Consider the following 288,358-nt stretch of genomic DNA (forward strand, 5'->3'; position numbering starts at 1 on the left):
CATAAGCTGTGAGGGCAATTCATTCTTTAATATCCTTTTGTCAGGCCTTCACATGTCAGCACCTCGCGGTCTCTGCCCAGCTAAAAAGATTCACCTGTCACTCATTCCAGACTCATCACCTGCAGCCTATTTAACCTCAGGCTTTGTTCATTCATTGAACCAGCTGGCCTCAACCAGTTGCTCCTCAGCTTCAGATACCTTGTTGCTGGTTATGTTTAGTATCTGTTCCCTCTTGTTTTGTGCCCCCTCATGGCTTGTTATTTTGCTGTCAATTAGTAAAGTCATCCCTAACCACTAAATCATCTCCTCTGCTCTGCTTTTGGGTCAAGTCTCCTCTGTATTTCCCAGCTGGATGAGTGATTACCGGATTCATTGTGAAATTAACTGTTCTAGAAACCATAGAAACTACAGCACAGAAACAGGCCTTTTGGCCCTTCTTGGCTGTGCCGAACCATTTTCTGCCTAGTCCCACTGACCTACACACGGACCATATCCCTCCATACACCTCCCATCCATGTATCTGTCCAATTTATTCTTAAATGTTAAAAAAGAACCCACATTTACCACCTCGTCTGTCAGCTCATTCCATACTCCCACCACTCTCTGTGTGAAGAAGCTCCACCTAATGTTCCCTTTAAACTTTTCCCCCCTGACCCTTAACCCATGTCCTCTGGTTTTTTTTCTCCCCTTGCCTCAGTGGAAAAAGCCTGCTTGCATTCACTCTATCTATACCCATCATAATTTTATATACTTCTATCAAATCTCCCCTCATTCTCCTACGCTCCAGGGAATAAAGTCCTAACCTATTCAACCTTTCTCTGTAACTGAGTTTCTCAAGTCCCAGCAACATCCTTGTAAACCTTCTCTGCACTCTTTCAACCTTATTTATATCTGTTCTGTGTAATATCTTTTAGAAAATGAATTAAGGGGATGTGATTAAGAGCGTAGAACAGATTCATGAGAGACTGTGGGTCCTGGAGGACTTGAGTTACAAACAGACTCTGGAGAAACTGGCGCTGTTCTCGCTGGAGTGTAGGAGGCTGAGGGGTGAAGTAGTAAATTTGTTTACAATTGTCACATGTCCTGACCGAGGTACAGTGAAAAGCTTGTCTTTGTACGCTATCCATACAGATCATTTCATTACATCAGTCCATCAAAGTAAGACAGGAGAATATAGTGTAACAGGGAAAGTGCTGTGCAGGTACCAGAAAGTGCAAAGTCACAGCCAGGCAGGTTGTGAGGTCAAGAGTACATCTTATTATACAATAATCTTCCCTGATATGATAAAATGGACTCTGAACCTCACCACCTACCTCATTATGATCTTGCACTTTATCGGTTATCTAAATTGCACTTACACTTTCTTCTGCAAACTTACTATTTTACCTTGTACTGATCTGCATGAAAGACGAACTTTTCACTGTACATAAACACAAGAGATTCTGCAAATGCTGGAAATCCAGAGCAACACACACACAATGCTGGAGGAACTCGGCAGGTAAGACAACATCTATTGACAGGAGTAAACAGTAGATGTTTTGGGATGAAACTTGTTCTGATGAAGGATTTTGGCCTGAAATATTGACTGTTCATTTTCCTCCATTGATGCTGCCTGACCTGTTGAGTTCCTCAGCATTTTGTGTGTGTTCTTTTCACTGTACTTGTATATGTAACAATAATGAACCAATTTAAATTCTATTTCCTGATGAAGAGTCTTGGCCTGAATTGTTGACTGTTTACTCTTTTCCATAGATGCTGCCTGGCCTGCTGAGTTCGCTCGACATTTTGTGTGCGTTACTTCGATTTCCAGCTTCGCGGATTTTCTCCACCTTATTCCACACACTGTGCTCATTGAAACGTAACACCTTCAGTTCTGTATTCTTTTCAATTTTGTTCTCCTTTTACATTGCATCTTATCCTGTTGACTGAGAGCCTGCAGCACGACGAATTATCGGGTGAACAATGTAGTCTTTGGGGTAACTGTAAGTCTGTGTCTTTGCAAACGCTTTGCTCACGCTTGAGTGCTGGTAGCGGGTGTGCTTTATTTTTCCTGGTGGGGGGAGGGGGGATCGTTGCTCGCTGCCGCTTACACATGGGAGGAAGGGGAGCTGGTGGGGGGACTTTGGGGTTCTAACATTTAACTGTCATTCATTTTTTGGGGCACTCCTCTGTTTTTGTGGATGTTTGCGAAGAAAAGGCATTTCAGGATGCATATTGTATACATTTCTCTGACATTAAATGTACCTTTGAACCTTTTGAAATTTTACCCTATCAACAGCCTCTCCTGACTGCACATTGCCTCCTTTTGTAAACCAGCTACCTCAACTTCAGCACTATCACGCCACTTCTCAGACCCCCTGCCAAATTTTTTTTAAACCCTTCTGCACAACTCTAGCCAACCAGCTTGCATGGATATTGGACCCCCTCTGATTCAGGTGTAACCCATCCCTTTTGTACAGGTCATACCTTCCCCAGAAGAGAACCCAATGGTCCATAAATCTGAACCCCTTCCCCCAGCACCTGTTCCTCAGCCACACATTCCTGTGCCAAGTCATCCTCTCCATAGCCTCACTGGTACTTAGCACAGGCAACAATCCAGAGATTACATCCCTGGAGGGACTGTTTCTCAGCTTTCTACCTGGCTCCCAAAAATCTCTCTTCAGGACCTCCTCACCTGGTCTACCTATGTCATTGGTGCCAATATGCACCAAGACTTCTGACTGCTCACCTTCACTCTTGAAAATGCCATGGACACAATCTGAGACATCCCTGATCCTGGCACCAAGAAGGCAACGTATCAATTTGTGCGGTGCTCCAGATCCCAGCATCTGCTATCTCTTGTGTCTCCATCATCTAGGAGGTGCTGCCTTTGTCTTGGTAATCTGCTGTCTTGCGTTTTGGAGGTGTACACAGCACAGTCAAGGTGGTAGTCAGGGAGTGAAGGAGTCTGAAAGGCTTAGATTGTTTGTGGGTGGATCATTCTCTGTACAATGACTCAGTGACCACAGGGAACTTCAGTACCAAATGGCTCTACACCATAAGGGCATCCTTACACACGGGTAAATGTATATGGCAAATAAACTTGATCCTTGAAGAATGTAACTGACCCGGACAACAATAAAAAAGCTGGAGCTCTTTACACTAGACGAGGAAATCTGATAGCTGCTTCAAATTATTATTTTTCTGAGGTGGTAAAGTGAGAAAATAATTGGCACAGCTTTCTTCGAATTAGTAATTAGAGCAGATGTGAGGTCATAAAACATAGGATCAAATTTGGCCATTTGGCCCATCATGTCTGCTCCACCATTCCATCATGGAAGATTTATTATCCCTCTCAAACACATTCTCTTGGCTTCTCTCTGTAACCTTTGATGCCCTGACCAATCAAGAACCTATCAACCTTTGCTTAAAATATACTCAATGATTTGACCTCCACAGCTGTCTGTGGCAATGAATTCCACAGATTCACCAATTCTTTTCTGCTCTTCTCTGTTCTAAAATAATGTCCTTTTATTCTGAGGCTGTGCCCTTTGATTCTAGATTCCCCACAATAGGAAACATCATCACATCTACCCTGTCTAAGCTTTTCAATATTCAACAGGTTTTGATTGAATCCATTCGTGCTGCCTGAGACATCACCTTCCAAACCCACCACCTCTACCAACTGCAAAAACATGGGGAACACCACTCCTTGGAAGTTTTTAATATTTAAGAAAGGGGAGCTCATCAACAAAACTCACTCAGGTGTAATATATGAAGAGAAGATAAAACACTGGATCTTGTTTGCAAATGTTAAAGATACATACAGCTCCACGGCCTTCCCCCCACCCACCACTTGGAAGATCAGATCATAACCTGGTTTACCTCATGCCCTTGTATAAGCCAAAAGTACAACAACAGCTAGCTACCACCAAGATAGTAAAAAAATGGTTTCCAGAGCCCATCAAGGCCTTGAAGGTTGCTTTGAGTTACTGTCTGGCAGGTGCTTTGTGAACCACATGGGAAGGGCGTTAATGGACTTACTGATGGCATCACTGGCTACATCAACCTCTGTGTGGACACTGTAATACCACCAAGGACTGTTCACTGCTTCCCCAACAACAAACCATGGGTCACCAGTGTGACGAGAATACACATAAAAATTAAGATGTTTGCTGGCCTGGGCTAGCATCAGTGGCATCAGCAGTTGGTCTGCCACCTGCCCTCAGGGGAAGGAGAGATAAGGAACAATGAAGCAGCGTCTGGAGATGTGTAATGAAGGGACGTGGGAGAGAGAGCTGTCTGGAGCGGCTCCCCCCTTTGAACCTTGAACTGTTTGAAGTGATGGACAGGCGATACCCCAGCAGGGGGATAAAAAGGGACCAGTTCGCTAAGGCAGGACACGCCACCCGAGGTAACGAGACCCTGGAAGCGGTACGCCTCTCACGAGTTGGTGAGAAGTATCGGACAACGGCCAGGGTGGAAAGGTATGATCAGCGGGAGCCCGGTGTGTGTCCGCCCTTGCCTGGGTGCCGGGTTCACTGCAGAGGATCGACCGCATCTGGAGGAGGGGTCACAGTCGGTGACCTCAGGTGACATCACCAAGGACCCGCCCAAAAGTTGCTTGTGAGCCATATCGTTGGTCTGTGAGTGAAGCCGTGTCTGAATGATCAGTTGTTCCTGTTCCCTCTCTCTCTCCCCCCACGTTGTCCATCGCCATGGCACCGATTACTGCGAACTGAACTACTAACTGGACTGAACTTTGAGTCACTTTGAAATTTGGTCATTTACCCCTAGACAACGATAGAGCTTGATTGATGCTGTTATCTTAATCCTGTGCACATGTGTGTTTATCATCGCTGAACTGTTGCATTTATTATCCTTTCGATTACTGTGTTGCTTGTTTCTTTAATAAAACTTTCTTAGTTCTAGTACTCCAGACTCCAACTGAGTGATCCATTTCTGCTGGTTTGGCAACCCAGTTACGGGGTACGTAACACCAGTGACCTAAAGGCTCTTCTCAACCATAAAAAGAGAGCCTTTAGATCAGGAGACAGGGAGGAATTGAAACATGCACAGAGAGAGCTAAAGGAGAAGATCAAGGTGGCTAAAGAGGAATACAGGAGAGAGCTGGAGAACAAGCTTGGGCAGGGTAACACACGGGAGGTGTGGAGAGACATGAGGAACATCACTGGCTTCAATCAGCCTGGCTGTAGAGCCTCAGAGTGCAGCTGTGAATGGGCTAATGAGTTAAACCAATTCTTCAACAGCTTTGACAATTGTCCTCCTGTTCACATCCACTCAGCACACCAGCCCAGGTGCCGAGGCTCCTAATGGTCTCTCAGCACCAATGCCTCCACTCCTCCCTCCTCCCACCTGCTATTCAACACGTGGAGGAACAACACAGCCTACCACTGTCTACATCCCCTCCTTGGCCTGCACCTACCATCCACACATCCACATATCAACTGCTATCAAACTGATCTTCGCCTCCCACCTTCCACCAGCTCCTCATTGTGGACTCACCTTCTCTACTGAGCAGGTGAGACGGGCTCTGGGAAAACTCAGACACGGCAAAGCTTTGGGACCGGATGGTGTGAACCCCAAGGTGCTGAAGGAGTGTGCTGAGCAGCTGTGTGGGGTTCTCCAGTGCATTTTCAATCTGAGTTTCAGCCGGGAAATGGTCCCGACTATATGGAGAACATCATGTTTGGCTCCAGTACCCAAGAAAGGCCAACTGAAAGTCTTGAATGACTACCCTCCAGTGGCCCTGACCTCACACATCATGAAGACCCTCGAGAGGCTGATCCTGGCTCACCTCTGACCCCGGTCAGATTTGCCCTCGATCCCCTGCAGTTTGCCTACCAGGAGCACATTGGAGTCGACAAGGCTGTCAACTACCTGATGAATGGAGCCTTCACCTGGGTCAGCAGGGCAGCACTGTGAGGATCATGGTTTATGATTTCTCAAGTGCCTTCAATACCATACAGCCCTCATCGCTGGGGGAAAAGCAGGTTGGCACTTGCATTGCATCCTGGATAATGGACTACCTGACTGGCAGACCAGCTTGTGTGACTTCAGAGCTGTGTGCCATACATGGCTATAAGCAGCACTGAGGCCCCACAGGGGACTGTATTGGCTCCCTTCCTGTTTACCCTGTATACCTTGGACTTTAGATACAACACTGAGTCATATCATCTGCAGAAATTCCCTGATGACTCAGCAATAGTTGGGAGAATAAAGGGAGGTTGGGAGGATGAATACAGGGCCCTGGTGGAGGGCTTTGTCAAATGGTGCAAGCTGAATCGTCTGCATCTCAACATCAGTAAGACCAAGGAGATGGTGATGGACTTTAGGAAGGCTAAGCCTGCACTGTTCCCTGTTAGTATTGATGGTGAGGATGTGGATGTGGTAAGGACCTACAAGTAGCTGGGGTGCACCTGGATGACAGATTTGCGTGGAGCACCAACATAGAGGCTGTGGACAAATAGGACCAGATTTGTCAGGAGACTGAGGTCCTTTGGAGTATGCAGGCCTCTCCTTCACATGCACTCTCGCACATACACACACACCCACTGTTGCTCTACAGGTAGCTGGTGTGCGACCGTGGGGGACCACGTTCTTATGCAGCTCTCACCTTGAAGCGGGCGGGTAGAGATCGCAGCAGCTTGACTTTGATGGATAAGCCAATCAGTGTGGCCATACTGCAGTGAGGGATTGCAGGCGTGAAGGCGACTGATACACTGTTCTCTTGATCGACCACCTGGACAAGGACAGGCAAAGCAGGGTCAGTACAATATGCAGAAACTCCTTGTTAGACTGGCTCACAGGCAAACCTGCCTGAGGGGCAAAGCTGGAAGGTTCAGGTTCTAGGACCAAGGAAACCTGTGACACCAACAGCGTGAAAATTAGAATCAAAGTGTTCGCATGCACTGCTTTCTGAGTAGCCTCTGAACATGGAAGATTGAAAAATTTAGCAAGCCCCAACTGACACTCACCAATTTGTACATAAAAACACCCCATCTCAATGCATCATAGGCTAGGTATGGCAACTGCTCTGCCCAAAACACTCGGCATCTACTTTCTCAGAAGTTTGCAAAGATTTGGCATATCATCTAAAACTCTGACAAACTTCCATAGATGTGCAGTGGAGAGTATGTTGACTGGCTGCATCGTGGTCTGGTATAGAAACACCCATGCACTTGAATGGAAAAGCATACAAAAAATGAGGATATGTGACCCAGTCCATCATGGGTAAAGGCACTGAGCACATCTACATGGAGTGCTGCAAAAGGAAAGCAGCATCCATCATCAAAGACCTCCACCATCTCGGCCATGCTCTCTACTCACTGCTGCCATCACGAAGGTAGCACAGGAGCCTCAGAACCCATACCACCAGGTTCAGGAACAGTTAATTCCCCTCAATCATTAGGCTCTTGAACCAGAGGGAATCACTTTACTCAACCTCACTCACCTCAATACTGAACTGTCCCCACAACCTATGGACTCACTTTCAAGGACACTTCATTGCATGTTCTCAATGTTGATTGTGTTTTTTTGTTTCTCTGTATTCACTGTGAATGCCCACAAGAAGATGAACCTCAGGGTTGTATATGGTAAAAATATGTATTTTGATAATGAGTTGACTTTGATGTTGAAACTGCAGGGAGTTGTGGATACAGCCCAGTCCATGATGGAAACCAGCCTGCCCTCCATGGACTCCTCAGCAGAAAGTCACAGACCCCGGCACCTGGGACAGTCCATTCTCTTTTCTCCTCTTTCCCATCGGGCAAAAAATAGAAGAATCTGAAGACCTCTCCAGACTTCCAGTGCCAACATTGCATGTCCACAGTTTACTAATCCGAACCAGCATATCTTTGGAAAGGGGGGGGGGAAACTGGAGCCCCTGGAGAAAGCAAACCTGATCAGGGGAAGAACATACAAATTCCGCACCAACAGCAGCAGGAGGTGAACCCTAATTGCCGATAGATTCAGAGCTACAGAAACTCTTTTGAGGTTTTCAAGGAACCATGGGACGAGAAAGCAATTACTTCACTGCCAAGTCCTAGAAGTTCATCTCTGATCTGGGTCCTTTAATACCAGTGGTTCATAAAATACATTAAGTTCATACTTAAAATTCTGGCCACTTCTCACTTTTCTTCCAGTCATGATGAAGGGTCTTGGCCCAAAACATTGGCTGTATACTCCCCTCCATAGTTGCTACCCACTCACCTGAGCTCCTCCAGCATTTTGTGTGTGATGCTCTGGATTCCCAGCATCTGCAGAATCTCTTGTGCTGACATATGGCCTAATTCAGGATAGGTGGCAATTATTCATGCCTGCTCTAGGGTGGAACTAATCAATTGTACTCTCACTCCCGAGACCTAAGACACGAGGCATAGGAGTAGAATTAGATTATTCAGCTCATCCATGACTGATTTATCATCTCTCTCAATCTCATTCTTCTGCCTGCTCATTACTTTTGACACTAATCAAGAACTTATCAACCCCTGCTTGCAATATACCCAATGACTGATCCCCACAGCCTTCTGCGGCAATGAGCTCCACAGATTCACCACCCTCTGGGTAAAGAAAATCCCCCCTCACCTCTGTTCTAAATGGACATCCCTCGATTCTGAGGCTGTGCCCTCAGGTTCTACTATAGGAAGCATTCTCTCTAGCTCCACTCTATCTGGGCCCTTCAATGTGCAGTTTCATGAAAATACCCCTCATTCTCACAAGCTGCAGAGGAAGGAATTGTTCACATTAGGAACAAAGTCCTGCATTGGGGGAGTGGGAGGTGTTGTTCCTCTATTTTCTGTTTAACCTCAACATGATAGTGGCGGTGGTCAAAGGCAGGCAGGTTGGTGTGCAGATCTACAGTGGAGAGCATTCTGACTGCTTTCATCATCACCTGGTATTGCTATGTACCCCTAGGGGTCATATTTTTTATGGACTATACCTTTAAAAAGAGAGAGAGAGTTGTTCAACACAGACACCTTGTTAACAAGAGAGAGGAAAGAAGAGAGAGAGAGGTGAAGACTGCTCACGGTTTGTTTATACTTTCTGCAAGGACACTGGCAGCTTCCTAGTTCTTACAGAGAGAGAAGGGAGGAGCTGCTTGATGGACAGCTGGTGTTCAGCACGGTGAGATAAATAGAAGGTCAGCTGTTAGACCTACAGACACATGGTTTTGGACACTGAATGAGCTTTGTTGTGCCCACAGAAAAAGTGGGTTTTGGAGGATCGATCAGGAGAATCGATCAGTGGTTCTCGCAGTGTGAAAAGGATGTGACCGGTGGGGAGCTATTCGTGTGACCGACCCTCGCCTGGGTTGATAATTCCACCACAGAAGAACGGTCCCCTTTCTTGTGGTCACATTCGGTGACTTCTAAAGGATTTTGGATGACAATGGGAAGATTGATGGCTTCAGCTCACCTGAAGACTCAAATCTCTCCCTCTCCCCATCACTACTCAAGTCAATACCACGAACTGAACTGAACTTTACTCATCATCGTACCCCTAGATGTGAAGAAGCTTTGTTTTCATATATTTCCACACACACACACAAACACATATATATATATAAAATCATTGCTAACCTGTCTGATTTATCTGATTTTATATTACTATATTGCGTAGTTACTAGTAAATACCATTAGTTAATAGCAATACTGGACTCCAAAATGTTTTCCATTTCTGTTGATTCTTTAACCCATCACAGGGTACGTGACAGTATGAAGGCTCCGACGTACAGGATTGAAGGAATTTGTGGAGAGTTGTAGATTCAGCCAGCTGGACACAAACCGACAAGGACATGTTCAAAAGGCAAGGGCTCAGGAAGATGGCAGCCTTCACTGGAGGTCCTCACCATCTGGGACCTTTTGAGCGTTGAAATGCCTTAGCAAAGTGGATGTAGAGAGGATGTTTCCTATGGTGGGGAAAGTCCAGGACTAGAGCACTCAGCCTCAGAACAGAGGAGTCTCCTTTTAGAATGAAAATGAGGAGGAATTTCTTTAGCCAGAGAGGGGTGAGTCTGTGGAAGTCGTTGCCACAGGCAGCTGTGGAGGCCAAGTCACTGGGTATATTTACAGCAGAGATTGATAGAATCTTGATTATTCAGGGCAGGAAAGGATATGGGGAGAAGGTAGGAGATTGGGGCTGAGAGAAAAATTGGATCAGCCATGATGAAATAGCAGAGCAGACTCAATGGGCCAAATGGCCTAATTCTGCTCCTACATCTATGGTCTTATGCCCTTTTGTCATTGTTACCATTAGGGATGTGGTACAGGGGCTTGAAGACCATCTGAGAAACAGCTTCATCCCCTCCACTGTCAGATTACTCAACAGTCATGAATCCAACCTCATTTGATGGGTCGGATCTGTGTTCCTGGAATTTAGAAGAAGGAGGGGAAATCTCACTGAAACATACGGAATATTGAAAAGCTGAGTCGGAGCGGACGTGGAGGATGCTTCCGAAAGTGAGAAAGTCTAGGTCCAGAGGGCACAGCTTCACAATAGGAGGAGAACAGAGATGAGGAGGAATTTCTTCAATTTCTTCAGCCAGAGGGTGGTGAAACCGTGGAATTCATTGGCACAGATGGCTGTGGAGACCAAGCCATTGGGTGTATTTAGAGTGGAAGTTGATAGATTCTTGGTTAGTCAGGGTGTCAAAGGTGACAGGGAGAAGACAGGAGAATGAGGTTGAGAGGGATAATGAATCAGCCATGATGGAACGGTGGAGCAGATTCGATGGGCTGAATGGCCTAATTCTGCTTCTATAGCTTATGTCTTATTATTCCTTTTTGTGCACTATTTTGACATTTTATGTTGTAACAAGAATCATCCTTTGTAATAATGATTAGAGAGACCCAGAGAATCTGTATTTACCGACAAGTACCTTTATTGTCTCAATGGAAGAACACGTGAACTTACATAACCGATACCTGTGTGTACACCAACTACCAATTCATTTTTCCTGATTTTCCATGACCAGTCAAAGAACAGAAAATATAATACCAGTTAAATAGGAATTTCTGCTGCTGGCCACATATTCCTTGTAGTCCCATTTCGAATCTCCACATGTCTGTGGGATCCATCCCAGCCGGTATGGTTGTTCTCCCACAGAGTTACTGCCACCAGCACACTTGAAGCATCTGCCTTTATATTCATTTCTTACCAGATCAAATATTGCAGTCCAGTATCATTGGCTGTAGGTCATGTGTCTGACCTTTAACCCCTTTACATTGCAGACCAGCATCCATTTATTGCCCTCTTCCCGGCAAGTGACAATGGGTAATTTATGGTTCTTTGTTCTCAATCAGCTACCAGCTTGAAGCACGCGGACCAACGTTCACAATGTTATATCCATCTGAAGAATACCTCACAAATAACTTCTTATTTGGAAATGATCCTCAGTTCAGCAGATTACCTGAGGCATCATTGTGTCTCCTTTAAAACATTGATCAAGCCAAGAGACTGACTTTCAAAATGGAGAACTGAGTCTTCTTCGTAAAATAGCAGCCTCCATTTCCTCCCTCATGGCAAGAACAAATCAATTGGTCCGTCTGCTTCCACTGTCTTTGATTCATTCGAATTCACTGACTTGCAGACTGTAGTTCTTTCTGACCAACAATGTCATGTGCTGTATTGTGGCCACATAGCAACAAATCTCATGATTAGTCAGTGATAATAAAGCTTATTCTGATTAAATCTAACATCCAGAATGCCAGATTCCGTACCTTCTCTGGGATTTGTAACCCTTGCACCATGTAATGGAAGCTTCTCTTAACTTTAAAGGCAAGAGGAGAACAGGGATGTAGAAATGTGCCAGTTGGATGAGAAAGTTGTGACTGATGAAGTGGGGCAAAATCCTGGTTAGATCACAGATGGAATATTGTGTTCAGTTCTGGTCACCTCATTCGAGGAAGGATGTGGAGGCTTTAGAGAGGGTGCGGAGGGAATTTTCCAGGATACAGTGTGGTTTAGAGAGCATGTTTTATGAGTAAAGGCTGAGCGTGCTAGTGCTTTTCTCTTTGTAGCGAAGGAGGATGAGAAGTGATTGATAGAGGTGTTCAAGATACAAGGAATAGGTAGATTGGACAGCTAGGCCAAAATGCTAATATCAGGAAGCATAATTGTAAGATGATTGGATGAAAGCACAGGGGCGATAGTAGAGGTAGATTTTTTTTAAAACACAGAGTGGTGGGAGTGTGGAATGCACTGCCAGAGGTGGGGGTGGGGTTAGGGGAGGTGGTAGAGGTAGATACATTGGAGACATTTCAAAGACTCTTGCACAGGCAAGTGGATGATAGAGAAATGGAGAGCTATGTGGGAGGGAAGGGTTCGATTGATCTTAGAGTAAGTTTAAAGGTCAGTGTAAAATTGTGGGCCGAAGGGCCTGTACTGTACTGTAATGTTCTATATTCTATTTTTAAGCTGCAACTCCCCCAGAATATTCCTTCGATATGGTCCAAAAAGTCTATTTCAAATCAAATCAAAGTCAAGTTTAATTATCGATCAACCACACCCGAATACTACTGAACCTTCTCCGTGGATTGTCACCTTGTCGTGGTGGAGAAGCTTGTGTGGTCCTGAGATCCCGAGAGCAATGCCCTGGAGCTATGCTCCTGGTAGGGTCACCCATGGTGGTAAGGTTGAGGGTGAGGTCCCTGACAAAGAACAATCCAACCAAGACCTCAACGGTGGAACAGGCAGACGAGGCTACTTCGAACTCAAAGACTGTGAAGGCAGATGAAGGCTGCAACAAATCCATCAGCTCCAATCGTCGTGGTTTCCATGCCATTGGAATCAGTTGGCTGATTTGTGAAGTATCATGTGCTTCTTGGAGTGCAACATCAAGTACACGTTAAACAAATACACGCACAGGCGCTTTCGCTGTGTCGGCCACTTCTTCAAGTCTTTTGGCGATCGGGGGAGGGCGACGGGAACAGGCAATGTGATGGCTGGAGGTTCCTAGTCAAGAACTGGCACGAAAGCGGTGAATACTTGATTCAGTCGCTCAACTTTTGGACAGAAGCAGGAAAGTTGTTTGGTAGCAGTATTCACGTCTGAGCAGCCCTATTTAGGATCCACTCTGCTCACCCTGAACTGCAAAGGGGTTAGAAAAGGTGCCCTAAAAATAGTCTGCTTCACCCCATCCTGTCTGGAAAGCCGCGTCCAGAGGGATCACCATCATGCGGTCGAAAAACATCGAGAAGTGAAACTATGAAATTTGGAACCTGGAATATACGAACTCTGATGAATAACCCAAACTCAGACCGACCAGAGAGGAGAACTGCCTTTGTTGCCCGGGAACTCCAAAAATTCAACTTTGACATTGTTGCTCTGAGTGGGACCCGCAGAGCTGGAGAAGGGCAACTAAAGGAAGAGCAAGGAAAGGACTTGATCCTGAACAACTGAGGATCCATGGAGTAGGTTTTGCCATCCGAAACAGCCTACTTCAGAAGCTGACAGAGAAACCACTGGGAATCAACGAACGTCTTATGACTCTGCAAATCCAGCTCATCAAGAACCAATATGCCACCATCATCAGTGCCTATGCACCAACTTTGGACATTGAAGATGAAATAATAATGAACTTCTACGCCCAACTTGACAACGTCCTTTCCTCTGTTCCCAACAACGGCTAGATCATTCTCTTGGGAGACTTCAATGTCAGAGTCGGGAAAGATCATAGGCTCTGGACTGTAGCAAGCAAGGAAGGAGTTGGCAAGGTCAACGCCAATGGAAGACTCCTCCTCACCGAATGTGCTGAACACAACCTGGTGATTACAAACAGCCTATTTCGCCAGAAAAACAGGCACAAAGTCTCCTGGCAGCATCCACGCTCCAAACACTAGCACCTCATCGACTACATCATCGTACGATCTCGGGACCAACAAGATATACTGATAACAAGAGCTGTTACTGGTGCTGACGAGTGCTGGACAGACCACCGACTCATCTTGTCCACCATGACAATGAAGATTCGGCCCAAAAGGAAACACCAAAATCAGAGCACTATTAAGAAATTCAATGCCAACAACCTTCAAGACATCAATCATGTACAGAAGTTCCAACAAAATCTTCAAGAACAACTGCCTCAACAAATCCCACCATCCGTCGAAGAACACTGGAGTCAACTGAAGAACGCTATCATCACCTCCTGCAAAGAAACAATTGGGTTCAAGACAAACGACCATCAGGATTGGTTCGATGATAACGACAAAATACTCCAACAACTCATCGACGAAAAGAGAAAAGCTTTCATCACCTTACAAAATGACCAACAATCGGCTACCAAAAGGAAATGCTATCAGGAATGCAAGGCTGCTGTCCAGAAGAGCACCCGAAATCTGAAAAACCAATGGTGGAGGAAGAAAGCTCAGGAAATCCAACAACTAGCAGACGCCAACAACACTCCAGGCTTTTTCAACGCAACTAAAGCTATTTTTGGCCCATCCACTTACGGTCAAGCCCCCCTCAAAAGCAAAGATGGTTCAACCATCCTGAAGAGCAATGCTGACATGAATTCTAGATGGAGGGAGCACTTTGAAGATCTTCTAAATCAAACTGTCTCATTTGACAGGAATGTGATTAACAACATTTCAAAACAGCCCGTTGACAACTCCTTAAGCAAAATACCAACACTTGAAGAAGTCAAGGAAGCCATCAAAACCTTGAAAAACAACAAGGCCACTGGACTCGATGGAATACCAGCCGAGGTCTACAAAATTGGAGGAAACCCGCTTCATTATCAACTGCATCAACTTCTCATCAAGATCTGGATAAGTGAAGACATACCAGTAGACTTTAGAGACTCAGCAAGTGTTACCATCTACAAAAGGAAAGGCAATTGATCTAAATGTGGAAACTATCATGGAATTTCCCTGTTAGCAACAGCAGGAAAGATCCTCACCTGCATCATGAACAACCAGCTCAAGCCTTTATCTGAGTAGATCCTTCTGGAGACACAAGCCGGTTTTAGACCATCACGTGGAGCAATCGACATGACCTTCACAATGCAACAACTACAAGAAAAATGTCATGAACACCTTCAACCTTTGTACATGGCATTCATCGACCTCACCAAAGCCTTTGACTCGGTATCAAGGGAACTCTTACGGGATGTCCTATCCACCTATGGATGCCCTGAAAAGTACATTTGAATCCTGAGACCATGATTGTGGCATGCATACTTGCCACAGTCATGGTCAGCAACAGTAACTGTGAGACTTTTCAAGTTAGATCAGAAGTAAAACAGGGATGCCCCAACTTTGTTCACCATCTTCATTGCGACAATCATCCACATTATCAAGGATGACCTACCCCCAGGAATCGAAATTGTCTACAGAACAGATGGCAGACTTTTCAATCTTTCTCGTCTCAAGTCCAAAAATAAGACATCCACGAGTTCCCTCATCGAGTTCCAATGCACAAATGACAACAGTGTTGCAGCTCTCTCAGAAAACCACCTACAACAGATTCTGACTGCCTTCAACCGTGCATACACGAAACTTGGACTTACCGTCAATTCCAAGAAAACTCAGATCATGTATCAACTATCACCAACTGAGACAAATTGGATAGAACCATCAATTCAACTTGGTGAAACAACCCTGGAAAACGTGGACCACTTTCTGTATCTTGGAAGTCACCTCTCCTCCAATGTCGACCTTAATGATGAGATCCAACATCGTCTTAAATGCGCTAGAACAGCTTTTGGACGTCTCCGAACAAGAGTCATTCATGATCGTGACATCCAAACAGACACCAAAATGTTAATGTACAAAGCAATGGTAATCCCAACGCTCCTGTATGCATCAGAAACCTGGACAACATACCGACGACATCTGAAGGCACTTGAAAAGTTCCATCAACGCTGTCTTCGAAACATCTTAAGTATCAGCTGGGAAGATAGAAGAACCAACGTCAGCGTGCTAAATGAAGCAAAATCTAGAAGGATTCAAGCCTACGTCATCAAGAACCAACTAAAATGGAGCGGTCATGTTGTTCGGATGAAAGACGAATGTCTGCCGAAACAAATCTTCTACTCCCAGTTTAAAGAAGGCAAATGTACCCGTCCTGAATGCGAAAGAACTTTCAAAGCCAAGGTTGGCTCATAACCCACTTAAGAGCCCATAAATAGATCAACGGAACGAAGACCATCATCCTCGACCTCGCGGGATAGCCACAACGATGACTGCTGAATGAAACAGCGTTCCTCTGGGGCCAAGGTACAAAACATACATGGCACATTCAAACTGCAAGCAACTGAACATTTGACAGTGGTAGCACTGGAAGGGAGGTCTGTGAAAGAATTTGAACAAGATAGGAATGTGCCAGTACAGATCAGCAAACAGGGCCGATGGGTGAATGAACGGTGAGAGTTCAGGTTACTCAGTGATATCAAATCTCTTTGGTTGCAACTCCACGCCTCCCAAGATCAACCTTTGCACAGTTGTTATGTTCAAAGTGCACAGAAAAGAACTTGGTTTAAAATGTGCAACGTTACAGGTTTCACTTGTGTTTTTGTAGGATACTACAGCGCAGAAACAGGTCCTTCAGTCCATCTAGTCCATGCAGATCTGATCTTCTGCCCAGACCCATTGATGTGCACCTGGACCACAGCCCTCCAAACCTCATTTATCTATCTACCTACCCAATTTTCTCTTACAATATTACAAATGAACCTGCAACCACAACAGCCACTGGCAGCTCGTTCCACACTCACACCACTGGAAAATTGGAAATGTTACTCTGCTATTTAAGAAGGGTGGGAGGCAGCAGAGAGGAAACTATAGACCAGTTAGCCTGACATCAGTGGTTGGGAAGTTGTTGGAATCGATTGTTAGGGGTGAGATTACGGAGTACCTGGAGGCACATGACAAGATAGGCCAAAGTCAGCAGAGTTTCCTGAAAGGAAAATCCTGCCTGACAAACTTACAGCAATTCTTTGAGGAAATTACAAACAGGGTAGACAAAGAAGATGCAGTAGACGTGGTGTACTTGGATTTTCAGAAGGCCTTTGACAAGGTACTGCACATGAGGCTGCTTAGCAAGATAAGAGCCCATGGAGTTACAGGGAAGTTACTAGCGTGGGTGGAGCACTGGCTGGTTGGCAGAAAACAGAGAGTGGGAATAAAGGGATCCTATTCTGGCTGGCTGCCGGTTACCAGTGGAGTTCCACAAGGGTCGGTGTTGGGACCACTACTTTTTACGATGTATGTCAATAATTTGGACTATGAGATTAAAGGATTTGTGGCTAAATTTGCCGATGATACAAAGATAGGTGGAGGAGTGGGTAGTGTTAAGGAAACAGAGAGCCTGCAGAGAGACTTGGATAGCTTAGGGGAATGGGCAAAGAAGTGGCAAATGAAATACGATGTTGGAAAGTGTATGGTCATGCACTTTGGTGGAAGAAATAAATGGGCAGACTATTATTTAGATAGGGAGAGAATTCAAAATGCAGAGATGCAAAGGGACTTGACAGTCCTTGTGCAGGATACCCTGAAGGTTAACCTCCAGGTTGAGTCGGTTGTGAAGAAGGTGAATGCAATGTTACAATTCATTTTTAGAGGTATAGAATATAAGAGTAGGGATGTGATATTGAGGGATCTCATCGATAAAAGGCCTGAACAGATTAGATATGGCAAAGTTATTTCCCATGGTAGGGGATTCTAGGACGAGAGGGCATGACTTCAGGATTGAAGGACGTCATTTTAGAACTGAGATGCGGAGAACTTACTTTAGTCAGAGGGTGGTAAATCTGTGGAATTTCACTTGTGGAGGCTAAGTCATTGGGTGTATTTAAGGCAGAGATAGATAGGTTCTTGATTACCCAAGGCATCAAAGGGTATGGGGTGTAGGTGGGGAAGTGGGGATGACTGGAAGAATTGGATAAGCTCATGATTGAATGGCAGAGCAGACTCAAAGGGCCGAATGGCCTACTTCTGCTCCTGTATCTTATGGTCTTATGGACATCACGATCATTGGAACTGGGATTGGCGACATTTGTGACACCAGTCTGGAAGCACCCAGGGCTGTTGGATCCATGGATGAAGATGTGAGATCCGTGTTGTGGAGGCAGATGATCAAATTGAGGTCTGAGTGGAAGACGGCAGGGATAGTGGTCTGGAGGTGTCCAGAGCCATTGGAACCAGAATTAGAGTCAGCAGGATCTGTGGTCTGGGGAGGGGCATTCTTCCAATCCTTCCTGGACATGAGGAAGGTGAAGAATTGGTGGATGAAGGCACGGAACCGGCAGAGGATGAAATGGCAGCTTGATAATAGTCACAGAGCAATACAGCATGGATACAAGCCCTTTGGCCCAACTAGTCTGTGCCCACACAGTTCATCCCAATTTACCACGTTCAGCCCATATCCCTCTACACCTTGTCCCTTCATGTACCTGTCCAAGTGTTTCTTTAATGATACTCATCATCATCTGCTGTGTCATCCACCAGGGCCCTGTATTCATCCTCCTGTCCTCCCTCTATAAACTCTTTATAATATATTTTGCAAGTCTTCATTAGAGAAATTCAGAGATAGGGAGTGAGTGCAGCAAAAACAAGCTGTGCTCTTATTGATAGGCCAGCAGGATCGAGGAGACATTCCATCTCCCCCTTGAAAACTTTTGCCACACAAAAGTTTTCAAGGATAACTTTGAAGGAACAGAGGGGTCTCTGGAGACATGGAGGGACATTGGAGACGCTGAGGGATCTCTGGAGAAAAGGAAGGATCTTTGGGTCAAGTTGCTATGCACGTTGTTAGGGTAGTTAAGAAGGTGTCCAGAATGTTGGCCTTTATCAGTCGGGTGATTGAGATTGAGTTGAAGAGTTGTGAGGTAATGTTGCAGCTCGTTAAAACCCTAGTAGACCATACTTGGAATATTGTGTTCACTTCTGTTTGCCTCATTGGTGGAAAGATCTGGAAGATCTACAGAGGGTGCGGGGGACATTTACAAGGATGCTGCCTGGATTGGAAAGCATGTCTTATGAGGATAGGTTGTGAGAGTCAGGGCTTTCCTCAGGAGCAAAAGGGGATGAGAAGTGATTTGACAGAGATGTACAAGGTGATAAGAGGCATAGATTGAGTGGACAGCCAGAGACTTTTCGCCAGGGAGGAAATGGCTAATGCAAGGGGCAATATATTTAAGGTGAATGGAGGAAAGTTTATGGGAGGTGTTAGATGTATTTTTATTTTACACAGAGAGTGGTGTGTGTGTGGAACGCCCTACTGGGGTGGTGGTAGAGGCAAATACACTAGGGGCATTTAAATAACTCTTAGAAAGTCACATGGATGACAGGAAAATGGAGGGTTATGTGGGAGGGAGGGGTTAGATTCATCTTAGTGATGGTTAAAAGGTCTGAACAAGCTGGGCCGAAGGGCCTGTACTGTGCTGTAATCTTCTGTGTTCAAACAAGGATTATTCCTGGGCCGAGGGGCCTGTACTGTGCTGTAACGCTCGATGTTCTAACAAGGATTATTCCTGGGCTGAGGGGCCTGTACTGTGCTGTAACGCTCGATGTTCTAACAAGGATTATTCCTTGAAGCCAGAAAAAAATGCAGACAAGTTGAATGATACATCTTGTCATTTACTGTAGAGGATTAATGATACATTATTTTCCAATGTTAAGCTTGTAAAAAGAATCATGATGAAAGAAACAGCAATGGTGACGACAAATCCACAGGTCCAGATGGTTTCCAACGCCAGCTTTGAAAGCAAGTCGGCGACAACACTGTAGAAGACGTGAAGCGTAACCTTCTAAAGCTCGCTTGATCCAAAAGCCGTTCCTTCTATTTGGAAAATTGCACAACTTCACGCCGCTATTGAAGAAAATTGTTTGAGAGAGCAGACAACAGCAGACTGGTTAGCTTGGTATCTGTGGTCAGGAAATTGTCTACAAGACCTTCATGATGATTTTCAGTTGATCAGTGAGAGGCTGGGCCTACAGAGGTTGTTCAGCCTTGGTAAAGTTTTTGAAGAGGTAACCAGGCACAGTGGATATTTAACAGACCTCCACCGGCACTTGATAAAGTCCCCCTCAAAAAAGCTGTTACCGTGACTTGCAGCAAATGAAAATTAATGCAAATTATTTACTTGGCTGCTAAAATGGTGGAGTACCAGTTGTTTGTGGTGTTCTGCTGAACGTGGTGAGCATGCTGTGTTGTGACCGGAATTGTGGTGACACTTGCGGGCAGCCCCCAACACATTTATTTATTTATTTATTTATTGATTTATTGATTGATTTGACCCTTCAATCTGCACTGCCAGCAACCCACTGATTTATCCCCAGCCTAATCACAGGGTAATTTACGATGTCCAATTAATCTTCCAACTGGTCTGTCTTTGGACTGTGGGAGGAAACCGGAGCACCCGGAGGAAACCCACGCTATCTGCGTTGAGGATGTACAAACTCCTTACAGAGGATGCCAGAATTGAAATCCGAAATCCGCTGCCTGAGCTGCAATAGGGTCGCACTAACCACTACGCTACCATGGTGGCTCATCCTTAGATTGTGTTGGCTGTTAACCAACAAATGATGCATTTCCCTGTGTGCTTCCATGTTCATGTGATAACTAATCTGAATCTGAAATACGGATTGGGATTGGTGAACAGGTCAATGTTCAGGTTACAGTGACACTGAGGTGATCCAAATGAAAACCATGTTTCCACACCTGTTAATCACACACACACACACACACACACACACACACACACACACACACACACACACCACACTACCCATCCCACCCACAGACACCACCCATCCCACACACAGACACTACCCACCCATCCCACACACACACACACACACACACATACAGCAGGATGGAAGCATCAAATCATAAAGAAATGTTAAGCAAACAGAAAAAAAGGAAGGAGAAAGGCCACCAGGCAGGTGACGACAAGAGGAAAGCGGCCAGCGTAAGGGTTGAGGCAACCTAGACAGAATATGAGGTGTGCTCCTCCAACTGAGAACTGCCTCATTGTGGCAGAAGACGAGGCCATGGAGGAAGTCAGTGAGGCAGTGTCCCTGGAGAGAGAAACCGGAATGTTTCAGATCAGGCGATCCTTCCCCCGAACTGAGGGAGAAAGCATCAACACCAGAGATTCCACAGATTCTTTAGTATTCCGAGTCCTGATGAAAGATTTCAGCCCAAAACTTTGACTGTTCTATTCCCTCCATGGATGCTGCCTGCCCTGCTGAGTTCCTCCAGCACTTTGTGTGAGAGCGAGAGCAATCAGTGGCAGAGGAGGTGGGGGTGGGTCAGTGAGTGAGACAAGGGGAACGTCAGCCATAGGGCCATTGCAAGGACAGCAAGGTGCTTTTACCTGTTACTAATTTGTTAGTGTACCTCAGCAATAGATAGCCCCAAGCCCATCTGCAAAAGGAGGAAGGTTGTGCATGGGGCTAGCAACCCTTTTCCATAAAATCCCACTGCCAGAGAAGTGCCAATAGAATCTTCAAAGACCTCGTTCCTGGGAGAGGAAGGATCTTCGAAGATGGGCTACTTCTGGAGACAACTTGGAAGACTGGCTCAGGACAGATGACTCTGGCGAGCACTGTCGATTGCCCATGCCCCAGTAGGGGAGATGGGTTGAAGAGAATTTGTTAATGAATGAGTTGGGTTAGATCATCAGCTGAAAGGCTTCTTCACCCCTCTCCTGCCAGTCCTTATTTTGCCTGACAGGGTGGCACAACCATTCCAGTGGCATTGAGCTGGAAGCAGGCTCACAGAGTTAGTTCATTTAAGCAGATGGTTTAACGTGTGCTTGCTGGGGGCTACAGATCTACTCTCTGGCCTTTATCACCTGTCGAGCTTTGCTCGGTCTCTGCCCCAGCACGGCTCTCTGGGGTTGGTTTGATCGTGCCCCCAGCTTGGCGCTTCAGGACTTTGGTCAGGATCTTCATTCGATGTTCCTTCAGCTTCGTCCCAACCGTCGGCTTCAGGTTCAGCTGCAGGTAGCTCTCACTCTGATCATAGACTGGCCACTGTACCAGTCCCTTGACATTGGGGTTCCTGCAAGCAGTAACCTACACTTTAGGGATGTGGTTCACTCAAGATTCAACAGGTAGTCAGAACTTCCCAATGCATCACTGGCACCAGTCTAACCACCATCAAGGACACACAGTATGTAGAGAAAGGTGCTGGAAAAGGGCCAGTAACATCATGAAGGGTACCACCCACCCTGCTCATGGATGGTTTGTCTCACTCCCATCAGGGAGGAGGCTACGTAGCATCTACACCAGGACCACCAGACTCAAAAACAGTTACTTTCCCCAAGCAGTAAGGCTGATCAACACCTCCACTTACTAACCCACCCCTCCACGCCCCCAATCAACACCACTTTATCATTTCCTGTCAGTCACCTGATGTACAGACACTCCTGTGCCGAGCATCACTTTATAGCCATACAATTGATCAATGTATACAAGCTATCATATGTATTCATATTTATTGCATTTTTATTATTATTGAGTGATTTTCCTTATTGATTTTTTTTGTGCTGCATTGGATCTGGAATAACAATTATTTCATTCTCCTTTACACTTGTGTACTGGAAATGACATTGAACAATCTAAAATCATAAAGATGCAGCCCTTTTCTTCTTCCACCTATCACCTCCCAGCTTCTCATTTCACACCCAATCCCACCCAATCCCCTTCCCCTTCACCAGCTCTGACCTATCACGTCCCAGCTTCTCTTTCACACCCTCTCCCACCCAATCCCCTTCCCCTTCACCAGCTCTGACCTATCACGTCCCAGCTTCTCATTTCACACCCAATCCCACCCAATCCCCTTCCCCTTCACCAGCTCTGACTTATCACATCACAGCTTCTCATTTCACTCCCAATCCCACGCAGTCCCCTTCCCCTTCACCAGATCTGACCTATCACGTCCCAGCTTCTCTTTCACACCCTCTCCCACCCAATCCCCTTCCCCTTCACCAGCTCTGACCTATCACGTCCCAGCTTCTCTTTCACACCCTCTCCCACCCAATCCCCTTCCCCTTCACCAGCTCTGACCTATCACGTCCCAGCTTCTCATTTCACTCCCACTCCCACCCAGTCCCCTTCCCCTTCACCAGCTCTGACCTATCACGTCCCAGCTTCTCATTTCACACCCACTCCCACCCAGTCCCCTTCCCCTTCACCAGCTCCGACCTATCACGTCCCAGCTTCTTATTTCACTCCCACTCCCACCCAATCCCCTTCCCCTTCACCAGCTCTGACCTATCACGTCCCAGCTTCCCATTTCACACCCACTCCTCTTCACCACCTCTGACCTATCACGTCCCAGCTTCTCATTTCACACCCAATCCCACCCAGTCCCCTTCCCCTTCACCAGCTCTGACCTATCACGTCCCAGCTTCCCATTTCACACCCACTCCTCTTCACCAGCTCTGACCTATCACATCACAGCTTCTCATTTCACACCCACTCCTCTTCACCAGCTCTGACCTATCACATCACAGTTTCTCATTTCACACCCAATCCCCTTCCCCTTCACCAAGATGGCGCTGCGTATGCCAGCCGTGTTGCAAACTCCGTTCCAGCTTTATGGTAAACTGCTAATTTCTGCACTTTCTTTCGTATTTCTTGTTCAAGAAGCTGAAAGTCACATCAGATACAATAGACTGACTCTTCTGAACATCAGAAAGATGGCATTTACCCGCAATGCGCCCCCTTTTCTACACTGGGAACCCCAGCTTATGCGATCCATGGGATGCTCATTATTACACCACAGCTACCTCGGAAGTAGCGCTGGAGGCGAGGGAGAAGGGCTGGCACCTGGTGAGGTTGAGACCGCATGCAAATTGACCGCCTCTCCCTAGCATACTCCTGGCTAACGTTCATTCCCTGGACAACAAGCTGTGTAAACTGAGAACCAGAATCTCCTATCAAGGGAAACAAAGGAATGTGATGTTTTGTGCTTTGTGGAGTCCTGGCTGACGGAGGAGATGCCACATCATGCCTTTGAAGCCTCCAGATACCCCTGTTCCAGGTGGACAGGTCTATAAACCTCCCTGGGAAGAGTAAAGGATGAGGGGTGTGCTTCATTCTCAATAATGCTTGGTGCGACCCCCAGAATGTGCATGCTCTCAAATCCTTTCGTTTCCTGGAACTGGAGTACTTGGTGCTGCCGTGTAGACCTTTCTGGCTACCTAGGGACCTCATGGCTGTTATTATCACAACCGTGTACATTCCACTGCAGGCTGGTACTGACCTGGCTCTCAACGAACTGTACAAGACCATCAATATGCTGGAGACTGCACACCCAGAGGCTGCCTTCATCGTCGCCAAGACTTTAACAGAGTGTCACTGTCTAAAGTTTTTCCAAAGTTTTGTCAACACATTCAGGTGAGCACACGGGGAGATAGCATACTCGACCACTGCTACTCTCCCTTCCGCAACGCTTACAAAGCTCTCCTCCGTCCGCCATTTGGAAAATCCGATTACTCCTCTGTTTTAATTCTGCCCATGAACAGGAAGAAGCTGAAACAAGAGGCATCCATAGTTAAAACCGTCCACTGTTGATCCAATCGGTCTCCATGCTACAGGACTGCTTTGATGACGTCAACTGGAATGCCTTTCGTGATGAGGATGTCTCCGAGTTCAAGAAAGGGTCACCAGTTTCATCTGGAAGTGCATTGTGACTTTGTCCCCTAAAGATTGGTCAAGGTCTATCCAAACCAGAAATCCTAGATCAACAGTTCCATGCGAGCAGCACTTACCGCGTAAGACAGAGCTTTCGCTGCCGGTAACCACCAAGAAATCAAGAAATGCAGCTACGATCTGCACAAAGTCATCAAGGCAGCGAAACGACAATACAGGGACAAGATCCAGACACAGCTCTCCACCAACAATATACACAGCTTATGGCGAGGTCTGCACACCATTGCAGACATCAAAGCTAAACACAGTGGTCCTGCCAACCTCACAGCCTCTCTCCCAGATGAGCTGAATCTTTTTTACACTCAGTTTGATATCACCAACACTGAGCCCCTGAGGAGAGCTGCCGATGTGACCTGCACCTGGTCATCTCTGAGGCTGAGGGACACAGATGTTTCCAATGAGTGGGCAGTTGCAAGGCTGTGGGATCTGACAGCATCCAAGGGCGGGTACTTAGGATGTGCACGGCACAACTGGCAGGAGTGTTTACAGACATTTTTAATCTCTCTCTCTCTCTCAGCGTAGAGTTCCCTCCTGTTTCAAAATATCCACCATTTTTCTGATACCCAAAAAGACCAAGGTAACATGTCTGAACAACTGGCTTCCTGTCACACACCTCAATAATAAGTAAATGCTTTGAGAGGCTGGTCAAGGACCACATCTGCAGCTTGCTACCACCCACACTGGGACCCCCTACTATTTGCCTACTGACACAACCGATCCACAGATGACACAATAGCCACAGGTCTACACACCGTCCTTGCACATCTGGAGAAGAAGGATGTTTATGTGAGAATGCTGTCCTTGGACTACAGATCAGCATTCAACACCAAAATTCCCCCCAGGCTCGACAAGAACCTCAGAGACCTTGGCCTTCACCCTGCCTTGTGCAACTGGATCCAGGACTTCCTGTCAGATCGTTGGCAGGTGGTAAGAGTGGGCTCCCTCACCTCCACCCCTCTGACTCTCAACACAGGAGCCCCTCAGGGCTGTGTCCTAAGCCCCCGCCCTTACTCTCTGTCCACCCATGACTGTATCACCACCCAGAGCTAATCAAATTTGCTGGCGACACTACATTGATTGGCCTTATCTCAAATAATAATGAGAAGAAGTCACCACCCTGACACAGCGGTGTCAAGAAAACAACCCCTCCCTCAATGTCACAAAAACAAAGGAGCTGATTGTGGATTACAGGAGGAATGGAGATAGGCTAAGCCCTAATGGCATCAATGGATCTGGAGGTTGAGAGGGTGAACAGCTTTAAGTTCCTCGGCACATAGATCACTGAGGATCTCATGTGATCTGTACATACCGGCTGTGTGGTGATAAAGCACAACAGTGCCTCTTTCACCTCTGATGGTTGATGAAGTTTGACGTGAGTCCCCAGATCCTCAGGACTTTCTACAGGGGCACAATTGAGAGCATCCTGACTGGCTGCATCACTGCCTGGTATGGGAACTGTACTTCCCTCAGTCGCAGGACTCTGCAGAGAGTGGTGTGGACAGCCCAGCGCATCTGTATATGTGAACTTCCCACTATTCAGGACATTTACAGAGACAGGTGTGTAAAAAGGGCCCGAAGGATCACTGGGGATCTGCATCACCCCAACCATAAGCTGTTCCAGTTGTTACCATCCGGGAAACGGTGCCACAGCATAAAAGCCAGGACAACAGGCTCCGGGACAGCTTCTTCCACCAGGCTATCAGACTGATTAATTCACACTGATACAACTGTATTTCTATGCTATATTGACTGTCCTGTTGTACATACTATTTATTACAAATTACTATCAATTGCACATTGCACATTTAGACAGAGACATAACATAAAGAATTTTACTCCTCATGTATGTGAAGGATGTAAGAAATAAAATTAATTTAATTCAATTCACCAGGTCTCACCTATCACCCGGCAGCCTGGACTTCTCCCTTTACCCCCACCACCCTCCTGTCTAATTCTGGCTTCTTCCCCCTTCCTTTCTAGTCCTGATGAAGAGTCTTGGTCCAAACCTGTTTATTCCCTCCACAGAGGCTGCCTGACCTGTGGAGTTCCCCCAGATTTTTTTTTGTGTGATTAACTGTGATGCACTCAACCACGGCAAACAGCTCAGATTGGTCCACAGACGTTCCACCACACTGCACACCCACCACTGCCTACAAAGCGCACTGCAGTTTGCCACCCAGGGGACTCTGACAGTAGCCCCCAATGAGAGGGGACCTGAGAGCCCAGAGCACTGCAGTATAGAAAGAAACCCCAGGTTGTCCATCCCTCCAAGCCCTCGAGATACAAACATGTTGCTTACCCAGTCTTGGCAAAGGTGGCCCAGTATCTCATTATAGTTCTGCTCAATGCCATCTCCTCAGCAGTCACACTCCCTGGAAAAGTCACACCATCAATGAGACCTCTGAAGCAGAGCTTGACACTGAGAAACTGACAGCGATCGAGGTCAGTCACCTTTCAGCGTATCCTCAGGGGATAACATTACCACAACGTGGGGTGCCAGGTCCCACATGTGGAGTTAGGGTAAACAGAATTATGAGGGGTATAGATGGGGTCAATGCAAGCAGGCTCAGTTGGGTCTACTCTCATATCCAAGTCTCACACCACCCTGACTTGGAAATATATCACCGATGGTTCATCATCACTGGGTATAAATCCCAGAACTCCCTCAAAGTGAAAGTCATTGTCAAATGTACAAGAAAGTGTGTGCACAGATGCAATGGAAATGTTTTCTTGCAGCAGCATTGCGGGTCCATCACGGGTCAAGCCCTTCCCACCATTGATCACTTCTCGATGAAACGCTGTCACAGGAAAGCAGCATCCATCTTCAGGGGCCCCACCACCCAGATCATGCTCCATTCTCACTGCTGCCATCAAGAAAAAGGGACAGGAGCATCAAGACTCAACCACCAGGTTCAGGAACAGTTATTATCCTCTTGAAACAAAGGAGATAACTTCACTCAATTTCACCTGCCCCATCACTGGAAAGTTCCCACAACCAATGGACTCACTTTCAAGGATTCTTTGTCTCATGTTCTTGATATTTATTGTTTGTTTGTTTATTTATTTGTTTGTTATTTCTTTCTTTTTGCTTTTGCAGTTTGTTGTCTTTTTCACATTGACTGAACGCCCAGTTGGTGCATCTTCCATTGATTCAGCTATGGTTATTATTCTATGGATTTAATGAGTATACCCACAAGGCAATGAATATCCTATATGATGTATATGGTGACATACATGTACTTTGACAATAACTTGTCTTCAAACTTTGATCACAGGCACGTAGCTTCATGTAAGCAGCATTCAAAAGAAAAGAGAGAATTGGTTGAATTTGTTGCCACAGGTGACTGTGAAGGCCAAGTCACTGGGTATCTTTAAGGCAGAGGTTGGTAGATTCTCGTTTAGTCAGGGCACGAAGGGATACAGGGAGAAGGCAGGAGACTGGCGCTGAAAGGGAAAATGGATCAGCCATGATGAAATGCTGAAGCAGGCTCGATGGGCCAAATGGCCTATACTACCTTGAGATTTATTTTCTTGCAGGAATTGGCAAAAAATAAAGAATTTATCAAAAAGAACTATACATAACCAAAGCAGCACACTGGACTGAAGAAGGGTCTTGGCCCAAAACGTCGACTATCTATTCATTCACATAGATGCTGCCTGATCTCCTGCGTTCCACCAGCATTTTGTGTGTGTTGCTTTGGATTTCCAGCATCAGCAGACTTTGTCATGGTCAGTATATAAACAAAGACTGACAAACAACCAACGTGCAAAAGAAGGCAAAATGTGCAAATTTAAAGTGCTGATAACGAGTTGTAGAGTCCTTAAAAGTGAGTCTGTAGATTGTGGAATCAGTTCCGAGTTGTGCTGAGTGAAGTTATTGACGCTGGTTCAGGAGACTGATGGTTGTAGGGGAATAACTGTTCCTGAGCCTGGTAGTGTGGGACACAAGGCTCCTGTACCTCTTGCCTGATGGCAGCAATGAGAAGAGGGCACAGCTTGGATAGTGGCGTCCCTTGAAGATGGATGCTGCTTTCTTGTGGCAGCACTCCACGTAAATGTGCTCAGTGGTGGGAAGGGCTTTGCCTGTGATGGACCGGGCCTTATCCACCACTTTCTGCAGCCTTTTCCGTTCCTACTTCTGGGGTGCCACCGAGAAGGTGACTCGTGCCTGCAGCTACGTTGGACACCGTCAAATACTCCAGTTTCAGTCTGCTGCAGCTGAGAACCACAATTACATCTAAGATCTGTACAGTCAGTAATGTTGTTTTAATGTGACAAAGAAAACTATCACTACAGAAAATCAATGGAACCGGAATGGACTCTGGTCACTGCTGCGGACACATTTCCTCTTTAGGATGGCAGAAGAGAGGATGCCGAGCTGGACGAGATGTTCATTCAAGGAACTGTGGTTTTTGACTCCCAATGCCAACGATCTTGCTGGCAAATACAGTCCCTGGTGAATAAGATCTCAGAGCTAGGGTGTTGTACCAGGGGGACATTAGGACCATTTGCGTCTGTTGTTTCACAGAATCTTGGTTAAAACCTTCGTTCTAGACACAGCGATTCAGATTGATGGGTTCACAATACACCACCAGGATAAGACTTTCAAAGGCAGGGGAGGAGGAGAGTGCTTCATGATCAACTCTTGGTGTACAAATGTGGCAGTGGTGTCCCAGTCCTGTTCACCACACTCGGAGCACCGTGCGATCAAACATCGTCCATCCTACCCGCTCTGGGAGATGATAGATGTTGCCTTCTTGTAACAGCACCTCCTCTAGATGTTACCAATGGCTGGGAGGGATGTGCCGGTGATTTATTCGGCAAAGTTACATGTATAAGAGCCCCCCCTCCCCTCCTTCCATTCCCCATTCTGGTTTCCCTCTTACACCTCTTTTCCTTAACTGCCCATCTCCTCCCACTGATTCCCTTCCTCCTTCCTTTTGTCCAATGGTCCACTCTCCTCTCCAATCAGATTCCTTCTTCTTTAGATCTTTACATCTTCCATCTTTCCCCTCCCAGCTTCTTAATTCATCCCCCTCCCTTGCCCCCCACTTTTCCTCTCATCTGGTCTCACCTATCACCCGCCCCTGCCCTCAAATTCTTATTCTGGCTTCTGCCCCCTTCCTTTCCAGTCCTGCTGAAGGGTCTTGACCTGAAATGTCAGCTGTTTATTCTCTCCATAGATGCTGCCTGAACTGCTGAGTTCCTCCAGCATTTTGTGTGTGTTGCTCTGGATTTCCAGCATCTGCAGAATCTCTTGAGTTAATGTATATATTTTTTGTGTTGTCTACAGCTACGTCCCTCGACACTCCTGCAAGCAAGTTTTTCTCTGCACCTGGACCTCACCGTACCTGTGCATGACAATAAACTCGACCTCATCATCTATCTTTGAAATTATATATTTAAAAATCTGCAGGTACAAAACAGTCCGCAGATTTCAAACAGACCTCAGCTCCTCACCAAGTAATAGGGAAGTACACAGAACTGTTGGACCGAAGATGGAGGGTTGAGTAATTTAATTTTCTTTTCTTTAGAGAGCCAGCATGGTATCAAGCCCTTCCAGCCAAACGAGGCCTTACCACCCAATTCCACCATGAGTCCAATTAACCCACTAACCCGTAGGTCTTTGGAACGAGGCCTCACCACCCAATTCTATCGCGAGTCCAGTTAACCCACTAACCCGTAGGTCTTTGGACTGTGGGAGGAGACTGGAGCACCCGGAGGAAACCCATGCGGTCACGGGGAGAATGTACAAACTCCTTACAGTCAGCGGCGGGTATTGAACCAACGTCACTGGTGCTGTAAGGCAAACGCGCTAACCGCTACTCCACCGTGCCACCCATTAATTGTCACCAAACTCCCAGAAGGGGTTTCTCACCATTTACCAAAATATCTCCATTCCAGAAAGCACTACCAAAAACATAACCAATCTCGTCTCCGTGGTCAGCCTTCACAAAATCAGGACGGCTCTTGCTAAGGATACTGGTCTTGTGCTGGAACTCGTACAGATAGACAGGACACCCTGCATCTGAGGAGGGAAGACAGAGGAAAATTAGAGTATTATTACAATCGCTCATTTCTCTCTGATACAGCAATCATGCCCTCAGGTCCTCCATTTTATTCTCCCGCGACTGCACATTTGCTAACCAGATGCTGGGTAGAGGTTAGATTAGTGAAGGAGAGATTCCCTCTGCTGTCAGCACAGAGTTTGTTTGTTCTCCCCTTCCCGGCATGCATTGCCTCCGGTGCTCTGATTTCCACCCTCATTCCACAGATGTACGGGTTACAAGACGGGAGGAGGAGAAGATGGCGGTGCAACGCAGCACGCGCAGCCTCTCCGGTGATGAATATCTGCAATCTGTCAAGTAGGGTGCCGTGCACAATTCTGATTTGATGGAGGCAGACGTGACAGCACGGAGGAACATCTGGTGAAACTTCTGAAATGCCTGCTTCACTGCCACTGCTACTGTGTGATCCGAAATCTCCGGAGGGGAAGGCCCCGAATCCTCGGCTTTGCCTGTTGCTTGGCAGCTGGGGTCGAGGTTGAAGTGCTCGGTGTCGCAGGGCTGGTCGGAGGCTTGAAGTTTTCGGACGGACTCAGAGTCGGACTGTGGTTGGGCGCTTCCAGGATGCTGCATCGGCAAGTTTGCACAGGGAGAGTTTCTCCCTTCTACCATCTGCGTGAGATGTTATGGCAATCGGGACTTTGAGACTTTTTTTTACCGTGCCCATGGTCTGCTCTTATCAAATTACGGTATTGCTTTGCACTGTTGTAACTATATGTTATAATTAAGTGGTTTTTGTCAGTTTTAGTCTTGGTCTGTCTTGTGTTTCTGTGATATCATACTGGAGGAACATTGTATCATTTTTTAATGCATGCATTTCTAAATGACAATAAACGAGGACTGAGTGTCCTCATAATCTAATAATCTAATCTAATTAGTCATATGTGTGTACTTGGACGGAGTGGACTTGTGGGCCGGAGGGGCCTGTTACTGTGCTGCATCTCAAAATAAAATGAAAATTAACCGCTCCCCCCCCCAGGAAGGGCTGGGAATGGGGACACTGAAACATGGTAAATAGGTAAGGCATCAGCCCCTTGGAAGAGCAGTTAGTACCGAGGGGTGCAGATTTACACTTGGTGGCAGTTGTGAATATGGACAGTACTCAATGAGTAGTGAGGTCCTGGAACTTTCTGCCCGAATGGGTGATGAAGGCAGGTAGAAACACTCCCCAGTGAAGGATCACTTGGAAAGCACACTCCAAAGACCACTGATTGACACCCTGGAAGTGGGATTTACCCAGTCAAAGTTCAAAGTAAATTTATTATCAAAGTCTCCATACACTACCCCAACATTAATTTCCTTGTGGGAATTCACAGTAGATTCAAAGAAATACAATAGAATCAATGAAAAGAGTGGAGGATCGGAAAACCAGAAGGGATCGGAAGATGTGACACAGAATTAGAAGATGTTGAATCCTTGTGGGTTGAGTTAAGAAACTGCAAGGGTAAAAGGACCCCGATTGCAGTTATATACAGGCCTCCCAACAGTGGCTGGGAGGTGGACCACAGATCAAAATAGGAAATAGATAAGGCATGTCAAAAGGGCAATGTTATGATAATCATGGGAGATTTTAACATGCAGGTTGATTGGAAAATCAGGTTGGTGATGGATCTCAAGAGAGTGAGTTTGATGAATGCCTAACAGATAGTTTTTAGAGCAGTTTGTTGTTGAGCCTACTAGGGGATCAGCTATACTGGATTGCGTGTTATGTATGAACCCGAGGCGATTAGGGAGCTTAGTATAAAATAATTCTTAGGAATCAGCGATCACAATATGATTGTGTTCAACTTGAAATTTGATAGGAAGAAAGTAAAATCTGTGATGTAGCAGTATTTCAGTGGAGTAAAGGAAATTACAGTGGAATGAGAGAGGAGTTGGCCAAAGTAAATTGTCATAGTCATACTTTATTGATCCCGGGGGAAATTGGTTTTCGTTACAGTTGCACCATAAATAATTAAATAGCAATAAAACCATAAATAATTAAATAGTAATATGTAATTTATGCCAGGAAGTAAGTTCAGGACCAGCCTATTGGCTCAGGGTGTCTGACCCTCCAAGGGAGGAGTTGTAAAGTTTGATGGCCACAGGCAGGAATGACTTCCTATGACACTCTGTGATTCATCTCGGTGGAATGAGTATCTGGCTGAATATACTCCTGTGCCTAACCAGTATATTATGTATTGGATGGGAGACATTGACCAAGATGGCATGCAACTTGGACAGCATCCTCTTTTCAGACACCACCGTCAGAGAGTCCAGTTCCATCCCCACAACATCACTGTCCTTACGAATGAGTTTGTTGATTCTGTTGGTGTCTGCTACCCTCAGCCTGCTGCCCCAGCACACAACAGCAAACATGATCGCACTGGCCACCACAGACTCGTAGAACATCCTCAGCATCATCTGGCAGATGTTAAAGGACCTCAGTCTCCTCAGGAAATAGAGATGGCTCTGACCCTTCTTGTAGACAGCCTCAGTGTTCTTTGATCAGTCCAGTTTATTGTCAATTCGTATCCCCAGGTATTTGTAATCCTCCACCATGTCCACACTGACCCCCTGGATGGAAATAGGGGTCACCAGTACCTTAGCTCTCCTCAGGTGAAATTGGAAGGAGCTGCTGGCAAGGATGTCAGCAGAGCAGCAATGGTATGTGTTTCTGGGAAGAATGAGGAAGGTGCAGGACATGTGTATTCCAAAAACGAAGGAATACTCAGAGAAACAAAGAAAACCTACAGCACAATACAGGCCCTTCGGCCCACAAAGCTGTGCCGAAAATGTCCTTACCTTAGAACGACCTAGGCTTACCCATAGCCCTCTATTTTCTAAGCTCCATGTACCTATCCAGGAGTCTCTCAAAAGACCCTATTGTTTCTGCCTCCACCACCGCCTCCAGCCGCCCATTCCACGCACTCACTACTCTCCGCGTAAAAAACTTACCCCTGACATCTCCTCTGTACCTACGTCCAGGGACCTTCAAACTATGCCTTCTCGTGCTAGCCATTTCAGCCCTGGGAAAAAGCCTCTGACTATCCACACGATCAACGCCTCTCATTGTCTTGTATACCTCTATCAGGTCACTTCTCATCCTCCGTTGCTCCAAGGAGAAAAGGCCGAGTTCACTCAACCTATTCTCATGAGGCATGCTCCCCAATCCAAGCAACATCCTTGTAAATCTCCTCTGCACTCTTTCTATGGTTTCCACATCCTTCCTGTAGTGAGGCGACCAGAATTGAGAACAGTACTCCAAGTGGGGTGCAACATTATCTCTCGGTTCTTAAACTCAATCCCACAATTGATGAAGGCCAATGCACCGTAAGCCTTCTTCACCACAGAGTCAACCTGCGTAGCAGCTTTGAGAGTCCTATGGACTCGGACCCAAAGATCCCTCTGATCCTTCACACTCTCAATAGTCTTTCCATTAATGCTAAATTCTGCCATCATATTTGAGCTTCAAAAATGAACCACCTCACACTTATCTGGGTTGAACTCCATTTGCCACTTCTCAGCCCAGTTTTGCATCCTATCAATGTCCTACTGTAACCTCTGACAGCCCTCCACACTATCTACAACATCCCCAACCTTTGTGTCATCAGCAAAGTTACTAACCCATCCCTCTGTTTCCTCATCCAGGTCATTTATAAAAATCACAAAGTGAAGGGATCCCAGAACAGATCCCTGAGGCACACCACTGGTCACCGGCCTCCATGCAGAATATGACCCGTCTACAACCACTCTTTGCCTTCTGTGGGCAAGCCGGTTCTGGATCCACAAAGCAATATCCCCTTGGATCCCATGCCCCCTTACTTTCTCAATAAGCCTTGCATGGGATTCCTCATCATATGCCTTGCTGAAATCCATATACACTATATCTACGGCTCTACCTTCATCAATGTGTGCAGTCACATCTTCAAAAAATTCAATCAGGCTTGTAAGGCACATCCTGCCTTTGACGAAGCCATGCTGACTATTCCTAATCATATTATGCCTCTCTGAATGTTCATAAATCCTGCCCCTTTGGATCTTCTCCATCAACTTACCAACCACTGAAATAAGACTCATTGGCCGATAATTGCCTGGGCTAACCCTACTCACCTTGCTTGAATAAGGGAACAACATCCACAACCCTCCAATCCTCTGGAACCTCTCCTGTCCTCATTGATGATGCAAAGATCATCACCGGAGGCTCAGCAATCTCCTCCCTCACATCCCACAGTAGCCTGGAGTACATCCCGTCTGGTCCCGGTGACTTATCCAACTTGATGCTTTCCAAAAGCTCCAGCACATCCTCTTCCTTAATATCTACATGCTCAAGCTTTTCAGTCCACTGCAAGTCATCCCTGCAATTGCCAAGATCCTTTTCCATAGTGAATACTGAAGCAAAGTACTCATTAAGTATCTCTGCCATTTCCGCCGGTTCCATACACACTTTTCCACTGTCACACTTAATTGGTCCTATTCTCTCATGTCTTATCCTTTTGCTCTTCACATACAAAATAGTGACAAAATGACAAAAGACAAAATAGTACAACTGCGGCTGACAAGGGTAGTCAAAGCTAATGTAAAAACCAAAGATAGGGCATACAACAAAGCAAAAATTATTGGGAAGATAGAGGACTGAGTAGTTTTTAAGTACCTACAGAGAACAACTAAAAGAACCATTAGAAGGGAAACGATGAAATATGAAAGCAAGCCAGCAAATAACATCAAAATGGATAGTAAAAGACTTTTCAAATATGTAAAAAATAAAAGAGAGATGAGAGTGGTATACAGGACCACTAGAAAATAAGGCCGAAGAAATAATAATGGAGCCAAGGAGAAGGCAGACGAACTAAATAAGTATTTTGCATAGGTCTTCACTGTGGAAGACACTGGTAGTATGCCTGATGTTGTAGTGTGTGAAGGAAGAGAAGTGGGTGCAGTTACTATTACAAGGGAGAAGGTGCTCAAAAAGCTGAAAGACCTAAGGGTACATAAGTCATCTGGACCAGATAAACTGTACCCTAGGGTTCTGAAAGAGGTAGTATTAGAGATTGTGGAAGCATCGGAAAAGATCTTTCAAAAATGTTAGAGTCAATTATTAAGGATAAGGTGATAGAGTACTTGGTGACACAGGACAAGGTAGTACAAAGTCAGCATGGTTTCTTTCAGGGAAATTCCTGCCTGACGAACCTGTTGGAATTCTTTGAGAATAAACTAGGATAGATAAAGGGGATGCAGAGGATGTTGTATATTTGGACTTTTAGAAGGCCTTTGACAAAGTGCCACACATGAGGTTGCTTACCAAGTTAAGAGCCCATGGTATTACAGGAAAGTTACTGACATGGTTAGAGCATTGGCTGATTGGTAGGAGGCAGTGAGTGGGAATAAAAGGATCCTTTTCTGGTTGGCTGCCAGTGACTAGTGGTGTTCCGCAGGGGTCGGTGTTGGGATCACTTCTTTTTATGCTGTACATAAATAATTTAGATGATGAAATAGATGGCTTTGTCGCCAAGTTTGCAGATGATATGAAGATTGGAGGAGGGGCAGATAGTGTTGACGAAACAGGTAGAATGCAGAAGGACCTAGACAGATTAGGAGAATGGGCAAAAAAGTGGCAAATGAAATACAATGTTGGAAAAAGTATGGTCATGCGCTTTGGTAGCAGAAATAAATGTGAGAACTATTTTCTAAACGGGACAAAATCCAAAAATCTGAGATGCAAAGGGATTTGGGGGTCCTTGTGCAGAACACCCTAAAGGTTAACTTGCAGGCTGAGTCGGCAGTGAGGAAGGCTAATGCAATGTTAACATTCATTTCAAGAGGTCCGGAATACAAGAGCAAGAATGTGATGCTGAGGCGTTATGAGACACTGGTGAGGCCTCATCTTGAGTATTGTGAACAGTTTTGGGCTCGTCATCTTAGAAGAGATGTGCTGGCATTGGAGAGGGTCCAGAGGAGGTTCACAAGGATGATTTCAGGAATGGAAGGATTATCACATGAGGAATGTTTGATGGCTCTGGGTTTGTACTCACGGGGTTTAGAAGGATGAGGGGGGATCTCATTGAAACATTTCAAACGTTAAAAGGACTTGACAGAGTCGATGTGGAATGGATGTTTCCCGTGGTGGGAGAGTCCAGAACAAGAGGGCACAGCCTCAGGATAGAGGGGTGCCCTTTCAAAGTAGAGATGCAGAGAAATTTCTTTAGCTAAAGGGTGGTGAATTTGTGGAATTTTTTGCCACATGCAGCTGTGGAGGCCAGGTCATTGGGAGTATTTAAGGCAGAGATTGATAGGTTCTTGATTGGACATGGCATCAAAGGTTACGGGGAGAAGGCCGGGGAATGGGGTTGGGGAGGAGAAAATAAAAACAGATCAGCCATGATTGAATGGTGGAGCAGACTCGATGGGCCAAATGACCGAATTCTGCTCCTGTGTTTTATGGTCTTAAAAATTTCACACAAACAAAGATGGACAAACAACCAATGTGCAAAAGAAAATAAGTGTGCAAATACAAAAACACAATAAATAATAAATATGAACATAATTACATAATATTGAGAACACGAGTTGTAGAGTCCTTGAAAGCACGTCCATAGGTTGTGGAATCAGTTCAGTGCCAGGATGAGTGAAGTTATCCCCTCTGGTTCAGGAGCCTGATGGTCGATTGGTAATATCTGTTCCTGAACACAAGTCCGTGTAGAGCTAGCAGGTGTGGGCTGAATGGCCATAAATATCCAAAATTCTAAGCAGCAATTAGCCTCTTTACTATGGACAGGAAAATGTCATAGTCATGGAGTTATACAGCAGAGAAACAGGCCCTTCTGCCCAACTAATCTGTGCTGACCAAGATGTCTACCTTATCTGGTCTCATTTGCCCGCATTTGGTCCCTGTCCCGCCAGTCTTTCAGGTCCATGTTGGCCTGACGTTTCGCTCTCTCCAAGAACGGTCTGGAAGATGTGTGCTCACGGGGAATGGCCCTGTGGATGATCTGGTTCCTCGCCGATTTTGTCAACTGAAGCGTCATGGGAGACTGAAACATCGAAACAACAGCAGCCCGTGTGTTTGTGAATCGCTGGCTGCTGTCAGAAGAAAGTCCCTGTACTTGAGCAACCCCTCTTTTTCTCTCTCGAGCTAACCCCTCTCTGCCTCACTGGAGAGAGAGAGCCTGGCTGAGATACCAGAGTGCTCAGTTACGGACTGCAGTTTTGATGAACTCTGGATCAAGGTCCCTTTGGAGGCTTTGGCTGTTTGCATGTCGGGGAAGTGGGGACGACCTGCTGAAGGGATTTGGCCTGAAACGCTGACTGTACTTCTTTCCATTGATGCTGCCTGGCCTGCTGAGTTCCTCCAGCATTCTCTGGGAGGGAGGAGGAGTTGATGTTTTTGCTGGTGTGTAGGGAGGGGGAGGAGGAGTTGATGCTTTTTCTGGTGTGTAGGGAGGGGGAGGGAGGAGTTGATGCTTTTGCTGGTGTGTAGGGAGGGGGAGGGAGGAGTTGATGCTTTTGCTGGTGTGTAGGGAGGGGGAGGGAGGAGTTGGTGTTTTGCTGGAGTGTAGGGAGGGGGAGGGAGGAGTTGATGGTTTTGCTGGTGTGTAGGGACGGTGAGGGAGGAGTTGATGCTTTTGCTGGTGTGTAGGGAGGGGGAGGGAGGAGTTGATGTTTTTGCTGGTGTGTAGGGAGCGGGAGGGAGGAGTTGATGCTTTTGCTGGTGTGTAGGGAAGGGGGACGGAGGAGTTGATGCTTTTGCTGGTGTGCAGGGAGGGGGAGGGAGGAGTTGATGGTTTTGCTGGTTTGTAGGGAGGGGGAGGGAGGAGTTGATGCTTTTGCTGGTGTGTAGGGAAGGGGACGGAGGAGTTGATGCTTTTGCTGGTGTGTAGCGAGGGGGAGGGAGGAGTTGATGCTTTTGCTGGTGTGTAGGGAGGGGGAGGGAGGAGTTGATGCTTTTGCTGGTGTGTAGGGAGGGGGAGAGAGGAGTTGATGTTTTTGCTGGTGTGTAGGGAGGGGGAGGGAGGAGTTGATGCTTTTGCTGGTGTGTAGGGAGGGGGAGGAAGGAGTTGATGTTTTTGCTGGTGTGTAGGGAGGGGGAGAGAGGAGTTGATGTTTTTGCTGGTGTGTAGGGAGGGGGAGGGAGGAGTTGATGCTTTTGCTGGTGTGTAGGGAGGGGGAGGAAGGAGTTGATGTTTTTGCTGGTGTGTAGGGAGGGGGAGGGAGGAGTTGATGTATTTGTGGTTTGTAGGGAGGGGGAGGGAGGAGTTGATGCTTTTGCTGGTGTGTAGGGAGGGGGAGGGAGGAGTTGATGGTTTTGCTGGTGTGTAGGGAGGGGTAGGGAGGAGTTGATGCTTTTGCTGGTGTGTAGGGAGGGGAAGGGAGGAGTTCATGTTTTTGCTGGTGTGTAGGGAGGGGGAGGGAGGAGTTGATGCTTTTGCTGGTGTGTAGGGAAGGGGACGGAGGAGTTGATGCTTTTGCTGGTGTGTAGGGAGGGGGAGGGAGGAGTTGATGGTTTTGCTGGTGTGTAGGGAGGGGGAGGGAGGAGTTGATGCTTTTGCTGGTGTGTAGGGAGGGGGAGGGAGGAGTTGATGCTTTTGCTGGTGTGTTGGGAGGGGGAGGGAGGAGTTGATGCTTTTGCTGGTGTGTAGGGAGGGGGAGGGAGGAGTTGATGCTTTTGCTGGTGTGCAGGGAGGGGGAGGGAGGAGTTGATGCTTTTGCTGGTGTGTAGGGAGGGGGAGGGAGGAGTTGATGCTTTTGCTGGTGTGTAGGGAGGGGGAGGGAGGAGTTGATGTTTTTGCTGGTGTGTAGGGAGGGGGAAGGAGGAGTTGATGCTTTTGCTGGTGTGTAGGGAAGGGGACGGAGGAGTTGATGTTTTTGCTGGTGTGCAGGGAGGGGGAGGGAGGAGTTGATGGTTTTGCTGGTTTGTAGGGAGGGGGAGGGAGGAGTTGATGCTTTTGCTGGTGTGCAGGGAGGAGGAGGGAGGAGTTGATGGTTTTGCTGGTGTGTAGGGCGGGGGAGGGAGCAGTTCATGTTTTTGCTGGTGTGCAGGGAGGGGGAGGGAGGAGTTGATGCTTTTGCTGGTGTGTAGGGAGGGGGAGGGAGGAGTTGATGCTTTTGCTGGTGTGTAGGGAGGGGGAGGGAGGAGTTGATGTTTTTGCTGGTGTGTAGGGAGGGGGAGGGAGGAGTTGATGCTTTTGCTGGTGTGTGGGGGGGGGGAGGGAGGAGTTGATGTTTTTGCTGGTGTGCAGGGAGGGGGAGGGAGGAGTTGATGGTTTTGCTGGTTTGTAGGGAGGGGGAGGGAGGAGTTGATGCTTTTGCTGGTGTGTAGGGAGGGGGAGGGAGGAGTTGATGGTTTTGCTGGTGTGTAGGGAGGGGGAGGGAGGAGTTGATGCTTTTGCTGGTGTGTAGGGAGGGGGAGGGAGGAGGAGTTGATGATGCTTTTGCTGGTGTGTTTTGCTGGTGTGTAGGGAGGGGGAGGGAGGGGAGGAGTTGATGGTTTTGCTGGTGTGTAGGGAGGAGGGAGGTGATGTTTGCTGTGTGTAGGGGGAGGGAGCAGTTGATGGTTTTGCTGGTGTGTAGGGAGGGGGAGGGAGGAGTTGCTGGTGTGTAGGGAGGGAGGGAGGAGTTGATGCTTTTGCTGGTGTGTAGGGAGGGGGAGGGAGGAGTTGATGTTTTTGCTGGTGTGTAGGGAGGGGGAGGGAGGAGTTGATGCTTTTGCTGGTGTGTAGGGAAGGGGACGGAGGAGTTGATGTTTTTGCTGGTGTGCAGGGAGGGGGAGGGAGGAGTTGATGGTTTTGCTGGTGTGTAGGGAGGGGGAGGGAGGAGTTGATGCTTTTGCTGGTGTGTAGGGAGGGGGAGGGAGGAGTTGATGGTTTTGCTGGTGTGTAGGGAGGGGGAGGGAGCAGTTGATGTTTTTGCTGGTGTGCAGGGAGGGGGAGGGAGGAGTTGATGCTTTTGCTGGTGTGTAGGGAGGGGGAGGGAGGAGTTGATGTTTTTGCTGGTGTGTAGGGAGGGGGAGGGAGGAGTTGATGGTTTTGCTGGTGTGTAGGGAGGGGGAGGGAGGAGTTGATGCTTTTGCTGGTGTGTAGGGAGGGGGAGGGAGGAGTTGATGCTTTTGCTGGTGTGTAGGGAGGGGGAGGGAGGAGTTGATGGTTTTGCTGGTGTGTAGGGAGGGGGAGGGAGGAGTTGATGCTTTTGCTGGTGTGTAGGGAGGGGGAGGGAGGAGTTGATGGTTTTGCTGGTGTGTAGGGAGGGGGAGGGAGGAGTTGATGGTTTTGCTGGTGTGTAGGGACGGGGAGGGAGGAGTTGATGCTTTTGCTGGTGTGTAGGGAGGGGGAGGGAGGAGTTGATGCTTTTGCTGGTGTGTAGGGAAGGGGGACGGAGGAGTTGATGCTTTTGCTGGTGTGTAGGGAGGGGGAGGGAGGAGTTGATGCTTTTGCTGGTGTGTAGGGAGGGGGAGGGAGGAGTTGATGTTTTTGCTGGTGTGTAGGGAGGGGGAGGGAGGAGTTGATGCTTTTGCTGGTGTGTAGGGAGGGGGAGGGAGGAGTTGATGTTTTTGCTGGTGTGTAGGGAGGGGGAGGGAGGAGTTGATGCTTTTGCTGGTGTGTAGGGAAGGGGAGGGAGGAGTTGATGCTTTTGCTGGTGTGTAGGGAGGGGGAGGGAGGAGTTGATGGTTTTGCTGGTGTGTAGGGAGGGGGAGGGAGGAGTTGATGCTTTTGCTGGTGTGTAGGGAGGGGGAGGGAGGAGTTGATGGTTTTGCTGGTGTGTAGGGAGGGGGAAGGAGGAGTTGATGCTTTTGCTGGTGTGTAGGGAGGGGGAGGGAGGAGTTGATGTTTTTGCTGGTGTGTAGCGAGGGGGAGGGAGGAGTTGATGCTTTTGCTGGGGTGTAGGGAAGGGGATGGAGGAGTTGATGCTTTTACTGGTGTGTAGGGATGGGGAGGGAGGAGTTGATGCTTTTGCTGGTGTGTAGGGAGGGGGAGGGAGGAGTTGATGCTTTTGCTGGTGTGTAGGGAGGGGGAGGGAGGAGTTGATGTTTTAGCTGGTGTGTAGGGAGCGGGAGGGAGGAGTTGATGCTTTTGCTGGTGTGTAGGGAAGGGGGACGGAGGAGTTGATGCTTTTGCTGGTGTGTAGGGAGGGGGAGGGAGGAGTCGTTGCTTTTGCCGGTGTGTAGGGAGGGGGAGGGAGGATTTGATGTTTTTGCTGGTGTGTAGGGAGGGGGAGGGAGGAGTTGATGCTTTTGCTGGTGTGTAGGGAAGGGGACGGAGGAGTTGATGCTTTTGCTGGTGTGTAGGGAGGGGGACGGAGGAGTTGATGCTTTTGCTGGTGTGTAGGGAGGGGGAGGGAGGAGTTGATGTTTTTGCTGGTGTGTAGGGAGGGGGAGGGAGGAGTTGATGCTTTTGCTGGTGTGTAGGGACGGGGAGGGAGGAGTTGATGTTTTTGCTGGTGTGTAGGGAGGGGGAGGGACGAGTTGATGCTTTTGCTGGTGTGTAGGGAGGGGGAGGGAGGAGTTGATGTTTTTGCTGGTGTGTAGGGAGGGGGAGGGAGGAGTTGATGTTTTTGCTGGTGTGTAGGGAGGGGAGGGAGGAGTTGATGCTTTTGCTGGTGTGTTGGGAGGGGGAGGGAGGAGTTGTTTGTTTTGCTGTTGTGTAGGGAGGGGGAGGGAGGAGTTGATGTTTTTGCTGGGGTGTAGGGAGGGGGAGGGAGGAGTTGATGCTTTTGCTGGTGTGTAGGGAGGGGGAGGGAGGAGTTGATGCTTTTTCTGGTGTGTAGGGAGGGGGAGGGAGGAGTTGATGCTTTTTCTGGTGTGTAGTGAGGGGGAGGGAGGAGTTGATGCTTTTGCTGGTGTGTAGGGAGGGGGAGCGAGGAGTTGATGCTTTTGCTGGTGTGTAGGTAGGGGGAGGGAGGAATTGATGCTTTTGCTGGTGTGCAGGGAGGGGTAGGGAGGAGTTGATGATTTCTCTGGTGTGTAGGGGGGGAGGGAGGAGTTGATGCTTTTTCTGGTGTGTAGGGAGGGGGAGGAGGAGTTGATGGTTTTGCTGGTGTGTAGGGAGGGGGAGGGAGGAGTTGATGCTTTTGCTGGTGTGTAGGGAGGGGGAGGGAGGAGTTGGTGGTTTTGCTGGAGTGTAGGGAGGGGGAGGGAGGAGTTGATGGTTTTGCTGGTGTGTAGGGACGGTGAGGGAGGAGTTGATGCTTTTGCTGGTGTGTAGGGAGGGGGAGGGAGGAGTTGATGTTTTTGCTGGTGTGTAGGGAGCGGGAGGGAGGAGTTGATGCTTTTGCTGGTGTGTAGGGAAGGGGGACGGAGGAGTTGATGCTTTTGCTGGTGTGTAGGGAGGGGGAGGGAGGAGTTGATGCTTTTGCTGGTGTGCAGGGAGGGGGAGGGAGGAGTTGATGTTTTTGATGGTGTGTAGGGAGGGGGAGGGAGGAGTTGATGCTTTTGCTGGTGTGTAGGGAGGGGGAGGGAGCAGTTGATGTTTTTGCTGGTGTGCAGGGAGGGGGAGGGAGGAGTTGATGGTTTTGCTGGTTTGTAGGGAGGGGGAGGGAGGAGTTGATGCTTTTGCTGGTGTGTAGGGAGGGGGAGGGAGGAGTTGATGGTTTTGCTGGTGTGTAGGGAGGGGGAGGGAGGAGTTGATGCTTTTGCTGGTGTGTAGGGAGGGGGAGGGAGGAGTTGATGGTTTTGCTGGTGTGTAGGGAGGGGTAGGGAGGAGTAAAATGCTTTTCCTGGTGTGTAGGGAGGGGGAGGGAGGAGTTGATGGTTTTGCTGGTGTGTAGGGAAGGGTAGGGAGGAGTTGATGCTTTTGCTTGTGTGTAGGGAGGGGGAGGGAGGAGTTGATGTTTTTGCTGGTGTGTAGGGACGGGGAGGGAGGAGCTGATGCTTTTGCTGGTGTGCAGGGAAGGGGACGGAGGATTTGATGCTTTTGCTGGTGTGTAGGGAGGGGGAGGGAGGAGTTGATGGTTTTGCTTGTGTGTAGGGAGGGGGAGGGAGGAGTTGATGGTTTTGCTGGTGTGTAGGGAGGGGGAGGGAGGAGTTGATGCTTTTGCTGGTGTGTAGGGAGGGGGAGGGAGGAGTTGACGTTTTTGCTGGTGTATAGCGAGGGGGAGGGAGGAGTTGATGCTTTTGCTGGTGTGTAGGGAAGGGGATGGAGGAGTTGATGCTTTTGCTGGTGTGTAGGGAGGGGGAGGGAGGAGTTGATGCTTTTTCTGGTGTGTAGGGAGGGGGAGGGAGGAGTTGATGCTTTTTCTGGTGTGTAGGGATGGGGAGGAAGGAGTTGATGCTTTTGCTGGTGTGTAGGGAGGGGGAGGGAGGAGTTGATGCTTTTGCTGGTGTGTAGGGAGGGGGAGGGAGGAGTTGATGCTTTTGTTGGTGTGCAGGGAGGGGGAGGGAGGATTTGATGTTTTTGCTGGTGTGTAGGGAGGGGGAGGGAGGAGTTGATGCTTTTGCTGGTGTGTAGGGAAGGGGACGGAGGAGTTGATGCTTTTGCTGGTGTGTAGGGAGGGGGACGGATGAGTTGATGCATTTGCTGGTGTGTAGGGAGGGGGAGGGAGGAGTTGATGCTTTTGCTGGTGTGTAGGGAGGGGGAGGGAGGAGTTGTTTGTTTTGCTGTTGTGTAGGGAGGTGGAGGGAGGAGTTGATGTTGTTGCTGGTGTGTAGGGAGGGGGAGGGAGGAGTTGATGCTTTTGCTGGTGTGTAGGGAAGGGGAGGGAGGAGTTGATGTTTTTGCTGATGTGTAGGGAGGGGGAGGGAGGAGTTGATGTTTTTGCTGGTGTGTAGCGAGGGGGAGGGAGGAGTTGATGCTTTTGCTGGTGTGTAGGGAAGGGTTTGGAGGAGTTGATGCTTTTGCTGGTGTGTAGGGAGGGGGAGGGAGGAGTTGATGCTTTTTCTGGTGTATAGGGAGGGGGAGGGAGGAGTTGATGCTTTTTCTGGTGTGTAGGGAGGGGGAGGGAGGAGTTGATGTTTTTGCTGGTGTTTAGGGAGGGGGAGGGAGGAGTTGATGTTTTTGCTGGTGTGTAGGGAGGGGGAGTGAGGAGTTGATGCTTTTGCTGGTGTGTAGGAAGGGGGAGGGAGGAGTTGATGTTTTTGCTGGTGTGTAGGGAGGGGGAGGGAGGAGTTGATGCTTTTTCTGGTGTGTAGGGGGGGAGGGAGGAGTTGATGCTTTTTCTGGTGTGTAGGGAGGGGGAGGAGGAGTTGATGCTTTTGCTGGTGTGTAGGGAGGGGGAGGGAGGAGTTGATGCTTTTGCTGGTGTGTAGGGAGGGGGAGGGAGGAGTTGGTCGTTTTGCTGGAGTGTAGGGAGGGGGAGGGAGGAGTTGATGGTTTTGCTGGTGTGTAGGGACGGTGAGGGAGGAGTTGATGCTTTTGCTGGTGTGTAGGGAGGGGGAGGGAGGAGTTGATGTTTTTGCTGGTGTGTAGGGAGGGGGAGGGAGGAGTTGACGCTTTTGCTGGTGTGTAGGGAGGGGGAGGGAGCAGTTCATGCTTTTGCTGGTGTGCAGGGAGGGGGAGGGAGGAGTTGATGGTTTTGCTGGTTTGTAGGGAGGGGGAGGGAGGAGTTGATGCTTTTGCTGGTGTGTAGGGAGGGGGAGGGAGGAGTTGATGGTTTTGCTGGTGTGTAGCGAGGCGGAGGGAGGAGTTGATGCTTTTGCTGGTGTGTAGGGAGGGGGAGGGAGGAGTTGATGGTTTTGCTGCTGTGTAGGGAGGGGTAGGGAGGAGTTGATGCTTTTGCTGGTGTGTAGGGAGGGGGAGGGAGGAGTTGATGGTTTTGTTGGTGTGTAGGGAAGGGTAGGGAGGAGTTGATGCTTTTGCTGGTGTGTAGGGAGGTGGAGGGAGGAGTTGATGTTTTTGCTGGTGTGTATGGACGGGGAGGGAGGAGTTGATGCTTTTGCTGGTGTGTAGGGAAGGGGACGGAGGAGTTGATGCTTTTGCTGGTGTGCAGGGAGGGGGAGGGAGGAGTTGATGGTTTTGCTGGTGTGTGGGGAGGGAGGAGTTGATGGTTTTGCTGGTGTGTAGGGAGAGGGAGGGAGGAGTTGATGCTTTTGCTGGTGTGTAGGGAGGGGGAGGGAGGAGTTGATGTTTTTGCTGGTGTATAGCGAGGGGGAGGGAGGAGTTGATGCTTTTGCTGTTGTGTAGGGAAGGGGATGGAGGAGTTGATGCTTTTGCTGGTGTGTAGGGAGGGGGAGGGAGGAGTTGATGCTTTTTCTGGTGTGTAGGGAGGGGGAGGGAGGAGTTGATGCTTTTTCTGGTGTGTAGGGATGGGGAGGAAGGAGATGATGCTTTTGCTGGTGTGTAGGGAGGGGGAGGGAGGAGTTGATGCTTTTGCTGGTGTGTAGGGAGGGGGAGGGAGGAGTTGATGGTTTTGCTGGTGTGTAGGGAGGGGGAGGGAGCAGTTGATGGTTTTGCTGGTGTGTAGGGAGGGGGAGGGAGGAGTTGATGCTTTTGCTGGTGTGTAGGGAGGGGGAGGGAGGAGTTGATGTTTTTCCTGGTGTGTAGGGAGCGGGAGGGAGGAGTTGATGCTTTTGCTGGTGTGTAGGGAAGTGGGACGGAGGAGTTGATGCTTTTGCTGGTGTATAGGGAGGGGGAGGGAGGAGTTGATGCTTTTGCTGGTGTGTAGGGATGGGGAGGGAGGAGTTGATGCTTTTGCTGGGGTGTAGGGAGGGGGAGGGAGGAGTTGATGCTTTTGCTGGGGTGTAGGGAAGGGGATGGAGGAGTTGAAGCTTTTACTGGTGTGTAGGGAGGGGGAGGGAGGAGTTGATGCTTTTTCTGGTGTGTAGGGAGGGGGAGGGAGGAGTTGATGCTTTTGCCGGTGTGTAGGGAAGGGGACGGAGGAGTTGATGCTTTTGCCGGTGTGTAGGGAGGGGGACGGAGGAGTTGATGCTTTTGCTGGTGTGTAGGGAGGGGGAGGGAGGAGTTGATGTTTTTGCTGGTGTGTAGGGAGGGGGAGGGAGGAGTTGATGCTTTTGCTGGTGTGTAGGGAGGAGGAGGGAGGAGTTGATGCTTTTGCTGGTGTGTAGGGAGGGGGAGGGAGGAGTTGATGCTTTTTCTGGTGTGTAGGGAGGGGGAGGGAGGAGTTGATGCTTTTGCTGGTGTGTAGGGAGGGGGAGGGAGGAGTTGATGCTTTTGCTGGTGTGTAGGGAGGGGGAGGGAGGAGTTGATGTTTTTGCTGGTGTGTAGGGAGGGGGAGGGAGGAGTTGATGCTTTTGCTGGTGTGTAGGGAGGGGGAGGGAGGAGTTGATGTTTTTGCTGGTGTGTAGGGAGGGGGAGGGAGGAGTTGATGTTTTTGTTGGTGTGTAGCGAGGGGGAGGGAGGAATTGATGCCTTTGCTGGTGTGTAGGGAAGGGGATGGAGGAGTTGATGCTTTTGCTGGTGTGTAGGGAGGGGGAGGGAGGAGTTGATGCTTTTTCTCATGTGTAGGGAGGGGGAGGGAGGAGTTGATGGTTTTGCTTGTGTGTAGGGAGGGGGAGGGAGGAGTTGATGGTTTTGCTGGTGTGTAGGGAGGGGGAGGGAGGAGTTGATGCTTTTGCTGGTGTGTAGGGAGGGGGAGGGAGGAGTTGACGTTTTTGCTGGTGTATAGCGAGGGGGAGGGAGGAGTTGATGCTTTTGCTGGTGTGCAGGGAAGGGGAGGGAGGAGTTGTTTGTTTTGCTGTTGTGTAGGGAGGGGGAGGGAGGAGTTGATGTTTTTGCTGGGGTGTAGGGAGGGGGAGGGAGGAGTTGATGCTTTTGCTGGTGTGTCGGGAGGGGGAGGGAGGAGTTGATGCTTTTTCTGGTGTGTAGGGAGGGGGAGGGAGGAGTTGATGCTTTTTCTGGTGTGTAGTGAGGGGGAGGGAGGAGTTGATGCTTTTGCTGGTGTGTAGGGAGGGGGAGCGAGGAGTTGATGCTTTTGCTGGTGTGTAGGTAGGGGGAGGGAGGAATTGATGCTTTTGCTGGTGTGCAGGGAGGGGTAGGGAGGAGTTGATGATTTCTCTGGTGTGTAGGGGGGAGGGAGGAGTTGATGCTTTTTCTGGTGTGTAGCGAGGGGGAGGAGGAGTTGATGCTTTTGCTGGTGTGTAGGGAGGGGGAGGGAGGAGTTGATGCTTTTGCTGGTGTGTAGGGAGGGGGAGGGAGGAGTTGGTGTTTAGCTGGAGTGTAGGGAGGGGGCGGGAGGAGTTGATGGTTTTGCTGGTGTGTAGGGACGGTGAGGGAGGAGTTGATGCTTTTGCTGGTGTGTAGGGAGGGGGAGGGAGGAGTTGATGTTTTTGCTGGTGTGTAGGGAGCGGGAGGGAGGAGTTGATGCTTTTGCTGGTGTGTAGGGAAGGGGGACGGAGGAGTTGATGCTTTTGCTGGTGTGTAGGGAGGGGGAGGGAGGAGTTGATGCTTTTGCTGGTGTGCAGGGAGGGTGAGGGAGGAGTTGATGTTTTTGATGGTGTGTAGGGAGGGGGAGGGAGGAGTTGATGCTTTTGCTGGTGTGTAGGGAGGGGGAGGGAGCAGTTGATGTTTTTGCTGGTGTGCAGGGAGGGGGAGGGAGGAGTTGATGGTTTTGCTGGTTTGTAGGGAGGGGGAGGGAGGAGTTGATGCTTTTGCTGGTGTGTAGGGAGGGGGAGGGAGGAGTTGATGGTTTTGCTGGTGTGTAGGGAGGGGGAGGGAGGAGTTGATGCTTTTGCTGGTGTGTAGGGAGGGGGAGGGAGGAGTTGATGGTTTTGCTGGTGTGTAGGGAGGGGTAGGGAGGAGTAAAATGCTTTTCCTGGTGTGTAGGGAGGGGGAGGGAGGAGTTGATGGTTTTGCTGGTGTGTAGGGAAGGGTAGGGAGGAGTTGATGCTTTTGCTGGTGTGTAGGGAGGGGGAGGGAGGAGTTGATGTTTTTGCTGGTGTGTAGGGACGGGGAGGGAGGAGTTGATGCTTTTGCTGGTGTGCAGGGAAGGGGACGGAGGATTTGATGCTTTTGCTGGTGTGTAGGGAGGGGGAGGGAGGAGTTGATGGTTTTGCTTGTGTGTAGGGAGGGGGAGGGAGGAGTTGATGGTTTTGCTGGTGTGTAGGGAGGGGGAGGGAGGAGTTGATGCTTTTGCTGGTGTGTAGGGAGGGGGAGGGAGGAGTTGACGTTTTTGAGCGAGGGGGAGGGAGGAGTTGATGCTTTTGCTGGTGTGTAGGGAAGGGGATGGAGGAGTTGATGCTTTTGCTGGTGTGTAGGGAGGGGGAGGGAGGAGTTGATGCTTTTTCTGGTGTGTAGGGAGGGGGAGGGAGGAGTTGATGCTTTTTCTGGTGTGTAGGGATGGGGAGGAAGGAGTTGATGTTTTGCTGGTGTGTAGGGAGGGGGAGGGAGGAGTTGATGCTTTTGCTGGTGTGTAGGGAGGGGGAGGGAGGAGTTGATGGTTTTGCTGGTGTGTAGGGAAGGGTAGGGAGGAGTTGATGCTATTGCTGGTGTGTAGGGAGGTGGAGGGAGGAGTTGATGTTTTTGCTGGTGTGTAGGGACGGGGAGGGAGGAGTTGATGCTTTTGCTGGTGTGTAGGGAAGGGGACGGAGGAGTTGATGCTTTTGCTGGTGTGCAGGGAGGGGGAGGGAGGAGTTGATGGTTTTGCTGGTGTGTAGGGAGGGGGAGGGAGGAGTTGATGGTTTTGCTGGTGTGTAGGGAGGGGGAGGGAGGAGTTGATGCTTTTGATGTTGTGTAGGGAGGGGGAGGGAGGAGTTGATGTTTTTCCTGGTGTATAGCGAGGGGGAGGGAGGAGTTGTTGCTTTTGCTGTTGTGTAGGGAAGGGGATGGAGGAGTTGATGCTTTTGCTGGTGTGCAGGGAGGGGGAGGGAGGAGTTGATGCTTTTTCTGGTGTGTAGGGCGGGGGAGGGAGGAGTTGATGCTTTTTCTGGTGTGTAGGGATGGGGAGGAAGGAGTTGATGCTTTTGCTGGTGTGTAGGGAGGGGGAGGGAGGAGTTGATGCTTTTGCTGGTGTGTAGGGAGGGGGAGGGAGGAGTTGATGGTTTTGCTGGTGTGTAGGGAGGGGGAGGGAGGAGTTGATGGTTTTGCTGGTGTGTAGGGAGGGGGAGGGAGGAGTTGATGCTTTTGCTGGTGTGTAGGGAGGGGGAGGGAGGAGTTGATGTTTTTGCTGGTGTGTAGGGAGCGGGAGGGAGGAGTTGATGCTTTTGCTGGTGTGTAGGGAAGGGGGACGGAGGAGTTGATGCTTTTGCTGGTGTGTAGGGAGGGGGAGGGAGGAGTTGATGCTTTTGCTGGTGTGCAGGAATGGGGAGGGAGGAGTTGATGCTTTTGCTGGGTGTAGGGAGGGGGAGGGAGGAGTTGATGTGTGAGGGGGGGAGTTGAGTTTTCTGGTGTGTAGGGAGGGGAGGGAGGAGTTGATGTTTTCTGGTGTGAGGGAGGGGAGGGAGGAGTTGATGTTTTGCTGGTGTGTAGGGAGGGGGAGGGAGGAGTTGATGTTTTGCTGGTGTGTAGGGAGGGGAGGGAGGAGTTGATGTTTCTGGTTGTAGGGGGGGAGGGGAGTTGATGTTTCTGGTGTGTAGGGAGGGGAGGAGGAGTTGATGCTTTTGCTGGTGTGTAGGGAGGTGGAGGGAGGAGTTGATGCTTTTGCTGGTGTGTAGGGAGGGGGAGGGAGGAGTTGATGTTTTTGCTGGTGTGTAGGGAGCGGGAGGGAGGAGTTGATGCTTTTGCTGGTGTGTAGGGAAGGGGGACGGAGGAGTTGATGTTTTTGCTGGTGTGTAGGGAGGGGGAGGGAGGAGTTGATGCTTTTGCTGGTGTGTAGGGAAGGGGATGGAGGAGTTGATGCTTTTGCTGGTGTGTAGGGAGGGGGAGGGAGGAGTTGATGCTTTTTCTGGTGTGTAGGGAGGGGGACGGAGGAGTTGATGCTTTTGCTGGTGTGTAGGGAGGGGAGGGAGGAGTTGATGCTTTTGCTGGTGTGTAGGGAGGGGGAGGGAGGAGTTGATGCTTTTGCTGGTGTGTAGGGAGGGGGAGGGAGGAGTTGATGGTTTTGCTGGTGTGTAGGGAGGGGGAGGGAGGAGTTGATGCTTTTGCTGGTGTGTAGGGAGGGGGAGGGAGGAGTTGATGCTTTTGCTGGTGTGTAGGGAGGGGGAGGGAGGAGTTGATGCTTTTGCTGGTGTGTAGGGAGGGGGAGGGAGGAGTTGATGCTTTTGCTGGTGTGTAGGGAGGGGGAGGAGGAGTTGATGCTTTTGCTGGTGTGTAGGGAGGGGGAGGGAGGAGTTGATGCTTTTGCTGGTGTGTAGGGAGGGGAGGGAGGAGTTGATGCTTTTGCTGGGTGTAGGGAGGGGGAGGGAGGAGTTGATGCTTTTGCTGGGGTGCAGGGAAGGGGATGGAGGAGTTGAAGCTTTTACTGGTGTGTAGGGAGGGGGAGGGAGGAGTTGATCCTTTTCTGGTGTGCAGGGATGGGGAGGGAGGAGTTGATGCTTTTGCTGGTGTGTAGGGAGGGGGAGGGAGGAGTTGATGCTTTTGCTGGTGTGTAGGGAGGGGGAGGGAGGAGTTGATGCTTTTTCTGGTCTGTAGGGAGGGGGAGGGAGGAGTTGATCCTTTTCTGGTGTGCAGGGATGGGGAGGGAGGAGTTGATGCTTTTGCTGGTGTGTAGGGAGGGGGAGGGAGGAGTTGATGCTTTTGCTGGTGTGTAGGGAGGGGGAGGGAGGAGTTGATGTTTTTGCTGGTGTGTAGGGAGCGGGAGGGAGGAGTTGATGCTTTTTCTGGTGTGTAGGGAAGGGGGACGGAGGAGTTGATGCTTTTGCTGGTGTGTAGGGAGGGGGAGGGAGGAGTTGATGCTTTTGCTGGTGTGTAGGGAGGGGGAGGGAGGATTTGATATTTTTGCTGGTGTGTAGGGAGGGGGAGGGAGGAGTTGATGCTTTTGCTGGTGTGTAGGGAAGGGGACGGAGGAGTTGATGCTTTTGCTGGTGTGTAGGGAGGGGGACGGAGGAGTTGATGCTTTTGCTGGTGTGTAGGGAGGGGGAGGGAGGAGTTGATGTTTTTGCTGGTGTGTAGGGAGGGGGAGGGAGGAGTTGATGCTTTTGCTGGTGTGTAGGGAGGAGGAGGGAGGAGTTGATGCTTTTGCTGGTGTGTAGGGAGGGGGAGGGAGGAGTTGATGCTTTTGCTGGTGTGTAGGGAGGGGGAGAGAGGAGTTGATGCTTTTGCTGGTGTGTAGGGAGGGGGAGGGAGGAGTTGATGCTTTTGCTGTTGTGTAGGGAGGGGGAGGGAGGAGTTGATGTTTTTGCTGGTGTGTAGGGAGGGGGAGGGAGGAGTTGATGCTTTTGCTGGTGTGTAGGGAGGGGGAGGGAGGAGTTGATGTTTTTGCTGGTGGTAGGGAGGGGGAGGGAGGAGTTGATGTTTTTGGTGTGTAGGGAGCAGGAGGAAGGAGTTGATGCTTTTGCTGGTGCGTAGGGAAGGGGGACGGAGGAGTTGATGCTTTTGCTGGTGTGTAGGGAGGGGGAGGGAGGAGTTGATGCTTTTGCTGGTGTGTAGGGAGGGGGAGGGAGGAGTTGATGTTTTTGATGGTGTGTAGGGAGCGGGAGGGAGGAGTTGATGCTTTTGCTGGTGTGTAGGGAGGGGGAGGGGCAGTTCATGTTTTTGCTGGTGTGCAGGGAGGGGGAGGGAGGAGTTGATGGTTTTGCTGGCTTGTAGGGAGGGGGAGAGAGGAGTTGATGCTTTTGCTGGTGTGTAGGGAGGGGGAGGGAGGAGTTGATGGTTTTGCTGGTGTGTAGGGAGGGGGAGGGAGGAGTTGATGCTTTTGCTGGTGTGTAGGGAGGGGGAGGGAGGAGTTGATGTTTTTGCTGGTGTGTAGCGAGGGGGAGGGAGGAGTTGATGCTTTTGCTGGGGTGTAGGGAAGGGGATGGAGGAGTTGATGCTTTTGCTGGTGTGTAGGGAGGGGGAGGGAGGAGTTGATGCTTTTTCTGGTGTGTAGGGAGGGGGAGGGAGGAGTTGATCCTTTTCTGGTGTGTAGGGATGGGGAGGGAGGAGTTGATGCTTTTGCTGGTGTGTAGGGAAGGGGACGAAGGAGTTGATGCTTTTGCTGGTGTGTAGGGAGGGGGACGGAGGAGTTGATGCTTTTGCTGGTGTGTAGGGAGGGGGAGGGAGGAGTTGATGCTTTTGCTGGTGTGTAGGGAGGGGGAGGGAGGAGTTGATGTTTTTGCTGGTGTGTAGGGAGGGGGAGGGAGGAGTTGATGTTTTTGCTGGTGTGTAGGGAGGGGGAGGGAGGAGTTGATGCTTTTGCTGGTGTGTAGGGAGGGGGAGGGAGGAGTTGTTTGTTTTGCTGTTGTGTAGGGAGGGGGAGGGAGGAGTTGATGTTTTTGCTGGTGTGTAGGGAGGGGGAGGGAGGAGTTGATGCTTTTTCTGGTGTGTAGGGAGGGGGAGGGAGGAATTGATGCTTTTTCTGGTGTGTATGGAGGGGGAGGGAGGAGTTGATGTTTTTGCTGGTGTGTAGGGAGGGGGAGGGAGGAGTTGATGTTTTTGCTGGTGTGTAGGGAGGGGGAGGGAGGAGTTGATGCTTTTGCTGGTGTGTAGGGAGGGGGAGGGAGGAGTTGATGCTTTTGCTGGTGTTTAGGGAGGGGGTGGGAGGAGTTGATGCTTTTGCTGGTGTGTAGGGAGGGGGAGGGAGCAGTTGCTGTTTTTGCTGGTGTGCAGGGAGGGGGAGGGAGGAGTTGATGGTTTTGCTGGTTTGTAGGGAGGGGGAGGGAGGAGTTGATGCTTTTGCTGGTGTGTAGGGAGGGGGAGGGAGGAGTTGATGCTTTTGCTGGTGTGTAGGGAGGGAGGAGTTGATGGTTTTGCTGGTGTGTAGGGAGGGGGAGGGAGGAGTTGATGCTTTTGCTGGTGTGTAGGGAGGGGGAGGGAGCAGTTGATGTTTTTGCTGGTGTGCAGGGAGGGGGAGGGAGGAGTTGATGCTTTTGCTGGTGTGTAGGGAGGGGGAGGGAGGAGTTGATGTTTTTGCTGGTGTGTAGGGACGAGGAGGGAGGAGTTGATGCTTTTGCTGGTGTGTAGGGAAGGGGACGGAGGAGTTGATGCTTTTCCTGGTGTGTAGGGAGGGGGAGGGAGGAGTTGATGGTTTTGCTGGTGTGTAGGGAGGGGGAGGGAGGAGTTGATGGTTTTGCTGGTGTGTAGGGAGGGGGAGGGAGGAGTTGATGCTTTTGCTGGTGTGTAGGGAGGGGGAGGGAGGAGTTGATGATTTTGCTGGTGTATAGCGAGGGGGAGAGAGGAGTTGATGCTTTTGCTGGTGTGTAGGGAAGGGGATGGAGGAGTTGATGCTTTTGCTGGTGTGTAGGGAGGGGGAGGGAGGAGTTGATGCTTTTTCTGGTGTGTAGGGAGGGGGAGGGAGGAGTTGATGCTTTTTCTGGTGTGTAGGGATGGGGAGGAAGGAGTTGATGCTTTTGCTGGTGTGTAGGGAGGGGGAGGGAGGAGTTGATGTTTTTGCTGGTGTGTAGGGAGCGGGAGGGAGGAGTTGATGCTTTTGCTGGTGTGTAGGGAAGGGGGACGGAGGAGTTGATGCTTTTGCTGGTGTGTAGGGAGGGGGAGGGAGGAGTTGATGCTTTTGCTGGTGTGTAGGGAGGGGGAGGGAGGATTTGATATTTTTGCTGGTGTGTAGGGAGGGGGAGGGAGGAGTTGATGCTTTTGCTGGTGTGTAGGGAAGGGGACGGAGGAGTTGATGCTTTTTCTGGTGTGTAGGGAGTGGGAGGGAGGAGTTGATCCTTTTCTGGTGTGTAGGGATGGGGAGGGAGGAGTTGATGCTTTTGCTGGTGTGTAGGGAAGGGGACGAAGGAGTTGATGCTTTTGCTGGGGTGTAGGGAGGGGGACGGAGGAGTTGATGCTTTTGCTGGTGTGTAGGGAGGGGGAGGGAGGAGTTGATGTTTTTGCTGGTGTGTAGGGAGGGGGAGGGAGGAGTTGATGCTTTTGCTGGTGTGTAGGGACGGGGAGGGAGGAGTTGATGCTTTTTCTGGTGTGTAGGGAGGGGTAGGGAGGAGTTGATGTTTTTGCTGGTGTGTAGGGAGGGGGAGGGAGGAGTTGATGATTTTGCTGGTGTGTAGGGAGGGGGAGGGAGGAGTTGATGCTTTTGCTGGTGTGTAGGGAGGGGGAGGGAGGAGTTGATGCTTTTGCTGGTGTGTAGGGAGGGGGAGGGAGGAGTTGATGCTTTTGCTGGTGTGTAGGGAGGGTGGAGTTGATGGTTTTGCTGGTGTGTAGGGAGGGGGAGGGAGGAGTTGATGCTTTTGCTGGTGTGTAGGGAGGGGGAGGGAGGAGTTGATGTTTTTGCTGGTGTGCAGGGAGGGGGAGGGAGGAGTTGATGGTTTTGCTGGTGTGTAGGGAGGGGGAGGGAGGAGTTGATGCTTTTGCTGGTGTGTAGGGAGGGGGAGGGAGGAGTTGATGGTTTTGCTGGTGTGTAGGGAGGGGGAGGGAGGAGTTGATGCTTTTGCTGGTGTGTAGGGAGGGGGACGAAGGAGTTGATGCTTTTGCTGGGGTGTAGGGAGGGGGACGGAGGAGTTGATGCTTTTGCTGGTGTGTAGGGAGGGGGAGGGAGGAGTTGATGTTTTTGCTGGTGTGTAGGGAGGGGGAGGGAGGAGTTGATGCTTTTGCTGGTGTGTAGGGACGGGGAGGGAGGAGTTGATGCTTTTTCTGGTGTGTAGGGAGGGGGAGGGAGGAGTTGATGTTTTTGCTGGTGTGTAGGGAGGGGGAGGGAGGAGTTGATGCTTTTTCTGGTGTGTAGGGAGGGGGAGGGAGGAATTGATGCTGTTTCTGGTGTGTATGGAGGGGGAGGGAGGAGTTGATGTTTTTGCTGGTGTGTAGGGAGGGGGAGGGAGGAGTTGATGTTTTTGCTGGTGTGTTGGGTGGGGGTGGGAGGAGTTGATGCTTTTGCTGGTGTGTAGGGAGGGGGAGGGAGCAGTTGATGTTTTTGCTGGTGTGCAGGGAGGGGGAGGGAGGAGTTGATGGTTTTGCTGGTTTGTAGGGAGGGGGAGGGAGGAGTTGATGCTTTTGCTGGTGTGTAGGGAGGGGGAGGGAGGAGTTGATGCTTTTGCTGGTGTGTAGGGAGGGGGAGGGAGGAGTTGATGCTTTTGCTGGTGTGTAGGGAGGGAGGAGTTGATGGTTTTGCTGGTGTGTAGGGAGGGGGAGGGAGGAGTTGATGCTTTTGCTGGTGTGTAGGGAGGGGGAGGGAGCAGTTGATGGTTTTGCTGGTGTGCAGGGAGGGGGAGGGAGGAGTTGATGGTTTTGCTGGTTTGTAGGGAGGGGGAGGGAGGAGTTGATGCTTTTGCTGGTGTGTAGGGAGGGGGAGGGAGGAGTTGATGGTTTTGCTGGTGTGTAGGGAGGGGGAGGGAGGAGTTGATGCTTTTGCTGGTGTGTAGGGAGGGGGAGGGAGGAGTTGATGTTTTTGCTGGTGTGTAGGGAGGGGGAGGGAGGAGTTGATGCTTTTGCTGGTGTGTAGGGAAGGGGAGGGAGGAGTTGATGCTTTTGCTGGTGTGTAGGGAGGGGGAGGGAGGAGTTGATGCTTTTGCTGGTGTGTAGGGAGGGGAGGGAGGAGTTGATGGTTTTGCTGGTGTGTAGGGAGGGGGAGGGAGGAGTTGATGCTTTTGCTGGTGTGTAGGGAGGGGGAGGAGGAGTTGATGCTTTTGCTGGTGTGTAGGGAGGGGGAGGGAGGAGTTGATGTTTTGCTGGTGTGTAGGGAAGGGGAGGGAGGAGTTGATGTTTTGCTGGTGTGTAGGGAGGGGGAGGGAGGAGTTGATGCTTTTGCTGGTGTGTAGGGAGGGGGAGGGAGGAGTTGATGTTTTGCTGGTGTGTAGGGAGGGGGAGGGAGGAGTTGATGCTTTTGCTGGTGTGTAGGGAAGGGGAGGGAGGAGTTGATGCTTTTGCTGGTGTGTAGGGAGGGGGAGGGAGGAGTTGATGCTTTTGCTGGTGTGTAGGGAGGGGGAGGGAGGAGTTGATGCTTTTTCTGGTGTGTAGGGATGGGGAGGAGAGGAGTTGATGCTTTTGCTGGTGTGTAGGGAGGGGGAGGGAGGAGTTGATGTTTTTGCTGGTGTGTAGGGAGCGGGAGGGAGGAGTTGATGCTTTTGCTGGTGTGTAGGGAAGGGGGACGGAGGAGTTGATGCTTTTGCTGGTGTGTAGGGAGGGGGAGGGAGGAGTTGATGCTTTTGCTGGTGTGTAGGGAGGGGGAGGGAGGAGTTGATGTTTTTGCTGGTGTGTAGGGAGGGGGAGGGAGGAGTTGATGCTTTTGCTGGTGTGTAGGGAAGGGGACGGAGGAGTTGATGCTTTTGCTGGTGTGTAGGGAGGGGGACGGAGGAGTTGATGCTTTTGCTGGTGTGTAGGGAGGGGGAGGGAGGAGTTGATGTTTTTGCTGGTGTGTAGGGAGGGGTAGGGAGGAGTTGATGCTTTTGCTGGTGTGTAGGGAGGAGGAGGGAGGAGTTGATGCTTTAGCTGGTGTGTAGGGAGAGGGAGGGAGGAGTTGATGCTTTTGCTGGTGTGTAGGGAGGGGGAGGGAGGAGTTGATGCTTTTGCTGGTGTGTAGGGAGGGGGAGGGAGGAGTTGATGCTTTTGCTGGTGTGTAGGGAGGGGGAGGGAGGAGTTGATGTTTTTGCTGGTGTGTAGGGAGGGGGAGGGAGGAGTTGATGCTTTTGCTGGTGTGTAGGGAGGGGGAGGGAGGAGTTGATGTTTTTGCTGGTGTGTAGGGAGGGGGAGGGAGGAGTTGATGTTTTTGTTGGTGTGAAGCGAGGGGGAGGGAGGAGTTGATGCCTTTGCTGGTGTGTAGGGAAGGGGATGGAGGAGTTGATGCTTTTGCTGGTGTGTAGGGAGGGGGAGGGAGGAGTTGATGCTTTTTCTGGTGTGTAGGGAGGGGGAGGGAGGAGTTGATGCTTTTTCTGGTGTGTAGGGAGGGGGAGGGAGGAGTTGATGCTTTTGCTGGTGTGTAGGGAGGGGGAGGGAGGAGTTGATGCTTTTGCTGGTGTGTAGGGAGGGGGAGGGAGGAGTTGATGGTTTTGCTGGTGTGTAGGGAGGGGGAGGGAGGAGTTGATGGTTTTGCTGGTGTGTAGGGACGGGTAGGGAGGAGTTGATGCTTTTGCTGGTGTGTAGGGAGGGGGAGGGAGGAGTTGATGTTTTTGCTGGTGTGTAGGGAGCAGGAGGGAGGAGTTGATGCTTTTGCTGGTGTGTAGGGAAGGGGGACGGAGGAGTTGATGCTTTTGCTGGTGTGTAGGGAGGGGGAGGGAGGAGTTGATGCTTTTGCTGGTGTGTAGGGAGGGGGAGGGAGGAGTTGATGGTTTTGCTGGTGTGTAGGGAGGGGGAGGGAGGAGTTGATGCTTTTGCTGGTGTGTAGGGAGGGGGAGGGAGGAGTTGATGCTTTTGCTGGTGTGTAGGGAGGGGAGGAGGAGTTGATGCTTTTGCTGGTGTGTAGGGAGGGGGAGGGAGGAGTTGATGCTTTTGCTGGTGTGTAGGGAGGGGGAGGGAGGAGTTGATGCTTTTGCTGGTGTGTAGGGAGGGGGAGGGAGGAGTTGATGGTTTTGCTGGTGTGTAGGGAGGGGGAGGGAGGAGTTGATGGTTTTGCTGGTGTGTAGGGAGGGGGAGGGAGGAGTTGATGCTTTTGCTGGTGTGTAGGGAGGGGGAGGGAGGAGTTGATGTTTTTGCTGGTGTGTAGCGAGGGGGAGGGAGGAGTTGATGCTTTTGCTGGTGTGTAGGGAAGGGGATGGAGGAGTTGATGCTTTTGCTGGTGTGTAGGGAGGGGGAGGGAGGAGTTGATGCTTTTTCTGGTGTGTAGGGAGGGGGAGGGAGGAGTTGATGCTTTTTCTGGTGTGTAGGGATGGGGAGGAAGGAGTTGATGCTTTTGCTGGTGTGTAGGGAGGGGGAGGGAGGAGTTGATGCTTTTGCTGGTGTGTAGGGAGGGGGAGGGAGGAGTTGATGCTTTTGCTGGTGTGTAGGGAGGGGGAGGGAGGAGTTGATGGTTTTGCTGGTGTGTAGGGAGGGGGAGGGAGGAGTTGATGCTTTTGCTGGTGTGTAGGGAGGGGGAGGGAGGAGTTGATGCTTTTGCTGGTGTGTAGGGAGGGGGAGGGAGGAGTTGATGCTTTTGCTGGTGTGCAGGGAAGGGGGACGGAGGAGTTGATGCTTTTGCTGGTGTGTAGGGAGGGGGAGGGAGGAGTTGATGCTTTTGCTGGTGTGTAGGGAGGGGGAGGGAGGATTTGATGTTTTTGCTGGTGTGTAGGGAGGGGGAGGGAGGAGTTGATGCTTTTGCTGGTGTGTAGGGAAGCGGACGGAGGAGTTGATGCTTTTGCTGGTGTGTAGGGAGGGGGAGGGAGGAGTTGATGCTTTTGCTGGTGTGTAGGGAGGGGGAGGGAGGAGTTGATGCTTTTGCTGGTGTGTAGGGAGGGGGAGGGAGGAGTTGTTTCTTTTGCTGTTGTGTAGGGAGGGGGAGGGAGGAGTTGATGTTTTTGCTGGTGTGTAGGGAGGGGGAGGGAGGAGTTGATGCTTTTGCTGGTGTGTAGGGAGGGGGAGGGAGGAGTTGATGTTTTTGCTGGTGTGTAGGGAGGGGGAGGGAGGAGTTGATGTTTTTGCTGGTGTGTAGGGAGGGGGAGGGAGGAGTTGATGCTTTTGCTGGTGTGTAGGGAAGGGGAGGGAGGAGTTGATGCTTTTGCTGGTGTGTAGGGAGGGGGAGGGAGGAGTTGATGCTTTTCTGTGTGTAGGGAGGGGGAGGGAGGAGTTGATGCTTTTTGCTGGTGTGTAGGGAGGGGGAGGGAGGAGTTGATGCTTTTGCTGGTGTGTAGGGGAGGGGGAGGGAGGAGTTGATGCTTTTGCTGGTGTGTAGGGAGGGGGAGGGAGGAGTTGATGCTTTTGCTGGTGTGTAGGGAGGGGGAGGGAGGAGTTGTTGCTTTTGCTGTTGTGTAGGGAGGGAGGGAGGAGTTGATGTTTTTGCTGGTGTGTAGGGAGGGGGAGGGAGGAGTTGATGCTTTTGCTGGTGTGTAGGGAGGGGGAGGGAGGAGTTGATGTTTTTGCTGGTGTGTAGGGAGGGGGAGGGAGGAGTTGATGTTTTTGCTGGTGTGTAGGGAGGGGGAGGGAGGAGTTGATGCTTTTGCTGGTGTGTAGGGAAGGGGATGGAGGAGTTGATGCTTTTGCTGGTGTGTAGGGAGGGGGAGGGAGGAGTTGATGCTTTTGCTGGTGTGTAGGGAGGGGGAGGGAGGAGTTGATGCTTTTGCTGGTGTGTAGGGAGGGGGAGGGAGGAGTTGATGTTTTTGCTGGTGTGTAGGGAGGGGGAGGGAGGAGTTGATGTTTTGCTGGTGTGTAGGGAGGGGGAGGGAGGAGTTGATGCTTTTGCTGGTGTGTAGGGAAGGGGAGGGAGGGGTTGATGCTTTTGCTGGTGTGTAGGGAGGGGGAGGGAGGAGTTGATGCTTTTGCTGGTGTGTAGGGAGGGGGAGGGAGGAGTTGATGTTTTTGCTGGTGTGTAGGGAAGGGGACGGAGGAGTTGATGCTTTTGCTGGTGTGTAGGGAGGGGGACGGAGGAGTTGATGTTTTTGCTGGTGTGTAGGGAGGGGGAGGGAGGAGTTGATGCTTTTGCTGGTGTGTAGGGAGGGGGAGGGAGGAGTTGATGCTTTTGCTGGTGTGTAGGGAGGGGGAGGGAGGAGTTGATGCTTTTGCTGGTGTGTAGGGAGGGGGAGGGAGGAGTTGATGGTTTTGCTGGTGTGTAGGGAGGGGGAGGGAGGAGTTGATGCTTTTGCTGGTGTGTAGGGAGGGGGAGGGAGGAGTTGATGTTTTTGCTGGTGTGTAGGGAGGGGGAGGGAGGAGTTGATGGTTTTGCTGGTGTGTAGGGAGGGGGAGGGAGGAGTTGATGCTTTTGCTGGTGTGTCGGGAGGGGGAGGGAGGAGTTGATGCTTTTGCTGGTGTGTAGGGAGGGGGAGGGAGGAGTTGATGCTTTTGCTGGTGTGTAGGGAGGGGGAGGGAGGAGTTGATGTTTTTGCTGGTGTGTAGGGAGGGGGAGGGAGGAGTTGATGCTTTTGCTGGTGTGTAGGGAGAGGGGAGGGAGGAGTTGATGCTTTTGCTGGTGTGTAGGGAGGGGGAGGGAGGAGTTGATGTTTTGCTGGTGTGTAGGGAGGGGGAGGGAGGAGTTGATGGTTTTGCTGGTGTGTAGGGAGGGGGAGGGAGGAGTTGATGTTTTGCTGGTGTGTAGGGAGGGGGAGGGAGGAGTTGATGCTTTTGCTGGTGTGTAGGGAGGGGGAGGGAGGAGTTGATGCTTTTGCTGGTGTGTAGGGAGGGGGAGGGAGGAGTTGATGCTTTTGCTGGTGTGTAGGGAGGGGGAGGGAGGAGTTGTTTCTTTTGCTGTTGTGTAGGGAGGTGGAGGGAGGAGTTGATGTTTTTGCTGGTGTGTAGGGAGGGGGAGGGAGGAGTTGATGCTTTTGCTGGTGTGTAGGGAAGGGGACGGAGGAGTTGATGCTTTTGCTGGTGTGTAGGGAGGGGGACGGAGGAGTTGATGTTTTTGCTGGTGTGTAGCGAGGGGGAGGGAGGAGTTGATGCTTTTGCTGGTGTGTAGGGAAGGGGATGGAGGAGTTGATGCTTTTGCTGGTGTGTAGGGAGGGGGAGGGAGGAGTTGATGCTTTTTCTGGTGTGTAGGGAGGGGGAGGGAGGAGTTGATGTTTTTGCTGGTGTGTAGGGAGGGGGAGGGAGGAGTTGATGTTTTTGCTGGTGTGTAGGGAGGGGGAGGAAGGAGTTGATGCTTTTGCTGGTGTGTAGGAAGGGGGAAGGAGGAGTTGATGCTTTTGCTGGTGTGTAGGGAGGGGGAGGGAGGAGTTGATGCTTTTGCTGGTGTGTAGGGAGGGGGAGGGAGGAGTTGATGTTTTTGCTGGTGTGTAGGGAGGGGGAGGGAGGAGTTGATGGTTTTGCTGGTTTGTAGGGAGGGGGAGGGAGGAGTTGATGCTTTTGCTGGTGTGTAGGGAGGGGGAGGGAGGAGTTGATGGTTTTGCTGGTGTGTAGGGAGGGGGAGGGAGGAGTTGATGCTTTTGCTGGTGTGTAGGGAGGGGGAGGGAGGAGTTGATGGTTTTGCTGGTGTGTAGGGAGGGGGAGGGAGGAGTTGATGCTTTTGCTGGTGTGTAGGGAGGGGGAGGGAGGAGTTGATGGTTTTGCTGGTGTGTAGGGAAGGGGAGGGAGGAGTTGATGCTTTTGCTGGTGTGTAGGGAGGGGGAGGGAGGAGTTGATGCTTTTGCTGGTGTGTAGGGAGGGGGAGGGAGGAGTTGATGCTTTTGCTGGTGTGTAGGGAGGGGGAGGGAGGAGTTGATGCTTTTGCTGGTGTGTAGGGAGGGGGAGGGAGGAGTTGATGCTTTTGCTGGTGTGTAGGGAGGGGGAGGGAGGAGTTGATGCTTTTGCTGGTGTGTAGGGAAGGGGGACGGAGGAGTTGATGCTTTTGCTGGTGTGTAGGGAGGGGGAGGGAGGAGTTGATGCTTTTGCTGGTGTGTAGGGAGGGGGAGGGAGGAGTTGATGTTTTTGCTGGTGTGTAGGGAAGGGGAGGGAGGAGTTGATGCTTTTGCTGGTGTGTAGGGAGGGGGACGGAGGAGTTGATGTTTTTGCTGGTGTGTAGGGAGGGGGAGGGAGGAGTTGATGCTTTTGCTGGTGTGTAGGGAGGGGGAGGGAGGAGTTGATGCTTTTGCTGGTGTGTAGGGAGGGGGAGGGAGGAGTTGATGCTTTTGCTGGTGTGTAGGGAGGGGGAGGGAGGAGTTGATGGTTTTGCTGGTGTGTAGGGAGGGGGAGGGAGGAGTTGATGCTTTTGCTGGTGTGTAGGGAGGGGGAGGGAGCAGTTGATGTTTTTGCTGGTGTGCAGGGAGGGGGAGGGAGGAGTTGATGGTTTTGCTGGTTTGTAGGGAGGGGGAGGGAGGAGTTGATGCTTTTGCTGGTGTGTAGGGAGGGGGAGGGAGGAGTTGATGGTTTTGCTGGTGTGTAGGGAGGGGGAGGGAGGAGTTGATGCTTTTGCTGGTGTGTAGGGAGGGGGAGGGAGGAGTTGTGATGGTTTTGCTGGTGTGTAGGGAGGGGTAGGGAGGAGTTGATGCTTTTGCTGGTGTGTAGGGAGGGGGAGGGAGGAGTTGATGGTTTTGCTGGTGTGTAGGGAAGGGGTAGGGAGGAGTTGATGCTTTTGCTGGTGTGTAGGGAGGGGGAGGGAGGAGTTGATGTTTTTGCTGGTGTGTAGGGACGGGGAGGGAGGAGTTGATGCTTTTGCTGGTGTGTAGGGAAGGGGACGGAGGAGTTGATGCTTTTGCTGGTGTGTAGGGAGGGGGAGGGAGGAGTTGATGGTTTTGCTGGTGTGTAGGGAGGGGGAGGGAGGAGTTGATGGTTTTGCTGGTGTGTAGGGAGGGGGAGGGAGGAGTTGATGGTTTTGCTGGTGTGTAGGGAGGGGGAGGGAGGAGTTGATGCTTTTGCTGGTGTGTAGGGAGGGGGAGGGAGGAGTTGATGTTTTTGCTGGTGTGTAGGGAGGGGGAGGGAGGAGTTGATGCTTTTGCTGGTGTGTAGGGAGGGGGACGGAGGAGTTGATGCTTTTGCTGGTGTGTAGGGAGGGGGAGGGAGGAGTTGATGCTTTTTCTGGTGTGTAGGGAGGGGGAGGGAGGAGTTGATGTTTTTGCTGGTGTGTAGGGAGGGGGAGGGAGGAGTTGATGTTTTGCTGGTGTGTAGGGAGGGGGAGGGAGGAGTTGATGCTTTTGCTGGTGTGTAGGGAGGGGGAGGGAGGAGTTGATGCTTTTGCTGGTGTGTAGGGAGGGGGAGGGAGGAGTTGATGCTTTTGCTGGTGTGTAGGGAGGGGGAGGGAGGAGTTGATGCTTTTGCTGGTGTGTAGGGAGGGGGAGGGAGGAGTTGATGTTTTTGCTGGTGTGTAGGGAAGGGGAGGGAGGAGTTGATGCTTTTGCTGGTGTGTAGGGAGGGGGAGGGAGGAGTTGATGCTTTTGCTGGTGTGTAGGGAGGGGGAGGGAGCAGTTGATGTTTTTGCTGGTGTGCAGGGAGGGGGAGGGAGGAGTTGATGGTTTTGCTGGTTTGTAGGGAGGGGGAGGGAGGAGTTGATGCTTTTGCTGGTGTGTAGGGAGGGGGAGGGAGGAGTTGATGGTTTTGCTGGTGTGTAGCGAGGGGGAGGGAGGAGTTGATGCTTTTGCTGGTGTGTAGGGAAGGGGGCGGGAGGAGTTGATGGTTTTGCTGGTGTGTAGGGAGGGGTAGGGAGGAGTTGATGCTTTTGCTGGTGTGTAGGGAGGGGGAGGGAGGAGTTGATGGTTTTGCTGGTGTGTAGGGAAGGGTAGGGAGGAGTTGATGCTTTTGCTGGTGTGTAGGGAGGGGGAGGGAGGAGTTGATGTTTTTGCTGGTGTGTAGGGACGGGGAGGGAGGAGTTGATGCTTTTGCTGGTGTGTAGGGAAGGGGACGGAGGAGTTGATGCTTTTGCTGGTGTGTAGGGAGGGGGAGGGAGGAGTTGATGGTTTTGCTGGTGTGTAGGGAGGGGGAGGGAGGAGTTGATGGTTTTGCTGGTGTGTAGGGAGGGGGAGGGAGGAGTTGATGCTTTTGCTGGTGTGTAGGGAGGGGGAGGGAGGAGTTGATGTTTTTGCTGGTGTGTAGCGAGGGGGAGGGAGGAGTTGATGCTTTTGCTGGTGTGTAGGGAAGGGGATGGAGGAGTTGATGGTTTTGCTGGTGTGTAGGGAGGGGGAGGGAGGAGTTGATGCTTTTTCTGGTGTGTAGGGAGGGGGAGGGAGGAGTTGATGCTTTTTCTGGTGTGTAGGGATGCGGAGGAAGGAGTTGATGCTTTTGATGGTGTGTAGGGAGGGGGAGGGAGGAGTTGATGCTTTTGCTGGTGTGTAGGGAGGGGGCGGGCGGCGTTGAGGGTTTTGCAGGTGTGTAGGGAGGGGGAGGGAGCAGTTGATGGTTTTGCTGGTGTGTAGGGAGGGGGAGGGAGGAGTTGATGTTTTTGCTGGTGTGTAGGGAGCGGGAGGGAGGAGTTGATGCTTTTGCTGGTGTGTAGGGAAGGGGGAGGGAGGAGTTGATGGTTTTGCTGGTGTGTAGGGAGGGGGAGGGAGGAGTTGATGCTTTTGCTGGTGTGTAGGGAGGGGGAGGGAGGAGTTGATGTTTTTGCTGGTGTGTAGGGAGGGGGAGGGAGGAGTTGATGCTTTTGCTGGTGTGTAGGGAAGGGGACGGAGGAGTTGATGCTTTTGCTGGTGTGTAGGGAGGGGGACGGAGGAGTTGATGCTTTTGCTGGTGTGTAGGGAGGGGGAGGGAGGAGTTGATGCTTTTGCTGGTGTGTAGGGAGTGGGAGGGAGGAGTTGTTTCTTTTGCTGTTGTGTAGGGAGGTGGAGGGAGGAGTTGATGTTTTTGCTGGTGTTGTGGGAGGGGGAGGGAGGAGTTGATGCTTTTGCTGGTGTGTAGGGAGGGGGAGGGAGGAGTTGATGCTTTTGCTGGTGTGTAGGGAGGGGGAGGGAGGAGTTGATGTTTTTGCTGGTGTGTAGCGAGGGGGAGGGAGGAGTTGATGCTTTTGCTGGTGTGTAGGGAAGGGGATGGAGGAGTTGATGCTTTTGCTGGTGTGTAGGGAGGGGGAGGGAGGAGTTGATGCTTTTGCTGGTGTGTAGGGAGGGGGAGGGAGGAGTTGATGCTTTTGCTGGTGTGTAGGGAGGGGGAGGGAGGAGTTGATGCTTTTGCTGGTGTGTAGGGAGGGGGAGGGAGGAGTTGATGCTTTTGCTGGTGTGTAGGGAAGGGGACGGAGGAGTTGATGCTTTTGCTGGTGTGTAGGGAGGGGGAGGGAGGAGTTGATGCTTTTGCTGGTGTGTAGGGAGGGGGAGGGAGGAGTTGTTTCTTTTGCTGTTGTGTAGGGAGGTGGAGGGAGGAGTTGATGTTTTTGCTGGTGTGCAGGGAGGGGGAGGGAGGAGTTGATGCTTTTGCTGGTGTGTAGGGAGGGGGAGGGAGGAGTTGATGTTTTTGCTGGTGTGTAGGGAGGGGGAGGGAGGAGTTGATGTTTTTGCTGGTGTGTAGCGAGGGGGAGGGAGGAGTTGATGCTTTTGCTGGTGTGTAGGGAAGGGGATGGAGGAGTTGATGCTTTTGCTGGTGTGTAGGGAGGGGGAGGGAGGAGTTGATGCTTTTTCTGGTGTGTAGGGAGGGGGAGGGAGGAGTTGATGTTTTTGCTGGTGTGTAGGGAGGGGGAGGGAGGAGTTGATGTTTTTGCTGGTGTGTAGGGAGGGGGAGGGAGGAGTTGATGCTTTTGCTGGTGTGTAGGAAGGGGGAGGGAGGAGTTGATGCTTTTGCTGGTGTGTAGGGAGGGGGAGGGAGGAGTTGATGCTTTTGCTGGTGTGTAGGGAGGGGGAGGGAGGAGTTGATGTTTTTGCTGGTGTGTAGGGAGGGGGAGGGAGGAGTTGATGCTTTTGCTGGTGTGTAGGGAAGGGGACGGAGGAGTTGATGCTTTTGCTGGTGTGTAGGGAGGGGGAGGGAGGAGTTGATGCTTTTGCTGGTGTGTAGGGAGGGGGAGGGAGGAGTTGATGCTTTTGCTGGTGTGTAGGGAGGGGGAGGGAGGAGTTGATGCTTTTGCTGGTGTGTAGGGAGGTGGAGGGAGGAGTTGATGTTTTTGCTGGTGTTGTGGGAGGGGGAGGGAGGAGTTGATGCTTTTGCTGGTGTGTAGGGAAGGGGAGGGAGGAGTTGATGCTTTTGCTGGTGTGTAGGGAGGGGGAGGGAGGAGTTGATGTTTTTGCTGGTGTGTAGCGAGGGGGAGGGAGGAGTTGATGCTTTTGCTGGTGTGTAGGGAAGGGGATGGAGGAGTTGATGCTTTTGCTGGTGTGTAGGGAGGGGGAGGGAGGAGTTGATGCTTTTTCTGGTGTGTAGGGAGGGGGAAGGAAGAGTTGATGCTTTTTCTGGTGTGTATGGAGGGGGAGGGAGGAGTTGATGCTTTTTCTGGTGTGTCTGGAGGGGGAGGGAGGAGTTGATGCTTTTGCTGGTGTGTAGGGAAGGGGACGGAGGAGTTGATGCTTTTGCTGGTGTGTAGGGAGGGGGAGGGAGGAGTTGATGCTTTTGCTGGTGTGTAGGGAGGGGGAGGGAGGAGTTGTTTCTTTTGCTGTTGTGTAGGGAGGTGGAGGGAGGAGTTGATGTTTTTGCTGGTGTGCAGGGAGGGGGAGGGAGGAGTTGATGCTTTTGCTGGTGTGTAGGGAGGGGGAGGGAGGAGTTGATGTTTTTGCTGGTGTGTAGGGAGGGGGAGGGAGGAGTTGATGTTTTTGCTGGTGTGTAGCGAGGGGGAGGGAGGAGTTGATGCTTTTGCTGGTGTGTAGGGAAGGGGATGGAGGAGTTGATGCTTTTGCTGGTGTGTAGGGAGGGGGAGGGAGGAGTTGATGCTTTTTCTGCTGTGTAGGGAGGGGGAGGGAGGAGTTGATGCTTTTTCTGGTGTGTCGGGAGGGGGAGGGAGGAGTTGATGTTTTAGCTGGTGTGTAGGGAGGGGGAGGGAGGAGTTGATGTTTTAGCTGGTGTGTAGGTAGGGGGAGGGAGGAGTTGATGCTTTTGCTGGTGTGTAGGAAGGGGGAGGGAGGAGTTGATGCTTTTGCTGGTGTGTAGGGAGGGGGAGGGAGGAGTTGATGTTTTTGCTGGTGTGTAGGGAAGGGGACGGAGGAGTTGATGCTTTTGCTGGTGTGTAGGGAGGGGGACGGAGGAGTTGATGTTTTTGCTGGTGTGTAGCGAGGGGGAGGGAGGAGTTGATGCTTTTGCTGGTGTGTAGGGAGGGGGAGGGAGGAGTTGATGCTTTTGCTGGTGTGTCGGGAGGGGGAGGGAGGAGTTGATGCTTTTGCTGGTGTGTAGGGAGGGAGGAGTTGATGGTTTTGCTGGTGTGTAGGGAGGGGGAGGGAGGAGTTGATGCTTTTGCTGGTGTGTAGGGAGGGGGAGGGAGCAGTTGATGTTTTTGCTGGTGTGCAGGGAGGGGGAGGGAGGAGTTGATGGTTTTGCTGGTTTGTAGAGAGGGGGAGGGAGGAGTTGATGCTTTTGCTGGTGTGTAGGGAGGGGGAGGGAGGAGTTGATGCTTTTGCTGGTGTGTAGGGAGGGGGAGGGAGGAGTTGATGCTTTTGCTGGTGTGTAGGGAGGGGGAGGGAGGAGTTGATGTTTTTGCTGGTGTGTAGGGACGGGGAGGGAGGAGTTGATGCTTTTGCTGGTGTGTAGGGAAGGGGACGGAGGAGTTGGTGCTTTTGCTGGTGTGTAGGGAGGGGGAGGGAGGAGTTGATGGTTTTGCTGGTGTGTAGGGAGGGGGAGGGAGGAGTTGATGGTTTTGCTGGTGTGTAGGGAGGGGGAGGGAGGAGTTGATGGTTTTGCTGGTGTGTAGGGAGGGGGAGGGAGGAGTTGATGCTTTTGCTGGTGTGTAGGGAGGCGGACGGAGGAGTTGATGCTTTTGCTGGTGTGTAGGGAGGGGGAGGGAGGAGTTGATGCTTTTGCTGGTGTGTAGGGAGGGGGAGGGAGGAGTTGTTTCTTTTGCTGTTGTGTAGGGAGGTGGAGGGAGGAGTTGATGTTTTTGCTGGTGTGTAGGGAGGGGGAGGGAGGAGTTGATGCTTTTGCTGGTGTGTAGGGAAGGGGACGGAGGAGTTGATGCTTTTGCTGGTGTGTAGGGAGGGGGACGGAGGAGTTGATGTTTTTGCTGGTGTGTAGCGAGGGGGAGGGAGGAGTTGATGCTTTTGCTGGTGTGTAGGGAAGGGGATGGAGGAGTTGATGCTTTTGCTGGTGTGTAGGGAGGGGGAGGGAGGAGTTGATGCTTTTTCTGGTGTGTATGGAGGGGGAGGGAGGAGTTGATGTTTTTGCTGGTGTGTAGGGAGGGGGAGGGAGGAGTTGATGTTTTTGCTGGTGTGTAGGGAGGGGGAGGGAGGAGTTGATGCTTTTGCTGGTGTGTAGGAAGGGGGAAGGAGGAGTTGATGCTTTTGCTGGTGTTTAGGGAGGGGGTGGGAGGAGTTGATGCTTTTGCTGGTGTGTAGGGAGGGGGAGGGAGCAGTTGATGTTTTTGCTGGTGTGCAGGGAGGGGGAGGGAGGAGTTGATGGTTTTGCTGGTTTGTAGGGAGGGGGAGGGAGGAGTTGATGCTTTTGCTGGTGTGTAGGGAGGGGGAGGGAGGAGTTGATGGTTTTGCTGGTGTGTAGGGAGGGGGAGGGAGGAGTTGATGCTTTTGCTGGTGTGTAGGGAGGGAGGAGTTGATGGTTTTGCTGGTGTGTAGGGAGGGGTAGGGAGGAGTTGATGCTTTTGCTGGTGTGTAGGGAGGGGGAGGGAGGAGTTGATGGTTTTGCTGGTGTGTAGGGAGGGGGAGGGAGGAGTTGATGCTTTTTCTGGTGTGTAGGGATGGGGAGGAAGGAGTTGATGCTTTTGCTGGTGTGTAGGGAGGGGGAGGGAGGAGTTGATGCTTTTGCTGGTGTGTAGGGAGGGGGAGGGAGGAGTTGATGCTTTTGTTGGTGTGCAGGGAAGGGGGACGGAGGAGTTGATGCTTTTGCTGGTGTGGAGGGAGGGGGAGGGAGGAGTTGATGCTTTTGCTGGTGTGTAGGGAGGGGGAGGGAGGAGTTGATGTTTTTGCTGGTGTGTAGGGAAGGGGACGGAGGAGTTGATGCTTTTGCTGGTGTGTAGGGAGGGGGACGGAGGAGTTGATGTTTTTGCTGGTGTGTAGCGAGGGGGAGGGAGGAGTTGATGCTTTTGCTGGTGTGTAGGGAGGGGGAGGGAGGAGTTGATGCTTTTGCTGGTGTGTAGGGAGGGGGAGGGAGGAGTTGATGCTTTTGCTGGTGTGTAGGGAGGGAGGAGTTGATGGTTTTGCTGGTCTGTAGGGAGGGGGAGGGAGGAGTTGATGCTTTTGCTGGTGTGTAGGGAGGGGGAGGGAGCAGTTGATGTTTTTGCTGGTGTGCAGGGAGGGGGAGGGAGGAGTTGATGGTTTTGCTGGTTTGTAGGGAGGGGGAGGGAGGAGTTGATGCTTTTGCTGGTGTGTAGGGAGGGGGAGGGAGGAGTTGATGGTTTTGCTGGTGTGTAGGGAGGGGGAGGGAGGAGTTGATGCTTTTGCTGGTGTGTAGGGTGGGGGAGGGAGGAGTTGATGGTTTTGCTGGTGTGTAGGGAGGGGTAGGGAGGAGTTGATGCTTTTGCTGGTGTGTAGGGAGGGGGAGGGAGGAGTTGATGGTTTTGCTGGTGTGTAGGGAAGGGTAGGGAGGAGTTGATGCTTTTGCTGGTGTGTAGGGAGGGGGAGGGAGGAGTTGATGTTTTTGCTGGTGTGTAGGGACGGGGAGGGAGGAGTTGATGCTTTTGCTGGTGTGTAGGGAAGGGGACGGAGGAGTTGATGCTTTTGCTGGTGTGTAGGGAGGGGGAGGGAGGAGTTGATGGTTTTGCTGGTGTGTAGGGAGGGGGAGGGAGGAGTTGATGGTTTTGCTGGTGTGTAGGGAGGGGGAGGGAGGAGTTGATGGTTTTGCTGGTGTGTAGGGAGGGGGAGGGAGGAGTTGATGCTTTTGCTGGTGTGTAGGGAGGGGGAGGGAGGAGTTGATGTTTTTGCTGGTGTGTAGGGAGCGGGAGGGAGGAGTTGATGCTTTTGCTGGTGTGTAGGGAGGGGGAGGGAGGAGTTGATGCTTTTTCTGGTGTGTCGGGAGGGGGAGGGAGGAGTTGATGTTTTTGCTGGTGTGTAGGGAGGGGGAGGGAGGAGTTGATGTTTTAGGTGGTGTGTAGTTAGGGGGAGGGAGGAGTTGATGCTTTTGCTGGTGTGTAGGAAGGGGGAGGGAGGAGTTGATGCTTTTGCTGGTGTGTAGGGAGGGGGAGGGAGGAGTTGATGCTTTTGCTGGTGTGTAGGGAGGGGGAGGGAGGAGTTGATGCTTTTGCTGGTGTGTAGGGAGGGGGAGGGAGGAGTTGATGTTTTTGCTGGTGTGTAGGGAAGGGGACGGAGGAGTTGATGCTTTTGCTGGTGTGTAGGGAGGGGGACGGAGGAGTTGATGCTTTTGCTGGTGTGTAGGGAGGGGGAGGGAGCAGTTGATGTTTTTGCTGGTGTGCAGGGAGGGGGAGGGAGGAGTTGATGGTTTTGCTGGTTTGTAGGGAGGGGGAGGGAGGAGTTGATGCTTTTGCTGGTGTGTAGGGACGGGGAGGGAGGAGTTGATGGTTTTGCTGGTGTGTAGGGAGGGGGAGGGAGGAGTTGATGCTTTTGCTGGTGTGTAGGGAGGGGGAGGGAGGAGTTGATGGTTTTGCTGGTGTGTAGGGAGGGGTAGGGAGGAGTTGATGCTTTTGCTGGTGTGTAGGGAGGGGGAGGGAGGAGTTGATGGTTTTGCTGGTGTGTAGGGAAGGGTAGGGAGGAGTTGATGCTTTTGCTGGTGTGTAGGGAGGGGGAGGGAGGAGTTGATGTTTTTGCTGGTGTGTAGGGACGGGGAGGGAGGAGTTGATGCTTTTGCTGGTGTGTAGGGAAGGGGACGGAGGAGTTGATGCTTTTGCTGGTGTGTAGGGAAGGGGAGGGAGGAGTTGATGGTTTTGCTGGTGTGTAGGGAGGGGGAGGGAGGAGTTGATGGTTTTGCTGGTGTGTAGGGAGGGGGAGGGAGGAGTTGATGCTTTTGCTGGTGTGTAGGGAGGGGGAGGGAGGAGTTGATGTTTTTGCTGGTGTGTAGCGAGGGGGAGGGAGGAGTTGATGCTTTTGCTGGTGTGTAGGGAAGGGGATGGAGGAGTTGATGCTTTTGCTGGTGTGTAGGGAGGGGGAGGGAGGAGTTGATGCTTTTTCTGGTGTGTAGGGAGGGGGAGGGAGGAGTTGATGCTTTTTCTGGTGTGTAGGGATGCGGAGGAAGGAGTTGATGCTTTTGCTGGTGTGTAGGGAGGGGGAGGGAGGAGTTGATGCTTTTGCTGGTGTGTAGGGAGGGGGAGGGAGGAGTTGATGGTTTTGCTGGTGTGTAGGGAGGGGGAGGGAGGAGTTGATGGTTTTGCTGGTGTGTAGGGAGGGGGAGGGAGGAGTTGATGTTTTTGCTGGTGTGTAGGGAGCGGGAGGGAGGAGTTGATGCTTTTGCTGGTGTGTAGGGAAGGGGGACGGAGGAGTTGATGGTTTTGCTGGTGTGTAGGGAGGGGGAGGGAGGAGTTGATGCTTTTGCTGGTGTGTAGGGAGGGGGAGGGAGGATTTGATGTTTTTGCTGGTGTGTAGGGAGGGGGAGGGAGGAGTTGATGCTTTTGCTGGTGTGTAGGGAAGGGGACGGAGGAGTTGATGCTTTTGCTGGTGTGTAGGGAGGGGGACGGAGGAGTTGATGCTTTTGCTGGTGTGTAGGGAGGGGGAGGGAGGAGTTGATGCTTTTGCTGGTGTGTAGGGAGTGGGAGGGAGGAGTTGTTTCTTTTGCTGTTGTGTAGGGAGGTGGAGGGAGGAGTTGATGTTTTTGCTGGTGTTGTGGGAGGGGGAGGGAGGAGTTGATGCTTTTGCTGGTGTGTAGGGAAGGGCACGGAGGAGTTGATGCTTTTGCTGGTGTGTAGGGAGGGGGACGGAGGAGTTGATGTTTTTGCTGGTGTGTAGCGAGGGGGAGGGAGGAGTTGATGCTTTTGCTGGTGTGTAGGGAAGGGGATGGAGGAGTTGATGCTTTTGCTGGTGTGTAGGGAGGGGGAGGGAGGAGTTGATGCTTTTTCTGGTGTGTAGGGAGGGGGAAGGAAGAGTTGATGCTTTTTCTGGTGTGTATGGAGGGGGAGGGAGGAGTTGATGTTTTTGCTGGTGTGTAGGGAGGGGGAGGGAGGAGTTGATGTTTTTGCTGGTGTGTAGGGAGGGGGAGGGAGGAGTTGATGCTTTTGCTGGTGTGTAGGAAGGGGGAGGGAGGAGTTGATGCTTTTGCTGGTGTGTAGGGAGGGGGTGGGAGGAGTTGATGCTTTTGCTGGTGTGTAGGGAGGGGGAGGGAGCAGTTGATGTTTTTGCTGGTGTGCAGGGAGGGGGAGGGAGGAGTTGATGGTTTTGCTGGTGTGTAGGGAGGGGGAGGGAGGAGTTGATGCTTTTGCTGGTGTGTAGGGAGGGGGAGGGAAGGAGTTGATGGTTTTCCTGGTGTGTAGGGAGGGGGAGGGAGGAGTTGATGCTTTTGCTGGTGTGTAGGGAGGGAGGTGTTGATGGTTTTGCTGGTGTGTAGGGAGGGGGAGGGAGGAGTTGATGGTTTTGCTGGTGTGTAGGGAAGGGTAGGGAGGAGTTGATGCTTTTGCTTGTGTGTAGGGAGGGGGAGGGAGGAGTTGATGTTTTTGCTGGTGTGTAGGGACGGGGAGGGAGGAGTTGATGCTTTTGCTGGTGTGTAGGGAAGGGGACGGAGGAGTTGATGCTTTTGCTGGTGTGTAGGGAGGGGGAGGGAGGAGTTGATGGTTTTGCTGGTGTGTAGGGAGGGGGAGGGAGGAGTTGATGGTTTTGCTGGTGTGTAGGGAGGGGGAGGGAGGAGTTGATGTTTTTGCTGGTGTGTCGGGACGGGGAGGGAGGAGTTGATGCTTTTGCTGGTGTGTAGGGAAAGGGACGGAGGAGTTGATGCTTTTGCTGGTGTGTAGGGAGGGGGAGGGAGGAGTTGATGGTTTTGCTGGTGTGTAGGGAGGGGGAGGGAGGAGTTGATGCTTTTGCTGGTGTGTAGGGAAGGGGATGGAGGAGTTGATGCTTTTGCTGGTGTGCAGGGAGGGGGAGGGAGGAGTTGATGCTTTTTCTGGTGTGTTGGGAGGGGGAGGGAGGAGTTGATGCTTTTTCTGGTGTGTAGGGATGGGGAGGAAGGAGTTGATGCTTTTGCTGGTGTGTAGGGAGGGGGAGGGAGGAGTTGATGCTTTTGCTGGTGTGTAGGGAGGGGGAGGGAGGAGTTGATGGTTTTGCTGGTGTGTAGGGAGGGGAAGGGAGCAGTTGATGGTTTTGCTGGTGTGTAGGGAGGGGGAGAGAGGAGTTGATGCTTTTGCTGGTGTGTAGGGAGGGGGAAGGAGGAGTTGATGTTTTTGCTGGTGTGTTGGGAGCGGGAGGGAGGAGTTGATGCTTTTGCTGGTGTGTAGGGAAGGGGGACGGAGGAGTTGATGCTTTTGCTGGTGTGTAGGGAGGGGGAGGGAGGAGTTGATGCTTTTGCTGGTGTGTAGGGAGGGGGAGGGAGGATTTGATGTTTTTGCTGGTGTGTAGGGAGGGGGAGGGAGGAGTTGATGCTTTTGCTGGTGTGTAGGGAAGGGGACGGAGGAGTTGATGCTTTTGCTGGTGTGTAGGGAGGGGGACGGAGGAGTTGATGCTTTTGCTGGTGTGTAGGGAGGGGGAGGGAGGAGTTGATGTTTTTGCTGGTGTGTAGGGAGGGGGAGGGAGGAGTTGATGCTTTTGCTGGTGTGTAGGGAGGGGGAGGGAGGAGTTGATGTTTTTGCTGGTGTGTAGGGAGGGGGAGGGAGGAGTTGATGTTTTTGCTGGTGTGTAGCGAGGGGGAGGGAGGAGTTGATGCTTTTGCTGGTGTGTAGGGAAGGGGATGGAGGAGTTGATGCTTTTGCTGGTGCGTAGGGAGGGGGAGGGAGGAGTTGATGCTTTTTCTGGTGTGTAGGGAGGGGGAGGGAGGAGTTGATGCTTTTGCTGGTGTGTAGGGAGGGGGAGGGAGGAGTTGATGCTTTTGCTGGTGTGTAGGGAGGGGGAGGGAGGAGTTGATGTTTTTGATGGTGTGTAGGGAGGGGGAGGGAGGAGTTGATGCTTTTGCTGGTGTGTAGGGAGGGGGAGGGAGGAGTTGATGTTTTTGCTGGTGTGCAGGGAGGGGGAGGGAGGAGTTGATGGTTTTGCTGGTTTGTAGGGAGGGGGAGGGAGGAGTTGATGCTTTTGCTGGTGTGTAGGGAGGGGGAGGGAGGAGTTGATGGTTTTGCTGGTGTGTAGGGAGGGGGAGGGAGGAGTTGATGCTTTTGCTGGTGTGTAGGGAGGGGGAGGGAGGAGTTGATGGTTTTGCTGGTGTGTAGGGAGGGGTAGGGAGGAGTTTATGCTTTTGCTGGTGTGTAGGGAGGGGGAGGGAGGAGTTGATGGTTTTGCTGGTGTGTAGGGAGGGGTAGGGAGGAGTTGATGCTTTTGCTGGTGTGTAGGGAGGGGGAGGGAGGAGTTGATGTTTTTGCTGGTGTGTAGGGACGGGGAGGGAGGAGTTGATGCTTTTGCTGTTGTGTAGGGAAGGGGACGGAGGAGTTGATGCTTTTGCTGTTGTGTAGGGAAGGGGAGGGAGGAGTTGATGGTTTTGCTGGTGTGTAGGGAGGGGGAGGGTGGAGTTGATGGTTTTGCTGGTGTGTAGGGAGGGGGAGGGAGGAGTTGATGCCTTTGCTGGTGTGTAGGGAGGGGGAGGGAGGAGTTGATGTTTTTGCAGGTGTGTAGCGTGGGGGAGGGAGGAGTTGATGCTTTTGCTGGTGTGTAGGGAAGGGGATGGAGGAGTTGATGCTTTTGCTGGTGTGTAGGGAGGGGGAGGGAGGAGTTGATGCTTTTTCTGGTGTGCAGGGTGGGGGAGGGAGGAGTTGATGCTTTTTCTGGTGTGTAGGGATGGGGAGGGAGGAGTTGATGCTTTTTCTGGTGTGTAGGGAGGTGGAGGGAGGAGTTGATGCTTTTGCTGGTGTGTAGGGAGGGGGAGGGAGGAGTTGATGGTTTTGCTGGTGTGTAGGGAGGGGGAGGGAGGAGTTGATGGTTTTGCTGGTGTGTAGGGAGGGGGAGGGAGGAGTTGATGCTTTTGCTGGTGTGTAGGGAGGGGGAGGGAGGAGTTGATGTTTTTGCTGGTGTGTAGGGAGCGGGAGGGAGGAGGTGATGCTTTTGCTGGTGTGTAGGGAAGGGGGACGGAGGAGTTGATGCTTTTGCTGGTGTGTAGGGAGGGGGAGGGAGGAGTTGATGCTTTTGCTGGTGTGTAGGGAGGGGGAGGGAGGATTTGATGTTTTTGCTGGTGTGTAGGGAGGGGGAGGGAGGAGTTGATGCTTTTGCTGGTGTGTAGGGAAGGGGACGGAGGAGTTGATGCTTTTGCTGGTGTGTAGGGAGGGGGAGGGAGGAGTTGATGTTTTTCCTGGTGTGTAGGGACGGGGAGGGAGGAGTTGATGCTTTTGCTGGTGTGTAGGGAAGGGGACGGAGGAGTTGATGCTTTTGCTGGTGTGTAGGGAGGGGGAGGGAGGAGTTGATGGTTTTGCTGGTGTGTAGGGAGGGGGAGGGAGGAGTTGATGGTTTTGCTGGTGTGTAGGGAGGGGGAGGGAGGAGTTGATGCTTTTGCTGGTGTGTAGGGAGGGGGAGGGAGGAGTTGATGTTTTTGCTGGTGTGTAGGGAGGGGGAGGGAGGAGTTGATGCTTTTGCTGGTGTGTAGGGAGGGGGAGGGAGGAGTTGATGCTTTTGCTGGTGTGTAGGGAGGGGGAGGGAGGAGTTGATGCTTTTTCTGGTGTGTAGGGAGGGGGAGGGAGGAGTTGATGCTTTTTCTGGTGTGTAGGGATGGGGAGGAAGGAGTTGATGCTTTTGCTGGTGTGTAGGGAGGGGGAGGGAGGAGTTGATGCTTTTGCTGGTGTGTAGGGAGGGGGAGGGAGGAGTTGATGCTTTTGCTGGTGTGTAGGGAGGGGGAGGGAGCAGTTGATGGTTTTGCTGGTGTGTAGGGAGGGGGAGGGAGGAGTTGATGCTTTTGCTGGTGTGTAGGGAGGGGGAGGGAGGAGTTGATGTTTTTGCTGGTGTGTAGGGAGGGGGAGGGAGGAGTTGATGCTTTTGCTGGTGTGTAGGGAAGGGGGACGGAGGAGTTGATGCTTTTGCTGGTGTGTAGGGAGGGGGAGGGAGGAGTTGATGCTTTTGCTGGTGTGTAGGGAGGGGGAGGGAGGAGTTGATGTTTTTGCTGGTGTGTAGGGAGGGGGAGGGAGGAGTTGATGCTTTTGCTGGTGTGTAGGGAAGGGGACGGAGGAGTTGATGCTTTTGCTGGTGTGTAGGGAGGGGGAGGGAGGAGTTGATGCTTTTGCTGGTGTGTAGGGAGGGGGAGGGAGGAGTTGATGCTTTTGCTGGTGTGTAGGGAGGGGGAGGGAGGAGTTGTTTCTTTTGCTGTTGTGTAGGGAGGTGGAGGGAGGAGTTGATGTTTTTGCTGGTGTGTAGGGAGGGGGAGGGAGGAGTTGATGCTTTTGCTGGTGTGTAGGGAGGGGGAGGGAGGAGTTGATGTTTTTGCTGGTGTGTAGGGAGGGGGAGGGAGGAGTTGATGTTTTTGCTGGTGTGTAGGGAGGGGGAGGGAGGAGTTGATGCTTTTGCTGGTGTGTAGGGAAGGGGATGGAGGAGTTGATGCTTTTGCTGGTGTGTAGGGAGGGGGAGGGAGGAGTTGATGCTTTTGCTGTTGTGTAGGGAGGGGGAGGGAGGAGTTGATGCTTTTGCTGGTGTGTAGGGAGGGGGAGGGAGGAGTTGATGTTTTTGCTGGTGTGTAGGGAGGGGGAGGGAGGAGTTGATGTTTTTGCTGGTGTGTAGGGAGGGGGAGGGAGGAGTTGATGCTTTTGCTGGTGTGTAGGAAGAGGGAGGGAGGAGTTGATGCTTTTGCTGGTGTGGAGGGAGGGGGAGGGAGGAGTTGATGCTTTTGCTGGTGTGTAGGGAGGGGGAGGGAGGAGTTGATGTTTTTGCTGGTGTGTAGGGAGGGGGAGGGAGGAGTTGATGCTTTTGCTGGTGTGTAGGGAAGGGGACAGAGGAGTTGATGCTTTTGCTGGTGTGTAGGGAGGGGGAGGGAGGAGTTGATGCTTTTGCTGGTGTGTAGGGAGGGGGAGGGAGGAGTTGATGCTTTTGCTGGTGTGTAGGGAGGGGGAGGGAGGAGTTGTTTCTTTTGCTGTTGTGTAGGGAGGTGGAGGGAGGAGTTGATGTTTTTGCTGGTGTGTAGGGAGGGGGAGGGAGGAGTTGATGCTTTTGCTGGTGTGTAGGGAGGGGGAGGGAGGAGTTGATGTTTTTGCTGGTGTGTAGGGAGGGGGAGGGAGGAGTTGATGCTTTTGCTGGTGTGTAGGGAGGGGGAGGGAGGAGTTGATGCTTTTGCTGGTGTGTAGGGAAGGGGATGGAGGAGTTGATGCTTTTGCTGGTGTGTAGGGAGGGGGAGGGAGGAGTTGATGCTTTTGCTGGTGTGTAGGGAGGGGGAGGGAGGAGTTGATGCTTTTGCTGGTGTGTAGGGAGGGGGAGGGAGGAGTTGATGCTTTTGCTGGTGTGTAGGGAGGGGGAGGGAGGAGTTGATGCTTTTGCTGGTGTGTAGGGAGGGAGGAGTTGATGGTTTTGCTGGTGTGTAGGGAGGGGGAGGGAGGAGTTGATGCTTTTGCTGGTGTGTAGGGAGGGGGAGGGAGCAGTTGATGTTTTTGCTGGTGTGCAGGGAGGGGGAGGGAGGAGTTGATGGTTTTGCTGGTTTGTAGAGAGGGGTAGGGGGAGGAGTTGATGCTTTTGCTGGTGTGTTGGGCGGGGGAGGGAGGAGTTGATGCTTTTGCTGGTGTGTAGGGAGGGGGTGGGAGGAGTTGATGCTTTTGCTGGTGTGTAGGGAGGGGGAGGGAGGAGTTGATGGTTTTGCTGGTGTGTAGGGAGGGGAGGGAGGAGTTGATGCTTTTGCTGGTGTGTAGGGAGGGGGAGGGAGGAGTTGATGCTTTTGCTGGTGTGTAGGGAGGGGGAGGGAGGAGTTGATGCTTTTGCTGGTGTGTAGGGAGGGGGAGGGAGGAGTTGATGTTTTTGCTGGTGTGTAGGGAGGGGAGGGAGGAGTTGATGCTTTTGCTGGTGTGTAGGGAAGGGGACGGAGGAGTTGATGCTTTTGCTGGTGTGTAGGGAGGGGGAGGGAGGAGTTGATGCTTTTGCTGGTGTGTAGGGAGGGGGAGGGAGGAGTTGATGCTTTTGCTGGTGTGTAGGGAGGGGGAGGGAGGAGTTGATGCTTTTGCTGGTGTGTAGGGAAGGGGAGGGAGGAGTTGATGCTTTTGCTGGTGTGTAGGGAGGGGGAGGGAGGAGTTGATGCTTTTGCTGGTGTGTAGGGAAGGGGACGGAGGAGTTGATGCTTTTGCTGGTGTGTAGGGAGGGGGAGGGAGGAGTTGATGCTTTTGCTGGTGTGTAGGGAAGGGGACGGAGGAGTTGATGCTTTTGCTGGTGTGTAGGGAGGGGGAGGGAGGAGTTGATGCTTTTGCTGGTGTGTAGGGAAGGGGAGGGAGGAGTTGATGCTTTTGCTGGTGTGTAGGGAGGGGGAGGGAGGAGTTGATGCTTTTTCTGGTGTGTAGGGAGGGGGAGGGAGGAATTGATGCTTTTGCTGGTGTGTAGGGAGGGGGAGGGAGGAGTTGATGCTTTTGCTGGTGTGTAGGGAGGGGGAGGGAGGAGTTGATGCTTTTGCTGGTGTGTAGGGAGGGGGAGGGAGGAGTTGATGTTTTTGCTGGTGTGTAGGGAGGGGGAGGGAGGAGTTGATGCTTTTGCTGTTGTGTAGGGAAGGGGACGGAGGAGTTGATGCTTTTGCTGTTGTGTAGGGAAGGGGAGGGAGGAGTTGATGGTTTTGCTGGTGTGTAGGGAGGGGGAGGGTGGAGTTGATGGTTTTGCTGGTGTGTAGGGAGGGGGAGGGAGGAGTTGATGCCTTTGCTGGTGTGTAGGGAGGGGGAGGGAGGAGTTGATGTTTTTGCTGGTGTGTAGGGAGGGGGAGGGAGGAGTTGATGCTTTTGCTGGTGTGTAGGGAAGGGGATGGAGGAGTTGATGCTTTTGCTGGTGTGTAGGGAGGGGGAGGGAGGAGTTGATGCTTTTTCTGGTGTGCAGGGTGGGGGAGGGAGGAGTTGATGCTTTTTCTGGTGTGTAGGGATGGGGAGGGAGGAGTTGATGCTTTTGCTGGTGTGTAGGGAGGGGGAGGGAGGAGTTGATGCTTTTGCTGGTGTGTAGGGAGGGGGAGGGAGGAGTTGATGCTTTTGCTGGTGTGTAGGGAGGGGGAGGGAGGAGTTGATGCTTTTGCTGGTGTCCAGGGAGGGGGAGGGAGGAGTTGATGCTTTTGCTGGTGTGTAGGGAGGGGGAGGGAGGAGTTGATGTTTTTGCTGGTGTGTAGGGAGGGGGAGGGAGGAGTTGATGCTTTTGCTGGTGTGTAGGGAGGGGGAGGGAGGAGTTGATGCTTTTGCTGGTGTGTAGGGAGGGGGAGGGAGGAGTTGATGTTTTTTCTGGTGTGTAGGGAGGGGGAGGGAGGAGTTGATGCTTTTGCTGGTGTGTCGGGAGCGGGAGGGAGGAGTTGATGTTTGCTGCTGCTTCTGCAAAGGGTGGGGGGAAGAGGGGTTTCAGGGCTTTGATGTTCTGTCATTCATTGAAGGGGTCTTTTGTTTCATTGACGTCTGTGAAGAGTATGAATTTCAGGTTGTGTCTCGTATACATTCTCTGACATTAAATCTAAATCTAAACAGACCAATAATAATGAATTCTTGACCTCACAATATACTTTGTTGTGGTGCTTGTGCCAAGTATATTGCCCACCCTGTATTTTCTCTGTAATTGTGACACTATATTATGCATTCTCTTTTTAGAACTAGGAATTGTTATTACCCCTCAACCATCAGGCTCTTGACCCAAAGGGGATAATTTCACCCAACTTCACTTCATCATTGAAATGTTCCCACGAGCTATGGACTCACTTTCACGGACACTTCATCTCATGTTTTCGATATTTATTGCTCATTTATTTATTAATATTCTTTCTTTATTTTTGGAGACAGGATACTCGTTTGGATCTCTTACCTCTGAAATATCTGGCAGCTCGGATTGTAGGCTCTACCATAAACACATCTCCCAGCAACTCAAGGTGTAGGTCTCTGAGCTCTGTCCTGTCCTGTGTGTCTCCCATGTACTCGTCCTGGGCTCGTTGCACCTGCTCCTCTGTCATCTGCCCTCAGAAAGGGATCAACACAGCCACAGTTAACTCTGGCAGAGCAGATTCACAAGACAATAGTATGCGCACGGCTGAAATGCCATCGTACAGCAGAACTTTGTAAACTTCAATCCCTAACAGACTGGGGCACAGACAGGGTGAATGCACGGCCTTTCTCCCAACGAAAGAGAACCAAAAACTAGGGAGTGTGATTTAAGAAGGGGTGAAGATTGAAAGAAGACCTGACGGGTAACTGGGCGCCATGGTAGCGTAGTGGCCAGTGCAACACTTTTACAGTTCAGGGCATTCCAGAGTTCGAAGTTCAATTGCAGCCCCATCTGTACGGAGTTTCTACGTTCTCCCTGTGACTCTGTGTTTTCCTCTGGATGCTCTTTTCCCCTCCACAGTTCAAGGACGGTTAGTAGGTTAATTGGTCATTGTAAGTTGTCCTGTGAGTATGCGAGGGTTAATAGAGGTGAGCTGCTGAGTTGTGTAGCTTGTTGGGACAGAAGGGGCTGTTTCTCTCTGTATCTCTAAGTAAATAAACAAACTTCTTCACGCAGTAAATTTATGATCAAAGTATGTACATTTCCAAATACCACCTTGGGATTCACTTCCTTACAGGCATTTACAGGAAAATTAAGACAGACAATAGAATTTATGAAAAACTAAACATATATACTATGAAATATGTACAGAGATCTTGCTGAAACCAGTCAGAGGTCTCACTGAAACCCTTCAGAGATCCCGCTGAAACCCGTCAGAGATTCCACTGAAACCCGTCAGAGATCCCGCTGAAACACATCAGATGTTGAGCTGAATTCAATCAGAAGTCTGAAAACCATCAAAGGTCTCGCTGAAACCCGTCAGAGATCTCTCTGAAACACATCACAGCTCTCGCTGAAACCGATGAGCAATCTCATTGAAACCATAGAGTCATATAGAAGTACAGAACAGAAACAGACCTTTCAGCCCATCTAGTCCATGCTGAAACTATTTAAACTGACTACTCCCATCAACCACAGCCCTCCACATCCCTACAATCCATGTACCTATCCAAACTTCTCTTAAACATTGAAATTGAGCTTGCGTGCACCACTTGTGCTGTCAGCTCATTCTACACTCGCACGACCCTCAGTGAAAATGGGTTTCCCCTCAAGTTCCCCTTAAACGTCTCACTTTTCGCCCTTAACCCATGACCACTGGTTGTGGTCCTACCCAACCTGAGTGGAAAAAGCCTGCTTGCATTTACCCTATTTGTCGTCGTCATAATTTTGTGTGCCTCTAGCAAATCTCCTCTCAGTCTTCCATGTTCTGAAGAATACAGACGTAACCTATTCAATCTTTCTTCATAACTCAGGCCCTCCAGGCCCAGCAGCATGCTTGTAAATTTTCTCTGTGCTTTCAACCTTGCTTGCATCTTCCCTGTAGGTAGGTGACCAAAATTGCACACAATACTCCAAATTAGGCCTTATACAACTTCAACATAACATCCCATCTCCTGTGTTCAGTACATTGATTTATGAAGGCTAATGTGCCAAAAGCTTTCTTTATGATCCTCGCTACCTGTGACGTCATTTAATTATGTACTGGTATTCCCAGATCTCTTTGTTCTACCACTTTCCTCAGCGCCTTACTGTTCACTGTGCAAGACCTACCCTGGTTGGTCCTCCTGAAGTGCAACACTTTGTACTTGTCTGCATTAAATTCCATCTATTATTTTTCAGCCCATTTTTCCAGCTGATGCAGATCTCACTGCAGGCCATGATCACTTTCCTCACTGTCCACTACACTCCCAATCTTGGTGTCATCTGCAAATTTGCTGATCTGGTTAACCGCATTATCATCCAGATCGTTGATATAGATGACAAACATCAAAGGACCAGCACCAATCCCTGTGGCACTCCACTAGTCACAGGCCTCCAGTCAGACAGGGAAAGCGGCCAGTGCGTGAGTGGGCCAGTGAAGGAGTGGAGCTTTGAGGCTTTGACTCGAGAGGCTTCGACGAGAAGAGGCAGAGGACAAGCTTGCTCGCAGTTAGTTTTTACAATGTCTCCTGAGACGGTGATGTGCCTCTCATGTGAGATGTGGCAGTCTTGGGGGAACTCCCCTCTCCCGCAGAGTCACATCTGCCAGAAGTGCATACGGCTGGGCGATCTGGAAGACCGTGTAAGGAATCTGGAGCAGCAGCTGGATGACCTTTGACACATAAGGGAGAATGAGGCAGTCATAGATGAGAGCTACAGGGAGGTAGTTACACCTAGGCTGTCGGAAGCAGGTCGTTGGGTGACAGTCAGAGGGGGAAAGCGAAGGTGAGCAGACAGGTAGTGCAGAGCACCCCTGTAGCCATTCCCCTGAATAATAAGTTTACCGTCCTGGATACTGTTGGCGGGGACGACCGACCAGGTGTGAGCCACGGTGGCAGGGCCTCCGGCACTGAATCTGACCCTGTGGTGCAGAAGGGTGGGATGGAGAAGAGGAGAGCTGTCGTCATTGGAAACTCTATAGTCAGGGGAGCAGACAGGAGATTTTGTGGACGTGAGAAGGACACCCGCATGGTTTGTTGCCTCCCGGGTGCAAGGGTCCGGGATGTCTCTGACCGGGTGCGCGACATCCTGGTACGAGAGGGAAAGCAACCAGAAGTCGTGATTCATGTTGGGAACAACGACATAAGCAGGAAGAAGGATGGGGTCCTGAAGTGTGAGTTTCGGGAACCAGGCAGAAGGCTGAAGAACAGGACCTCAAGGATGGCGTTCTCAGCATTGCTGCCAGTGCTACGTGACAGTGATGGTAAGAATTGGAGGAGATGGCAGTTGAATGCGTGGCTGAGGAGTTGGTGCAGGGAACAGGGTTTTAGATTTTTAGATCATTGGGATCTCTTCTGGGGAAGGTGGGACCTGTACAGATTGGATGGGTTGCACCTGAACTCCAGGGGGAGCAATATCCTTGCAGGTAGGTTTGCTAGCATGGTTCCAGAGGGTTTAAACTAATTTGCGAGGGGGATGGGACCCAGAGCGATAGAGCAGTGAAAGAAGTGCATGGAGTAAAGCCAGATCTAACATACAGAGAGGCTTTGAGGAAAGAGAAGCAGAATAAACAGTGTAAAGACAGTAATGTAGAAGGGCTGAAATGTGTGTACCTCAATGCAAGAAGCATCAGGAACAAAGGTGATGAACTGAGAGCTTAGATACATACATGGAATTATGATGTAGTGGCTATTACAGAGACTTGGCTGGCACCAGTCAGGAATGTATTCTCAATATTCCTGGATTTCAGTGCTTTAAGGGCGGAAAAAGGGGAGGAAGGGTGGCATTACTGGTCAGGGATACTATTACAGCTACAGAAAGGGTGGGTAATGTAGCAGGATCCTCTTTTGAGTCAATATGGGTGGAAGTCAGGAACAGGAAATTAGCAGTTACTCTATTAGGGGTATTCTATAGGCCCCCTGGTAGCAGCAGAGATACAGAGGAGCAGATTGGGAGGCAGATTTTGGAAAAGTGCAAAAATAACAGGGTTGTTATCATGGGTGACTTTAACTTCCCTGATATTGATTGGCACCTGATTAGTTCCAAGGGTTTAGATGGAGCAGAGTTTGTTAAGTGTGTCCAGGACGGATTCCTATCACAGTATGTGGACAGGCTAACCAGGGGAAATGCCATACTAGATCTAGTACTCGGTAATGAACCGGGTCAGGTCACAGATCTCTCAGTGGGTGAGAATCTGGGGGACAGTGACCACCGCTCCCTGGCCTTTAGCATTATCATGGAAAAGAATAGAATCAGAGAGGACAGGAAAATTTTTAATTGGGGAAAGGCAAATTATGAGGCTATAAGGCTGGAACTTGCGGGTGTGAATTGGGATGATGTTTTCGCAGGGAAATGTATTATGGACATGTGGTCGATGTTTAGAGATCTCTTGCGGGATGTTAGGGATAAATTTGTCCCGGTGAGGAAGATAAAGGATGGTAGGGTGAAGGAACCGTGGGTGACAAGTGAGGTGGAAAATCTAGTCAGGTGGAAGAAGGCAACATACATGAGGTTTAGGAAGCAAGGATCGGGTGGGTCTATTGAGGAATATAGGGAAGCACGAAAGGAGCTTAAGAAGGGGCTGAGAAGAGCAAGAAGGGGGCATGAGAAGGCCTTGGTGAGTAGGGTAAAGGAAAACCCCAAGGCATTCTTCAATTATGTGAAGAAAAAAAGGATGACAGGAGTGAAGTAGGACCGATTAGAGATAAAGGTGGGAAGATGTGCCTGGAGGCTGTGGAAGTGAGTGAGGTCCTCAATGAATACTTCTCTTCGGTATTCACCAATGAGAGGGAACTTGATGATGGTGAGGACAATATGAGTGAGGTTGATGATCTGGAGCATGTTGATATTAAGGGAGAGGAGGTGTTGGAGTTGTTAAAATACATTAGGACAGATAAGTCCCCGGGGCCTGACTGAATATTCCCCAGGCTGCTCCACGAGGCGAGAGAAGAGATCGCTGAGCTTCTGGCTAGGATCTTTATGTCCTCGTTGTCCACGGGAATGGTACCGGAGGATTGGAGGGAGGTGAATGTTGTCCCCTTGTTCAAAAAAGGTAGTAGAGATAGTCCGGGTAAATATAGACCAGTGAGCCTTACGTCTGTGGTGGGAAAGCTGGTGGAAAAGATTCTTAGAGATAGGATCTATGGGCATTTAGAGAATCATGGTCTGATCAGGGACAGTCAGCATGGCTTTGTGAAGGGCAGATCGTGTCTAACAAGCCTGATAGAGTTCTTTGAGGAGGTGACCAGGCATATAGATGAGGGTAGTGCAGTGGATGTGATCTATATGGATTTTAGTAAGGCATTTGACAAGGTTCCACACAGTAGGCTTATTCAGAAAGTTAGAAGGCATGGGATCCAAGGAAGTTTGGCCAGGTGGATTCAGAATTGGCTTGCCTGCAGGAAGCAGAGGGTGGTGGTGGAGGGAGTACATTCAGATTGGAGGATTGTGACTAGTGGTGTCCCACAAGGATCTGTTCTGGGACCTCTACTTTTCGTGATTTTTATTAACGACCTGGATGTGGGGGTAGAAGGGTGGGTTGGCAAGTTTGCAGACGACACAAAGGTTGGTGGTGTTGTAGATAGTGTAGAGGATTGTCAAAGGTTGCAGAGAGACATTGATAGGACGCAGGAGTGGGCTGAGAAGTGGCAGCTGGAGTTCAACCCGGAGAAGTGTGAGGTGGTACACTTTGGAAGGACAAACTCCAAGGCAGAGTACAAAGTAAATGGCAGGATACTTGGTAGTGTGGAGGAGCAGAGGGATCTCGGGGTACATGTCCACAGATCCCTGAGAGTTGCCTCACAGGTGGATAGGGTAGTTAAGAAAGCTTATGGGGTGTTAGCTTTCATAAGTCGAGGGATAGAGTTTAAGACTCACGATGTAATGATGCAGCTCTATAAAACTCTGGTCAGGCCACACTTGGAGTATTGTGTCCAGTTCTGGTCACCTCACTATAGGAAGGATGTGGAAGCATTGGAAAGGGTACAGAGGAGATTTACCAGGATGCTGCCTGGTTTGGAAAGTATGCATTATGATCAGAGATTAAGGGAGCTAGGGCTTTACTCTTTGGAGAGAAGGAGGATGAGAGAAGACATGATAGAGGTGTACAAGATAATAAGAGGAATAGATAGAGTGGATAGCCAGCACCTCTTCCCCGGGGCACCACTGCTCAATACAAAAGGACATGGCTTTAAGGTAAGGGGTGGGAAGTTCAAGGGGAATATTAGAGGAAGGTTTTTTACTCAGAGAGTGGTTGGTGCATGGAGTGCACTGCCTGAGTCAGTGGTGGAGGCAGATACACTGGTGAAGTTTAAGAGACTACTAGACAGGTATATGGAGGAATTTAAGGTAGGGGCTTATATGTGAGGCAGGGTTTGAGGGTCGGCACAACATTGTGGGCCGAAGGGCCTGTGCTGTGCTGTACTATTCTATGAACCCTGTACGACCACTCTCTGGCTTCTTCCACAAGGCCGATGTCTAATCCAGTTTACCACCTCATACTGAATGCTGAACAACTGAACCTTCTTGATCACCCTCCAATGTGGGATGTTGTCAAATGCCTTACTAACGTCCATGCGGAAAACTTCCACTGCCTTGCCTTCATCCACTTTCCTGATCATTTCCTCAGAAAACTCTATGACATTGGTTAGACGTGACTACCACACACCACACGCCATGCTCTTTTCTCGCTGCTGTCCTCAGGGAGAAGGTGAAAGTACCTCAGGACTTACACCACCAGTTTCAGAAACAGTTGCTACCCCTCAACCATCAGCTCTTGAACAAAAGGCGATTACTACACTCGTTCTATTTCTGGTGTTCCCACAACCGATGGTCTCACTTTAAGGACTCTTTATCTTGTTATTTTGTGCTCATTATTTATTGCTATTTATTTATATTCGCATTTGCACAGTTAGTTGCCCATTGATCCTGTTTACAGTTACGGTTCACAAACAAGAGAAAATCTGCAGATGCTGGAAGTTTGAGCAACACACACAAAGTGCTAGAGGAACTTGCAGGCCAGGCAGCATCTATGGCCGAAATGTTGACCGTACTTTTTTCCATAAATGCTGCCAGGCCTGCTGAATTCCTCTAGCATTTTGTGTGTATTGCTACAGTTACTGTTCTATAGATTTGCTAAGTGTGCCACAGAAAAAGAATCTCAGCATTGTATGTGGTGACATGTATTCACTCCGATAATAAATAGAACTTCGAACTTTTGAAGCCACGCTGACTATCCTGAGTCAGTCCATGTCTCTATTCAAATACTTATATATCCGGTCCCTTTCAATAGCTTTCCCACAACTGATGTCAGACTCACTGGCTATCGGTACCTCTCCTGTTGCAAAGAATGTTTTAAATATCTCTGCTGGGGCATCGGCTATTTCTGCACTTGCCTCCTGCAGGGTCCGAGGGAACACCTGCTCAGGCCCTGGGGATTCATCCACCCTGAATGGTTTCAGGGTAGCAAGCACATCCTCCTCTCTAATCTGTACAGGTTCCATGACAATGATGCTGCTGTACCTCATTTTTATAGACTCTGTGTCTGTCTCCTGAGTAAATACAGATGTAACGAATACACTTAAAATTCCGCGCCCCCCCCCCCCATGTTTTAGTTCTGCACAGGGATTGCCTTCTGGTCTTCCAGAGGATCAATTTTGTCTCTTGTAATCCTTTTGTTCTTAACCATATCTGTAGAATCTCTTAGGATTGTCTTTCACCTTGTCCACTACAGCAACTTCGTGACTGATTTCTTAAGTGTTCTCTTGCATTTCCTGTACTCCATAAGTGCTTCATTTGTTCCTACTTGCCAATACCTGTTAGGCACCTCCTTTTTCCTCTTAACCAGAGCCTCCATATCTCTTGAAAACCAATGTTCCCTACATTTGTTATCTTTACCTTTTATTCTGACAGACACATACGAGCTTTGTACTCTCAAAATTTCATTTTTGAAGGCTTCCACTTTCCAAGTACACCTTTGCCAGAAAACAGCGTGTCCCAATCAACACTTTTCAAATCATTTCTAATGCCATCAAAACTGGCCTTTCACCAATTTAGAATCTCAACCCACAGACCAGACCTATCTCTTTGCATATTCATTTTCAAACTAATGGTATTGTTGTGTTACGTGTCTACAGTTTTGTTTTCCTGTGAGTCCATAGTTTTGTTTACTGTGGACGTCATGTGTCCCTAGTTTTGTTTTACTGGGAGTCAACAGTTTCATTTCTGTGAGCGTTACCTTACGACGTATGCCATCGCTATAAAAGAAATGTGGACAGTGCTGAGAAAGAGTCAAGGGAGTCGAAGGAAAGAGAGAGTGAAGATCGCAGGCTTCGAGCTATCTGGGAACAGCTCACGTTCGAGAAGGGTAAAGTCTAATGCTTACCCAAACCCAAAGGACTGGGTTAATCAACGGCACACTGTGCATTGTGGAGACATGTCTGTCCTTCGTATGATCCATGGGTGTGGATTTCGTGAGTCACTTTGTGAAATTGCTCTTCGTGGACTTCTGAACAGTATTCCTCAGCTGGGATCTTCAGTAACCGTTTCTTCGTTCACTAGCCGTGGAATCTTTGGAATTCATCATGATCGCCTCGTCGCTGCATTGTGAATCCACAAGTCTCTCCTCTCACCTATTTCATGAATTACTTGGACTCTCTGAACTGCCACTTTAAGACTGTGCTTGAGTAAGATTTGTTAAGAACAGGTTCTAAGTTTGACTGTAAGTAAGCTATATGTAAGTAAGCTATAGATGCATAACACTGTTAACTTCTGATTAAGAAAGTAGTTTATTTAATTTTCTATGTTTTTGAGTAGATGAAAATAAATATAGTGGTTTTAATATTAAAACCTGACTCAATTTGTCATCTCTTGCTGCTGGTACGTTACGAAGTCATGACAGTTGTCACTGGATACAAAACGTTCCCGTACACAAATATCTGTCACCTGCCCTGCCTCATTCCCTAATAGCTGATCCAGTATTGCACACTCTCTCGTCGGGACTTCTGCATACTGATGAAGGAAACTTTCCTGAACACATTTGGCAAATGGTTTCCCATCAAGTCCTTTTACAGAATGGGATTCCCGGTCGATGTGGAAAGATTAAATCACCTACTATAACAACCTTAAGTTTCTTGCAACAGTCTGCAATTTCTTTGCAAATTTGTTCCTCCAATTCCCTAGGACTGTTGTGTGGTTTGTAATATACCCCATTAACATGATCAGAGATTAAGGGAGCTAGGGCTTTACTCTTTGGAGAGAAGGAGGATGAGAGGAGACATGATAGAAGTGTACAAGATATTAAGAGGAATAGATAGAGTGGATAGCCAGCGCTTCTTCCCCAGGGCACCACTGCTCAATACAAGAGGACATGGCTTTAAGGTAAGGGGTGGGAAGTTCAAGGGGGATATTAGAGGAAGGTTTTTTACTCAGAGAGTGGTTGGTGCGTGGAATGCACTGCCTGAGTCAGTGGTCGTGGCAGATGCACTAGTGAAGTTTAAGAGACTACTAGACAGGTATATGATGGAATTTAAGGTGGGGGCTTATATGGGAGGCAGGGTTTGAGAGTCGGCACAACATTGTGGGCCGAAGGGCCTGTACTGTTCTATGTTCTATGTTCATATCTTTTTATTCCTCAGTTGCGTCCATAACGCCTCACTAGCTGAGTTCTCCAATCTGTCCTGACTGAGGACCGCCGTAACATTTTCTCTGACTAGTAACGCCACCCCTCCTTCTGCAATCCCTTTCACTGTTACATTTAAAACAAAAGAAGTCTAGAATACTGAGCTGCCAGTCTTGCTCTCCTCAACCAAGCTCATGAATGGCTTTTTTGTTTTAGGCATCCGTTAGTCTTGTGAGACCATGAATTTGTGCCTTGGAAGATTTCCAGAGCGCAGGCCTAGGCAAGGTTGTATGGAAGACCGGCAGTTGCCCATGCTGTAAGTCTCCCCTCTCCACACCACTGATGTGTCCAAGGGAAGGGCATTAGGACCCATACAGCTTGGCACCAGTGTCGTCGCAGAGCAACGTGTGGTTAAGTGCCTTGCTCAAGGACACAACACTCTGCCTCAGCCAAGGCTTGAACTAGAGACCTTCAGATCACGAGACAAACGCCTTAACCACTTGACCATGTGCCAACACACACTAATGGCTACAACATCATAATTCCAGGTGTTGATCCATGCCCTGAGCTCATCCAGCTTTCCTATGATACTTCTTGCATTGAAATATATGCAGCTCAGGATACCAGTCACACCATGCTCAACCTTTTCATTCCTGACTTTGTCGAAGGCCTTACCAACATCTGCCTTCACAACCTCTCCACTCACTGTTCTGGCATTCTGGTTCCCATCCCCCTGCAACTCTAGTTTAAATCCCACTGTGCAGTTTTAACCAACCTTCCCACTAGGCTATCAGTCCCCCTCCAGTTCAGGGGCAAACCGACCCTTCTGTACAGGTCCCACCTTCCCCGCAAGAGAGCCCAATGATCCAAAAATCTTATAACCTCCCTCCTACACCAATTCCTTAGCCACATACTAAACTGTATAGAACATAGAATAGTACAGCACAGTACAGGCCCTTTGGCCCACAATATTGTGCCAACCCTCAAATCCTGCCTCACATATAAGCCCCCACCTTAAATTCCTCCATATACCTGTCTAGTAGTCTCTTACACTTCACTAGTGTATCTGCCTCCACCACTGACTCAGGCAGTACATTCCACGCACCAACCACTCTCTGAGTAAAAAACCTTCCTCTAATATGAGGGTTAGATATGGCCCTTGTGGCTAAAGGGATCGGGGGTATGGAGGGAAGGCTGATGCAGGGTTCTGAGTTGGATCATCAGCCATGATCATACTGAATGGCGGTGCAGGCTCAAAGGGCCGAATGGCCTACTCCTGCACCTATTTTTCTATGTTTCTATCCCCCTTGAATTTCCCACTCCTTACCTTAAAGCCACATCCTCTTGTATTGAGCAGTGGTGCCCTGGAGAAGAGGCACTGGCTATCCACTCTATCTATTCCTCTTATTATCTTGTACACCTCTATCATGTCTCCTCTCATCCTCCTTCTCTCCAAAGAGTAAAGCCCTAGCTCCCTTAATCTCTGATCATAATACATACTCTCTAAACCAGGCAGCATCCTGGTAAATCTTCTCTGTACACTTTCCAATGCTTCCACATCCTTCCTATAGTGAGGCGACCAGAACTGGACAAGTGTGGCCTAACCAGAGTTTTATAGAGCTGCATCATTACATCATGACTCTTAAACTCTATCCCTCGACTTATGAAAGCTAACACCCCATAAGCTTTCTTAACTACCCTGTCCACCTGTGAGGCAACTTTCAGGGATCTGTGGACATGTACCCCCAGATCCCTCTGCTCCTCCACACTACCAAGTATCCTGCCATTTACTTTGCACTCTGCCTTGGAGTTTGTCCTTCCAAAGTGTACCACCTCACACTTCTCCGGGTTGAACTCTATCTGCCACTTCTCAGCCCACTTCTGCATCCTATCAATGTCTCTCTGCAATCTTTGACAATCCTCTACACTACCTACAACACCACCAACTTTTGTATCGTCTGCAAACTTGCCAACCCACCCTTCTACACCCACATCCAGGTCGTTAATAAAAATCACGAAAAGTAGAGGTCCCAGAGCAGATTCTTGTGGGACACCACTAGTCACAATCCTCCAATCTGAATGTACTCCCTCCAGCACCACCCTCTGCCTTCTGCAGGCAAGCCAATTCTGAATCCAAAATAATCCTCCTAAAATCGTATAATCCTCCTAGTTCTGGCCTCACTAGCACGTGGCACTAGTGGCAATCCCGAAATCACAACCCTGAAGGTCCTACCCTTTAACTTCGCTCCTAACTCCCTGAACTCACTTTGTAGAACTTCATCACTTGTCCTACCCATGACATTGGTATCTACATGGACCACAAGTCTGGCTGTTCACTCTCTCGCTTAAGAACACTGATGACTTGATCGGAGATATCCTGGGCTTCGGCATCTGGGAGGCAAGATGCCATCTGGGAATCCTGTTCTCGCCCAATGAATGATCTGTCTATTCCCCTAACTAAAGAATCTCCATTTACCACAGTGTCCCTCTTCTCCCTCCTTCCTGTCTGGCTCACAAAGCCATACTCAGTACCAGAGTACCGACTAGTGTGACTTTCCTCTGTTGGGTCAAATCCTGCAACAGTATCCAAATTGATGTACCTATTGTGGAGGGGGATGGTCACAGGGGTGTTCTGCACTGGCTCCTTAACCTCTTTCCCCTTCCTGACTGTCACCCAGTTTCCTGTTTCCGGCACCTTGGGTGTAACTACCTCTTTATTTGTCCTCCATCACCCCTTCAGCTTCCCGAATGATCTAGAGTTCATCCAGTTCCAGTTCCAACTCCTCAACGCGGATTATGAGAAGCTGCAGCTGGATGCACTTCTTACAGTTGTGGTGGTCAGCGATACTGTGGGTCTCCCTAACTTCCCACAGACTGCGAGAGGAGCTGTGAGGGAGGGTTTAAAAATTTGGCAGAGGTAAGGGAACCAGAGTGATAGGGCTGAGGAAGGGGAAAACAGAAATAAATCAAAGATAGCATGCTACAGAGATGATAGAACGGACAGGCAGGAGATGAAGCATAATCACAGCTAGTGGGATGAGTTACAGGGCAATAGAGGCATGGTACAGTTAAAACAGAAAGCAACAAATACTGGACTGAAAGTGTCACATGCAGCATAAGAAATAAAAGGGATGATCTTGAAATTCAGCTACATTTTGGCAAGTATGATGTTGTGGCCATCTCAGAAATTTGGCTAAAGGATGGATGCCATTGGGAGTTGAATGTCCAAGGATATACAGTGTATCAGAAAGACAGGTTAGTAGGCAGACAGGGTGGTGTGGCCCTGTGTATAGGAAATAATATTAAATCATTAGAAAGGGATGACATAGGATCAGAAGGTGTAGAGTCTCTATGGGTTGAGTTAAGAAATTGCAAAGGCAAAAGGACCCTAATGGCAGTTGTATACAGGCCTCCAAACAGCAGCCAGGATGTGGATTACAAATTACAGGAGGAGATAGAAAAGGCATGTCAGAAGGGCAATGTCATGATAATCGTTGGGCATTTTAACATGAAAGTAGATTGAGAAAACCAGGCCAGTACTGGACCTCAAGAGAGAATTTGTAGAATGTCTAAGGGATGGCTTTTTAGAACAGCTTGTTGTTGAGCCTACTAGGGGATTGGCTGTGCTGGATTAGGTGTTGTGCAATGATCTGGAGGTGATAAAAGAGCTTAATGTTAAGGAACCCTTAGGGAACAGTGATCACAATATGATCGAGTTCACTTTGAAATTTGAGAAGGAGAAACTAAATTCCAATGTGTCATTATTTCAGTGGAATAAAAGAAATTACAATGGCATGAGAGGGGAACTGGCCAGGTTGACTGGAAAGGGACACTAGCAGGAAGGGCAACAGAGCAGCAATAGCTGGAGTTTCTGCGAAAAATGTGGGAAGGACAAGACAGATATATTCCAAATAAGAAGAAATTTTCTAATGTAAGAAGGACACTACCGTGGCTGACAAGTGATGTGAGAGGCAAAGTAAAAGCAAAAGACAGGGCATACAAGGAAGCCAAAGCTGGTGGGAAAATAGAGAATTGGGTAGCTTTTAAAAACTTGCAGAAGGAAACTAAGAAGGTCATAAGGAAGAAAAAGATGAATTATGAAAAGAAACTGGCGACTAATATCAAAGAAGATACTAAAAGCTTTTTAAAGTATATAAAAGGTAAAAGAGAGTTGAGGGTAGATATAGGACCAATAAAAAATGATGCTGGAGATATTGTAATGAGAGATGCAGAGATGGCAGAGGAACTGAATGCATATTTTGCATCAGTCTTCACCATGGAAGATGTCTGCAGTTTACTGGACATTCAAGAATTTTTTGAGGAAACTACAAGCAGGGTAGACAAAGGAGATGCAGTAGACGTGGTGTACTTGGATTTCCAGAAGGCCTTTGACAAGGTGCTGCACATGAGGCTGCTTAGTAAGATAAGAGCCCGTGGAAATACAGGGGAGTTACTAGCATGGGTGGAGCATTGGCTGATCAGCAGAAAACAGAGAGTGGGAATAAAGGGATCCTATTCTGGCTGGCTGCCAGTTACCAGTGGAGTTCCACAGGGATCAGAGTTGGGACCGCTGCTTTTAACAATGTATGTCATTGATTTGGACTATGGGATTAAAGGATTTGTGGCTAAATTTGCCGATGATACAAAGATAGGTGGAGGAGCGGGTAGTGTTGAGGAAACAGAGAGCCTGCAGAGAGACTTAGATGGTTTAGGGGAATGGGCAAAGAAGTGGCAAATGAAATACAATGTTGGAAAGTGTATGGTCATGCACTTTGGTGGAAGAAATAAACGGCAGACTATTATTTAGATGGGGAGAGAACTCAAAATGCAGAGATGCAAAGGGATTTGGGAGTCCTTGTGCAGCATACTCTAAAGGTTAACCTCCAGGCTGAGTCAGTTGTGAAGAAGGCGCATGCAATGTTGGCATTCATTTCTAGAGGTTAAGAATATAAGAGCAGGGATGTGATATTGAGGCTCTATAAGGCACTCATGAGACCACACTTGGAGTATTGTGTGCAGTTTTGGGCTCCTTATTTTAGAAAGGGTATACTGACATTGGAGATGGTTCAGAGAAGAATCAGGAGAATGATTCCAGGAATGAAAGGGTTACCATATGAGGAACGTCTGGCAGCTCTTGGGCTGTATTCTCTGGAGTTCAGGAGAATGAGGGAGGATCTTATAGAAACGTTTCAAATATTAAAAGGCCTGAACAGATTAGATATGGCAAAGTTATTTCCCATGGTAGAGGAGTCTAGGACAAGAGGGCAAGACTTCAGGATTGAAGGGCAGCCATTTAGAACTGACTGGAAGAATTGGATCAGCCATGATTGAATGGCGGAGCAGACTCGATGGCCCAAATAGCCTACTTCTGCCCCTATATCTTATGATCATTCCACCATCCTGCCTGGCATCTTTAATGTCCCAGCTGAGCAGATATAAAGAAGGGAACAACAAAAACTTAATGTCAGCTTTTCTTTTCTTTCTCTGACTGAAGCCTCTCTTTGCAGAAGCCTCAATATCACCACTCTGACTCTGTCCATAGATGACAACCACTGCGATGATAGCTACTGTGCTTGCTTCTGCATTCCTTTAATTTCCTCTTGTTAATCAATCCCAAACACAGAGCGGTCGTTGGTCAAAGCTCTGTTACGCTGGCGTACCCTGCTGCTGCCTTTTCCTACTTGAGCAGTGGAAGTGTGTGGAATCACCTCCACTCCAACTTCCAGTGTCAGGATTGGTCGCTGGTGAAAACTCTATTACTCTGCTATGCCCTGCTGCTGCTTTTTTCTATTTGGGCAGTGGATTTGAGTGAAATCCTGTTCCCTCAAGCTTCTGATGTATAGATTGGTCACTGGTGAAAGCTCTATTCAATCATTGAGGGATCTCGCTAAAACTTGTTGAATCTTGAAAAGTCTAGACACAGTGGACATGGAGGGGGGAGTGTAGGACATAAGGACTAGAGGGAGGTGCATTTGGAATGGAATTCATTGCCACAGACAGCAGTGGAGGTCATGTCACTGGGTATGGTTAAAGTGGACATTGATAGATCCTTGATTTGTCAGGATGTCAAAGGTACGGGGAGAATGCAGGAGAACAGGATTGAAAGGGATAATAAATCAGCTATGAGGGAATGGTGGAGAAGACTTAATGGACTGAATAGCCTAATTTGCTCCGATGTCTTATGGCCTAAACACAGTCTGACATACAGCTTTGTGCAAAAGAAGACAAATTGCACAAATAGAAAAAATACTGAGAAGGTGAGTTCCAAGTGAGTCTGTAGGTTTTGGAAACAGTTCAGGAGTTGAAGTGAGTGAAGTTCAGAGATGAGATTGGATAGAAGCTCACGAGTTTTGTTGCATATAGGATTTTTTTGGAGGTCTCCCTGTCCAGTCCGTCCTCCCAGCCTGGTGGATTCCACATCTGGAAGCAGATAACAGTGAAAATTGATGACCAGTGTGTACATTGCTAGTTTCAACATTCAGGATTGTTTAATGCCATTTCCTGGACACAAGTGTAAGGAGAACAAAATAATTTTTACTGCAGAACTGATGAAGCACAAGAAAACACAAATAAGATTAAAAATATGATAATAAAAACACAATAAATATAAATACATCAGATGGCTTATACACATAGACTGATTATATGTACATGAGGTAACACTCAGCACAGGAGTGTCTGTACATAAGGTGACTGACAGGAAATGATAAAGTAGTGGTGGTTGGGGGTGTGGAGGTGTTGATCAGCCTTACCGCTTGATGAAAGTAACCGTTTTGAGTTTGGTGGTCCTGGTGGGCATAGATGACAGACTGCGGCCAGTGATCAAGGAGAGTGGCTTGATCCAAAGCTGGCTAAGTTTCATTGTCTCAGCCAATGAAAGAGCTGTGGGTTGGAAATCATAGCTGGGCTCTTGGCAAAGATTCAGCAATAAGCAAAGAATTCCTGATGAAAACTGCAACAAAATTCCCAATGAACTTCAGATTCAGAATTATTTATTACATATACATTGAAACATACAATGAAATGTGTCATGTGTAAACTGGACTCTCTGACGGTGGTGTCTGAAAAGAGGATGCTGTCTAAGTTGCATGCCATCTTGGTCAATGTCTCCCATCCACTACATAATGTACAGGGTGGGCACAGGAGTACATTCAGCCAGAGACTCATTCCACCGAGATGCAGCACAGAGCGTCATAGGAAGTCATTCCTGCCTGTGGCCATCAAACTTTACAACTCCTCCCTTGGAGGGTCAGACACCCTGAGCCAATAGGCTGGTCCTGGATTTATTTCATAATTTACTGGCATAATTTAACTATTTATTACTATTTTCTATTACTATTTATTATTTCTATGACTATTACTATTTACTAATAGTAATATTACTATTACTATTTATTATTTATGGTGCAACTGTAACGAAAACCAGTTTCCCCCGGGATCAATAAAGTATGACTATGACTATGACTATTTGCATTAACAACCAACACTTAAGGCCTATGGTGTGTTGGCCTTCATCAACTGTGTGACTGAGTTCAAGAGCCGTGAGGTAATGTTACAGCTATATAAGACCTTAGTCAGACCCAAGGATGTGGATACCATAGTGAGAGTGCAGAGGAGATTTACAAGGATGTTGCCTGAACTTGAGAGCACCCCTTATGAGAATAGGTTGTGTGAACTCGGCCTTTTCTCCTTGCAGCGAAGGGGGATGAGAGGTGACCTGATAGAGGTGTATAAGATGATGAGAAGCATTGATTGTGGGCATAGTCAGAGGCTTTCTCCCAGGGCTGAAATAGTTAACACTAGAGGGCACCGTTTTAAGGTGCTTGGACGTAGGTACAAGGGGCATGTTAGAGGCAAGTTTTTCACACAAAGAGTGCTGGGTGTCAGCGACAGTGGTAGAGGTGGATAAAATAGGGTCTCTTAAGAGACACTTAGATAGATACATGGAGCTTAGAAAAATAGAGGGCAATGCGGTAGGGAAATCCAAGGCAGCTTCTAGACCAGGTTACATGGTTGGCACAACATTGTGGGCCGAAGGGCCTGTAATGTGCAGTAGGTTTCTATGTTCTATATTCTAACATGACTAAGGATGTTCTGGGGGCAGCCCACAAGTATGGTCACACATTCTGGCATCAACACAGCATTCCCACGATCCTCGGCAGAACAACACAGAACATAACAAACCACGTTCCTTCCTCCCATCCAACACACACACACACACACACACACACAAAGAGTCCTCTAATCCCAGGCATGTCTGCTTTCACCCTCCAGTTAACTCGCAGATTTGCAGAAAATGGGCCTTCAACTTCTCGAGCAGAATCTCAGAAAATCACAGACCCGGCCATTGGGCCTTAATTTCTGGACTTCTGATTGACTTTTGGTCTCTGATCTGAACTTCTGATCGAACCTGAATGAAGTCTGAACTCCAGGGCTCAAAGGCCGGTCTCGTCGATGACAGGACCTGAACACGAATCTCAAACTTGGAACTCTCACTTAACATACAAATGATAATGATTAAATGGGCAGTGAAATGATAGATGGAACTTAAGCCTACAGCGGTGATGCACTCGGGAGTGAATCCGACGGGAGTGATGTACTCGGGAGCGAGTCCGACAGGGGCGACGTACTCGGGAGTGAGTCCGACAGGGGTGATGTACTCGGGAGCGAGTCCGACAGGGGTGATGTACTCGGGAGCGAATCCGACAGGGGCGATGTACTCGGGAGCAAATCCGACAGGGGCGATGTACTCGGGAGTGAATCCGACAAGGGCGATGTACTCGGGAGTGAATCCGACAGGGGCGATGTACTCGGGAGCAAATCCGACAGGGGCGATGTACTCGGGAGTGAGTCCGACAGGGGTGATGTACTCGGGAGCGAGTCCGACAGGAGTGATGTACTCGGGAGCGAATCTGACAGCGGTGATGTACTCGGGAGTGAATCCGACAGGGGCGATGTACTCGGGAGTGAGTCCGACAGGGGCGATGTACTCGGAGCGAGTCCGACAGGGGTGATGTACTCGGGAGCAAGTCCGACAGCAGTGATGTACTCGGGAGTGAATCCGACAGGAGTGATGTACTCGGGAGTGAGTCCGACAGGGTTGATGTACTTGGAACATAATCCGACAGGGGTGATGTATTTCGTCGTCATTAGGTCACATCTGGAATTTCCAGTTGGCGGACTATTTCCCTCCACACCGCTCTGTCCCGACACTTGTCCACAACATCCCTAGTCTTGTCCAGCCTGGTCCAATCCTTGATGTTATCCAGCCACGTTGTTCCTTGCCTTCCTCTTCCTTTCCTTCCCTCCACCTTTCTATATAGCAAGTCCGACAAGGTGTTATCTCTCCGCGTAACATGTCCACAATAAGCAATTTTTAACTTCAGAATGTCTTATGGTCTAATCTTCTCCAGCAATATCCGTGGTCTATCAACTTCGGACAAAACCCTCTCATTTGAAATTTTCTCTACCCAGCTGATCTTCAACATTCATCGATAGCACCACATTTCAAAAGCGTTAATTCGTTTCAAGTCATCCTTCTTCAGGGTCTGTGTTTCTGATCCATACCTCAGTACTGACCATACGTAACACTCGAGGAAGCGGATTCTACTTTGGATGTCTACCTTCCGACTGCATAGTAGATCTTTTAGCTTCATGAACTGGGTCTTAGCCATACCTATTCTCCTTCTGATCTCAACTCACATCTCCCGTCATCTGTCAGACAACTGCCAAGATACTCAAACTTTGCACCTGTTCAATGTCTTGTCCATTCACTTGCAACAATACCATCATGAATGAGTTTTTAGTGTTTGTTTTGCTTACCACCATCGATTTTGTTTTCTTAGGGTTGCTTTTAAGTCTGTAGTCAAGGCTTTTCTCATTCACTTTATTCAGCATAATTTGCAGTTCGCATTCGCTGTCAGCTAACAACGCGGTGTTGTCCGCATACCTGATGTTATCCACCTTCTGGCCTCTGATTGGAATACCTGTCTCCTGATGGTCACATTCCCGAAAAATCCATTCTCCGTAGAGGTTGAACAAATCTGGCGATCCAACACAGCCTTGCCTTACGCCTCGTTTAATACATGCCCATGGTGATAGCTCATTTTCTACCCTGACCGCTGCTTTCTGTTTCCTTATTATCTACACATTCTCCCATCCCAGATCGTAGTTGTTCAACACCTCTATTACTTTCTTGTGTCTTAATTTCTCAAAAGCCTTTTCATAGTCAATAAAGCATAAGTAGATGGTCTTTTGTGCCTCGATGCATCTCTCCATGATGTTTCTCATCGCAAATATTCCTTCCCTTGTTCCTGAGCCTTTATGAAAACCAAACTGCGTTTCTCCAGTCTCATCGCTGATTTTACCTTTCATTCTGCTGAACACTATTTTCAACAGTAGCTTGACACAGTGAGACATTATGCTTATCGTCCTGTGTTCATTACATTTTATCGTCCATGGCTTCTTTGGTAAGGCGATAAATACCGATTTGAGAAAGTCCTCCGGAAGATTGCGCTAAAAGGTTCGTTTTTCCCTTCGGACCAAGTGATTTCAGAATTTCAGTGGAAATCTTATCTTCACTGGCCGCCTTTCTGACTTTCAGACTCTAAATCGCACTTTCCATCTCTGACATCAATATTTTAATTTGATTAGTCATTTGATTTAATTCTGGTAAATCCTCAATCCTGCTATCTTCAAATAATTCTGAGATGTACTCAACCCATCTGTTCATGATCTCTTCCTTTTCATAGCATGGATTACCACTACCGTCTTCGACACACACAGCTGATGGCATGGTCCTCTTTAATTTCGTCATATCCTTTACCTTTTGGTAAAGGCCCCTATAACCATAACTTCGTTCATACTGCTCAATTTCTTCGCACTGTTCATTCATCCAATTTTCTTTCACTTCTTTGCATTTTCTTTGAACCAAGCGGTGTAGGACTTTGTATCGTTCATTATCCCGCTGTTTTACCTTTCTTCTTTCTTCAGTTAACTTTCTCAGCTCATCGGTGAACCAAGGGTTATGTCTTTTGCTCTTTTTCCAAAAACCCAAAGTCTTTTCTGCAACTTCTGTCGCTGTTGTTTTAAACTCTTCCCATATGCTCTCTACTGCCATGTTGCTACACTCGTCATCTAAGACTGAAAATCTATTCTCCGTTTCGACCAAATATTCCATCTTTTTTGCTTCATCCGTAATGAGTAAATCAAAGTCTATCTTATTTGGTGGTTTGACTTTTCTCATCTTCTTCAAATGCACACTCATGTCCAATACCACAGGGTTGGGATCTGTATAACAGTCGGCACCAGGGTAAGTTTTCACCTGCTTCCCTCCATTCCTGAATCAATTGGTACTAAAATATAGTCAATTTGGTTTTTTACTGACCCATCAGAACTGGTCCATGTGTACAGTCTCTGTTTTGGCAGACTGTACCAGGTGTTCGCAATCATTAGTTTGTTAGTTTTTGCAAATTCAACCAGTCTTTCTCCACGGTCATTTCTTTCCTCAAGTCGGCAGGGTCCGACAGTCAAAACTTCTCTTGTGTGGCCAACTTTGGCATTAAAATCACCAAGAATCACAGTTACTTCATTGTTTTTAGTCTTTTTCATTAGCCTTTCAACTTCTCTGCAGACCATATCAACTTCGTCATCGTCATAGTCCGTGGTTGGCATATAGACCTGTATGACGTTAATGTCAAATGGTTTAGCTGAGATTTTAATCATCATCACTCTTTTGTTAATGGATTCACTGCCTTTGATAGTTCTCACTGTTTCCTTGTCTACCAAAATTCCAACTCCGTGCTTACGTTCACTTCCTCCTGAATAGATCAGTTGGTATCCATCATCCCTTTTGAGCTATCCCCCCCCCCGCCGTCCATCTGGTTTCACATAGTCCGAGTATGTTCATCTTCAGTCTTTTCATTTCCATAACCACATTTTCTAGTTTACCTCGTATAAGAAGAGATCTAATATTCCATGTAGCTATCCTGACATGAGGTTTTTGCTCGATGACGACCCTGGTAGCCTCATTCCTACCGTTGCCGGATGCAACTCCACTACTGTTATTCGTGGCTCCGTTAACATCGTTGTTTTGATCCTTTATTGAGACTGACATATTGGGAAATCATGTCCTTGGCAGGTTACAGCAGTGGTTTGCCTTTACCTTCTGCCGGTGAGTTTAACGAGATCGCCACCTCTCTTCTTGGTAGATCATCTGCTTGCAAAGCAACCATTGTCTTCCAAGGTTGTAGCTCTTCCGCCGTCCCCACCAGTCTCCTGCTGGGTCCGCCGCTGGCCATCGCTCATAACCCCGAGCAAGGGACCCTTACCAGGTGCTACCAGCCGGGTCAGCTGGATCTGGGGCGAATCGCAAGGGAAGGGGCGACCACACCCTTAGGCCAACTTAAGGCCCTGCTACACAGGTTTACTTGATACAAACACGAAAAATTAAAAATTAAAATGACAGCAAATAAAACTTCATTAATGAGGGTAATGTGGGAGGATACCCGAGCTTCGCAGCACCACGCCACCTCTTCTGGGTCGGCCCGGTGAAAGTTGAAGTCATTGGTGGTACTGTCCCACTCCTTTTTGGAGGCCCGGACACTGGAGAGGCTGCTCCCCAGCCCGGAGGGAGCCGACGCCCAGCCCCGGCACACAGAGACACCCGCGGCCCCAGGACAAGTATAGGTGGGGCCTCCGCAGCCTTGGCGCCGCGCTTCCGCTTCACTTGAGAAATGGCAGCTGCGTAACAAACAACAGCCAAGGGCAAAACTCCTGAATCTCCAGGCCCCACCTTGCCGGTGTTCGCTGTCCCTCCAGTGGTCTGTGGAACAGTGTTCTGTCACTCAGTTCCGTGTGCAGAGCCCTGATACTGCCCAGTGGGAGCAGAGAGGCCCACTGGGACACAGCGGCCCGCTGGGAGCAGAGCGGCCCACTGGGAACAGAGCGGCCCACTGGGAGCAGAGCAGCCCGCTGGGACAGAGCGGCCCACTGCAGTCACTCACACTCACACTAGCTTGGGATGTACTTGGGAGGATGAGAAAGGGTAGAACGCGAGTCCTTCATTGAGGGCATGTTGATGTTTGTGAAACTTCGGTGTTTGCAGGGTAGTTGGGGATGACAATTGATGACAACCAGTACTACCTACAGTGGCAGAGATGGCACAGTAGCAAAGCGGTTAACGTAACGCTTTACAGTGCCGGTGACCTAGCTTTTGTTTAAAGATTAGTTTCATTTCTCACATACAGTACTGTGCAAAAGTCTAAGACATATATATAGCTAGAGTGCCTGAGACTTTTGAAGAGTACTGTAGCGATTTACTGTTTTGCAGGATACTGTTGCAGTAAAATCAAAACAAATTTCATGACATATGTAAGTGATGACAGACATGATTCTGATATGGGTCTCTAATATGGTCTGGGAGTGGGAAGGGGACACGGACAGGGAGAGGACAATTATGGTCCGGAAAAGGAGAAGGGAGAGGTGAGGGAACAGGAAGGACCAGAGTGACATGGTGGGGGTGTGTGTAAAATTAGCTGAAAGTTAGATAAATTAATGTTCATGCCATCAGGCTGGAAGCTACCCAGGTGGAATATGAGGTGTTGCTCCTCCAAAATGAGTTTGGCCTCATTCTGGCAGTGGAGGTCAGGCTGCATCTGGACTTAAACTGATCTGGAGATACAAAATTCTGCAGTTGCTGAAATGTAGAGCAAAAGAAATGCTGGAGGAACTCAGTGGGTCAAGCAGCATCTGTGGAGGCAGAGGGAGGGTCAAGGTTTAGGGCGGCAACCCTACAACAAGATTAAACTGATAGATTTGATCTTACCCTTGATATTAACCAACCAGCTTCGTGATTGGTCATTCCCAACAAGTAGGGGACCACAGTCATTCCTTTGGCTTCAAAGACCTGCTCGGCATTTTTCGTTAGGAAGATCCCATCCACCACTATAGGTGTAATTATCTGTTTGGAAAAATAAGGCAGAAAAGTTTAACTGGGGCAATCAGTGTCAAAAACAGAGCAGAGTAGTTCAAACACGACATGGATTTACACACTCCCCTGAATACGAAGCTTTCTTTGGTCAAGAAAGCACAACAGCATGCTGAGGAGATTGAGACATAAAAGGTCCCTCCTGACCAGCTGCATCACCATCTGGTTTGGGAATTGCAAGGCATCTGAACACAAGTCCCGACAAAGGGTTGAAAGGACGACTGAGAGGATCATTGATTGATCTACTTAGTGATACACTGTGGATTAGGCCCCACAGCCCTTCCAGCCTTGCTGCCCAGCAACCCCCGACAAACCCGAGCTAAATCATGGGACAACTTACAATGACCAGTTAACCTACCCTGTACGTCTTTGGACTGGGGAGGGTGTGGGGGAGAACCAGAGACCCAGAGAAAAGTTTAATACATGGCTAGGGAGTTGGTGTAAGGGGGGGGCATAAGATTTTTGGATCATTGGGCTCTTTTCTAGGGAAGGTGGGACCTGTACAGAAGAGATGGCTTGCACCTGAACTGGAAGGGGACTAATATCCTCGTGGGAAGGTTAGTTAGAGCTGCACGGTGGGATTTAAACTAGAGTTACAGGGGGATGGGAACCAGAGTGCCTAAACAGTTGGCGGAGAGGTTGTGAATGCAGATGTTGGTAAGATCTTAGACAAAGTCAGGAATGAAAAGGTTGAGCATGGTGCAACTGGTGTCCTGAGCTGCGTATATTTCAATGCAAGAAGTATCTTAGGATAGTGCTAAAGATGTGGTAGCTGGTTTACAAACAGAGGCAATGTGTAGCAAGGAGAAGCTGCAGACAGGGCAAAATTACAGCTAACAGAATGAGTTGCAATGTAAAAGATGGACAATGTTGAAGAGAGTGAATACAGGACTGAAGAAGTTATATTTGACTGTGCGCAGTATACAGAATAAGGTAGATGAACTTGTAGGTATGATGTTCTGGGCATCACTGAATCATGGCTGAAAGAAGATTATAGCTGAGAGCTTTGGAATTTCAGAAGGCCCAGGATATATACATCCTGAAAAGGAAAAAGTATTCTAAAGGAAAGTTGCCAGAACCATGGCTAACAAGAGAAGTCAAAGCCAACATTAAAGCCAAAGAAAGGGCATATAATAGAGCAAAAATTAGTGGGGAGTTGGAGGATTGGGAAGCTTTCAAATACCGACAGAAGGCAACTAAAAAAGTCATTAAGAAGGTAAAGCTGGAATACAAAGGTAAGTTAGCTAATAATATTAAAGAGGATAGGAAAAGTATCTTCAGGTTGATAAAGTGTAAAAGAGAGGTGAGAGTAGATTTCAGTATTAGCTGGAAAACGATGCTGGAGAGGTAGTAATGGGGGACAATGAAATGGCAGATGAACTGAATTACTATTTTACATCAGTCTTCACTGTGGAAGACACTTGCAGTATGGTGGAATTTCCAGGAGTTAGGGGTCATGAAGTGTGTGAAGTAGTCATACCTAGAGAGAAAGTTCTTGGGAAACTGTTGTCCCCTTGTTCAAAAAAGGTAGTAGGGGATAGTCCGGGTAATTATAGACCAGTGAGCCTTACGTCTCTGGTGGGAAAGCTGTTGGAAAAGATTCTTAGAGATAGGAACTATGGGCATTTAGAGAATCATGGTCTGATCGGGGACAGTCAGCATGGCTTTGTGAAGAGCAGATAGTGTCGAACAAGCCTGATAGAGTTCTTTGACGAGGTACCAGGCATATAGATGAAGGTAGTGCAGTGGAAGTGATCTATATGGATTTTAGTAAGACATTTGACAAGGTTCCACACGGTAGGCTAATTCAGAAAGTCAGAAGGCATAGGATCCAGGGAAGTTTGGCCAGGTGGATTCAGAATTGGCTTGCCTGCAAAAGGCAGAGGGTCGTGGTGGAGGGAGTACATTCAGATTGGAGGATTGTGACTAGTGGTGTCCCACAAGTATCAGTTTTGGGACCTCTACTTTTCATGATTTTTATTAACCACTTGGAAGTGGGGGTAGAAGGGTGGGTTGGCAAGTTTGCAGTCAATACAAAGGTTGGTGGTGTTGTAGATAGTGTACAGGATAGTTGAAGATTGCAGAGAGACATTGATAGGTTGCAGAAGTGGGCTGAGAAGTGGCAGATGGAGTTCAACCCAGAGAAGTGTGAGGTGGTACACCTTGGAAGGACAAACTCCAAGGCAGAGTACAAAGTAAATGGCAGGATACTTGGTAGTGTGGAGGAGCAGAGGGATCTGGGGTACATGTGCACAGATCCCTGAAAGTTGCCTCACAGGTAGATAGGGTAGTTAAGAAAGCTTATGGGGTGTTAGCTTTCATACATCGAGTGATGGAGTTTAAGAGTCGCGAGGTAATGATGCAGCTCTATAAAACTCTGGTTAGGCCACATTTGGAGTACTATGTCCAGTTCTGGTCGCCTCACTACAGGAAGGATGTGGAAGCATTGGAAAGGGTACAGAGGAGATTTACCAGGATGCTGCCTGGTTTAGAGAGTATGTATTATGATCAGAGATTAAGGGAGCTAGGGCTTTACTCTTTAGAGAGAAGGAGGATGAGAAGAGACACGATAGAGGTATACAAGATATTAAGAGGAATAGATAGAGTGGATAGCCAGCGCCTCTTCCCCAGGGCACCACTGCTCAATACAAGGGGACATGGCTTTAAGGTAAGGGGTGGGAAGTTCAAGGGGGATATTAGAGGAAGGTTTTTTACTCAGAGTGTGGCTGGTGCGTGGAATACACTGCCTGAGCCAGTGCTAGAGACAGATACACTAGTGAAATTTAAGAGACTACTAGACAGGTATATGGAGGAATTTAAGGTGGGGGGTAATATGGGAGGCAGGGTTTGGGGGTTAGCATAACAATGTGGGCCAAAGGGCCTGTACTGTGCTGTACTATTCTATGTTCTATAAACTGAAAGGTCTGATAAATCACCTGGACCAGATGGTATACACAGAAGGGTTCTGGAAGAAGTGGCTGAAGAGATCGTGGAGTTATTAGTAATGATCTTTCAAGAATCACTAGATTTTGAAATGGTTCCAGAAGACTGGAAAATTGCAAATGTCACTCCACCCTTCAAGAAGGGAAAGGGGCAGAAGAAAGGAAACTAGTCTGGCCTCAGTGGTTTGGAAATCATGGGAGTCAATTATTAAGCATGAGGTCTCAGTGTACTTGGAGGCACATGATAAAATAGGACATCGTCAGCATGGTTTCCTCAAGGGAAAGTTTTGCCTGACAAATCTATTGGAATTCTTTGAAGGAAGAACAAGCAGGATAGACAATGGAGAATCAGTAGATGCTCTGTACTTGGATTTTCCGAAGGCCTTTGAGAAAGTGCCACACTTGAGGCTGATTAAGAAGCTATGAGCCTGTGGTATTACAGGAAAAATTCAGCAGAGATAAAGCAATGGTAGGAGGCAACAAGTGGGAACACAGGGAGTCTTTTCTGGTTGGCTGCTGGTGACTAGTGGTTTTCCACAGGGGTCTGTGTTGGGTTCGATTCTTTTTGCGTTGTATGTGAATGATTTGGATGGACTTGATGGCTTTGTTGCAAAGTTTGCAGAGGATATGCAGATAGGTAGAGGGGCAAGTAGTTTTGAGGAAGTAGAGAGGCTACAAGTGATTGGCCGAGTTAACTACAACTTGATTGAAAAATCATGCACCAATTGCATGCCACATTCCCTGCAATGAAGCCAACTGAAAGGGAATTAAGGAAGGTTCTGGATGATGCCACAACTGTCTCCTTGCCGAACACCATGAACCGTTGTGTAAAAGAGGACAAACAGGTGTTGGTGCCAATCTTTGTGCCTCTGGCTTGAAAGCACATTGGACCAAGGATGGACCAGGCTTCTCAGAGGAAGTATGAAAGTGACGAAAGCAGTGGTCCGACTATAACAGTTTTTATAGGCAACAAATGTGAGAAAGCTTCTGATATGTTAATCAGGCAGTTACTTGGAAATGTGGCTTGGTGTAAAACAGGAAGAGAGCTCAAGGAGGTTGAGGAAAGTTGCAAGCATTTGGCTTTTGTGAGTATAAAGAACCAGAATCTACTCTGCGTTCATTAAGGTTATTGCATGAACTTCAACTGGGAGACAAAAAGCTGTTTGTAAAAATAGATGCAAAAACCAAAGCCCAGCTGAACGAACAGAAGGCCAAAAAGACAGGACTCAATGCAGACACAAAAACAGGGGATACATTAGATGATGTTGCAGATGAGGAAACCAAGAGGAGAGGTCAGATTGTGAAGGGAGCACTAGAGTGATTAATATCAGAATATTCCAGTGAACTAGACGCACCTTCCCAAGATCAAAACAAAGAAGAAAATGGACTGAGAAGAAGGGTGCCCAAAGCTGTCAGAACCACTTCCTGCAGTGTCAGAGTCAACTCCTACCACTATCATGGAGGAGGCCCCAGTACCTGAGGTTGTTTTCACAGTCACAAGTCTCACCTGCCAAGCAGAATGATTCCCCTTATCAGGAAAGACTTTATCCCAGAAGAGTAAGAAATGCTCCACTGTGATTAAATCTTTAGGCCTGAACGGTCCAATTTAAAAATTTACTTTGCTGTGGATGTCTGTATGTAGCAGTTGTATTATACGGTATAGTTTGTATATTGGTGAGATGCATTCCCTATTGAGTTGCAGTTTACAGCTAAGCAGGGAGAAGTGTTGTGCATTTCATATTTTAATAATACTTGGGTATTCTTGTGCTGTATGTGTGTGTGAGTGTGTGTGTGTATATAGTCTGATTAAACATTAATTTAAATAATTCGTTACGAGTTGGATGTATCAATACATGACTTGCATACGTCAACATGCTGCCACGTGATATGTGTGTGTCTCGCTTAAAGTAAAACACAAAGTTAGACCCTCATTCCTAGCCTCCTGTGTCTTCCTTCAAGTTAGTTTGATGTTTTGAAGTTACAAAACATAACAACCTCCGCCCCAGTGGGAGTGGGATCAACAGTCCACGAGCAGGGTGGGTGGGTTCCTTCATGATGTTACTGTCTCTTTGCCAGCACCTTATGTTCTTCCACAAGGTTATTCCCTTAATGAAAGGAGAAAGCTTCTGAATGACTTTCTTTCATGCGGGGAGGCTGATGCACGGGCAGACACCTCACTGGAATTTGAAGACAGACAGTGCAAATTTAAAAAATACTGAGAACGAGTTATAAAGAGTCTTTGAAAGTGAGACTGTAGATTGTGGAATGAGTGCACAGTTGAGGTGAGTGAAGTTATCCATGCTGGTTCATGAGCCTGATGGTTATAGGGTAATAACTGTTCCTGAACCTGGTTTGTGTGGGACTCGAGGCTCCTGTATCTCCTGCCCAATGGTAGTGGGGAGAAGTGAGCATGGCCTGGATGGTGGGGGCATTTAGATTAGATTATTAGATTAGATTAGATTAGATTATGAGGACACGCAGTCCTTTTTTATTGTCATTTAATAATGCATGCATTAAGAAATGATACAATTTGTTCCTCCAGAATGATATCACAGAAACACAAGACAAACCAAGACTAAAAAAAACTGACAAAAACCACATAATTATAACATATAGTTACAACAGTGCAAACAATACCGTAACTTGATAGAAGAACAGACCATGGGCACGGCAAAAAAAAGTCTCAAAGTCTCTCGAAAGTCCCATCATCTCACGCAGACGGTTGAAGGAAGAAAACTCTTCCTGCCATGAGTATCCAGCACTGCAAACTTGCCGATGCAGCATCCTGGAAGCACCCAACCACAGTCCGACTCCGAGTCTGTCCGAATACTTCAAGCCTCCAACCAGCTCTCCGACACCGAGCACCGAGCACCATCTCTGCCAAGCGCTTCGACCCCAGCCCCAGCAACAGGCAATAGGCAAGGCCAGGGATTTGGGGCCTTCCCCTCCGGAGATTCACGATCGCACAGTAGCAGCGGCAGCGAAGCGGGCATTTCAGAAGTTTCTCCAGATGTTCCTCCATGCTCCTCACGGCTGTCTCCATCAAATCAGGATTGTGCACGGCATCCTACTTACAAATACGATATCAATTCGCAGCAGCCACACGCGCTGTGTCGTGCCGCCATCTTCTCCTCCCCTACAATTTGATGATGGATACTACTTTCTTCTGCACTGATTCATGTAAATGTACTCAATTCACTATGTCCAAGAGGCTACATCTATTAGTCTCATCCAGACACTAGCACTGCGGATATTGTAACGTTGCTTCGGCGACGGTCACAGTGTGGTGCTCAAACATATGGAGTGGGAATTTGAAGCCATAACGTCCACAGTGAATCCCAGCCGACAGCACAAGTATTTTGGATGCTGTCACAGGTAATTGGTTTTGGTTTATTGTGGTCACATGTACCATGATTCAATGGAAATATTTTGTTTTGCAGGCTACCCAGACAGATCATGCCACACAAAATTGCATCAAGCTGTTTGCAGGTGATACCACTGTTGTGCATTGCATCTCAAATAATGATGAGTTGGGGCACAGGAAGGAGATTGAGAGCCCGGTGACCTGGTGCCATGACAACAGCCTTTCCTCAATGTCAGTGAAACAAGAGAGCTGGTCATTGACCTCAGGAAGGGTGCACAAAGGGGGGAGCAGTGTGCATGCTCCTGTCTACTGCAATGGTGCTGAAGTCGACAGTGTTGAGGGCTTCAAGTTCCCAGGAGTAAACTCTGCAGTGAAATCATCTCAAATTCCACGTTGTCAACATCAGAAACCAGAAAAGGAAATGTGATTGTGTATGATCCTGAAATATACTTAACGTGCCAACGAGGTAGAGTGACAACCCTTTGTGAGCAGTTTATATTCCTTTGTGTGCTAGTAACGAAAGACGAGTGGGTGTGCACACGTGCACACCTAAAAGGGAACACTGCTGGCAGGGTGTACCACACATCCACCACTCTCTGTGCAAAGAACTTTGACATCCTCCCCATACTTGCCTCTAATCACCTTATCATAATGTGCTCTTGTATTAACCATTTCCACCCTGGGAAAACGTCTCTGGCTATCCAGTCCATCTATGCCTCTGATCATCTTGTACAGCTCTATCAAGTCACCTCTCATTCTCCTTCACTCCAAAGAGAAAAGCCTAGCTTGCTCAACCTATCCTCAGTAGACATGCCCTGTAATCTACGCAGCATCCTGGTTAATCTCCTCGGTGCCCTCACTAAATCTTCCACATCCTTCCTATCAGGCAGTGACCAGAACGGAACACAATACTCCAAGAGTGGCCTGACCAGAGTTTTATAGATCCACATGACCTCATGACTCTTGGTAACGTTGGAGCTCTATATAACCCTCGGGAGGAAGGAATCATAGCAGCAGGACCCGGACTGTGTGTGAGAACACACAACGGCCATCGGTCCATTTTCATCCACCCCACATTCTCCTGACACACCTACCCAGACCTGGACAACCCATCTCAGAGATAATGCTCTTGAGACTGAGAATGTGTGAGACTGGTGATGTTACAGTAGATACACAAATGAAAACATTCACAAAGCAAAGAGGTTGAGCGAGTGCCTTTCACCTACAGTGCTCTGGGTGAGGTTAAACATTTCTTCTTCAGACTTGTTCCTGAGGCAAACCACAACCTCCAGCGAGGTGCTCAGGCCACAGCCCACCTTGCTTGCGATCTTCTGCAGAGAGATTGACAGTTAGTCAGTTTGATAAAGGACAGGAACTTGTCTGTCAACAGGTTTGAAAGTGTACAGGGAAAATTTGTAAGGATATTGTCAGGAGTTGAGGACCCGAGTTACTGGGAAAGTTTGAACAGGTTAGCACTTTATTCCCGAGAGCAGAGAATGAGCAGAGCTTTGATAGAGGTACACTAAATTATGAGTGGTTTAGATAGCATAACTGCAAGCAGGCTTTTTCCCCACGGAGGTTCGGTGAGGCTAGAAATAGAGGTCATGGGTTCAGGTTGAAAGGTGAAATGCTTCGGGGGAACTTCTCCAATCAGACAACGGTGAGAATATGGATTGAGCTGCCAGTGGAAGTGGTGGATGTGGAGTCAATCTGAACATTTAAAAGAAATTTGGACAGGTACACGGATGGGAGGGTACGGAGGGCTATGATCCGGGTGCAGGCCGATGGGACTGGGCAGAGTAATAGATTGGCACAGTCTAGTGAGGGGAAGAATAGGATGATTTGGCAGATGAAAGCATGGCTGAGGTATTGGTGCAGGGGGCAGGGTTACACATTTCTGGAACATTGGGATGTCTTGAGGAAGATGAGACCTGCCACAGGAAGACGGGATACACCTGAACCCAATGCCCTTGCATGCAGGTTTGCTAGAGCTGTTGGGGAGGGTTTAAACTAACCTGGCAGTGACATAGGAACCAGAATGATAGGCCTGAGGGTGGGGGCTACATCTAGATGCGATCTGGAGTGAGACTGTCAGGAAGCACAGGCAGATGATAGGGCAAAATTTCAGTCAGCGGGATGTTAACGTTTAACAGGGGGCAAAATCACAAAGGGTGATGAATACAGGACTGGAAGTTTTATATTTGAATGGAGGTACAATATAGAAAGAGGAAGATGATCTTGTTGCACAGTTAGCAGGTTATCTCCTGCTGTTGTAGTAGGGATGAGATTGCGGGCAATTCTGAGTCACGGCTGAAAGAAGACTATAGTTGGGGGCTTAACATCCAAGGTTTACATCATATGGAAAGGACAGGCAGGTAGGCAGGTTGGGTGGCACTATTGGTAAAAATTAAAATCAAATCCTTGAAACGGGTGATAAAGGTTCAGAAGATGTAGAATCCTTGTGGCTAGAGTGAAGAAACTGCAAGGGTAAAAAGACCATGACGGGAGTTATATACAGGCCTCTGAATGGTGGCCAGGATGTGGGCTACAAATTAGAATGGGAGATAGAAAAGGCAAGTAAAAGGGGCAATGTTGTGATAATTATGGGGGATTTCAATATGCAGGTAGATTGGGAAAATCCAGTTGGTGCTGGATTCCAATAGAGGGAATTTTCAGAGTGGCTTGTGGTTGAGCCCACGAGGGGAACGGCAATTCTGGGTTGCATTTTATGTAGAGATCCAGAATTGATTAGGGAGCTTAAGGTAAAGGAACCCTTTGGAGACAGAGATCAAAATATCATATAAAATATCATATATGTTAAAATATCCTTCAGTTTGAGAAGCAGATAATTGAATGTATCAGTGAGGGTATATAATAGAGCAAAAATTTGTGGGAAGTTGGGGGATGAGGAAGCTTTTAAAAACCAATAGAAGGCAAATTAAAAAGCTAGTGGAGGAAAAAGATGAAATATGAAGGTAAGCTAGCCAATAATATAAAAAAGGATACCAATTTTTTTTTCCAGATGCTTAAAAAGGGAGATGAGAGTGGATATAAGACTGATGCAAAATGACGCTGGAAAGATGGTGATGGGGGAGAAAGAAATGGTGGACGCACTTAATAAGTATTTTGTGACAGTCTCTGTGGAAGACACTCGCAAAACGCCAGAAATGCGAGAGTGTTCACCGTCTACATCGGGTTTGATCTCTGGTTTCTGATCCTTCAGATCCTTCTGGATTTCAGTTTGCTTTAGAGCACAAACAAACCTCAGATCCTCTACAAGATAAATAAAGAGCTGAGAAATGATGCTGTGGGTAGAATCAATGTGGACAAAAAGAATAAAGAAGGCAAAATGGGGCCTCTGAAAGATCTATCACTTTTATAATCAGACAAGGAAAATTCTTTAGATGGGTAGAGGAGACCGCATCGGGAACACCGGATGTGTGTCTATTTGACTGTATGGCCCTGTGAGAAATAAATCTGAACGTGAGCTCTGAAAGAAGTTACTTACCTGAACTGTAATGTTTGGTTTTCTGTTAAACATTATTTCGTACAGAGCAGAGCCACTCTCGGATATCGCCTTGTGGAACAGACCTTTCGCCAAGGGGGAAGCAAGCTGTGTAAGCAACAGATGTGATCATTTCAGGTGGTTCTTTGTCAGCCAGAGCAGTGGGCGGGGGCAGTAGTAGTGGGGATAAGTTCTCACTCCCTATTAAATGCTCCCAATGGCATATGCCTCATATAGCCTCTGACAATTAAGTCCAGCTCCTGGCCTTCATGTGTGGCTGAACTACCAAGTCCGGCTGAACTGTTTCTACAGACAGGAGAAGTAGCAAAGGCGGGTTACCAGCGCCTTAACGCGAGTCGCTTCAGGGAGATGGGGATTGTCAGCCGTGATTGGCAGCTCATCAAGGAGAAGGACAACTGAACTCAAACTGCACAGCCTTGCGGCTATACCAACTCATGGGGAAGGCTTCAGGAGCAAACCCCCAAAAAATCTGGAGCTGGGGACCCGAAGGCAGTCATACATCGCATTCAACACTGACTAGCAACTCCTGCGACACTGCTGGTGCTAAACAGAGTTTTTCTCTGCCATTCTTTTGGATTCATTGCCTACATGGAAAGGGGGGAGCCCTCTTGCTCTCCATATTGTACTGCCCTGGCTGGTGTACTGGCCTGCGTAGGCTGCTAGGATGCGACAACCATTGTCGAACCCAACCAGAGGGCCTCGATCAGCTCAGGCTACACTGAAGGTGTCCTCTCCCAGCCTGGGGGGACAATCACAGCAGATTCACAACACTGCAATGGTGATGGGATTCAGGTCGGCTGCTGTCGGTGGAATTTCCAACCATATGGAGTTAGAATCAGGTGTCTTAATCACTGTCTTATATGGCATGACATTTTAAACACAAGAGGTTCTGCAGATGCTGGAAATCTAAAGCAACACACACCAAATGCTGGAGGAACTCAGCAGGTCAGGCAGCATTCAAATCAACATTCAGACTAATTTTTTTTACAGCTGTGTCGATCACAATTGCTCTACACAGCCTGAAAACTACATGGCAGGTGAATAAAACATTATGTAAAAGAAAATTCCAGCTACACGGCAATAAGAGCTATGTGCGTGGGAGCATTTCAGTTACTGTGCAGCTGCGCACCCGAGAAGGAATTATGAGGCAGGGAGAGGAATAAACAGTTGATGTTTCAGGTCGAGATCCTCCATCAAGACGGGGAGGAGGGGAGATGGTACAAAAGGTGGAGGGAAAGGGGTCACTGGTGGATCCTGTTGTGGAGGGAGATAGACAGCTGAAAACATGGAACAGTACAGCCCTGTAACACACACGAAGATGCTGGAGGAACTCAGCATGTTAGGCAGCATCTATGGACCGAACACTTTGGGCCAAATTGGAATCCAAATTTGACCTTCGTCAGGACTCACGTGAAGTTTGTTGCTTTGCGGCGGCAGTACAATGAGACATAAAGCGAGCTCCCTTAGCCGGGGCCAGTCAGTATTCACAAGGGAAAATAAGGAAACAACAGTCAGGGGAAATGTCGACTACCTGAAAGAAATGGAAGGCAAAAAGCTTACGAGCAACGATACAGATATTCCTCCAGAAGACTCCCCGAATACTGTGACCGAGTTGGGATCTCCTCCGAAGCTCTTGATATTTTCTTGGACCCACTTCAGTGCTTCAATCTGATCCAACATTCCCAGGTTTGCCGGCATATGCTCGTCCCCTGAGCTGAAGGAACAAAGGCAGATGTTCACCAACACTGTCTGTGTAACGCAGTGGAAGGAGTAGAGAAACATCGGAATTTTGGTTAGGTTAGCAAGGGTTAAACAATTACCTGTGACCACCTGGGAGAGGGAATCCAATCGGAATCAGAATCAGGTTTACTATCACTGGCGTTCGTCATGAAGTTTGTTGTTTGGTGGCAGCAGTACGTTGCGATACACGGGGTGTGTGGGGTGTCCAGAGAGGGGTAGCATCTCTGGTGAAGGGGCTTGTTGTGTCCATTCTGGGGCAGCTCACTCACCTTTGGACCCCACCAGACTCTCAGCTCTCACCTGTGGCTCCAAGCAGCTGTCTGCATGCAACATCTGCCACAGCTCAGTACACCACTCCGATAGGTAGGTTAAACCAGATGAGGGTAGCCAGCGGGCTTTGTACCCCAGTGAGACAGGGACATGCTTGTCCTAACATGTGAGGACAGCTCCAGTGAACTGGCCGGATGAGATCTCCAGTGAGATCCAATGGCCAGGAAGGTGGCTCTGCAACACTCTGTGGACAGCAAAGAGCTTGACAAGGCATAGAGGAAGTCATGGTCATCCACGTCAACCAAGGAAAACCCCAGTTGGTTACCACTTCTCATACCACCGGACCCAGACTTCCGAGGTTGAGAGAGTGGACCTGGCCCAGTGCGCTGGCTTTTCCATTTAAAATCTCTCTCACACAGGTCCCTTTGTGTAGCTCACTTTGCAATACATCATCTGAAAAGCTATAAATTACAATAAGAAGCATATATAAACAGAAAATTAAATTTAATAAGTAGTGCCAAAAGAGAGGAAAAAAGTAGTGAGATAGTGTACGTGGGAATACCGTCCATTCAGAAATCTGGTGGCTGAGGGGAAGAAGTTGTTACTGAAATATTGAGATTGTGGAGGAATTAGGAATGATCTTTCAAGAATCACTGGATTCTGAAATGGTTCTGGAAGATCAGAAAATTGCAAATGTCACTCCACTCTTCAAGAAGGGAGAAAGGCAGAGAAAAGAAATTATAGGCTAGTTAGTGTGATCTCCGTGCTTGGGAAGACGTTGGGTGATGGAATTGTGGCCAAGTCTGCAGACGATATGAATATAAGTGGAGGGCAGGTAGTTTCGAGGAAGTAGACAGGCTACAGAAGGACCAAAGAAGATTACAAGAATCAGCAAAAAAGTGGCAGATGGAATACAGACAGTCTCAGGAAGTGTACGGTCATGCACTTGGGTAGAAGAAATAAAATGGTAGACTCATTTCTAAATGGAGAGAAATTCCAAAAATCTGAGACGCATTGGGAATCCTTGTGCAGACATTGGCTTTTGAAGGTGTCCTGGATGCTGGGGAGACTATTGGCAGAGTTTACAACTTTCTTCAGTAAAGAATTCTGGGGGTGGGGGGAGGACTGGTAAAATGTGTGGAAAAGGTGCAGGTTATTGGAAGTGGTTTATTATTGTCAAATATTGATACAATAGAAAAACCTGCCTTAAATACTGTTCATGCAGATCAGATCATTACACAGGGAGATAGAACAGCGTAAAACATTACAACAGAATAAAATGCAATAGTTACAGAGAAAGTGCAGAACAGGTGTACACCATGTTCGACAGAGGGAGCTTCACTCTGGGTCTGACTCCAGGAGTGTGTGATTGGACAGTGTCGAGGGAGATTTGCTCGGTGACTGATCCCAGGAGTATGTAATGGGAGGACGTGGAGGGAGTTTCACTCTGGGTCTGACTCCAGGAGTGCGTGATTGGTTGGACAGTGTCGAGAGAGTTTCACTCGGTGACTGACCCCAGAAGTGTGTGATGGGAGGATGTGGAGGGTGTTTCACTCTGTGTCTGACCCCGGGAATGTGTGATTGGACAGTGTAGAGGGCATTTCACTCTGGGTCTGACCCTGGGAGTGTGTAATGGGAGGACGTGGAGGGAGTTTCACTCTGGGTCTGACCCCGGGAGTGTGTGATGGGAGGATGTGGAGGGAATCTCACTCTGGGTCAGACCCCGGGAGTGTGTGATGGGAGGATGTGGAGGGAGTTTCACTCTGGGTCTGACCCTGGGAGTGTGTGATGGGAGGATGTGGAGGGAGTTTCACTCTGGGTCTGACCCCGGGAGTGTGTGATGGGAGGATGTGGAGGGAGTCTCACTCTGGGTCAGACCCCGGGAGTGTGTGATGGGAGGATGTGGAGGGAGTTTCACTCTGGGTCTGACCCCGGGAGTGTGTGATGGGAGGATGTGGAGGGAGTTTCACTCTGGGTCTAACCCCAGGAGTGTGTGATGGGAAGATGTGGAGGGAGTTTCACTCTGGGTCTGACCCTGGGAATGTGTGATTGTACAGTGTAGAGGGCGTTTCACTCTAGGTCTGACCCCGGGAGTGTGTGATGGGAGGATGTGGAGGGAGATGAATCCTGTTCCGTTACTTGGGGATTAAGCAGTGCAAGGGAGAGATGATGAAGAAAGGATTGTAGAGGAGGAGAGGCCATTCACCTGAGGAATCCAAGAACTCCCAGCCGATACTGGATCACCACGACCACCACATCCTCGTACGCTGCAAGTGGAGATCCATCGAAGAGTAATGAACTCCCAAAGATAAAGCCCCCACCATGGATCCAGACCATAACCTAGGACAAAGAAGCCTGTGGTTAGAACCTGTCCTGGGCCTCCACTAACTGGCTGCAGGAGGAGCTGAGAGCCAGCAGAGAGACAAAGCTCACTGGTTCAAATGGCTTTGTTTCTGCACAGTGATCCTTCACAGGTATCCTTGGTTTAGGGTGAGAGAGGAAAGATCTAGAAGTGGTTCCAAGGTCCCACACTGCCAGATTTGGAAAAAATTATAACCTACAGCAATCGTGAACCAGTTTGGATTATTTCATTCAACTTATCTCGGAACTGATTCTACAAACTCTACAACTCATTCTCAGTATCATTTATATTTATTTTCACAGTTTGTATTCTTTTGAACATTGGTTGTTTGTCAGCCTTTATGTATAGTTGTTCATAAACTACTGTATTTCTTTTTTTCAGTGAAAGCCTGCAAGAAAATGAATCTCAAGGTCTGGTCACTGACAGGTGCTTTGAGAATGAATTGACGTTGAAATTCAAGGGGCAAGTTTTTCCACACACAGACTGGTAAGAACATACACTCAGTGGCCACTTTATTAGTTACCTCCTGTACCTGATAAAGTGGCCACTGACTGTATGTATCTTCGCAATTGTAGGGATGACTTGCAGTGGACTGAAAAGCTTGAGCATATAGATATTAAGAAAGAGGATGTGCAGGAGCTTTTGGAAAGCATCAAATTGGATAAGTCAGTGGGACCAGATGAGATGTACCCAGGCTACTCTGGGAGGTGAAGGAGGAGATTACTGAGCCTCTGGTGATGAGCTTTGCATCACCAATGGAATGGGAGAGATTCCGGAGGGTTGCAGGTGTTATTCCCTTATTCAAGAAAGGGAGTAGGGGTAGCCCAGAAAATTATAGGCCAGTGAGTCTTGCTTCAGTGGTTGGTAAGTTGATGGAGAAGATCCTGAGAGGCAGGATTTATGAACATTTGGAGAGGTATAATATGATTAGGAGTAGTTAGCATGGCTTTGTCAAGGGCAGGTCGTGCCTTACGAGACTAATTGAATTTTTTGAGGATGTGAGTAAACACATTGATGAGGATAGAGCAGTAGATGTAACATATATGGATTTCAGTAAGGCATTTGATATGGTACCCCATGCAAGGCTTATTGAGAAAGTAAGGAGGGATGGGATCCAAGGGGACATTGCTTTGTGGATCCAGAACTGGCTTGCCCACAGAAGGCAAAGAGTGGTCGTAGACTGGTCATATTCTGCATGGAGGTCCGTGACCAGTGGTGTGCCTCAGGGATATGTTCTGGAAGCCCTATTCTTCATGATTTTTATAAATTACTTGGATGAGGAAGTGGAGGGATGACTTAGTAAATTTGCTGATGACACAAAGGTTAGGGGTGTTGTGGATAGTGTGGAGGGCTGTCAGAGGTTACAGCGGGACATTGATAGGATGCAAAACTGGGCTGAGAAGTGACAGATGGAGTTCAACCCAGATAAGTATGAGGTGGTTCATTTTGGTAGGTCAAATATGATGACAGAATATAGTATTAATGGTAAGACTCCTGGCAGTGTGGAGGATCAGAGGGATCTTGGGGTCTAAGTCCATTGGACACTCAAAGCTGCTGTACAGGTTGACTCTGTGGTTAAGAAGGCATATGGTGCATTGGCCTTCATCAATTGGGGGATTGAGTTTAAGAGCCGAGAGGTAATGTTGCAGCTATATAGGACCCTGGTCAGACCCCACTTGGAGTACTGTACTCAGTTTTGGTTGCCTCACTACAGGGAGGATGTGGGAAACCATAGAAAGGGTGCAGAGGAGATTTACAAGGATGTTGCCTGGATTGGGGAGCATGCCTCATGAGAATAGGTTGGGTGAATTTGGCCTTTTCTCCTTAGAATGTCAGAGGATGAGTGGCTTCAATGCTTGGGAGTTGAGCCTTCGCCAGGACCTCGTTGTTGGGGGCAAGATCCTGCCGGCTGATACCCATGATGGAGCGGAGAGATGACCTGATAGAGGTGTACAAGATGATGAGAGGCATTAATCATGTGGATAGTCAGAGGGTTTTTCCCAGGGCTGAAATGGCTAACACGAGAGGGCACAGGTTTAAGGTGCTTGGAAGCAGGTACAGAGGAGATGTCAGGGTTAAGTTTTTTTTTACACAAAGAGTGGTGAGTGCATAGAATGGGCTGCCGGCAGCAGTGGTGGAGGCAGATACGATAGGGTCTTATAAGAGAATCCTGGATAGATACATGGAGCTTCGAAAAATAAAGGGCTATGGGTAACCCTCGGAAATTTCTAAAGTACAATGTTGGTACAGCACTGTGGGCCGAAGGGCCTGTACTGTGCTGTAGGCTTTCTATGTTTCTATACAGACCCCTCTACTTATCTTCATATCGTGTGTGTGTGTGTGTTTGTTTCTGTGTACATATGTGTGTTTCTATCTTTGTAAGTCTGAGTGTCTGTGTGTGTGTGAGTGTATGTGTTGCACCTGCCTTTTTGCTGAAGAGGTGCAATGTAAGACAATGGCATATTTAACTTAACTTTTTTCTAACAGACAACGTTGGCCAAGTTGTTTAGTTCAAGAAGCTTGCAGACCAAATGGAGACAATCGCTTAGAACATCAAAACTTGAGGTATTACTAAGTTGGAAGATGTGTGTTTTCATGGAGTTAGCTTCACAGCATTTCTTGTCGGTAGCTGGCAGCTTTTGGACCATTTGCGTAAAAGGGTATGTAGCCCTCCACCCCCAGCAAGTCTCAGGGTCGCTCAGCTAGCTGTCGTCTAGGGAAATAGCCCTCGGCCCCGCCAAACTGGGCCTCTCTCTCTCTCACACGCCTTCTGCCCCAAAACCTGCACATCACGATGACTTACAGACACACAGAAAGAATAACATCCATCCCAATTGGTTCGTTCATCCTCTTATCAATAACATAATCCAAACAAACTGCTAGCAGGAGGACTTTCTCAGCAGTTAACATAACAAAGAAGCCATTTTAATTAGCCTACGCAGTAACATAAAAGAAGAAACCCCTTACACTCTCCGCCCACCAAATAAAGTCATGTCCTCATGACTTCTAAATAACTTGCCAACCAGTCCTGCATACATAAAAACCCATCCAGATACACACAGTGACATTGCTCCCCAAACAGTGGATCTTCTGCCCATCCACGGGTGCTACATAGGCCAACCTATCTGGGAGCTTCCTAATCCTCCGAGACCTCCATACCCCCTCACCTAAACCCTAAAGGCTCAGACACTACTAGGGATACCTCGGGTCTGCTTGCCGACTCCTCTCTCACTCAGGCCACTGCTACAACTCGGAGCCCCCTGTCCCGTGTCCGGGGCCCCGCTTCTTTTCCTTCCTGGTCCTGCTGTAACCCAGACTGCCCACAGCTAGCCCTCCCCACTACACCTGACTCAGTGGGAGAGGGGCCAAAGGTCTCTTCCTCAATCACGGGGAAGTTAGCGATAGGCAGCATGTACCACATGTCCAGCACATCATCCTTCGAATCCGTATTCTTCCTCATTCCCTCGATCGGTAGCTGCTGTTTGAGTTTCTCCAAACTGAAGCATTTAGCCGGGGCTACCCCTTCAGCCTCCTGCAGTCGAGACGTCAGCTTCTTCGGGGACCCCTTCAACTCTCGCCACAGCCTCAGTAGTTCTGACTCACGGTTCTTGGCCATCTCAATCTGGGACGCGGTTACCCCACCAGCTTCTCCCACCCTGACCTGAAAAGGATGTTCAGCCTCCGGTTGTTCCTTCCTGATGACGTCTTCCAGGTCAATTTTCAGTTTTTCCACTTCATTTAAACTCGCGATAGTCACCTTCAGGTTCCTTTCAAGCGTCCGCCTCCCTTTTCCGAGATCTGTCCTCCATTGCTTCACCTCCTCGGAAGTGTAGTCAAAGTCCCCTCCCTGGGCTCTCGGTTTTCTGTCGGCCTCAGTCAGACCACTTCCTTGATCTTCCCCAACTAGTAAGTCCTCCAATCTTTTCTGGATCGACGTCTTGAGTTTCTGCTGATCCCTTCGAAGGTGGGTCATTGTTTCTTCTCGCTGAATTAATTCATCAGTACATGACTGCAGTGTCGGCTCGGAATTCCGTTGCTCCTTCTCCACGTTGATGAGCGTGAATTCTGAGTCTGCAATGGTCGTCCCACAAGTGCGGCACTCAGTCTCCGGCTGGCATTTCTGAGCACTCAGTTCAGCGGTGCAAATCCCCTCTCTCCCCTGTGTCTCATTCAAATTGACGACCTGGGTTTCCATCCCCAGGTCCATCACTGTCTGTTCCAACACCAGGAAGTTCAACTGGTATGTCGGGTCATTTTTCTCACATTGCACCAAACTCCGCTGGCCAAAAACTCCTCCACATTTTACACTTCGCTTCGGTCGCCCGGGCTCAGCCACTCGCCTCGCCTCATAGTCCCCCCAGGCGAATCCAAGCTCTGGGCGGTCATCCACATACGCCAAAACTCCACACACCTTCACTTCCCCCATGGTCTTCCTCATGCCCTGCAGGAAGGATGCAGGGGCTCCGGATATTCCCTTGGGCATCTTTTCGGATCAGAAGAATCCTAGGGAACTAATAACGGCCGTCTTCGGCTCAACAGCTGCACTCCTCAGGATCTGGCAACATCCACTCCTCAGATCCAGCACATTAAACCACGTCGCATAATCCGCACACACACTGCCTACATCTTCCATGGTGCCAGGGTCCAGTCGCCGCGACCTCTCTCTCCCTGAGGTGTCTTCAGCGGCCAACTCCCCCCCCCACCACCCCGTGGTAGTTCGGAGCGTCTACTAAGAGGGTCTCACCCTCAGCTACTTCACCCAGGCCGTACCACAGTTGGGTCTCGTTTAAATTCGGTACCGGCTCAAGGCAGCTACACATGTCCTCAGAAGCAACTCGACACACTGGGTGCCCAGACAATTCCCCCATGAACTCCACGGTCATTAATCAATCATCGTCTTCTAGATAACTACTGGCACTGGTACCCCAAATCTCCAGTGCCCTTGCAGTTGTCAAGGGTAACTGCTTCAGGCACCAGTTGTAAAACGAACTGTACAACAACTTGACCTGCGCCCTAGGGTCGAGGATGGCTTTAGCATCACTTCCCTCTATCTGTAACGACACCTTGGGGCATGGTTCCTCTAAGCTTTCAGGAGTAGGGTCTTTTCCTTTTGGAAGTTCCTTGGTACATTGCTGGGAACGTGCTCCCCCACAGACCCCAAGCTGTTCCCCCACTGGGCCTCCACTAAGTTTCCTGACCCCTCTCTGATCAGCTGAACAACTGAGGTTGGGGCTGATCCCCTGAAATGATCCCCCTGCAAGCAATTTAGCTGCCCTCCTAGCCAGAGAAGATACACTGAAAACTTTTCCCCCTCTTTCAAATAACTGACAGCTGTCACTACGGTGTAATTGAACCTGACAGTTCTAACACCGTCACTAGCCCGCCTGCTCAAACTTTCAACCAATCCCTGTCGTTCTCCCTCAACCAAACACTGCCACTCATCTAACAACTGAGAAATCCTCTCTGCCCACATCTCACACGCCTCCACCCCTCTTGGGGTGGACACTATCCCAAATGCCAGGCAGAGCCTGCCAGAGTTAGAACATTTATTCGCAGGCACTAACTCCGAATCAGACCACTCTTTCCTCTCTCTCCGAACAGCATGGACAGCCCCGAGTTCCACCCCCAACTCGTCAATGCTAGTCTGAACTCGAACAAAGACCTCACCCAACACGCATGCAGCAATAACCAGCAAATAACCCACAGAGACACACATTACTGATTTAAACAGGGCAACCACACAGCACACCACTGAATCCAATCCCAGACAAAATCCCCCAAATGTCGCCCCCCAGCGAGCCTCAGGGTCGCTCAGCTCGCTGTCGTCTAGGGAAACAGCCTTCAGCCCCACCAAACTGGGTAATTAGTTTGTGTGGATGCTGTGTGATGTACCCCACCCTGCCCAAATAACAGACATACAGCAGATACAATTAAATGAATTACAGTTTATAGATGTTACTGGAACTATATAATTAATAGAGATAAAATATAAAAGGAAAATAAAAGGTGCCACACTTATCAAAGTTCAATCTCTTCGTGCACAAACAGTTGGAGCTCAGGACCCTCCTTCTTCACCCTGTGATCCCCTCGGACCACCTCGACCTGCCGCCTGGGACCAACAACGGTGGTCAACCAGACGTTCTACACAAGTTCGTCTCCTCTACTCACCGAACACCCTGGACCTCGGACTCCTGCTCGGGGTTTGACCCCGTTAGCCGACTCACAGCACCTTGTCCATCCTCTCTCTCTCTCTCACGCGCCTTCTGCCCTAAAACCCGCGCATCACAATAACTTACAGACACACAGAAAGAATAACATCTATCCCAATTGGTTCGTTCACTCTCTTATCAATAACATAATCCAAACAAACTACTAGCGGGAGGACTTTCTCAGCAGTTAACAGAACAAAGAAGCCATTTCAATTATAACATAACAAAGAAGCCATTTTAATTAGCCTATGCAGTAACATCAAAGAAGGAACCCCTTACAGGTATCTGAAAGAAAATCGTGTGTGAGGTTACCCAAGTAGCAACGAAACAGTATGAAAGGAGACAGCAGTCCAGGCTGATTTGGAGTGAAGTAAGGAACATCAAGAAGCATGAAAGAAACACAGAGTGAATAAGAATCTATTCCTCTGCCTTCGATGTCTGCAATGGATGACTGGTTCATCTGCATTGTTAGTGTGTCTTTTTAGTTTATTGGAATTGTGTTTGTGTTTTGGAAATCCATTGTGTTTATGAAATGGTTTGCACTTTGGACGTCTTTTACAGTCGTAGAAAAGTACAGCACAGAAAGAGCCCCTTTGGCCCATCTACTCCATGCTGAACCATTTAAACCACCTCGTCCCATCGACTTGCACCTGGACCATAGCCCTCCATACCTGTCCCATCCATGTACCTACCCAAACTTATCTTGAATGTTGAAATCGAAAGCATATCCACCACTTGCACTGGGAGCTCATTCAAGACCCTCAGCACTTTCTGTGAAGAAGTTTCCCCTCATGTTCCCCTTAAACTTATCACCTTTCACCCTTAACCCAGTTACAAGACAGAAATCCTGAGTTTTAAATGTGTTTGAAGTACGTTGTCTGAACTTAAACACGTGTCACTGAAAATAAATGAAATGTGCTTTAAACTATTTTGTTAGCTGTAAGTATCTTCTCATTGGTAGGGTGAGGGGACCCACCATTCCAATAATGGGTATTGACGCTGAAATCAGTGCGGAGAATAAACAGGAAGTGGACTCGTCTTTGTAGATTGGTTAGTCACAGTGTAACCTTCCTTTGGTGAGGTTACCTATTGCTATTTATATCTGATAGAATGTAAAATCTTTGTTTGAGTTTAGAGATTCACAGTCAGCGAACCCAACACCATCACTAACCCCATACAGTACTCACGGAAAGCTTGGTCTTGGTGTCAGTGGGCTGGACAGGCGTGTGTACATTCAGGTACAGGCAATTCTCACTGTACGTTGCTGGTCCTGAATTAATAATCAGGAATTCTGTCAAGAACTCTGCCAAAACTGGATTTTGTAGACATCTGGGACGAGAGAGAGAGAGAGAGAGGAGTGGATTGAGTACAAATGCAAGTCAGTGACCCTGAGTACAGGAGAATAACCCAATTCAGTCTGCCAAATAACCAGGAGCCGTCAACCTGTGGCCATAATTTTAACCTTGGCTGGCCATTTCAATGAAGCCTTTCTACCACTGCTTTCTCCTCAGTCCTCCCCTTCCCTCACCACTTCCCCACAGAAAGCATCCTATCCAGATGAATCACAGCTTGGTTATGGCAACTGCTCTGCCTGAGACCGCAAGGAACTGCGGAGCTGTGGACACACTAGTACATCAAAGAAAGCAGCCTCCCTTCCATGGACACAGTAACAGGCCGTGATCTTATCTCTGTTGTCAGGAGGAGGTACAGAGCCTGAGGACTGGGAAATTATTCCCTACTCCGCCAGGCTCCCGAACTGGTGTGGATAACTTCACTCACCTCAACTCTGATCTGACTCCACAAACTATAGATTCACTTTCAACAACTTGACAACTCATGTTCTCTGCAATATTTATGTCCTTATCTATTATTATTTTTAGTTTAATTTTGTAGTCGCACAGTTTGCCTTCTTTTGAATATCAGTTGTTTGTCAGTTCTTGTAGATTTTCACCGATTTGTTTCTATTTTTTTTCTACTGTGAATGCCCACAAGAAAGCGAATCTCAGGGTTCCTTATGGTGACATAGATGTACGTTGATAATAAATTTATTTTCAACTTTGCTGGAGTTTGCTGTGCTCAAATTGGGACTGGGTAGCCCCCAGCTTGTTCCCTGTTGAATCCCGTATTCTGGAATCTCAGTAGGTGTGTCACTACCCCTCTTCACGTCCTTTGCTACTACTCGGCATGACCCCTTTGACCCTCACCAATATTTATTGAAGCATCATAGAGGCATCCTCTCCAGACGCATCTCAGCTTCATATGGTAACGGCAGAGAGTATTGGACCCAGCTGTGCACTTCACAGGAACCAACCTCCCCTGCATGGACATTGTCTACACTTCCCACCGCCTTGGTAAAGAAGACAAAATAATTAAAGACCCGCTCCCACCCTGGACATTCTCTTTGTCCCCCTCTCCCATCAGGCAGAAGATACAAAAGTCTATAAGCATTTACCACCAGGCTCAAGGACAGCTTCTATCCTGCTGTGAAAATGAACTTGATCTCTAATCTATCTCGTTTTAGTGTGAACGTTTAACACCATCTGCCGGACCAAAGCCACTGCCGCCATGTTAGTTCTTGAGTGGCCTGTTTAAAGAACACTTCTGGCACCACTTCCTGCATCCAAGTGCTGTTGTAGTCTAAATATAGCACATGGGGAGCACTCGCTCTTGTTTCGGGGGCTCACCACGGTCTGGGGTTGCGATCAGTGACACGGAAAGGTCAGAAATGTGCTGCAGATAAAGGGTCCATGTGCACACTTAGATAAGCATCTACGTAACTTAATTTTTAGTGAACGTTTTATTGTTTGTCTTTATTTTCTTAATAAATACAGTGGATTCCAGTTAATTGGGACACATCAGGACTTTCTGGCCCAACTAAGTGGCTGACTCAATTAGCTGAAGTTTCATTAAAACAGTTAAAACACAAAGACAAACTCCCATTTAACTGAGTAACAAGTACAGAACAAATCAGAATTCTACCAATACTACTACAGTACTATAAACCTGTGTATTAGTTCCTAATAGTTATCGACAGAGGAATTTGTCCAGTGTACTCTGCCGTGTTTTTTTGATTGACAGTAAGTGAACAAAATCAGCAGAAATACCTAGTACAGATATGGACTGCCTTCATTGCCTTTCTGAATAAAGTCAAATAATAAAAAAATCAATAATTACTGCTTTTTGAATCAACATCTGTCAGCCCAAATGGATAATATAACACAAGCACACAAACAGACACTATTTAAAAATTGTTCTCTCTCAGCACAGTGTAGTGTCTAACAAGTGGACACAACTGAAGCTAGTTAGAAACTGTAGGCAACAGTCTCCTGTCCCAATTAAGTGGCACAGTGTCCCAAATAGACAAAGGGAATCACAGCTATTTTCTCGATCAATTCATTGCCATAGACAGTTCTGGAGGCCAAGTCATTGTGTACATTTAATGTGGAAATTAATATATGTTAGGGCAGCCTTTCTCACCATATTTTACCTTGAAGGAACTCATGAAATAATTTTCACCTCTCGGGGAACCCCTGCGCAAACATTATTATATCTACAGCCCAAGGTGCGTTAGTGTGATCAGTAAGTTGCAGATATAATCATCCAAAAATAATTGTCAATGTTCTTTTGAGTAGAGAATAAATTTTTAGCCAAGCTTTCTTGAAAGCAGGTAGTTAAGCTTAGCTTATGTTTCTTGAAATTAATCTTCCATAAATTTTAAAAACTTATACGGCAAACATCATAAATTTCTGTTAAATAACTGGCTTAAGCCAAAATGGGATTTAATTTTTCTAAAGATAGGCTCGGTAGAATTGACATAGAAACATAGAAAACCTACAACACATTACAGGCCCTTCAGCCCACGATGCTGTGCTGAACATGTACTTACTTTAGAAATTACCTAAGGTTACCCATAGCCCTCTATTTTTCTGAGCTCCATGTACCTGTCCAGGAGTCTCAAGACCCTATCGTATCCACTTCCACCACCGTCGCCGGCAGCCTGTTCCACACACTCACCACTCTCTGCATAAAAAACTTACCCCTGACATCTCCTCTGTACCTGCTTCCAAGCACCTTAAAACTGTGCCCTCTCGTGCTAGCCATTTCAGCCCTGGAAAAAGCCTCTGACTATCCACACGATCAATGCCTCTCATCATCTTATACCCCTCTATCAGGTCATCTCTCCGCTCCATCATGGGTATCAGCCGGCAGGATCTTGCCTCCAACAACGAGGTCCTGGTGAAGGCTCAACTCCCAAGCATTGAAGCCACTTTGCTGCTCAGGCAACTCCGCTGACCTGGCCACGTGTCTCGCATGGACAACTACAGGTTACGAAAGCAGTACTCTACTGAGAACTCTCTGAGTACAAGGGAGATGGTGGTCCCGCGCAACAGTACAAAGACCTACTTAAGCAGCAGCTCTCTCAGGCAGATATTGAGGTCAATGAGAGGCAGCAGCTTGCTTGTGACACAGTCCGCTGGAGAATGCTGATCCAGGGAGCAGCCAAGAATTCTGAGCAATCCAGGGGAGAGACTTCTGAAGAGAAGAGGATTTTTGGAAGGATCCTACTACCCAAGCACCCGCATCTCAACTGTTCCCGTGTCTCTACTGTTCCAGAGTCTGCAGATCAAGAACTGGCCTCTACAGTCATCAACAATCTTGCCATCACTCCTGAGGACTCATGTTCCTTCTTGATGTTCACAAGCGAAGAACCAGCCACCAACATGATTGGGCGTGAAACCTTTTCAGTTTCTCGTTTTGCATTTTGCGTTTTACCCACTATAACTTTACTTGCTGACATTATTAGGTTCTCAACAACTGTGTGACCTTTGCTTTTCTGGGAAATAAGTTCTACTACTAAACAACTTGCTTCCTGAGACTTCTTATTGACTGACTTTATTAACAAAATCTTTACTCGGTTTTGAGATTCCAATAGCCGTTTAAAATGATCAGCACTTTTACGTATCATATGGCTGTGATTTACTGTTTAGTGTCTTTTCAACATTGTTGGAGCCATTTGTAAGCTGTTTGCCACAGACTAGGCACATTGGAATCGGGCAGCTCGGATCAACAGTCCATGTAAACCACATTGATAAGTAGTTCTCATTGTGAGGGAGGACTTTCCCCGTTGTTGCACTAGCTAATGACCCAGAAGATTGTACCATTAGACATTGGACCGCTAGACATGTCTGTAAAATGCAGGGGTTGATATAATATTTTTAAAACGGCATTATAAATAACTAAATGGCAAAACTACAAAAAGCACGAAAACCTCACAAGGCAATTCACTTCAAACCTACACAATCCACCCTTTGCAATGTTTACAACAACAGCAAAGTGGCAGGTCAGGAGCTGAGTCGCGGTGCGTAAAATTTTCTTTTACCTCCAACTTTATGCTACACCGGTAAACTTTCTTCGTTCCCATAAGTTAGTGGGCAAGTTTGTTAAGGCGGCTAATCAGTCACTGCCGACCACTGCAAGTGCTAGTATTGCATGTGCACGAAGTTCAAAAAAACGATATTTATTTTTTTTAAATCACGATCTCTTGTGGAACCTCGAGCGACCTCTCATAGAACCCTGGGGTTCCGCAGCACCCTGGTTGAGAAACCTGGGTTATGGGTCAAATGTTACGGGGAGAAGGACTGGCGGAACAGACTCAAAAGACCGACTGGCCGAACCCTCCTCCTGCGGTCTTTTTGTGCATACTTTTAGAACATAGAACAGAACAACACAGCACAGGCCTTTCAGCCCGTGATATTGTGCTGATCTTTTAATCTATTCCAAGATCAATCAAACACTACCCCCTGCCCCTCAACATGGCCCACGACTTTTCTTTTATTTATGCATCTATTTAGGAGATTCTTAAATATCTTCAATACATATGCCTTTACCACCACCCTTGGCAGCACGTACCATGTGCACACCACTCTCAAAGAAATCTAGCTCTGACATCCTCTTAGACTCTCCGCCAATCACATTAAAATTACGCCCCTTGTATTAGCCACTTGGGCCCTGGGGAAAAGCTCATTCTGATCAGATCAGTGCACAGTGCATTGGGGTAGAATAAGGTAAAACAATAACAATGCAGAATAAAGAGCTACAGTTACAGAGGAATAGCATTGTAGGTAGATAATAAGGAGGAAGGTCATAATGAGGTAAATTGTGAGGCCACGATCCCATCTTATCATCTGATTCCCACTGGGTGTGCTCAGCAGTGTCCACAACTCTGCAGTTTCTTGCGGTTACGGGCACATCAGTTGCCACACCAAGCTGAGATACATCCTGACAGAATGCTCTCTATGGCGCACTATCATGTGTGATGCCAAGCAGAACTACCAGACGGATGATGCTAATGAAAGAGATAACAGAAGACAATGGAGAAACATTCAAAATGCTAACGAGAGAGAAGAGAGAGATTAACGGGAAAGAAATACAATTCAGATATTGACAGACCGGTTGCTTTGAACCTGAACTGTTTGAAGTTTGATGGACAGGTGATACCCCAGCAGGGGGATAAAAGGAGCAGGTTTGCTAAGGCACGAGACACACCACGAGACCCTGGAAAGAGCAGTGTGCCCCCACAAGTTGGTGGAAGTTTGGAGGACCGGTTCGCGGGAACCGGTCAGAGGCTCACAGGGTGTAAAGGTACGATTGGTGGGAACCTGGGGTGTGTGTCCACCCTTGCTTGGGTGCTGGGTTCACCGTGGAAGAACGATCGTATCCGGAACGGAGGGGTCACAGTCGGTGACCACAGCGGGATTAGAAGACATCAAAAGGTCTGCCCGAAACCAACTGCAAAGACATCAAAAGGTCTGCCTGAAACCAACCGCATCTCCCACTCTCTCTCTCCCTCTCTCTCTCCAACGGTACAACAGCAGCGATTACTTCGAACTGCACTAAACTGAATTGAACTCTGCTTCACTTAAGACTGATCATTTTACCCCTAGACTGCGATAGAGCTTGGTTGATTCCTATTATCCTAGTTCTGTGTATATGTGTGTATTATCATTGCTAACCTGTTACACTTATATCCATACGATTAGTGTACTGTATTACTTACTTCTTTAATAAAACTTTATTAGTTCCTAGTAATCCAGACTCCAATGAGCGTTCCATTTCTGCTGGTTTGGCAACCCAGTTATAGGGTACGTAACAGCACCAATAAAAAATTGGTGGGGATCCACACTGACTTGCCAAATTTCTTTAGCTCCCGGAGGAAGTAGAGGTATTGGTGAGCTTTCTGTTATGGTCTTCTTCTTCTTCTTCTTCTTGCATTGTTTTATGGTGGTTGGCAAACCAGCTTTTAGGTGCATTACCGCCACCTGCTAGACTGGAGTGTGAATCATTGGATAAACAGGAGAAGGGAAAAGAATTGTATTCCCTATATTCTATATAATAAACCTGAGTCTTTCAGATACTTCATGATACGGATCTGTATTTCTCTTGAATTCCCACTTAAAATGTCTTCTATACCCACATCAGCGTTTTTTTTGTTTATCTTAAGCGCTCCTATCATCTTCACTCTTTCTTTTTGATACTTCTTACATTTTATCAATACATGTTCAAATGTTTCTGGTTGATTACAGAATTCACACAACCCAGTTGGATGTTTCCCTATTTTGTGTAATGTGTAATTAAGATTAGTGTGTCCAAATCTCAAACGACTGATGATCACTTCAGTCTTTCTATATCCACTTGACAATCTTTCGTATCTGACTTGCCTCTATATTTTGTACAGTTGTCTCCCTGTTTCACTCTCATCCCAATGCTTCTGCCATGTCTCCTCAATACGTGTTTTAATAATACTCTTGACTTCCGCTTTGTTAAGAGGGATCTGGACCTCTTTTATTGGTGGCGGCGCCAGAGATTTTTTCTTGCTGGTGCTACAGTGGGGCTGAATGATTCAGTGATGGTGCTGAGGGATGCACTGTTTGGTAATATGTATTCACAAGGCCAGACGCGTGGCGTTCAAAAGTCAGTTTCAAGCATTATGTGCCTACTATAAATGCCTCTGTTGATTCACAAGCAACAGCAGTTGATAGATCTAATATAGAAGTGAACTGTTACAGTGTCAATGGCATTGGAGACAACCTGGGCTACATTGAGCATAAACAAAAAAAAACAAACAGAGCATCCGAGCAACAGCGGACAACGTGAATCACGCGCCTATCCCGCAATCAGAGTCAAATGCGTGCTTTTCCACTGAAAAACACAACACGAACCCACTGCTATTCGCATTACATAGACAGCAATGCCAAAAGATACACCATTATTAAAGTCAAATAAGGCAATCAACAGATGCAAGGCTTTACCAGGAGTTGGACAAATCGTACTCTGACCATGCAATACCTCAATTAATTGAATTTAAAACAAAAATAAACAGAATCACCGCTTGGAAGTCTAAGCAAAACCAGTAGGCTTAATAGCAGTAAATGTAATATTTTAGGATTTGCAGGAAACATAATGACTATGGGGTATCCGCCACAAAATAATAATAACAATAATCAGCATTAATCTTGGCCCAAATTTTTTAAAAATCAACTGCACCCACCATTAATGTTTTCAGAGAAGCACAATCCGCCTGTTGTTGTGATTGGCGGCGAAAGAGTCAATGATTTTCTGGATGTCAAGTGCCTTGGTCCTCCGGCTGTTTATGGCCAACAGAGCCAAGTTGCTGTTCCGAGCACCACCACTGCTATTCCTTAAGTAGTTTTTGACGCATCTGAGGCAAGAGAAACTCCGTTCGCATGAGGACCTATACTGACCTATACATGCGTTCTTATCAATAACACACTGGGCGAGTGTCTGTTCAATGCTTTTAAGAAGCGACTCTGCGTCCAACCCTTCTGCAGGAGTGAAGTGCAAGAATTCTTCAAGCACTGTTTCGTTATTCAAATACCGCACCACCACTGACTGATATTTGCTCCTTTTTACTCAAGTCTTTACTTTCATCCACCATGACGGCAAACTATCCAGCCTCCTTGATTTCTGCACTTATCTGACGTCTGACCGTATCTGTCATAATACCCATAATTTCATTTTGGATATCGTGATGGGTATTTTTTGCATTTCCAGGATTGTCCTCTATTTTTTTTAGCTACAGTCTTATCAAACTTCCCAATTACCCTGAGCAACTCAACAAAGTTTCCCCAATTGCCAGATCCATCATTCTCCCGGAGTCCTCGCTGGGCAATGCCTTGGCACGCAGTATAGCGTAGAGATCCAACCACTGCTCTCATATACTCACGATTTTCTTGGACAATCTTTGCATGTCCTTTATCAAGCATATTTCCCAATCTTGAACCGTCTTGTTTTCTCAGTCTGAATTCGGCCCATGCCCCCATCGCAAATTCATGAGCTGCATTTACATGGTGGGTGTAGCTTTCCGCCAGTTGCAGTAACCGGTGACTCAGAATGGAACCCATGTCCTCCACACAGGAAATGCCTGCATGCGAAGCAGAATGTAGCAAATTCTGTGATTGAATATTCCAGCCAGGAATAAAACTCCTTTGCTGATTGCCAAACTGTTGCGAAGGGTACTGGCCGACAGGGTCCTTCTTCAGGCTGCTGGCTAACAGTATTCCCACTCGCACTAAGAGCGGCTTCATCCACCTTCTCTTCCGAATCCCGCTCCATTTCTTGTTCCTCTACTCCTTTGATGAACTGCTGTCGTCCTCATCCCCACTTACTCCTTTCAATTAAGACAGGCTCAGGCTGAGACCCCACTGATTTCTCTGGATGAGGTCGTTTTCTCACTAAAAATCAATCCGTTTTTCACGCCGCCAAAATAATGCACGAGCCAGGTCGACGCTCAATCGTCAGAGCACAATGTGCGCGTGTGGCATCCGTTAGTCTCGCGAGACCACGGATTTGCGCCTGGATGTATACTATCAATCTCTCGCGTGAGTGACAGTGAGTGACGTCACCACCTGAAGTGACCTTAGATCAGGTTAACTGATCTGAGGACAGCAAGGGCGAGACATTGACAACGAATGAATAAGCAGAAGTGTAGAGTGGATCTGACAGAGTTTATAACTTTATTGCTGCGTGGGTGCTATGGTAGTTGGGGGCGCTGTTTCACTAGATCAACTGGAGAAACAAGCTGTATTCAAAACTATACAGAGAAAGCAAACCAGCTGCAGTTAATTTCTTGGTGGTGCTATTGCAATTTCTGCTGGGGCTATAGCCCCAGCTAGCACCACCTTAGCGCCGCCCCTGTCTATTATAGACGATTTGAGCGATTGTTTAGCTATGCTATCCACTTTTTCATTACCCTCCACTCCACAAAGAGCAGGAGCCCAAAGAAAGCTTACTTCTACCCCATTTTTGGTCAGTATATATAACTTGCATAAAATCTCCAATAAAATATCCTGTCTACCTTCTGATTTTCTTGATTTTATCAAGGTTAATGCAGATAAACTGTCTGAACAGATTACAGCCTTTTTGATATTATTTTCTTCTATCCAAGATAATGCACTCAATATTGCCATTAATTCAGTTGTATGCACTGATAAATGGTTTGATGTTCTTTTCCTAATACTAGTTTTGCACTGAGGAATGTAGACTGCAATACCTGTGTGGCCGGATCTAGGGTCTTTTGATCTATCTGTAAATATTACAAGTTCATTTCTAAAATGCGAGTCCATATAATCTTGTACTATCTGTTTGATTCCATAGTTAGACTTCTGTCATGGTCTGTTCTGTGAAGTCCGCATTCCGGTTCACAGTCCAGTCCGTGGACTCAGGACTCCGGGTCTTCCAACTGTCCCTTGTTTTGTTTGAGTTAATCATAGGCACCTGATTCCCATCTTGGGGCTTGGAATATAAGTAGCCTTGGGGTTGAGTGTGAGCTGCTGGTTTGTCTTGTCAAGATTCCCTAGGAGCAACCTGCCTGGTGGAAGGCTAGAGAGGCCACTTGCCATCTTTAGGCTGTGTTAGAGAACCATTGCTTCATGGAGCCTTGCTGTCGGTAGTTGGAGCTGTCTTTGCGGTATGGATTCGGCTGTTTCCCAGGCCAGCTGAGTGGCTGCCAGCCACTCTGAGCTAGTTAGGGATCCAGCTGTTTCTATAGCCAGCTGAGGTTGCTGGCTGAACTGTGACTTGGAGCAACCCCGATGCAGAGATGGAACTGTCTGTCATTTTTTGGTGTTTGTCTCTTCTTGTCCTTGCCTCCGTGGGGTAAGTCTGGCTGTTCTGCCATTGCCCTGCGGGGAGGATCTGTCTTGTCCTCGCCTCTGTGGGGTAAGTCAGGCCATCCTGCCGTTGCCCCACGGGGGGATTTGTCTTGCCCTCACCTCCGTGGGGTAAGTCAGGCTGTCCTGTCATTGCCCTGTGGGGGATTTGTTTTGTCTTTGCCTCTGTTGGGTAAGTCTGGCTGTTCTGCCATTACCCGACGGATGGACCTGTCCCACCTTGGTGTGGAGCTGAAGTTGAGTCCTGGCTTGTCTAAGGATAAGTCCTGCCTCCATGTCTATGTACTGTCCAGTCTCACGTTAGTGTCATGTTAAAGATGAGTCCTGGCTTTTCGAAGGATAAGTCCCAGCTCTATGTTGATGTACAGTTGCCAGTCTGTCTCCGAGCTCCAGCCTCTGAGTTATCAGCCTCTGCATTTCAAGACCCAAGATGCCAGCCTGCAAGCCTCAAGACCCAGGACCCCAGCCACGTCCTGTCCTGTAGTCATGTCATATCCTTGCCTGGTTCTGGGGCCTGAGCCTGAGGCAAGACCTAGGTTCTGGGTCCTTGTCCAGTCTCTGGCTCAGAGTCCAAGCCTTGGCTCTTAGTCCATGGTTTCTAGTCCTGGTCCAGCTTTCGCTAGCTCAGGCTCCTAGTTCTGAGTTCCTTGTCCGGGTTCCCTGTCTTGTCCATGTCCTAGCCCAAGTCTGTGTTCTTGTCCCTGCTCCTTGTCTGTATCCTGTCACGTCCCTACTCTAATCAAGTCCTGTTCCTTGTACTTCAGTGTCAGTGTCTTGCATTTGGGTCCGTTCCCAATGCCCCCCATTGTGACAACTTTTTTAAAAGTTGTTGCAGGTTTTTATCTACTGTATGCATTGTAAAGAGCCATGGAGGAACATCGGATATTGGAACTGTAGGGCTATATTCCATTTCATGTAGACCATGTTTTTGTGCTGCTTCATCCCTGATCCATTCAAAGCTGTTATAACTTGACTTATTATGTTCCCAGCAGTCTTTTAATATAGCTTTAGTTGGATTCTGTCACAGTCCCGACCATTAATTCCTCGTATTATCCTAATTCCCTTTTACCCCATGTTCTCCTGGGCTCCTTGATTGCGGCACCTGATGCTTTTCTAAACCTGCTGCATAAAATCCCTGGCTTTGCATCCACTCGTTTCCAGACCGTTGCTTCAGCCAGTGCGGTAATTCACGTTCCCAGCCGCTTGGAATGGTATATTCTAAGTGATACTTCAGTACCGAGGTTTACCTGTGAAACTCTGTCTCTCCATGTCAAGATAAGTATTCTAAGTTTACTTCAGTACCGAAGTTTAACTCTAACTCCGTCTCTCCATGTTAAGAAAAGTATTGTCTGCCGCTTGCCTTTCTACACTCCGTGTCAAGATAAGTTTTGCCTGCCGCCTTGTCTCCTATTTGCTGTTCAGCTCCAGCAATGCCCTGTGTCACGAAGAGTATTACCTGCTGCACACATCAAAGTTGCTGGTGAACGCAGCAGGCCAGGCAGCACCTCGACGTTTCGGGCCGAGACCCTTCGTCAGGACTAACTGAAAGAAGAGCTAGCAAGAGATTTGAAAGTGGGAGGGGGAGATCCGAAATGATAGGAGAAGACAGGAGGGGGAGGGATGGAGCCAAGAGCTGGACAATTGATTGGCAAAACGGGATCCCACCACTAAGCACATCTTTCCCTCCCCCACTCTGTCTGCTTTCTGCAGGGATTGCTCCCTACGCGACTCCCTTGTCCATTTGTCCCCCCCGCCACCATCCCTCCCCACCGATCTCCCTCCTGGCACTTATCCTTGTAAGCAGAACAAGTGCTACACATGCCCTTACACTTCCTCCCTTACCACCATTCAGGGCCCCAGACAGTCCTTCCAGGTGAGGCGACACTTCACCTGAGAGTCGTCTGGGGTGATATACTGCGTCCGGTGCTCTGGATATGCCTTCTATATATTGATGAGACCCGACCGTTTCGCTGAACACCTATGCTCTGTCCGCCAGAGAAAGCGGGATCTCCCAGTGGCCACACATTTTAATTCCACGTCCCATTCCCATTCTGATATGTCTATCCACAGCCTCCTCTACTATAAAGATGAAGCCACACTCAGGTTGGAGGAACAACACCTTATATTCTGTCTGGGTAGCCTCCAACCTGATGGTATGAACATTGACTTCTCAAACTTCCGCTAATGCCCCACCTCCCCCTCGTATCCCTTCCGTTATTTATTTATATACATACATTCTTTCTCTCTCTCTCTCCTTTTTCTCCCTCTGTCCCTCTCACTATACCCCTTGCCCATCCTCTGGGCTTCCCCCTGCACCCCTTTCCTTCTCCCTGGGCCTCCTGTCCCATGATCCTCTCATATCCCTTTTGCCAATCACCTGTCCAGCTCTTGGCTCCATCCCTCCCCCTCCTGTCTTCTCCTATCGTTTTGGATCTCCCCCTCCTCCTCCCACTTTCAAATCTCTTACTAGCTCTTCTTTCAGTTAGTCCTGACGAAGGGTCTTGGCCTGAAATGTCGACTGTACCTCTTCCTAGAGATGCTGCCTGGCTTGCTGCCTTCACCAACAACTTTGATGTGTGTTGCTTGAATTTCCAGCATCTGCAGAATTCCTGGTGTTTGAGTATTATCTGTTGTTTCCCTTTCCATTTAACGCTCTGTGTCAAGATAGGTGTTGCCCGCCTCCTGTTTTACCGTGCACCCACGCTGTTTGCCTGTGTTAATTCTGTCTCTCGACCGCATTCTAAATTCTGTTTCCGCGCTGTTTGCCTGTGTTAACTGTCTCTCTGTGTTAATAGGAGTACTGCATGCCGCCTGTCTTCCCGTACATCCTCCTGCCCGCTGTTCTCCTCAAGCCACACTCACACCCTGGTCTGCATCCCTGCTCTGCCTCCTCCCGCCGCCCGCCTACACTCTCCGTTGGCTCGGTGGTTTAACGCCGCATTCTCACCACAGCAACCCGGGTTCGATCCCCGATCAAGCCTTCCTCACTCCTCGGCTTTCCTTTGCCTAATCCTCGCTCCCCAGCCTTTCCTGTAACCGTTAATAAACACTTTAGATTACAGTACTCTACCTCCGTGTCTGTGTCCTGCATTTGAGTTCGCCCCGTTCTATTGCAACACTTTCATGGCAAGAGTTGGCAATGACGAGCCATTCCCACTGCCACTAACCTTGACAGCAGGGTAGCAAGGTGGTTATTACAACGCTTTACAATGCCGACTGTAAGACTGGGGTTCAATTCGCGCCACTGTAGGGAGTTTGTACGTTCTCCTTCTGACTGCGTGGGTTTCCGCTGGGTGCCCCAGTTCCCTCCCACATTCTGAAGATGTACTGGTCAGGGTTAGTAAGTTGTGGACATTCTGAAGATGTACTGGTCAGGGTTAGTAAGTTGTGGACATTCTAAATACGTACTGGTCAGGGTTAGTAAGTTGTGGACATTCTGAAGACGTACTGGTCAGGGTTAGTAAGTTGTGGACATTATGAAGATGTACTGGTCAGGGTTAGTAAGTTGTGGACATTCTGAAGACGTACTGGTTAGGGTTAGTAAGCTGTGGTCATTCTAAATACGTACTGGTCTGGGTTAGTAAGTTGTGGACATTATGAAGACGTACTGGTTAGGGTTAGTAAGTTGTGGTCATTCTGAAGACGTACTGGTTAGGGTTAGTAAGTTGTGGTCATTCTGAAGACGTACTGGTTAGGATTAGTAAGCTGTAGTTGTTCTGAAGACATACTGGTTAGGGTTAGTAAGTTGTGGACATGCTACTTTGCCGGCAGAAGCATGGCGATACTTGCGAGATGCCCCAAGCACAATCCTCGCTGATTTAATTTACTGTGAACAACACATTTCACTGCATGTTTCGATGTGCATCCGACAAATAAAGCTGATCTGTAATTTTTACCCTGGAGAGAAGGTCGTCGCTTTCCGTGTTCCAGTCCACGTCTCTGGAGTCTGCGGGACGGAGAACCTCAAGGGACCGACTGGCGGCTTCGCAAAAGGGATACTGAGGTAGTTATAGACGGACCTGGCTGTTCCCTTCACCGACACCTGCTTTCCTTCCAGGGCTCCGTACTTGGTGACGACAATTGGAGGTCCATCATCTACGTCTGAGAGAGACCGGGACAGGGTTAGTGACTCACGCTCTGGCTGCCCTATGCCCAATATCATCTTGTACCAACACACAAAAATTGCTGGTGAACACAGCAGGCCAGGCAGCATCTAAAGGAAGAGGTACAGTCGACGTTTCGGGCCGAGACCCTTCGTCAGTTCTAACTGAAAGAAGAGCTAGTAAGAGATTTGAAAGTGGGAGGGGGAGGGGGAGATCCAAAATGATAGGAGAATACAAGAGGGGGAGGGATGGAGCCAAGAGCTGGACAGGTGATTGGCAAAAGGGATATGAGACTATCATGGGACGGGAGGCCTAGGGAGAAAGAAAGCCGGGGGGGGGGGGGAAGCCTACAGGATGGGCAAGGAGTATAGTGAGAGGGACGGAGGGAGAAAAGAGAGAGAAAAATAAATAAATATTTTTAAAAAAATTAAAAAATCATCTTGTACACCTCTATCACGTCACCTCGCATCCTCCTTCATTCCGAAGAGAAAAGCCTTAGCTTACTTAACCTTTCCTCATCAGACTTGTCCTCGTAATGTATATTTTTGTATATTATGTTGTGTATGTGTAATTTACGTTAAGTTGATGTGATTTAAAAGTGTCATTTTGTGATGTACTGTACTGCTGGGAGAAATCAAATTTTTACGGCATTTATCCTATCAGACCATAAGAATTAGGAGCAGAATTAGGCCATTCAGCCCGTCGAGTCTGCTGATAAACTTGAATCTGAAATGCGAAGAATAGAATCAGTCATTCGCTCTCCATCCCGGACAGAACGCAAATATCTTCACATCTGACCTCATTCTCCCAGTGTTCCCGTCAACATGCTTCTGAACCTCCACAGTGAAACGTGTCTGTCACGTACAGTATTGGTGGGACAAGAACGACAATGGTGTCCTATGGGTAACATTTTTGTTCTGCTCAGTCGTACGCTGCAGAAGCCAGTTTCCAAATTTTTGAATCAGTGTGTTTTGATCCACAAAGTTAATTTCATAGTTCAAAGTAAATTTATTATCAAAGCCATCATATTCTACCCTTAGGGACATTCACATTACAACAGAGAAACACGATAAAATCAATGAAAAACGACACACAAAGACAAAAACAACCAATGAGCAAAAGACAAACTGCATATAGAAAGATAGATCGACACAGAGAACACGAGTTGATGAAAGTTCAGAGTTGATGAAAGTTCAGAGTTGAGGTGAGAGTTTGTTCTCACAGAAGGAAATTCACCTTTACACAAAGAAGGAAAAGCATGGGATGACTTTTGGACAATTGTGCCGGCAAACTCCCGGAACTCTGAAATAGTAACTGGTCTCCTGAAATAGATTGAAACCAATCCTTGATTCCTCCTGTAACTATTGGAGAACTTTCTAAAAATTTGACGTCGCAATCTGCTTTCCCCGTGATGGTGAGTGCACTCTGCTAGGTCTGTTAAATATTTCAGGAAGTGATTTCACAAACTTTCCCTAACAGAAGTCTGGAAATGCGAGATGGAAAGGCCACGTTTCTACACTTCATTTGCAGGAGGCTTTTGAAATCACGGAGTGAGACATGTCTTCTTCTCCTGTGCCATCAGGGAGCGGGGACGGGAGCCCAAAGAAACACTCAACACTTCAGTGACAAATTCTTCCCCTCCGCCATCAGGTTCTGAATGAAAAATGAACCCATGAACACTATCTCGCTACTTTTACTTGTTTTATTCACCTTTTACACTACTCACTTAATTTAATTATATATATTATTGTAATTAATTTTAAAAATTATTATGCATTGCAATGTACTGCTGTCACAAAACAAAACATGCTGAACGTTTGCCAGGAACAACTTTAGGCCTTCGTGAAACGAGAGAAAACGCAGAACTGCCGAGCAGTGATTTTGCAATCTTGTGCGTTAGGAAATAAACCTTCATCCGAGCCAAATAAACAGTCGACGTGCTTCTTTACCAGGAGACATCCCACTTTACCAGCAGAGATCCCTCTTGACCAGGAGTCATCCCACTTTACCAGCAGAGATCCCTCTTGACCAGGAGACATCCCACTTTACCAGCAGAGATCCCTCTTTACCAGCAGAGATCCCACTTTACCAGCAGAGATCCCTCTTTACCAGGAGACATCCCACCATACCAGCAGAGATCCCTCTTTACCAGCAGAGATCCCACTTTACCAGCAGAGATCCCTCTTGACCAGGAGACGTGCCTGCTCAGGGAGCTTACTGCTGTGTTCATCGCCACCGCCTTCATCCTGCCCCCTGAGCGCAAACGCCAAGGACACCCTGGGAGAACTTTGTAGTTTCAACAGCTCTCCACAAAAGCAAGCACCCAGGTGGTGTCTTCATAATTGCAGGAGAGCTCAATCACATTAACCTGCAGGGAGGTTGATAAGTCCCATCTGATGACTCCCATCAGGGAGGAGGCTACATAGCATCCACGTCAGGGTCCCCAGACACAAAAACAGGTACTTTCCCCAGGCACTAAGGCTGATCAACACCTCCGAGCTCTGAGGAGAGATTGGACAAACTTGGGGTGACTTCTCCGGAGCGGCAGAGGCTGAGATGAAATCAGATAGAGGTTTATAAGCTTATGAGAGGCATTGACAGAGTAGGCAGATAGTATTTTCCCCTGGGTTGAAAGGGCAAATTCTGCAAGTTTAAGGAAGATGTGTGGGACGGGTTAGTTTATTTTCATTTTAAGATCTTTTTATTATTATTGAAAATCAACAAAAATACATTAAAGTGATCAAGTCAATATATCAATATGTACAATAAGAATTAAATTATCAAATAACTGATTAACAAAGCTAAATAATATATCAATAATAAGAAAAAACAAAATGTTAAAACTTTTTTTGGGGGGAAAAAAAGAAAAAACCCTACTAACAAAAAAAACGAGAAAAAAACCCATTGGGAGCACAACCCGACCTATACGCCATACAAGCTTCCATAAAAGAAAAACATCAATCCGCCAACCAAATCCATTTACACAAGAATTAGAAGGGAACCATCTTAATTAACTCAAATCAAACGATAGTAGCGGGCAAAAGAACCCCACCTTTTCTCAAAGTCAAATCGAGAATCAAAAGTTCGACTTCTGATTTTCTCCAAACTAAGACATAACATCACCTGAGAGAACCATTGTATCAAAGTGGGAGCAGAAGCATCTTTCCATTTCAACAAAATAGCCCTTCTGGCCAATAATGTGACAAATGCAATTACATGTTGATCTGATATAGAAATACCGTGAATATATTGAGGGATTATACTAAACAAAACTGTCAATTTATTAGGTTGTAAATTAAATTTTAAATCTTTACAAATTGTAGAGAAAATAGATTTCCAAAACTGTTTCAATACAAAACACGGCCAAAAATATGTCAATATAGCTGTCTCAGTTTTACATCTATCACACTATCAAAATTAGGAAATACTTTAGACAGTCTCTCCTTTGTCAAATAGTACCAATGTACAAGTTTAAATTGAATTAGAGAGTGACTGGCACAAATCGAAGAAGAGTTAACCAACTTCAAAATTCGCAACCAATCCTCTGTTGTCAAGGTCATGTTAAACTCTCTTTCCCAATCTTGCTTAATCTTAAGTAAAGGATAATTGGACTGTTGTAATAGTAAATTATAAAATTTCCCAATAAAACCTTTCACGAAAGGATTCATTTTTAAAATAATGTCTAACAGGTCAGAATCTTGTTTATATGGATGGAAAATTACTTAAATATTCTTGTAAGAAATGTCTGACCTGAAGATATTGCAAGAAATGTGAGTATGAGAGAAAATATTTAGTTACTAATTTCTCAAAAGACATTGGGTTAGTTTATTTTTCTCAAAGAAAGGAGTTTGGGATTCCATCAGCTTTCTAATCTACAATGATGCTTGAAGCTGAAAGTGAAAGGAAATTCAGAATCGGGTTTACTATCACTGCTATGTTTTGCGTGGCAGTACAATGCAAGTGAAAAATTACCACAAGTTACAAAAACAAAGCATCATCATTATTATTATGCGCCCTGTCGTAGGCCGTGACCAGTCGTGGTCTTTCCACGACCATTATTTTTCTTGGCAAATTTTTCTACACAAGTGGTTTGCCATTGCCTTCTTCTGGGACCCCAGCCATTATCAATACTCTTCAGAGATTGTCTGCCTGGCGTCAGTGGTCTCATAGCCAAGACTTGTTATGTACATCAGCTGCTCCTACGACCATCCATCCACCACCTGTCCCCATGGCTTCACGTGACCCTGAACGGGGGAGGGGGCAAGTAGGTGCTGCACCTTGCTCAGGGGTGACCTACATACTTGCGGAGGGAGGAGCGCCTGACACTTCCTTTGGAGAGGCGTATCTCTACCACGCCATTCACCTCCTCCAATCCTGATAAACACTCCTGCTCCCTCTCCACGTTCCTCCTGTAACGGGGCGACCGGAACTGCAAGGTGAGGCCAGAATTCAGTTGAAGGCAATGACTGAACCTTGGGAATAAACCCCAACCTTCACCAGTGCCCTGCAGGGTCCTAGACGCAAGTGAGTTCCTATCCCTACGCAGGTGCTCTCTGTGGGCTGATCCCATTTTTTGGCTCTAAATTACGAAAAAACGTTCGGACTGTTTCCGATTTTAGCCTCTCTTGTTTCCAGTCCACCATAGCGATAGGAGCAGAATTAGACCATTCGGCCCATCAAATCTGCTCAGCCAATCAGGGCTTATTTACTATCCCTCTCAACCCCATTCTTCCCGCAACCTTTGACGCCCTGACTAATCAGGTATCTTACCAACCTCCGCTTTAAATATACTCAATAACTGTTAAACTTCTCCAGAGTAAATTGCGTGCCAGCCCGGGCCCGTCAGCTCAACAATAACCCTCTCACATCACTGTACCGTACCCGCCTCGGTAGAGGAAGATCCAAGCAAGTCAACAATGAGGCTGCTCGAACCAGCAGGACGATTGCCTATAGACTTGCTCGGGACCCTTGCGCTCTACAGAGGAGCAAAGAGGTGAGAGTGCGTTCGCTCCCCGCTGGATCAGCCCCTCACCTGCGGCCGAAGCCACCACCAGGACGCCGAGCAACGCCACCAACCAGCCTGACAGCATCTCGCTGATTGAAGGCGGCCGGTTTCGGCGGCAGATGATACACCGGCTCGGGAGGGAGCGTGGTGCTAATGTTGTTCCGTCAGCCGGGCGAAAAACGCGTGCGCACTCCACGTAGCCGAAAACGCTGCACACTTAGAGACAGTCCCCAAAGCTGTACCCTGACAAAGTCCGAAACCGACGATTGTGAAAGGGGAATGGACTTTGCAAAACAATCAGCATTTCATTTTCCAATTTTATTTCAAAAATAACCTTTAATTGTAATATATATGCGCGCACGCACACACACACACACACACACACATATAAATATATATACACACACACACAGTGTGTAGTTACACTCACACAAGATTCACTTTTCAAGATTGTTTAGAGCCATTTCCAGTACACAAATATAAATGTAAAGGAGAACGAAATAATTGTTACTTCGGATCCGATAATGCACAAGAGACACAAAAAGATAAAGAACATAATAATAATAATAATAAAACACAATGTAAACATATCAGTTAGCTTATATACACAGACTGACTGTATGTTCATAAAGTGACGCTTGGCACAGGAGTGTCTGTACATAAGGTGACTGGCAGCAAGTGATAAAGTAGTGCTATCTGGGTGTGTAGAGGGGTGGGTTAGTAGGCGGAGGTGTTGATCAGCCTTGCTTGAGGAAAGTAACTGTTTTTGAGTATGGCCGTCCTGGTGTGGACACTACGTAGCTTCCACCCTGATGGGAGAGGGACAAACAGTCCATGAGCGGGGTGGGTGGGAGGATTCTTCCTGACGGTACTGGTTACTGTTTGAGTCTGGTGGTCCAGGAGTGGATGTTACACAGCCTCCTACCCGATGGGAGTGGGCTAAACATTAATTGTCATACATTCATGGACTTTGCCACCACAGATCGTTGACCAAATTCAGGTTTGTCACATCTACATCTAAACAGTCAGTGAAGTCTGTGAAATTTATTACCACGGACGGCAATGGAGGCCAAGTCATTGGGTATATTTAAAGCAGAGGTTGATAGGTTCTTGATTGATCAAGGTGCCAAAGGTTATGGAGAAAAGGCTGGAGAATAGGGTTGAGAGGGATAATAAATCAGCCATGATGGAATGGTGGGGCAGACTCGATGGGCTGAATGAACTATGTCTTCTGGGAAATGTGTTGTTTGCTTTAACAACCAATACACCCAAGGATGCATTCAGGGCAGCTTGCAAGTGTCAACACCCATTCTGGTGCCAATATAGCACGGCCACAATGTTCAACAGAACAGAACAGAACAAGAACAAAAGAAGACAACAACAGCAAAGCAAGCCCCTTCCCACCCTCCCACCCACTCACCCACACAGACACACAGGCCTCCAACACAAAGACAGGTCATCTCCAGGCCTCCAAACCTTGTCCAGACTCTCAGACAGTGGGTCTCCAACTTTCAGTCCCTGGGACAGACTCTCAGACATCTGATCTCTGACTTGCAGACAAGCCAACCCAGTCAGGGCTTCAACCTTTGGGCCTCTGTCTCCACACTTGACGAGCTCTGGACTTTGCCCTCTGGATTTAGCTGACCTGGGCATCAGCAGCAGGACTCATTGCTCACGGGTTTGACCTTTGGGCCTCAACTTCCAAAATTGCACAGACCTATGACATTAGTGACCAGAGGGGAGGTGGTGAAAGCCATCAATCCTCATGTCTCCCACCCCTACTGACCTCTGACCTGGGACTCGCAGACAAACTCCAAACCGCTGTTCCTGCCCCCATTTTTCATTTACTACCCCTGACCTCTAACTGCCCTTGGCCCCTGCCCCCTAAACATTAACCTACCCCAGAACGTGAGTGTGAATCTGAGTCTACTGGAGGCTGGAGGCTGAAGAATATGTACTGTCCTGGGTCTGGAGGACGATGTGTGTGTGTGCAGGGGTGGATGGGAGGAACGGGGCTTGTTTTACTGTTGTTGTTTTGATGCTTGTTGTGTTCTGTGTTGTTTTGTCAAGCATTGTGGGAATGCTGTGTTGGCGCCAGAATGTGTGGTGACATTTGCTGGCTGCCCCCAGCACACCTTCAGGTGTGTTGTCGTTAACACAAACACATTTCACTGTATGTTTTGATGTATATGAGATAAATAAATAATCTTGAATAGAATTCCTTGCACTTCCCTCAAGACCATCCCTACAAACCTAAAACACAACCAAGTTTGAGCCAAAACATTGATGGACATTACAGCTCGTTGTCATCTTCACCATTTTCATGACGTCAGGATTTGATTCCAGCCATAAGCTGTGAGGGCAATTCATTCTTTAATATTCTTTTGTCAGGCCTTCACATGTCAGCACCTCGTGGTCTCTGCCCAGCTAAAAAGATTCACCTGTCGCTCATTCCAGACTCATTGAATCAGCTGGCCTCAACTAGTTTCTCCTCAGCTTCAGATACCTTGTTGCTGGTTATGTTTAGTATCTGTTCCCTCTTGTTTTGTGCCCCCTCATGGCTTGTTATTTTGCTGTCAATTAGTAAAGCCAGCCCTAACCACTAAATCATCTCCTCTGCTCTGCTTTTGGGTCAAGTCTGTGTATTTCCCAACTGAATGAGTGATTACCGGATTCATTGTGAAATTAACTGTTCTGTGTATATCTTTTAGAAAATGAGTTAAGGGGGTGTGATTAAGAGCGTAGAACAGATTCATGAGAGACTGTGGGTCCTGGAGGACTTGAGTTACAAACAGACTCTGGAGAAACTGGCTCTGTTCTCACTGAAGTGTAGGAGGCTGAGGGGTGAATTAGTAAATTTGTTTACAGTTGTCACATGTACCGACTGAGGTGGTCTCCCACGTCAATTTTAGTTCCCATTCCTGTTCTGACATGTCAGTCCATGGCCTCCTCTACTGCTCCAAAGAAGCCACACTCAGGTTGGAAGAGCAACATCAACATCTTATATTCCATCTGGGTAGCCTCCAACCTGATGGGCATGAACATCCACTCCCCCACCAAACCTTCTCCTTCACCATTCCCTATTCCCATTTCCCTCTCTCACTTTATCTCCTTACTTGTCTATCACCTCCCTCTGGCGCTCCTACTTCTCTTTTTTCCCATGGCCTTCTGTCCTCCCCTGTCAGATCTCCCCATTCTCCAGCCCTTTACCCTTTTCACCAATTGACTTCCCAGCTCTTTACTTCACCTTCCCCCTCTCTTGGTTTCACCAATCACCTACCACATTGTACTTCTTCCTGTCCTACCCCACCTTCTTACTATGTCTTCTAATCTCTTTTTTTCCAATCCTGTTGCAGGGTCTTTGCATGGAACATCAACTGTTTATTCTTTTCCACAGATGCTGCCTGGCCTGCTGAGTTCCTCCAGCATGTGTGTTACTTTGATTTCCAGCATCTGCAGAATTTCTCCATCTCATTCCATACACTGTACTCATTGAAACATAACACCTTCAGTCCTATATTCATCCTCTTCAATTTTCTCCGTCTTTTATATTGCAACTCATCTCATTGACTGAAACTTTTCCCCATCAACAGCCTCTCCTGACGGCACATTGCCTCTGTTTGTAAACCAGCTACCCCAGCTTCAGCACTATCACTCCAGGTCCCATCATTTCACCAAATTAGTTTAAACCCTCCTGAACAACTCTAGCCAATCTGCCCGCAAGGATGTTGGACACCCTCTGGTTCAGGTGTAATCCATTCCTTTGGAAAGGAAGTCCCTTCCCCAGAAGAGATCCTAATGATCCATAAATCTGAATCCCTGCCCCCTGCACCAGTTCCTCAGCCACGCATTCACCTGCCAAAACATCCTATTACTATCCTCACTGGTACGTGGCACAGGGATTGCAACCCTGGAGATGCTTTTTCTCAGCTTTCTACCTAGTTCCCTAAAATCTCTTTTCAGGACCTCCTCACCTTGTCTACCTCTGCCATTGGTGCAAATATGCACCAAGACTTCTGGCTGCTCACCCTCATCCTTGAGAATGCCATGGACACAATCCAACACATCCCTGATCTTGGCAACAAGGCAATATATCATCTGGGTGTTCCTCTCGTGCCTCAGAACCTCGTCTCTGTTCTTCTGACTACGGGATCACCTATCAACACTGCAGTCCTCTTCACCTCTCTGCTCTTCTGAGCCACAGCACCAGACTCAGTGCCAGAGACCCAGTCACTGAGCCCCCCACCTCTGTAGGTAGTCCCTGTAAATAGTACCTAAAGTTATATTCCTATTATTGAGGGGAACGGCCACAGGTATAATCTGCACTGGCTGTGCATTTCCCCTTCACCTGACAGTCACCCAGTTACCTGTCTCCTGCAGCCTAGAGGTGACTACCTCCCCTTTGCTCCTGTCTAGCACCTCATTTCCCTGTAAGAGTTAAAGGTCATCGAGCTGCAGCTCCAGCTCCTAATATGTTCCCTCCGGAGCTGCAGCTTGGTGCACCCGGTACAGATGTGTTTATCTGGGAGGCTGGAGGTCTCCCAGACTTCCCTCATCCCACACAGAGTACAAAACACTGTCCCCGGAGCCATTCTCACTCCACTGCTTTGCCCTAACAGATGAGGAATGAACAAATAAGAACAGAAAGAGAGAAACTTATCAGATACTTAACCTCGTACAACAGGTTCTTGCGATCAGAAGAAAATCATTCAAGATGATCACTCATGCCATTTGTTAGACTGCACACCTACACTGATGTCTTCCTGTAGCAGACAGCAACATGTCCACACCAAATCCAGTCCTCTGCTATCGAGCAACTTGCAATTCTTGATGTTCTTGATAACCAGCAATGTCTTGTGATCGTAAAAAAGATGTAAAGGATTACACCTTTGGTTGGGCTTGGAGAGCCCGCTGTGCCCAAGCGTGCAGCCCTGCTGAGTTCCTCCAGCATCTTGTGTGGTGCTCCAGATTCCAGCATCTGCTATCTCTTGTGTCTCCAAAGTCTTTGTTTTGGTGATCTGCTGTCTTGCGTTTTGGAGGTGTACACAGCACAGTCAAGGTGGTAGTCAGGGAGTGAAGGAGTCTGAAAGGCTTAGATTGTTTGTGGGTGGATCATTCTCTGTATAATGACTCAGTGACCACAGGGTACTTCAGTACCAAATGGCTCTGCACCATAAGGGCATCCTTACACACGGGTAAATGTATATGACGAATAAACCTGATCCTTGAAGAATGTAACTGACCCGGACAACAATAAAAGACCTGGAGCTCTTTACACCGGACAAGGAAATCTGATATCTGCTTCAAGTTATTATTTTTCTGAGGTGGTAAAGTGAGAAAATAATTGGCACAGCTTTCTTCGGGATTAGTAATTAGAGCAGATGTGAGGTCATAAAACAGGATGAGATTAGGCCATTTGGCCCATCGCGTCTGCTCTACCATTCCATCATGGAAGATTTATTATCCCTCTCAAACACATTCTCCTGGCTTCTCTCTGTAACCTTTGATGCCCTGACCAATCAAGAACCTATCAACCTTTGCTTAAAATATACTCAATGATTTGGCCTCCACAGCTGTCTGTGGCAATGAATTCCACAGATTCACCAATTCTTTTCTCCTCTTCTCTGTTCTAAAGGATGTCCTTTTATTCTGAGGCTGTGCCCTTTGATTCTAGATTCCCCACAATAGGAAACATCATCACATCTACCCTGTCTAAGCTTTTCAATATTCAACAGGTTTTGATTTTGAATCCTGAGACATCACCTTCCAAACCCACCACCTCTACCAACTACAAAAACAAAGGGAACACCACCCCTGGAAGTTTCCCTCTGAACCACACAACATCCTGACTTGGAAATGCTTGGTGGCCATTTTATGAGGTACACCTGGTCATTAATGCAAATATCTAACCAGCCAAACACTTGACAGCAACTCAATGCATAAAAACATACAGACATGATAAAGGGTTCAGTGTAAACATCAGAATGGGTAAGAAATGTGATTAAAGTGACTTTGACCGTGGAATGATTGTTGGTGCCAGATGAGGTGATTTGAGTATCGTAGAAACTCTTGGGATTTTCACACACAACTCTTGAGTTTACAGAGAATGGTAAAAAAAATCCAGTGAACAGTAATTCTGTGGGCAAATACCTTGTTAGTGAGAGGTCAGAGTTTTGACAGACTAGTTCTAGCTGATAGGAAGGTGACAATCGTTACAACAGTGGTGTGCAGAAGACATACACTCAGTGGCCACTTTATTAGGTACAGGAGTGGAATCCGGTGTGGTCTTCTGGTCCTGTAGCCCATCCACTTCCAAGTCTCAACGTGTTGTGCATTCAGAGATGCTCTTCTGCACACCATTGTTGTAACATTGGTTATTTGAATTACTGTCACTTTCCTTTCAGCTTGAACTAGTCTGGCCATTCTCCTCTGACCTTCGAGCGTACATGATAATAGATTTACCTTAACTTAGGACAGCTTGTCCAATGTTGTACTGATATACGAGTAAAACACATGTACAGCCCTAAGGGGAAACATAACACAACCACAGCTAACAGAAGAATCAACACACTTTGAAGTTTTTATTCAGTCTGGTTTCACGCATTTGCAAATAAAAGAGATTTGACAGCAACATATCATCAACACAAAAGATTTAGTAGATGTTGGAAATCCAGAATAACACACACAAAATACTACCACTTCCTCTGGTAGCTTGTTCCATATATGCACCATCCTTGTGTAAAATATAAAATACAGTAACACTGCTGTCAAAGTAGCACACAAAATGCTGGAGAAACTCAGCACGTCAGGTGGCATCTATGGAGAGGAATAATCAGTCTACGTTTCAGGCAGAGACTCTTGGTCAGGAAACATTGACTGTTCATTCCTCTCCGTGGATGCCTCCTGACCGGCTGAGTTTCTCCAGCATTTTGTGTGTTACTCTGACAGCAATGCTACTGACGATAACTTTGAGGTGGGGCGAGGGGCAAATGTCATTCGGCCTCCTCCCAGACAAGTGGATATAGTAATTAGAAAAGTTAAAATATTTACTCATCTTGTTAACCTGAATGATTTTACACCCACTGTGGTAAGTCAGGGATTGCAAGTAAATCTAGTCTGTATTTGTTTCCCAAAACAATACATCTCAAAGCTACTGCTGAACAGAGCAGAGCAGAGCAGAGTTTATTCTGTTAATAATCTGCGGAAAACGATCCAGAGGCAAACATTCCGAATGCAACTGGCCGCACCGTACGGTGCCTGGGATTGAGGGGGCTTGTGTGTGCAAAGCAGTGTGTCAGCAAGTACAAGTAACACCTGTGAGAGGGGGATATCAAGCAACAGGACAGGGAGACGGCTTTGCCAGAACCCCAGGGACTAATCTTAGATTGCGGCCAGAGGTTATTGCTGAGGATGGGATCATTAACTAATTTCCATCCCTCCCAGTGCTGGGCCTTGGCAGTAACACTGCCCACCCCCACCAACAGTGACCGACAGGAGAGAAGGGACAGTGTGTAATCACCTTCACCCGCAAAGAATATGAAAGATTTCTGACTCTTGTTCAGACTACAGAGAGACCTTTGTTCAGCTTCATGACTCCTAGAGAGACACACACACACAAACACACACAAACACACACATACATCCATCCACACACATATACACTCACGATTCCATATCCCAAACACACACACTCAAGTGTGAGCTTACACACACATGCACACACACTAACTCACATGCTCCATGTACACACACGTGTACTGATATCCCTTGTCCAGCTACTCCTTGTTCACAAATGTGTATACACACTCACACTCAGGCACACCCACTCCACGTACCCAAGTGTGCGCACACACACCTGCAGACACCCGGCCAAAATCCTGTCCCTTGTCCCAGGAGCCTGGCCCGCCAGCACCCAGTGTTCCAGTGTCGGCGAGGAGCTCAGACTCTGGCTGACAGGCACTGATTGACGACCTCCAGCAGGTGAGAGTTCTCCAGAGCCGCAGCCACTCGCTCCTTGTCTGCCAGCTGCTTGTTCACTGGGGAAGGAAGCAGACGTTCGCTGAGAATGATCGGAGGGTAGTGAGTCTGCTCTGCCATCTCATGACAGCTGATCTCATTTTCCTCTCGACTCCAGTTTCCTGCCTTCTTCTCATATCCCTTCATGCCCTGGTCAATCAAGAATCTATCAATGTCTGCCTTAAATATCCATAAAGACTTGGCCTCCCCAGCCGCCAGAGGCAAAGAATTCCACAGATTCACCATTCTCTGGCTAAAGAAATTCCTCCTCATCTCCCGTCTGAAAGTACATTCCTCTATTCTGAGGCAGTGTCCTCTGACCTTAGACTCTCCCACCATAGGAAACATCCTCCCCATATCCACTCTATCAAGGCACATCACCATTCGATAGGTGGAAAGGCGGATAAGTAAGGTAAAGTGGATGGTCACCACTTCTCCCTAGGGCAGGGAGTCTACAGGTTTAAGGTGAAAGAAATATTTAAGAAAGGGGAGCTCGTCGACAAAACTCACTCAGGAGTAATATATGAAGAGAAGATAAAACACTGGATCTTGTTTGCAAATGTTAAAGACACATACAGCTCCACAGCCTTCCCCCCACCCACCACTTGGAAGATCAGATCACAACCTGGTTTACCTCATGCCCTTGTATAAGGCAAAAGTACAACAACAGCTAGCTACCACCAAGATAGTAAAAAAATGGTTTCCAGAGCCCATCAAGGCCTTGAAGGTTGCTTTGAGTTACTGTCTGGCAGGTGCTTTGTGAACCACATGGGAAGGGCGTTAATGGACTTACTGATGGCATCACTGGCTACATCAACCTCTGTGTGGACACTGTAATACCACCAAGGACTGTTCACTGCTTCCCCAACAACAAACCATGGGTCACCAGTGACCTAAAGGCTCTTCTCAACCACAAAAAGAGAGCCTTTAGATCAGGAGACAGGGAGGAATTGAAACATGCACAGAGAGAGCTAAAGGAGAAGATCAAGGTGGCTAAAGAGGAATACAGGAGAGAGCTGGAGAACAAGCTTGGGCAGGGTAACACACGGGAGGTGTGGAGAGACATGAGGAACATCACTGGCTTCAATCAGCCTGGCTGTAGAGCCTCAGAGTGCAGCTGTGAATGGGCTAATGAGTTAAACCAATTCTTCAACAGCTTTGACAATTGTCCTCCTGTTCACATCCACTCAGCACACCAGCCCAGGTGCCGAGGCTCCTAATGCTCCCTCAGCACCAACAAATGCCCTCTTCCCTCCTCCACCCTCTAGTTCAACACGTGGAGGAACAACACACCCTACCACTGTCTACATCCCCTCCTTGGCCTGCACCTACCATCCACACATCCACATACCAACTGCTATCAAACTGATGTTCACCTCCCACCTTCCATCAGCTACCAAGCAGGTGAGACGGGCTCTGGGAAAACTCAGACACGGCAAAGCTTTGGGACCGGATGGTGTGAACCCCAAGGTGCTGAAGGAGTGTGCTGAGCAGCTGTGTGGGGTTCTCCAGTGCATTTTCAATCTGAGTTTCAGCCGGGAAAGGGTCCCGACTCTGTGGAGAACATCATGTTTGGCTCCAGTATCCAAGAAAGGCCAACTGAAAGTCTTGAATGACTACCGTCCAGTGGCCCTGACCTCACACATCATGAAGACCCTCGAGAGGCTGATCCTGGCTCACCTCTGACTCCGGTCAGATTTGCCCTACCAGGAGCACATTGGAATCGACAAGGCTGTCAACTACCTGATGAATGGAGCCTTCACCTGGATCAGCAGGGCAGCACTGTGAGGATCATGTTTTTTTGATTTCTCAAGTGCCTTCAATACCATACAGCCCTCATCGCTGGGGGAAAAGCAGGTTGGCACTTCTGTCCTATCCTGGACAATGGACTACCTGACTGGCAGACCAGTTTGTGTGACTTCAGAGGTGTGTGTGTCAGACATGGCTATAAGTAGCTCCAGGGCCCCACAGGGGGCTGCATTGACTCCCTTCCTGTTTACCCTGTATACCAGGGACTTTAGATACAACACCGGATCATGTCACCTGCAGAAATTCTCTGATGCCTCAGCAATAGTTCGGTGTATAAAGGGAGGACGGGAGGATGAATACAGAGCCCTGGTGGAGGACTTTGTCGAATGGTGCAAGCTGAATCATCTGCATCTCAACATCGGCAAGACAAAGGAGATGGTAATGGACAAGGCCCGCACAGCTTCCTGTTACTATTGATGGTGAGGACATGGATGTACATGGGGTGTACATGGATGACAGCCTTGACTGGAGCACCAACACAGAGACTGAGTACAAAAAGGACCAGAGACGCATCTACTTCCTGAGGAGATTGAGGTCCTTTGGAGTCTGCAAGCCTCTCCTTCACTGCTTTAAACACTTAGTATAATCTCCCGTGTTGTGTTCCTTTTCATGTATCGATTTGTGTATCACATCCATAGCTGCCTGTAAATCACTGCACTGACTCTTCAATCCGTCCACATGGGTCTCAGCTACCTGGGCAGCTTCCTCCTGTTTGCTCTTTTGTTTAACCAGCTTTTCACACCGGAACTGAAACTGGAGCATATCTGTCAAATCCATAATTCCCCACATGCGCAAACGAGTAAGTTTCTCTTTCTAGATCATAGTGCACATGTGTCCCAGGCGCCAGGTCAACCTGCAGGAGTGTCCCTGACACTAACATCCAATTCATTTGTTCACCTCTTTTACTACTCGGAGTTTCTGTTGTTGTGCCGAACGTGTCAAAATCATGATGAAAGAAACTGGGCCACTCAAGACCATCGCATTGATCGCAGTGTATAGGGCAAAGGTGAGACAGAATCCGAAATCCCTCCGTTGCAAGCCTTTCCTATCTGCATCCATCATGAATGAGTTGAACTTGCCTTTTGAGGCTTCTTCCCCCACACCTCCATGACAACTGTGTCCTGTTCTCTGCTGTCAAAGCACTTTCTGCAATAGAACACACACATCAACAAACCAGCAAAGCACTCTGGTATCATACAGTTTCCATTTTGCCACATTACATTTCACAAAATTCAGAAAGGCTTCAGGGTTATAGATATCTTTCCACACCCACCAGGGCGGAATGGCCTCCCCTATTCTGCTTGATGAAGGGTCTTGGCCCAAAATGTCGACCCTATTCTTTTTCATCGATGCTACCCGACCTGCTGAGCTCCTCCATCATTTTGTGTGTATCTATCTATCCGTCGTTGTAGCATCAGAGTATTTTATGTCTTGCACAGTACTGTTGCCACAAAACGACAAATTTCGAGACAATGTCAGTGATAATAAACCTGAGTCTGGTTCTACCTGACTGTCTACCTGTTTTACTAACTGCCCGTTACACTGCTGGCATTTAGGGCAGTAATGAAGTCCCTCCATCTCTGGCAGTGTACAGAGTTTCATTTACCATGTCATCAGCTTCTTCTTGGTTTTCACTACTGTCAGCCATACAAGTGTCGGATGGAGACTCCGGAATATCGTCACACTCGGATGTTGGAGGATTCTTCATTGCTGTTGCCTGAATAGTTTTGTTTGACCTGTCAGGGTTGTTAGCCCTGAACCTGGATGACACTCAATCTGGCGCATCCACTTTGAATTGTTTGGCATGGGTGACGCTTCCAAGAGCCAAAGCATGAAGCCTGCACTCCAGCCAACATTGCTCTCCCAATCACTGAGACATGGAAGCCACCAAACCACGACCAGGTTGTGATCCTCTTGGAGACGTTTACCCATGTACACCTCTCTTACTTATCTACATTTCTACCAGATTTTCCCTCGGCCTCGGCACTCCAGAGAAAACCACACGCATTTGCCCAATCTCCCCTGAGAGCTTATGCCCGCTAATCCAGACAAACTGGCGGGTGACGGGTAAAAGCAGGTGAGAGGGAAGGTGGGTTGGTGGGTATGAAGTGAGAAGCTGGCAGATGGGAAGGATGGGTGAAGAGATAAAGGGCTGAATAAGTTGCATTTACGACACAAGTGAACAGTATAACGCTGCTGGCACCTCATACGTGATGAGATCTGTGTAGCAACAGGCCGATCACTAATCTAACAGCCTGGGGGGAAGAAGCTGTTTCCCATCCTAATATTTCTTGTCCTAATGCTATGGTACCTCCTGAGATTGTTGGACAGATGGGAGGGATCATTGACAATGCCAAGGCCCTGCAGATGCAGCTTTCCTGATAAGAAATGCCACATCCTGGTGAATTTCCTTAGTATCCTTTCCAGTCCAACACTTGCTTATATGTTCTTTCTTGTAAAAATCATGTAGAATTGATGTTTACTTTATGTTTCTTGTGAATGTTGCTTATCTGATGCTCTGTGTCTGTGATGCTGCTGTAAGTAAGTTTTCATTGCACCTGTGCACACGTGTACTTGTGCAGGTGACAATAAACCCGACTTTGACTTTTGATCAGAATTGTACACAATACTCCAGCTGTGGTTGAACCAACAACTGTACCAAGACCTCTCTGTTTTTCTATTCTATCCTAGCTAGCATGTGCCTTCTTAGACCTTCTTAAAGGTCTCATCAACTTTTGAGGATCTGTATTGCCAAAGTCCCTCCTTTCCTTGGTGCTTCCTTGGGTCCCGACCGTTGATTGTGTAATGTTGTAGCCTTATTAATCCTCCCAAAATGTATCACTTGTCGTGTTTCAGGGTTCAATTCCACCTGTCATTTCTTTGTCCACTTTACTCACTGATGAATATCATTCTCCATATGAAGACAACTGAGGCTGATCAAGTCATCACTAGTCTTTGTGTCATCTGCAAACTTGCTCCTCAAACCAGATTGTTTAATGTCATTTTCTGTACGAAAGTGTAAAGCAGAACGAAATAATTGTTACTCTGGATCTGATGGAGCATAAGAAAACACAAATATCATACCTTCTACATTCTCATTCAGGACTTGAGAACCTGCGTTACAGGGAAAGATTGAATTGGTTAGGACTTTATTCCCTGGAGTGTAGGAAAACTGGGGGGGGGGGCGAGATTTCGTAGAGCTGTACGAAATTATGAGGGGTACAGATAGGTCAAATGCAAGCAGGCTTTTTCCACTGAGGTTGAGTGAAATTGGAACAAAACGTCATAGGTTTAGGACAGTGGTTCCCAAGCATGTTTGTGTTACCACCCCTCCTCCCCTTAGCTCCCCAACCACCTCCCCAGCAACCAACCCCCCCCCATTTACTTCCCAGCCATTACATAAAAATATTTGACTGACGATGTACGGTGAAAGAAAAAAAATACGAACTTGCTAATTCAAGACAGTGCAAATAACATGATTTTTTCAGTCCAGATTTCTCCTGATCTCTCTAATACAGAAGTGTCACGTTGCTTTTCAACAACTATAACGCACTTCAAGCAAAGTCTAAGAGAACGGAGGGTTAACAAGAGATGGGGTGATTAGGTGATTTGCAGCCAAAAGACCTGATGTCACTGAATAACCCGAACTCTCACCGTTCATTCACCGCACTCTCACCGTTCATTCACCCATCGGCCCTGTTTGCTGATCTGTACTGGCACATTCTTATCTTGTTCAAATTCTTTCACAGACCTCCCTTCCAGTGCTACCACTGTCAAATGTTTAGTTGCTTGCAATTTGTATGTGCCGTGTATGTTTTGTACCTTGGCCCCAGAGAAGCGGTGTTTAATTCAGTAGTATTCAGGTATGCTTGATCGATAATTAAACTTGAATTTGACTTAATTTGACATAGACTTTTTCGACCATATCGGATGAATATTCTGGGGGAGTTGCAGCTTAAAAATAGAATATAGAACATTACAGTACAGTACAGGTCCTTCGGCCCACAATTTTGTTCTGACCTTTAAACTTAACTCTAAGATCAATCTCACCCTTCCCTCTCACATAGCTCTCCATTTCTCTATTATCCACTTGCCTGTGCAAGAGTCTCTTAAATGCATCTGCCTCTACCACCTGCACCACACATTTGTTGCCATGTGGCCACAATACAGCGCATGACATTGTTGGCCAGAAAGAACTACAGTCTGCAAGTCAGTGAATTCGAATGAATCAAGGACAGTGGAAGCAGACGGACCAATTGATTTGTTCTTGCCATGAGGGAGGAAATGGAGGCTTCCATTTTATGAAGAAGACTCAGTTCTCCATTTTGAAAGTCAGTCTCTTGGCTTAATCAATGTTTTAAAGGAGACACAATGATGCCTCAGGTAATCTGCTGAACTGAGGATCATTTCCAAATAAGAAGTTATTTGTGAGGTGTTCTTCAGCTGGATATTACCTTGTGAATGTTGGTCCGCATGTTTCAAGCTGGTGGCTGATTGAGAACAAAGAACCATAAATTACCCATTGTCACTTGCCAGGAAAATGGTAATAAATGGACGCTGGCCTGCAATGTAAAGGGGTTAAAGGTCAGACACACGACCAACATACAATTACACTATTGCAATATTTGAATTGGTAAGAAATGAATATAAAAGCAGACGCTTCAAATGTGCTGGTGGCAGTAACTGTGGGAGAACAACCATACCGGCTGGGATGGATCCCACGGACACGTGGAGGTTCGAAATGGGACTACAAGGAATATGTGGCCAGCAGCAGAAACTCCTTTTTAACTGGTATTATATTTTCTGTTCTTTGACTGGTCGTGGAAAGTCAGGAATATTTAGTTGGTGTGCACCCAGATATCGGTTATGTAAGGTCACGTGTTCTTCTGTTGAGACAATAAAGGTACTTGTTGGTAAATACAGATTCTCTGTGTCTCTCTGATCATTATTACAAGTGGTGAGTCTTGTAGGTTTCGGGAGGTGGGTAGCTGGGTGAGTGTCAGGAGTAGGAATGGATCGGTGAATAGGCAGTTAGTGTAGAGCACCCCTTTGGTCATTCCCCTCAATAATGAGTACACTGTTCTGGACACTGTTGTGGGGAATGGTCTCCCAGGGGAATGTCATGGAGACCAAGTTTCTGGTACTGAGCATGTGTTCATAGTGCAGAAAGGAAAGAGGGAGAAGAGGGGAGCAGTAGTGATAGGCGACTCAATAGTCAGAGTAAAGACAGGAGGTTCTGTGGATGTGAACAGGACATCCAGATGGCCGGTTGCCTCTCAGGTGCCAGGGTCAGGGATGTCTCGGATCACCTCCATAGCATCTTGGTGGGGCAGGGAGAGCAGCCAGATGCCTTGGTACATATTGGTACCAATAACAGAGGAAGGAAAAGCAAAGAGGTCCTGAAGAGAGAATTTGGAGAGCTAGGCAGAACACTGAGAAGCAGGACCTCCATGGTAGTAATTTCTGGATTGCTACTTGTGCTGCAGACCAGTGAGGGTAGAAACAAGATGATTTGGCACATTAATGCATGGCTGACGAACTGCTGCAGGGGGCAGGGCTTCAGGTTCTTGGATCACTGCGATCTCTTCTGGTAATAAACCCAAGGGGGACCAATTTTCTCTGGGGCAGGTTTGTTAGAGCTGTTGGGGAAGGTTTAAGCAAATTTGACGGGGGTATGGGAACCAGAGTGAAGGATTCAGGGTAGGACGGATGGTGAAAAAAGCAAAGATAGAGTGCAGTCAGATTGTCAGGAAAGGCAGGCAAATAACAGACGGAATTGCAGCCAGCAAGAAGATATCAGTGCATTAGGAGTGCAGAACTAAAAAAGGAAGCAAATACAGTATCAAAATGTTAAATCTCAATGCATGGAGTATAAGAAATAAGGAGGATGATCTTGTTGGATGAAGCTAATGGAAAAGCAAAAGAGAGCATACAACAAAGCAAAAATTAGCGGGAAGATGTAGGCAAGAGAAAATCTGCAGATGCTGGAAATCCGAGCAACACAAAATGCTGGAGGAACTCAGCAGGCCAGGCAGCATCTATGGAAAAAAAACACAGTCAATGTTTCGAGCCAAAACCCTTTTGGCAGGAATTCTCAAAGGACACTCCTCTGTTCTGAGGCTGAGAGCTCTAGTCCTGGACTTTCCCCACCATAGGAAACATCCTCTCCACATCCACTTTGCTAAGGCATTTCAACACTCAAAAGGTCCCAGATGGTGAGGACCTCCAGTGATGGTTGCCATCTTCCTGAGCCCTTGCCTTTTGAACATGTCCTTGTCGGTTTGTGTCCAGCTGGCTGAATCTACAACTCTCCGCAGTTTCCTTCAATCCTGTACATTGGAGCCTATGTACCAGGTGATGATGCAAGCTGGCAGAATCCCCTCCACCATAGATCTGTCCCCTCTGCATCTCTCACCAACCTACCTTTGGCCTCCACCACTATTATGTTGAGGTTAAACAGAAAATAGAGGAACAACACCTCCTACTCCCCCTGGGTCATCGACAACCCAACAGCATAAACTTTAAATTCCCAAATTCTGCACAAACAGGGCAGTCGGGTAATATTTATGGGTTCAATGTCCCTTCAGAAATCTGATGGCAGAGGGGAAGAAGTTGTTCCTAAAACATTCAGTGTGTGTCTTCAGGCTCCTGTACCACATCCCTGATGGTAGCTATGGAAAGAGGGCATGCCTAGGTTGTGACGTTTCTTCATGAAAGATGTTGCCACCTTGTGGCATCACCAGTGATAAACAGACCCAGATCAGGGATGAACTTGTAGGACTTGGCAGTGAAGTAATTGCTTTCTCGTCCCATGGTTCCTTGAAAACCTCAAAAGAGTTTCTGTAGCTCTGAATCTATCGGCAATTAGGGTTCACCTCCTGCTGCTGTTGGTGCGGAATTTGTATGTTCTTCCCCTGATCAGGTTTGCTTTCTCCAGGGGCTCCAGTTTCCCCCCCCCCTTTCCAAAGATATGCTGGTTCGGATTAGTAAACTGTGGACATGCAATGTTGGCACTGGAAGCCTGGAGAGGCCTGGCAGCTGCCCCAGCACATCCTCAGGCTGTGTTGGTTGTTGGTGAAAATGATGCATTCACTGTGTGTTTCAATGTGCACGTGACAAATAAAACTAATCTTTATATAGCTATAAAACTGATTTTTATTGTCACACGTACCAAAGAACAGTAAAACAAAATTTTGCTTTGCATGTTATCTGTACAGACCATTTACAACAGTGGATTGAGGTAGTCAAAGGAAAACAAATTTAAAAATGTAGATTAAAGTATAACAGTAACAGGGAAGGTGCTGTGCAGATAGAGAGCAAGGTGTAGATATCATGGCAAGGTAGGTTATGTGGTCAAGAGTCTGTCTTATTGTACAAGAGGTCCTTTCAAGAGTTTAACAATGAAACTGCCCTTGAATGTGGCAGTATGTTTTCAGATTCTTCTATCTTTTGCCCGATGGGAAAGAGGAGAAAAGAGAATGGACTGTCCCAGGTGCCGGGGTCTGTGACTTTCTGCTGAGGAGTCCATGGAGGGCAGGCTGGTTTCCATCATGGACTGGGCTGTATCCACAACTCCCTGCATTTTCAACATCAAAGTCAACTCATTATCAAAATACGTATTTTTACCATATACAACCCTGAGGTTCATCTTCTTGTGGGCATTCACAGTGAATACAGAGAAACAAAAAAACACAATCAATATTGAGAACATGCAATGAAGAGTCCTTGAAAGTGAGTCCATAGGTTGTGGGGACAGTTCAGTGTTGAGGTGAGTGAGGTTGACTGAAGTTATCCCTTCTGGTTCAAGAGCCTAACGACTGAGGGGTAATATCTGTTCCTGAATCTGGTGGTTCGGATTTCCAGGCTTCTGTGCTTCCTTCCTGACAGCAGTGAGTAGAGAGTATGGCCAAGATGGTGGAGGTTCTTGAATGATTCAGCTTTCGCCCTGGGTGTGGTAGGAGTTTCTAACAGGCAAGTGGGGAGGCACTCAGTAGTACTGTAAAGGGGAAGGCAGCTGAGGGATTACAGGCTTAATGAAATGAACACTGGCAAATGGATTACTAACTATCAGCATTTGTTCCCCTGTGCCTCATTACTGATTACAAATACTGTGTAATAACCCCATCTCTTGCTAACCCTCCGTTCTCTTTTAGACTTTGCTTGAAGTGTGTTATAGGTGTTGAAAAAAGCAACGTGACAGTTCTGTATTAGAGAGATCGGAGAAATCTGGACTGAAGAAATCGTGTTATTTGTCACTGCTTTGAATGAGCTGTTCCTATTTTTTTTCTTTCACCGTACATCGTCAGTCAAAATTTTTAACGTAATGGCTGGAAAGTAAAGGTGGGGGTGCTGGGGAGCTGGGGGGGGTAACAAAAAAAAGAATGGGAACCACTGCCCTAGACCTGTGACACTTAGTTCCAGTCTCACACAACCTCAGAGGAAAAAACCTGCTTGCATTTACCCTATCTGTACCCCTCTAAATTTTGTACACCTCTATCAAATCTCCTGTCACTCTCCTACACTCCAGGGAATAAAGTCCTAACCGATACAATCTTTCCCTATAACTCGGGTTCTCAAGTCCTGAATCGGAATGTAGAAGGTATGATATTTGTGGGTTTTTTTGTGCTCTATCAGATTCAGAGTAATGGACAGTTATTGGTTCGACCACAGCCAGAATACTGTGTACAAGTCATTTTGCACAATATCTAGTTAAGTAATAAATAAATAAATCAGCAATAATTATTGAGCACCATAGAAGAAGAATCCTGGAAAATGAGTCCATAGTTTGTGGGAACAGTTCAGTGATGGGGAGAGTGAAGTTATCCCCTCCTGTTCCAACAGCCTGATGGTTGAAGGGTAACAATTGTTCCTGAACCTGACATGCTGGAAGCTGAGAGAGTCGATACAGAGCTTTATAAAATTAGCAGGGGCTAGAAAGGGTCGAGAGCTGGTAATTTTCCCCTGGGTAGGGTATTCTAGAACTAGAGGACACAGGGTTACGGTGAGCAGGGAGAAAGTTAAAGGAGATGGTTAAAGGAGAAATTTAAAGCAGGTTTTTCACACAGAAATCTCTGGAATCAGCTGCCAGAGGAGGAGGTGCAGGCAGGTACAATGACAGTTGGACAGGTGTATGGTAGGTGAGTCAGATACAAATACAATTGGACAGGTTTATGGTAGGTGAGACAGGTACAATGACAATTGGACAGGTGTTTAGTAGGTGTATGTAAAACCACACAACAGGTGAAAGCAGGTGTTCCATGCTCTACGCCCCCATCCTAACAACTTTCTATTGGAGCACCTTCGAGAGCGTCCTGCTGGCAGCATCATTGTGTGATATGGAGGATGCAGGTCATCAGACTGCAACACCCTACAGAGGATGGCAGAAACTGTCAAGAGGATCACTGGGGTCTCCCTCGCCCCTTTATGTGATATATATCAGGAGATTTGCAAAGGGCCATAAGTATTGTTGAGGATCCCTGCCATCCATCCCACAATCTCTTTGACCCACGACTGTCAGGAAGGAGGTAAGGGAACATCAGGACTAGAACTGCCAGACTGGGTCACAGCTTCTTCCCCCAGGTTTGAGACTAATGAACACCCTGCCACCACCGAGGTCTCATCACTAGGACAGCTCTTTACTGTTTACCTGTGCTGCACATTACATGCAAGGTTGTGGAGGAAAACTGGGTGAAGAAGAACTTGTCTGTGTAAGAAGTGAGATATCACTTCCCTCTAGAAGAGGTATAATTGGGACCAAACACAACTATTCTGCCCCTTAAAGAGGGGCTTCACCACCGGCCCATGTCCCGAGTGGAGTCAGGGACAGAAAAAGGAAGGAACGCACTTTGCAGTGGATTCAGGGAGCATTTCTTCACATAAGTATTGCATTGCTTAGGTTTCCTTGAGTACCGAATAAACTGACTCGTGTAGTTCTCCGTCATGTCTGACGATGACTGGAGACCCGTGTAAGGGAGGTTTTAAAGTGAGAAGACACTGCACTGTGGCAGTTCCACTCCCTTGACCTCGGAAGTCCGGGCTCAGTGGTACAAACAAGTGTCATATCTGGAGTCTTCCCTGGTTGCAGTGGATGACCACGATGCCTTCTGTGCCTTGTCAAGTCCTTCACTCTCCAAGGAGTGTTCTAGATCTTACGGTATTTCTCATCTGCCCGGTTCACCCGAGCAGACTTCGCGTGCTAGGACAGCATGTCTCTCTCTCACCAGGGTGTGAGGCTGCGGGCTACTCTCTAATTAACTAGTTACTGTGCATCCTTTCATTTCTCTCACTGCCGGATCCCGAACTGAGCGTAATTGGAATAGGAAGGGAGAACAAGTGGATTCAGTGAGCACTGCTTTACACAAGTATTGTATTGCTTATGCTCCCTTGAGTACTGAATAAATTGAGCAGTGGGCTGAATTTCCACCTGTTTCTGTGCTGCAATACTCTACAATTCCAGACTATCCACGAGCTCCGTGACTCCTTCCTGCTTATCCTACGCCAAACCCACACAAAGATTCGTACAATCCCACATAGAGATCAGCTCGTTACCAAGCAGTACGTCGAAATCCCGGATGCAGGGGCCTCCAAAGACAAAGGAAGGTTCAGCCCCCTGAGTAGCCCTCGTGAACTGGGGTATTCTTGTTTCATAGAAGCTGGCACAATGCCGGAATTCGTACAAAAACACAGGGTTTCTGGCACCTGCACACCATCCACAGTGACAGCAGATAACATTTATCACAGCTGAAACCTGGAATCTCAATGGACCAAACCCTACTCAATACCTGTCAATGTACACATTCCCAATGGATCAAGCCCTTCCCACTCCTTGTCAACGTACAGATTCCCAATGGATAAAACTCTTCCCATTCCCTGCCAATCTACACGTTCCCAACGGACCAAACCCTTCCCATTCCCTGCCAATCTACACGTTCCCAACGGACCAAGCCCTTCCCATTCCCTGCCAATCTACACGTTCCCAACGGACCAAACCCTTCCCAGTCCCTGCCAATCTACACGTTCCCAACGGACCAAGCCCTTCCCATTCCCTGCCAATCTACACGTTCCCAACGGACCAAACCCTTCCCATTCCCTGCCAATCTACACGTTCCCAACGGACCAAGCCCTTCCCATTCCCTGCCAATCTACACGTTCCCAACGGACCAAACCCTTCCCATTCCCTGCCAATCTACACGTTCCCAACGGACCAAGCCCTTCCCATTCCCTGCCAATCTACACGTTCCCAACGGACCAAACCCTTCCCATTCCCTGCCAATCTACACGTTCCCAACGGACCAAGCCCTTCCCATTCCCTGCCAATCTACACGTTCCCAACGGACCAAACCCTTCCCATTCCCTGCCAATCTACACGTTCCCAACGGACCAAGCCCTTCCCATTCCCTGCCAATCTACACGTTCCCAACGGACCAAACCCTTCCCATTCCCTGCCAATCTACACGTTCCCAACGGACCAAGCCCTTCCCATTCCCTGCCAATCTACACGTTCCCAACGGACCAAACCCTTCCCATTCCCTGCCAATCTACACGTTCCCAACGGACCAAGCCCTTCCCATTCCCTGCCAATCTACACGTTCCCAACGGACCAAACCCTTCCCATTCCCTGCCAATCTACACGTTCCCAACGGACCAAGCCCTTCCCATTCCCTGCCAATCTACACGTTCCCAACGGACCAAGCCCTTCCCATTCCCTGCCAATCTACACGTTCCCAACGGACCAAACCCTTCCCATTCCCTGCCAATCTACACGTTCCCAACGGACCAAGCCCTTCCCATTCCCTGCCAATCTACACGTTCCCAACGGACCAAACCCTTCCCATTCCCTGCCAATCTACACGTTCCCAACGGACCAAGCCCTTCCCATTCCCTGCCAATCTACACGTTCCCAACGGACCAAACCCTTCCCATTCCCTGCCAATCTACACGTTCCCAACGGACCAAGCCCTTCCCATTCCCTGCCAATCTACACGTTCCCAACGGACCAAACCCTTCCCATTCCCTGCCAATCTACACGTTCCCAACGGACCAAGCCCTTCCCATTCCCTGCCAATCTACACGTTCCCAACGGACCAAGCCCTTCCCATTCCCTGCCAATGTACACGTTCCCAACGGACCAAGCCCTTCCCATTCCCTGCCAATGTACACGTTCCCAACGGACCAAGCCCTTCCCATTCCCTGCCAATGTACACGTTCCCAACGGACCAAGCTCTTCCCATTCCCTGCCAATGTACACGTTCCCAACGGACCAAGCTCTTCCCATTCCCTGTCAATGTACACGTTCCCAACGGACCAAACTCTTCCCATTCCCTGCCAATGTACACGTTCCCAATGGACCAAACTCTTCCCATCACTATCACTGTCAATGATTCCCTTTCTCATCAGCCTGTTCATAAACTCAGGAGTTGGAATGGCGATAAACATATCACCAAATAAGTCAAGGTAATGCTCTTTCAGAATGTCCTTGAAGTATTTGTTAAAAATAAATTCTCCATTCTCAGCTCTAAACTAAACAGAGTTTAGTCACTCTGTGTCTCACAAAACAAACATCGGAATCTGTTTATGCACTATGTGTATTTAGACGTACAGCGTGGGACAGATCCTCCCAGCCCTTTGGGCCATGGCATCAGCAACCCACTGATTTAACCCCTCGCCTAATCACGGCACAATTTACAATGAGCAATGAACCTACCAACTGGTACACCTTTGGATCCTGGGAGGAAACCAGAGCATTCAGAGGAAATTCACGTGTTCCTCAGGGAGAACATATAAACAATGGTTATGTGACCATTGATGCCAGGTAAACAATCCCTGAAGAGTATTGATAATGACTGGGCTCACCTGTCTTGTAAAGACACTGCCCAGAAGAAGGCGATGGCAAATCACTTCTGTAGAAAAATTTGCCAAGAACAATCATGGTCATGGAAAGACCAGAATCACCCACATCATTCGACACGGCACATAATTAACAAATAGAGACAGTGAGTGTGTCTGTCTTTGTTACATGGTACTTTCTAATAATAATACATGTAATAGTAAGATTCTTAAAAGAATTGTAACTATTCTTGACAATGACAAACACTCAACTTTTCAGGAACAGCTTTATCCCCTCCAGCATCAGATTTCTGAATGGACAATGAACCTGTAAAAATGACCTCACTGTTGGCTCTTTTTGCACTACTTATTTATTTATATTTCTTATTGTAACTTAAAAGTATTTTTTTATTATCTTGCCCTATACTGCTGCTGCAAAACAACAAATTTCACGCTGTATGCTCAGTGACCATTTTATTGTGTACCTCCTGTACTTAATAAAGTAGCCATTGAGTGTTTGTTCATGGTCTTCTGCTGCTGTAGCCCAGCCACTTCAAAGTTCAATGTGTTGAGCATTCAGAGATGCTGTTCTCCATCCCACTGTTGTAATGTGAGGTTGCTGGAATTACTGTCCCCTTGTCAGTTAAACCACTCTTCTCCATCCCACTGTTGTAATGTGAGGTTGCTGGAATCACTGTCCCCTTGTCAGTTAAACCAGTCTGTCCATTCTCCTCTGTATGAATACAGAATTGGCTGATTGGCAGGAGGCTAAGAGTATGTGAATGTGAGAAAGATTAGATTTACAGGGAAATAAACAAGTGAATGGGATTGATGAGATTGATCAGAGAGCCAGTAGAAACTTCACAGACTGAATGGCCCGCTTCAATACTGTAAGAAAAATATGAGAACGTGAGACATTACAGCAGAGTACAGAGCCACAATGTTGTACCAACCTTTTAACATGCTCTGAGATCAATCTAACCTTTCCTGTCACAGTGAGCACTGGCAAAGACCAAAGACTCCTGTGCAGAGACGGAAACAAGAGGTTATACATAGCAATTCCAGCAGAACATCAGTGGCACAACCGAGTGACACCGTGAGACAAATCCTTCTAGGAGTCCACAATGAGCACTAAATCAGAGTCTGCATTGAATAATCTTGTGCCAGTCACGATTAACTTGACAAGATTAAACAGAAAGCACAAGAGCAGAACGACTCTCATTAAGACAACAATTAGTAAATACAGGTGCTGAAGAAATCTAGAATCTCAATGCTCTACAGCTTGCCGCAGAGGCCCACAGGCTCATGGAGCCTTCCCTCTCATATAGCCCACCATTTTTCTGTCTTCCACATGCCTGTCTAAGAGTTTCTTAAATGTCTTTACTCTACTTGCCTCTGCTAACACCCCCAGGGGTGTTCCATGCACCCACCATTCTGTGTAAAAAAACTCCCTCTGACATTTGCCCCATCCCCCTCACCAGTACTTTCCTGTAATCATCTCAGGTTTATTTATTTAGAGAGTCAGTGCAAAACAAGCCCTTCCTGTCCATGAGCTTCACTACTCAGCAACCTACCAACTTAATCCTAGCCTAATCACAGGACAATATAAAATGACCAATTAACCTGTTAACTTTAGAGTGCGTGAGGAAACTGGAGCACCTGGAGGAAACATACACAGGCACAGAGAGGACGTACAAACTCCTTACAGACAGCATCGGAATTGAATTCCTAATTCTGGTACTACTAACTTTAATGGCATCGAGTGAACCACTACACATAGCCCTCCATTTAAGCCCCCTTGTATTGGCCATTTCCGCCCATGGAACGAGTCTTTAACTACTTGATCTATGTCTCTTATTGTCTTCTAAACCTCTGTCAAGCCACCTTCCTTCTTCCTTCGTTCCAAAGAGAAAAGCCCAATGCTCACTCACCTTATCTTCAAATTTGCCTCTAAAATTATCAGCGGTTTGATTAAAAACTTTTTTCCAGTAAGAACATTGCAGGTCGATGGGACTAGAGTAATAGTTCAGCATGGGCTGGATGGGCCAAAGAGCCTGTTTCTTGCTGTAGCACACTACGACCCTATTGGAGACACAAGTGATGGCAGATGTTGGAAGCTGAAACAAATAATCTGTTGGAGTAACTCAGTGGGTCGAGCAGCATCTGTTGGGGGAAATGAGTTGTCAACGTTTTGAGCTGCAACCCTGGTTCTGTAGGGTAACGTAGCTGGTGGAAATGTACATAATTCACGACCCCCAACATTGAGTTGGGCTTTCACTTTAAGAGGCTGGTCTGACGTGACGACCTGATTAAGTAAAGCATCCGGAGAGGGTGAAATTTGCAACGAAAATGCAAGACTGATGGTGATGGTTTGAAATAGAACAATAACTTTGAATGTCCAGCAGGGGATAGTGTGAGCCACCGTACACTGGGTTAAAGACAGGGACCAGACCCAACACACACACACACACACAAACAACCAATATAAACAATAAAACAATACATGATTATACAGCCAAATCAAACAATGCTCCTCTGGGACCAATGTCCAAAATATAGTCCATATATCACAAAAAATAACGTTCACACAACAGTATTAACAGATAGTCAAAAAATACTACTTCAATGCACTGAGATTTTGAATCGGTTTGTATGAGGAGTCTGCAGGACAGGTTTTTCCCTATACGTAACGTCAGAGCTGTGGAGCATTACATGTGACAATAATACACCGCTTTACTAATTTACCACTGTTGCAGCTTAGCAACATTTTGTGAAATAGGTAATAGATAGTGTTCATCATCAACCACAGGTTCAATATCACCTTGTAACCGGAAGAAAAATTTTTCTCCGCTTTAATTGCCACAGCTGATTCTGCTCTCCTTTTTTGTTCAGAATTCTGATTCATTTTAAATTACTTCTTTCCAATCTGGAGCAACACACACAAAATGCTGAAGGTACTCAGCAAGTTCGACAGAATCTTTGTAGATGAATAAAGAGTCCACATTTTGGGCCAAGACCCTTTTTTGGGGCTGGAAAGGAAGGGGGAAGACCAGAATAAGTAGTTGGGGGAGGGGACAGAGGGCAAACTAGGAGGTGATAGGTGAACCCAGGTGACTCAGGGAGGGGATGAAAAAAGAAACTGGGAAGTGGTCGGTGGAAAAAGTAAAGGGCTGAAAAAGAATGAATCTGATAGGAGCAGAGAGCTGACCATAATGGAAAGGGAAGAAGGACGAGCACCAGGGGGAGGTGATAGGCAAGTGAGGAGAGGAGGTAAGAGGCTAGAGTGGGGAATCGAATGCAGCTATCTGTGCGTCCGTGCGTCTAAACTGGGAGGCCTGAAAACAGAGCTAGAAACCACATGGAACAAGATGGCGGTGAATACCAGTTCACTGCCATCTTGTTCCATAAGGCTGCGGTAGTGAGTCTGGGTGAGCACGTGATCGAAGAGTCAGAGAGCCACAGAGATCACAGAGAGAGGGAGCAGTGAGAGAGGGTCTTCGGGAACTCCTGTCGAAGAGAAGATTTAAACTTCTTCAGGATAGGCATCGGTCTAAGACACTTTGCTGTAGAGCCAGGTCTTTCGAATGTAGTTATTCAACACTCATCGACAGCTTGTTTACTGTAGATTGGTTGATCCTGATATATTTACAGGCTTTATCATCTGCAGCACTTTTCTAAGTATCATACAGTCACAGAACGCAACAGCACAGAAATGGGCCTATCTAGACCATGCCAAACCATTAATCTGACCTGTACCCAGACCATAGTCCTCCACAACCCTCCCAACCACATACTAATCCAAATTCCTATTAAATGCTGAAATCAAACCTGCATCCACCATTTCCATGGGCAGCCCATTCCACACTGTCACCAATCTCTGAGTGAAAAAGATCCCCCTCAAATTCCCCTTAACCCATGACCCTCAGTAGTCTCACGCAACCTCAGTGCAAACAGCCTGCTTGCATTTACCCTATCTATACCCCTCAAAATTTTGTATAGCTCTATTGAATCTTCCCTCATTCTCCTACACTCCAGGGAATAAAGTCAACCTTTCCTTATAACTCAGGTTTGACTAATATCGAAGAAGATACTAAAAGCTTTTTTTAAGTATATAAAGGATAAAAGAGAGTTGAGGGTAGATATAGGACCAATACAAAATGACGCTGGAGATATTGTAATGAGAGATGCAGAGATGGAAGAGGAACTGAATGCGTATTTTGCATCAGTCTTCACAGTGGAAGACGTCTGCAGTATATTGGACATTCAAGAGTGTCAGGGAAATGAGGTTTGTGCAGTGAAAATTATGACTGAGAAAGTGCTCAGGAAGCTTAATGGTCTGAGGTTGGATAAATCTCCTGGACCTGATGGAATGCATCCTCAGGTTCTGAAGGAAGTAGCTGAAGAGATTGCGGAGGCGTTAACGATGATCTTTCAGGAATCGATAGATTCTGGCATTGTACCGGATGACTGGAAAATTGCAAATGGTACTCCGCTATTTAAGAAGGGTGGGAGGCAGCAGAAGGGAAACTTTAGACCTATTAGCCTGACATCAGTGGTTAGGAAGTTGTTAGAATCGATTGTTAGGGATGCGATTACGATGTACCTGGAGGCACATGACAAGATAGACCAAAGCCAGCATGGTTTCCTGAAAGGAAGATCCTGCCTGACAAACCTACTGCAATTCTTTGAGGAAATTACAAGCAGGGTAGACAAAGGAGATGCAGTGGATGTCGTGTACTTTGATTTTCAGAAGGCCTTTGACAAGGTGCCACACATGAGGCTGCTTAGCAAGATAAGAGCCCTTGGAATTACAGGGAAGTTACTAGCATGGGTGGAGCATTGGCTGGTTGGCAGAAAACAGAGAGTGGGAATAAAGGGATCCTATTCTGGCTGGCTGCAGGTTACTAGTGGAGTTCCACAGGAGTCAGTATTGGGACCATTAATTTTTACGAGGTATGTCAATGATTTGGACTATGGTATTAAGGGGTTTGTGGCTAAATATGCCGATGATACAAATTATAGGTGGAGGAGTGAGCAGTGCTCAGGAAACAGAGAACCTGCAGAGGGACTTAGATAGTTTAGGGGAATGGGCAAAAAAGTGGCAAATGAAATGCAATGTTGGAAAGTGTATGGTCATGCACTTTGTTGGAAGAAATAAATGGGCAGACTATTATTTAGATGGGGAGAGAATTCAAAATGCAGAGATGCAAAGGGACTTGGGAGTCTTTGTGCAAGATACCCTAAAGGTTAACCTGCAGGTTAAGTCAGTTGTGAAGAAGGCGAATGCAATGTTGGCATTCATTTCTAGAGGTATAGAATATAAGAGCAGTGATGTGATGTTGAGGCTCTATAAGACACTCGTGAGACCACACTTGGAGTATTGTGTGCAGGTTTGGGCTCCTTAATTTAGAAAGGATATACTGACATTGGAGAGGGTTCAGAGAAGATTCACGAGAATGATTCCAGGAATGAGAGGATTACCGTATGAGGAATGCCTGGCAGTTCTTGCGGGGTATTCCCTGGAGCTCAGGAGAATAAGGGAGGATCTCATAGAAATATTCCAAATGTTAAAAGGCCTGAACAGATTAGATATGGCAAAGTTATTTCCCATGGTAGGGGAGTCTAGGACAAGAGGGCACGACTTCAGGATTGAAGGACGTCCTTTTAGAACTGAGATGCGGAGAAATGACTTTAGTCAGAGGGTGGTAAATCTGTGGAATTTGTTGCCACGAGTGGCTGTGGAAGCCAAGTCATTGGGTGTATTTAAGGCAGAGATAGATAGGTTCTTGATTAGCCAGGACATCAAGGAGTATGGGGTGAAAGCAAGGGACTGGGGATGACTGGATGAAGCGGATCAGCCCATGATTGAATGGCCTACTTCAGCTCCTAAATCTTATGGTCTTATGGTCTAAGGTCCACAATGACCTGGCAATATCCTTGTAAATTTTCTCTGCACTTTTTCAATCTTATCGATATCTTGCTGACCAGACTGCACACACTGTCCTTGTCTGAACATGATTTTGATACAAAAATGGAAAATACTTGAAACACTCAGCAGGTCAGAATCTGTGGAAAGAACATAGAATGTAGCACATAGCACACATAGAACGTATTACATAGTACATAGTACTTGCAACATAGAATGTAGTACATGAAACATGGAACATTGAACAGGACAGGAACAGACCCTTCATGTCTAAAGTGTATTCTACTGCTGCTTATGCTACAACAATATAATTTTCTTGACACTTATACCCTGGGTATGTATGTCTATGACAACAAACCTGCAATAGAGAAGTGAATTTATTTGGATTTTTGTTGATTTAAATGTAAGGATCTATTCAAAGGAAGTTTTGCACATAGCCCACGGAACATCACCACAACATCCATCTTTGTTTAACATACTAAGAACTGGGGAAATTTCAAGATAACAGAGGCCATTCAGTCCATTAAGGCTACCCTCTTTTATCCACATCCCTATTATTTACAGAAGATGGAATGGTACAGCACAGGAACAGACCCTTTGACCCATAGCGTTGTACCAAACTAATTAAACTAATGCCATTAATCCCTTCTGGTAAGACGGTGATGTGCTTGGTCACAGCGGCATCTCCGAGTCCAACAAAAGATGCAAATGTTTGTCTTAAGAGTGATATTCAGAGTAACACACAGAACATGCTGGAGGAACTCAGCAGTCAAGGAGCATCCATAGGAAGTAATGAAGACTTAGAGTCTCGGGCCGAGACCCTTCACCAGGACTACTTCAAACTTCCCACCTCTTATCTTAAATACATATCCTCTAGTATCTGAAACTTCAACCCTGGGGTAAAGATATCGGCAGTTTATTTTATCTATGCTTCTCATTCCCTTCTAAACTTCTGTCAGGTTTGGCCTCAGCATCCACTACAGAAGAAAAATAATGTTCCAGTTCGAAAATCCTTTATCAGATCTGGGAGAAAGGCGTACGCGAGGATGGACAGGGCAAAGAGAATATCTCTGATAGACTGAGTCTTGTGTTATCCAACAAGGATAGATAGATCAAAGAGAATATCTCTGATTGACTGAGGCCTGAGTTATCCAACAAGGATAGATAGAGCAAAGAGAATATCTCTGATTGACTGAGGCCTGAGTTATCCAACAAGGATAGATAGAGCAAAGAGAATATCTCTGATTGACTGAGGCCTGAGTTATCCAACAAGGATAGATAGAGCAAAGAGAATATCTCTGATTGACTGAGTCTTGTGTTATCCAACAAGGATAGATAGAGCAAAGAGAATATCTCTGATTGACTGAGTCTTGTGTTATCCAACAAGGATAGATAGAGCAAAGAGAATATCTCTGATTGACTGAGTCTTGTGTTATCCAACAAGGATAGATAGAGCAAAGAGAATATCTCTGATTGACTGAGGCCTGAGTTATCCAATGTGGTTGGCTGGGGCAACAAGAATATCTCTGATAGACTGAGGCCTGAATTTTCCTGGTGTCCAGTCAATGGAGCCACCTTTTAAATGGATTAATGAGATAGTCAGAGAGGCAGAGAAGGAGGGAGAGAGAGAGAGAGGTGAGAGAGAAAGAAGAGATAGAGAATGAGAGAGAGAGTGGAGAGAAAGAGGGAGAGGCAGAAGAGAGAAAGGAGGAGAGAGGGAGAGAGAGGGAGAGCAAGAAGGAGCAAGAGGGAGAAAGAATGAGTACGAGATGGTGGTAGGGAGAGATGGGGAGAGAAGGGGGAAGAGGGAGAAAGGGGTAGAGTGAAAGAGAGAAGGAGGGAGGGGGAGAGGACAAGAAAGGGAAAGAGAAAGAGGGGAAGGAAATGGGGAGAGGGAGAGGGAGAGGGAGAAGCAGAGAGACGAGGAGGGACAGAAGGAGAGGATAAGAGAGGGAGAGAAAGAGAGAGGCATGAGAGAGAGCAGGGGAAAGAGGAAGTGATGGAGGGAGAGGATGAGAGAGTTGGAAAGAAAGGGGGAGAGTAAGAGAGAGAGAAAAATGGAGAGAGGAGAGGGAGATGGGGGAGAGAGAAAGAAAGTGGATGAGGTGAGGAAGGGAGAGAATACATATGCTGCATTTTACAGTATATTGCTGAGAGAATCCACTGTTAACCACAAGCGAGAACCGCAGGGAATGCCCTGCAGACAGTGGAGAGAGGAAATCTGGGTTAATGTCACGGATGGACAATCTGGCAGATGTGGCTAATTCTGAAACAAGCAGGTGAGGAATGCTACCTGAAAAGTTTGAATTCAATACTTAATCTATTTACCTGTCTGTCACCTGTAACATTATTTTTGTTGTTCAGTCACTAATTTGAGTCTGACTCTTTGTGACGTCATGTACCATAGGGTCCATAGGGTTTTCATGGCCAGATACAAAAGTAGATTGCCAGGCCTTTCTTCCGCGCAGATCCGGCTACTGCCCAGATGGGAACCCGGCTGGGTTTGAACTCAGGACCGTCTGCCTTGAAGTCCAGTGCTGATGTCATTACACCATCAACCAGTCGTAATTTTACTTACCAGTCACCAATTGTCAACACAGAGACGGAGAGAGGTGTAGGAACTAGAGTGGGGTACAGAGACGGGGAGAGTCACAGGTGAAGGGAGGTAACAGAGACAGGGAGGGGTGTAGGTGAGGAAGGGGCTTAGAGAGACTGGGAGAGGTATAGGGACTGGAGGAGGTTACAGAGATGGGGAGGGGTGTCAGTGAAGTAGGGGGTTACAGAGATAGGGAGGGGTGTAGGGGCTGGAGGGGGTTCCAGAGATTTGAAAGGGTGTAAGAACCAGAGGGGGTTAATGAGGCAGGAAGGAGTGCAGTGTGCAGAGATGGGAAGGGTTCTCAGGGCTGGAGGGTGTTAGTAAGACAGTGAGGTATGTAAGAGCCAGAGTGAGTTTCTGACACAGGGAGGGGTATAGGGGCTGGAGGGGGTTACAGAGACAGGGAGGGGTGTAGGGGCTGGAGGGGGTTACAGAGACAGGGAGGGATTACAGAGACAGCGAGGGCTATAAGGATCGGAGGGGTTTACAGAGGTAGGGAGAGGTGAAGGGGCTGGAGGGGGTTACAGAGACAGGGAGGGGTGTCAGTGTTGGAAGTGCTGGGGGCTTACAGAGATGGGAAGAAGCAGGAGGGACTGGAAATTGCTTCTGGTGTGTAGGTAAGTGATAGTATCTCAAGAGTTGATGCGAAATACAGGGAGACTAGAGAATGGGATTCGTGTAGGATTAGCATTAATGAATCAATCGTGGTCCGTGGACAGTGGAACAAATGGCCTTTTTCCATGCTGTACCTCTCCGTGAGTAAGAAAATGACAGCACGGTCACAGGAATTTGTGTCTTGGCCGGATGATGGTCCAACACAGGGCAAGGGGCCAAATGGTTGGTCTGTAAGTTTCATGTAACTTTTCCAGATGTTTGTAGAGCTTTTGTGTTTGATCCCTGATACTCAATGTGATCACTCCTCCTGAACCTCGCAGGTGAAATAAGGCACAGACGATGCTGTTGTACAATGTAGTCCTCTCAGAGTTTGGCTTCTAGACCACCTGTGGCAAGTTACCCAGGAACAGGGTCGACCTCCTGTGTGAATGGTTCAGATTCAGGTTTATTTAATCACATTGCATGTACACCAAAACACACAGGGAATGCGTCGTTTGTGTCAAGGATGCCCAAGGATGCGCTGGGGGCAGCCCACGAGTGTTACCACACATTCAGACTTCGACACAGCATTCCCACGATGTTTATTAGTATAACAGCAGTGTAGGCTGACCACTAGGGTGAGGCTGCAGGATCCCCTGGGTGCTGAAGATATCTGTCCACCTCCTCCAGGTCTCCACAGTTCTGCCAACCTCAGATGCACTGAGGCATGTCCATGGGAATTGGCAAGAGGTGATCATTTCACACACCAGTTTCTCACAGTTTAAAAATATTCTTTTTCCCTGCTCTTCCTTCCAAAGTTCCATCTTGCCCACATTCTTTCCTCACGGAGTGCCTCCTGCTTAGAATGTTCAGAATCAGCCAGCTTCGTGCCCCCAGCAAACTGGGATACATTTTACGTCTGTGTTGTTGACATAAATTATGAATAGTTGTGTACCCAGCACTAATCCCTGTGTGTCCCCACTAATAACAGCTACTAATCTGAAAACAATCCCTTTACACCAACTGTTCCTTCAGCAATCCTCTTGCTATTACCTCAGCCTTGTCAGCTCTTATATAATAACTGTTTGTTTTTTACTTTAATAATTGAGGATTGTTTAATGTCATTTCCAGTACACAAGCGTAAAAGAGAACAAAATGATTGTTACTCTGGATCTGATGCGGCACAAAAAAACCACAAAAATAATCATAATCACAATAAATATAAATATATCAGTTAGCTTATATAGATAGATTGATTGCATGTCCATAAAGTGACACTAGGCACAGGAGTGTCTGTACATAAGGTGACTCTGACAGAAAATGATAAAGTAGTGGTGGTTGGGGGTGTGGAGGGGTGGGTCAGTGGGTGGAGGTGTTGATCAGCCTTACTGCTTTGGGAAAGTAACTGTTTTTGAGTCTGGTGGTCCTGGTGTGGATGCTATGTAGCCTCCTCCCTGATGGGAGTGGGACAAACAGTCCATGAACAGGGTGAATGGATCCTGCATGATATTACTGGCCCTTTTCCAGCTCCTTTCTATATATACACCTTGATGGTGGGTAGGCTGGCGGCAGTGATACATTGGGCAGTTTTGTGCCTTCCTGTGCGCTGCAGAGCAGTTTCCATACCATACAGTGATGCAGCTTGTTAGGATGCTCTCTATCAAGTGCCTTGAAAGGATTCTTTCACATGGCTGTGGGCGTGGGGATCAAGCGAGGTGGGACATACACAGTGAGATTGTAAACCAGATGTGTCTTCATCTCCTTGAGTTATCAGGTTGATTGACAAATCAATAAATCTATCTTTACAGGATAATCACCAGAGCAAATCTAAATCAGATAAGGCTCTGTATGGAAAGGGCTTTCGTTGTATTGGTACAATTGAGTGTTACAATCCAGAGCACGATAAAATGCTCAGCTCAGGAAGGACCTGCCCCCTTGCGATCTCCAGACTGGCCTGTGGTCGCAGTTGAGGGCATTGTAAAGATTGCTGATATAGTGGCAATTATAGATTATCAGTTGTGTCCCATGTGACAACAGTGGTTGCACTTCACTGACTGTGAAGCACTTTGGAAAATCTAGAAAATACCATAAGGCGCAGGAGCAGGTATATGAAAACATAAGACACGCTGGAGAAATGGGCCGTTCAGCCCTCTCCACAATAGGCCCCTGGCCCAGCTCTTTCTCCCTTGCCCCAGCAAATATTCACCTCAGTAACTGATCCTGTACCCATCAGAAAAACAGAACATAGAATGGCCCTTCAGCCCATAGTCTTGTGCTGATCCACCCCAAAACCAAACTAAACTCAGACAGCCCGTAAGCCCACCATTGTAACTATCTAAGAGTCTTTTAAATGACCCTAATGCCTCCTCCACCCTCTCCAGTGGCACGTTGCCTTTCATCAGGCACAGTAGCGCAGCAGTTAGTGCAATTGCTTTACAGCAATTACTGATTGTGATTCCATTCCCGCCACTGTCTGTAAGGAGTTTGTACATTCTCCTCATGATCAACACTCACAACACACTGGAGGAACTCAGCAGGTCGGGCGGCATCCGTGGAAACAATCAGTCAACGTTTCGGGACGGAACCCTTCATCAGGACTGAAGAGGGAGGGGGCAGAGGCCCTATAAAGAAGGTGGGGGGAGGGTGGGAAGGAGAAGGCTGGTAGGTTCCAGGTGAAAAACCAGTAAGGGGAAAGATAAAGGGGTGGGGGAGGAGAAGCAGGGAGGGGACAGGCAGGAAAGATGAAGAAGGAATAGGGGAAAGCACAATGGGTAGTAGAAGGAGGTGGAACCATGAGGGGGGTGATAGGCAGCTGGGGGAGGGGGCAGAGTGAAGTAGGGATAGGGAAGGGAGCTTCCTCTGATCGCTGAAACTCTCTTTCCAGGAGCACCCACAGGCTCTCTCATCGATGTACAGGAAGGGGTTGGGGTGGCCTGTACGTACCTGCCTGCAAGGACCTCTCCCCGGTGGCACCCACTTCCAAACTGTCCGGTCGATCACTGGCCCAACTACTGAAAAGGGCCCAGCTCCTCAGACTCGGGGTGACTGCTTTCAGATGCCGTGTGCAGTCTGAAATGCCATCGAAGTGGTGAAACTTGCAGTCTCTGCTTTAACTCAAAGATCCCTCCCCGTCTATTTCCCAATAAATTTCTATACTATGCTAGGGTTTCCTCTGGGTGCTCTGGTTTCCTCCCACATTCCAAAGATGGGAGCGTGGTGACACTTACGAGTTTTCCAGCACAATCCTCACTGATTTGTTTTGACATAAATGATGTATGTCTAATGTACATGACAAATAAAGCTAATCTAACTACCAATTTAAACATACAGTGAAACGTATTGTTTGCGTCAGTGAATGTGCTGGGGAAGTGTTGCCGTATTAGTAGCCATCTTCCTAATGCCCTCCATTGTTGCACCCTGGCTGTCTTACGCAAGCCAGGGCCATATGACATGGACAGCAAGTTGTTGCCCGTGCAGCCGGCTCCCCCTCTCCACACAGCTGATGAGTTCAAAGGAACGGCAGAGACCGATACAGTTTGGCACCAGCAGCATTGCACGAGTTGCCAGTCAGCATTAAGCTCAGCGTAGGACTGCCTTAGGGACCCCAGCTCCAGATCTTTCCTCAGGGTCTACAACTGTGGCTTTCCCCATGAGTGAGCATAGCTGCAAGGCAGCGGAGGTTTGAGACTAGAGTTTTCGTTTTCTTAGATGAGCTGCTAACCACGGCTGAGAAGCCCCATCTGACCAAAGTGACTGGTCTTAAGGCACCAGTAACCTGCCTTTGCCTCTTCTCCTGTCAGTAGACATGGTTCCACCGGGCTTAGTAGCCAAGTCACACGGGAAGGCCAGGAGCTGGATTTGGTTGTCAGAGGCTATTTGAGACGCATGCCATTGGGAGCATTTAAAGGGGAGTGGGAGCTTATCCCCATTAATATCCCCGGCTAGAACAACCTTAAGGAACCTGCCTAATGCTACATCAACACCAGCAGGCAGATAGATGTGGAAAGGATTGTGCTCAGGTTAGTCTAATTCAGACCGAACTGTATCCTGCCTCGTTGCTTCACCTGCACCTGGACCAAAGCCCTTCATGCCCCTCCCTTCCATGTACACTACTATCTAAACTTCACACCCTTCCCTTCCACGTACACTACTATCTAAACTTCACACCCTTCCCTTCCATGTACACCACTATCTAAACTTTACACCCTTCCCTTCCACGTACACTACTATCTAAACTTCACACCCTTCCCTTCCACATGCACTACTATCTAAACTTCACACCCTTCCCTTCCACGTACACTACTATCTAAACTTCACACCCTTCCCTTCCACGTACACTACTATCTAAACTTCTCTTAAATATTGAAATTGAATCTACACCCACAACTTCCACTGTCTGATGTTGTATGACATGGGTCCTTCATCTTGTGCTCAGCTGGGTGTCAGCTGTGAATGGACGTGCACGGTCTGTCCATTAGTCAGACAGTTCAGGTCTCAGGTCTCAGATCTCATGCAAGGAAATTTATTTATTTATTGAAATACAGCACAGAATAGGCCCTTCCCACCCATTGAGCCGTGCTACGCAGCGATCCCCGGATTTAATCTGAACCTAATCACAGGACAATTTACAATGACCAATTAGCCTGCCAAATGGTGCGTCTTTGGACTGTGGGAGGAAACCGGAGCACCCGGAGGAAACCCAGACAATCACTGGGGAGAATGTAGAAACTCCTTACAGGCAGCGGTGGGAGATGAACCCAGGTCGCTGGTACTGTAAAGCATTGTGCTAACAACTAGGCTACCATGCTGCCCAGTGGGTACTCGCGGAGCATTGCTGAGAAAGTGCTGCTCTCTCCATTGGGCTCTATTTATCTGAGACCTTCCAGCTCCCCCAGTCCGATGTGTAACCCACTCTCATGGTGTCATACAAGGCTGGATGTCCACCCTGTGCCCTGGGTAATAGCTATCCCATACCAGTACTGTACCCCAAAACTACTAGAGACAAGTAAATCGATTTATTACTGTCACCTATGGTCTGCAGCTTGTCCTTCTTCCTCTCCCCCACCTTCTTATTCTGGCTTTTGCCCACTTCCTTTCCGGTCCTGATGAAGGGTCTCTGCTCAGACCTTTTATTCCTTTCCAAAGATGCTTCCTCCTCCACAACCTTGTCGTAGGGTTCGGAGGTTTGTGTGCCTCAATGACCCGGAGAGCTATGTTGGCTGGAGTCAGGGCTTTATGCTTTGCCTCTTGGTAGGGTCAGCCATGCCAAACAGGTCAAAGGGTTGAGGACAGACTAAGAGTGGTCCACCGGTCCTCCAGGTTCGGGGGTTCAGCTCAGGGCTAACAGCCCCGATTGTTGTGGAAACAGCATCTGCGTGCGACGGTATTCCTGAGCCGCCACTGCCGCGACATTGCCAAGATCAAGACCCTGAACCACAGGTGGGGCCCAGTAGAGAAGATGGCCAAGGACAGACAGGGTCGGAGCACCTTCATTGTTGCCCTTTGATGATGAAGGGAGAGACTGCTGAGTTCCCCCAGCGTTTTGTGCGTGTTCGTCACTCTACATTTCAATGTACAGGTGACAAATAAATCTTATCTTTACCTTTAACCCTCTCTCCAGATGCGCTGCCTGACCTGCCGAGGTTCCAACAGTTTCTGTTTTCTAAGTGGAATTGAAGAGGTTAACGCGGGCAGCCTCACTAACAACCGCTGCTCGTTACTGCGTGTTTAGGTCGCTAAAGCTGAAACCAGAGCTTGCTGTATTCAATAAAAAAAAACAGATACAAACTGTGTGCGGTACATTGGGGTCGGAATCACATGGTGTAACGTGCGGGGGGTAGGGGCAGAGAGAGACTGATAGACACAGACATACAGAGAGCGACAGAGACACAGACAGAAAGAGAGTCAGGGGTAGACGGAGACACCGAGACAGACAGTGAGAGTCAGACAGAGAGAAAGAGACGCACACAGAGTGAGAGAGAGAGAGGCAGGCAGACATAGCGAGAGAGAGACACACACACATAGAGCGAGAGAGAGACACACACACACAGACAGATGGACATACAGACAGAGCGGGAGAGAGTGAAAGAGTGAGACAGATAGAGAGTGAGAGAAGGGGAAGGGGGAGAGAGAGAGACGGACAGGTTGTTGTCGAGGGGAACGCGTATTTTTACAATTATGTTTCTGTTGTTTATTTTATATCCAGTATGACTTTTCCTGGGTGTGTAGATTGTGCCGGCAGCTGGGGAGCTCAGTCACACGCGCGTACATCTGGTTTGCGGATTGAAAGGCACTGAACAGCCCGCGGCCATCAAAAGCGACATCTCAGAGGAAGGAGACGGGTTTACCTCGCCAAGTGTCCGGGAAAACGCAAAGGATTCATCGCACCTCTTCATCCAGACGCACAGCCCGGGACGCGGCGTAGCGGGCCTGGGGAGAGGCAGCAATGATCCACCCTCACACCTCCTTTCCATCAGAGAGGGTTGTTCACACACACACACACACACACACACACAGATACACATACACATACACATACACACAGTACCAGCCTCCCTGATTCAATAAAAGGGCAGGTGGGCTCTCACTGGCAGCGATCTCACCAGGCGGTCAGACGCAGGCATGTGCAGCCAGAGTTGTTGGGGCTACGGAGATGATAACGGTGAGTTACCGGCTGCATTTTTTTTTTGTAATTAGAAATTCTGATCTATTGTGAAGCAGTTCCTTGCCTCATTGACTAACACTGCAAATTCAGGAAGGGACGTGTGAAGCAAGCGATATGATGTATGCAACTAGAATCTTCTGAACTGGTTGGATTGTAGAAGGATTTTCCAAACCTCTCTCTCCTGAAATATTTCATGAAATAGATTTAACGGTAATTTAATTCTTCGCAAGAATGAGACGAGAGAACACAGACCAGTACAGCACAGGAACAGGCCCTTCGGCCCACAACGTTGCACTGACCAATTATATCACGAATCAAATGGCCAACGAAACTAATCCCCTCTGCCCACACACACAATGTCCATATCCTGTCAGTTCCCTCACATTCACGTGTCAATCTAAACGTCTCTTAATGGCACCTAATGTTTCTGCCTCTACCGCCATGTGTAAAACAAATACCTGCCCTTCACATCTCCTTGGAAATTAGCCCTTTTCACCTGAAGCGCATACGCTCCGCTATTAAACATTTCAGTCCGGGGAAAAATTCTCCCTATCATAACACGTTCCCCAGTGAAAATGAAAAGTCGTGTTTGCCTGTGGTCTACCCGTTCAGCAGCTACAACGTTTTGAAAGTGGCAGAAGAGAGGGGTGCCGTCTCGGGCCTGTTGGAACAGATGAGAGGAAAGGAATGCCGATGTTGCAGAGATGTTTCGGGTAAAGACTCGGGTCATTTTGCCAAATCGCCTCTAAGGCTCTGGTGACTTCAAGGTTCAAAATTGTTTGATGTCATTTCCAGTCATCAAGTGTAAAAGAGAATGAAATAATTGTTACTCCAGCTCCGATGCAGTACAAAAAAATACAACAAGACAATGAACAAAATAATAAAAAAACACAATAAATGAAAACGCATATGCTAGTTTATATACACAGACTGATCGTATGTCCATAAAGTGACACTCAGCACAGGAGTGTCTGTACACAAGGTGACTGACAGGAGATGATAAAGCAGTGGTGGTTGGGGGTGTGGAGGTGTTGATCAGTCTTGCTGCTTGGGGAAAGTAACTGTTTTTGAGTCTGGTGGTCCTGGCGTGGATGCTGCGTACCGACCTCTCTGATGAAGAACTCGGTGCAGTAGGCAGCATCAATGGAGGAAAAGATGAGCCCTGATGAAGGATCTTGGCTCGAAACACCAACTGCTTATCCATTTCTATCGATGCTGCTCGACTTGCTGAGGACCTGAAGCATTTTGTGAATGTTACTCTGGATTTTCAGCATCTGCAGAATCCCTCGTGTTTATAAATTGGTTAATAATTGTCACATGTACGGAGGTACAGTGAAAATCTGGTCATGCATACTGTTCATCCAACAGAGCATTGAGGAAGAACAAGGTAAAACAATATCAGAGTGCAGGATAAAGTGTTACAGTGACAGAGAGAGCAGAGCAGGTAGACGGGTCACAATAAGGTAGATGGTGAGGCCGAGAGTCTGTTGTCATACTGGGAAACCATTCAACAGCCATTACAGCAGGATGGAGCCTGGTTGTATGTACTTTCACACTTTTGTATCTTCTACCTGATGGGAGAGAAGAGATGGTGAGGTCTTTGATTATGCTGGCTGCTTTACTGAGGCACTGAGGAGTGTAGACAGAGTCCATGGAGGAGAGGCTGGTTCCTGTGATGGGCTGAGCTGTGTCAACAACTCTCTGTAGTTTCTTGTGGTCACGGGTGGAGCAGATGTCATACCAAGCCGTGATATATCCAGACAGGAAGCTTTCCTCTACCTCCACCCACAAACCTTCCCCTCCACCCACTAACCCCTCGACCCACTAACCCCTCGACCTACTAACCCCCTCCACCTACAAAACCCCCCTCCACCCACTAACCCTCCACCCACTAACCCCCCCACCCACTAACCCCCTTCCACCCACCTCCCCCTCCACCCACTAACCCCCCCTCCACCCACTAACCCCCCCTCCACCCACAAACACCCCCTCCACCCACTAACCCTCCTCCCACTAACCCCCCACCACCCACTAACCCTCCTCCCACTAACCCTCCTCCACCCACTAACCCCCCACCCACTAACCCCCCTCCACCCACTAACCCCCCTCCCACTAACCCCCCTCCACCCACTAACCCCGCTCCACCCACTAACCCCCCTCCACCCACAAACACCCCCTCTGCCCACTAACCCCCCCTCCACCCACTAACCCCCTCCACCCACAAACCCCCTACCCACTAACCCCCCTCCTCTCACTAACACCCCTCCTCCCACTAACCCCCCTCCAGCCACTAACCCCCCTCCTCCCACTAACCCCCCCACCCACTAACCCCCTCTTCCACCTTAACCAACCCCTCCACCCATATGTCCCTTCCACCCAAACCCCCACTCCCTTCTACCCACTAACCCTCACACCACCACTAACCCACCTCCACCCACCTGACCACTAATTTATCATTTCTTTATGTGGTGTTTTTAAAATTATTATTGGATTCATTATCCTATTGTTCTTTTGTGCTGCATCAGTAACAATGATTTTGTTTTCCTCTACACTGGAAATATCATTTCTTTCTTTCTTTTCAAATCTTTTTATTGTTATATTATACAAAAGAAATAACATGAGTACATTGAAGTAACAACACTTACAATGTCTCAAAAAAGACATTATCTTAAAGATTGAAAAATAATTTGTGAAAACAAAAAAACCTAATAAGCAAAAAAAGTGAGAAAAAAAAGAACCCATTAGTTGTACAACCCCGGAGCCATGCGTCATAAAAAAGCTTCTAAAAATAAACATCAAACTGCCAGCATGAAAAGAAAATATACCAAAAAATTTACAATTAGATCGTGGAAAAAATCTATCAATTAACTCAAATGATAATAACGAGCAAATGAGCCCCATCTTTTCTCAAAATCAAATAAAGGTTCAAAGGTTCCACTTCTAATTTTCTCCAAACTAAGACATAGCATCACTTGAGAGAACCATTGTGACGAAGTGGGAGCTGATGTGTCCTTCCACTTCAACAAAATGGCCCTCCTAGCTATCAATGTAACAAATGCAATAACATGTTGGTCAGATACAAAAATACCATGAATATTTTGAGGAATTATTCCAAAAACCACAGTTAATTTATTAGGTTGTACATTAATTTTAAGTGCTTTAGAAATTGTTGTAAAAACTGACTTCCAGAACTGTTCCAATATAGAACAAGACCAAAACATATGTGTCAGTGTAGCTATCTCAGTTTTACATCTATCACAATGACTGTCAACATTAGAAAAGATTTTAGAAAGTCTCTCCTTCGTCAAATGATAACGATGTACAATTTTAAATTGAATCAATGAATGGATAGCACAAATTGAAGAAGAGCTAACCAACTTCAAAATCCACATCCAATCCTCCGTCATAAAAGTCAAATTGAGTTCCTTTTCCCAATCCTGTTTAATCTTAGATAAAGGACGCTTATCCCATTGCAATAATAATTTATAAATTCTTCCAATAGAACCCTTGATCGAAGGATTCGTACTCATAATAGTATCTAACAGGTCAGCCTCCAATATGTAAGGAGAATTACTTAAATGTTTTTGTAAAAAATGTCTAATTTGAAGGTATTGCAGAAGGTGTGAGTATGAAAGAGAATATTTATCAATTAATTGTTCAAAAGACATCAATCTATCTTCTTTAAATAAATCCAAAAAAGAATTAATATCTTTATTTTTCCAAAGTAAAAAAATTGGATCACTCAAAGAAGGCTTAAAGAAGTAATTTCGATAAATTAAACTACAAAGTTTAAATTTTTTAAGATTAAAAAAATTGCGGAACTGGAGCCAAATTTGTAAAGAATACTTAATCACAGTATATAGGTTTAAATTAACAACTTTAGCTAATTGCATAGGTAAAGTAGCTCTCAATAATGAGGTTAAATAAAACTATTTGACAACTTTCAGTTCCAGGTCTACCCAAATTGGCCGATCACTCTTATCAACCCAATATAACCAAAAAGATATGTATCGCACATTAACAGCCCAATAATACATTCTTAGATTAGGCAAAGCAAGACCTCCATCCTTTTTTCAATTTTTGTAAGTAACATTTACTAATTCTTGGTCTTTTATTATCAATCTGATCAAAAAACTTCCTAGTCAAAAAAACAGGAATATTCTGAAATAAATATAAAAATTTTGGTAAAATCATCATTTTGACTATATGAATACGACCAACAAGTGAAAATGTAAGTGGACTCCATCTACTAAATAAATACTTCATACAGTCTACTAAAGGAACAAAATTGGCTTTATAAAGATCCTTATATTTTTTTAGTAATTATAATACCTAAATATCTGAAAGAATCCGTGACTTTAAAAGGAGTATTATCATGTATAGAGACAGAATCATTTAAAGGAAACAATTCACTTTTACTAAAATTTATTTTATATCCTGAAAAACCTCCAAATTCATTAAGTAATTTTAGCAAGGCAGGAAAAGATTTGAGAGGATTAGATTTATAAACCAATAAATCATCAGCGTAAAGAGAGATCTTATGCATGGTCTCATTCACAAAAATCCCACTGATATTTTTAGCCTCGCTAAGAGCAATAGCGAGGGGTTCTAATATTAAATTAAACAACGAAGGACTTAATAGACAGCCTTGCCTTGTCCCCCGTGAAAGCTGAGAAAAAGGAGACCTACAATTGTTACTAACAACAGTAGCAATAGGGGCTTTATATCTCATCTTTAATCCAATTATTAAAATTAGCACCAAAGCCAAATTTCTCTAAAACATTAAATAAATATTTCCATTCGACTCGATCGAACGCTTTTTCAGCATCCAAAGATACAACACATTGTGGAGTTTTAAAAGAGGACGAATTTATAATGTTAAATACTCTCTGAACATTTGAAAAAGAATAACGACCCTTGATCTGTTTGATCTTTAAAAATAATTTTACCCAAAATATTCTCCAACCGATTGGCCATTATCTTTGACAGAATCTTAGCATCAACATTCAATAATGAAATAGATCTATATGAAGTACAGTCAGTAGGATCTTTATCATTTTTAAGAATTAAAGAAAAAGAAGCCTCATAAAAAGTAGAGGGTAAGTCACATTTCACAAAAGAATCCTTAAACATTTCCAACATATACGGAGAAAGCAACTTTCCAAATCTTTTATAAAATACTACAGGATAACCATCAAGTCCCGGGGACTTACCAGATTGCATAGAAAAATAGCTTTATGAATTTCGGCTTCAGCGATTTGAGCATCAAGAGCTTTTTGATCCTCAGCCGAGATTTTAGGAAAAACAATCTTTCATAAAAAAGCATTCATTTCAGAGGAATCTAACGGACATTGAGATTTATAAAGTGCAGCATAAAAATCTTGAAAAATCTTATTAATTTCTTCATATTCCTGAGCCAAGGTACCATCTCGCCTATGAATTTTCATGATTTGCCTTTTGGCTGTAGCCATTTTTAATTGAGATACGAGCAGTTTATTATTTTTATCTCCAAGCATATAAAATTGACTCTTTAACTTAAGCAAATATTCTTCAATGGGATGAGTTAATAACAGGTTATATTCTGATTGAAGTTCTATCCTTTGTTTAAATAATTCAATACTGGGGGAAATTGCATAGATATTATCTAAATCTTTAATTTGTTTTGAAATTCTATCTAATTCTGCTTTAGTCTGTTTTTTAAGTTTAGCTGAATAAGAAATAATCTGACCATGTAAAAATGCTTTAAATGTATCCCATATAATTAATTTAGACATCCCCCCTATATCATTAAAAAGAAAAAATTCTTTTATCTGGGTTTCAATGAAACTGACAAAGTCAGAGTTTTGCCATAATGTCTGAGACATGCGCCATGGTGGACGGGCAAGAGTGACATCATCAAATTCAAAACACAAACTCAGAGGCGCATGATCAGATATAGCAATAGCGTCATATTCACAGTTTTTAACACTAGGCAAGAAGCGGGGATTGATTATAATATAATCGATCCTCGAATATTTTTTATAAACATGTGAGAAGAAAGAATATTCTCTGTTATCGGGATGGGGATACCTCCGCAAATCAATCAACCCAAAATCAATCAAAAAGGAATTAATAAATGAAAGCGGATCGAATTGGAAGTTGCTAAATGGTTGAGCTCTTATCAATCATAAGATTTAAGCAGCAGTTAAAATCCCCACTCACTATCAGCATATATTCATTTAAATCAGGCAGTAAAGCAAATACCTTTTTAAAAAAAAGGTTCATCTAAGTTAGGACCATACAAATTAACCAAAACAACTTTTCTGTTACAGATCATTCCTTTAACAATTAAAAATCTACCATTAGAATCTGATTCAATATCCTCTTGAATAAATATATTAGATTTAATAAAAATAGACAGGCCTTTTGTTTTACTCTGAGAAGTGGAGTGGAATTGCAAACCATTCCACCATCCAAAAAATCTATTTTGATCTCCCACCCTGATATGTGTCTCTTGAGCAAAAATTATATCAGGTTGGAGTCGGTTAATAATTTTAAAAGTCTTTTTTTCATTTAATAGGCTAATTCCAACCACGTACATTCCAACTTATTATATTAATCCGTTTAAATACCATACTATAATTTTATTCTACTTTATACATGCGCAGAGCACATACCAATACGGGATGATCAAAAATGGTGGCGATGAAGAATATAACCACATAAAAAACACGCATTCTCCGGAACCACCCAATGGGAAAAAACTCCTAACTCTAAACCCACCCACCCACACTCGGAAGCCTGAAAAAGGCAAGCGATCTACGATAGAGTTCAAAGCTACTGACTGCTCTGTCTGTATTTTCTTTTCCTCCCCCAGTTAGTAAGAAAGTAGAGTGACCTTGTAAAAAAGACAGAGTCTCAACAAAGAAAGGTATTTACATTCCATCATCTAATAAACAAGAAAGAACCAAAATAATGTTATCTCTTAGAGTGAAAAACCAGCGCCATCTTTAAGTTTACTATTAATTCCCTAAAAAAAATCTTTAAATTCAATTATAAAATGTTATAATAAAACAGAAAAAAATTAATAGTATATTTGACCCAGCTGAATTTTCAAAAATACTAATTAATATCATAAGTAATTAAACCCTCCCAAATATATATATATATATATATATAAAAGCCCTATTAGTAGGAAAAAACTACCAATTAGCTGATTAAAAAAGAAACAAAAAATACTCAAACCAAGTATTAGATTAAAGGAACAAATCCCCTTATCTTCTTCTCTCAGTCGAATGTTCAGATGATCATTCAGACAGTCATACTTGAGCCGTAAATCTTCTTTCCAAAGGAAAACCAACAATATGCAATAATGAACAACTCTCCTTGTCTTTTTTAATTAGTCTCTCAATGAAATATACAAATGACCTTCATAAATCTTCTTTCCAAAATGCAAATAATATACAGATAGCCAAGCAACCTTTCAGATAGTTCATTCAGTAGCGGCGTCAGTAACAGCGACGGGTAAAGCTTGAACAAAGCCCAGTGCAGCTTTTGGATCAAAAAAAGTACGAGGAGGAGAATTAGCAGAAAAAACTTTAAGACTTGTTGGGTACCTCAGAGAGGGAAAGCGTTTTTTATCATATGCCTGTTTCATTACCAGGGCAAATTTTGATCTTTGTTCCATTATCTCTCTTGAATAATCTTCGTAAAAACGGAACTCAGACTCCAAAAATCTAAAAACTCTCTGTTTTCTTGCCTGTCACATTATTTGATCTTTAATTTTAAAATGATGAAAGCAAACCAGAACAGACCTTGGTTTACTAGAATCCTTCAATTTCGAGATAAACGCCCTGTGTGCCCTTTCTAAAGCAGGCAGCTTTAATAAAATGGTAGGAAATAAAGTGTGGAAAAGCTTACCAAAGTAAGCAGTTAAATGTCCACCTTCAGCTCCTTCTTGCAGCCCAACAATTCGTCTATTCTTCCGGCGAGACCTAATTTCCAGGTCTATAATCTTATTTTGATATCTTTCCAAACAAGTTGTAGCTTTAGGCAACTTTTTCCTAGTTATCTTCAATTCCTCTTCATGTGTAATAACTTGAGTTTCCAGGTCTTTAAGTTTTCCCAGAAATGATTTCATTTCATTACTATTCTTTTCCAGTTGGTCTTTAATTGATCTATTCTGATCCTTAATTGAATTCAGAGTCCGAACCATATCTTCAGCCCATGATGGCATTTCATTAGATCTTTCCTTTTGCACCTTTCCTTTCCCATTACCTTTATCACTAGGTTCAGGTAAATTCTTCCCACTTCTCATAGACATAGACATATTGTTCCCCCTCAAGAATCAGCAAATAAAAATTTTAAATTCAAAGTTTAAACTGGGGGAGAGAAAGCAAACCAAGAGCAGCACAAAATTACTGCTACTCCATTTGCAGACAGGGGCAGTCCTCGGAAATGTCATTAAACAATCTTGAATCTTGACTCTCCACTTCTCTCCACAGACCCTACCTGACCAGCCGAGTCCCTCCAGTGTTTTGTTTGACACTCTGGATTGTGACGTTGGCAGACTCTTGTGTCTTCTGAGTTCTGTCTTCCCTTACAGGTCCACTGAACTGGTACAAGTACTTCCCATTTGCCCAGGGAGACCGTCAGTCGCCTATCAACATTGTTCCTGCCGAGGCAGTCTACAATGCCGAGCTGCAGCCGCTCAGTGTAGCCTACAGTGGCTGCTCCTCGATGGCCATTTGCAACAATGGGCACTCGGTTGTGGTGGAGTTTGAGGACTGCAACGATAAGACAGGTGAGGGAAGGAACAATGTGTGAACTGTAAGGACACAGTTCTTACAGGGAAGTGGAGGAAAACTTTTAAAAAGTCCCCACGGATTCTGGGAATCTGTAATAAAAATAGCAAATGCAGGTTAAATCCAGAAGATAGACGAGTTCACTGGAGGCTGAAGACAGCCTGTGCTGGGGTTTGTCGACTGTCCGTGTGTGTGTGTTGAAAAGGGGCTCGTTTTTGCTATGGTAGTTTTGCTGCTGGTCGTGCTCTGCCAAACATATTACGTTGCCACCGGAATGTGTGGTGACACTTGCATCACATCGTTGGTCATTGACGTAAACAGCCTTCTATTGTGAGGTTGTGCCCTCTGGCCCTCTGCCCCCACATCATCCCTACATCCATTCTATCGAGACTTTCTTCTTCATTCCTTCCTCCATGTCCTGATTTGTTTGAAGGACTGGGAAAGGGAAAAGGCCAGACTGCCCTCACCAGTCTGATAGTCCATTCAACAAGATCCTGGCTGACCTGCCGCTGATACGTCTTCCTGAATACCTTCCCCAACAAAACTGTATCAGTTTCAGAGCTGAAATGTCCAGCTTTGGGACAGATAGATTTGCAACACTCCAGCCAGACACGGTCCTGCAGTCCACAACAGCCAAGCTGGCATATGTTGTGGAATTGACAGTACCATGGGAAGATGGTGTCGAAGAAGCTTATGAGAGGAAAAAGACTAAGTACTCTGAACCGGCAACTGAAGCTGCCCAGAATGGCTGGAAGACCAAGATTTTCCCTGTAGAAGTGGGATGCAGGGGATTCGTTGCTACATCTACAACCAGTCTATTGAAGAAGATGGGGGTGAGGGGTCACTCCCTCCAACAAGCAATCAAGTCCTTGTCAAATGCAGCAGAAGAAAGCAGCAATTGGATTTGGATTAAAAGGAAAGACAACAACTGGACTGCAAGATGAAGACAGGAGGGTATGGAACTGAGGGGGGTGTATCTGGGGCACCAGGTAGCACCGTTGAGACCTCTGGCGACATCGTGGGCTTATCAATGAAACGTCAAATTAGGAGGGTGCCCACCAGATGACCCCGATGACGTACCTACCTTCCTTAAAACCACTCCAAGCCCACTGCCAATATTGAGAGTGCCAACTTACCAAAGGAATTGAAACATCAAGTCCTAGTAGCTCTGCTCTACTGTTCATACCTGTGTAAAGGTGTCGGCTTCACTCAGCTGTCGTCGCAGTAAAGCAGCATCCATCATCTGTGACCCCCCCACCACCATCCAGGACATGCTCTCTTCCCTTGGAAGAAGGTACAGGAGCCTCAGAACCCACACCACCAGGTTCAGGAACAGTTATTAACTCTCAGCCATCAGGCTCTCAATCAGAGGGGATAACTTCACTCAACTTCACTCACCCCATCGTTGAAATGTTCCTACAACCTGAGGACACACTTCTAAGGACCCTTCATCTCATGTTCTCAATAATTATTGCTTATTTATTTATTATTATTTTTATTATTCTCTTTTTATCTTTGCGCAATTTGTTGTCTATTGCACATTGGTTGTTTGTCTGTCTTGTTATGTGTAGTTTTTCATTGCTATTGTGTTTCATCATGTTTACTATGAGTGCCTGCAAGAAAAAGAATCTCGGGGTTGCATTTGGTGACATATATGTACTTTGATAATAAACTTACTTTGAACTTTGACTTATCAGCCTCTGAGGGACTGGGTTGAGGACTCCCGTTGCTAGACCTGACAATTGCTCTCCATCCACCTGCTCCAGTCCATTTAACCATTGGAAGGCGACTTTAGATCTTCCCTCAATTTTCTGAACTCTGCAGAGGATGAGTACTCTGTGTGATCAGAATGCAGTTAACTCCTTCAGTCCTGGTGTCATTTGCAGTGCCCAGTCCAGTCCATGACCTTACAGAGGAACCTGCTTGACTCTGCCTCTTCACACTCCCTCTTCTGAGTGTGCATGTGTGTATGTGTCACGGTCAATTGTGTGTATGTCTCTCTTTCACCCTGGAGTGTAACATTGTCTTGTGTGTATGCACTTCCCTGTGTGTGTGTGTGTGTGTGTGTGTCAGAGAGAGGAAGAGTGTTCAAAGTTTAAAGTACATATATTATCGAAGTATGTATACTACATCCAACCTCACAGGCAGCCACCAAACAAAGAGACTCTAAAGAATTCATCAAACACCAAATATGCAAATAAAAACAAATCATGCAGACAATAAAAGTAAGCACATAACATTCAGAACTAAAGTTCAGCAAAGTGAATCCACAGCCACGAAGCCAGTCATCACCGCAGTCAGTCCAGGAGCCCGTTAGATGCAACAACCACTGTCTCAGTTCAGCAGAGAGATGAGGAAACCACACTGAGCAGTGAGCTGAACACCAGCCTGTCCCCTGCGTCTGGCTCCAACACCCCAACCTTTTCAGTCTGGCCTGGCGATTAAATAGGTCAAACTTTGTCTTGTCACTCTCTGTCAGATCCTGGGTCAGGCCCTGTACCAGACATACATATATGCTCGTCAGCCCGGGAAGGCAGTCCATCTAAGAGAGGGAAAACTCTGATTTCAAACCTCTGCTGCCTTGTGGCCATACCCACTCATGGGAAAGGCTTCGGGAGTAAACCCCGAGGGGAAATCCGGAACTGGAGTCCCTAAGCCTCGTTCTGGCAACTCCTGCGACGACACCGGTGCCAAGCTGTATTGGCCCTAATGCCCTTCCCTTGGACACCGGTGGCGTGGAGAGGGGAGACTTGCTGCTTGGGCAACTGCCGGTCTTCCATATAACCTTGCCCAGGCCTGCACCCTGGGACCTTCCAGGTGCAGATCCATCCGCGAGACAAACGGATGCCAGCCCCCCCATCAGCCTCCCTTTTTCTTTACAGCAGTTGGCAATGCACTGCGAACGTTCATGGATATGAAATACGCGGCTGCAACAGCTTTTCCCTGCATTCTTCAGCCAGTTAATTATTTCTCTGGAACTGCAGTGTGGAACATATTTATGGTTCAGGCTATAAGAGATAAAGGAGCAGCAATCATGCTTTAATTCAGACACTCAAACCATGACGTAGCAGAGGGTCAGAGTGCTGTGTCAGCAGAAACTAATTCCCTCATTCACTCGCACACTCGGTATCAGGAAAAAGCTGCAGAAAGTTGTAAACTCAGTCGGCTGCACCATGGGCTATAGCCTCCCAGCATCGAGGACACCTTCAGAAGGCCATGCCTCAGAAAGGTGGTATCCATCACGGAGGACCCCATCGCGCAGGGCATGCCCTCTTCTCATGGCTGCCATCAAGCCTGAAGACACACACTCAATGTCTCAGGAACCCTTTCTCCCCCTCTGCCATCAGATTTCTGAATGGACAATGAACCCATGAACACCACCTCTTTTTTTGGGTTCTTTTTTGCGCTACTTATTTAATTCAATTTTTTTACAGATGCTTATTGTATTTTGGAGGTTTTAAAATTTATTATTATGTATTGCAATGTACTACTGAAGCAGAACCACAAATTTCATGACATATGCCAGTGACGTTAAACCTAATTCTGATCACGAGCAAGATTATTGTTTATTGGCCATTTGGGATTATCCGGGTCAAGATGGGGGTGATCCGCCTTCCTGAACCACTGCAGTCCCTTGGGTGAAGATGCTCCCATGGGTGCTGTTGGACAGGGGACCCAGTGATGAAGGGCTGTCAGTCAGGGTGGTGGGACCTGCAGGCACCGTATCTCTACTGCCGTTGTCCTTAAGCTGGAGAGGGTGCATGATAGATCCATTGCAACATTACTGGGCTTCAAAGCAAAATTTCAAAATTCAAAGTAAGTTTATTATCAAAGTCCATAGATGTCACCGTATCCAACCCTGAGATCCATTTTCTGGCAGGCATTCACAGGAAGTACAAAGAAACACAATAGAATCAATGGAAAAACTGCACACAAGCAAAAGTGGACAGACAATCAATGTGCAAATGGCAACAAATTGTGCAAATATAAAACAACTAAGAATAACAATAAATAAGAAAGTAGTAAGTATTGAGAACATGAGCTGTAGAGTTGTTGAAAGTGTGTCTATAAGTTGTGGAATCAGTTCAGTGTTGTAGTGAGTGAAGTTATCCACACTGATGGTTGACGGGTAATAACCTGGTGGTGTGGGTCCTGAGGTGTTGGCTGCCCTAGAGTGACAGAAAGCTGGAAGAGCAATGCCTCCAGTTAACTCCGGACAGTTCCCCTGTGCTCAATGAGAATGCATTTCTCGCTCCAGACTTGGACTCCACAGTCACCTTTGTGTCCATAACAGGTGAGATGCAGAGTGACTGTTGTCGTCGGACATGACGGACGGCCATCAGGGGAACATGGGCCTGATATAAACAAATGGGACTGTCTTACATGGCCACCTTGGTCAGCATGGACGAATTGGGCTGAAGGGCCTGAGACTGTGCTTCGTGACTCTGTAGTCGAGGTGGTGGGCTTGGGAAGTGCTTGGTGGGATGAAGGCAATGAACACCAGTGGGAGGATCTGTTGATGAAAACCTCTCCCACAGCAGCAGCAGGGGTCTTTATTGAGGGACACAGTATAGTAACAGGTCCTTCCACCCATGTGACCAATTAACCTGCTAACCCGTAGGTCTTTGGAATGTGCAAGGGAATCCATATGGTCACAGGGAGAACATAAGAACTCCTTACAGAATTGAATGGCGGGAACTGAACCTGGATCACTGGCACTGTGAAAGTGGTTGTCCGTCATATCCGACAATGACAGGACACCTGTGGGGGACAGTTTTTAAAGTGGAAAAGCCCACGGTACTGGGGCAGTTCCACTCGCTAGACCTCGGAAGTCTCGAGTTCGTTGTCGCAAAACTGGATGACCATGACTTCCTCTATGGCTTATCAAGCCCTTCGCTCTCCACAAAGCATGGCAGACCCGTCTTCCTGGCTGTTGGATCCCACTGGAGATCTCGTCCTCCCAGTCCGCTGGAGCTGCCTTTCATGCTAGGGCAGGCATGTCCCTATCTCACTGGGTGTGAGGCCTCCAGCTACCCTCACCCGGTTTAGCTGGCTGGTCAAAGTGGTGTACGGGGTTGAGGCTGCTGTCACATACAAACAGTGACTTGTACCCACAGGTGAGAGCTGAGTGTCTGGTGGGGAACAAAGGTGAGTGAGCTGCCCCAGACTGGACACAACAAGCCCCTTCATCAGAGATGCTACCCCTCCCTGGACACCCCATACCCCTCAGTTACTCTAACTGTCACGCTACTGTGCTGTCTGGAGTCTTTCTGCAGATCTATCTGGCTTCCCATCCCCACCCTTCAGTTCTTCCCCTTTAACCTCCCCCGCTCTGTAGTTCATAGTCTGTCAGCAGATCTTCCCCTTTGCCCTCCGCCACCTCGTAGTTCCTCGTCTGACATCCAGCAGGGACTCAGCACTGACAATGAGGTGTCCACACCTGTGCGGGGTCAGATAATCAAATGTTTTTCAGGAGAAACTCCGCAGGTCAAGCAGCATTTGTGAGGGTGAGGAGGTGAGGAGGGGAAGGCGATTGTCACTCCAGCATCTGTAGTCTCATGCAACTCTTGTGTGGGACCAGTGCTGGTTGGACAGACGACAGTTTAAGGATGACATGAACATTGATTTCTTGTTCTGATAAATTTTATTTATTTTTTTTCTTTACCCCTCCCCTTTCTCTCTTCTTTTCCCTGGTCTTACCTCTTCTTCTCTCCTGCTATCACCTCCATCTGGTTTCCCTCCTCCTCCCCTTTCTCCCACACTCCACTTTCCTCTCCTATCAGATTCCTCCTTCTTCAGCCCTTTACCTTTTCCACCTATCACCTAGCTTCTTATTTCATCCCCCCTCCCCCTCCCCACCCACCTGGCTTCACATATCACTTTCTAGCTTCCTCCTTCCCCACCCCACAACATTTTTATTCTGGCATCTTCTCCCTTCCTCTCCAGTCCTGATGAAGGGTCTCGGTGCAAAGCATTGACTGTTCGTTTCCATAGATGCCGCCTGATCTGCTCAGTTCCCCTGGCATTTTGTGTGCGTTGTTAACAATCACTTCCTCTCTGTGGTTTCATGACTGATCTAATGAAAGGCCTTGGGGATACCGGCTCCCTTGGTTTGGGTAAATGATGACTTTGTGCTAAATGCAGAGACAAATTGCTGGGTTGGGCAGAGGTCTGTGATTGTACAAGATTGTACAGGACTGAGTGGCTGTAGGAAGCCACAACAAACAGCAGCTTCTGGTTTCTACAGAGAAATGTACCAACACACCGGCTGGTCCTCAGTGAGGGGCTGTCTTACCCCCAGCCACAGATCTCCGTCCCCACACTCAGCCTGCCCTTCCAGCCTCTACCTCTTGCCTCTTCCCATCCTTTACTCCCTGTCTGTCTCTCTGCACCTCTGTCTCTGTCTGTCTCTCTTTGTCTCTCTCTCTCTCTGTCTGTCAAAATCAAGTTTAATATCACTAGCGTATGTTGTGAAATTTGTTCTTTTATGGCAACGGTACATTGCAATACATAATAATAATAAACTATAGATTGAAATAAGAAATTTATCTATAAATAAAATTAAATAATTGGTGCAAAAAGAGAGCAAAAAATAGTGGGGTTCATTGTCCATTCAGGAATCTGATGGCAAAGGGGAAGAAGCTGTTCCTGAAATAATGAGTGTGAGGCTTCTGTACCTCCTCCTTGGTGTTAGCGATGAGAAGAGGGCACGTCCTGGATGGTGAGGGTCCTCAACGATGGATGCTGCCTTTCGAGGAGATCCTCGATGCAGGGGAGGCAAGTGCCCATGATGCTGTTGGCCCTCTTTATCTCTGTCTCTGTCTCTCTGTCTCTCTGTCTGTCCCCCTCTCTCTCTGTCTCTGTCTCTCTGTCTCTCTGTCTCTGTGTCTCTGTCTCTTTGTCTGTCCCTCTCTCTCCCTTGAAGAGTGACACTCAGAACAGGATCCAATATGTCATTACTTACAATGGGTGACATTAAAAAGGCAATGGGAAAAGAACAAGATGAAAAACAAACTGGATATTTCTTCCAACAATCTGGCTCAGGGTTCTTAGCAATGTGGGGGAGCAGAAAGTCCCACATCCACAGATTCCTCAAAGTTGCTGCACAAGTTGATCAGGTGGTGAAGAAGGCGTGTGGTCTGTCGGCCTTAATTAGATGGAGGCGGGGGGTTGAGTTCAAGAGCAGTAGGGTAATGTTGCAACTTTGTGAACCTCTGCAGCCTCCCTGGTGACGGTACTGTTGGGAAGGGAGGTGCCGGGTTTGGACATAGTGATGGGGAAGATATCATGGTTAATTTCCTAATACAACATTGTCACCCCCCCCCCCAGTGCACTGGGAGGGGTGGGCTGGGGTTGATGGGGTTGGGTTGACAGAAGGTGACATGGGGAGGAGTCGGTCAGTTGAAATGGGAGGGAGGGAGCCATGAAAAGGGCGGTGTTTTAAATTTTTTTTAGCCATTCAGTGTGGAGTGGGACTTCCCAGACCTTCGACCTGTACTGCCTCACAGCCCCACGCCCCGATTAACCCTAACTTAGTCATGGGACAATTTGTCTTTGGAGTGTGGGAGGAAACCGGAGCACCCAGAGAAAACCTACGTGGTCACGGGGAAGACATACAGAGTCTCCTTACGGATGTGGGGGAGTAGGGTTAACATGGGGGAGGGGAAAGTTGGGTGGTGGGTGACATGGGACAGGAGTGTCGGAGAAGGGATTGGTTGGGGGAGGGGAAGGAGGTGTGGCTGACATGGGAAGGGGGACTGGGTGATGGTGATGCTGGGTGGGTGATGTGGGGAGAGGATGTGGGGAGAGAATTTGGGGAGGGTGACGTTGGGTTGGGGAGAGTGATGTGAGGGTCAAGGATGTAAGAAGGGGAAATGGGTAATGGTGATGTGGGGAGGGTGACGTTGGGTGGGGGAGGGTGATGATGGGTGGGGGAGGGTGATGTGGTGTCGAGGATGTAAGAAGGGGGAATTGGGTGATGGTGATGTGGGGAGGGTGACATTGGGTGGGGGAGGGTGATGTGGTGTCAAGGATGTAAGAAGGGGAATTGGGTGATGGTGATGTGGGGAGGGTGATGGTGGGTGGGGGAGGGTGATGTGGTGTCAAGGATGTAAGAAGGGGAATTGGGTGATGGTGATGTGGGGAGGGTGACGTTGGGTGGGGGAGGGTGATGTGGGGTCGAGGATGAAAGAAAGTGGGATTGGGTTTGGTAGCAGCAGTCCCCCAAGCTGCTACATTCCAGACCTCTCCTATTCCCCACCCTCCACCGGCTATCAATCAGTGCTTTGGCCCCTGCCTCCTGCCTGCCCCTGCCCCTATGTCTGCGATGCCCGAGCTGAGCGAAGGGGCAGGAGGAGAGTGGGACACATCGCTTCTGACCTCTGTGCTCTCTGACCTTCTCTGTGCTTCTCCCTCTCAGTGATCAGCGGCGGCCCCTTGGAGCGGCCCTACAGACTGAAGCAGTTCCATTTCCACTGGGGGCAGAAGGATGACCAACAGGGCTCAGAGCACACCGTCAACGGCAGGTCCTACCCGGGAGAGGTGAGCCAGCTTGCTGGCAGTGAGTACTGGCTGAGGCGAGGCAGGGCTGGCGCTTTCATTGGAACCACGGTCTCTGGATTATGTAACCATAGCAATCAGCCAGCAGCACAGGAATGCATTCGGGCACTTCGAGCAGTCTTGGGCCCTGTATCTAAAACAGGATGTGCTGGCACTGGAGAGGCCCCAGAAGAGGTTCACAGGAATGAATCCTGAAATTTAAGGGTTAACATATGAGGCGTGTCTGATGGCTCTGGGCCTGTACTCACAGGAGTTTAGAAGTGAAGGGATTCTCATTGAAACCCATCAAACATTGAAAGGCCTAGATAGAGAAGATGTTCAGAGGATAGTGGGTGAGTCTAGGACCAAAGGGCACAGATAGAGTCGATATGGAGAGGATGTTTCCTATGGTGCGGGAGTCTAGGACTAGAGGGCACATCCTCAGAATAGAGGGACTTCCATTTAGAACAGAGATGAGAAGGAATTTGTTTAGCCATAATAGTTTCTAAGTTACATGTTGGCACAACTTTGTGGGCCAAAGGGCCTGTAATGTGCTGTAGATTTCTACGTTCTATGTTCTACATCGCACTCGAGTCTATGGGGGGCAAAGACAGTCCCGATGAAGGGTCTCGGCCTGCAACACTGACTACCATTTCTCCCCTACAGATGCTGCCTGACTCATGGAGTTCCTCCAGCAGTTTGTGGTTGCTCCAGATTGCAGCATCTGCATTACCTCTTCACCTTTTTTCAAAAACTGAAATGGTGGGGGTGTGGGGACTAGTGCCCATGATGGAGCTGGCTGAGTTTACAACTTTCTGCAGCTTTTTCCAATCCTGTGCAGTGTTCTCTCCACACCAGACTGTGATACCACCAGTCAGAATGCTCTTCAAGCTACATCTGTAGAAACTTGCAAGAGCGTTTGATGTCATACCAATTCTCCTCAAGCGCCTAATGAAGTATAACCTCTGTTATGCCTTCTTTGTAGCTGCATCACTGTGTTGGGCCCAGGATAGATCTTCAGAGGTGTTGATGCCCGGGAGCCTGAAACTGCTCACTCTTTCCAGTTAGCAATCTCACTTCCTTTTTCCTTCTGTCCTTGTAGCTTCACCTGGTCCACTGGAACTCCACTAAGTATAACACGTTTGGAGAGGCGGCGGTGGAAGCCGATGGATTGGCGGTGATCGCTGTGTTCCTGGAGGTAGGCTGCCCTGTAGCGACAGTGTCATTTCCAGCTGAACATGGTGGTGGACCTCCCCGTCCAGCAAACTTGACAGCGTGGCTAAGAGTGATTTTGGGTCTAGAATTTTTAAACTATCAGTCCTCCATTCATTGTATTTTTCTAGAGAGATTATTTATTGGGAGGAGTTTGTTTGCTCTGGCCTCCACACGAGGACTTTGTTGGAGTGTTCAGTCTTTTACCAGTCCCCATCTTCTCTAATCAGCAAATTATGTTGGAAATACACCAACACACAAAACAAATGCTGGTGAGCGCAACAGGCCAGGCAGCATCTCTAGGAAGAGGTACAGTCGACGTTTAGGGCCGAGACTGTCACTTACTATCTCTTCTTTCTGTCAGTCCTGACGAAGTGTCTCAGCCCGAAACATCGACTGTACCTCTTCCTAGAGATGCTGCCTGGCCTGCTGCGGTCACCAGCAACTTTGGTGTGTGTTGCTTGAATTTCCAGCATCTGCAGATTTCCTCGTGTTTGCTTTTGGAAATACAGCTCTCCTTTTTAAAAAGAGGAGAATTACTCATCTTTGTTATCTGAAAACTACTTAGTTGGGAGTAGGGCAGATACAAACAGGATGTTGTGGATTTGAAGAGAGAGCGACGGAGCTGAGGAGAGGTCTGATAGAGGTTTATAACGTTATGGGGAGCATAGATAGAGTAGACAGACAGTATCTTTTCCCCAGGGCTGATATGTCTAATACAATTTAAGGTGGGAGGGGGTAATTTCAAAGGAGATGTGTGGGGCAAGTTTTTACACAGAAAGTGGTGGATGCCTGGAATGTGCTGCCTGGGGTGGTGGTAGAGGCAGATACATAGAGATATGGACTTCATGTAGGCAGAAAGGATTAATTTAGTTGGCCATTTGATTACTAATTTAATTGGTTTGGCACAACATTGTGGGCCGAAGGGCCTGTACCTATGCTTTACTGTTCTATGTTCTGTAGAAGTAGGCCATTCGTCCCCTCAAACCTGCCCTGTTATTCCATTGAATCATGGCTGTTCTGAACGTGGCCTTATCAAGGTGGAACCTTGTAACTTACCTGTGCTGCCCTTGAGGGCAGAACAGTCAGTGCACCACTTTTTACAGTACCAGTGAGCAGGGTTCAATTCCCCCGCTGTCTGTAAGGAGTTTGTACGTTCTCCCTGTGACTGTGTGGGTTTCCCCCAGGTGCTTCAGTTCCCTCCCACATTCCAAAGGCGTACCGTACGGGTTAGGGTCAGTAAGTTGTGGGCAGGCTGTGTTGGCACCGGAAGCTTGGCAACACTTGTGTCCTCCCCCCAGCACGTCCTCGCACTGTGTTGGTCATCGACACAATCAATGCATTTCACTGTATGTTTCAATGTACACATGACAAAAAAAGGTAATCTTTCAAACTCCTCAATCTTTGAATGATTGGAGAAAATGGATGGGCCGAATGGCCTCTCCCAGTTAGTATCATAAATCCAGCAGGGAATCTGGGAGACACTTCCCCAACTCACAAGGAGGAGGGCTGAGCTGAAAAGTGGGGACCTTTTAAAGGGAAATAAGGAAGAAATCAAAGGAGGAGGGGTTGGGATGGGGCTAGTCCAGAGAATAAAGAGCAACTAGAAGGGCTGAGTGGCCTGTTTATTTCTTATAAGGATGCTGATTTAATAGAGATGCCATTTACTGAAATAATCCGGCATACTTTAAAATCCTGCTCTCTTTCAGACTGGCGACAGGCACGCCCACCTGCACAGGTTGACGGATGCCCTGTACATGGTGAAATTCAAGGTGAGGAGGGGCAGATCAGCTCCCACCGTCCTGACTTGGCCACTGTCCTGACTGACTTGACCGCTGTCCTGAATTGGCTACCATCTTGACTGACTTGGCCACTGTCGTGACTGACTTGACCACTGCCTTGACTTGACCGCAGTTCTGACTTGGCTACCATCTTGACTGACTTGGCCACTGTCCTGACTGACTTGGCCACCATCGTGACTTGGCTTGGGAAGTAGAGTGAAGGCCTCACCATGTGCCCAGGGTTCTTCGTGTACCTCTGTGGGGAAAGGCTGAAACTTCGCCTCATGGTAAAAAATGGGTTCAATGTCCTTCTCAGAACATCGAGCGGTACAGAACAGGAATAGGTCCTGCAGCCCACAATGTATGTGCTGACTAAGTTAATCCCTTCTGCTCTACACAGTCCATACCCCTCTGCTTCCTGCATATCCATCTCTGTTGCACCTGCTTCCGCCATCATCCCTGACAACCTCCATTTTCCTCACACATGTTCCTTGACCTTTCCCTCTCTCGCCTTAAATACATGCCCTCTAGTATTAGACATTTTACCCTGTCTATGCTTTCCATGACCGTGTGGGTTTCCTCCGGGAGCTCTGGTTTCCTCCCACTTTCCAAAAGGCTTACAGTTGGTGTTAATGGGTTGTGACCATGCTATGTTGGCACCAGAAGCGTGGCGACACTTGCGGGCTGCCCCAGACTGTGTTGGTCGTTGTCACAAACAATGCTGATCTAATCTAAAAATCTAAGAACCTGAAGGAGACTAGCTCGGATGGGCATTTGGTCAGCATGCATGAGTTGGGCTGAAGGGCCGGTTCCTGTGCTCTCTACCTGAGCTGGATCTCTATGTGCCTTGTACTTTTTCTGTAGCTCAAACACTGTGCCTTGCAGGGTGGAGACATGTCTGTACCAAAGGAGGCGTAAGGCACTCCTTCCCTCCACCAGCCTGCAGGTCACCCTTGGGCACGGTGTAGCACCAGCTTAGCCCCCTGATCAGGATCACGTAATGACGCGGGAGCAGGTGGTGAATGGTCATATGAGCTGAAGGTGCATATCACAAGTCCAGGTTATGCAACCACAGACATCAGGCATACAATCCCTGAAGTGTATTAATAATGGCCGGGGTCACCCATCTTGTAAAGATGGCAATGGCAAACCAGTTCTGTAGAAAAATTTGCAAAGAACAATCATGGTCATGAGACGATGATTATGACCACATCATACAACGTGGCACATGATGATGATGTCATACAACATGGCACATGATGATGATGATGAAAGAGGTACAGGTTGGCAAATGTCTCTTCTTGCTGCTGTCATCAGGAAGGAGGTACAGGAGCCTCAGAAACCACACCACCAGGTTCAGAAACAGTTATCCCTCAACCACCCATCATGGGGAGAACATAAAATCGCCCTACAGACAACAATGGGAATTGAACTTAGGGTTGTTGGCACTGTAAAGTAGTAGTACATTAACTGCTACACTACCATGCCACCTCCCCCTCTCCTCCATCTCCATCTCTCCCTCGCCTCCATCTCCACCTCCCCTCCCCTTCCTGCATGAAATGACTCACCTGGAAAGAACAATGAAATGAAAGCTTTTCACTGCATCTCAGTACATGCCACAATGATAAACCATTTACCAATGCCAATCTCTATTGATCTCTTGACAGGAAACAGAGGCCCAGTTTAAGGACTTTAACCCACAGTGCCTGCTGCCAAAGTGCAGGGATTACTGGACGTACACGGGCTCTCTCACCACCCCTCCGCTCCATGAGAGTGTGACCTGGATTGTCTTCAGGGAACCCATTGCTGTATCTGAGAAGCAGGTGAGTCTCCACATGGAACCGGAGCTGCCGACTGTCCAATAGTGTCACCGTCCCACAGGAGGAGAGCATCTCGTCTGTGTCAACCAAATGTGGACCAGATTAAACCTGGCCCAGCTCTTGGCCCATACCCTGTACATACCCGTGTAGGTGGATATGTACCAAACCTCTACCAAAACCCTCCAACACCTGGTGGGTTCCAGAACCCCACCATTCACTGCATTTGAATATTCCATCTGTCCATCTATTTATCCATCCATCCATCTGTCCATTCATCCATCTTTCCATCCATCCACCTGTCCTTCCATCCATCTGTCCATCCATCCATCCATCTGTCCATCTATTTATCCACCCATCCACCTGTACATCCATCCACCTGTCCATCCATCCATCTGTCCACCCATCCACCTGTCCATCCATCCACCCACCTGTCCATCCATCCATCCATCTGTCCATCCATCCATCCATCTGTCCATCTATTTATCCACCCATCCACCTGTCCATCCATCCATCCACCTGTCCATCCATCCATCTGTCCATCCATCCATCCACCTGTCCATCCATCCACCTGTCCATCCATCCATCTGTCCATCGATCCATCCATCTGTCCATCCATCCATCCATCTGTCTATCTATTTATCCACCCATCCACCTGTCCATCCATCCATCCATCCACCTGTCCATCCATCCATCTGTCCATCCATCCATCCACCTGTCCATCCATCCATCTGTCCATCCATCCACCTGTCCATCGATCCATCTGTCCATCGATCCATCCATCTATCCATCCATCCATCCATCTGTCCATCTATTTATCCACCCATCCACCTGTCCATCCATCCATCTGTCCATCCATCCATCCATCTGTCCATCTATTTATCCACCCATCCACCTGTCCATCCATCCACCTGTCCATCCATCCACCTGTCCATCCATCCATCTGTCCATCCATCCATCCACCTGTCCATCCATCCACCTGTCCATCCATCCATCTGTCCATCCATCCACCTGTCCATCCATCCATCTGTCCATCCATCCATCCATCTGTCCATCCATCCATCCATCTGTCCATCTATTTATCCACCCATCCACCTGTCCATCCATCCATCCACCTGTCCATCCATCCATCTGTCCATCCATCCATCCACCTGTCCATCCATCCACCTGTCCATCCATCCATCTGTCCATCGATCCATCCATCTGTCCATCCATCCATCCATCTGTCTATCTATTTATCCACCCATCCACCTGTCCATCCATCCATCCATCCACCTGTCCATCCATCCATCTGTCCATCCATCCATCCACCTGTCCATCCATCCATCTGTCCATCCATCCACCTGTCCATCGATCCATCTGTCCATCGATCCATCCATCTATCCATCCATCCATCCATCTGTCCATCTATTTATCCACCCATCCACCTGTCCATCCATCCATCTGTCCATCCATCCATCCATCTGTCCATCTATTTATCCACCCATCCACCTGTCCATCCATCCACCTGTCCATCCATCCACCTGTCCATCCATCCATCTGTCCATCCATCCATCCACCTGTCCATCCATCCACCTGTCCATCCATCCATCTGTCCATCCATCCATCCATCTGTCCATCTATTTATCCACCCATCCACCTGTCCATCCATCCACCTGTCCATCCATCCACCTGTCCATCCATCCACCTGTCCATCCATCCATCTGTCCATCCATCCATCCATCTGTCCATCTATTTATCCACCCATCCACCTGTCCATCCATCCATCCACCTGTCCATCCATCCACCTGTCCATTCATCCATCTGTCCATCCATCCATCCATCTGTCCATCTATTTATCCACCCATCCACCTGTCCATCCATCCATCCACCTGTCCATCCATCCATCTGTCCATCCATCCATCTGTCCAACCGTCCACCTGTCCATCCATCCATCCATCCACCGGTCCATCCATCCACCTATCCATCCATCCATCTGTCCATCGATCCATCCATCTGTCCATCCATCCATCCATCCATCTGTCTATCTATTTATCCACCCATCCACCTGTCCATCCATCCATCCATCCACCTGTCCATCCATCCATCTGTCCATCCATCCATCCACCTGTCCATCCATCCATCTGTCCATCCATCTATTTATCCATCCATCCACCTGTCCATCCATCCATCTGTCCATCCATCCATCCATCTGTCCATCTATTTATCCACCCATCCACCTGTCCATCCATCCACCTGTCCATCCATCCCCCTTTCCATCCATCCATCTGTCCACCCATCCATCTGTCCATCCATCCACCCACCTGTCCATCCATCCATCTGTCCATCCATCCATCCATCTGTCCATCTATTTATCCACCCATCCACCTGTCCATCCATCCATCCACCTGTCCATCCATCCATCTGTCCATCCATCCATCCACCTGTCCATCCATCCATCTGTCCATCCATCCACCTGTCCACCTATTTATCCACCCATCCACCTGTCCATCCATCCACCTGTCCATCCATCCATCCATCTGTCCATCTATTTATCCACCCATCCACCTGTCCATCCATCCACCTGTCCATCCATCCATCTGTCCATCTATTTATCCACCCATCCACCTGTCCATCCATCCATCTGTCCATCCATCCATCCATCTGTCCATCTATTTATCCACCCATCCACCTGTCCATCCATCCACCTGTGCATCCATCCATCTCTGTCCATCCATCCATCTGTCCATCTATTTATCCATCCATCCACCTGTTCCACTGAGCCACACCACCCACCAACCCCCAATTTAACCCTAGCCTAATCACAGGGCAATTTACAATAACCAATTAACCTCTGAACCGGTACGTCTTTGGACTTTGGGAGGAAACTAGAGCACCTGGAGGAAATGCAGGTGTTCACAGGGAGAAAGTATAGACTGCGCCAGTATTGAACTCTGAACTCCAGAGCATCCCAAACTGTAATGGCATCACACTAAACACTACACTATCATGGCGCCCTCGTATCCTCTTAAAGAACCAAAGAAAGAATGGCTTTATTTGTCACGTGTACATCAACACAAACAATACAGCCCAATACAGTCCGAGGATGAGCTGGGGGAACACTTCTGGTGCCAACATCACAAGCCCACAACGTACTAACTCCAACCATACCTTTTTGCTGTGTGGGAGGAAACCAGAGCACCCAGAGGAAACCCACACGATCGCGGGGAGAACGTACAAACTCCTTACGGACATCAGTGGGAAATGAACCCCTATTGATAATCCCCGGCACTGTAATGGTGTTGTTCTAACCACCAGTCTGTTCCTCCTGGCCCTAACCCACACTGGCATCTGCTGGAGGAAATGGGTTCCTACACACTGGCTCACCCTCTCAAACTCTGCAATTTAGTTGTTTGAAGTACAGTACTCCGAATTCATCTAAACTCTTTCCTTGTGGGTGGCCCTTCACCAAAGGGAATGCAGTGGCTTGAGAAGGTGCCTCACCCCCTCCAGACAATCACTGCTCAGTTACAGCCAGAGGGAGGCCACGCAGTCCTTGCAGGCTCCCTGCCAGGTAATTGGACCATAAGATCCCCCCACCATCAAGGACATATATACAGAAAGGAGCCGGCAAAAGGGCCAGGATCCAGCCACCCTGCTCATGGACTGTCTGTCCCACTCCCATCGGGAGGACGTTACATAGTATCTGCACTAGGACGGCCAGACTCAAAAACAGTTACTTTCCCCAAGCAGTGAGACTGATCAATGCTTCCACCCACTAACCCACCCCTCCACACCCCCAACACAACTACTGTATCATTTCCTGTCAGTCACCTTGTGTACAGACACTCCTGTGTCTAACATCACTTTACGGACATACAATCAATTTACGTATATAGGCTGTCGTTTGTATTTATATTTATTGTGCATTTTTTATTATTGTGTTCTTTATCTTATTGTGGTTTTTTGTGCTACATAGGATCTGGAGTAACAATTACTTGGTTCTCCTTTACACTTGCGTACTGGAAATGACACTGAACAATCTTGAATCTTGAAGAAGGGATGGGGTATGACAACGGTCTTTTCTCCATGTAAAAAGCAAGTCCCCTTAGGTTCAGGGGTCAGGGACAAGGAGCCGTCGATTTGAAACTCTTGACAGAGAGGGTAGGCAGTTTTCTTTTGCAAGTAATCTTGTTGGAACGTGACACACGGAAGGGGGTGAAGTGAAGAGATGTGGGCAGAATCCACGGAGGAGGAGCTAGGATCGTGGAGTCATTCTCTTTACCGTGGAAAGAGCTGTGAGTCATTCCCACCACTGAATCCCTGGATTCGTAACTAAAGTGGAATGGGTCTTTTCAGGCACTCCTCTGCAGTGTTTTTCACCCGCGGGAAGCAGGTTCAAGTTCACACTTATTTATCAGACCATACCAAGCAACACACACACAATGCTGGAGGAACACAGCAGGTCAGGCAGCATCTATGGAGAGGAATGAACTGCCAGAGTTTCAGGCCAAAGCCTGTCAACAGGACTGGAAAGGAAGGGGGAAGATGCCAGAATAAGGAGGTGGGGGAGGGGAAGGAGGACAAACTGGAAGGTGATAGGTGAAGTCAGGTGGTTGGGGGAAGGGGAATTAAGTAAGAAGCTGGGAGGTGATAGGTGGAAAAGGTAACGGGCTGATGAAGGAGGAATCTGATAGGAGAGGAGAGTGGACCATGGGTGAAAGGGCAAGAGGAGGGATACCAGAGTTTTATAAATTATGGTAGAATATAATTTTGTTATTTATGCATACTCAGTTTGTTCTTAGTCTATCCTGAGCAACAAACACAAAATGCTGAAGGAACTCAACAGGTCAGGCAGCATCTAAGGAGAAGCATAAACAGTCGGCATTTTGAGCTGAGACCCTTCTTTGGGACTGAAAAGGAGGGGAGAAGATGCCAGAATAAGAAGGTGGGGAAGGAGAGAGGAGAAGGAAAGCAAACTGGCAGAGAGCAACCCACAAGTGTCGCCACAGATTCGGGCACCAACACAGCATGGGAACTATGTTCAGTGGAACAACCACAACTAGGCCTTCCCTCCCACCCAGTCACCCAGACAGCACAGTGTTGACTTTAACATGACATGGAGGGGTGAGGCTACTGTATAGTCAAATCCAAACAAGAGCTACGAGCTTCCAGTGGCCTCGAGACCATTTGATGTTAACGGTTTGTTAATGATTAATCTGACCCTCATTAGATTCAGCTGATTGAGTTATGAGGTTATAAAGATATTGATAATGGTCCCCAGGTTCTAGAGGACGAGAGGTAATAAGGTCTGATACCATAAAATTTCAGTTTTTATCTCCGGTGGAAACTCTGCCTCTTTCCCCTTGTCAGCCTATCACTCTGGTATCCTGCTGTGTGTATTAATTCCATCTGTGAGGGAAGGGTACTGCCAAAATTTCACAGGGATAGATCAGATATCAAGACACCAGGATTCCTGCGTGACAGCCAATCAGTGACCAATCTCCCTCTCCCCCCGCCCTCTCTCCCTCTCTCCCCCTCCCCCTCTCTCCCCTCCCCCTCCTCTCTCCCCCCTCTCTCCCCCTTTCCCCTCCCCCTCCCCCCTCCCCCTCTCTCCCCTCTCCCCTCCCCCTCCCTCTCTCCCCCCTCCCTCTCTCCCCCCCTCCCCTCCCCTCCCCTCCCCAGCCAATCAAAGTAATCAGACTCTTGAGCAACACACCAGTGCTGGAGAAACTCAGCAGGTCAGACAGCATCTGTGGAGGGAAAAGCAGTTGCTGTTTATTCCTGATGAAGGATCTTGGGCCAAAACATTGACTGCTTATTCCCTTCCTTAGATACTGCCTGGCCTGCAGAGATCCCCCAGTATCTTGTGTGTTAACCAGACCCTCCATCTGTTTTGGATTATGCGATTATGTAACTCCTTTGCCTAGAATTATCGAGTCACCAAGCCTGCAGCACAGAAACAGACCCTTCGGCCCATCTAGTCTGTGCAAACTGCTATTCTGCCGAGTCACTATTGATCTCACCTACACACAATCCTTCCATCCATGCACCTTTCCAAACTTAAATGTTGCAAACTTGCACCACCCTCTGAGTAAAAAATTTCCCCTTAAGTGTTTCACCTCTTATCCTCGTCTCACCCAACCTCAGTGGGAAAAACCTGCTTGTATTTACCCTATCTGTACCCCTCAATTTTGTAAACCTCTATGAAATCGCTCCTCTTTCTGCCACAGTCTAGGAAAAGAGTCCTAAACTATTCAACCTTTCCCCAATAACTCAGGACGTCAAGTCCTGGCACCATCCTTGTAAATACTCGTTCAATTAGCTGAGAACAACATTGTGGACCGATGGGCCTTGTTCCTGTGCTGTACTGGCCTAAAAGAAGTTGCACACAATACTCCAAATGAGGCCTCAGTAACAACTTCATTTCGCATCCCAGCTCCTGTACTCAGTGCCGATTTATGAAGACCAAGGTGCCAGAAACTCTCTTTGTGACCCTATCTACCCATGATGCAACTTTCAAGAAACTATGGATTTGTATTCCCAGACCCTCCTTTTCCTTTTTCTCTCTCTCTCTCTCTCTCTCTCTCACTCTTACTCACTTTCACTCCCTCTTTTTTCTCTCCCTCTCCTCTCCCTGTCTTCCTTCCAGAACCGGCCCTTCCAGCTCAACAAGCCACACTGCCCAGTAATCCCTGATTTAAAGCTAGTCTAACCATGGTGCAGTTTACAATGACCAATTAACCTTCTAGCGGTACGCCTTTGGAGTGCATGCGGAAACCCACGCAGCTTACAGGGAGAGTGTACAAAACTCCTTACTCCTTGGGGGACAGATAGGAGGTTCTGTGGAAGAGATCGAGAATCACGGATGGTCTGTTGCCTCCCTGGTGCCAAGGTTCGCGATATCTCAGATCGAGTTCTCGGTATCCTCAAGAGGGAGGGTGAGCAGCCGGATGTCATGGTCCATGTAGGGACCAATGACGTGGGTAGGAAGAGTGAGGAGGTCCTGAAAGGTGAGTTTAGGGAGTTAGGCGCCAAGTTAAAGGACAGGACCTCCAGGATATTAATCTCAGGATACCAGTGCCACATGCAGGCGGGTTTAGAAATAGTAAGATGGCGCAGATCAATATGTGGCTGAAGACATGGTGCAGGAGGGAGGGCTTCAGATTTATAGATAATTGGGCAGTTTTCCAGGGAAGGTGGGACCTGTTCCAGAGGGACAGTCTACATCTGAACTGGAGGGGGACAAATATTCTTGCAGGTACGTTTGCTAGAGAGGCTCCGGTGGATTTAAACTAGATACAAGGGGGGAGGGGAACCAGAGTGTAGGAACAGATGTAGGGAAGAAGGAAGAAAAAGAAAATAGTAAAGTTGTTTGCACCATTAGTGATAAACAGAGAGTAAGAGGTGGAAACTTTCTTAAGTGCATTTATGTTAATGCTAGGAGCATTATAAGAAAGGTGGATGAGCTTAAAGCATGGATTGATACCTGGAAGTATGATGTGGTAGCTATTAGTGAAACATGGTTACAGGAGGGGTGTGATTGGCAACTAAATATTCCTGGATTTAATTGCTTCAAGTGTGATAGAATCAGAGGGACAAGAGGGGGAAGTGTTGCATTGCTTGTCAGAGAAAATATTACAGCAGTGCTCTGGCAGGACAGATTAGAGGACTCGTCTACGGAGGCTATTTGGGTGGAATTGAGGAATGGGAAAGGTGTCGTAACTCTTATGGGGGTGTATTATAGACCACCAAATGAAGAGTGAGAATTGGAGGAACAAATTTGTAAGGAGATAGCAGATATTTGCAGGAAGCACAAGGTTGTGATTGTGGGAGATTTTAATTTTCCACACATAGACTGGGAAGCCCATACTGTAAAAGGGCTGGATGGTTTTGGAGTTTGTAAAATGTGTGCAGGATAGTTTTTTGCTGCAATACATAGAGGTACCAACTAGAGAAGGGGCAGTGTTGGATTTCCTGTTAGGGAATGAGATAGGTCAGGTGACGGATGTTTGTGTTAGGGAGCGCTTTGGATCCAGTGATCACAATGCCATTAGTTTCAATATAATTATGGAGAAGGATAGGTCTGGACCCAGGGTTGAGATTTTTGATTGGAGAAAGACTAACTTTGAGGAGATGTGAAAGGATTTAGAAGGAGTGGATTGGGACAATTTGTTTTATGGGAAGAATGTAATAGAGAAATGGAGGTCATTTAAAGGTGAAATTTTGAGAGTACAGAATCTTTATGTTCCTGTTAGATTGAAAGGAAAGGGTAAAAGTTTGAGAGAGCCAATGGTTTTCAAGGGATATTGGAAACTTGGTTCAGAAAAGGAGAGATATCTACAATAAATATAGGCAGCATAGAGTAAATGAGGTGCTCGAGGAATATAAAGAATGTAAAAAGAATCTTAAGAAAGAAATTAGAAAAGCTAAAAGAAGATATGAGGTTGGTTTGGCAAGTAAGGTGAAAATAAATCCCAAGGGTTTCTACTGTTATATTAATAGCAAAAGGATAGTGAGGGATAAAATTGGTCCCTCAGAGAATCAGAGTGGACGGCTATGTGTGGAGCCAAAAAGGATGGGGGAGATTCTGAACAATTTCTTTTCTTCGGTATTCACTAAGGAGAAGGATATTGAATTGTGTAAGATAAGGGAAACAGGTAGGGAAGTTATGGAAACTATGATGATTAAAGAAGAGGAAGTACTGGCACTTTTAAGGAATATAAAAGTGGATAAGTCTCCAGGTCCTGACAGGATATTCCCTAGGACCTTGAGGGAAGTTAGTGTGGAAATAGCAGGGGCTCTGTCAGAAATATTTCAAATGTCATTAGAAACGGTGATGGTGCCGGGGGATTGGCGTATTGCTCATGTTGTTCCATTGTTTAAAAAGGGTTCTAAGAGTAAACCTAGCAATTATCGGCCTGTGAGTTTGACGTTAATGGTGGGTAAATTGATGGAAAGGATTCTTAGAGATGGTATATATAATAATCTGGATAGACAGGGTCTGATTAGGAACAGTCAACATGGATTTGTGCGTGGAAGGTCATGTTTGACAAACCTTATTGAATTTTTTGAAGAGGTTACTAGGAAAGTTGACGGAAGTAAAGCGGTGGATGTTGTCCATATGGACTTCAGTAAGGCCTTTGACAAAGTCCCACATGGAAGGTTGGTTAGGAAGGTTCAATCATTAGATATTAATATTGAAGTAGTAAAATGGATTCAGCAGTGGCTGGATGGAAGATGCCAGAGAGTGGTGGTGGATAACTGTGCGTCAGATTGGAGGCCGGTGACTAGTGGTGTGCCTCGGATCTATTCTGGGTCCAATGTTATTTGTCATATACATTAATGATCTGGATGAAGGGGTGGTAAACTGGATGAGTAACTATGCAGATTATACTGAGATAGGTGGAGTTGTGGATAATGAAGTAGGTTTTCAAAGCTTGCAGAGAGACTTAGGCCAGTTAGAAGAGTGGGCTGAAAGATGGCAGATGGAGTTTAATGCTGATAAATGTGAGGTGCTACATTTTGGTAGGACTAATCAAAATAGGACATACATGGTAAATGGTAGGGCATTGAAGCATGCAGTAGAACAGAGGGATCAAGGAATAATGGTGCACAGTTCCCTGAAGGTGGAATCTCATGTGGATAGGGTGGTGAAGAAAGGTTTTGGTATGCTGGCCTTTATAAATCAGAGCATTGAGTATAGGAGTTGGGATGTAATGTTGAAATTGTACAAGGCATTGGTGAGGCCAAATTTGGAGTATTGTATACAGTTTTGGTCACCGAACTATAGGAAATATCTCAACCAAATAGAGAGAGTACAGAGAAGATTTACTAGAATGTTACCTGGGTTTCATCTCCTAAGTTACAGAGAAAGTTGAACAAGTTGGGTCTTTATTCTTTGGAATGTAGAAGGTTGAAGGGGGACTTGATAGAGGTATTTAAAATTATGAGGGGGATAGATAGAGTTGACGTGGATAGGCTTTTTCCCTTGAGAGTGGGGGAGATTCAAACAAGAGGACATGAGTTGAGAGTTAAAAGGCAAAAGTTAGGGGTAACATGAGGGAGAACTTCTTTACTCAGAGAGTGGTAGCTGTGTGGAACGAGCTTCCAGTAGAAGTGGTTGAGGCAGGTTCGATGTTGTCGTTTAAAGTGAAATTGGATAGATATATGGACAGGAAAGGAATGGAGGGTTATAGGCTGAGTGCAGGTCGGTGGGACTAGGTGAGAGTAAGAGTTTGGCACGGACTAGGAGGGCCGAGATGGCCTGTTTCTGTGCTGTAATTGTTATATGGTTATATGGACATTGCTGGAACTGAACTGCAAACTCGGTCTGATATAGAGTCTAGCTAACCACCAGCTGCCGTAGCTAGCACTTACCTCAGTGTCCTACAGTTCACTGCACAAGTCCTGCCCTGGTTTGTCCTGCAAATTACCACATTCCACTGAATTATCCACCCCCTTCTTCAACCATTCCGAGATTGGGATTCTAATTGCAGCTAAGGAAAGACTGCTTGCTATCCGCCCGCCGTTACTCTCTGCTTCCCTGTTTCCTTGCAGATGGATAAGTTCCGGATGCTGCTCTTTTCCGGAGAGACCGAGTCGCAGAAGTTGCAAATGGTGGACAACTACCGACCCCCACAACCCCTCAAAGGCAGGACTGTCTTCGCCTCTTTCCAGTCGTAGCCCAGTCCTCTCGCCAGCCCCTGGTTAAAACCCACCAAGCCGCCTATGGGGCCAAGGACGGAGCAAGCAGCAGCACAGGACCGGAGAGGAATCGGCCTGTAACTTATCTTTACAACCCCTCGTTATATCGTCCACCTCAGTTCAAAGTACATTCATTATCCATGTTTCCATTTCTACCTTAAGATTCACTTTCTTGCAGGTATTTACGAGAAAAATAAATACAATAGAATCTATGCATAAATAAAGACTGACAAAGAGCCAATGTTCAGAAGACCTGTGCAAATAAAAGAATATTTAATACGGAGAACATGAACTCAATGAAAGATCACACCAGCAAGCACCCACACTGACTGTGGGATTTCTGTTCTAAATCAGCTGCTTTCCTGCCTGTAATGTATTAACAGCTTAATATCAAATATTGAAAGGGCTAGATAGAGTGGATGTGGAGAGGACGTTTCCTGTAGTGGGGGAGTCTAGGACCAGAGGGCACAGCCTCAGAATAGAGGGACGTCCCTTTCGAACAGAAATAAGGAGGAATTTCTTTATCCAGAGGGAGGTGAGTCTGTGGAATTTTGTGTCACGCACAGCTGTGGAGGCCAAGTCATTTAAAGCGGAGGATGATTGATTCGTCAGGACATCAAAGGTTACAGGGCGAAGACAGGAGAATAGGGTTGAGAGGGGTAAGTCAGAGCCAGTGATCTGGGTTCAATTCCCACTGCTGTCTGTAAGGAGTTTGTACGTTCTCCCCGTGACCGCATGGGTTTCCTCCCACAGTCCAAAGACGTACAGGGTTAATGACAGAGCAGACTCGATGGGCTAAAGGTTTTAATCTGCTCCCATGTCTCATGGTCTTATGGTCCTGTAGTGTCAAAGCAGTTCGTCTGGCACACTGAATGCCTGAATCTGGTGGGGGCTCATTTCCTTCTCCTGACCACGCACACCCCACACTTATATCAATTACTCCTTGAGATCTTGTGACAGGAAAATGAATCAGCCATGATGGGCTGAATGGCCTAATTCTGCTCCTACGTCTTATAGCCTTTATTTGTTTTGCATGTTGTTAGACCAAAGCAATGAGGAGATTTGCGACTCCTTCCAGGTGCTCGACTCCCAGCTCCACAAGGACACAGAGATCCTTCCTCACCCTCAGCGGTGGGGCTTGCCCTAGGGTGGGGTTATTCACTGTTTCCCCCCAAACCTTGTCTCTGCAAACTGGTGATGGGTCACAGACCTCACTGTACTCCGCAGGGACAGTGACACAGAGGACAGGAATTCCTGCAAGTCAGAAAGCTTAACGATGACCTTTATTTGTCACATGCACCTCGAAGCTCGCAGTGGAATGTGTCGTTTGTGCTAACGACCAACACAATCCGAGGATGCGCTGGGGGCAGCCCGCGAGCATGACCGTGCTTCCAGCGTCAACGTAGCACACCCACGACTTACTAACCCTATCCCTGTACGTCTTTGGAAAGTGGGAGGGAGCCCACGCGCTGACGGGGGAGAAGGTACAAAGTCCTTACAGACCGCAGTGGGAACGGAACCTGGATCACTGGCACTATAATGTGTTATGTTAACCACTAAGCTGCAGTACTGCTCCTGAAAGAAGAGCAGAGCCTCAAATCCCACTCCAGAAAACATGTCCTCCAATGCCCAAGCAGAGCCTCCGCATCAGCTGTCTGGGACGTTAATTCAAGTCCCAAGTTCACAGTAAATTTATTATTAAAGTAGATATAGGTCTAGGATACAACCCTGAGACAAAAGTCAAGCAAAGTCATAATAATAAATGAATAAATAGGCAATAAATATCGAGAACATAAGATGAAAAGTCCAGGGCAGGTCCTCTGAAATGATAACACCCAGGAATTTACAGTTGCTGCCTCTGATCCGTTGATGAAGTCTGGCTCTGCTTTCCTCCTCCTGAAGTCGATAATCAGATCCTTGGTCTTGCTGACATTGAGTGAGATGTTGCTATGGCACCACTCAGCCAGATTTTCTTCTGAGGCCCCTGTCTACCTTCCACTTCAAATATCCTGAGCTGTTCTCTGTCCCCTGCCCCTCACCGAAACACATTATTGCTTCACCTCTTACTGCTCTGGGGAGCTTTTCTGTGCCCATTTTGACCCATGACCACTGCCTAACATTGTGCAGGTAACTTCCTGCATTTTAGCAGTGACCAGCTGTCAGGGATTGTCTCAGATTGTGGTAAGCATGACAAAGGTAAGTCTGAACCTTTGGATTAACGTGGAATTTATCTCTGATAATTAGCTCTTCAGAGAGAAGGGGTTTACAATCGCTGTCTTCTACACAGACACACACACTTTAAGATTCTCTGTGTTCATCAGCAAGTTGAGTCAATGGTGAGGAAGGCAAATAGAATCTTAGCATTCATTCTGAGAGGACTAGAACATAAAAGCAAGGATGTAAAGCTGATGGATCAGTCAGATCGTATCTGCGGTATTGCGAGCAGTTTTGTGCTGGCGTGGGAGAGGGTCCAGAGCTGGTTCACGAGAATGATGCTGGGAAAGAATGGTTTAATGCATGAGGAACATTTAATGGCTCTGGGCCTGTACTCGCTGGAGTTTCGAAGAACGGGGCGGGGGGGTGGGGAATCTCAATCAAACTTCTCAGATACGAAATGCCTTAATTGAGTGGCTATGCAGAGGATATTTCCTATAGTGGGTGCGTCTCGGGCCAAAGGGCACAGACTCAGAACAGAGGGATGTCCACTTAGAACAGAGATGAGGAGCAATTTCTATAGTCAGAAGGTCCTAAATCTATGGAATTCATTACCACATATGACTCTGGAGGTCAAGTCATTGGACACACTTAAGACAGAGATTGATAGATTCTTGATTGGTTAAGGGGTCATGAGGAGAAGGTGAGAGAATAGGGTTGAAAAAAATCAGTCATGGTTGAATGGTGGAGCAGACTTGATGTGTGGAATGGCCTAAATCTGCTCCTTTATCTTATGGTCTTATAATATTGGGTGTCGTTTTAATCTGTAATAAAAACAGAAATGACTGTACATACTCAGCAGGTCAGGGTGCACCAGCAGACATGGAAAGAGCCAACATTCCCGGTCAGAGAACTTTCCTCAGCGACCCTTCAACAGAAAGCATTATCGCTGCCTCTCTCCCTACAAATGCTGCCTGACCTCCTGAGTGTTTCCTGTTTCCTGTTTTCTGACTACCAGCATCTGTTTTATTTTTGATCTTCACAGCTTTAAACTCCCTACCTAAAAAAAGATGTACTTGCGAAAGTGGAAGAGCGACGAACATTCACCAGACTGGTTCAGGGTTGGGGGTGGGGATGGGTTTGCTCTGCAAGGAGGTTTAGAGGAGACTGGCACTGTACTCTCTTGGGTTTATGATGGGACGGGGGATCTCACTGACATTTTCAAAGGGTTTGGTAGATGAGGGGCAGGGGGCTGTTTGCCTCTCACTGAGGAATCCGGTGTCGGGGAGCACAGTTTGTGAATAAACAATTTAGCTGTTTAAGGGTTTAGGTATAGAGGGATTTTTTTTCACTCAAAGGGCAGTGAATTTTTGGAATTCCTATCCCATAGTTTGTTGAGCTGCTTCAGGAAGTTTGTACACACGGTGGTGTACTGCCAGCAGCACCACAGTAGCGACCCGGGTTCACTTCCCAACGCTGTCCGTAAGGAGTTTGTACGTTCTCGCCATGACCACATGGGTTTTGTCTAGATGCTCCTGTTTCCTCCCACATTTGAAAGACAATTGGTCAAACCAGGGCAGTACGATATCGGAAGTGTTTAGGAAAGGCAGAGACCGATACAGTTTAACTATTACAGGAGTTGTGAGTCAGTGTTGAACTCAATGTAGAACTGCCTTAGGTACCCCAGCTCCAGATTTTTCCTCGGGTTTACTCCCGGCCTTCCCCATGGGTGGGTATAGCCCAAGGCAACAGAGGTTTGAGATAAGAGTTTTCCTTCTCCCAGGAGAGCTGCCAACCACGGCTGACAAGCCCCATCTGCCCAAAACAGAGTTCTGGCCTAAATGGAGTTTTGAAAAGTGACAAACTCCATACTTCCATCTTGCTGAGATATTTCACTGAGCAGCCATGTGCGGTAGCTGTTTTCCATGTGGTCAGTCTCCTGTAAGTTTAGGCTTGCCAGGACGTTGCCTGGATTAGAGGGCACGTGTTCTAATGAGAGGTTGGACAAATTGGGTTGATTTTTCTGGAGTGGCGGAGACTGACAGAAAATCTGATAGAGGTTTAGAAGATTATAAGAGGCATAGATGGAGTAGAGAGACAGTATCTTTTCCCGCAGCTTGAAATGTCTAATACCAGTGGGCATGCATCTAAGGTGAGAGGGGGTAATTTCAAAGGAGATGTGAGGGGTAGGATTTTCTTTACACAGAGAGTGCTGGGTGCCTGGAATGTGCTGGTGATGGATGCAGATATGATAAAGGTGATTAAGACTCTTAGATAGACACATGAATGTATGGAGATTGGAGGGATAGGGAGACTGGAAATTGTGTGGGCAGAAGGGATCTGTGAGGTTATCTGAATTAGTTTAGGATAGCATTGTGGGCTGAAGGGCCTGTTCCTGTGCTGTATTATTCGATGTCCTCTGTTGTATTGGAGGCAGAGTGTATCACCCATGGAAATAGAGCGGAAACAACTTATCCTCAGATTTGTTGAACTTCTGGGAGTGGGATGCATGGGCTCATGAGCACAGTAAAATCTCAGGCTAGCAACAGTCGTGAATGCGGTTTATACTGCAGTCCAGTGTTATGTCATCAATACTAGATTTGTTCTGCACCATTTATAGATTTCGTAATTTAGTTTCATGTTTTTCTACAGTACGGCTGTTGCAAATCACCAGATTTCACCTCATCTAAGCAGTAAGCATAAATCCGGTTCTGATTCTGAACGCAGTTGCGAATAATTGCCATGTACAATCGGAACATGATTTCAGACCCGATAAAAGTGTTGTCGGACCTGATAAAATGATGTTGGTGTATATGTGTGTGGGTGTGTGTGTGTGTGCGTGTCTGACTGACTCTGTGTGTGTGTGTCTGTGGGTGTGTGTGTGCGTGTCTGTCTGTCTGTGGGTGTGTCTGACTGACTGTGTGAGAGTGTGTGTCTGTGGGTGTGTGTGTGTGTATCTGTCTGTCTGTGGGTGTGTCTGACTGACGGTGTGTGTGAGTGTGTGTCTGTGGGTGTGGGGGTGTGCCTGTCTGTCTGTCTGTCTGTGGGTTTGTCTGATTGACTGTGTGTGAGTGTGTGTGTGTCTGTCTGTGGGTGTGTCTGACTGACTGTGTGTGTGTGTGTGTGTCTGTGGGTGTGGGGGGTGTCTGTCTGTCTGTGGGTGTGTCTGACTGATGGTGTGTGTGAGTGTGTGTCTGTGGGTGTGTGTGTGTGTGTGTCTGTCTGTCTGTCTGTAGGTTTGTCTGACTGACTGTGGGTGAGTGTGTGTCTGTCTGTGGGTGCGTCTGACTGACCGTGTGTGTGTGTGTGTGTGTGTCTGTCTGTCTGTCTGTCTGCCTGTGGGTGTGTGTGTGTGTGTGTCTGTCTGTGGGTGTGTCTGACTGTGTGTGAGTGTGTGTCTGTGGGTGTGTGTGTGTCTGTCTGTCTGTCTGTGGGTCTGTCTGACTGACTGTGTGTGAGTGTGTGTCTGTGGGTGTGTGTGTGTCTGTATGTCTGTCTGTGGGTGTGTCTGACTGACTGTGTGAGAGTGTGTGTCTGTGGGTGTGTGTGTGTGTGTGTGTGTGTATCTGTCTGTCTGTCTGTGGGTTTGTCTGATTGACTGTGTGTGAGTGTGTGTGTGTCTGTCTGTGGGTGTGTCTGACTGACTCTGTGTGTGTGTGTCTGTGGGTGTGGGGCGGTGTCTGTCTGTCTGTGGGTGTGTCTGACTGACTGTGTGTGTGTGTGTGTGTGTGTGTGTGTGTGTGTGTGTGTGTTGGGGGGGTGTGTATGTGTGTTGATCCACTCTCTTGTGTCTCAGTGATAATATTTCAGATGTCATAGGACCCACACCACCGGTTCAGGAACAGTTATTATCCCTCAACAAACAGGCTCTTGAACCAAAGAGGATAACTTCACTCAGCTTCACTCACCCCATAATTGAAATCTACCCAGAATGAACAAACTCACGTTCAAGGACTCTTCATCTCATGTTCTCGATATTGATTGTTTATTTATTTATTATTACAATCTCTTTCTTTCTATATTTGCACAGTTTGTTGTCTTTTACATACTGGTTGAATGTCCAAGTTGGTGTGGTCTTTCATTGATTCTGTTGCGGTTATTACACGACCATAAGATATAGGAGCAGAATTAGGCCATCTAGTCTGCTCTGCCATTTCACCCATGGCTGATCAATTTTCCCTCTCAGCCCCAGTCTCCTGCCTAGCTCCTGCATCTCTTCATGCTCTGACCAATGAAGAATCTATCAACCTCTGCCTTAAATATACATAAAGATTTGGCCTCCACAGCAGCCTGCGGCAAAGAATTCCACAGATTCACCACTCTCCAGCTAAAGAAATTCCTCCTCATTTCTGTTCTAAAAGGACGCCCCTCAATGGATTTATTGAGGATGCCCACAACACAATGAATGTTGGGGTTGTATATGGTGACATGTATGTACTTTGATGATCAATTTACTTTGAACTTTGAACTTTAGCAGAGCAGTTAGCGTAACGCTTTACAGCATCAGCGGTCAGCGATTCCCGTCACTATCCATAAGGAGTTTGTATGTTCTCTTCGTGACTGTGTGGGTTTCCTCTGGGTGCTCCAGTTTCCTCCCATATTCCAAAGACATTTAGTACGGGGTATGGTTACTAAGCCATGGGCAGGCTATGCTGGTGCCGGAAATATGGCTGCGCTTGCGAACTATCGTCAGCAAATCCTCGGACCAAACTGGTCGACGATGCAAACGACGCATTTCACTATATGTTTCGAAGCTTCGATGTACAGGTGACAAATAAAGCTGATCTTTATAAAGCAGGGGTCCCCAACCTTTTTTGCACGGTGGGCCGGTTTAATATTGACAATATTCTTGCGGACCAGCCGACTGGGGGGAGGGTGGTGGTAGGGTTGCCAACGGACAAGAGTAGCAGTCAAATACATTGTGTTTACCCTGAGAAAGACTACAATGACCATGAAGCCTTGTGCGGGCACCAGTGTGCATGCATGTATGTGCCGATTTTTTTCTACAAATCGTTTTTGGCGATCTGTAAGGGGGTGGGGGGTGTTAATCACGACCGGGATATAGGTGATAAGTGGCTAATACACTCAATTTCATTTCTAAAAGGGTTTATCTAATGAATTTAATATTAAACACACAACGCATATTTTCCTCACATGAATATAGTGATAAGTTAAATATCAGGGGAGGACAGGGGAGCTTGAAGTAAGTATTGAACGAACTTCCAGTAGGAGTGGTAGAGGCAGGTTCGATATTATCATTTAAAGAAAAATTGGATAGGTAAATGGACAGGAAAGGAACGGAGGGTTATGGGCTGAGTGCAGGTCGGTGGGACTAGGTGAGAGTAGCGTTCGGCACGGACTAGAAGGGCCAAGATGGCCTGTTTCCGTGCTGTAATTGTTATATGGTTATATAAGTCAATAGCATCATAACATTTTAAGTAACATTTGGATACTAAACACACAGCACATATTTTCCCCGTATGAGCATATAAAATCATTGCAACACACCAATATCGCTGAATCAGTGGGAGCCCTGGGCTTGTTTTCCTGCAACAAGACGATCCCATCGAGGGGTGATGGGAGACAGCGATACTCGAAGGGGGTTCCTTATGTCCAGTCTATTCTGCAATTTTGTTTTCGTTGCATTCATTGCAGAGATATGTTGGAAATGGAAACAACAGGAATTCTGCAGATGCTGGAAATTCAAGCAACACACATCAAAGTTGCTGGTGAACGCAGCAGGCCAAGCAGCATCTGTAGGAAGAGGTACAGCCGACGTTTCAGGCCGAGACCCTTCGTCAGGATGGAAATGGAAACAATGTTTTCAGTGCTTTCGTGGCTATCTCAGGATATTTAGCCTTGATTTTGATCCGGAATGCTGGCAGAGATGTTATTTCAAACACACTTTTCAGCCCACCGTCATTTGCAAGCTCGAGGAGTTGATCTTCCCGCGCTGACATGGATGACGCGTTGGTAATGACCTCGCGTGCGTTCAAGCTCAACAGTGGGTGAGACAGGGAATGAGGAAAGGCGCAGCTGACTCATATCGCCAAATCATATCGTTTCCTCACGGCCCGGTAGCACATGCTTTGCGGCCCGATGGTTGGGGACCACTGTTATAAAGCTTCGGATTCCGGATGGGGCAGGAGATGGAAATCCCCCCTGCACCCAGCAGGTGGCAGCACAGAACCAAGGACAGGAACAGCCACCTCTCCCCGACAGAATCGCACCGCAGTGATCACGTTAAACCCTCAATTGCTTACGGCTGAGGTGTGATCTGGGGGCAGCACTGTACAGTAAGCTCCCATTAATAGTGATAGCACCACCAGATCTCTACCGTTGGCTGAACAAAACTACAAAATCTTCCATTTCTTACGGTGGTTAAGTTGCTCTTCGGTACGAACCCCCCCTCCCACGCATTACATATTCTCATTTTCAGGCGACTCCTCCCTCCTGTGTATACTGACCCTCTCCCCGTGACCCTTGGAAACACTGACACTCTCCCCATGACCCCTGTGTATACTGACCCCTTCCCTGTGACCCCTGTGTATACTGACCCTCTCCCCGTGACCCCTGGAAACACTGACCATTTCCTCCAATCCCTGTTAATGCTGACCCTCTCCCCGTGACCCCTGTGTATACTGACCCATCTCCCTGTGACCCCAGTAAACACTCACCCTCCCCATGACCCTTGTAATCACCGACCCTCTCCCCGTTAACCCTGTAAACACCGACCCTGTCCCCATGAGCCCTGTAAGATTGAAAGAGTGCAGAGAAGATTTACTAGGATGTTGCCGGGTCTTCAGGGGTTGAGTTACAGGGAAAGATTGAACAGGTTAGGACTTTATTCCTTGGAGTGTAGAAGAATGAGGGGGGATTTGATAGAGGTTTACAAAATTATGAGGGGTATAGACAGAGTAAATGTGAGTAGACTCTTTCCACTTAGATTAGGAGAGATAAGTACGAGAGGACGTGGCTTTAGGGTGAAAGGGGAAAGGTTTAGAGGGAACATCTTCACTCAGAGAGTGGTGGGAGTGTGGAACGAGCTGACATCTGACGTGGTAAATGCAGGCTCACTCTTAAGTTTTAACAATAAATTGGATAGGTACATGGATGGGAGAGGTCTGGAGGATTATGGACTGGGTGCAGGTCAATGGGACTAGCGGAATAAAGTTTCGGCACAGACTAGAAGGGTCGAGTGGCCTGTTTTCTGTGCTGTTGTGTTCTTTGGTTCTATGGTAAACACCGACTCTCTCCCCGTGACCCCTGTAAACACTGACCCTCTCCTGGTGGCTGTTGTTGTTGTCCGCTTGCTGCTGTACTCCGCGCTGGCCATTACACCGACCCCTCAGACGCTCTGGGTGAACACCCATCGGAATCCTGACACACCTCAACATCACCACTGTGTAGTACTCACGGCGTTCTCCACTGTCCCAGCAAGATTTGCGTTTTCTCCTCTGTACCAGCAAGATTTGAGTTTTCTCCACTGTCCCAGCAAGATTTGCGTTTTCTCCTCTGTCCCAGCGAGATCTGAGTTTTCTCCTCTGTCCCAGCAAGATTTGCGTTTTCTCCTCTGTCCCAGCAAGATTTGGGTGTCCACAATTAACTTGGCAAGCATTCAAGGTTTTCACCTTTAGCTCAGTACATGTTGCGGTAGCCACCATTTTCCAGGAAGCATTGGTATTCCCACAATTGACCCAGTAACTTTGAGGCACCCCACCATATTTTTGAGTTCCTAATATTGTCCCGTAAAGTTTTGGAATGTTCACCATTATCCAGCAGGTTTTGAGGTGCCCAGCATTATCCCAGGTAATTTCGGTATTCCCACCATCCCACCAAGTTTTGTGAGGTTTCACTATTGTCCCACCAAGTCTTGGAGTTCCCTCCATTATAATCAGCAAATTTTGGGGTGCCCACCATTTTCAGGCAAGTGTTATGGTTCCCAGACAAGCATCAATACGAAAGCTGATTCCGATCCTGAGAGCAGCTGCCAGTCTTTTGCTGTGACAGTCACGGTCACACCGGATCAAAGGCTCAAAGCTGACCAGCGAAGGGTCTTGGCCCCAAACACCAGCAGTTTATTTCCCTACACAGATCCTCTCAGATCCACTGATTGCAGACGTATCAGGTTGCATCCCAGCCTGGTACAGAAACACCAAAGTCTCTAAATGGAAAATCCGACAAAACGTGATGGACGCAGCCCAGTCCATCACGGGTAAAACCTTCCCCTCCATTGAGCATGTCTACATGAGGTGCTGTTGCAGGAAAGCTGCATCCATCATCTGGGATCCCCACCTCCCAGGCCATTCTCTCTCCTCGCTGCTTCCATCAGGTAAAAGGTACTGGAGCCTCAGAACTTGCACTGCTAGGTTCAGGAAGAGTTACCACCTCTCATCCATCAGGCTCTTGGATAAAAGAGGATAACTTCACTTTCTCCAACTGTTCCCACATCCAATGGATTCACTTTCAAAGACTCTTCATCTCATGTTCTCGTTATTTACTGCTATTTTTTATATTTGTAATTATTCAATTTGTTGTCTTCTGTGCTCTGGTTGATCTTTCGTTGATCCTGTTAATTTTCTATAGATTTGATGAGTATGCCCACAGGAGAAGGAACCTCAAGGTTGTATACGATGACATGTATATACTCTGATATTAAATTTACCTTGAACTGTTGGAACTTTTGAGTTCAAAGTTTCAAAGTACATTTATTATCAGTGTATACAGTATACAACCCTGACACTCATCTTCTTGTAGGAAGCCACAAAACAAGGAAACACCTTTTAAACCCAGTATCAAACACCCAGCATGCCAAAAAATCACGCAAACAGCAAAAAGTGAGTAAATACACACAGAATATTAAACATCAAACTGCAGAATCTTCGGACAGTCCAGGGGTCACAGTCACTTTGGCACTGTGTCGATGTCCTTCAGCATTTTGTGTGTGCGTTTGTTGATCCAGTCTCTCTCTTGTGTCTCGGTGGTTTTGATTTACAGTGCAATAGGGTCTGGAAATCCCTCCTGTGCCCACCAGGTGGCAGGACAGAGCCACCTTTCCCTGACAGAATTCATCACTCTGTGCTTTCCAAGTCAAACCCTCGATCGTGAACAGCTCAGGGGACGATCCCTCAGAAATTCTCAGTAGGTTTTGGGTGTTTTCACCATTATTGTAGTAAGGTCTGGGGTTCTCACCATTAGACCAGCAAACCAGAACTCCCTCCTACAGTAACATCACTGCCGCAGTGTGGCACTCCCTCTGAACATTCACTCAGTGGCCACTTTATTAGGTACACCTGTACACCTGCTCGTTAATGCAGATATCTAAGCAGCCAATCATGTGGCAGCAGCTCAATGCATAAAAGCATGCAGGCATGGTCAAAAGTTTCAGTTGTTGTTCGGACCAAACATCAGAATGGGGAAGAAATGTGATCTAAGTGACTTTGACCATGAAATGATTTTTGGTGTCAGACAGGGTGGTTTGAGTATCTCAGAAACTGCCAAGCCCCTGGGATTTTCACTCACAACAGTCTCGAAAGTTTACACAGAATGGTGCAAAAATCAAAAACATCAAGTAGGCGTCAGTGCTATTGCTGAAAATGCCTTGTGAATGAGAGAGGTCAGAGGAGAATAGCCAGACTGGTTCAAGCTGACAGTAACTCAAATAACCACATGTTACAACAGTGGTGCGCAGAAGAACACCTCTGAACACACGACATGCTGAACCTTGAAGTGGATGGGCTGCAGCAGCAGAAGACCAGGAACATGCACACAGCGGCCACTTTATTAGGTACAGGAGGTATTTAATAAAGTAGCCAATGAGTGTAAACATGAGCTCAGAGCTGAAGTTCTCTCTTTATTTATGACTTTGTCACTGTGCCAGACCCTCTCAGCCTTGGCACAGGCTCCAAAATGCCCTACCCAGAGCATAGCAGGCCTGTAATAAGTCTGCTTTGGAATCTGTGTAAGTGTGCTCGTATCTTCACCTGAGAAAACATTCACAGCTTGCAGCTTTGGGCAGAATTTACACCAACGATTGGTCAAATCAGCTGTTGATGAAATATGACACCGGAAGATGTGGAACAGTTCACAAGACTATATGACCATAAGATGTAAGAGCTGAATTAGGCCATTCGGCCCATCAAATCTGCTTGCCATTCCATCAGGCTGATTTATCATCCCTCTCAACCCCCATTTCCTGCCTTCTCCCCTTAACCTTCAATGTCTTGACTAATCAAGAACCTATCAACCTCCACTTTAAATATACGCAAAGTCTTTGCTTCTACAGCTGTATGTGGCAATGAATTCCACAGATTCTCTACCCTTTGGCTAAAGAAATTCCTCCTCGTCTCTATTCTAAATGAACGTCCCTCTGTTCTAAGGCTATGGCTTCTGGTCTTAGACTCTGCCACTACAGTAAACATCCTGTGCACCTCCACTCTCTCCAGCCCCTTCAATATTTGGTATGTGTCAATGAAATTCCCCCTTCCCTTGGCCTACACCATAGAACAGTCCAGCCCAGTACAGGCCCTTCGGCCTTTAATGTGCTGACCTTTTAACCTCCTCTATCTAACCCCTCCCTCCCACATAGCCCTCCATTTTTCTATCATCCATTTGCCTACCGGAGAGTCTCTTAAATGTCCCCTAATGTACTGCCTCTGTCAGCAGTATAAAGTAATTTTGCAGGGGACGCAGAGAGATTCTTGTTGAGTGTGGAGTTAGCAGACAAGCTGATAAGACATTCACAGTTTGTGGTTTTATAAATAGAGGCGCTGAACACTGAGGCACAGGAGTTATTCTAAATATTTATAAATGGCTGATAGGCCCTCAGCACATGGCTTGTGCTCAGTTCTGGGTACTGCACACTTGGAAGGATGTCAAAGCTCGCAGCTCGGAGAGATTCCTACTGAGATTGTGTGACCTTTGGGACTTTACAGCCAATAAGGAACTTCTTTTTGAAGAGTAGTTATATTTTAACGTAGGAAACTGAGCAGCTGATTTGTACACAATTATCAAGAGGTCAGGACAAGGTTATCTGTATATTTAGTGATCTTGGAGGTACAGTGTTCCTTAAGGTGTCATAGCTGGGGGTGGTAGTGCGGATAAGCTCCCACTACCTATTCAATGCTCCCAATGGTGTGCGTCTCAAACAGCCTCTGACAACCAAGTCCAGCTCCTGGCCTTCACGTGTGGCCTAGCTACTAAGCCCAGCGGAACCATTTCTACTGACAGGAGAAGGGGCAAAGGTGGGTTACTGATGCTGTAAAACAGTCAGTCTAGGTAAATGGGGCTCGTCAGCCATGGTTGGCAACTCACCTAGGACAAGGAAAACTCATGGGGAAAACTATGCCCTTGCGTGGGGAAGTGCCAGGGGAAAAATCCAGAGCTGGAGTCCCTAAGACAGTCTTACGTTGAGTTCTACTCCTGCGACGCTGCTGGTGCCAATCTGTATTGGTTTCTGCTGTTGCTTTGGACTTGTCACCTGCATGCAGAGGGAGCCTGCTGCACGGGCAACAGCTTGCTCTCCATATCGTACTGCCCTGGCTTGTCCACTGGCCTGCGTAAGGCAGCTAGAACACAACACCCATGGTTGACCCTGATCAATGGAGGGCAACACACATCAAATTTGCTGGTGAACGCAGCAGGCCAGGCAGCATCTCTAGGAAGAGGTAGAGTCGACGTTTCAGGCCGAGACCCTTCGTCAGGACTAACTGAAGGAAGAGTGAGTAAGGGATTTGAAAGTTGGAGGGGGAGGGGGAGATGCAAAATGATAGGAGAAGACAGGAGGGGGAGGGATGGCGCCAAGAGCTGGACAGGTGATAGGCAAAAGGGATATGAGAGGATCATGGGACAGGAGGCCGAGGGAGGGGGGGGAAGCCCAGAGGATGGGCAAGGGGTATAGTCAGAGGGACAGAGGGAGAAAAAGGAGAGTGAGAGAAAGAATGTGTGTATAAAAATAAATAACAGATGGGGTACGAGGGGGAGGTGGGGCCTTAGCGGAAGTTAGAGAAGTCGATGTTCATGCCATCAGGTTGGAGGCTACCCAGATGGAATATAAGGTGTTGTTCCTCCAACCTGAGTGTGGCTTCATCTTTACAGTAGAGGAGGCCGTGGATAGACATGTCAGAATGGGAATGGGATGTGGAATTAAAATGTGTGGCCACTGGGAGATCCTGCTTTCTCTGGTGCACAGAACGTAGGTGTTCAGCAAAGTGGTCTGCCAGTTTGTGTCGGGTCTCACCAATATATAGAAGGCCACATCGGGAGCACCGGATGCAGTATATCACCCCAGCATCATCTACCACTGCCTATGAGACTAATTTCCCCAGGCATTTTTAAACTCCTCCTCCCTCAACTTAAATGTATTTCCTACTTGAGATTTCTATCCTTGAGAAAAGACTCTGACTGTCTACTCTACCTACCTATGTCTCTCCTGAGTTTATCAACTTCTATCAGATCTCCCCTCAGCCAGAGAAAACAACCCAAGTTTGCCCAATCTCTACTTCTAGATCATGTTCTCTAATCCAGGCAGCATTCCAGTGAACCTCTTCTGCTCGTTCTCCAAAATCTCCGTATCCTTCCTGTTACTGAATATATTGCTCCAAATTTGGCCAAACTAGAGATTTATAAATCTGCAACCAAAGTACGATAGCAAGAAACGGCAGGAAGTTGTGGACACAGCTCAGCATATCACAGCCTATCCTCCAAGGTTTATAATTGACTCATGTACTGAGATACAGTGAAAAACGCAGATCAAATCATTCCAACAGTGCATTGAGGTGTTAGCTGTCCGTTGTATCTGACAGTGGTAGGAAACCTGTGCGGGAGAGTTCTTAAAGTGGAAAAGTTCCACCTTCAACCTCAGAAGCCCAGGTCCTGTGGTAGTCATCACAAACTGGTGTCTTCCCTGGTTGCAGTGGATTACCATGACGTCTTCTGTTCCCTGTCATGCTCTTTGCTGTCCACAATGACCTTCTTCCTGGCCGTTGGATCTCACTACTAGCCAGCCTGCGAGAGCTGTCTTCACACGTTAGGACAGGCATGTCCCTATCTCACCGGGGTATGAGGGCCGCCGGCTACCCTCATCTGATTTAACCTGCCCATCAAAGCGGTGTACCGGGGCGCGGACGCGGTCACATACAGACAGCTGCTTGGAGCCACAGGTGAGAGCTGAGTGTCCGGTGGGGACCAAAGGTGAGTGAGCTGCCCCAGAATGGACATGACAAGCCCCTTTCCCTGAAGGACTAGGCCTCCGTGGACACCCCATTGAGGTAGCACAAGGTGAAACAATAAAAAAAATTATGCTTATTGTGTTTTTATGCCTCTTCGGATCTGGAGTAATAATCATTTGTTCTCCTTTTCACTTGCATATAGAAGAATGAAACAAGCATGATGGAATGGACTCGATGGGCCAAATGGCCTAATTCTGCTCCTAGGTCTTATGGTCTTAAGAATGACAATAAACAGTCTTGAATGCAAGATGTTAGGGTCGGATCTCTCCACGCTCTCTAATCCAGGCAGCATCCTGGTGGAGCTCTTCTGCTCCTTCTCCAAAGCCTCAGCATCCGTACTGAAAAGGGCTGAGCAGAATCCCACACAATCCTCCAGGTGGGATTTGAACATTTAACTTCCTGCTCTGCGTGCTTCCACTGACGTCCCCAGTGAGTGCTACCTTGGCTTCAAGGTGTTAACTATAACACATCGGCATCAACCATAACTCCTGGAAGAGGCAGTATCACCTTGGACTCTGGTGCAGCTGGTGGAGTATCAGCTTGTGCTAAATCATGCCTTTTTTCCTGCCATGTGGTTCATCTGCCGTCACATGGCCTCTCTGAGTGGGATAATAAAATTAGACACAGCTCTGCCCACTGGGGGTTGATTATGCCTGCCCTCGTGCCCTCCTCTGTCACTGCTCTCAGCCCAGCCTCGGATACCGGGGCTGACAGATCAGGAGAGCTGTGAGTCACAGCACAAAACCAGGAACACTGACCACCAAGGAGGACAGGGGGAGCGCCACCACTCGCAGGTTCCCCTCTGAGTTTTTGTTTTGGACAGAGAGCAGTGGGTGCACGGAACGTGCTGTCGGGAGTGGCGGTGGGTGCACGTACATTACAGGCATTTAAGAGACTCATAGATAGGGACATGGGTGAAAGAGAAATGTAGGAGGGAAGGGTTAGATTGATTTTAGAGTGGTTTAAAGGGTTAGCACAATATGGTGGGCTGAAGGGCCTGTACTGTGTGGTACTGTTCAATGTTCTAAGAGAGTCGCTCACTTGGTCAACCAGACCCATATCCTGAACATTAATTTAAAAATCTCCATCAAACGGTGCCTTTGGGTTATGGTGATCAGCTGTATTCTCAAAGGACCATTGGTAGAAGCCCAGCAAAATCGTTTCTACTAACGGATAAGGAGCAAAGGTGAGTTCATGGCATCTTAAATCAGTCACTCCCGGCAGATGAGGCTCATCAATCACGGTTGGCAGCTCAACTAGGAGAAGGAAAGTTCTGATCTCAAACCTCTCCTGTCTTCCCCACTCATGGGGAAGGCTTTGGGATTAAACCCCGAAGGAAAAATCCGAAACTGGAGTTCCTAAGGCAGTCCTATGTTTAGTTCAACGCTGGCTCACGGTTCCTGCGACGCTGCTGGTACCAGACTGTATCGGTCTCTGCCGTTCCTTTGGATTCATCAGCTGGGTAGAGGGGGAGCCTACAGCATGGGCAAATCTTGCTCTCCATATCGTAATGCGCAGACTTGCGTATCTAGACAGCTGGGACTGACCCCAACTAATGCAGGGCCACTGTAAAACTCACACTCACTTGCCTAGATTGTTCATTTACCAGGAGGTATTTACCAGTGAGATATGACTCATTCAGAGCAATGTATATCAAATCTGCTTGCTTTTCAGACAGATTTTCTATTTATAGTTCATTTATTCAAAATATAGCTTTCAAATGATTTTGTGAGTTCTTTGTAAGTAGAGGATTGATGCTGTGCATGTGGCAAAGGAATCTCTTCAGCTGCTGTGAAAATGGTATAATTTAGAATCTCCGCCCACTCCCACTTTAACCTCTGACACCTTACCTCCCACTCTGTTCCAGCGAAGTGCAAGATTAGCTTCAGGGATGGCACCTCAACTTCTAAATGGGATCTGAGGGTGGTGAGTGGGTAGGAAAGGTTTAGAAGGATATGGGCAGAACATGGGCAAATGGAATCAGCTCAAGAAGTCCTCGGAAGCCTAAAGAACTCTGGTGATGCTTCACAATTTTTAATCAATGCCCAAGGAAAGCAACTTATCTCAATGCATCACGGCTTGGTGTGTCAACAGCTTTGCCCGTGTCCACAAGAAATGGCAGAGAGAATGTGGACATCACGGAAACCAACCTCCTCTCCGTGGACTCTGCCTATATTTCTCGCTGCCTCAGTAAAGCAGCCAACAGAATCAAAGATCCACCTATCCCAGATATTCTCTCCTATCGGGTAGAGGATACAAAAGCCTGAAAGCCTGTACCACTCGGCTCAAGGACAGCTTCTAGCCCACAGTTATAAGACTTCTGAATGGTTCCCTAGTAACTCGTTATGATTTTGCACTTTGTTTGCCAGCACTGCACTTTCTCTGTGGCTGTTCTGCTATTGTTCTTGTTTCACCTTGTTCTACCTCGATGTACTGTGCAATGAATTGATCTGTGTAAACCAGGGGTTCCCAACCTTTTTTATGCCGTGGACTTCTAATATTAACCACAGGGTCCGTAACATGTAATATTGGATCATTTTTCTCAATAAATAAATGAACTGTTTTTGTGTTACTTATTTAATTAGGTTCTCTTTATCTAGTTTTAGGACTTATGTGAAGATCTGATCACATTTTAGGTCATATTTATGCAGAAATAGAAAAAATTCTACAGGGTTCACAAACTTTCGAGCACCACTGTACATATGACAATAATAAACCAAATCCTATTCCAGATCCAATTTCTTCACTCAGTGTAGGAGTAAACTGTAAGGGCATGCAGGGTTGTTGTTTGAAATAATGAATAGGAGAAAATCTGCAGATGCTGGAATTTCAAACTGACACACACAAAATGCTGGAGGAACTCAGAAGGTCAGACAGCATCTATGGAAAAGAATAAAGAGTCGAAGTTTTGGACCGAGATCCTTCTTCAGAACATCATTTGAAGTAATGGGTGATTTGTTAAGTAACTAGTGAGCAGGTGAGCACTAGGAGACCAGTCAAAGCTGATTTACCTCAGCATGAATTTAGCAGCTTTTACAGACTCAGTCCAAGCTCAGGTTCAAGTTTAATTGTCATTCAACCACACATGACTACCCATAAATAGTGTACTGAAAAGGTGTTCCTCCAGGGGCCAAGGTGAAAAACACAGCTCCGACAGTCACACACAACACAAGGCACATGCAGCACCTATGAAACTTCCCCCCTTGGAAGTTTTCATGTTTTATTGTTTTACAACATTGAATCACAGTGATTTAACTTGGCTCCTTTTGATACCGATCAACAGAAAAAGACTTTCTTGTGTCAAAGTGAAAACAGAGCTCCATAAAGTGATCTAAATTAATTACAAACATAAAACACAAAATAATTGATTGCATGAGTACTCACTCCCTTCAATATGACACACCAAATCATCACGGGTGCAGCTAAATGGCTTTAGAAGTCACATAATTAGCTAAATGGAGATCACCTGTGTGCAGTCAAGGTGTTTCAATTGATTGCAGTAAAAATATCCCTGTATCTGGAAAGTCTAATTACTGGTGAGTCAGTATCCTGGCAAAAACTACCCATGGAGACAAAAGAATACTCCAAGCAACTCCAGAAAAAAAGATGTTTGAAAAGAATAAGTGAGGAAATTGATACAAGAAAATTTCCAAGTCACTGAATATTGCTTGGAGTACAGTTAAGTCAATCATCAAGAAATGGAAAGAATATGGCACAACTGTAAATCTGCCCAGAGCAGGCTGTCCTCAAAAACTGAGTGACCGTGCAAGAAGGGGACTAGTGAGGGAGATCACCAAGAGACCTATGTCAACTCTGAAGGAGTTACGAGCTTCAGTGGCTGAGATGGGAGAGACTGTGAAGACAACGACTGTTGCCCAGGTGCTTCACCAGTCTCAGCTTTATGGGAGAGTGGCAAAGAGAAAGCCACTGTTGGAAAAAAAACTCATGAAATCTTGCTAGAGTTTGCCAGAAGGCATGTGGGAGACTGTGAAGTCAGCAGGAAGAAGGTTCTAAGGTCAAGGAAACCAAAATAGAACTTTTTGGCTATCAGACTAAACACTGTCTTTGGCATAAGCCAAACAATGCACATCATCAAAAACACACCCTCCCTACCGTGAAGCATGGTGGTGGCTGCCTTATGCAGTGGGGATGCTTCACTGCAGTAGGGCCTGTAAGGTTTGTGAAGGTAGAGGGTAAAATGAATGCAGCAAAATGCGGGGAAATCCTGGAGGAAAACCTGATGCAGTCTGCAAGAGAACTGTGACTTGATTTGTTTTCCAGCAAGACAGTGATCCCAAGCATAAAGACCGCACACCATTTCTGCTCGTGAACTGTAATGCCTTGCTGTAGCAGGTCACAACACAGGCTGCAGCAAGTCCAGTTCTTCCACTATCAAGCAACTTGCTAGTGAGGTAGACCCACAGCACTTGATGTTCTTGATGGCCAGCAGACACCTGCAATCACAAAAAAGATGTAAGCGATGAGCATTTACACCGCATTTGGTTGGATACAGAGGGGCCTCGCATGCTGCCATCTTACCAGAGATCGATGAGGTGGCCAGTAAAGTTGTATCTTGATAACTAAGTGATTTAATTAAATAAGTAACAGACTAGGTCTTTATGGTGGGCACGTGGCCAAGTGGTTAAGGCACTGGACTAGCGACCTGAAGGTCGAGAGTTTGAACCCCAGCTGAGGCAGCGTGGTGTCCCTAAGCAAGGCACTTAACCACACATTGCTCTGCGACGACACTGGTCCAAGCTGTATGGGTCCTAATGCCCTTCCCTTGGACAACATCGGTGTCATGGAGAGGGGAGACTTGCAGCATGGGCAACTGCTGGTCTTCCATACAACCTTGCCCAGGCCTGCACCCTGGAGAGTGAAGACTTTCCAGGTGCAGATCCATGGTCTTGCAAGACTAACAGATGCCTTACTTAGGTCCTTATGACAGAATAAAATGATTATCCACAGGTCTAATAGCTAATCTAATTTTCTACAAATGTAGTACAACAATGGGTGCACAGCATAACACAATAAGTTTCTGAGACTGGGTGCCATCATTGCTTCCCTGTTACCATGTTAACACAATCTACATCCCTATTTGCTAGTTACAAGCCCTCGTTAGTAGTCCGCATGGTAGATTGAGACAGTAAACTGTATTCTGTAGTGTATAGCTCTCTGACTCTTTGACTTGGAAATATATCGCCAGTCCTTGGGAGTAAATATTGGATCTATTGCCGAACAGCACCTTCACCAGGACTGCAGTGATTACAGACTTTCGTACTCAACTTCAAACATACACTCAGTGGCCACTTTATTAGGTACACCGGCTCCTTAATGCAAATATCTGATCATGTGGCAGTAGCTCAGTGCATAAAGACATGCAGACACGGTCAAGAGGTTCAGTTATTGTTCAGACCAAACATCAGAATGGGGAAGAAATGTGATCTAAGTGGCTTTGATCATGGAATGATTGTTGGTGCCAGACGGGGTGGTTTGAGTATCACAGAAACTGCTGATCTCCTGGGATTTTCATACCCAACAGTCTCTGGAGTTTACAGAAAAAAACGAGCAACATCCAGTGAGTGGCTGTTCTGTGGGCGAATACACCTTGTTAATGAGAGAGGTCAGAGGTGAACAGCCAGACTGGTTCAAGCTGACAGGAAGGCGACAGTAACTCAAATAACCACACGTTACAAGAGTGGTGTGCAGAGGTGCATCCCTGAACACACAACATGTTGAACCTTGAAATGGATGGGGTACAACAGCAGAAGACCACAAAGGTTCTGTACCTAATAAAGTACCCACTGAGTGTAGTACACTACAGCACCGTAGAGGCCTCTCAGCCCGTGACGTTGTGCTGAGCCTTTTCTCAGGTTCGATTCCAGAGGGGAGAGCCGGAGAGGATCCAGTTTGCTGGTCGATGGTGAGTCACTGGTTCCTGACGGAGGGAAAGGCCACACAAAGTTGCTGCCATCTCTTGGCAGTTCTGGTCTTGCCATGACAGGAAGGATATGGAGGCTTTGGAGAAGGTGCAGAGAAGATTTACCAGTTTCTTGAACCAGAGGGAATAACTTCACTCAACTTCACTCAACCCAACACTGAACTGATCGCACAAACTATGGACTTTATCTCATGTTCTTGATATTTATTGCTTATTTATTTATTTGTTATTATTCTGCTTTTTTTTCTTTTTGTGTTTGTTCAGTTTGTTACCTTTTACACACTGGTTGTTTGTCTTGTGTGTGGTCTTTCATTGGCTCTATTGTGCTTCTTTGTACTTACTGTGAATGCCCACAAGGAGGTGAATATCAGGTTTGCATATGGTGACATGTATGTACTTTGATAATAGATTTGCTTTGAACTTCTTCCCCTCTACCAACAGATTTTTGAACAGGGAATAAATATTCAAGGTTTCAGGCTGAGACCCTTTATCAGGATTGGGAAGGAAGGGGGAAGATGGCAGAGTAAGAGGATGGCAGGGGAAATGGAGAACAAACTGGCAGGTGACAGGTGAGACCAGGTGAGGAGGAAGGTGAGTGGGTGGGGAGTAGTATGAAGTAAGAAGCTGGGAGGTGATAGGTGGAAGAGATAAAGGGCTGAAGAAGAAGGAATCTGATAGGACAGAAGAGTGGATAATGACAGAAAGGGATGGAGGAGGGTCAGCAGAGGGGGATGAAGGGTAGGTGAGGAGAAGAGAAGAGGTGAGGAGGGAGCCAGAGTGGAGAATATGAGAAAAGAAAAGGGGGAGGTGAGAGAAATCACAGTAAGTTCAAGGCGGGAGGAGAGAGAGCAGCGCGCCATGTGTGCGCAGCCCTCTGGTGAAAAATGATATCGTATCCATTAAATAGGGGCCGTGGACAATTCTGATTTGATGGAGATGGCCGTGAAAGCACAGAGGAACACCTGGAGAATTTTCTGAAACACCAGTTCACTGATGTTGTTACTGCGCAGTTGGGAATCTTCCGGAAGGAAGGCCTCAAAATTCCCGGCTTTGCCTGCTGTTGGCGACTGAGATTGAGGTCGAATCGTTCGGACAGAGATGGCGCTCAGTACTCGGTGTCAGAGAGCTGATCGGAGGCTCGAAGTTTTCGGATGACTCAGAGTCGGACTGTGGTCGGGCATGGCAGGGAGAGTTTTTCTTTCTTCTCCCGTCTGCCTGAGATGTGGGACATTTGAGAGACTTTGAACTTTTTACTGTGCTCATGGACTTCTTCATCAAGTTATGGTATTGTTGCACTGTTGTAACTATATGTTATAATGATGCGGTTTTGTTAGTTTTTTCAGTCTTGGTCTGTCCTGTGTTTTGTGATATCACACCGGAGGAAATATTGTATCATTTCTTAATGCATGCATTACTAAATGACAATAAAAGTGGACTGTGTGTCTTCATAATCTAAAAGTTGGAGAAATCAATATTTTTCCACTGTTTTGTGTGTGCTGCTCTGGATTTCCAACATGTGCAGAAGCTCTTGTGCTTAAAATTTTCTAGAAAATATGGAATTAGCTGGACTACAGTTACTGGAAAACTCAGCGAGGAATTACACATATACAGTATAAAAGCAGGAAAATTAAACTACAAGGAATACTTCAATTCTACACCTCAACACAACACAGTTGACAAATCAGCTGCCAACTCTCTTCTCTTCACAGTAACAGTGAGAATCTGTAGGCTCGGCCGCAGGGCAGCAGAGCAGAACAACCTGGGCAAGGTGAATCCAGCCCAGGTGAGCTCCAATTTAGAGATTAATTTAGCTTTTACCTTAGCTTTATTCATCACATGTACATCAAAACATCTAAACATACAGTGCAACACATCGCTTGTGTCAATGACCAGCACAGTCTGAGGATGTGCTGGGGGCCGCCCACAAGTGTCACCACACTTCCAACACCAATGTAGCATGCCCACAACTCAGTAAACCTAACTCATAGGTCTTCAGAATGTGGGAGGAAACCAGAGCACCCGGAGGAAACTCACACGGTCATGGGGAGAACGTACAAACTTCTTACAGGAATTAAAGCCCTATTGCTAATGTGAAAAGTGTTAAGCCAGCTGCTATGAAACCGTTCTACCCCTTCTCCTCCCTCCAGTCCTTCTGGTAAAGGTTCTCCCACGCTGCTGTCCGGGGCAGGAGCGAATTCCAAGATTTCGACCCAGCGCTGATGAGAAACAGCAATATGTTTCCATGTCAGGGCTGCGTGAGACCTGGAGGGGAGCCTGTCAGCGGTGGTGTTCCCCTGTACCTACAGCTCTCGCTGCTCCTGTGATCGAGGTTATGGGTTTGGGAGCTGGTGGGAGAAAGCAGTGATCCAAGATAACACACACGCGCACACACACACACACACACACATGCACGCACGCACGCACGCACGCACACGCGCGCACACACACACACACACACACACACACACACACACAAAACTAGAGGAACGCAGAGCAAGGCAGTAGCTGTGGAGAGGAATAAATAGCCAATATTTCAGGCCAAGACCCATCGTCAGGAAACATCGGCTGCCTGACCTGCCCTAAGTTCCTCCAGCATTTTGTGTGTGTTGCTCAGAATCCCGTGTGTTAATGATGCCAGATATTGCCTAGACTGGAGGACTTTAGTTAGGGGGAGAGATTGGATAAGCTAGGTGAGTTTTCCTTCAGTGAAGAAGGCTGAACCGATAGAGGTAGATAAGGTTATAAGCGGCGTGGTAGGATATGATAAACAAGAGGGCACATGTCAAAGTCAAAGTCGGGTTTATTGTCACCTGCACAGGTAGACGTGTGCTCAGGTGCAATGAGAGACTGACTTGCAGCAGCACCACAGGTACCACTCAACACTCAACTTCACTCGGCCCATCACTGAACTGTTCCCACAACCTGTGGACTCACTTTCAAGCATTCTTCATCTCCGGTTCTCAATATTTATTGCTTATTTATTTATTATTATTTATTTTTGTATTTACACAGTTTACTGTCTTTTGCACTGGTTGAATGCCCATGTCGGTGCTGTCTCTCATTGATTCTGTTATGGGTCGTACCCTATTGTGGATTTACTGGGTGTGCCCGCAAGGAAATGAATCTCATGGTGTATATGGTGACATATTTTACTTTGATAATAAATGTATTTTGAACTTTGAACTTTACTCAAAAGCAGAATCAGGTTTATTAACACTGACAACAGGAATTCTGCAGATGCTGGAAATTCAAGCAACATACATCAAAGTTGCTGGTGAACGCAGCAGGCCAGGCAGCATCTATAGGAAGAGGTGCAGTCGACGTTTCAGGCCGAGACCCTTCGTCAGGACTAACTGAAGGAAGAGTGAGTAAGGGATTTGAAAGCTGGAGGGGGAGGGGGAGATGCAAAATGATAGGAGAAGACAGGAGGGGGAGGGATAGAGCCGAGAGCTGGACAGGTGATAGGCAAAAGGGGATACGAGAGGATCATGGGACAGGAGGCCTAGGGAGAAAGACGGGGGGGGGGTGACCCAGAGGATGGGCAAGAGGTATATTCAGAGGGACAGAGGGAGAAAAAGGAGAGTGAGAGAAAGAATGTGTGCATAAAAATGAGTAACAGCTGGGGTACGAGGGGGAGGTGGGGCCTAGCGGAAGTTAGAGAAGTCAATGTTCATGCCATCAGGTTGGAGGCTACCCAGACGGAATATAAGGTGTTGTTCCTCCAACCTGAGTGTGGCTTCATCTTTACAGTAGAGGAGGCCGTGGATAAATTACCATTCTGACATGTCAAAATTCACGTACATCTGCTCTCACTCCATCCTCCCACCACCCCACTAGGAATAGGGTTCCCCTGGTCCTCACCTACCACCCCACCAGCCTCCGGGTCCAACATATTATTCTCCGTAACTTCCGCCACCTCCAACGGGATCTCACCACTAAGCACATCTTTCCCTCCCCCCCTCTCTCTGCATTCCGCAGGGATCGCTCCCTACACAACTCCCTTGTCCATTCGTCCCCCCCATCCCTCCCCACTGATCTCCCTCCTGGCACTTATCCGTGTAAGCGGAACAAGTGCTACACATGCCCTTACACTTCCTCCCTTACCACCATTCAGGGCCCCAAACAGTCCTTCCAGGTGAGGCATCACTTCACCTGTGAGTCGACTGGGGTGATATACTGCATCCGGTGCTCCCGATGTGGCCTTTTATATATCGGTGAGACCCGACGCAGACTGGGAGACCGCTTTGCTGAACATCTACGCTCTGTCCGCCAGAGAAAGCAGGATCTCCCAGTGGCCACACATTTTAATTCCACATCCCATTCCCATTCTGACATGTCTATCCACGGCCTCCTCTACTGTAAAGATGAAGCCACACTCAGGTTGGAGGAACAACACCTTATATTCCGTCTGGGTAGCCTCCAACCTGATGGCATGAACATTGACTTCTCTAACTTCCGCTAGGCCCCACCTCCCCCTCGTACCCCATCTGTTACTCATTTTTATGCACACATTCTTTCTCTCACTCTCCTTTTTCTCCCTCTGTCCCTCTGAATATACCTCTTGCCCATCCTCTGGGTCACCCCCCCCCCGTCTTTCTTCCCGGACCTCCTGGCCCATGATCCTCTCGTATCCCCTTCTGCCTATCACCTGTCCAGCTCTCGGCTCCATCCCTCCCCCTCCTGTCTTCTCCTATCATTTTGCATCTCCCCCTCCCCCTCCAACTTTCAAATCTCTTACTCACTCTTCCTTCAGTTAGTCCTGACGAAGGGTCTCGGCCTGAAACGTCGACTGCGCCTCTTCCTATAGATGCTGCTTGGCCTGCTGCGTTCACCAGCAACTTTGATGTATGTTGTTTTATTAACACTGACGTATGTCATGAAATTTGTTCTCACGATGAGAAAGTCAAGGACTTAGTATACCTTAAAGATAAATTCTACACAATTTTCATTGGAGTAAACACAATTACAGCAGTAAATTGGCACCAAGAAATGGGTAACCTGGCGGTTAGCGTGAGGGTATTGTAGCTCGGGGTGTTCAAAGGTTCGGAGTTCAAATCTGGCGCCATTCCGTAAGGAGTCTCTGTTTGCTCTTCCCGTGGAAAGCCTGTGTTTCCCTTGGAGGCATTGAATTTCCTCCTACAGTCCAGAGGCATACTGGGTAGGTTAACTGGTCATTGTAAATTTTCCCAGGATTAGGTTAGGGTTAATCAGGGTTGTAAACCAGCCAGTGGTATAGTGGCATCAACACCAGGCTTCGAGCTGAGTGGTCCTGGGTTTAAATCCTCCCAGCTCCTTACACACTTTCCGTCCCTGCTGGGTCGAGCACCAGTCTAGCAACTCGGCCTCGTAAAATAGACGAACGGTAAAGAGACGGCAAGCTTGCTGCCGAATGTGCCAGAGAGGTGTGGGAGGATACCATTAATCAGGGTTGTGGCTCGAAGGGCCACTCTGCACTCTATCACTAACTAACTAACTAGCTAACCAACTAAATGAATTTTTAAAAATAGATAGATAAACAAATATATAAATAGCAAATGTTTCAGATGAGAGGAAGAAGTTTCAAAAAGGGATTGAGCATTTTAACACCCAGGGAGGGGTTGATATCTGGAATTCATGGCCAGGGGATATGGTGGAATTAGCCTTGATCAAATGGCAGAGCAGACTCGATAGACTGAATGGCCTAATTCTTATCCTATATGTTAATGGAATTAGTTATGATTACTACAAATAAGAGGCATTTAGACAAACACTTAAATAGATGCGGATCAGAAGGATATGGGATTAATATGGGTTGATGTGAATGGACAGAAGGGTTGGCATAAATGTAATGGGCCAAGGGGCCTGATCCAGTGCTGTCAGTGTAAGAGAGGTGAACCACCAGTCTCTGCCAAGCTCACACAGGGTGAACAGGGTTTGTATTAACAGACATCACATACAGAGAAATCAAATTCACACGTGGAGACGAAGCCAGAGACACTCAATATTGTAGGGAGGTCTCCGCGAGAAAGGTCAGAGAGTTCCAGGAAATTTGAGCTGGATCTTAATGGAGTTTACCTCAAGAACAGCAAATGCTGTTGTGACCCGAGAGGAACTGAGAATCCCTCTGTGAAACTCTCCTGCACATACACGCTGTCCAGGGAGGGACAGACAAAGCAGACACAGAGTGAAGCTCCCCTTACAACCATCCCATCACACACTCCCGGGGTCAGACACAGAGTGAAGTTCCCTCCACATCGTCCCATCACACACTCCCGGGGTCAGACACAGAGTGAATCTCCCTCCACACCGTCCCATCACACACTCCCGGGGTCAGACACAGAGTGAAGTTCCCTCCACACCGTCCCATCACACACTCCCGGGGTCAGACACAGAGTGAAGCTCCCTCCACACCGTCCCATCACACACTCCCGGGGTCAGACACAGAGTGAAGTTCCCTCCACACCGTCCCATCACACACTCCCGGGGTCAGACACAGAGTGAAGCTCCCTCCAAACCGTCCCATCACACACTCCCGGGGTCAGACACAGAGTGAAGTTCCCTCCACATCGTCCCATCACACACTCCCGGGGTCAGACACAGAGTGAAGCTCCCTCCACACCGTCCCATCACACACTCCCGGGGTCAGACACAGAGTGAAGTTCCCTCTACACCGTCCCATCACACACTCCCGGGGTCAGACACAGAGTGAAGCTCCCTCCAAACCGTCCCATCACACACTCCCGGGGTCAGACACAGAGTGAAGCTCCCCTTACGACTGTCCCATCACACACTCCCGGGGTCAGACACAGAGTGAAGATCCCTCTACACTGTCCACTCAAACACTCCCAGGGTCAAACACAGAGTGAAGTTCCCTCCACACCGTCCCATCACACACTCCCGGGGTCAGACACAGAGTGAAGTTCCCTCCACACCGTCCCATCACACACTCCCGGGGTCAGACACAGAGTGAAGTTCCCTCTACACCGTCCCATCACACACTCCCGGGGTCAGACACAGAGTGAAGCTCCCTCCAAACCGTCCCATCACACACTCCCGGGGTCAGACACAGAGTGAAGATCCCTCTACACTGTCCACTCAAACACTCCCAGGGTCAAACACAGAGTGAAGCTCCCTCCCCACCGTCCCATCACACACTCCCGGGGTCAGACACAGAGTGAAGCTCCCTTCATACTATCCACTCAAACACTCCCAGGGTCAAACACAGAGTGAAGCTCTCTCCCCACCGACCCATCACACACTCCCGGGGTCAGACACAGAGTGAAGCTCTCTCCACACTGTCCCATCGCACACTCCTGGGGTCAGACACAGAGTGAAGCTCCCTTTACACTGTCCCATCGCACACTCCCGGGGACAGACACAACTCGTGCCATGAGTTTCCCCACTCTGGAGTCGAGACTGGTGTGTTCCCAGGCCCTAGGCCCCAAGGTCGAACTCCCCCTCCACCCGGCATGAGCTGTCAGTGAAGATCCGTCAGCTCCCTGACACCAGTATAAATAGAAAGACCTCAAAACCAAAATAAAAAGCCCTAATCTAAGAGTCACTAAAAATAGCAGCCACATATATTCTCGACAATTAAACCATGAGGTGTATTTTTACCCGGCGTGTTGACAGACATTTCTAAAGCCGGGCCTGAGGCAAGGACCGGGAAAGCACAGGCTTCTGTTTAGTAAACACCACCATAATCCTCCTTAGAAACCCCAAGTGATAGCCCATTTCTCTGCTTGTGGGCAGGCTCCAAGTTTCCAGTAAAGGTGTCTGATAAGGAGAAATGTTTGTTGGGAAACAAACTGATTAGGGATGTCAGGAACATTCCAACAGCCTGCCTGTCCAAACTGCATCTGGTTATTGCCCCACTGGGCACAATGCAGGGTTCTTCCAGGGCAGAGAGATTTACTTTACTAACTTCACCCAGAGACTCTCAAAAGAGATCAGAGACAAAATACTGACTTCAAATTAAAACCGTCTTTTTGTTCCTTTTATTTTTTGATCCTTCTTATTCCGGCTTTGTCCCCCTTCCTTTCCAGTCCTGATGAAGAGTCTCAGCCCGAAACTTCGACTGGTTTATTCACTTCCTTTCTTTCTTTTTTCTTCGAATTTTTTAAATGAGAAGAAAAAAAACCCCACTACTCTATATAAAAAAAGGGGACTGGGCAGTCCATTCTGAGGATACAACTTTCCGATCAAATCTAAAACTTCGAAAAAAAAATTGGAAGAGTAATAAATCAAATCAAATGAAAATATTGAATAAAAGGTTGTGAGATTTGGTCAAATTTAAAGGATGTATCAAAAGTCCGACTTCTTATTTTCTCTAAACTTAAACAGAACGTAATGGAGGAGAGCCAATAAAAGACAGTAGGTGGATTAGAATCCTTCCACCTCAATAAAATGGCTCTCCAAAAGGCATATGTTGAGCGGAAACAGGAATATTTCTTGCTTCCGATGGGATAACCCTGAAGATTGCCGTAAGTAAATTAAGTTGTAGGTCCAGATCCAAGACTTTTGATAGCATTTTAAAAACATCTCTCCAAAAATTACCTAGCTTTATACAAGACCAAAACATATGAGTTGACGTGGCCACCTCAATGTTACACAAACACGAGGAAATCTGCAGATGCTGGAATTTCAAGCAACACACATCAAAGTTGCTGGTGAATGTAGCAGGCCAGGCAGCATCTATAGGAAGAGGTACAGTTGACGTTTCGGGCCGAGACCCTTCGTCAGGACTAACCGAAAGAAGAGCTAGTAAGAGATTTGAAAGTGGGAGGGGAATGGGGAGATCCAAAATGATAGGAGAAGACAGGAGGGGGAGGGATGGATCCAAGAGCTGGACAGGTGATTGGCAAAAGGGATATGAGAGGATAATGGGTTGGGAGGCCTAGGGAGAAAGAAAAGGGGGGGGAACCTCAGAGGATGGGCAAGGGGTATAGTGAGAGGGACAGAGGGAGAAAAAGGAGAGAGAGAAAAAGAATGTGTGTATATTAATAAATAATGGATGGGGTACGAGGGGGAGGTGGGGCATTAGCGGAAGTTAGAGAAGTCAATGTTCATGCCATCAGGTTGGAGGTTACCCAGATGGAATATAAGATTTTGTTCCTCCAACCTGAGTGTGGCTTCATCTTTACAGTAGAGGAGGCCGTGGATAGACATATCAGAAGGGGAATGGGACGTGGAATTAAAATGTAACATGCTCTGAAACTTTTCGATGATTTTAAGTTCCCTGGCCCCCACCGCTTTATTTTCACCATGGATGTCATGTCCCTATATACTTCCATCCCCCATCAGGAAGGTCTCAAAGCTCTCCGCTTCTTTTTGGATTCCACACCTAACCAGTTCCTCTCTACCACCACTCTCCTCCATCTAGTGGAATTAGTCCTTACTCTTAATAATTTCTCCTTTGGCTCCTCCCACTTCCTCCAAACTAAAGGTGTAGCCATGGGCACCCCATGGGTCCTAGCTATGCCTGCCTTTTTGTTGGCTTTGTGGAACAATCCATGTTCCAAATCTATTCTGGTATCTGTCCCTCACTTTTCCTTCACTACATCGACGACTGCATTGGCGCTGCTTCCTGCACGCATGCTGAGCTCATTGACTTCATTAACTTTGCCTCCAACTTTCACCCTGCCCTCAAGTTTACCTGGTCCATTTCCGACACCTCCCTCCCCTTTCTAGATCTTTCTGTCTCTGTCTCTGGAGACAGCTTATCCACTGATGTCTACTATAAGCCTACTGACTGTCACAGGTATCTGGACTATTCCTCTTCTCACCCTGTCTCTTGCAAAAACGCCATCCCCTTCTCGCAATTCCTCCGTCTCCGCCGCATCTGTTCTCAGGATGAGGCTTTTCATTCCAGGACGTGGGAGATGTCCTCCTTTTTTAAAGAAAGGGGCTTCCCTTCCTCCACCATCAACTCTGCTCTCAAACGCATCTCCCCCATTTCACGCACATCTGTTCTCACTCCATCCTCTCGCCACCCCACTAGGAATAGGTTTCCCCTTGTCCTCAGCTACCACCTCACCAGCCTCCGGGTCCAACATATAATTCTCCGTAACTTCCGCCACCTCCAACGGGATCCCACCACTAAGCTCATCTTTCCTTCCCCCCCCCGCTTTCTGCAGGGATCGTTCCCTACGCGACTCCCTTGTCCATTCGTCCCCCCGCCAATCCCTCCCCACCGACCTCCCTCCTAGCACTAGTCCTTGTAAGCAGAACAAGTGCTACACATGCCCTTACACTTCCTCCCTTACCACCATTCAGGGCCCCAGACAGTCCTTCCAGGTGAGGCGACACTTCACCTGTAAGTTGGCTGGGGTGATATACTGCATCCGGTGCTCCCAATGCGGCCTTCTATATATTAACGAGACCCAACGCAGACTGGGAGATCGTTTCGCTAAACACCTACGCTCTGTCCGCCAGAGAAAGCAGGATCTCCCAGTTTTAATTCCACGTCCCACTCCCATTCTGATATGTCTATCCACGGCCTCCTCTACTGTAAAGATGAAGCCACACTCAAGTTGGAGGAACAACACCTTATATTCCATCTGGGTAGCCTCCAACCTGATGGCATGAACAATGACTTCTCAAACTTCCACTAATGCCCCACCTCCCCCTCATACCCCATCCTTTATTTATTTATATACACACATTCTTTTTCTCCCTCTGTCCCCCTCACTATACCTCTTGCCCATCCTCTGGGCTTCCCCCTCCCCCTTTCTTTCCCCCTAGGCCTCCTGTCCCATGATCCTCTCGTATCCCCTTTTGCCTATCACCTGTCCAGCTCTTGGCTCCATCCCTCCCCCTCCTGTCTTCTCCTATCATTTTGCATCTCCCCCTCCCCCTCCCACTTTCAAATCTCTTACTAGCTCCTCCTTCAGTTAGTCCTGACGAAGGGTCTCAGCCTGAAACGTCGACTGCACCTCTTCCTATAGATGCTGCCTGGCCTGCTGTGTTCACCAGCAACTTTTATGTGTGTTACCTCAATATTACATCTGTCACAAATAGGATTAATGTTGGAAAAAATACGTGCTAGTTTATCCTTTGACATACGAGCTCGATGCACTACCTTGAACTGTATCAAGGAATGACAGGCATCAATAGATGAGTTATTAACCAAATGAAAAATTTTACTCCATTGATTATCTGAAAATGACTCCTGAAATTCCAATTCCCAAGCATGTTTAATTTTATCGTCAGATATCATTCGTAAATTCACTAACTGTTTATAAATTATAGTTATCAACCCTTTTTGAAGTGGTTTAAGCTGAAAGGGAGCATCTGTCATATTAGGTGGATAAGCAGAAGGGTAATCTGGCAGCAAACCATGTAAGGAATTCCTAATTTGTAAATACTGTATCTAAAAAAAGTGTACATTATATTCACTTCCATTGGTGCTGCCTGACCTGATGAGTTCCCCCAGCATTTTCTGTGTGTTGCTCTGGATTTCCAGCTTCTGCGTAATCTCTGGTGTTTATGAAACATAAATATCTGAATATGTGAGCTTATGAACTGTAAGTATAAGAAATAAGGTGGATGATCTTGGTGCACTATTACAGATTGCCAGGTATGATGTTGTGGCCATCACTGAGTCATGGCTGAAGGATGGTTGCAGTTGGGAGCTGAATGTCCAAGGTTACATGTTCTATCAGAGGGACAGGAAGGTAGGCAGAGGGGGTGGTGTGGCTCTGCCGGTAAAGAATGGCATCAAATCAGTAGAAAGATGTGGCATAGGATCAGAAGATGTTAGATCCTTGTGGGTTGAGTTGAGAAACTGCAAAGGTAAAAGGACCTTAATGGCAGTGACATTCAGACCTCCCAACAGTAGCTGGGACGTGGACCACAGATTACAACAGGAAATAGAAAAGGCATGCCAAAAGGGCAATGTCATAGTAGTCATGGGAGATTTTAACATGTAGGTTGATTGGGAAAATCAGGTTGGTAATGGATCTCAAGAGAGTGAGTTTGTTGAATGCCTACAAGATGGTTTTTTAGAGCAGCTTGTCATTGAGCCTACTAAGGGATCAGCTATACCGGATTGGGTGTTATGTAATGGGCCGGAGGCGATTAGCAGCTTAAGGTAAAAGCCCTTAGGAACCAGTGATCAGAATATTATTGAGATCAACTTGAAACTTGATAGGGAGAAAGTAAAGTCTGACATAGCAGTATTTCAGTGGAGTAAGGGAAATTACAATGGTATGAGAGAGGAGATGGCCAAAGTAAATTGGAAGGAGCTGCTGGCAGGGATGTCAACGGAGTAGCAATGGCTTGTGTTACCAGGAAAAATGAGGAAGCTGCAGGATAGATGTATTCCAAACATGAAGAAATATTCTAATAACAAAATAGTACAACCATGGCTGACAAAGGAAGTCAAAGTTAAAGTAAAAGCAAAAAAGAGAGCATATAACAAAGCAAAAATTAGTGGAAGACAGAGGAATTGGGAAGCTATTAAAATCCCACAGAGAGCAACTAAAAGATTCATTAGGAGGGAAAAGATGAAACATTTGAATTGAATTGACTTTATTTCTTACATCCTTCACACACATGAGGAGTAATAATACTTACATTACGTCTCCATCTAAATGTGCAATGTGCAATCATAGTAATTTATAATAATTTATTATAAATAGAACAGTCAATGTAATATAGAATACACTCAAGTCAGTGTGAGTTCATCAGTCTGATGACCTGGTGGAAGAAGCTGTCCTGGAGCCTGTTGTTCCTGGCTTTTATGCTGTGATACCGTTTCCCGGATTGTTGCAGCTGGAATAAAATCAGAATCAGGATCAGGTTTATTATCACCTGCATGTGCTGTGAAATTTGTCAACTTAGCAGCAGCAGTTCAATGCAATACATAATCTAGCAGAGGGAAAAAAAGTAATTATTATAAACAAAATAAAACATAATAATAAATAAACAAGTAAATCAATTACGTGTTTTGAATAGATTTTAAAAAAACAGAAATTATGTGCAAAAACAGAAATTAATTTTAAAAAGTGAGGTCGTGTCCAAAGCTTCAATGTCCATTTAGGAATCGGATGACAGAGGGGAAGAAGCTGTTCCTGAATTGCTGAGTGTGTGCCTTCAGGCTTCTGTATCTCCTACGTGATGGTAACAGTGAGAAAAGGGCATGCCCTGGGTGCTGGACGTCCTTAATAATGGACACTGCCTTTCTGAGACACCGCTCCCTAAAGATGCCCTGGGTACTTTGTAGGCTAGTACCCAAGACGGAGCTGACTAAATTTACAACGTTCTGCAGCTTCTTTTGGTCCTGTGCAGTAGCCCCTCCATACCAGACAGTGATGCAACCTGTCAGAATGCTCCCCACGGTACAAATATATAAGTTTTGAGTGTGTTTGTTGACATGCCAAATCTCTTCAAACTCTTAATAAAGTTTAGCTGCTGACTTGCCTTCTTTATGACTACATCAATATGTTGGGACCAGGTTAGATCCTCAGAGATCTTGACACCCAGGAACTTGAAGCTGCTCACTCTCTCCACTTCTGATCCCTCTATGAGGATTAGTATGTGCTCCTTCCTCTTATCCTTCCTGAAGCCCACAATCAGCTCTGATTGTGGTTGGGAAGGCTTGGGTCCCCAATAATCCTACAGGCCTTTTTTACACACCTGTCCTTGTAAATGTCCTGAATCATGGGAAGTTCACATCTAAAGCAAGCTAGCAAACTATATCAAAGCAAATAGTCAAAACTTCTCCAAGCATGTAAAAAATAAAAGAGAGATGCGAGTGGATATAGGACCACTAGGAAATGAGGCTGGAGAAATAATATCAGCCGACAAGGAGATGGCAGATTAACTAAATGAGTATTTTGGATCGGTCTTCACCGTGGAAGACACTAGCAGTATGCCAGATATTGAAGGGTGTGAAGGAAGAGAAGTGGGTGCAGTTACTGTTACAAGGAGAAGGTGCTCAAAAAGCTGAAAGACCTAAAGGTACATAAGTCACCCGCACCAGATGAACTGCAGCCTAACGTTCTGAAAGAGGTAGCGAAAGAGATTGTAGAGGCGTTAGAAATTATCTTTCAAAAATCATTGGACTCTGGCATGGTGCTGGAGGACTGGAAAATTGTAAATGTCACTCCACTTTATAAGAAAGCAGGAAGGCAGCAGAAAGGAAATTATAGACCAGTTAGTCTGACCTCAGTTGTTGGGAAGATTTTGGAGTCAATTGTTAAGGATGAGGTTATGGAGTACTTAGTGTCACAGGACAAGATAGGACAAAGTCAGCATGATTTTCTTAATGGATAATCTTGCCTGATAAACCTGTTAGAATTCTCTGAGGAGATTACCTATAGGATACATAAAGGGGATGCAGTGGATATTGTATATTTGGACTTTCAGAAGGCGTTTGACAAGGTGCCACACATGAGGCTGTTTACCAGATTAAGAGCCCACAGAATTACAGGTAAATTACTGGCATAGTTAGAGTATTGGCTGATTGATGGGAGGCAACAAGTGGGAATAAAAGGGTCATTTTCTGGTTGGTTGCCAGTGACTGGTGGTGCTCCGCAGGGGTTAGTGTTGGGATCACTTCTTTTTATGCTGTATATCAATGATTTAGATGATGGAATAGATGGCTTTGTTGCCAAGTTTGCAGATGATGCAAAGATTGGCAGAAGTGCAGGTAGTGTTGAGGAAACAGGTAGGCTGCAGAAGGACTTATGCAGATTTGGACAGGGCAAAGGAGATCTAGGTGTTGCACTTTGGGTTGACAAACTAGGGTAGGATCTACACGGAAAGTAAGACCTGCATGACATTAGGGAGTGCAGTAGAACAGCGGGATCGGGTACTACAGGTCCATAATCCCTTGAAAGTGTTGTCACATGTAGATAGAGTCGTAAGGAAAGCTTTTGGCCCATTGTCCTTCATTGTTTCTGATCTTGTCCACAATATCCTGAAGTGGGAAGGAGAACAGCCAGAGGTCGTGGTACATATTGGTACCAATGACATAGGTAGGAAAAGGAAAGAGGTCCTGAAAGCAGACTACAGGGAGTTAGGAAGGAAGTTAAGAAGCAGGACCTCAAAGGTAGTAATCTCAGAATTACTGCCTGTGCCACATGACAGTGAGTATAGGAATAGAATGAGGTGGAGAATAATTGCATGGCTGAGGGATTGGAGCAGGGGGCAAGGATTCAGATTTCTGGATCATTGGGACCTCTTTTGGGGCAGGTGTGACCCATACAAAAAGGATGGGTTGCACTTGAATCTGAGGGGGACCAATATCCTGGCAGGGAGGTTTGCTAAGTCTATTGGGGAGAGTTTAAACTAGAATTGCTGGGGGGTGGGAACCAAATTGAAGAGACGGAGACAACAGGAATTCTGCAGATGCTGGAAATTCAAGCAACCAGACGGAGGAAGGGGCTGTTGGCTCACAAATAGAAAAAGCTTGGAGACAGTGCAAGAGGGAGGATAGGCAGGTGATAGAGAAGGAATGTGCTCAGACTGATGGTTTGAGATGTGTCTATTTTAATGCAAGAAGCATCATGAACAAAGTGGATGAGCTTAGAGCGTGGATCAGTACCTGGAGCTATGATGTTGTAGCCATTACAGAGACTTGGATGGTCCAGGGGCAGGAATGGTTACTTCGAGTGCCAGGCTTTAGATATTTCAGAAAGGACAGGGAGGGAGGCAAAAGAGGTGGGAGCGTAAGAGTGCTGATCAGAGATAGTGTCATGACTGCAGAAAAGGAGGAAGACATGGAGGGATTATCTACAGAGTCTCTGTGGGTGGAAGTTCGGAACAGGAAGGGGTCAATAACTCTACTGGGTGCATTTTTATAGACCACCCAATAGTAACAGGGACATCAAGGAGCAGATAGGGAGACAGATTCTGGAAAGGTGCAATAACAACAGGGTTGTTGTGGTGTGAGACTTTAATTTCCCAAATATTGATTGGCATCTCCCTACAGCAAGGGGTTTAGATGGGGTGGAGTTTGTTAGGTGTGTTCAGGAAGGTTTCCTGACACAATATGTAGGTAAGCCTACAAGAGGAGAGGCTGTATTTGATCTGGTATTGAGAAATGAACCTGGTCAGGTGTCAGGTCTCTCAGCATTTGGAAAATAGTGATCACAATTCTATCTCCTTTACCATAGCGTTGGAGAGGTCTTAGGAAGTGCTGTGACCAACACCAACTCATCAGATCTGGAAGTTGAGAGGAGAACTCAATCAGCTACAAAAGTCTTCGGTGCCTTGCAGAAGTGACTTTGGTCTCGCCATGATATTAAAATGGCAACCAAGGTCAAAGTGTATAACACAGCTGTTTTACCATCTCTGCTTTATTCAACTGAAACGATGACATAGTATCTGAAGCACATCAAGAAATTGACCAAGACACAACACAGGCATTTACACCAAATATTACACATCAAGTGGCAAGAGAGGGTACCAGATGTGGAGGTGCTCAAACGTGCAGGGACAGTCAGCGTAGAATCGCTCATTACAGCTTCTCAGCTGCGTTGGACTGGTCATGTCACAAGAATGAGCGATGATTGTTCACCCAAAGCTGTTTTCTATGGAGAGCTACATGAAGGAAAGAGGAAGCATGGTGGTCAGAAGCTGCTCTACAAAGACGTGCTCAAGCACCAGATGAAGAACACCGACATGAACGTCAACACCTGGGAGAAAGATACTTTGGACAGAAGAACTTGGCACTGCATTGTCAAGAAGTCAATCCCAGCTATCGAGGAGAAAAGGCAGAAGAAATATGAAGCAGGTCATGAACGCATACATTCGGTGCTAGACCAGACAAATCACAAATGCAACCGATGTGGGAGACCGTGCCAATCCAGTGCTGGTCTTGTGGCCCATAAACGTGCCTGCGGAGACTAAACTCTCAGCACAGTCAACATCGAAATCAATGGACAGTCAAAGAAGAAAGAAGAAGAAAAAGGAGAGGGATAGGAACAGACAAGTTAGGAAAGTGTTTAATTGGAGTAAGGGGAAATATGAAGCTATCAGGCAGGAACTTCGAAGCATTGGGTACAGATGTTCTCAGGGAAATGTACGGCAGAAATGTGGCAAATGTTCGGGGGATATTTGCGTGGTATTCTGCATAAGTACATTCCAATAAGACAGGGAAAGGATGGTAGGGTACGGGAACCATGGTGTACAAGGGCTGTTGGAAACCTAGTCAAGAAGAAAAGAAAAGCTTAAGAAAGGTTCAAAATACCAAGTAATGATAGAGATCTAGAAGATTATAACGCAAGCAAGAAGGAGTTTAAGATTGAAATTAGGAGAACCAGATGGGGCCATGAGAAGGCCTTGGCGGATAGGATTAAGGGAAACCCCAAGGCATTCTACAAGTACGTGAAGAGCAAGAGGATAAAACGTGAGAGAATAGGACCAATCAAGTGTGACAGTGGAAAAGAGTGCTTGGAACCGGAGGAGATAGCAGAGATACTTAATGAATACTTTGTTTCAGTATTCACTATAGAAAAGGATCTTGGCAATTGTAGGCATGACTTACAGTGGACTGAAAAGCTTGAGCATATAGACATTAAGAAAAAGGATGTGCTGGAGCTTTTGGAAAGCATCAAGTTGGATAAGTCTCCGGGACTGGGTGAGATGTACCCCAGGCTACTGTGAGAGGTGAGGGAGGAGATTGCTGAGCCTCTGGTGATGATCTTTGCATCATCAATGGGGACGGGAGAGGTTCCGGAGGATTGGAGGGTTGCAGATGTTGTTCCCTTATTCAAGAAAGGGAGTAGAGATAGCCCAGGAAATTATAGACCAGTGAGTCCTACTTCAGTGGTTGGTAAGTTGATGGAAACGATCCTGAGAGGTAGGATTTATAAGCATTTGGAGAGGCATAATATGATTAGGAATAGTCAGCATGGCTTTGTCAAAGGCAGGTCGTGCCGCACGAGCCTGATTGAATTTCTTGAGGATGTGACTGTACACATTGATGAAGGTAGAGCAGTAGGTGTAGTGAATATGGATTTCAGCAAGGCATTTGATAAGGTACCCCATGCGAGGCTTATTGAGAAAGTAAGGAGGCATGGGATCCAAGGGAACCTTGCTTTGTGGACCCAGAATTGGCTTGCTCACAGAAGGCAAAGAGTGGTTGTAGACGGGTCATATTCTGCATGGAGGTCGGTGACCAGTGGTGTGCCTCAGCGATCTGTTCTGGAACCCCTTCTCTTCGTGATTTTTATAAATGACCTGGATGAGGAAGTGGAGGGATGGGTTAGTAAATTTGCTGATGACACAAAGCTTGGAATGTTGTGGATAGTGTAGAGGGTTGTCAAAAGATACAGCTGGTCATCGATAGGATACAAAACTGGGCTCAGAAGTGGCAGATGGAATTCAACCCAGATAAGTGTGAGGTGGTTCATTTTGGTAGGTCAAATATGACGGCAGAATATAGTATTAATAGTAAGACTCTTGGCAGTGTGGAGGATCAGAGGGATCTTGGGGTTTGAGTCCATAAGACACTCAAAGCTGCTGGGCAGGTTGACTCTGTGGTTAAGAAGGCATATGGTGCATCGGCCTTCATCAACCATGGGATTGAGTTTAAGAGCCGAGAGGTAATGTTACAGCTGTATAGGACCCTGGTCAGACCCCTCTTGGAGTACTGTGCTCAGATCTGGTCACCCCACTACCGGAAGGATGTGGAAACTATAGAAAGGATGCACAGGAGATTTACAAGGATGTTGCCTGGATTGGGGAGCATGCCTTATGAGAATAGGTTGAGCAAACTCGGCCTTTTCTCCTTGGAGTGGCGGAGGATGAGAGGTGACCTGATAGAGGTGTGTAAGATGATGAGAGGCATTGATCGTGTGGATAGTCAGAGGCCTTTTCCCAGGGCTGAAATGGCTAACATGAGAGGGCACAGTTTTAAGGTGCTTGGAAGTAGGTACAGAGGAAATGACAGGGGTAAGTTTTTTACACAGAGAGTGGTGAGTGCGTGGAATGGACTGCTGGCAACGGTGGAGGAGGCAGAAACGATAGGATCTTTTAAGAGACTCCTGGATAGGTACATGGAGCTTTGAAAAATAGAGGGCAATGGGTAAACTTAGGTAATTTCTAAGTAAGTACATGTTTGGCACAGCATTGTGGGTCAAAGGGCCTGTATTGTGCTGTAGGTTTTCTATGTTTCTATGAAAGGTTGTTGTTGCACACCACTCAACCAGCTGATCTATCTTGCTCCTGTGTGCCTCATAGTCATCATTTGAAGTTCTGCTAACAGTTGGCAGCAGTGGGAACAGCAGGAACACCACCACCTTCAGGTTCCCCTACACTACTCAATTAGAAATATACCAGTAGCATTTCCTTGTCACTAAATCTAGATCCAGGAACAACCACCCCCTCCACCCGACCCACCATCTGGAGTGTTTCCATGGAGTCATACAGCACAGAAACAGGCCATTCGGCCCAAGGCATCCATGCGGACTATGCTGCCCTCTGAGCTAGTCCCATTTGTCTGCATTTGGCCCAAAGTCATCTACACCTCTGCTAACGATGTACTTGGCAATTACCAGAGCTGATGCATTTTAGGTGAGAAGGGATCATTTCAAAGGGGATGTGCAGGACAAGTTTTTTGACAGAGCCTGGAATGCCTTGCCTGGGGTGGTGGTGCCTCTACTTTCTGAGGAGGCTGAAGGGAGCTGGACTTTGCACGTCCATACTCGCGTCATTCTGCGGATGCGCAGTTGAGAGGATTCGATCAAGCCGCATCACTGCTTGGTCCAGAGACTGCACTGCGACCGAGAGGAAGGCTCTAAAACGGGTAGACAAAACTGCCCAGCACCAACTACCTGCCATCAAAGACATATCCATTGCCTCTTGGAAGTTCTGTATTCATCCCTCTTGGAAGTTTTCAAATTTTTTTGTTTTACTACATTGAATCACTGTGGATTTAATTTGGCTTTTTTGATGCTGATCAACAAAAGTAAAGACTCTTACGTGTCAAAGGGAAAACAGATCTCTACAAAGTGATCTAAATTAATTACAAATATAAAACACAAAATAATTGATTGCATAAGTATTCACCCCCTTTAATATGATGCAGCAAATCATCACTGGTGCAGCCAATTGGTCTTGGAAGTCACATAATTAGTTAAATAGAGATCACCATGTGCAGTCAAGTTTCAATTGATTGTAGTAAAAACACACCTGGATCTGGAAGGTCCAGCTGCTAATGGCAGTAGTCGTACCTATTTTAAAACCTGGAACACCCCTGTCAGATCCTTCTTGTTATAGACCAATATCATTAACATCCCATTGTGTAATTTATGGAACATATGGTAACAGAGCAGTTGAATTATATCTTGGAAAAAAGAGGTGATATAGCATTTCATCAGAGCCAATTTCAGAAGGCTAGAATGACCTTGGATTCAGTTTTATGTTTGGAAGATGATAGTAGGAAAGCACAGGTAAATTTAAAAAAAAGTTGCAATAGTAGTATTCTTTGACATAGAAAAGCATATGATATGTTATGGAGGGAGGGTCTTTTGATTAAATTATGGAAATTTAGAGTGAGAGGAGGGCTATATAATTTTTTCTGAGTTTTTTATTTGGATGGTCTATGCAGATAAGGGTAGGAAAGGTAACCTTTTATTGTTTAATATTATGATCGATGATATTTTCTCTGATATAGGTACTGGGATGGATAAATCACATTTTACAGCTGATGGAGCTTTATGGATCAGAGGTAGAAATTTCAATTTAACTGTATATAGGATGCAATTAGCAATTAATAAGATTGAATGGGGGCATGTAGATGGGGTTTTAAGCTTTTAGTAGCTAAAACACAAGTTATGTTTTACAAAGAGGATCAATAGACCTGCACTCAATTTGAAATTGTATAGTCAAACTCTTGAAGAAGTGTCAGTGGTAAGATTTCTCAGCATGTGGCTGGATAATAAGCTAACGAGGAAGCACCATATCAGTAAGATAATTGACAAAGGTAAAGGGGCATTAAATATCCTTAGGTGTCTATGTGGGTATTCTTGGAGTGCTACACAAAAATCTCTGTTGACCATGTTCGATCAGTGCTTGATTATGGCAGTGTGGTTTATGGATCAGCTTCTTCTTCAAATTTAAAGTGTTTGGATGTGATACAAGGTCAGGCTTGAAGACTGTTGTGGTGCAGTAAGGTCGTCTCCTGTTTCAGCTTTACTGGTTGAAATGGGACAATTACCCTTACAGTTGCGGAGAATGAAGCTGGGTTAACTTGAGGGGGCAGAGGAATGATCACCCTGTCAAAAGTGTGTTGGAAGACTGTTGGGAACATCACAAGAAGAGTGTTTTTAGATCTGTGTGGCTGGGTTCTCATCATGCTAGGAATATGGGTTTGCTGGATTATGTGAGTTGTCCCACTGTAGCTTTTTCGATAACCCCACCATGTTTTTTTCCAATGGCTTTAGATGATTTTAGGTTACATGATTTAATGAAGTCCAAGGATACTGGTATGCCTGAGAGTCTGTTGCTTCATCAGTACGTTAAGGAAAATTACTGTGATATGTTAACCATTTTTACTGATGGATCAAAAGATAATTTAATGGGGAATGTCAGTGTGGCTGTTTTGTATCTGAATTGCAGGTAACAATAAAGAAACATCTTACTATTTATCAGGGTACACTGCAGAACTGGTTGCCATCATTTTGGGCCTACAGTGGGTGGAGGAAATCTGTCCTTGCAAAATGACAATTTGTTCAGATTCTTTTTCGGTTTTGACTACTCTTAAAACAGGTCATTCTAGCAGTAGGTCAGATTTACTTCCGGAAGCTCCTGAGGCTTTGGCGAGCAGAGGCTAAGGAGGAGCTTCACTCCAAGTGAGGTAAGGCCGGATAAGTTCCTTTAATAAATCTAATTACCTTAAGAGTAGGTAATAGAGGCAGCACTTAGGGCAGTTGAGTGCTCCGTTTGCAGGATGTGGGAAGTCAGGGCGAGCACAATGGTCCCTGGTGACAAACCGAGTTAGGGAACTGGAGCTGGAGCTGGATGAACTTTGGATCATTCGTGAGGCAGAGGCAGAAATAGAGAGGAGTTACAGGGAGATAGTCACCCCTAAGAGTCAGGAGACAGGTAGCTGGGTGACTGTCAGGAGAGGGAAGGGGAATAGACAGAAAGAGCAGAGCACCCCTGTGGCCGTCCCACCAATAATAAGTACATCATTTTGAATACTGTTGATGAGGACGACCTACCAGGGACAAGTTGCAGTGGTTGCGTCTCTGGCACCGAGATGGGACCCTCAACTCAGAAGGGAAGGAGGGAAAAGAGGAGAGCAGTAGTGATAGGGGATTCGATAGTTAGGGGGACAGATAGGAGGTTCTGTGGAAGAGATCAAGAATCCCAGATGGTCTGTTGCCTCCCTGGTGCCAGGGTCCATGATATCTCGGATCAAGTTCTCGGTATTCTCAAGAGGGAGGGTGAGCAGCCGGATGTCATGGTCCATGTAGGGACCAATGACATGGGTAGGAAGAGTGAGGAGGTCCTGAAAGGTGAGTTTAGGGAGTTAGGCGTCATGTTAAAGGACAGGACCTCCAGGATAGCAATCTCAGGATTGCTACCAGTGCCACGTGCTGGCGGGTTTAGAGATAGTAAAATAGCACAGATCAACACGTGGCTGAAGACATGGTGCAGCAGGGAAGGCTTCAGATCTATAGATAATTGGGCAGTTTTCCAGGGAAGGTGGGATCTGTTCCAGCAGGACGGTTTACATCTGAACTGGAGGGGGACAAATATTCTTGCAGGTATGTTTGCTAGAGAGGCTCCAGTGGATTTAAACTAGATACAAGTGGGGAGGGGAACCAGAGTGTAGGAACAGATGTAGAGGAGAAGGAAGAAAAAGGAAATAGTAAAGTTGTTTACACCGTTAGTGATAAACAGAGAGTAAGAGGTGGAAAATTTCTTAAATGCATTTATTTTAATGCTAGAAGCATTATAAGAAAGGTGGATGAGCTTAAAGCATGGATTGATACCTGGAAGTATGATGTGGTAGCTATTAGTGAAACATGGTTACAGGAGGGGTGTGATTGGCAACTTAATATTCCTGGATTTAATTGCTTCAGGTGTAATAGAATCGGAGGGACAAGAGGGGGAAGTGTTGCATTGCTTGTCGGAGAAAATATTACAGCGGTGCTCTGGCTGGATAGGTTAGAGGACTTACCTAGGGAGGCTATTTGGGTGGAATTGAGGAATGGGAAAGGTGTAGTAACACTTATGGGCTGTGTATTATAGACCACCTAATGGGGAGTGAGAATTGGAGGAGCAAATTTGTAAGGAGATGGCAGATATCTGTAGTAAGCACAAGGTTGTGATTGTGGGAGATTTTAATTTTCCACACATAGACTGGGAAGCCCATACTTTAAAGGGCTGGATGGTTTGGAGTTTGTAAAATGTGTGCAGGATAGTTTTTTGCAGCAATACATAGAGGTACCAACTAGAGAAGGGGCAGTGTTGGATCTCCTGTTAGGGAATGAGATAGGTCAGGTGACGGAGGTATGTGTTGGGGAGCACTTCGGGTCCAGTGATCACAATGCCATTAGTTTCAATATAATTATGGAGAGGGATAGGTCTGGACCCAGGGTTGAGATTTCTAATGTGAGAAAGGTTAACTTTGAGGAGATGCGAAAGGATTTAGAAGGAGTGGATTGGGACAAATTGTTTTATGGGAAGGATGTAATAGAGAAATGGAGATCATTTAAAGGTGAAATTTTGAGGGTACAGAATCTTTATGTTCCTGTTAGGTTGAAAGGAAAGGTTAAAAGTTTGAGAGAGCCATGGTTTTCAAGGGATATTGGAAACTTGGTTCGAAAAAACAGAGATATCTACAATAAATATAAGCAGCTTGTAGTAAATGAGGTGCTTGAGGAATATAAAGAATGTAAAAAGAATCTTAGGAAAGAAATTAGAAAAGCTAAAAGAAGATATGAGGTTGCTTTGGCAAGTAAGGTGAAAATAAATCCCAAGGGTTTCTACAGTTATATTAATAGCAAAAGGATAGTGAGGGATAAAATTGGTCCCTTAGAGAATCAGAGTGGACGGCTATGTGTGGAGCCAAAAAGGATGGGGGAGATTCTGAACAATTTCTTTTCTTCGGTATTCACTAAGGAGAAGGATATTGAATTGTGTAAGATAAGGGAAACAGGTAGGGAAGTTATGGAAACTATGATGATTAAAGAAGAGGAAGTACTGGCACTTTTAAGGAATATAAAAGTGGATAAGTCTCCAGGTCCTGACAGGATATTCCCTAGGACCTTGAGGGAAGTTAGTGTGGAAATAGCAGGGGCTCTGTCAGAAATATTTCAAATGTCATTAGAAACAGGGATGGTGCCGGGGGATTGGCGTATTGCTCATGTTGTTCCATTGTTTAAAAAGGGTTCTAAGAGTAAACCTAGCAATTATCGGCCTGTGAGTTTGACATCAGTGGTGGGTCAATTGATGGAAAGTATTCTTAGAGATGGTATATATAATTATCTGAATAGACAGGGTTTGATTAGGAACAGTCAGCATGGATTTGTGCATGGAAGGTCATGTTTGACAAATATTATTGAATTTTTTGAAGAGGTTACTAGGAAAGTTGACTGGGGTAAAGAGGTGGATGTTGTCTATATGGACTTCAGTAAGGCCTTTGACAAGGTTCCACATGGAAGGTTAGTTAGGAAGGTTCAATTGTTGGGTATTAATATTGAAGTAGTAAAATGGATTCAGCAGTGGCTGGATGGGAGACACCAGAGAGTAGTGGTGGATAACTGTTTGTCAGATTGGAGGTCAGTGACTAGGGTTGTGCTCCAGGGATCTGTACTGGGTCCAATTTTGTTTGTCATATACATTAAGGATGATGGGGTGGTAAATTGGATTAGTAATTATGCAGAAGATACTAAGATAGTTGGAGTTGTGGATAATGAAGTAGGTTTTCAAAGCTTGCAGAGAGATTTAGGCCAGTTAGAAGAGTGGGCTGAAAGATGACAGATGGAGTTTAATGCTGATAAATGTGAGGTGCTACATTTTGGTATGACTAATCAAAATAGGACATACATGGTAAATGGTAGGGCATTGAGGAATTCAGTAGAACAGAGGGATCTAGGAATAATGGTGCATAGTTCCCTGAAGGTGGAATCTCATGTGGATAGGGCGGTGAAGAAAGCTTTTGGTATGCTGGCCTTTATAAATCAGAGCATTGAGTATAGGAGTTGGGATGTAATGTTGAAATTGTACAAGGCATTGGTGAGGCCAAATTTGGAGTATTGTGTACAGTTTTGGTCACTGAATTATAGGAAAGATGTCAACAAAATAGAGAGAGTATAGAGAAGATTTACTAGAATGTTACCTGGGTTTCATTACCTAAGGTACAGAGAAAGGTTGAACAAGTTGGGTCTTTATTCTTTGGAGCGTAGAAGGTTGAGGGGGGAATTGATAGAGGTATTTAAAATTATGAGAAGGATAGATAGAGTTGACGTGGATAGGCTTTTTCCATTGAGAGTGGGGGAGATTCAAACAAGAGGACATGAGTTGAGAGTTAAAGGGCAAAAGTTTAGAGGTAACATGAGGGGGAACTTCTTTACTCAGAGTGGTAGCTGTGTGGAATGAGCTTCCAGCAGAAGTGGTGGAGGCAGGTTCTATGTTGTCATTTAAAGTTAAATTGGACAGCTATATGGACAGGAAAGGAATCAAGGGTTATGGGCTGAGTGCAGGTCGGTGGGATTAGGTGAGAGTAAGAGTTCGGCATGGACTAGAAGGGCCGAGATGACTTGTTTCTGTGCTGTAATTGTTATATGGTTATAAGCTCTTCAAACCTTATTTCATATTCAAAGTATTGGTCTACATGTCCTCTTCTTATGGGTCTCTGCACATAGAGGTGTTGAGGGGAATGAGCGGGCTGATTGGCCAAAAAAGATGTTAAAAGTTCATCTGTGGATATAGACCTTCCACTTAGCAAATCAGAAGCTATGGGGTCGGTGGGACTAAGAATTGGGGGAGTATGGTAATACCTGTGAGGTAATGGGCATATGGGGAAACCCCTTTACAGAATACATAAAGCTGTTGGATTGATGGGAGTAGGGGGTAAGACAAGGAGGGAAGGAATTGTATTGACTTGACTTAGAACTGGGCATACTCTGCTTAATTATTCCTTCTTTCTTGTTGGAAAGCATCACTCTGGGGTGTGTAAGTTTTGTCATCATTATGAAGCATTTGAACATATTCTTTTACCTTATGAAGCATATAAGGTTGAAAGAAAGCAAATGCAGGCTTCACTACTAGCTTTGGGGTTGACAGTTTTCATTTAAAAACTTTGCTAAGTTATGGAAGTGACTTTAATTCACAATATTGTCTTTCATTATTTAAAATCTATAGGGCTTTGGGGGGTAATTTACTTTTCATTTGATGAAGAACTAATACAGATTTTATTTCCAAATTCTCTACACCACACTCAAGTCCAGATGGTGGTGGTAATGCACCTTTAAGTTGGGCTGCCAACCACCATTAAAAGTCAAAAGAAGAAGGTCCAACTTTTGGTGCGTCAGTATCCTGGCAAAAACTATGCCATGAAGACAAAAGAATACTCCAAGCACCTCCACAAAGAGGTTATTGAAAAGCACAAGTCAGGAGATGGATACAAGAACATTTTCAAGTCAGTGAATATCCCTTGGAGTACAGTTGTCAATCATCAAGAAATGGAAAGAATATGGAACTGCTGTAAATCTGTCTAGAGTAGGCTGTACTCAAAAACTGAGTGACCGTGCACGAAGGGGACTAGTGAGGGAGGCCACCAAGACACTGATGACATCCCCGGAGGAATTACAAGTTTTAGTGACTGAGATGGGAGAGGCTGCACATACAACAACAGTTGCCTGGATGCTTCACCAGTCACAGCTTTATGGGAGAGTGGCAAAGGGAAAGCCACTGTTGAGAAAGACTCACCATGAAATCTCAGCTAGAGTTTACCAGAAGGCATGTGGGAGACTCCGAAGTCAGCTGGAATTAGGTTCTACGGTCTGATGAAACCAAAATTGAGCTTTTTGGCCATCAGACTAAACACTATGTTTGGCGTATGCCAAACACCAACATCATCAAAAGCACACCATCCCTACCATGAAGCACAGTGGTGGCTGCATCATGCTGTGGGGATGCTTCACTGCAGCAGGTCCTGGAAGCCTTGTGGAGGTAGAGGGTAAAATGAATATAGCAAAATACAGGGAAATCCTGATATAGTCTGCAAAAGAACTGTGACTTGGGAGTAAATTTGTTTTCCAGCAAGACAATGACCCCAAGCATAAAGCCAAAATTACACAGGAAGTGTTTAAAAACAACAAAGTTAATGTCCTAGAATGGCCAAGTCAGCGTCCAGACCTTAATGCAATTGAGAATTTGTGGCTGGACTTGAAAAGTCTGTTCACTCATGATCCCCATGCAATCTGACAGAGCTTAAGCAGTTTTGTAAAGAAGAATGGGGAAAAATTGCAAGGGTCCAGATGTGCAAAACTGATAGAGATAGAGACACAGACTCAAGGCTGTAATTGCTGCCAGGGTGCATCTACAAAATACTGACTTGAAGGGGGGTGAGTAATTATGCGATCAATTATTTTGTGTTTTATATTGGTAATTAATTTAGATCACTTTGTAGAGATCTGTTTTTACTTTGACACAAAAAAGTTTTTTTCTTTTGATCAGTGTCAAAAAAGCCAAATTAAATCCACCGTGATTCAATGTTGAAAAACAATAAAACATGAAAACTTCCAATGCGGGGGGCGGGGGGGATTGGCACTGTACAAGTGAAGGTGCTGGAAGAGGGCCAGTACCATCATGAAAGATCCCGCCTGCCCTGCTCATGAACTGTTTGTCCCACTCCCCTCGGGGAGGAGGTTATGTGGCATCCACACCAGGACCACCAGACTCAAAAATAGTTACCTTCCCCACGCAGTAAGTCTGATCAACACCTCCACCAACAAACTCACCCCTCCACACCCTTAACCACCACTACTTTATCATTTCCTGTCAGTCACCTTATGTACAGACACTCCTGTGCCTAGTCTCACTCTATGGAAATACAATCAATCTGTGTATGTAAGCTATCTTATGTATTTGTATTCATTGTGTATTTAAATTAATATTATTGTGTTCTTAATCTTAATTGTGTTGTTTTTTTTTGTGCTGCATCAGATCTGGAGTAACAATTATTTCATTCTCCTGTGTACTGGAAATGACATTAAACAATTTTGAATTATCAAGGCAATGATTTCAGGGGTCATAACGCTAAAGGTTCTGTAGATGCTGCAAGTCTTGAGGAATGGTAGGTCCTCCATTGATCGTGGTTGATCACGGATGTTGTGAACTAGCTGCCCAAGTACATGCAGGCAGGCCAGGGCAGTACCAAATGGAGAGCAAGCTGTTGCTCATGCAGCAGGAAACCTCTCCCAGCTGCTGCTGAACCCGATACAGTTTGGCACCTGTGGCATTGCAGGAGTTGCCAGTCAGCACTGAACTCAACATAGGACTGCCTTAGGGAATCCAGCTCCGGATTTTCCCCCGGGGTTTACTCCTGAAGCTTTCCCTTTCAGGAAGGCAACAGAGGTTTGAGATCAGAGTTTTCCTTCTCCTAGCAGAGTTACCAACCATGGCTGATGAGACCAATCTGACCAAGCCCATTAGTTTTAAGTCACCAGTAACCTGCCTTTGCCTCTTACTCTGTCAGTAGAAATAGTTCCGCTGGGTTTAGTAGCTAAGCCACATGGGAAGGGCAGGAGCTGGACTTGGTTGAGAAGCACACCATTAGGAGCATTTAATAGATGGTGGGAGTTCATCCCCACTACCACCCCCCGGCTATAACAACCTTAAGGAATTTTGAGCAACCCCCATATAATGCTGGAGGAACTCAGCAGGTCAGTCAGCGTCTATGAAGAGGAATAAATGGGTCAATGTTCAGACTGAGACCCTTCATCAGGACTGGAAAGTGAGTGGCTCTGTAAATTTAGACTTGTTCCCAGACAGGAAAAACTGCTTAAGAGAGGAGGAGAGAGAGAGTAGACGGAAACATCACAATCCACTGTCCAGAGGAGTGCAAAAGATGCCAGACGGTTATATTTAGGGAGTGTTAGCCGGTTACTTAGAAAACAACAACAGGGCCAGGCAAGATCAGCACAGATCTGTTAAAGTGGAGTCGGGTTTGACTAATCAATTGTCAAATCAGTTGAAGCTGAGGCTTTATAAGGCATTGGTCAGACCGCACAGGGTGTTTTGAGCAGTTTTGGGCCCTTATCTAAGAAAGGTTGTGCTGGTATTGGGAAGGGCCCAGAGGAGGTTCACGAGAATGATTCCAGGAATGAAAGGGTTAACGTATGAGGAGCATTTGATGGCTCTGGGCTTGTACTCGCTGGAGTTCAGAAGAATGAGGGGGAATCTCACTGAAACCAATAGAATATTGAAAGGCCTAGATCGAGTGGATGGGGAAAGGATGAGCAGCCTCAGTGTTCAAGTTTGTCCCTTTGGCACAGAGATGACAAGGAATTTATTCAGCTTTCCAATATTCGGTAGGTTTCAATGAAATCCCTTTGAGGTCCACTGTAAGCCTTATTCATAAGGCTCTGAATCAAAAAGGGGAAGCAGTGGATGAGAGGACTGGAGGGTAGAAGAATAAGTTATCACCGATGATATACACAGAACACGGAGAGGGTACTGTATAAGGTTTTTGTAAACTTCCAGATGCAGGAACAATGATTTAAGGTCACTCAGAAGTTTCCAGATACTGTGCCAAGCTCAGGCACTGTTCCAAGGGGTTGGTGATTATGTGGGTTGAGCCGTCAGTGAGGCTGGAAGCTGTTGTCCATGTACGATGTGCCAGGGAGAGGAGAGTGCAGAGCAGTGGAGAGAGTGGGGCAAGATGGGTCTACTGCGGATTCTGTGCGCTGGGTTACATCAGCGTGAAGGTTCAAAGTTCAAAGTAAATTTATTAGCAAAGTACATATTTATTAATTTAGGAATGCAGAGTGGAACAGGGTCTCCAGCCCAATGAGCAGCCCATTGATTTAACTCTAGCCTAATCACAGGACAATTTACAGTGACCAATTAACCTACTAACTCTTACAGCTTTAGAGTGTGGGAGGAAACTGGAGCACCTCGAGGAAACCCACACAGTCACGGGGAGAACGTACAAACTCCTCAGAGACAGTAGTGAGGACTGAAGCTGGTTAGCTAGCGCTGTGATAGTGTTACACCAACCTCCATGCTAACATGCTGCCATGTCACCACTCTACAACCCTGAGATTCATTTTCTTGTGGGCATTCACAATAAATAGTTATTTATTTGTTGAGATGCAGCGCAGAATAGGCCCTCTGGCCCTTTGAGCCGTGCCACCCAGCGATTCCCGGATTTAATCCTAGCCTAATCATGGAACAGTTTGCACTGACCAATTAACCTGCAAACAGTAGGCCTTTGGCCTGTGGGAGGAATCTGCAGCTCCCAGAGGAAACCCATGCAGTCACTGGGAGAAAGTACAAACTCCTTACACTCAGCAGTGGGAATTGAACCCAGTTTGCCTGTATTATAAAACATTGTGCTAGCCACTACACTACTGTACCACCCTTTACAAAGAAACAAAAAATATATAGTAATAATAAGCAGTAAATATCAAAAACATACAGTCATAGGAAACTACAGCAACAGGCCATTCAGCCCATCTAGTCTGTGTTGAACCAATTAAACTGACTTGTCCCATCGACCTGCACCCGGACCACGAGATCAAGAGTCTTTGAAAGTGAGTTCACAGGTTGTGGGAAGAGTTCAGTGAGTGAAGGTGGGGTTCAGGGGATGTCCTGGGGAACGGAGGGTTAACTCATCCCCTGAGATGTCTCTCTCTGCAGGTTGGAAAATGTGAGCGAGACTCTCATTTATTGATGGAGGAACTCGCACTGCTCCAGGGCCAGTTTTATGATTTTCCATCCATTAACGGCTATCAGGCACACGGTGATGGCTGAATCACTATCTCCTAAATGGTTTCCAGAGTATTTATAGAAAACTATTAAATAACAAGCGAAGGACAGAAACTTTGGTCCCAGGTTCAGATCTGGTACAGAGGAGACAGGAGGAGCTGCAGCTTGTGGAGAAGGGTGGGTGTGTGGAGTGTTGGGGGAGGGGGAACCTGTGTGACGGGCAACGGGGGAGGGAGAACCTGTATGATGGCCAATGGGTGGAGTGGTCCCAGTGACGGCCAATGGGTGGAGTGGTCCCAGTGACGGCCAATGGGTGGAGTGGTCCCAGTGACGGTCAATGGGGGAGTGATCCCAGTGGCGGTCAATGGGGGAGTGGTCCCAGTGACGGGCAATGGGGGAGTGGTCCCACTGACGGCCAATGGGTGGAGTGGTCCCAGTGATGGGCAATGGGGGGAGTGGTCCCAGTGACAGGCAACGTGGGGAGTGGTCCCAGTGATGGGCAACGGAGGGGGGAGAGGTCCCAGTGACGGGCAATGGGGGAGGGGTCCCAGTGACGGGCAATGGGAGAGTGGTCCCAGTGATGGGCAATGGGGGAGTGGTCCCAGTGACGGGCAACGGGGGAGGGGTCCCAGTGATGGGCAACAGGTTGAGATCCTTCATCTCGACTGGAAAATATTGGAGAGATTGGCTATATAAAGAGGTGGATCAAGTCGGCAGGTGATGGGTGGATCCGGGTGGGGAAGTGATAGGCAGATGGAGGAGGGGGCAGTGGGAATAGCAACAGAGGCTGAGAGGTGATGGACAGATGAAGGGGGGTGTGATTAGTGACAGCGGTTGGGAGGTGATGGGTAGAGATGATGGGATCTGATAGGAGAGGAATGCAGAGCATGGAGCTGTGAGGGTGGAGGGAATGCAGATGGGAACAGTGGATGCAGGTAGAAGGGGGTCCCAGTCCCAGCAGGAGTCTGTGGCTGATGGGCAGATGGAGAAGGTGGGGGAGGGGAAAAGAGACAGAGTGATGGGGGCTGGGGTGGATGTAGGAGGAGCTGGGGAGATCAGGAGGGGCGCAGGTTACCTGAAATTGGAGAATTCAAAGTTAATGCCATTGGGTTGTCAATGACCTAGGGTGAGTATGAGGTGCTGCTCCAGAAGATCATCAGACATAGGAGTGGAATTAGGCCATATGGCTCTTCGAGTCTGCTCCACTATTCAATCATGGCTGATCCTTTTATCCCCTCCTCAGCTCCACACCCCAGTCTTCTCACCGTAACATTTGATGTCATGTCCAATCAAAAACCTATCAAGCTCTGCCTTAAATATACCCAATGACCCGGCCTCCACAGCTTCCTGTGGTAATAAATTCCACAAAATCACCAGCCTTTGGCTAAAAAGATGTCTCCACATATCTGTTTTAAATGGACGCCCCTCTATCCTGATGCTGTGTCCTCTTGTCCTAGACTCCCCCACCATGGGAAACATCATTTCCACATCTACTCTGCCTAGACCTTTCAGCATTCAAAAGGTTTGAATGAAATCCCCTCTCATCCTTCTGAATTCCAGCGAGTACAGACCCAGAGCTACCAAACATTCCTCACATGATAAGCCTTTCATTCCTGGAATCATCCTTGTGAACCTCCTCTGGACCCTCTCCAATGCCAGCACATCTTTTCTTAGATGAGAAGCCCAAAACTATTCACAATACTCAAGGTGAGAGCTCACCAGTGCCTTATAAAACTTCAGCATCACATCCTTGCTCTTGTGTTCTAGACCTCTTGAAATGAATGCTAACATTGCATTTGCCTTTCTCACCACTGACTCAGTCTGCAAGTTAACCTTTAGGGTGTTCTGCACAGGACTCCCTAGTCCCTTTACATCTTAGATTTCTGGATTTATTTCCCATTTAGAAAATAGTCTGCACCTTTATTTCTACTACCAAAGTGCTTGACTGCGCATTTTCCAACATTGTATTTCATTTGCCACTTTCTTGCCCATTCTCCAAATCTGTCTAAGTCCTTATGCAGCCTACCTGTTTCCTCAACACTACCTGCCCCTCAAACAATTTTTGTATCATCTGCAAACTTGGTAACAAAGCCACCTATTCCATCATCTAAATTATTTATATACAGCATTAAAAGAAGTGGTCCCAACACCGACCCCTATGGAAAACCACAGTCACTGGCAGCCAACCAGAAAGGGATCCTTTTATTCCCACTCACTTCCTCCTATCAACCAGCCAATGCTCTAACTATGCCAGTAACTTTCCTCTGATACCATTGGTTCTTAACTTGGTAAGTAGCCTCATGTGTGGCACCTTGTCAAAGGCCTCCTGAAAGTCCAAATATACAACATCCACTACACTCCCTTTATCTATCCTATGTGTAATCTCCTCAATGAATTCCAGTAGGTTTGTCAGGCAGGATTTTCCCTTAAGGAAACTGTGCTGACTTTGTCCTATCTCGTCCTGTATCACTAAGTACTCCATAACCTCATCCTTAATAATTGACTCCAACGTCTGAGGTCAGACTAACTGGTCTATAATTTCCTTTCTGCTACTTTCCTCCTTCTTAAAGAGTGGAGTGTTATTTACAATTTTCCAGTCTTCTGGTACCATGCCCAAGTCCAATGATTTTTGTAAGATCATTACAAATGCCTCCACAATCTCTATCGCTACCTTTTTCAGAACCCTAGGGTGCAGTTTTTCTGGTCCGGGTGACTTATGTACCCTTAGGTCTTCCAGCTTTTTGAGCACCTTCTCCCTTGTAATAGTAACTGCACCCACTTCTCTTCCCTCATACACTTCAACATCTGGCACACTGCTAATGACTTCCACAGTGAAGACTGATTTAGTTCACCTGCCATCTCTTTGTCCCCCATTATTATTTCTCCAGCCTCATTTTCTAATGGTCCTATATCCACTCTCATCTTTTATTTTTTACATACTTGAGAAAGCTTTTACTATCCGCCTTGATATTTTTTGCTAGCTTGCTTTCATATTTCATCTTTCCCCTCCTAATGATTCTCTGTAGGGTTTTAAAAGCTTCCCAATCCTTTCCTGCTAATTTTTGTTTTGCTGTCTGCCCTCTCTTTTGCTTTTACATTAGCTTTGACTTCCCTTGTCAGCCACAGTTGTACTATTTTGGCATTTGAGTATTTCTTCATTTCCAGAATATATCTATCCTGCACCTTCCTCATTTCCCCCCAGAAACTCATACTCTGCTGTCATTCCTGCCAGCAACTCCCTCCAATTTATTTTGGCCAACTCCTCTCTCATACCACTGTAATTGCCTTTACTCCGCTGAACTACTGCTACATCAGACTTTATTTTCACCCTATCAAATCTCAAGTTGAACACAGTCATACTGTAATCACTGGTTCCTAAGGGTTCCAGTACATTACCTAACACCCAATCTAGTATAGCCGATTCCCTAGTAGGCTCAATGGCAAACTGCTCTAAAAAGCCATCTTGTAGGAATTGAACAAACTCACTCTCTTGAGATCCATTTCCAACCTGATTTTCCCAACTGACCTGCATGTTGAAATCTCCCATAACTATCATAACATTGCCCTTTTGACACGCCTTTTCTATTTCCCATTGTAACCTATGGTTCATATCCCAGCCTCTTTTGGGAGACATGTATATAACTACCATCAGAGTGCTTTTACCCCTGCAGTTTCTTAACACAATTCGCAAGAATTCAACATCTTCCGATCCTACGGCTCATCTTTCTACTGATTTGAAGCCTTTCTTTACCAGCAGAGCCACGCCTCCCTCTCTCCCTACCTTTCCTATGTGTGTAATCTACAATGTGTAACCTTGGACATTCAGCTCCCAACTACAACCATCTTTCAGTCACGGTACAGTGATGGTCACAACATCATACCTGACAATCTGTAAAAGTGCAACGAGATCATCCACCTTGCTTCTTATACTTTGTGCATTGAGATATAACACTTTGAGTACTGTATTTGCTACCCTTTTTGATTCTGCATGCCTAATACACTGATACTCACCCTGCTGGCTGCAATTATATCCTATTATCTGCCTGCCCTTCCTGATATTCTGACTGCATGCTATCTTTTCCTTTTTAACCATCCATCTTATCCTGCGTCCCTTCACTCTGATTCCCACCTCCTGCCAAATTAGTTTAAATCCTCCCCAACAACTCCAACAAATCTGCCCTTGGGAATATTGGACACCTCGGGTTCAGGTGCAACCCGTCACTTTTGTATGGTCGTTCCTCCCCCAGGAGAGATCCCAATGGTCCAAGAACTTGAAGCCCTGCCCCCTGCACCAGCTTCTCCGCAATGCATTTATCTGCCAGATCACCCTGTTTCTACCCTCACTGGAGCGTGGCACAGGCAGCAATCCAGAAGTTATCCACCTGCAGGCCGGCCTACCCAAACCAGAAGCCTTGGATAACTAGTTCAGTGCGCGTTGCTGTCAGCACAAGGGATAAGCCTTCGCCTCCGGAGACCGACAGGAGCCACTGTGATTTACGTAGAGCCATCAAGGTGGCAAAACGTCAACACAGGGACAAAATCCAGTCTCTACTCTGCGACAATGACACATGCAGCACATGGCAAGGACTGCACACCATCGCAGACTTCAAGGGGAAACGCAGCAGTACAGCCAATATTGCTGCCCCGCTCTCAGACAAGCTAAATGTTGTTTACGCTCGACTCGAAGTTGATAGGACTGAACCCCCAAGGACAGCCGTCGACGAGACCCGCTCCTTGGTCACCTCCGAGGCTGAGGTATGTAGAACATTCCAATGTGTCAAAAGCCACAAGGCAGCGGGGCAGGAAGGCATCTCAGGGTGCGTCCTCAAAGTGTGTGCGGAACAGCTGGCTGGTGTGTTTATGGACATTTTTAATCTCTCTGTCTCCTAGTGTGTAGTGCCCTCCAGTTTCAAATCATCCACCATTGTCCCTGTACCTAAGAAAACCAAGGTAGCATGCCTGAACAATCTCTGCCCTGTCGCTCTCACCTGAATTATGAGCAAATGCTTTGAGAGGCTGGTTAAAGACTATATCCGCTGCATGCTACCACCCATACTAGACCCCCTACAATTCACCTACTGATGGAACAGGTCTACCGATGACGCCATAGCCACAGTAATACACGCCATCCTCACTCACCTGGAGAAGAGGGATGCATATGTTAGAATGCTGTTCCTGGACTACAGTTCAGCATTCAACACCATAATTCCCTCCAGAATTGACTGGAGGCTCAGAGACTTCAGCCTGCACCCTGCCTTGTGCAGCTGGATTCTAGACTTCCTATCGAATTGCCGACAGGTGGTAAGGATGAGCTCCCTCATCTCTGCCCCTCTGACCGTCAACACAGGTGCCCTCCAGGGTTGTGTCCTGAGTCCCCTCCTCTACTCCCTTTACACCCATGACTGTGCTCTCACACACAACTTCAATCTGCTGATCAAATTCGCAGATGACATGACACTGATCGGCCCTATTTCTAGCAGTGATGAGACAGCCTACAAAGGAGAGGTTAACACCTTGACATAGTGGTGCCAAGATAATAACTTCTCCTTCAATGTCTAAAAAAACAAAGGAGCTGATTGTGGATTACAGGAGGAACAGACAGGCTCACCCTGATCAACATCAATGGGACTACATTTGAGATGGTGGCTAGTTTCAAGTTCCTCGGTATACGCATCACCGATAATCTCACCTGGACTGTATACACTGGCTGTGTGGCTAAAAACAGCACATCAATGTATCTTCCACCTCAAGCAACTGAAGAAGTTCGGCATGGGCCCCCAAATCCTCGACCTTCTATGGGGGCACCACTGAGAGCATCCCGACTGTCTGTATCACCACCCGGTACGGGAACTACACCGACCTTGATTGTTGGGAACTGCAGAGAATGGTATGGACAGCCCAGCGCATCTGTGAATGTGAACTTCCCTCCAGTGAGGACAATTGTAGCAGCAGGTGCATAAAGGAGGCCTGCAAGATCATCAGGGACACCAGTGACCCCAACAATAAACTGCTTCAGCTGCTTCTGTCTGGCAAACAATACAACAGCATTAAAGCCAGGACCAACAGGCTACAGGACAGCTTCTTCTACAAGCCATTAGACTTATGAATTCACGTGTTGTACATTGCGATGAAGTGATAATGCAAAGATTTTTACTCCCTCACTTTGTGGGATGATGTAAGATTTAAATAAGTTCAAATTCAAATACTACCGGGAGATCCTGCTTCTCAGCTTTCTACCTAGCTCTTTAAATTCTCTTTTCAAGATCTCCTTGCTTTTCCTTCCTATGTCTCCCTCCCCCTCCAAAATGTTATGGATCTGATCCAAGACGTCACGGACCCTGATACCTGGGAGGTAACATGCCATTTGGGTATCCCATTCACATCCACAGAATCTCCTGTCTGTTCCTCTGACTATTGAGTCCCCGATCACTACCACTGCCCTCTTCTCCCTCTTCCCCTGCTGCACCACGGACCTATGCTCAGTGCCAGTAACCTGGTCTCCGTGGAGTTCCCCTGGGAGGTCATCCCCCAAAACTGTATACCTATTATTGAGAAGAATGGCCACAGAGGTGCTCTGTATGAATTGTCTATTCACATGTCCATTTCTCCTGACAGTCATCCAGCTCCTCGCCTCCTGAAATTTCAGGATGACTACTTTCCCGTAACTCTGATCGATTATCTCCTCACTCTCCCATACAAGGTCATCCAGCTGCTGCTCCAGATCCCGAACATGGTCTTCAAGGAGCTGCGGTTGGATGCACTTCACGTGGATGTAGTTTCCTGGGAGACTCTGGGTCTCCCAGGACTCCAACATCCGGCATGAAGAACACACAACGGCTGTTTACTACACTAGGTCCAGTAAGAGAAAAATAAAAGAACCTTAACAGAAGCTTACGCAGAGCCAAAGCCTGACACTCCTACTCTCACCACTGGCCTACTCCCAACGATGGCCACCCTGCTCGTCCTTTCTGGACTTTTAAACAAGTGTCGCTGACCTGCGAGAAACCCCGTTGCTGTGGCCTTCTCCTGCTGCTGACTGAGCTGTCGGAATTCAGAGTTAATGCCATCGGGTTGTCAATGACCCGGGGGAGTATGAGGTGTAGTTAGTCTGTATTTAGCCCCAGTCTGGCTGTGGAGGAGGCCGGGGACAGGCGGGTCAGTACGGGGAATGGTGAATGGGATTAAAACGGCTGGAAATAGAAGATGCAGACAGCCAAAGGGGATGGGGCACTAGTGCCCGGTGAAGTAGACACCCAGTCCGCACCTTGACTCCCATCCAGACCTCGAGCTTGCCTCACCATTCAGTTACATAGAACACAGACCATTTCACCACAGTATAGAGCCTTTGGCCCATGATGTTGTGCCGACCCGTTAACCTGCTCTAACATTAATCCATTTTTCTATCATCCATGTGTCAATGAGTCTCCTGACTGTCCTTTGTGTATCAGCCTCTACCACCGCCCCTAGCAGGGCAAATGTGCCATTCTCTCTGTGGAAAACATACAACTGGTATTCCCCCTATACTTTCCTCCAAACACCACAAGGTCATGCTAGCTCAGTAATGAATTTCCACAATGGGAAAAAGTTTCTGCCTATCAACTCCATCTATCCTTTTTATCTTCTCTATAAAGTGACCTCTCATTCTCAACCTCTCCAAAAGAGGAAAGCCACAACTCCCACAACCTTCCCTCATAAGACATGCTCTCTAATCCAGGCAGCATCCATGAAAATCTCCTCTGAATGAAGCTTCCACATCCTTCTTGTAAGTATAGTACAGTGAGCAGGTAGAATAGGCTGTAGACTGAGCAAAGTCAGCAGCTAGTCTAGGCTGTCGACTGCTTTGGAGTGAACAGGTAGCAGAGAATCTGTAGATGTTTGCAATGAGCAGAATCTATAGACTGTGTGTGCAGTGAGCAGGTAGTATAGGCTCTGTCAACTTTATACAGTGAGCAGGCAGCATAGACTCTGTAGGCAGGTAGTATAGTGTAACACCTGTGTAGCGCTGGTCTCGTCTCGTGTGACTGGTCACCGCACTCTTTCTGAGAAAATTAAATTACATAGCACTACACTAGGTGCTAGTAGGGCATTTGAAGCTCTAGGTATCGGTAGGAGACAGTGAATAGAAAATACACACTTCTGGAGCAAGTTTTGTTTATAAAAAAACAATATATACAAAATATTTACATGAGTAACAACAAATTCAAAATTCTAACATTCTGTTTACATAGGATAGAACATACATAGAATAGTACAGCACAGTACAGGCCCTTTGGCCCACAATGTTGTGCTGACCCTCAAACCCTGCCTCCCATATAAGCCCCCACCTTAGATTCCTCTATATACCTGTCTAGTAGTCTCTTAAACTTCACTAGTGTATCTGCCTCCACCACTGACTCAGGCAGTGCGTTCCACGCACCAACCACTCTCTGAGTGAAAAAACCTTCCTCTAATATCCCCCTTGAACTTCCCACCCCTTACCTTAAAGCCATGTCCTCTAGTATTGAGCAGTGGTGCCCTGGGGAAGAGGCGCTGGCTATCCACTCATCTATTCCTCTTATTATCTTGTACACCTCTATCATGTCTCCTCTCATCCTCCTTCTCTCCAAAGGGTAAAGCCCTAGGTCCCTTAATCTCTGATCATAATGCATACTCTCTAAACCAGGCAACATCCTGGTAAATCTCCTCTGTCCCCTTTCCAATGCTTCCACATCCTTCCTGTAGTGAGGCGACCAGAACTGGACACAGTACTCCAAGTGTGGCCTAACCAGAGTTTTATAGAGCTGCATCATTACATCGCGACTCTTAAACTCTATCCCTCGACTTATGAAAGCTAACACCCCATAAGCTTTCTTCACTACCCTATCCACCTGTGAGGCAACTTCCAGGGATCTGTGGATATGTACCCCGAGATCCCTCTGCTCCTCCACACTACCAAGTATCCTGCCATTTACTTTGTACTCTGCCTTGGAGTTTGTCCTTCCAAAGTGTACCACCTCACACTTCTCCGGGTTGAACTCCATCTGCCACTTCTCAGCCCACTTCTGCATCCTATCAATGTCTCTCTGCAATCTTTGACAATCCTCTACACTACCTACAACACCACCAACCTTTGTGTCGTCTGCAAACTTGCCAATCCACCCTTCTACCCCCACATCCAGGTTGTTAATAAAAATCACGAAAAGTAGTTTAGGTTCCTAATCTCAGATATCAATAAAAAACAAATTCCTGTTTAGTCAGAATCAGTAATATTCATTAGAATAACCTTTATTACTCCAATTTCTCTAACTAATTAGATCTGGTGTTATTCCCTATTTAAAGGTTACAGACTAACATTTCCTTTTTATTTATCCCTATTTAGTTAGAAAACTAATTAAATTCCTATTCTTGGGTATTATGGTTAATTTAAGTGTCTGTTCAAGTCAACATGTCTACAAATTCAAATTCAATCTAAATAAATATATATAGATCGATAGATAAAGCTTAACTCCTTTCATGACTATTCTCCAATATCACAACTTTTAAACAAAGTAAATTTCGTTCAGTAACTTATCAAAATCTTTGCAAAATTAATCAGTTCTTGCAGAAAATCAAATTCAAATCCTTCGAATGAAAATAAACTTTTGCATCCAACCGTATTTAATCCTCTACGTCATGAAACACTGCTTCCGTGCTGGTCCTTCATCTTGAGCGGCTTGCCATCTTGTTTGTTGTTTCGTTGAAATAGTTGATCGTCCATGGAAAGTTGATTCACAAACTTACAGAAAACAAGCCTGACCTGTATACAACAGGATTACAATCCGTAAGTTATTATACACATTCCATTTGCTATTTCAAAATAACTCAATATCACATTGTAATTTCCAAACACTTCTCTATTACACCAGTACTGAACATATTTCACACATAAATTATATAGTCAGGACCGTAAAAGTGTTAATTTACCAAATCCCTTGGTATAATTTAACAGAATTAATTCCCGGTTACACGGTAGAGATCTTGGACACTTGCCTCTGCCGATACTGTCTCGTTATAGCTGCTGCTTGTTATATCTGTAGCTTCAATAGATCCTTTATCACTAGTCTCTCCTCCAGGGATTTCATCCTGAGGTTTTCAAGTTAGTAGGGTAGAGATACTCACTACTAATTTCACTTTATATCTTTAGTTTCTAATAGTTTGCTGTGCTTCTCTTGCTATCCCGCGCCTGCGTCAGCTACGCCTCGTCCTTGCATAGGTGTTCTACCCCCAATTTCTCTTTTTCTTAAAAAATTCAGTAAACTTTCTTTTCATCCCTCCACAAGTGGAGCTTTCTAACATTCCATCTTTTGGGTTTAATTAACCTGGGTTACACCCTTCCCCTTTGTATTAATGCAAGTCTCCTTGCATACGGCTACAGGTGGCACTGTAATGGGTTTGGACTGTTCTTCATTTGTGAAATCTAGAAGAGATTCTACAATAGCTGAACTCAGAGCTTGGAAAAGGGACTGAATTACTGTCACTAAAGGATTTCCGAGCTCAGGATATGTGAGAGTTCTGGGTTTTTCTCTGTGTCTAGAAGACCTTCTGAGTTCAGACTCTTCTTTAGGAGAATTCTCATTTCTGGTGTCGTTTCTAGTCAACACTTTATCACATCTCTTTTTTTATTGAACCTCAGACTCATCTGAGATTCACGAAATTTCCAGACTTCTGCCATGAGCTGGGATACACTGATTACACATTTCCTCATTTATTGTTTTTTTCCACAGGGTTTTCTTCAGGACTGATAGGTAAGTTATTTTCTACAGTGGATTCCTCTACATCAGATAAATAACTTGCGTTTCTTTGAGATTCCAGCACTGGGTCTGCAACTGGGGTGGCTGTAAATGGCCGGTTTGGGTTGGAGGCCACAGTTCTTCTGTGCAACTGTTCATAAGTTTCCGGACTCCTAGAAGGTTCTTCTACAACGTCAAGTCTTGATCTGTGGTAATAAACCACATCCTCATCCTCTTCAGAGTCAATTGGATTTTCTTTCTCTTCAGCCAACTGTTCATTCTTCATATTGTGAGTTGTGTACTTGCGAAGAGGGACAGGAGAAAGTTGTTCATTGTCTTCAGAAGGAAGAAATCCACAAGGGAGCAATAGATCCCTATGTAATGTTTGTATGGGCCCAGACTGTTTCTTAGGGCATGCCTGGTAGACAGGCAGATCACCAGCTTGGCTCACCACTACATAGACTAATTCTTCCCATTGATCGGCAAGTTTGTTTTTACCTCGTAGACGCACATTCCTTAGTAGCATTCGTCTCCTTCTTTCAACCCTGAAGCTGTCGCAGGTTTGTCATATGTGGTCTTGTTTCAGTCTGCCATTTTCTGTGAGTTCCCCTTGCCGATCTTGAGGCTTTCCTCAAGATGAGATTTAAAATTTTGTGCATACTGAGAGAGTGATGTACCATGTTTGTCTTTCAAGGGTAGTCCGAAAGCTAAATCAACTGGGAGTCTGGGATGTCGTCTGAATATCAATTCATATGGACTAAAGCCAGTTTTCTTGTTCCTAGTACAATTATAAGCATGGACTAGGGGTTTCACAAATTCTCGCCAGCAAACTTTTATCTTTCATCTCCGGGGGTTTCCATCATATCTAAGAGGGTCCAGTTAAACCTCTCGACAGAGTTTCCTCTAGAATGATATGATCTAGTTCTGACTTTTTGAATTGCAGCTATCTTGCACATTTCTTTAATCAAGTGGGATTGGAAGTCAGGCCTTCTATCGCTGTGGAGTCACTCGGGATAACCATATTGCAAGATGAAATGCTCCCATGTTGACTTTGGAACCATCTTGACTTTTTAGTTAGGTGTAGGAATAGCCAAGCATATTTAGTGAATGTTCAGTTATTACTAACACATCTTTTGTGTTACTTTGATCGGGTTCTAATGTATGAAAGTCCATGCAGACCAGCTGCAAGGGTCGAGTACTCACAATATTCACTGACAGAGCAGCTTTCTCAGGAAAGGTCCTCCTTCTTGCGCATCGAACACATGTTCTAATCTTGGGTTCCACATCTTGGGCCAATAGGATCAGCTTCTGACGAAATACAGGGTACAATCAATACCCATGTGACCAAGGTCATCATGAAGACCCTTAAGTACCTCAGATTGAAACTTTTCAGGTCAAACAAGCTGGTATGTTGTTTTATCTCCAGTTAATCTTTTTCTGTAGAGAATCCTATCTTTTAGCTCTAGATGATCCCATTCTCAAAGAAAGTTGGGTAGTCTAGGGATTGTGTTTCTCACTGAAGAGGATGATTTTTCTGCATCAGCTTGATAACTTCCCCAGTACAAGGATCTGCTAACTGCGAGTTGGTAATCTCAGCATCAGAGAGGTGAGAAATGACTGGTTATCCCCCACACTCATCTCCTTGTGCGTAATTGTCTGGTATAACACTTGAATGCACCTTTAAGGATCGAACATGTGCAATGGCAACATCTGCGGCAGGTTCAGTTTGTTGGATAAGATGACTCTCACAGACCGCTTGCACAACGTCATTGCTAACTTCACCTGCATCACCAAGTTCACCAGATGACTTTCAGTGAACTTCAAGACGTGCTCCCGCTCTTTCTGGGATGAGAGATCATCTGATAGTCCTCCTTGTAGCCATCAGGACAACCCCGTCAGCGTCATTGTTCAGCTTCCTGGACCTATATTGCAGCTTAAAATGATCAGTTGACAGAGTGGCTAGCCATCTGTAACTGGTTGCATCCAGTCTAGCAGTGGAAAGCATGCAAATCAGGGGGTTATTGTGTATTGCCACAGCAAATGAACTAACATAAAGATAATCATGAAATTTTTCACTGACTGCCCATTTTAGGGCTAAGGACTCTAATTTATGGGCAGATTACCTTGATTCGCTACGGGAGAGTCCCCTACTGGCAAAGGCAATGACCCTGCTGGAGGGCATCCTCAAAACCATTAGTGCTGACATCTGTGTTTAAGATATATGGCAGTTGAAGGTTAGCAAACACCAGCACTGGAGCAGATGTAAGTTCCTTTCAGATTTGGTCGAATGCTTCTTGACATGTGGTAGTCCAACAGCCTCCAAACGGGTCTTTTGGATGATGTTATCAATCATCACCTTGGAGTTCTTTTTAGTAGGTGGGTACCCCGATGTCCATTCACTGAGTGACTTAACTTTTCGAGAAAAATCCTTGATAAGTCGGCAGTAATGCCTAATAAATCTAAGGAGGGACTTCAATTCCTTCAGATTTCTGGGAATTAACCAGGTTTTAACTGTGGTGATCTTGCCAAAGTCAGTTTGAACTCCTTGATGAGACACGGTATGTCTGAGATATTTGACTGAGATCTGTGCAAAAACACACTTTTCTAGAGCTAGCTTATGTCCGTACTCTCTGAGTCGATTCAGGACTTTCATAAGTCTTTCCTCATGCTTGCCCAAGTCTTTAGAGAACACAATGATGTCATCGATGAATACAATGACTTCCCTCGGGTTCGTATCTGCCATGCATTCCTCCACGAGTCACTGAAATATGCTCACAGTGTTTGTAATTTCCTGTGGCATCCTTTTGAATTTATAGAATCCTACAGGACACACAAAGGTGGTTTTAGGCTTGTTGGCTTCCTTAACCTCTAACTGGTAATAACCAGGTTTTAGGTCGAGGACTGAAAACCTTTGGAACTGGTCAAAACCATAAAGGTGTCTTCAAGCTTCAGCAGTGCACAGGCGTCTTTAATTGCCTGTTGGTTTGACTTTTGATCATCTATACACAAATGGACATCCCCATTCTTTTTTCTCACCACAACAATTGGAGAAGATAAAGAAGATTCAGGCTCTCTCACCACTCCTGCATTTAGCAATTAATGGAGATGCTTTCCAACAGGTTTTCTATCTTCCAGGTGTATAGGTCGAGATCACTGTTTGAATGGTGTTTCATCAATAAGGTGGTTCTTTCAGAAGTATAGTTTGTACTGAATTTAGTTTAGCTATAACGCATCTGAGAGGAATCATGACATCATATTGGAGATCACTACAGGTAAGTGACAACGTTGCTTGTTTTCTAAAGTAACCAGGCAAGTCTTTACTGCAAGTCCTCCAGGCACGGGAGAAGAAGATGCATGCTCCACAATAGCCCATTTCTCAGGGTGCAACATTCTGACTGTGAATGATCCACACAAGACTAGAGACTACCCAGCTGGATTTTTTCTAGGATCCTTGCCAGGTCCTCTCATCAGCCCAACACTTTCCTCTGTAGTATGTCTTTGTAGAGTGCTTTCCTGCTTCAAAACATTCACCATTGTTCCTTTACCTAAAAACTTCCAGGACTTGCTTATAGACAAACTTGGGAGAGAATTTCTGGCTACTTTGCAGCTTGGAGTAGTCTATATACAGCTTATCATGCCAACAAACACCACAGGCTGTAACCATAGAGATATCTGAAACAATCAATGCCAGGGTGGGAACTTATACACCCACACCTATAAAGTTTTTGGGGAATGTAACATTGAATTCTACATATCCCAAGTATGGGATAGATTGTCCATTTTCACCCTTAACTTCCAACAAGTTGGTGAGAAAATGAAGTAACACACACAAAAAATGCTGGTGAACGCAGCAGGCCAGGCAGCATCTCTAGGAAGAGGTACAGTCGACGTTTTGGGCTGGGGCCCTTCGTCAGGACTAACTGAAAGAAGAGCTAGTAAGAGATTTGAAAGTGGGAGGGGGAGAGGGAGATCCAAAATGATAGGAGAAGACAGGAGGGGGAGGGATGGAGCTAAGAGCTGGAAAGTTGATTGGCAAAAGGGATACGAGGCTGGAGAAGGGAGAGGATCATGGGATGGGAAGCTTAGGGAGAAAGAAAGTGGGAGGGGGGAAGCCCACAGGATGGGCAAGGAGTATAGTGAGAGGGACAGGGGGAGAAAAAGGAGAGAGAGAAAAAAATAGAAACATAGAAAATAGGTGCAGGAGTAGGCCATTCGGCCCTTCGAGCCTGCATCGCCATTCAGTATGATCATGGCTGATCATCCAACTCAGAACCCTGTACCAGCCTTCCCTCCATACCCCCTGATCCCTTTAGCCACAAGGGCCATATCTAACTCCCTCTTAAATATAGCCAATGAACTGGCCTCAACTGTTTCCTGTGGCAGAGAATTCCACAGATTCACCACTCTCTGTGTGAAGAAGTTTTTCCTAATCTAGGTCCTAAAAGGCTTCCCCTCTATCCTCAAACTGTGACCCCTCGTTCTGGACTTCCCCAACATCGGGAACAATCTTCCTGCATCTAGCCTGTCCAATCCCTTTAGGATTTTATACGTTTCAATCAGATCCCCCCTCAATCTTCTAAATTCCAACGAGTATAAGCCTAGCTCATCCAGTCTTTCATCATATGAAAGTCCTGCCATCCCAGGAATCAATCTGGTGAACCTTCTTTGTACTCCCTCTATGGCAAGGATGTCTTTCCTCAGATTAGGGGACCAAAACTGCACACAATACTCCAGGTGTGGTCTCACCAAGGCCTTGTACAACTGCAGTAGTACCTCCCTGCTCCTGTACTCGAATCCTCTTGCTATAAATGCCAGCATACCATTCACCTTTTTCACCGCCTGCTGTACCTGCATGCCCACTTTCAATGACTGGTATATAATGACACCCAGGTCTCGTTGCACCTCCCCTTTTCCTAATTGGCCACCATTCAGATAATAATCTGTTTTCCTGTTTTTGCCACCAAAGTGGATAACTCCACATTTATCCACATTAAATTGCATCTGCCATGAATTTGCCCACTCACCTAACCTATCCAAGTCACCCTCTTAGCATCCTCCTCACAGTTAACACTGCCGCCCAGCTTCGTGTCATCTGCAAACTTGGAGATGCTGCATTTAATTCCCTCATCCAAGTCATTAATATATATTCTAAACAACTGGGGTCCCAGCACTAAGCCTTGAGGTACCCCACTAGACACTGCCTGCCATTCTGAAAAGGTCCCGTTTATTCCCACTCTTTGCTTCCTGTCTGCTAACCAATTCTCTATCCACATCAATACCTTACCCCCAATACCATGTGCTTTAAGTTTGCACACTAATCTCCTATGTGGGACCTTGTCAAAAGCCTTTTGAAAATCCAAATATACCATATCCACTGGTTCTCCCCTATCCACTCTACTAGTTACATCCTCAAAAAATTCTATGAGATTTGTCAGCCATGATTTTCCTTTCACAAATCCATGCTGATTTTGTCCCATGATTTCACCGCTTTCCAAATGTGCAGTTATCACATCTTTGATAACTGACTCTAGCAGTTTCCCCACCACCGATGTTAGGCTAACCGGTCTATAATTCCCTGGTTTCTCTCTCCCTCCTTTTTTAAAAAGTGGGGTTACATTAGCCACCCTCCAATCCTCAGGAACTAGTCCAGAATCTAAAGAGTTTTGAAAAATTATCACTAATGCATCCACTATTTCTTGGGCTACTTCCTTAAGCACTCTGGAATGCAGACCATCTGGCCCTGGGGATTTATCTGCCTTCAATCTCTTCAATTTACCTAACACCACTTCCTTACTAACATGTATTTCCCTCAGTTCCTTCATCTCACTGGACCCTCTATTTCCGGAAGATTATTTATGTCCTCCTTAGTGAAGACAGAACCAAAGTAATTATTCAATTGGTCTGCCATGTCCTTGCTCTCCATAATCAATTCACCTGTTTCTGTTTGTAGGGGACCTACATTTGTCTTAACCAATCTTTTTCTTTTCGCATATCTATAAAAGCTTTTACAGTCAGTTTTTATGTTCCCTGCCAGTTTTCTCTCATAATCTTTTTTCCCCTTCCTAATTAAGCCCTTTGTCCTCCTCTGCTGAACTCTGAATTTCTCCCAGTCCTCAGGTGAGCCACTTTTTCTGGCTAATTTGTATGCTTCTTCTTTGGAATTGATACTATCCCTAATTTCCCTTGTCAGCCACGGGTGCACTACCTTGCTTGATTTATTCTTTTGCCAAACTGGGATGAACAATTGTTGTAGTTCATCCATGCGATCTTTAAATACTTGCCATTGCATATCCACTGTCAACCCTTTAAGTGTCATTTGCCAGTCTATCTTAGCTAATTCACGTCTCATACCTTCAAAGTTACCCTTCTTTAAGTTCAGAACCTTTGTTTCTGAATTAACTATGTCACTCTCCATTTTAATGAAGAATTCCACCATATTATGGTCACTCTTACCCAACGGGCCTCTCACGACAAGATTGCTAATTAACCCTTCCTCATTGCTCAATACCCAGTGTAGAATAGCCTGCTCTCTAGCTGGTTCCTCGACATGTTGGTTCAAAAAACCATCCCGCATACATTCCAAGAAATCCTCTTCCTCAGCACCCTTACCAATTTGGTTCACCCAATCTACATGTAGATTGAAGTCACCCATTATAACTGCTGTTCCTTTATTGCACACATTTCTAATTTCCTGTTTAATACCATCTCCGACCTCACTACTACTGTTAGGTGGCCTGTACACAACTCCCACCAGCGTTTTCTGCCCCTTAGTGTTATGCAGCTCTACCCATATCGATTCCACATCCTCCCGGCTTATGTCCTTCCTTTCTATTGCGTTAATCTCCTCTCTAACCAGCAATGCTACCCCACCTCCTTTTCTTTCATGTCTATCCCTCCTGAATATTGAATATCCCTGAATGTTGAGCTCCCATCCTCGGTCACCCTGGAGCCATGTCTCTGTGATCCCAACTATATCATATTCATTAATAACAATCTGCACTTTTAATTCATCCACCTTGTTACAAATGCTCCTTGCGTTGACACACAAAGCCTTCAGGCGCGCTTTTACAACTCTCTTAGCCCTTATACAATTATGTTGAAAAGTGGCCCTTTTTGATGCTTGCCCTGAATTTGTCGGCCTGCCACTTTTACTTTTCACCTTACTACTTCTTGCTTCTAGCCTCATTTTACACCCCTCTGTCTCTCTGCACTGGTTCCCATCCCCCTGTTGTGAACTAACCTCCTCTCGCCTAGACTCTTTAATTTGATTCCCACCCCCCAACCATTCTAGTTTAAAGTCACCTCAGTAGCCCTCGCCAATCACCCTGCCAGGATATTGGTCCCCCTGGGATTCAAGTGTAACCCGTCCTTTTTGTACAGGTCACGCCTGCGCCAAAAGAGGTCCCAATGATCCAAAAACTTGAATCCCTGCCCCCTGCTCCAATCCCTCCATTTATCCTCCACCTCATTGCATTCCTACTCTCACTGTCGTGTGGCACAGGCAGTAATCCCGAGATAATAATAATAAATAAATAACGGATGGGGTACGAGGGGGAGGTGGGGCATTAACGGATGTTAGAGAAGTCAATGTTCATGCCATCAGGTTGGAAGCTACAAAGACGGAATATAAGTTGTTCCTCCAACCTGAGTGCGGCTTCATCTTGACAGTAGAGGAGGCCGTGGATAGACATATCAGAATCGGAATGGGACATGGAATTAAAATGTGTGGCCATTGGGAGATCCTGCTTTCTCTGGCGGACAGAGTGTAGGTGTTCAGCGAAACGGTCTCCCAGTCTGCGTCGAGTCTCGCCAATATATAGAAGGACACATCGGGAGCACAGGACGCAGTATATCACCCCAGCCGACACACAGGTGAAGTGTCGCCTCACCTGGAAGGACTGTCTGGGGCCCTGAACGGTGGTAAGGGAGGGCATGTGTAGCTCTTGTTCTGCTTACAAGGGTAAGTGCCAGGAGGGAGATCGGTGGGGAGGGATGGGGGGGACAAATGGACAAGGGAGTCGCGTAGGGAGCGATCCCTGTGGAAAGCGGGGGGGGGGGAGGGAAAGATGTGTTTAGTGGTAGGTCTGACAAGTTGTGATTTTACGCTCAGTTTGATGTCACCAACAATGAGCCCCCAAGGAGAGCCACAGAAGTGACCTGCACCTGGTCATCTCTGAGGCTGCGGGACACAGCTGTTCCAACGAGTGGACAGTCGCAAGGCTGCGGGGCCTGACAGCATCCCAGGGCAGGTACTCAGAGTGTGAATGGCACGACTGGCAGACGTGTTTGCAGACATTTTTAATCTCTCCCTCTCCCAGTGCAGAGTGCTCTCCTGCTTCAAAACATCCACTAGTGTTCCTTTACCTAAAAGACCAAGGTAACATGTCTAAACAACTGGCGTCCTGTCGCACTCACCTCAATAATAAGCAAATGCCTTGAGGGGTTTGTCAAGGACTACATCTGCAGCTTGCTACCACCCACATTGGACCCCCTACATTTCGGCTGCCGACACAACCAATGGACAGATGATGCAATAGCCACAGGTCTACACACCGTCCTTACACCTCTGGAGAAGAGGGATGCTTATGTCAAAATGCTGTTCTTGCACTACAGTTCAGTGTTCAACACCATAGTTCCCTCCAGGTTCAACAAGAAGCTCAGAGACCTTGGCCTTGACCCTGCCTTGTGCAGCTGGATCCTGGACTTCCTGTCAGATGGCCAGCAGGTGATAAGAGTGGGCTCCCTCACCTCTGCCCTCTGACCCTCAATACAGGTGCCCCTCAGGGCTGTGTACTAAGCCCCCTCCTTTACTCTATGTATACTCATGATTGTGTCGCCACCCACAGCTCCAATCTGCTAATCAAATTTGCTGACGATACTACATTGATTGGCCTTATAGAAACAGAAAATCTACAGCACAATACAGGCCCTTCGGCCCACAAAGCTGTGCCAAACATGTCCTTCCCTTAGAAATTACCGAGGGTTACCCATTGCCCTCTATTTTTCTAAGCTCCATGTACCTATCCAGGAGTCTCTTAAAAGACCCTATCGTATCCACCTCCACCACTATCGCTGGCAGCCCATTCCATGCACTCACCACTCTCTGTGTAAAAAACTTACCCCTGACATCTCCTCTGTACCTACTTCCAAGCACCTTAAACCTGTGCCCTCTCGTGCTAGCCATTTCAGCCCTGGGAAAAAGCCTCTGACTATCCACACGATCAATGCCTCTCATCATCTCGTACACCACTATCAGATCACCTCTCATCCTCCCCTGCTCCAAGGAGAAAAGGCCAAGTTCACTCAACCTATTCTCATAAGGCATGCTCCCCAATCCAGGCAACATCCTTGTAAATCTCCTCTGCACCCTTTCTATGGTTTCCACATCCTTCCTGTAGTGAGGCGAACAGAACTGAGCACAGTACTCCAAGTGGGGCCGGACCAGGGTCCTATATAGCTGCAACATTACCTCTCGGTTCTTAAACTCAATCTCACAATTGTTGAATTCAAATTCACCGTATGCCTTCTTAACCATGGAGTCAACCTGCACAGAAGCTTTGAGTGTCCTATGGACTCAGACCCCAAGATTCCTCTGATCCTCCACGCTGCCAAGAGTCTAACCATTAATACTATATTCTGTCATCATATTTGACCTACCAAAATGAACCACTTCACACTTATCTGGGTTGAACTCCATTTGCCACTTCTCAGCACAGTTTTGCAGGCTATCAATCTCCCGCTGTAATCTCTGACAGCCCTCCACACTATTCACAACACCCCCAAACTTTGTGTAATCAGCAAATTTACTAACCCATCCCTCCACTTCCTCATCCAGGTCATTTATAAAAATCACAGAGTAGGGGTCGCAGAACAGATCCCTGAGGCACACCACTGGTGACCGACCTCCATGCAGAATATGACCCGTCTATAACCACTCTTTGCCTCCTGCGGGCAATCCAATACTGGATTCACAAAGCAATGTCCCCTTGGATCCCATGCCTCCTTACTTTCTCAATAAGCCTTGCATGGTGTACCTTATCAAATG

At 47.1% G+C, this 288,358-nt stretch overlaps 2 protein-coding genes and 2 long non-coding RNA genes across 7 annotated transcripts in view; 2 read left to right on the plus strand and 2 right to left on the minus strand.

Annotated features, from left to right (window-relative positions):
• The first annotated feature begins 679 nt into the window (after positions 1 to 679).
• Positions 680 to 6,609, plus strand: LOC134356355 (uncharacterized). The gene is made up of 3 exons (XR_010020341.1): positions 680 to 1,498; positions 1,753 to 1,982; positions 3,602 to 6,609. It is a non-coding gene; the product is annotated as an uncharacterized LOC134356355 (long non-coding RNA).
• A 12,947-nt stretch (positions 6,610 to 19,556) lies between these two features.
• LOC134356353 (fatty acyl-CoA hydrolase precursor, medium chain-like) lies at positions 19,557 to 144,302 on the minus strand. Of its 3 annotated transcripts, XM_063067250.1 has the most exons (14): positions 144,143 to 144,302; positions 138,904 to 139,108; positions 125,006 to 125,147; positions 117,454 to 117,587; positions 114,798 to 114,951; positions 113,220 to 113,324; positions 110,938 to 111,042; positions 103,244 to 103,378; positions 95,764 to 95,838; positions 80,145 to 80,289; positions 30,544 to 30,693; positions 26,965 to 27,037; positions 21,800 to 22,008; positions 19,669 to 19,809 (listed from the first exon to the last, which is right to left on the minus strand). In XM_063067250.1, exons 1-14 carry the CDS (start codon positions 144,198 to 144,200, stop codon positions 19,802 to 19,804), a joined length of 1,698 nt encoding a protein of 565 aa, XP_062923320.1. In that variant the 5' UTR covers positions 144,201 to 144,302; the 3' UTR covers positions 19,669 to 19,801. The 3 variants fall into 3 exon arrangements, with proteins under 3 accessions (XP_062923321.1, XP_062923320.1, XP_062923319.1); XM_063067251.1 differs by lacking the exon at positions 21,800 to 22,008 and having other exon boundaries at positions 19,557 to 19,809; XM_063067249.1 differs by lacking the exon at positions 19,669 to 19,809 and having other exon boundaries at positions 21,756 to 22,008.
• A 38,098-nt stretch (positions 144,303 to 182,400) lies between these two features.
• ca7 (carbonic anhydrase VII) lies at positions 182,401 to 215,639 on the plus strand. 2 transcript variants are annotated; one of them, XM_063067243.1, is made up of 7 exons: positions 182,401 to 182,542; positions 191,130 to 191,327; positions 199,748 to 199,869; positions 200,969 to 201,064; positions 202,788 to 202,850; positions 204,527 to 204,682; positions 215,216 to 215,639. In XM_063067243.1, exons 1-7 carry the CDS (start codon positions 182,503 to 182,505, stop codon positions 215,339 to 215,341), a joined length of 801 nt encoding a protein of 266 aa, XP_062923313.1. In that variant the 5' UTR covers positions 182,401 to 182,502; the 3' UTR covers positions 215,342 to 215,639. The 2 variants fall into 2 exon arrangements, with proteins under 2 accessions (XP_062923313.1, XP_062923314.1); XM_063067244.1 differs by lacking the exon at positions 182,401 to 182,542 and adding an exon at positions 189,670 to 190,092.
• Positions 215,640 to 249,325: 33,686 nt separating this feature from the next.
• LOC134356557 (uncharacterized) overlaps positions 249,326 to 288,358 on the minus strand; it is a 39,676-nt gene continuing 643 nt past the window's right edge. Inside the window, exons 2-3 of the long non-coding RNA XR_010020390.1 lie at positions 277,197 to 277,340; positions 249,326 to 249,439 (exon numbers count right to left, since the gene is read on the minus strand). This is a non-coding gene — a long non-coding RNA (uncharacterized LOC134356557). The remainder of the gene's footprint in view (positions 249,440 to 277,196; positions 277,341 to 288,358) is intronic.

Source organism: Mobula hypostoma, chromosome 14, assembly GCF_963921235.1.
Source record: "Mobula hypostoma chromosome 14, sMobHyp1.1, whole genome shotgun sequence".
NCBI classification, from domain to species: Eukaryota; Metazoa; Chordata; class Chondrichthyes; order Myliobatiformes; family Myliobatidae; genus Mobula; species Mobula hypostoma.

Coding starts and splice junctions, on each gene's coding strand:
- LOC134356353 (XM_063067249.1), bottom strand. CDS start 144,200: ATGCTGTCAGGCTGGTTGGTGGCGTTGCTCGGCGTCCTGGTGGTGGCT. Junction 114,952..117,453: donor GGAGTTCTTGGATTCCTCAG/GTGAATGGCCTC, acceptor TTGTTCCTTCAG/CTCAGGGGACGAGCATATGC. Junction 111,043..113,219: donor AACCAAACATTACAGTTCAG/GTAAGTAACTTC, acceptor ATCTCTCTGCAG/AAGATCGCAAGCAAGGTGGG.
- ca7 (XM_063067243.1), top strand. CDS start 182,503: ATGTGCAGCCAGAGTTGTTGGGGCTACGGAGATGATAACG. Junction 182,543..191,129: donor GGGCTACGGAGATGATAACG/GTGAGTTACCGG, acceptor CTTCCCTTACAG/GTCCACTGAACTGGTACAAG. Junction 202,851..204,526: donor TGTACATGGTGAAATTCAAG/GTGAGGAGGGGC, acceptor ATCTCTTGACAG/GAAACAGAGGCCCAGTTTAA.